The 259,698-nt window shown below is 42.7% G+C and overlaps 2 protein-coding genes across 13 annotated transcripts; one reads left to right on the top strand and one right to left on the bottom strand.

The window, feature by feature from the left end:
- Window positions 1-17,354: 17,354 nt before the first annotated feature.
- Window positions 17,355-105,081, top strand: ANO10 (anoctamin 10). Of its 10 annotated transcripts, none has more exons than XM_084858237.1 (14): window positions 17,358-17,427; window positions 23,553-23,702; window positions 25,223-25,417; window positions 26,051-26,185; window positions 28,312-28,431; window positions 30,362-30,931; window positions 34,170-34,225; window positions 37,729-37,803; window positions 38,605-38,787; window positions 39,727-39,918; window positions 41,103-41,231; window positions 77,778-77,894; window positions 104,073-104,295; window positions 104,477-105,081. In XM_084858237.1, the coding sequence occupies exons 2-13, from the start codon at window positions 23,564-23,566 to the stop codon at window positions 104,115-104,117; spliced, it is 1,956 nt and encodes a 651-aa protein (XP_084714363.1). In that variant the 5' UTR covers window positions 17,358-17,427; window positions 23,553-23,563; the 3' UTR covers window positions 104,118-104,295; window positions 104,477-105,081. The 10 variants fall into 10 exon arrangements, with proteins under 10 accessions (XP_084714358.1, XP_084714360.1, XP_084714366.1 ...); XM_084858235.1 differs by having other exon boundaries at window positions 104,073-104,354; XM_084858236.1 differs by having other exon boundaries at window positions 17,398-18,040; window positions 104,073-104,354.
- Window positions 105,061-163,800, bottom strand: SNRK (SNF related kinase). 3 transcript variants are annotated; one of them, XM_084858231.1, is made up of 8 exons: window positions 160,413-160,792; window positions 159,634-159,793; window positions 154,208-154,353; window positions 144,272-144,959; window positions 123,945-124,086; window positions 122,382-122,594; window positions 120,071-120,205; window positions 105,061-115,095 (listed from the first exon to the last, which is right to left on the bottom strand). In XM_084858231.1, the coding sequence occupies exons 4-8, from the start codon at window positions 144,858-144,860 to the stop codon at window positions 113,877-113,879; spliced, it is 2,298 nt and encodes a 765-aa protein (XP_084714357.1). In that variant the 5' UTR covers window positions 144,861-144,959; window positions 154,208-154,353; window positions 159,634-159,793; window positions 160,413-160,792; the 3' UTR covers window positions 105,061-113,876. The 3 variants fall into 3 exon arrangements, with proteins under 3 accessions (XP_084714357.1, XP_084714356.1, XP_084714355.1); XM_084858230.1 differs by having other exon boundaries at window positions 159,634-163,800; XM_084858229.1 differs by lacking the exon at window positions 159,634-159,793.
- Window positions 163,801-259,698: the final 95,898 nt, after the last annotated feature.

The raw sequence follows: 259,698 nt of genomic DNA, 5'->3' as shown, positions 1-259,698 counted from the left end.
GTGCTGATCCCCCTTCCCATTCTTTCTCAACATGGTTGCCTGCTTGCTCACACTGTCTTTGACAGCACCTGCCTTCTTCTTGGATTTGTTGCAGCAGAAGGACAAGGAACTTGCTACAACTGCCACTGCCAATTCCATTTGTCTCTGCTGTTTGGAGTCCAAAAAGAAACCAAATGTTGCAAGAGAGAGGGTGAGCAAGTGGATGCCTGGGTGGTGGTAGCACTGAGACAAGATGGAAAGAATGCTCTCTGCAGGTGACTGAAGCAGCTATTACAATTCTTAGCTGCTACAGTCATCCGGAGGCTTCCTCCCATGTAGAGCCTCATCTACAGAACTGGAGTATAGATTTAAACCACATTAAAATTGTATCTCTTATATTTAAACTGATTCATCTTGACAGTGATGTAATTGTTTCCTGAACAGCAAAGCTATTTTCCTAAATATTTCCAGGTTGTTTGAGTCATTTAGAATCAGCACTGCAAAAGAATGCTTATAATTAGCCAACCTTTACATGTGCCTCTGACATCATTCTTGTTTTGATTTTTTTAACAAGAAAAAAAATCATTAAAAATATTGCTGTGCTTTTTTCCTCACTGTGGATTCAGAAGCTCTGGGCTAGACCCACATAAGCTTTAGCCTGTTTTGGTTTTATGTTAATCTGATCATATTCTTTAGGAAGATAGATGGTTATGTTAGAAACTTCCAGATGTTAAATAAAAGAGGGTGTACAAACTCCGCATCATTTTAATTCCTATTTGTATTAATCAGTTATCTTTACCGACATATTAGGAATGTGTTAAGAATCACCCCAGGATGATGTTAGGATGCATCGATCTTTGTGTCTATTGTGATAAACAACTCCTCTACCAAAATACACCTAGCAATTAATTATATGGATTCAAATTAAATTCTGATGAAGCTTAATTAAATTTCCATACCAAATGACAAATGTGATATGTTTCAGAGTTGTACATGTTGCAAATTCTAATGTGAAATTAGTGTTAAATGGATGTATTTTGATTGGCACAAATATTCATTTGTGAGCCCATAGTTTAGCATTTGTAATTTGCTATATGTTAATAATTCATTGTTGGTGTGTTTTGTGATTAACTGATAATGCAGTAATGTGGGGGGGAATCTGATTTTCTCATAGTCTTATGGTCCAATCCTAAGGATTTGGCAGAAGGCCCACTATGCCACCACCATGAAAGATACGTTGGTAGAACACCCTGTGTAGGCTGGCAGAACAGGCAGTCAGCAGAACAGTGAAATGGGGAAGAGATGTGGGCAGCACACTGAAGGAGCTCACTTATGCCTCATCCTATGCCCCTTCAATTCACAGTTATCTTAATATCGATAGCACAGCTGTACACCATCCCAGACCTGGTGCAGGAACATTGCCAATGGGAGGGGGAGAAACATTGAAAAGACACCCCATTGTTGATGGCCACCACTCCTACAGAGCACAGGATATGATGTAACTCAGCACCCAATCATAGCAGACCACTACCAGTAGATAAACCCCACACATAGAGACCATAACTCATTTGATAGGGTGTGTGGCAGGAGGTTATGTTTCTCTGGGTCATGTTATACACACTTAAGAGCTCACAAATGGGAACTTTGTTCAGGGCGTAAGTATGGAGAAAGGGCACTTGACTCACAAAGACAGCATTTTGAAAAAAAGAAAATACAGAAGAAGAATAAAACAATTAAAACATCTAATGATAAAAAGAGACAGCAGAACAGATACCATAAAGCAGCCACTAAAACCAACTGAATGTCAATGCCTGGCTGAATACAAGGGTGTCAGCCTTACACCTAAAACTTTTATCAGGCTATGCACCAGGCAAGCAGCAGAGAAGGGCTTTGGATATAGATCTTAATACTTGGGCAGGTTCATGTGAAAGGACACAGCCCTTCAGGTCTTGGCTAATGGTTCTAGCTTGGAATTTCTACTTTTAAGACTTTATTACTGTCTTTAGAATTTGTCTTTGAGGCATGTGTGAGTGTGTATTTTGTATGATGATTTTATTGACAGCTGTTTCATGGGTTTTGCCAAGAAGTGGAATTTTTTTTTAATTAAAAAAATTATATCCAGCTGTAGGTATGATCCACAAGAGTCACTGTGCTTCTTTGCAAATGGAGGGGTAGAATTGTGTGGCATTTTGTGTGCCATTTTGGCTCATAGGAGCCATGAAAGCATAGCATGAATGGACACTAGCCATTTCTTAAAAGTTAGATATATGGTTTACCCAGGAAGCTGCAGAGCCTTTAGCAGTTAGAGTGTTAGACTAGGACTGGGGAGATATCAGGTTCTAGTGCCCACTCTGCCATGAAGCTTGCTGAGTGACTTTGAGAATCAGTGACTGGCCCAGCCTTACCTACTACTTCATAGGATTATTGTTAAGATAAAATGGAGGATCGTGTATGTTGCTTTGTGCTCCTTGGAGGACAGGTGGGATATAAATGTAGCAAATAAATAAATGGGAACATGCTGCACCTTGCTGCAGTGATGCACTACTTGTGTTGCTGAATTTTAAGTCTATCTATAGGTTGGGATGAGTGGGGTAAAGATGTTAGACTTGACCCAGCCCAATAGAACCAATATAAGATGTTTAAACGCAAATCAAATCCAAGCTCACATATTTTTCAGGATTGTAGCTTAATAAAACTGAGGAAATGAATGATGCACATTTTTCTCTGTACACAATTGTAAAACACTGCTCTTTTTCCTCACCTCAGCTAAAACTCTGGTTTATGCTGAGGTCATGCCTTGCCTTAGCCATTGCAACCTTCCCTCTGTTGTTCCCTTGCCACATCCTAATCCTTTTACTACTAACTTTGCTGCCAAAGTAATTCACCTTCCTTAACATTCAGATTATATAATACCCCTTAAATACTACATTGGTTTTCCATCCCCTTCCACCTCCAGTACAAATTCCTTGTGATTCAGTCATCTGGGGCTTTGCCTCACCCTGTGTTTCTCCCCTTGTTTCTTAATATATAAATCACTGCCTATGGCTGTCATGCCTCCATCTCTGTTGTCTTCAGCTGCCAAATATCTCTCCTGTTCTCTTAAAACAACTCCACCCTTTCCCCCTTGCTCCCTGAACATTTATGTGATGCCACTTCTCTCTCATCCTTCTTCAAAACCCATTGTGACAAAAGCATACTGCTTGCCATGTGGGGTCTATATTAATGTTTATATGTGCTTGCTGTGTTAAACAGAACCCAGCAGGTAAGTTAGGGTTAGTGAGTGAGTTTGGTAGTGAGTGAGTGAAAGGTGGGAAGGGTGTGTGTGTGTGTGTAGACCGAGTATATAAAAGGCAGGAACAGACAGTTGGTTGTAGGGATGGACGAAAGTCCCTTACCTGTTCTCGAAGCTTGCTTCGTGGTGGGGGGGAGGTGCTTCGGCTCTCCCCCCGAAGTTCAGGTGAGGGGGGGGAGGCGCCCCGCCTCTCCTGGCTGAAATTCAGGCCAGGGGGGAGGTGCCCCATCCCTCACCAGCGAAATTCAGGCCGGGTAGGAGCGCCCCGTCTACCCGGCCGCGAAAAAAAAAGTAAAAAAAACAACACACACACCCGTGATAGGCTACGTAATGATTTATGTAGCCTATCACGGCTAGATTCCCAAAGTCAGCCGTGATAGGCTATGTAAATCGTCACGTAGCCTATCACGGGTGACTTTGAAAAAAAAAGCGCGTACACAAATGGCGGCTCCCATGGGGACTGCCATTTGCGTTCCTTATTTTGACACGTCTAGTCTACGTAAAGATTTACGTAGACTATGGCGAAAATAAGGGCAACGCAAATAGCGTTCTCTTATTTTCGCCGTAGTCTACGTAAATGTTTACGTAGACTAGACGTGCCAAAATAAGGAACGCAAATGGCAGCGCCCATGAGCCGCCACCATTTGCGTACGCGCTTTTTTTTTTTTCAAAGTCACCCGTGATAGGCTACATGACGATTTACGTAGCCTATCACGGCTGACTTTGGAAATCTAGCCGTGATAGGCTACGTAAATCGTTATGTAGCCTATCACGGGTGTGTGTTGTTTTTTTTACTTTACTTTTTTTTTTGCAATGGCGGCGGCGGCAGCCAGTCGGGAGACCGACCACTGCCCCTGCCCCTGATAAAACGCCGCCGAACCGCCGCTGGGACCCACCGCCGAGAGGGACATTCGGCCACGGTAAGTCCCATCCCGGAGGGCCGGCGGAGAATTTCCCCAGCAATTTCGGGAGGCCGAATGCATTGGCATTCGGCCTCCCGAAGATTCGTGGAGAAATTCTCCGCCATCCCTAGTTGGTTGATTAGCTGGAGATAGGGTTTGGAGATAGGGCCTTGGGGTTTGAAGGAATAGGAGTTAGAAGAGGTAGAGAAGGCAGGATAAGACCAAAAACTGAGTGATTAATTATAAGATATAACATCTCTTGTATTAAATAAACTTTAATTTGTTTGTTTTTGAATTATAAAATCCCATGTCTTTTTCCTCTTTCTGCGCTAGCAGTAGTGTTCATATTTCCTGCGTACTTCTCCTGGTTGGGTAAAGCGAACTAATTAAGCGTGCCTTTTTTTATCTGGTGAATTTAGGGGCTGAAGCTTGCGGGACAATAGGGATAGCTGTCCCAAAGAAGAGGCAGATGGACCTGAGGGAGGGTTATGTCACACCCACCTTTCCCATGACGCCTTTTACCTAATCCCAAATAAAGCAAAACCTAATGAAATTGCATTTTTTTCATCTTCCATCCATGCTCCAATTTGTTACCTTAGTCTGCCCTTTCCCTCCCTCCCTCCCTCCCTCCCTCTGACACATTCCATTGCTGTCAGAATTTGACCTGCAACCTTTTTAAAGCACAGATCTCTTTTTTGCGTACGTTACTTTGTAAATATAAAGAGCCACGTATGCTGATGGCACTGTAGAAGGGGTTAATTGTTGTAATACCCGTGTGTGGTGAGGGTGGGGGAAACCAGTGAATTTGAGTAATGAATTTGCAAATCACCATTTATTTCCTTTGCAACACAGATAAAGTACATTGATTGCAGGGTGTTGCTTGTAGTAGCCATTAATTTGATACATAATGTTTGCGAAGTAGCATTCTATCAAGAGTTATCACCTGCTGCGAGACAAGTTAGAGTTAGCTGGAATTGATGTGTGAGTATTGTCTTTGTTGAGTCACTGCATCAAAAGCTACAAGAGGACAGAAAGGTGGATTGACCTACTGATTGCCATTTCTAGTGGGATTAAGACAAGTGTGTCTTTTAGCATCCTTCTATTAAATGTTTGTGTAACACTGTAGGTTAGTTGTGTGGGAGTCATTTTATCATGCTAGGGTGGGGGATGTGACTATTATACTAGTGTACACAGATAACGTGTTTCTGGTATTACACTCTCTTATTGTACTGAGAAACATCTTCTAAAGATAGCTAGAAGATGACTGTTAATAACAACCTACTGATAACAACACTAATATCCTTGGTGACATCTTTGTTTACCATCTCATTGATAATCTCATTTTAACTATGCTGAACATAAATGCAATCTTTAGCAATCTGTTCTTCTTCTTACATGGAACTATTGCCTAGTTAATTCCTTCTGAAATACACAGTTATGCAACATTCCCAAGCATCTGCAGTCAGGGGTAGGGGTGGGAAGAAGAAAGTGAGCTTTACAACTAGTTAGCCAAGGTTCAGCTAAATTAAGCTTTGAGAATTTCCATTATCAAAGGGCACCACCAAGCAGGAAGTTCTTCTTTGCATGCTCTATTGAAATAAACGTGAACTATGTATGGTGCTCCCTGGCCTGCCTTCTTCACTCCCCCGTCCCTTTTAACAGCCCACAATAATTCTAGACACCCAGTTCTATCCAGTGATTTGTAATACAAGCATCTCCTAGTGGGACAAGCACAAATAGTACTTTATCCTGTTTATATGGGCTTGCCTGCATTTTTAAAAGTCATAGATTAAACTGTCAACAGTTTGATATTTTAATAGGTTAAGATGGTGACATTTCTTTCTCTAAGTGGTATCCTCAATCTTAAATACATTTACTTGGAAGTTTAATCTCACAGATTTCTATTGGAATCTATTTGTGTGTAGAAGAGGGATGATGAATTTAGCCTGTGGGCCAAATGCAGACACCTGGCCTCTCTATTCCCATTTACTTCAACTGACACTGATAGTAATATTTCAATCTGAAACACATATTTTGGAAGTAAATTCCAAGTTCCAAGTCAGTTGCTTCTAAGTATATGTGTTTAGGATTGGATTGCAGTGTTTACTATAATCTATATCACTTCAAGACTGCTTTTTGTGGTGGGAAGTGATGCATAAATTTTAATCATCATCATCTTATCCTATATTGATAGCGCTTTTAATTGGGAGGCATGGCAGACCAAGCTTCCAGCTGGGCACTGTAATACCACATAAAGATTTTTTCCAAGCCATAAGTGTAATTTCAAGGAAATTAGCATGTTGAATTGGTAGTGTCTGTTTACTTAATGTTAATAGAAATTACTTCCTAGGAAGTCTGTTTTGGATTAGGCAAATAGATAGGTAGATATGGGTCAACATGGCAACTGAGTGTGGACCACTAATTCAGAAAGTCAGGGGTGATCCAGATCCAGCTGCATCTGCTTCTACCCATTTATCAGAAAGCCATAAGGAATTAACAACCCCACCAAAATTGGAGCCACCAGCCTCCATTGCCATTTATATGAGTCACATGTATTTCTGGGTATCTTTATCCTGTTTATATGGGCTTGCCTGCATAAATCCCAGAGGGGTATCTGTGTTCTTTTGGAGTAAACACATACAAAAGCCATGTGGCACATTAAAGGTGAACATATTTAGGGCACAATCCTATGGATGTTTAGACAGAAAAAAAGTCCTACAACTCCCAGCATGGGTGGCTGGGGAGTGCTGGGAGTTGTAGGCCTTTATTCTGTCTAAACATCCATTAGGTCAGGGACATGCCAAAAGTCGTGGCAACTAAGATGGAGAAGGAATACAAAGCTGATGGGGTGGCTGGACCCTTCTCTGCACCTCTAATACCGAACCTCAGGGTCTCACCATGAGGAGTACTGTCCAGGAAGTCTCCTGGAGTGTTTAGACTTATCCATCACTTATTGTACCCGAAAGGGCCCTCGGTCAATGATGCCATACCTCCAGAGCTCTGCTTGGTATAGTTCGCTTCATTTGACCAGGTGGTAAACATAGTAAAAATCCTGCAGTAGGGGTGCATTGATGACAAAATGCAACATACACTTGGCCTTCAGGCAGCTACCAGTACACTCACAGGACTTCAATCTGCTGGTTTGATGGACATTAGTATGTGGATAACATCATGCCAATAGGCTGCCTGTGCAGTGTTCAAAGCATTCAGTTAGGGCTGTGTGCTGCTTTGGCCTGAAGCCCGAACTCCGAGCCAAAGCAGGCTGCTTTGGGCTGCTTTTGAGGTGGGCTGGAGGGGGCATGAAGTGGCACAGGTCACTCTGGAGGGCACCAAAGCACTTTGGAGTGATCCGGAAGCCCAGCTGCACCGCTGCTGCCCAGCCCCCAGCTCCTTACTTGGGCCTTCAGGATACGTGCCAGCAGCCATCTTCTTGTTCCAAGGAGTTGCCACTTTTAAAATGGCAACTCCCTGTATTTCTGGAAATAGATCATGCGCAAATGGCAGCTTCCAAGCATCTACAGGATCTATTTCTGTAGTGCAGGATCTATTTCTGGAAATACAGGGAGTCACCAGAACAAGGGGGTTGCCCGCGTGTGTCCTGGGGGCCCAAGTAAGGAGCCAGGGACTCACGTGGTGGGGGCATCTGGGGGGTGGTTCGACCATCCAAAACCAGCTTCAGCTTCAGAGGCTGCAGCGGGTTGGGGGGACCCTGAATCGGCCTGAAGTGGATTGGGCCTGCCTTGGAAGCCCCGAAGCAGCCTCTGAGGTGGATTGCGGGGTCCCTGCACAGTCCTACATTCAGGACCTTCCTGGAATGGGCAGTTAAAGTTAGGGTAGGTCACCCTCAGGTCACTCGTTATTTCAATGGCTCCCTATTTGCTGGGTCTGCAAACATGGATGAGTGCCAGGTTTTCCTAGAAGACTTTCAGAACCTGGCTCAAGAGTTAGGGGTTCCACTGGCACAAGATAAAACTGAAGGACCAGCCACAAAACTGGTCAACTCAGGCATGCAACCGTATTCAGGAATTAGCACTTCTCACCTGCCACCAGACAAGCTAGCTGCTCTAGGGTGCAAGACTGAGCTACTGCTTCAGGGCCAAAAATGCACTCTGAGGAAAATGCAGGTCCTCTTGGGCCACCTCAATTTTGGTTGTAGAGTAATTTCACCTTACAGAGCCTTCTGTGCTCACCTGGCAAGGTCAACAGCCAGAATCCTGTGTCCACACCATCAACTTAGAACAGGCATGAAGGAGGACTTGAGGTTATGACTAAACTTCTTATCTGAACACAATGGCAGATCTCTTTGGCAGGATCGTTTCCTAGCTGGAGCGCAGCTACAAATTCAGTCAGATGCCTCAGGGAGCTTGGTATTTGGGGTCTTCTTTGGGCGATGGTGTGCAAAAAGATGGCCTTCTCACCGGCATGATTCAGGCATCACATCTGGAGAGAGAAATTCTGTGACAAGCGGGTACACTTCTGGTATGACAAGCTGTAGTCAGAGTCATTAGCAGCCACACATCACGCTCGGACAGAGTCATGCAGTTAGCTAGGATTGGCTAAAATTTGTATTGGCTTGCTTGTCAGCCAATGTGCTGCTTTCAGCACAACATATCCTGGACGTAGCTAATAAGATTGCAGATGCCCCATCTCAATTCCAAAAGGAGATATTCCAGTCCTTGGCACCACAGGTGAGAATCAGTCCGGGCCCATTCCCAGAGAAGCTGTGATCAGTAATTCAGGGACATGGGCATCTGCTGGAATTTTTCTGGGGCAAAGCTGCACAGTCGTTTCTGGTTGTAATTCGCATGCACAGCACACACTGCTACAACACACCTGTGCACTGTCCTTGTGTGTGCTCTTTGTTGCTTAGGTTGTTGCATCACATTCTGTGACATTTAGAAGCCTACACAGAGAAGTAGAAGGTCCTAGGAACTGAGCAGCATGAAGCAGAAGTGTTATATTCAGGAAGCATCATGAACTCCAACAAAAGTTTATTTGGAGTGAGGGATTAAAAAAACACACACCTAGGAACAAGAGAAAAAAAAAATCCAAATGCACAAACAGTACCGCTGTCTTAAGAATATCATATCGTACATGTTATGGCAACACTGCCCATATCATAACATCGACAACTTCACATGACTCATCCTAGAAAAATTTCCATCATCTTGGGAACATTGGTGAACACTCCCTAGAACAGTCTTCCTCAATCTTGTGCTCTCCAGTTGTTTTAGACTGCAAGCCCAGCATTCTGGACCATTGGCAATTCCTGGTGTTGGTTGGAACTGAAGTCCAAAACATCTGAGGGGTACCAGGTTGGGGAAGGCAGCTCTGGAGCATAGCAGTGGAATCTGTGGGGAGTGTCTTTAGCAGTGGGGGGCGAAATGAGTATGCTTGATCAGATTTTAGGGTTGTAGAGGACCCTGGACTACTCACTTTACTTTTCACATTGTTATCAGCCACATTTACATCAGCTAACAATACAACTTTTGCATGGCGTGAATTTTGAACTACAGCAATGTTCTTTTGGAATTGCATATTTTCCTTGAATGAACTTGAGAACACTCCGGGAGAGAGCGGAGGACAGGAAGGCCTGGCATGCTATGGTCCATGGGGTCACAAAGAGTCGGACACGACTTAACGACTGAACAACAACAATTTTTCTTGAACTGTACATTTTGTGTACAGTTGCACATTTTTAAAAAGCCCTGATAGCATCAGAGAACAGGTCAACCATTTCTGGTAGATCTGGTGACTGAACAGCAATGAGGCCTGGGCTCCAAGCCTATCAAGATAGATCTAGGTAGACCTAGCCTCTGAGAAATTTGTATACCAGGTCTACTGCTCTGCTGTTTCTGGACTTAGTGTCCAGACAATGTCTCTCCACCCACAGCTGAAATCCTTAGTTCTTCCTATGACTCCCATCACCCCTGTAATGGCCCTTTGGGCCAAAGCCCATTGCAGGACATGGTTAATACTGGGCTGTGTGGGAGTGACCTACTCAGCTTGCCGCCCTCTGCTAGGCTCTGCCCTACAGCCAATGCACAATAGATTCACAACCTCACAAGTGGTTTCTTTATTTCTACAATACATGACAAAACACTGTGGAGCTGCATGGCACACTGTCTCCGCTCCAAGGCCAACACTAAGAGTGAGATAAGGAGAGGTTCTACTTGGGCGTCCTGAAAAAGCTAAAAATGGCAGGTATGCCATTATGTATCATAACAACCAGTTGCTGCTGCTACAATCAATTTCAGAGCCCCATCTGCATTTCCCTAAAACACCAACAACACTGGACTACGCTGCAGAGATGTCACACATTACTCTAACACACACAACCTCCGCAAAATAAGAATAACAATGCTGGGCTACTTTGCAGGACTTGTGTATCCAACACTTTATCAGCTACAGCCCTGCCTCCTGCATTAGGGGTATAATAATGATTAAATTTATGTGCACACATTGTCAAGGTAATTTTTAAATTGTTATAAACTCAGAAAAAATATTAACAAGACCTGAGTCAGAAAGTTCATATCTTTGCTGCTATCTTTTTTTTTTTTTGGTAGACACACTACTGTCCAAACCAGCTACAGGAAACTCCTGGATTTCTAAATTGTTTTTATGAGGCTGCAATTACTTCCTAACAGGGAAGACCCCCAAAAGGCTTAACACACCCAGAAGGATTAATGCACCCAGATAGTGGGTGTGTTAACTATTGCTGTGACTCCATTCATTTGCTCGGAACACTAAAAGGTGAGGGGCAGCTAGGGCTCCTTCACACAGGGCTTTTATCCTGCCATGGAGATTGCTTACTCACAGAAGTTTGTGGGCTCTGTGCACGACACGGTCCTCCTCCAGGGCACCTCCTGCTCTTTGTGAGCTCTATTGCATTGTTTTCCATGATGACGAAAGCCCAGCATTTTCCCTTCTCACACCATGAAGTCGAGGTAAATGAGGGTATACTGATTAAAGTTGCTTTATTGCAAATTAGACAACAGTGCCACCTAGTGGCTTTATACAGGCCTTATCGAGAAGTTTAGTTTTATTTTAAAAAGCCACATGGAAAGGACCTAATCTACTCCCACAAAGATTCTGGAAGCAGAAACCCCGGTAATTTGCAGGATTTTTAGCCTTGTGTTCAGCCCCTAGTGTTCAGCCCCTCTCACAAAATGAATAGGCGGAATAATGGTTGCACGTTTTGCCTCACATCTTGGCTTCTACAAGGGCTAGAGACTTGCTTTTTTTGAAAATGAAAGCTGAGAATATGGAGTCTATGGTTCATCCCCAGGGGGTCAATTGCCCCTCCTGGCCCCTCCCTGTGGATGCCCATGAGCATGGATGAAATTTGGAATGGCTATCTTCATGTGACAGCCATCTCATCCTTTCCTTTATTTAATCTTTCAGCACTTTCCCAGCCTTCATGGGTGAAAGCATAGGGCTTTATGGTGCTTTCACATACGAACATTAACAGCCATGCGTGTTTACGGGGGATGGGTGGTTAAGCCACAAAAAACCAGTGTACATAAGGAATGCATCTTTATGATTCTGGGACTGGCAGGGATTGTCCTTTCAACCCCACCCCCCACTCCAACTTCCCAGATGGGCAGCGTTCCATGTTCCCCCCACCACCACTTCACCTCACCTGTGGGTTGGAAAACAACTCATTGCTTCACTCTAAATTAAAGTGAACTCAGCCAGGGGCCCAGGCCTGGTGGAACAGGATGGGAAGTCGCTGTACCATTCAAATAAAATGTGCTGCTGGTGTAATGTTCTGTCCACTCTATAAAGGTATGTGCTTTTCTGTAGATATTTAACTGCTATTCTCTAGACAGCAAGGGAGGCAACCATTTTTAATGGTGACAACCACTTTGAATTTCCCCAAAGCCAAAAAGCACTTCAGAACAGAGTTTTCTGGGGAAAACAAAGTGGCGGCTTCTCAAAAGAATTTCACCTTATCCCTGAACTGTAGATGAAAGAAAAAAGCCAATTTTGAAGGGTGGGGGGACAGCTAAGAAATAGCCCTTGTCTATTCAGTACAGACCTAGTAAGCACACAGCTAGACTCCCACACTAGCCTTGTCTGCAAAGCACCAACAGAAATACAGTGATGGCAGGCATGACAAGATGATGCCACAGACCCCATTCCACAGCTTCACCCACCCACCATGCATGTGGGCTTGCCAGGAAAGGCCTAGAGCACTTTCCCCAGCATAGGCTTCCATAATCCAGTGGTTAGAGAACTTTCATATGGACCCAGTTACGAGACTGGGAGGGTGTAGGGATTGGGCTCAGCACCTCTGCAGAGGCACCCCCAAAAGACATGGGTGATTTGGAGCCAGAGAGGGGGAAGGAGGAAAGCACCAAGGTGGCAGAACACTAACAGGCCCAGAGGGGAGGTTGTCCAGGTGCAAGCTGATCAGTTGGAAAGTAGCCAGCCAGGGCCCACTTCACCCATGACAGTGCCAGAGCTGGAGGAAGAGGAGGAGGAGTTAGAAATAAAAAATCCCAGGGTGAGATGTCAGGCTAGGCGAGACAAGCAAAGTCAACCTGTGAGGCGTTCCAAAAGGCTGGCTGCGCAGGGAAGGTCCCTCTAGAAAGACCCACCCTAAGTGAGGGGCTTAAGTAGCCACTCAGGTTGTTGAAGAGACAGCCAGTGCCAGTTTTCATTGCAACTATCTAACATAGTGCATTAACCAAAGGGAGTTGCTTGTAGCCTAAGAGGGCCTGTATTATGTAAGGCTGTCTAAAGACTTAGTACTTCCCGGCTGTTCATGGATTCCCATTGTAACCTCAGGCACTCCTGATCTAACTGTAGTTTGCATAATAAAAGTAATTGTTTTGCACCTCAACTTTTCTGATGCTGGGTTCATGACAGAGGGGGTATAACTTTTCCTCCTGATGGTCCCCTTCTTTATGTGATTCCCCAGGAAAATAATCTCTGATAGGCTGCCACCAGTCAGGATGAACTTCCAGACACACCCTAGTCTGTACAGCTGCTTGGGGAGTTTCTGAGCCCTATTGCCAAGGACCCCTCACTTCAGCTCAGACTTAGAGTAGAAGAAAAAGAAAAGTGCTTTGGACTTCCTTTACAAAGCCCAGAAACAGAACTTTTCAAAACCCTTCTAAAAGTCTTAAAACACAAGTGTTAGCTTTGTAACCACATGATCTTCCACGTCGGGAAGAGTTCAGTGACAAATCCCTTTTAAAACAACACAGCCAAATGTCCAAATATAAAAAGGAGCTTAAGAAGGAAAAGGAGAATAAGGGTGGGGGAGGGACAGGGAAGGCAACAACCACACACACACACAGAATTCCAAATAACAAAAAGTCAGTCTAACTTATCTAGTCATATTACCTACTTGAGTAGTCTTGGGTTCTAGAGCATAGGCCGAGTTTATTGCAGAGAGTATGTTGTGTGTGTGTGTGTGTGTGTGTGTGTGTGCACGCATGAGAGAGAAAGAACAACTGGTTTCCAGTTAGATGGTATATAGGAAAGCTCTAGAAGGACTGAGGGGATCTTTTTTATGGATCTAATATCTGCTCAGTAAAAGCCAGACTCTTTGCAGAGACTAATGGTTGGTCTGTCCAATACGGCGATAGCCTCTATTTCTAACGTCAGTGATCTAGCCAGCAAATCAGAAAATTCCCCAGTGGGTGGACCCACCTTCTTAACAACTGTAACTTATCTCTCAAAGTCCAAAGTGGTTGGAACTGGTCAGCCTATTCAAGAAAAGGGATTAAGGTTTTGTTCGCATTTTGGAGGACAAAGAAGTGAGATAAGGCCAGGGGCCCATCTACATGAGCCATTTACTCCGGGTCTGCTGCAGTCCAAAGACCTTCAGGACATATGATACAGTCACCACTTCACAGCCTAACTGTGATTTTCACAGGGAAAATACGGATTTCCACAAAGGCATTTTACTGCAATTTTTTAGCTTGCTGAGGGTTTACCACGGTTGCTGAGCTGTCTGTCCCTTCCTCGAACTCACTTCGCAGTTTGCAGTGGGTGTGGGGTAGGCGTGCTTAGTGATTGCACCACTCTGTGACACCTTTTCACTCCTCCCCGTTCCTCCCTGTTCCTTTGCAACTGCGCAGAAACAGAGAGGTATCCATTTTGGAATGACGGGTAGGCACATACCTCTCATGTGGGTACGCCCCTTCACATGTGTGAACCATCGCGAGAGTTACCATGCCAAATAGTTGGCATGGTAATGAAAGAGCAGACTACCACATCTTACCAAAGAGGAGTGAACGGACACAAAAGAACCCCTAAAATACAAAACATCCACTAAAACCCAAAGTGTCGCACCCCCACTCTCACGTGCTTGTGCAGCTGCGCATTTAAACATAATGGTAAAAAAAAGAGCAGTGTGACTGCCATAGTTTATTTCGCTTTAACGGCCATGTGTCAGGGCACAGCAGATTTTTTCCGTTGGAAAGTCCCCAGTAAATCACGCATGTACCGCAGCAAAAGCTAATTCGCAGCTGCAATGCTGCGCAGTTACGATGGAGCGAAGGTTGAAAGTGGTGCTGTGTAGATGGCCCCATTCAGGTTGCCCAGCAGGGGGCCAACTGTGGCTCTATATCAGAAGTAGGGGTTTGTCACAAAAACCGTAAGAGACAGGCTTGCGAAGGATTCAAATTATGCTGTGTTCCAACACCATTAAAGTTCTGAAAGCTGCAAGCAAGCCATTTGTATTGCTATCTCTGTGTTAGGAACAAGTATTTTGGAAGGGAGTGGGAGAAGGTTATATGAACAAGGAAGAAATTATTTATTTCATTAAATTTATGTCCTGTTTTTCAAAAATGGTTGCACCTCCTGCCTCACTCCTCCAAAAGCCCTTTCACCTCCAAAACTCCAATCTGATTAAGGGCGCAATCCTATGGCTGCTAATCAGCAGTTAGACAGCCATACGATAGGTCGGTTTCCTGAGAACTGACCTCCATCCCCTCCCGCACTGCTTCGCAGGCAGCGCGGAATGACCCCGTGTTCTGCGCTCAGAAGAGGAGCATGGAGTGTGGAGCAGGGAAAACGGGGCGTTCTTGGGGGTGTGCCGGGGCGGGGCGGGTGGAAGTGCCGTTTTGATGCTTCCTATGCATTGGCTGGTGTCCACCCCACCCCCTGCTCTGCCTTCCTGTGGCTAGACAGCTGAAATCGGCTGTCTAGCCACGAATGCAGGAGAGCTGAAGCATGGAAGGGGTAACCCCCTCCGCGCTTCTTCTGCCCTGCATTGGATAGGCAGTCACCTCCGAGTTCGGAGGGGGCCGCCTATCCCAATACGATTGCGCCCTAAGTTGCTTTGGGATTTAACCCATGGCCAAAGACATTTTGTTGTTTGAGGCAGAAAGTTCAAATCCCCCCTTATCGTAATATATAATAAATAGTTGACCATTTGCTGTCCTTAAAGGTATAGGCATAGGAACCATAGGAAGCTGCCTTATACCAGGTCAGACTCTTTGTCCATCTAACCCTGAATTGTCTGCTCTGATTGGCAATAGCTCTCCAGAATCTCAAGCAGAGGTATTAACCTTCACTTGCTACCTGATCCTTTTAGCTGGAGATGCCAGGGATTGAACCTGGGACTTTACCGCTCACCTATGGTTCCTCCCGCTATGATCTTTTGTACACAAGGGTGTTAACTGCTGGATCTATTTTTGGTTTCAATGCAGAATTGAGATCCAAGCTCTACACAAAGCTTTTCCTTTTGTGCTTTTCTGCTACAAAACCTCTAGGTGGGGCTGTGCTATAGAGGAATAGCACAAATACACCAATAAAAACAGCACTTTCAGAAATAACACCCCAATGTGCTCTGAAAACAGAAGCAAAACTGGAGGATCACAGTTCTCTAGCATTCTCATCTAAAGAACCTGTAAACAATCATGAGTAAGGAATCACAAGTGCACAATAAATGCCTCGTGTAGTAAAGCTTTTTCACTGCCAGTCTGAGACTTGACGGTATTAGCAGCAAAAAGGCAATGATCTTATGCCACTTAAAGTCATGGTTTTGGAACATTTCATTTGTTACTTACATTTCACCCTTGCTCCAGTGAGCACCAGGCAATATTTTATCTCATTTTTGTTTTATTCAAACTTTCAACAAATATAGAAACAATTAAACCAGACATTGTTCTTCTTTGCAGCTACATAAACCAAGTATACCACAAAGCAACAGTAATTCAGTCAACAGAATATACACACATACTCGCATTTTGTTATATGAAAGTTATCCACACCCAACATTACAACACTTACCATAATTTAACATATGATTACGGTGGGTTCCTTTATTTTATGATGGGAGTGGGTTTATCTCTGACTACAACTGGCATGTAGTTTGGAGAAAAAATTCTCTTAGCATTCTTTATATTTGAACTTTTATTTATTTGTGGATTTTCTGTTTTTGGGATCGATTTCAGTGTTGAGTAACTTATTGCTTACACTTTAGCACTGGAGTGTCACATATCAATTTTTTTTTTTTGCTCCTAAATATAAAATATCTCCCAGAAAGTGCTGTAATACATTTATCTGTAACACGTTAATACAAGACAAGAATATATATATATATATATATATAGCAGTGAATTTGCTATCATTCACTGAATACTATAATGCCCAAATTTTTAAAAGGAATTTCATACAGTCTTCAGTTAGGTCGGGAAATGGTTCAAGCTTCTTTTACCAACGAGGAAGTGAAATATCCTCAGTGATTTAAGGCACAATCCTATACATACTTAGACAGAAAAGAAGTTCTACAGTTCCCAGCATGCCCCAGCATGGCTTGCCTGCAGGGATGCTGGGAGCTGTAGTAGCTAGGACCTTTTTTCATGCGTCGGACTGAGCTCTAACGCATGCTGTGTTGGATTTTGCTCCCATTCCCAATACTTCAAAAGCAAATTGTATAATACACCAAACTGTACGAGCCTCTGAAGGGCTCAAGCCGTAGCGTGTTTCTGCGCCCGTCACTTCACCGCTGCCGTTAACGTGCGTGTGTGACCCTGGTAGCGCCAAACAGCCAGACTGGCACTTGAACGGGGCGGAATGAAAGGAGAAGGAACCCCGCCGCTGAGGTAATCCGTTGAAGGTCCCGTTCCTCACGGTTGGAAGGCGGGGCGAGTGAAGTCCCCGCCCCTCCTGTCACGCGCAGTCCCCGCCTCGTAGGCCGAGCGGCTCTGCCCGTTGGCGGCTGTCACCGTCTGTCTAAGTCCTCCTTGTCCCTCCCTCCCTCCCTCGGACGTGGAGAAGAGAGGCAAGAGGGTGAGTGGATGTATGAGGGCGGCGGGGGCCGGGCTCGAAGGAGGGAGGGAAGGAAGCCAGCCAGCCCCTCTCCTCCCCTCTGTTCCTTGAGGAGGAGTCTGGTATTCCGCCCCCCTTCTTTCCCCAAGCCGGGGTCCTTGGAGAGGAAGAAGGGGAGGGACAGCCTCGGGAAGGAGAATAGTGGAGTCGGCGGGGGCGGCAGCTGATCAAATCCCCGCTCGCTTTCAGGTGGCTGCTTATTCTACGCAGCTCATCTCTTGCCCCCCCCCCCCCCGGCCTTCCAGTTTCCTCCCCCACCGTCGGTACTTACTTGCTTGGCCGCGGGGCTGGGCGGCTCGCACACTCCTTCTCCCCCGGCTCCGCCCGCCTCTTCTTCGTGCTTTCGCTGTCGAGGATCGCAGTCTGGGTGGGGCGCGCCTGCCCGCGAGAGGACGTTCTTCGTTCCCGTGTAAGGGAAGAAGACACGCCGTGGGTCGCCGCCTGCTTTTCGGGGCTCGTGGTGGTGGTGGTGACCCGTTTCCCTCTCCAGAGCTTTGGTTCTTCAAAAGAGTTTAAGGGAGGGTGGGACGGTAAGGAGTTCCACAGAGCAAGCCCTGTCTGTGCCTCCTCAGAGGTAATTATTTATTTATTTATTACATTTATATCCCACCTTTTTTTTTTCCTCTTGCAAGGAACCCAAGGTGGCTTACATTCTCCTCCTCTCCATTTTATCCTCACAACAACAACCCTGTGAGGTAGGTTGGGCTGAGAGTCAGTGACTGGCCCAAAGTCACCCAGTGAGCTTCCATGGCCAAGTGGGGACTAGAACCCGGATCTCCTGGCTCCCAGTCCAACACTCTAGCCACTACACCACACTGGCTCTCGCCATTGAGTTCAATGAAGCTTCCTCTCAGGAAATTGGGTATTGTAGCCTTACGAACATTGGATAGGGATTAAGAATTTCTGATGAGAGTTGACTCTTCCTCCAGAGTAGAAACATGGATGTGAGCAAAAAGGGCTTAAAGAGCAGCCTGAGTCTTGATCAACTGACAGATGCCTGACTGGCACAATACATTATAATATCAAAGGTACTTTCTTCCTGGGCCTCTTCATTGCATCTAGGTATACATCTAAAAATGCAAAGTGTGGATGCAATTTAAAAGATGTGTTTCAAACGTGCATGTCATACAGGTGCACTTTTCAGGGAACTAGGATTGTCTGTGTGGCTCCTTGTTGAGTCTATGGTTTGTGGGAACCAGCTTTGCAGCTAGAGTGTGAAATGGCTCTCAGAGCTGCACTGAAGTTTTTCCTGCACAGAAAATGCTGCCAAGTATGAAAAGATATGAAACATGCATGTGACAATTGTAGGCACATGATTTTTTCTGGACAGGTGGTGTACACACGGGGAAGTTGTGAGCAATTGTAGGTTCTCATTTCATGTACCAATGCATCTATGTGTGACAGTAAGATGTAATAGGTTTATTTTTCTCTCTCCCCCCACCCCTCAATATAGAAATGTTTTCTATGTAGGGAAAGTAATCTTTCCCTACATAGAAAAGTCTGCAGTGCTTTTACCTTGGAGATGAAAACTTTGGCCTGCCTTGACTCAGCACAGCATTAAATAATTATAAAAACTTCATATTTTTGAGCCCTTGGTGATGTATTGCATCATCAGAAAGGATTTTTTTTTATAGTTGGGGCTCTAATTTTTCTAGGTATAAAATACATAGAATAGATATAGTGATCTTTTAAAAATAAAAGTGGTGCTGGGGCTCAAATCCCCCTGGAAGCCCTGTTCCCCAATTGTAGATTTGTGGTGGGTAATTGGTAAGGAAAGGGAATTCTGTACATGATCAGAGACACTCTGGTTTATTTACAGGGTCCAGTTCTAAGGCCTGATAATCCTAACTTAGATTAAGCCTTGCTTTGAGCCTTTCGTAAGTATACCCCTCAGTACAAAATTTTAGAAGCAGTGTTTTAATGGTTTATTATTGTCTTGTAATACACTTTACCTCAAACCTATTAATAATAAATTTTAAAAATTGGGTCTTACTCTTTCCTGAAAGAGATCTGAAGAAAGAAACTTTATGCTGGAAAAATTCAATGGAACAATTTCACTATGAAAAAAAGCATGCAAAGAGTGATGATATCAGTAATCATGAAATTAGACTCAGTAGAATACATTCAGAGAAATAACTGACATTTATTGTCATTAGTTGCCATAGTGTAGTGGTGGAGTGGAGCAGATACTATGGATAAAGAAAATCTTAGGTTCAATCCATAACATCTCCAGTTAGAAGATATTGGATACCAGGACTGAGAGAGGGTCACCGGTTGAAGCCTTGTAGAGCCACTGCCAGCCAGTGTAGACAATAGTGCGGTTTGCGCAAAAGGAAGTCACCACCGTGTGCCAATTGTGGGCCAGCTCATTTGCCTGATTATCTTCGCTGGGTGGGGGTTGTGATGTATGAAGCTCGTGAAGGTGGGTGGCTGGGGTAGTTAACAACCACCCAGCAACCCTCCAACAGAGCATGGGTACTGGGTGGTTTGTTAAACACCCCAACCACCCCCCTTCACTGGGTTCATGTGTCACGATAACCCATGCCCTGTGAGGGTAATTAGGGAAATGAGCCGACACGTGACCAGCATGCACGGGGGTGGTTAACAAGCCCTTGTGGCTTGTGCAAACCTGGTGAATGTGTTATATCCAATGTTAGTCTGTTTAGAGTAGACCCGCTAAAATGAATGGAACTTAAGTTAGACTAATGTTGGATACAGTCCAGTACGGGACTATATGGACCACTAGCCTGACTTGGTAGAATGTAGCTTCATATGTTCATTAGTATTTCTTTGACATGAGCATTTGTAGAAATTCAACAAAGACCAGTGGTAAGATTGCAGTCACTACATCACTTTGAATTGTGGATCGAACCCATGGGTGGTAAACTGCAGTGTCACTTCTTGTCTATAATGTATCCGAACATTCACATGAATGGTCACCACGCTACAGCAGATAAATAGTTCTGGTGGTGCTACCAGTTTGGTTGCTTTATCTAAATCTACCTGTAGTGTTAGAGCTTCATTCAAAGCTGTTTTGTCATGCAAAGGAATGCTCTTGGAAATCGCTTGTGAGAAAAATGTTAATGAGGTCATCTGAGGGGGTTTTTGTTTCCGAACTTGAAGGAGTTAGACTTGTATCAGCTTGTAAATCTAACAAAGGCATTTTGGCGATCAAAGAATGGATTGATAATTGTTTGGCATGGCTTTTCATCCTAGATCACACGGTATCAGTTGTGATGGGAAGTATTAGTAGATAATTTGAAAAGTGGTCCTCATTCTTACAGTCATATGATTTCTTTGCTAGTGTATTCATGACATTGGTGATAACTCTGGAAAGTGTGATTGATCTCTTTTGGTAGCTGGGATAGTATCCTACGGCCCTTTTCTCTATAGAGCAAATAATAATAAGGGTGCAGTCCTATTGGATTGCCACCTATTAGACAGAAGCCTCTGATCTTGGAGGCTTCCGAGTATCCTGTGCCCTGCCGAGCTGTGGCCAAGCAGGGCGGGAGGAAGGATGAAGGTGGTTTTCGCTTCTCTGCCCTCCTTTTAATTTTTTTCGTCTGGACAGGCCTCTGAACCCATCTAGAGTAGTTGCACTGCCAAAGGTGGGGGCTGAGTTGGAGAGGCCACAGGTTAGAGTGGATCCTGGTCTCTCCCCTCTCTGCCCACCAGAACACCCCCTTTTTGGACTCTACAGGGTCATCTGAGGTTGCTTTTCTGAACTTGGAAAACAGGCACCGTCATTCTTTCTGCAGTGGCTGCAAGAGGTGGGGGGATTGGATCGGATCTTTAGAGTCCCCTATCCGAAGTTGTAGGAGTGTCTATAGCTTTGGGAGGGGGAATCCGAGGAATCTTATGTCCCTGGGATGCACTCCCAGGGACCATTGGACTGCTCCCTAAAAGTACTGGAAGCAAAACCTTTTCCCAGTACTCATCTTAACCAAGAGCTTTTCTACAAGAGGCTGTTAACTGGCTGATAACCGGCTGTTAATCCGTTGTATCTACTTTTGGCTTTATCGCAGAATTGAGATCCGAGCACTACATGAGGAGTGTTTCCTGTGGTATAGTGGAATAGCACAAATATACAAGAGGAAATCATGCTTTCTTTTGCTTACACGATTAAATGATACATTTTCCCTGCTCTAAAAAGAAACCTGCTGGAAGTGCTAGCTAGACACAGAAGCAAAACTAGAGGGTCACAACATCATCTAAGGAACCTGTAAACAACTGTGAGTAGGGAATGATGAGCACATGATAAATGCCTCATGTAGAAAAGCCCTAAGATACCCATTTATTTCGATGGGACCCATTTATTTCAGTGGGACACATCCTAAATGTGTTTAGGATTGCAGCTGTACAGTTCAGTCCTATGCATATTTATTGAGAAGGAAGTCTCAGTGAATCCAATAGGCCTTACTTCCATGTAAGTGAGCATAAAATTGCCACTTTAGTCATGGAGGGTGCAATCCTTTCGGGATAGCCGGCTGCCTCCAAACTTAGAGGCGACTCCCTATCCAATGCAGGGCAGGAGAAGCACGGGGGGGGGGTCATCCCCTCTGTGCTTCAGCCGCCCTGAATTTATGGCTAGACAGCCGATTTTGACTGCCTAGCCGTGGGACCTCGGAGTGTGGGAAGCGGCAGCCGGCCAACACATAGGATGTGTTGTACCTGCATTTCCGACTTACATGCCCCAACGCTCCCCCAGGAATACCCTGTTTGTGCCGCTCCGCACTCCTCTTCTGAGCACGGGGTCGTTCTGCTCTTCCCATAAGGCAGTGTGGAAGGGGGTGGAGGTTGGTTCTCAGGGAACCGACCTATCTCATGGCCGTCTAGCCGCTTACTAGCGGCCATAGGATTGCACCCTAAATAGCTATTATATCTAGTTTGAGGATGTTATTAAAACTATTATGTAGTACTATAAAACTGGAAATGCAATGTTAGCTTCGTAAATAATTCACTGCAGTCGTATACATGTCTACTCGGAAGTAAGCACCATTGAGTTCAATGAACTTCCTTCCAGGTAAGTGTATAGCCTGGCAACCGTAGTCTGGATTAATTTTTACAGTATTTGTTTTGATGCCTGCATCTCTTCCAAATTAGTGTTCTTTTACACCGTTGGTATTGCTGCATCATGAGAAAAGCTGGCAAGAGTCATCCTTTCTTGGTCTTGGGGGAAAAATGGTAGAGATAAGCTTCTTTCATGTCAGAGAACATTGTTATGGAATTCCTTGTACATACATTTACAGTCTGATTTAAATAGAGATTGCACTGAATGTTGTTAATACTATTTGTATTGCATCTGTGTGGATGGCATAAGCTGCTCTTTACAAATGTTAACTAATTGGCAGCATATTAATTCAATTTAGACAGTACGTATCTTCATTATACTTATTAACTGAGGCAGGGAGGACAAGTTATCCACTTCTGGCCTAGCCATAAATTTTGACAGTGGAAAGTACCAACCATTGCAACAGCACAGTTAACTTGGCCAATGTCTGAACTGAGAAACTAAATATATTTGCTATGCACAAATATGTTGCTGTCTTTTGGGGATGATGATACTTACCTGGAACTAAGCCCATGTTGAACACAGTTGGACCTGCTAAAATGCTGCATTGCTTGTGCTTGTACTAGGGGGTATGTCCCATTGAACTTAGTGAAATTTACCTTAGACTAGATGTGCTTAAAACTGCCCTGTGAAGTTTGGGAAACTATAGTTTTTTATTTCAATAAATGAGAAATAGAGAGAAAAACATGAAATTAACTAGATAACAAACTGGATAACATTTCCGTTTAACATTTGATTTGATCAAACAGCAAGCCATATTCAATAAAAGGCTTACTATAGTTTTTTAAAGAATGCATTTTTTAAACAACTGAACTTTGTTAACAGTGTCTCTGTAATTTGTAGCCTGACTGAAAATATGTGGAAGTACTGGAAAACATATTTTTCAGGTTGAAGGTGAAATAATGCTGAAAGAGCTAACCAGTGATTGTTTTGCAGCATACAGTATATCCTTGAACATTTCTCGCTTTCACAGTCCACAATTTTACTCTTTTTTTCCTCCCATTTGGTTAACCAGTTGGCTAAAAGATGAAGATAAGCTGGTCTGCATATGACACATTTGAGGCAAATTTCAAACCTTTAGTAGTAGTTGAGCTTGCAAAAGACACCAAAGATGAAACCAAGGAATGGCTGACACAAAAGATTGTAGAGAAGAAGAAAAATGGAGGTGAGTACTCTGAGTTTTACCAAAGCCTCCGTTTATAAAGGCTGTCATTTGCATTTAAGTGTTAATCTATAAAATAAAACCTTGCTAGGCAGTAAATTAGAATAACATTCCTTTTTGCAACAAAGGGAGAATTTTGTTTAAAAACAAATACAAATTGAAAAACTTCTTGGGATCAGTTGACCTGAACAACCGTCTTCTACCATAAGAAGCTACCCAGGTTTTAAGATCTTTGGGAGAGGCCCTTCTTTCAGTACCGCCGCCTTCAGAGGTATGTTTGGTGGCGATGCGAGAGAGGGCCTTCTCTGTGGCTGCTTCAGGCCATGGAACTCCCTGCTGGGGGAGGCTAAGTTGGCTCCCTCTCTGCTGGCCTTCTGCCATAGGGCAAATACATTTTCATTCAAGCAGGCCTTTGGCATGTAAGTGGGTTTGTTGGGTTTGGTGCTGTTTTTATTCCGTTGTTTTAAATGGTGTTTTTAATGTATTTGTTTTATTGATTGTAAGCCACACTGAGTGCCATTTTCTTGATAGAAAGGCAGGGTGCAAATAAAATAAATAAAGCAGCACTGAAAATGAAGTGTCTAATCAATTACAAGTGTATGCACGAGGCAGGAGAGGAAGAAAAACAATATTGAATGGACCTAATGAGAAAAACGAATCTGAGTTTTGCAGTTGTCTGCAACCACATGTTTTCTTTTCTTTAGGAAACTGATATCTGAAGACTAATACTGCTTATTGGGTTGTCTGAAGACTAGTACTGTTTATTTGAGTTGTATATTCATAAATATGCAAGTATCACAAAAACACCATAAATCTCCTGTACCTTTCTCCAGAAGGACAGTAACCATGAAAAGGTCTGCTCTAGAAACTTCCTAATACACGAGGAAGTGTGAAACTTCTGCTGGTTTTGTTTTATCATATAATATAAAAGAAAAGGAGCTAATTACATGAAAATATGTATTGGAACCCATCTTAGAAGTGTGTCTTTTGGAAGAGGAAAAGTGAAGGCAGGAAGGGATGCCTTACCCTTTTCCCATTTGTGAAGTGCCCCCTTCACTCACTGTTTCTCTCCTTTCAACTGCACCCTTCCAAAGTGACTTTTCTTAAAACACACACACAGTCCAGCATTGGGGTTCTAATGTGCATGTTTGCTCCTAATATGTATTAGTTCATTAGCTCTTGCTCACAAGCAGAGGTTTGTGTTCCACTTGCCTTTGTAAAAAAAAAAAAAAAAATAGTGTCCAACTCTGGTCACAACCTAGCCAAACATATGTTTCTATAAACCCTAATGATTTGGATGGGAGAAGCAGGTGCATAACTCTCTCCCATGGAAATGAATAGTTCTTAAACTTTTATAAACATAATTTGATAAGTCGAACTTTATGGATCTGCGGCCATTCCTGTAGCCCCTTATAATTTAAAGTTTAAATGCTGTGCATCTTAACCTAAACAATTATGGATCCGATTCATTATGTACTTGTTTTAAAATTATGCTCAGTTTAATTTCTTGCCTTATTTTGAAGGAGCCCAGCTTTTGGTTAAACCTTTGTTGGAGCATGGTAAAGAAATAGAAGGAAACAAGAACATATATCTTGTTGGAGCATCTCATTTGAGGCTGCTTCTAGGAGCTGAATCGGTGGGGTTGGTGAAAGAATGTAATGATAGTACAATGAGAGCCTTTACGTATACCACTAGAAAAACCTTCAAAGATTTTGCAGGTAAATCAATCTGTTTTTAGGATTTTTTGTGAAATAATTATATACTTTCTGCTATTTAGGTGGTAAGAGCCATTTTAAGTGGATAGAACAGCTTTCTTATATAACATTTTCTGAACACTTTTTACTTCTGTTAATTTGTGCAGTTCTGAGCTTTGGAATGTGATTCTGCTCTAATGTTATATTCGTCTGTATTATCTGGAAGTTGTTAGGTTTAAACTGTCTGTGATGATTATAAAAACTTCAGTATTAAATGTGGAATATTAAAGCAGTTTTTTTTTTAAAAAAGGAGATACCTGTGCTTTTTAATGTTGAGTGCCTTTTTCTTGGTAGAAAGGTGGGGTACAAATCAACTCAATCAATAAATGTGGATATTCACAAATAGCCATTTTAGGAGGTGGAGGCTCCTTGGGCTGCACTCTTATACTTACCTGAGAATAAATTCAATTGAACCCAGTGGCGCTTCCTTCTGAGTAGACATTGATAGGATTGCACCGTTAGTGTCTTGGTTAGGTTCTTCCGTAAGGAACTTCTTTCAGTGATGACCTACTGTGCTTCCAAAATCAAACTGCTTTCGCTTGGAATTTTTCAAAATAAGAAGGCAATATTCAACCATACCATTTCTTTCTGGTTTAGAGGACAATCATGATTTCCTTACAATGGCAGAGTGCCAGTACATCATCAAACATGAACTTGAAAACCTGAGAGCCAAAGATGAAAAAATGATCCCTGGCTATCCACAGGCAAAGCTTTATCCTGGAAAGTCAATTAGTAAGTAACTTCTGCAGTTTTTAATTGCACAGGTTCTGATATTTGAAAAAAGAAGTATGTCAAAGCATAGTGTTTTTTGTTCTGTTTTTAGGTTCAGGAAAATATTTAGATGTTGCAAGTTGGCAAGTTCTGTTTGCCACACTTTTTGCATGGGTGAATTTTATATAGTCAATTATTATTTCTCAGTGGAATCACCTACAGGAAGTGCAAACATGCCCATGCCCACCAGCAGCTTTTTAAATCTGATCAGACCAACCTAGTCCAGTTTTCCACAGTAGCCAACCAGATAGATGTCTATGGGAAGTCCCCAAGCAGAACATGAGGGCAAGAGTACCTCCCACATGTTCTTCAGCAACTGATATTCTGAGGGACATTACCTTTGATACTGGAGGTAATATAGAGCCATCATGACAGCAGCCATTGATAGATTTATCCTCCATGAATTTATCTAATCTCCCTTCAAAGCTGTCCATGTTAGAGGCCATCACATTTAGTGATAGTAAATTCCATAGTCCTGAATCTCCCACCATTCACCTTCATTGGATGACCAGGGATTCTTATTCATGGCCTCTGTGCTTCACACATATGGACTCAGTGAGTATGCAGAGCCTCAATTAGGAACCCTCTGTAGCTGAGGAATTAGTGGGTCCCTGTTCCCCAATTCTGAACTTACACAGGTGCATGCATGCACACGCTTACACTAACAATAAAAGAAAATGACATTTTTTACATCAGCAGTGTGGGGGAATATTATTACATATCTTAGTGGAACATTATCTTCCATGTTTCCTGAAAGCGAAAGTAGTCATCAAATGGTATGGTTTTGTTAAGTAAGTTTCAATGAGTGTTACCATCAGTGCATTCATCCTACCCTCTGGCTGCATTCAGATGATCGTGGGGGCAAAAGAAGCCATCGTGGCTTCTTTCCCCACATGTGCTGTGTGCATGACCACAATTTGCATAATTACCCGCGATGCAGCGCGGGTTGCTGTGTCTTCCGAACCTGGTGTGGTGCATGGTGGGGGTGGCTTCTTACTGAACCCGCAACCTCTACTACAAGCCATGGGTTGTGGCGTTGGTAAGAAGACACCCCAGCCGCTCACTGTGCCAGGTTTAGGCAACACGGAAATCTGAACTGCATTGCGGGTAATTTTGCATGTCATGGTTGGGCACGGTGGAAGAAGCCACAAGGGCTTCCTTTGCCCCCACAATCGTCTAAACCTGTGTTGATCTGATTTTGGGTTGTTTATCCATGACAATTTGAAAAATGAATGTTTAGCCTCATAATTTGAAATGGAAAGAGTCAGATACATGACAGCATTGAAATCATTTTCTCACATGTACCTGGCAATGTCAGCACCTATTTTTTCTCCTCAATGAAGCGGTAAAACTGTGAGACTTTACTTTTCAATAAATTGACCAAGTAAAATAGGATACAGTTGCTTACTGATACTTCTTCTGGTTTTTGAACAGAACTGCATTATGTGAGGAATTTAAAATGGTATAAACAATTCTCATAGGACTTCTGATGTTTGTTGAGTTCAGTTGTGAACCGTTCAACTTTCATCAGGATACGGTACGGTAGGACTTAACATGTTACATTTTGGATTTGGTGGGCCCTTCAGACAGTGGGCCCTGGACTGCAGCCCAGATAGCCCATGCCTTATTCTGGCCTTGGGGTGTCACAGCAATAGAAGACCTATTCTGTCATATTACTTGGCACACAAAGGAGTGCATACATGTAAAAATATTATGTCCCAATGTTCATTATCCGTGCAGTGTTTCAAGAGCCAGATCTGTGAACATGATTTGACAGGAACTTCATGGATCTGCCTTGAAAAAATCATGTGATACAACAGGTCTGTGTGTATGTTCTTGGAAGACCATTTCAAGAAGTGATTCATGAATGCCAAATTGGCATTCATGACATGGAAAGGAGTCTACAGGAATTCCCTTTAACCTATGTAGGCTCATATGTGGGAATATGAGATCAAGATCAGTGTCTAATCAATATCGGTTTTTAAATTTATTGAAATAATCATTTGGTCTAATGTGTATATATTTACTGTGTTAACAAAAACTCTTCAAAACTAACACATCTGTCTGTCTTTCTGTCTTTCTTTCAGTGCGAAGGCTATTAACCAATGGTATTCTAATTCAGATTTTTCCACTTCATGACACAGACGAATTAAAGAAACTTAGACACACCTGGTATGGACAATTGAAATTTAGCTACCAGCCTTTAGGTAAGTTAGTATTTCTGTCACTGGAAAAGAACAAGGAAGTTCATTCTTGACTCATTGTAGTCTGGATTGTGTAACTGTATTGGGGGCTTCTGGCTGATGAACCATAGTTATTTAGATCAAAATTTGATGTGAGATGTGGCATACTACGGTCCATAGCTGGAAAGTAAGGTGGCTTTCCCAACAAATAGATTGAGAGGGCCCCAGTGGCAGCACAAGATGTCCTGCTGCCTAAGACAGAAGGATGCGTGCTACTCCTTCCCTCACTGCCTGTGCCCCCCTTATTGCCACCCCACGCACCTCCCCCTCCTCCAGAATGAGAGATTGTATGGGTCGGAGCTCACCCAGGCCTGTATGCCACACTTTCAGTGGTCCTTCCTTAAAGCAAGGCATTGTGAAGTGGCCCTGCAGAGACTGCCTGTATGGTTTAAGAAAATAAAGATGATGGTTATTAGTCTAAGCTGCAATGGCTTTTTGTTTTAAGAAAATGGATGAGGATTAGTCTCATCCTGAATATGAGCTAATACAGCATGGGCATTTCACATTTGCAAAGTAAGTGACTAAGGGAGCAATCTTATGGGGATAGGTGGCCACCTCTGAACTCAGAGGCGACTGCCTATCCAATGCAGGGCAGGAGAAGCACAGAGGGGATCGTCCCCTCCACGCTTCAGCTGCCCTGCATTTGTGGCTAGATAGCTGATTTTGGCTGTCTAGCCACAGGAAGGCAGAACAGGGGAGGCGGCTACCGGACGACGCATAGGATGTGTCATACCAGCATTCTGCCTTCCCTGCCCTGGAACACCCCTGGAACTCCCTGTTTTCACCACTCCACACTCCTCTTCCAAGCGCGGGGCCGTTCCGAGCTGCCTGCGAGACAGCTGTCAGGGTGGACACTGAGCCCATAGAATCCCAGAGTAGTTCTGATTCTGAGGAAGAGCAGTCGCTCCTGGGGGAGGAGCACGCTCCTCTTTCCCAGGGCCCACAGCTGACGGAGATTCCTCCCACCAGCATTCCTAGATTAGATAGCAGTCCAGGGAGTGACCGAGCGCGGGAAGTAGACTTGGTGGATGCGCGACGCCGACGCAGAGAGCGGCGCCAAATGGAGGGCGCGGAAAGGAGGCGTAGTGCCCGGTTGGCGTGCAAACAACGGCTGCGCCCAGAGGATCCAAGGGAAAAGGGGAGGGACTCTCCCTAGTCCTTAAGTTCAGGGGTCTGCCAGTAATTCCCTTTCAAACGGGGACCAACTGTTCCAACTTAGGGCATAGGTACTGCGCTGCTCAGATCTAGTTGCAAACGGTAGAGTTGTTAAGTTGTAAAAGAAGAAGAAAGCTTTGAAAGGAATCCCTTTGTCTGTGTCTGGACTTGGCTACTGGATTAGACTGAGAGAGGCCTCCAAGGAGCCCTTGACAACAGCGCGGGATGCGGGGAAGGTCGGTTCCCGGAAACTCACATATCCTATGGCCATCTAGCTGCTGACTAGCAGCCATAGGATTGCTCCCTTAGTTTATAAAAATATTGCGCATTCAATACCTGCTTGAAATAGTCTCTGTCTGGCAACTGCTGTTCGCAACAATCCATTAGTGTGCAGTGACTTACCACATGGTTCAGCTGAGGCAAAACATTCCTTTCAGGAGTATGTAATAGTGTGGAGAAAACTGCATAGAGAGGCTCGTTCCATGAGGTAAGCCACATGACTTTGTGAGGTGGCCCTGATTTGCACTTCTTGTTGCAAAGCAGTATTTTCAGTTCTGGTGTTCTGGTCTTGGGGGTCAGCGAGGGGGAATAGTAAGAATTATAAAGTATTTATACAGAGTATAAAGCACTTGATACTACAGAATTCAATTTTAATATTTTTAAATCACCCAATAACTAACATATGTCTGGCAGATTTTCTGAATATGATGCTTACATTTGATCTCTTTTCATTCCACAGATGAAATTCGCTGCTATTTTGGTGAAACCCTTGCTTTCTATTTTGCATTTTTGGAGTATATCACATTTGCTTTGATTCCAATGGCTATCATTGGGATTCCTTATTATATATTTGATTGGGAAGATTATGACAAGTATGTGCTGTTCGCAGGATTCAATCTGCTCTGGTCTACTGTTATCCTTGAACTCTGGAAGCGGTGTTGCGCTGTTATGGCCTACAGGTGGGGGACGCTGTTGATGAAGCGACAATTTGAGGAACCGAGACCAGGGTTTCATGGGGTTTTAGGTATCAATCCTGTGACTGGGAGAGAGGAGCCAGTATACTCTAGCTTCAAAAGACAGTTGCGAATTTATTTAGTTTCGTTACCATTTGTGTGCCTTTGCCTCTACCTCTCGCTTTACGTCATGATGATTTACTTTGACTTGGAATACCAGGCACATTCATATCATGAAGAGAACCAATCCGAATTGAGCAGCTTGATATTATATGTGCCGAGCATAATTTATGCTGTTGTGATTGAAGTTCTAAACCGCATCTATAGATATGCCGCGGAGTTCTTAACATCATGGGGTAAGATTTCTCTCTCTCCTAAGTTCCTCTCTCTTTTTTTCTTTTTTCTTTTTTACTGTTTCTTTACTGTTATGCTGAATCATGTCTCAGGATGTGATCATTTCAACCATCATGTGATAGCTTGGCTGTCTAAAATCAGCTGCCAAGAACAGAGCCTCTTTATTATGTGAGCTATAATACACATCAATGTGAAGGAAGCTTACTGCTTGATATATGTTCCTTCAGCTGATCTTTGAGAGCTGATCCAAAAATTCTTACACTAAAAACAGTGTAGTGCAGTTTTATTGTTTGTGCCAACTAAGGTATCTATACAATTTTTGGTTGTTTGGAGATTGTCCAGTCCTGTCAGTCATCCCACACCATTACCCTGAGTTTCAGTAATAACCAATACAGGTTTCTAAATATCAGGAAATGATGGAAATCAGTTCCATCCAACTTGATTAACTAATTTGTAAAGTAATATTTTAAACTATTTGATCTAAAACCTGAAAGGAGGCCAAAAATAAATAAATAAAAACCAAAGTTATATTTTTCTAAGAAGTCTCCTTTAAAGAGACATCCAGATTTTAATACAACCAGGAAAATAAAAGTTTACAATTCCTGAGAAGAAAAAATAACCTGAATGGTTTCTGGTTGGGCAGCTACATCACACTGTCATGCAAATAAGTGTGTGTGTACAAGTTAGTGAGGATTGAACCCTTCTTTTCATATGTTTATTGCTTAAGGTTTGCAGTTGGTTTGAACAGCTTCATAGAATCATAGAACAGTAGGCTTGGAAGGGGCCTACAAGACCATCGAATCCAACCCCCTGCTCAATGCAGGAATCCAAGTCAAGTCAGTTACACATTACTTGTGTAATGAAGATTTAGCACTTCCAAGGGCAAGCCCCCAAACGAGCAGAAATGCTCATTTCTGGAACGGGGCAGGTTGGCAGAGCTCCCTTATGTGGATTTTGGGTTGGGTTGCCCGCAGAAGCGCTAAATCTCCATTGCACAAGCGGTGTGCCGCTCGTGCAGTGGAATCGGCGGGGCTGTCGCTTCCAGGCGGACACTATTGGATTCTGCCCTAGGTAAACTTAATTTCTGAAACCATTGCGTTTTACTGAAATGGGGGAATGTTCTCTGTTCTAAGTTTTCAAATGGACCAACAAGAATATGGAGAAAATCTTTTAAAGTATGTCCTTCTAAAAATAGTTTGTAACTTCTTTAATTAAATTGTAAATTACTTTATGCTTAGAAAAAAAAATGCTGTGCCTTCAATATTCTTAGAAAAGTACCTAGATTAAGGCTTTGTGATATATCGATTGAAAACCTGATGATCAATCAGCTAATTTTTTTTTTAATAATTGACAGCCTTGGTAATGAACAGATGATAATTTGAACGTAAGGTGTTTCATGTTTTGCTTAAAGGTTTTGTATGAAAGGGTGTAAATTTTAGCATAATTTGAATAGCTAAGCTTAATGAAAACTGAATCTTTTTTGGGCCAGGACAGGAAACACATTAATAGAGCAAAGTCTACATTAATAAATAATACAGAAGACTGTTCAAGCTAGTCTATGCACATTATAATTATTTTCACTGTATTTTAATGTGTGTTGACGGCAGCAAGAAAAAAAATTATCGACAACACTGGTATTGACATGACAAGTATTAAAGCATGTTGAATATCTAGTGATAGTTTACTGATGTCAAAATAGTAGTTCTAATATCTTCCTATCTGATTCATTTCATTGCTGGACGTGGATTTCTTGCAGACTAGTGTCAAGATGCTTTGTGAATATTAAATAGGATATGATGAAGACAGAGAAATTAAATGTATACTTTTGATTTAGGTTTGCTTCAACAAAGCAGGTATTGAAGTGAAGGAATAGTTTGGGATTAAGGGCAACAATATGGTTGCTCCCAAAATACAATTTTTTTCTTTGTCCATTCTTTACTATTTTATTTAAAGCAATTTTAGATGAGAAGGTTCCCAGAATGTCTTGCATAAGATCAGTAAAAAAAAAAGACAGTCTCTAAGACAGTCTCTACCCCACAGACTTACAAACTAAAAGACATGAGTCAAAAGGAAAAAGTGATGATGACGGAAGAAGAAAAAATAAGCAAACTCAAACACCATTTCTTAAAGTTACATTGTGTTGTTGCTTACTGTTCTTTTAAACCGCCCAATAACAGAAATTCTCTGGGTGGTGTACAATACATTAAAAACATAAAATACAAAAATTAAAGGAATATACAGTACAGAATAAAGTCAAGGTAAAACGAGTAGCAAAAATAAAAGTATTCCAGCACATAAAACCAAATTAAATCCAGCAGCAGAATAAAGTATTAAAAAAAAAGTTCTTAATGCCTGGAAGAACAAAAAGGTCTTCATCTGGCACCGGAAAGGCCATAACGTAGGTGCCAGGTGAGCCTCTCTAAGGAGAGCATTCCACAAATGGGGTGGCATCGCTGAATAGGGCCCCTCTCTCCTGCCTTGCCTCATTTGGTGGGGGCATCTGGAGGAGGGCCTCAGATGATGATCTTATTGTCTGAATAGGTAAATATGGGAAGAGACCTTTCGTCAGGTAACCTGGCTCCAAGCCATTTACATAGTAGCTCTTCCAATGTCCAGTTCTTACTTTTGATAGACTAAGGGCACAGTGCTATGCATTCTTAGACAGAAAAAAATCCTAAAACTCCCAGCATGCCCCACCCAACTTGGCTGGCTGGAGAATGCTGGAAATTGTAGAACATTTTTCTGTCTAAACATACATAGGATTGCACTTAATTGAGTACGGAAGGAATTGAGCAGGGAAAAATAACTTTGGCTACAAAAAACACTGAAGAAAGATTGACTAGAAAGTGTGTAAATGTCTTGGATTTCAGTGAGCCTTATAAAAAAAATAAGTACTACAATTTAACATTCATTTAATGCTATTGGTATGTTATAGATTCAAGACTGTGGCCTCAGTTTAAGCAAGCAAATTATTTACATAAATATGGCTTTTGTTTTAATATAGATATTGCATATTTCCATGCTTTCCACAGATTATGGCCGACATACATTATATCTTACATTTGTAGGAAGTCATATCTTGTACAATATAAATGGTGTTGAGCAGGGGGTTAGACTCGATGGCCTTGTAGGCCCCTTGTAGGCCCCTTCCAACCCTACTACTATTCTATGATTCTATCTGTCTACTGTGTCTTGTGCTCAGGTATTTTTCATTAACTGGGACTTTTTGTTGAATTTCAGAAAACCATAGACTGGAGTCTTCATATCAGAATCACTTAGTCCTGAAAGTCTTGGTGGTAGGTATAGCTGAAACCATTTGAATTATGTTAGGTAATAGCTCTGCAAAAGGCCCATTGAAATGAGAGGACTTTCCTAAGAGAGTTGGTTGGTTTGGATCCAAAGGACTTGGTGTGCACATGGTGGAGTTGCCAACTTTCCCCTGGGTTGCAGCCCTTTCTACCCACTAAAAAAAGTTACTCTTGAGAGTTGGAGGATGCTCCAGAATGGCATGTGATGCAGCATGGGAAACTGCAGCCAGGATTGGTGGTTGCCCATGCATGTTGTCAGGAGTGCCCTAGCGGCCTCTTTCAGAAGACCCCAATAGCCAACTCAAGACACAGACGAAAAGATTCTTTTCAAGGCTTTAATCCTTTTACAACTTAATGACTCTTTCAGATGCTATTCACCAGCGACTAAGCAAGGAAAAGCAGAATAGGCAGTTGATCCCCGTTTGAAGGAGAGTCATGTGAAGACCCTGAACTTATGGGCTAGGGAGAGATCCTCCCTCTTTCCCTTGGGTCCATGGGAGGCAGCCATTGCTTGCGCATCAAATGAGTGCTACGCCTCCTTTCCACACCCTCCATCGCTTGTCGCCCCCTGCTTCTGCGTCGAGCATCTAGCAAGCCTCGTTCCCGCACTTTCTCACTGCTAGGATAACTATCTATCTCAGGAATGCCAGCAGGAGGAATCTCTGCCAGCTGCTGTGCCTGTGAGGGATGAGCTGGCTCCTCTCCCACTGATTGCTGATCCTCCTCAGAATCAGAACTGCTCTGGGGTTCTATCGGCTCAGTTTCCACCCTGACACATGTGCAAAACATTACGCCTTGGAACACATCGTTCTTGCCTGAACAGTAAATGAGTCAGAGGATTGTGTTTGATATCTGACACCCTCGCACTTTCATTCTGTGCATGTTTACTCAAAAGTAACTTCAACGTGTGTGCATTGCATTTCAGCTGGAAAGTCAGATTGTCACTGTGGATTAATTTAAGGATGTACGAAACACCTACTTGGCTCCGCGCCGGGGAATCCGTGGTGGGGGGAGGCGCGCCGTCCCTCCCCCTCGCCGCCGCCATTTGCATCCCTGTATTGAGCCGTGATAGGCTACGTAAATAGGCTGATAGGCTGCCGTCATTTGCGTACGCTGGGTCCCCCTCCCCCCCGCCATGATAGGCTACGTAAATACTTACGTAGCCTATCATGGCCTCCACAGGGACGCAAATGGCGTCCCTGCGTTAGCCGTGATAGGCTATGTAAGTATTTACTTAGCCTATCATGGCTATGAAGAGGAGGAAGCGAATGGCAGCCGCAGTGAAAGCAAAAGAAAGTGTAATTTCCTCCAGTGTATTTGCACTATTCTGCTATACCACAGTGCCTTGAGATGTTATATTGTGGAAAATCCAGAAAGAAAACGCACCTCGTGTAGTGTTGGATCTCAATTCTGCGAAGAAAATGGGAATAGATACAGCAGATTAACAGCCTCATGTAGGAAAGCTGTCTAACATAGGTTAGGATTTCCATTGGGTTATCTTTAAGGTGACCCTTTGGCATGTATAAGGTCTGAAACCTTCAATTTCTTGGTTATGCTTTGTGAAATATTTACAGTTTAAATAATAATATGGATTGTAGCTGTTTAACCATGTTAGGCATGATTGGCAACATAAGGCCTGAGAATCAGGAGTGTTTCCAGATGAGTCTGGGTGTCTTTACATGAGGCATTTATAGTGCACTCATGGAAGTTTGCTGGTCATTTACATGATGCTGTCAACCTTCAGGGCACATCCAGCTGAATTTGATCTTTATCTCACTTTAAAAAAACCTGAAATAACCCACCATTTAAATGTAAATCTGATTTAATGGCTGTGTGTAAATGTGCAATTCTGCTATAACCATAGCCTGGGAAGAAGAAGCCATTGAGAAGAACAGGAAAATCACAGTTGTTCTCCCCGCTCCCATCCTCCAGCTAGGGCTGTACGAAACCCTGCTTACCTGGCTCTGCCAGGTTCCACTGGGGGGGGAGGCGCTCCGTCCCTCCCCCCGGAATCCTGGCCGGCTGGCTCCGCTCCACGGGGATTCCACAGAGCCGCCGGTTGGCTCCGCCAGCAGCCGGACATCCGGCCGCTGACTAGCAGGGACGCAAATGGCAGCGGCCGTAGCCGCTGCCGTTTGCGTCCCTAAATTCAGCCATGGTAGGCTATGTAAAGACTTACGTAGCCTATCACGTCTGGGTTAAAAAACAAAAACAAAACCCGCGTACGCAAATGGCAGCTACGGCCGCCACCATTTGCGTTCCTTATTTTTGGCCGTCTTAGTCTACGTCAATATTTGCGTAGACTAAGACGAAGACAAGAAAGGGGAACACAAATAGCGTAGCGGATGCTATTTGCATTCCCCTTTATTTTCACCGTCTTACTCTACGTAAATATTTACATAGACTAAGACGGCGAAAATAAGGGGGAACACAAGTGTACGCATTTGCGTACGCGTTTTTTTTTTTTAACCCAGACGTGATAGGCTACCTAAGTCTTTACGTAGCCTATCATGAATGGGGGGGGGGGGACAGACTGCAAATGGCGGCGGCAGCCAGTTGGAAGACCAGCTGCCACCGAAGCCGCCGCTGGAGCCGCCACTGGAGCCGCTGCTGTCCAGAACATCCGCCCCAGGTAAGTCTCGTCCTGGGGGAGGATCCGTGGGGGGGTGGCAGGCCGTTCCGCCATGGAGTTCGGGGGGCCGAATACACTGGCATTCAGCCTCGCCGAGATCCGTGGCGGAATTCTCTGACATCCCTACCTCCAGCTAGTCTGCCTGTTCACCTTGGCTGGGAGGAGAGTTTCCTTGGCCAGGCTAGAAGAGGCTCAATGAGTGTGGAGCTGGCTGGGGGAGTAAGAAGTAGACAGTGACTCCCCATGTAAATGGCTGACAGCAACGAAGCCCGCCCCCCCCCCCCCCGGTGCACTGCTTTGCACGAGAGCAAGTGAGAGATACTTGAATCCCTCAGGAGACCTACTGATTCGCCCCTTGCTCTCTGCCCCGAAGCTGCAGAGAATTTGTCTGTGTAAAGAGCTGATTTTTTATCGTGCTTAGAATGCAGAAACAGAAGCCCTGGTAAACTGCAAATGAACAGGCTTGTGTGTGATGAACCCCTGTTGTTTTGTAATTGGACTGCCTTATTCACAGCATTTTACAGGGGGTCCAGATGCTGATGTCTTCAATTTGTAGCCCTTCCGTGCTTTCCTACTGCTTCTTCCACCTTTTTCTTACCAGAAAAAAATCTGTTAAGGAAGAAAAATGGAATAGCTGCTCAGTGCCTTCTAACTGTTTGCACCAGGAGCCAGACTGGAGGCACCCATGATCCAGCTCATCAGAGCTTTTCTCTGCATAAAGCTTTTTCTCCTGAATGACCAGTGTAGATGAATCACCACATGGTGGCAGCACAGGTTGGGGGAAGAGGCCTCTGTGGGTTAATTATGGCAGTTGAACCTTACCTTACCCATCCCAATTAAATTATTTTTTCTCTTACAGTTCAACTTTTTAAACTGCTTTGCCTCTTTATTCTACATTGCATTTGTCATGTTTGATATGAAACTTTTGAGACAGGTGAGTATTGTGATAAGAAATTTGTTAAAAGATGCTAAGATAGCTTTTTAAACTGTACTAACTACAGAATACATGATTTTCTGCATAATTATAAACTTAGCTAAAAATATTTCTATTTTAGTGCCTTCAGCATTTTTAATTATTTCACATCAAACAGATTCAGACAGTATTTGCAGATCAGATAACATATTCCAGAATTGACCTAGTGCTGAACTGTTTGGACAATAAGTGGTTAAGACTGTTTTAACTGAAAACTATATTCCTTCCACTTGAAATAATTGTTTCATGTTTGATATTGTACTGTGCTTGTTTGCTTTACCTACAGCACATTGCAGTGACTTATCTGTTCCTTTCAGTGTTGTAATATGACAACTGTATCCTTCACACAAGTTTGAATTACTCTAGGACTTGGTTGTTTGAAAGGATGGTTAAGTGGGATTTTGCTGACATTTCTGGACCTGCCCTTTAGTTAGTAAAGAACTTTCCATGGGAATCGTACATTTCAATTTTGCATTCATTCCTGCTTTTAAATAAGGACCATTTACATTTACATTTGCAGCTTTATTATTGCCACCATAGTATATTAAAATGTGTATAGCCAGTACTAGGATTATGCACTCAAACATAATGTAAACTTTAAAAAAGCTCAAATTGCAAGCTTCAGTTTTTGATTTGGCATCACAAACGAGGAGGCATCAGCAGGGTAAGTGGTGCAGTGGGTTATTGAAAGCAGATACAATATTTTTAAAAACTTATTCACTTGTTAAATGTTTTGTTTTGTTTTGCTTAATTTTCCTACAGAGTTTGGCAACTTTGCTGATAACTTCACAAATCCTTAATCAGTGTGTAGAGGCTGTACTGCCATATTGGCTTCAAAAGAGACGGAATAAGAGGGTAAAGAAAAAAGTGAAAGCATTGGAAACAGATGCTGATCTATCTTTACTTGAGCAAGTTAATCTGGAAAAAGGAATGGATACATATTTGGTAAGCTGACTATTTTCTCACTTGTGTCTGGGCTTTAAATGTATCAGACCTGAAAAGTGAAAACTAATCAGATTTTAAATAATTGTGAACTATAGAAGCTATTTGAATTCTGAATGGAATTTTTAAGATATGCCTCCCAATACTTAAGAGCATAAGAATTGCCATGCTGGTTCAAGTCAGAGTTCATCTAGTTCAGCCCACTGGTTGAGCTCACACCTCCAGTCTCTGCCCGGCAGGCAAATATTAGTGTATGCAACACTCATTGCAAAGTACCAAGCTCTAGTCGCATTGCACCATCTGAACCTCTATTTGCATATCTTTTATAGGTTGTTAAAGTTTTTTATTTAGGCTTAAAAAAAGGTTTTGTTTAGTAGATATGCCACCCTCCTATGTGCCAAGCATAGTTTTACTTCAGTAGAGGATGTATTATTAAGAATATCACCTCCATTCTAACTCATGTTGAGCATGGAGCAGTGGTGTACACATTGGTTGGGTTCAGACAATAACAGGGGGAAAAGAAGCCATGCTGGCTTCTTTTCCCTCCCCGCTACTGCCATTTCCCTAATTACCTGTGGAGCTGGGTAGCTTGTTGTCTGAACCTAGTGAGGTGCGCAGCGAAGGTGGCTTCTAAACCACCCCACAACCCATGGTTTCTTTTTCCCCTATGATCGTCTGAACCCAGGCACTTTCTCATGCATTATGTGAGTACCCCCATTCCATGTGAGATGAATGCATATGAAGGATTAATTTAACTTCCGTGAAGAGAAATGGGAACAGGCAGTTAGTGCTTCCGCTCTCCTCACTTTAATCTTACATTCTCAACTTTCCACTTATACTCTCCACTTTTGATTTTTCTAGTCACGTTAGGAAAATATTGCCAGGATCTGTAAAACTTTGTCTAATCTGGTATTTATAGGGAAAATGTTCTTTTTTTCCCAGGGTACTTTTGATGATTATTTGGAGTTGTTCTTACAGTTTGGCTATGTGAGCCTTTTTTCATGTGTCTACCCTTTGGCAGCTGTTTTTGCAGTGCTAAACAACATCACAGAGATGTATTCTGATGCCTTAAAAATGTGCAGGATCTTTAAACGCCCATTTTCAGAGCCCACCGCAAATATAGGTGTATGGCAGGTAATATGTTCAAGTTCTTAATGTTTACACACCATGGTTGTTGTTTTTCCTGTATATAGATATAGATGTAGAATAAAAAAATATAAATGATGCTATGAGTTTACTGTAAACTGAGAAATTTGGTCTTTGGGAAACACTGCCTCTGGAAGAAACCCACAGTGCAGCCACTTGGTCCTTTATGCTTGCCTTCATGAGACACTGCAGGATAGATATTTTTGCCTTAACCATAGCAGTTTCAGGCAAATGGTTCTCGAAATATTTTTGCAGGGTCATTGGACCATATGGTGGGCTCCTCTGCCTTGGATGTACTGCTTTTTGACATTTCTGTGCTCAAGCCATCCTGTCTAGGAGGGGAGAAAAGGAAATTCTAACTTGGTGAAATTCTGTTCTCCTTTGAGGCAGGAGGGGGGCATTCTCCCCACCCCATTTAGTAACACATTGCACGATCCATCTCTAGCTCCAGTAGTTGAAATTTGTAGGGAATCGGAGACTACTCCTGTTTTGAGCAAGCTGATCATTATTATAGTCACCTATTCTCTCACTTGTTTTTTAATCTCTTAACTTGGAACCTGGGACAGGCCCTACCTCTAATAAATATTTGTTAGAGCTGATTCTAAAGGCCGATTGAGCTCAGAGTCTCCAATGTGGTGTACACAAACACGTCTACTGGTGCCCACCAGGCTCCCTGTTTCTCCTGATTTTTGCTTTCTTTGGATTGTTTTTAAATTAAAAAAGTATTTGAACTGTGGGGCTGGCATACTGCAAAGCAGAATGCTGGCTTCTGAAGCCATCTTTATCATCAGTAATACCTCTGGGCCCCATGTGGGGAAAACATGTTATCTGACATTTGGGACTCAGGCCCCGCCTCTGCCTTGCAATCTGTTTCTTGCCCATGTTACTCTGAGTTTCACCAGTTTATCTGCTGGGAAGTTGGTATTTTGTAAATGGACAGGCCCTCCCATGACAGCCATTTTGTGAGAGTGCCCACAAAACTCAAAATTCCAAAAGTGCCCACTGACCTGAAAAGGTTGGGGATCCTTTGTACATTGTACTATTAATGGCAGATGTCCTGCTGATGACTGTCTCAAATGTAGGCTATTGGCACTTCTGAATATTAAAATACAGGAAAATAGTTGGATTTTTGCTAAAGAAAGTAAACTTTTTCCTTTTCTTTTTTGTTTCAGTTGGCTTTTCAGACTATGACTGTTATATCAGTAGTTACCAATTGTGTCCTGATTGGCATGTCACCCCAAGTAAATGCACTTTTCCCAGATTCAAAAACTGATCTTATCCTGATTGTGGTGTTGGCAGAGGTGAGTGGAGGATTTAAACATTTGCTCATGATACAGAGATAACTGCTCATCAGTTGTATACAATTCCATTTTTGATAGATCGTCACTGGCCTATGAACGAGGGAATCTTTGGTGATTTTCAAACTTGTTTTGTACCCTTTGATACATTTCTGCTATAGAATTCCATATTGCACATGGCACCTCTCCCCCAGGTTGTAACTATGTGCTTCGGTGGCAGACCCCTCCATTAGAACAGGGGTAGGCAGAAAGTATATCTTCAGGTGTTTTGGATTTCAACCCCAGCATTCCTGACCATTAGCCATACTAGCAGGGTTTCTGGGAGTTGAAATACAGAACATCTGGAGATTTACCTTCTGCCCACCTTTTCATTAGAATGTTGTTTATGCAGAACAGTTGTAGTGGCAGGGTGAGGTGATGTTCAAGTACAGGAGTGGTGGGAGGATGTGTTGCTGAACCCTTCACCTGTCTGCCACTTTTCTTCACACAACTTTTTCCCCTGCTCCTTTTCTATTGGCCAGCTTTCTCCCAGTTTTGGAGCCCAGTTTAGAGAAAACTAGGTCGGAGGCAAGGGAGAAGAGTTGCGGAAGGGTTGGAAGCAGTAGGTCATGCCATCCTAACATGTGGTTAGATTCACAGTTTATGTGAGTGCTGGCCAGATTTGTGAGAAGATTTGATTATTCCCTGGCTCTCTTCTCTCCTACTGAACTGGGGAGGTTGCGGGGGAGGGGGTGAATGAAGTAAAATTGGAGGCTTTAGTAGCTAGGAAAAATTTTAAAATTTCCAGAAGTATTGACTAGCAGCTTGAGGGCAACTGATGAACAGGCTGAAAGACATCTGGAACCCTCAATCTCCTGGGTATGCTAGCAGAGGAGACAATGTCCTCTGCTAACATGAACAATATTTTCGTGAAGACTGTACAAAAACACAGACAGTTAATAAGACCCTGACTTACTTGCCTGTTTCTCTGAAATCTTTAGTGTGAAAATAAAATTACAGCTTGAAAAGTCTAGCTTTATTGTGTGTGAACTAATGAGTAAAGCTGCCCATTGGGTATTTGTATCTGTCACCAAAACTCAACAAAGGCAAGCAGAAATGTAAATTAAGCACATAGATAGAAAAGTACGGCTTATGAACATTCAACAGTGACTTGGTTCGGTGATACATACGTACAAAAAAGAATTAACTGGCATAATTAATTCAGAATGCCAAGGGAGGTTAATCAAAATCGGTAGTGGCTTTCTACATATTTTCTACTAACAAATTTATTTAAAGCTGTATAGCTCATTTTCAGACAATATCAAACACAAATGCTCTCTTGAATGCACTTTTATTTATTAAAATACTTTTTGTAGTGTGAACCAAAATACTCTTTTGTGCCTTCATGCTGGAGAGGTAACTCATTCAGTTGATTTTTTATTAAATGCATAGCTTTGCCTGCATAAACACCTTCTTTGGCCATGATAATTCCTTGGTAATCAAACTAGAAATCTTTCTAAATAATATCTGAATACTGTAAATATTCATCAGCTCAGTTCGCATACAACACCATAGTTTGGCATTACATGAGCAAGCCTTGGGTTTGCTGCTCCATTCTCTCCTTGTGTGCTCTGATTCTCTCCTTGCTTCCTAGTTTTGGGCAAACCATAGTTTACCAGGTTCAGATATACCTGAAAACTCCAGTTTGCTGCAAACCAGGAAGTCAAGTAGGGGGAATATGTATTGGGAGGATGGAGTGTATGAGCCCAAGGTTTTGTTTGTCATTATGTATTAACCAGCCCACTGATTGCAATAACATCTGTTCTATCAAGTTAAGAGACTGCAGCAACAGAATAAGTATCTATTTTTAAGACGGCAAGAAACTAGAAATAAAACTCATTTTAGGTTTAAAACAACTAAGATGTAGTTCCTGGAATTGGTTTGAAAGAGAAGATCTGGAAATTAAAATGGGCTCAAAAAGTATAGATGAATTGTATTTATAGACATGTCATAGTTGGTTTGTTCTGGTTTTCTTTCTTTTTTATATCATATAAAATAATAATGGACTTTATATCATAGAAATAATTAAAATTAGTAAACAAATTTGTTTTCCCCTATTTATCTTAAATTCAGGGAGCTCAGGGAGTGTGGCAAAAGGATCATCTAGTACTCTGGTGTTATTTACCCCTAAAGAACCCATGAATTGCTTTTAAGGGAATACATCCTAAATACCACTACAATGATCTCAAAGTAATAGTGCACTTTGCTTTTACAGCTGATAAAAAGACAATATAAGGAGACAGCTGGAACCCAGTAACCAAAAGAACTGCCCGTCAAAAGCTTAAGCTCATTCATTCAGAGGCTTGTACATTGTTATCTAGTGGGGAATTAACACAGTTAATGGAATATATTTGTTAACTATCATCTCTTCAAACATTTTACAATCTTTATGTTTTCCTTCTTGTCATCCTCATGAGGTCATGATTATTGTCATTTTAAAATGTAGAACAAAAACAGAGAGGTCACATATCATTGCATATAGCCAAGGGCCCACTTGCCTTTTCTGATGTAGCAGTTCCCATTTGAAAGAGGAAGCTACAACTTTTGTTTAAAAAGTGGTTGAGGAGGCACAGTACTTCTGTGGCTGTCCCAAATGCTGTCTGCCTTTCTGTCAGCAGAGAAACTGCATAGACACCAAAACCTGACAGGGAAAACAACATGCTAGAATTCCGTGGTAGTCAAGTCTTCTGTCAGATTCATACACTCGCCCTGGCCTAGTTCCCTGGAGGCATTTTTAAAAAACAACTTGATAAAGAACAATGTGTGGAATGTCTAATCACAACGTGCTGTGAAATATTTAAGGTCTTTGTGAGTCTTTGGCTCCAGTCCTAAATATACAAGCTGCTTGTTTAGATTTCATTGACTTAATAGGGATTGTCTCTGGTGCGAGTACCTTGACAATCTCAATGTATACAGCCATTGCCGGGTTAGCTGAATGTAAGTATTCCATTTATCATGACCTAAGTTAAAGGCCAATTACTGCACTACTGAAACAGTTGGTTCCTCTCCACTAAGGTTCCATGTTATCAGTCACGCATCAGTTGGCAGCCATAGTATGAGGGAAGGCAGGCTGTGTTTGCATCTACTACTGGTACTTCTTCAATGTAGTAGGAAGTGGGAGGGGCAGTGAAATGGGGGAAATTGTATGGTAACGGAGGAGCCTGAACTAACTGTGTAGTTAGTGCATTTGTCCTAGTGTTCATGCTGATTTGCTCTTTGCCGCCCCTCTGGCTCAAAGTTACAGTAATGTGGATGATATCCTGGAAGTCTGGTGAAGGCTGCATAGTGGTCTTGGGAAGCATCACTGTAGATATATGTCTTTCACAGCATTTGTGCATCTAATTCAGACCAGTGTTTGGCCCCATACCTATAACATGTCCTTCTGCATTATAGGTAGCCCTGGGCATGATGCAAAAATTGTTGGATGCTGGTATGGGGCGTGTTGACATGAGACTTTTGTTTACCCCTCCCCCTCCAATCCTGTGTAAAATTAACGCTTTTTGTCATGATCCCATTTCATTGCAATGTGGGACAGTGGCATCAATAGTGTGCCTTGTGCATACACTGTAATCCTTTGTTGGAAACAAAAATAAGCTAATTTTTTAAGCCTCTGTTTCCAAATATAATTAAAAGCAGCAACTGATTGAAAATATAGATTAATGACTTGAAACAATTGGATTTCAAGATAGACCCTTACTTAACTAAATAGGGACTGTCTTTAAATTCAGTTGTTTCAGAACAATTTAGACATCATGTCTACCCACTTTTGAAAAGCAACTGCCAGTGATAAACTGCCTTTTTCAAATTCTATTTTGTTAAATGAGATTCTGTACTGAATTCACTCCCTTCCGTGTGATTATACTGGGATTAATTTTACAAAACACATGAAATGGAATGTATGAAATACAGGATTATGGACTGTCACAAGAAATTATGTAAAATAACTGTCAAAATAAATTATTTATGGACTCCTTTTTTGCACAGATTCCATTCTGTTCTTGAAGTGAGTGTCAGTCTGGAGTGTCACTTCTCTGACTGGAAGAAATTAGTGGGGTAGTAATTCTCAGAGGCTTTTTTCATTAACACTGGCACTGTGGAAGGGACACAGCAGGCAGCTGCTTTCTCTTTTTAATATAGTTAGCACTTCTTTGAAGTCACAGGAGACTTCTAATGCATGCATATAATCATCTGAATCTGTATGGTGGATAACACAAAGCAGGCACAGTAAGAAGCTGCTGAAAACCCATACCCTATAATATGCTTGATCAAGGTTAATACTACTTAAAGGAACTGTCATAAGATAAAAGTAAGCTGTCTGGGGGTGGTTGATAAATGAAAACTAAAAGAAATATTTTGTTTGCTACCATTATTACATGGATTGCTTTATGTGCATTTTAAAAAGTTCTCTAAACTCTGCTATCTGAAAATTGCTTGCTACCTCATGCAGCCAGTAGCATCACTAATTGATGATAGTTTCAGGATTTCATATTAGACGATTTGGTGCTTCTGCATACAAGAGAAGCATGGAATCTGAGATTATGTCCCCCCCCCCCCCCGGAACATTTTTAGATGGACGATAAATGGTAATTCAAATTGAGCAGATCTCAGTATAAATATATGGGTAGCTTTTCTTGACTGCTCCTTGCAAAGAAATAGGGCGAAGGCTATGGCAAAAAACTCCGCTTCTGCAATTGTCTGCTTTTATTATACTACAGGTGGTTCTTGTGTGCTCTCATCATTAAAAAGTTTTGCCAAGTCTGTTATCCAGTTGCTGTTTGGAGTTGCAATCTCGATTAAAGATGTTGGGCCATATGTGGAGCCTGTGCAGGCAGCCTTCCTCCAGTTTATTCTTGGTCTTCCTTGATGAGTTGGAGCTTCAGCTTTCTATCTGGAGGTTGGTTTCCAGTCCATAGGATCTAGTGGCTGGGTCAGTGCTTTGAACCTTTGGATTTGGTTATACTGTTCTGAAACTGTGGGGTTATTCAGTTATGAAATGTATGTTTCTCCATGCGTGAAACTACTTTGAAAAGCTAAGAGTCAAATGAGATCAATAACAAAAAATATGCTTAGAAGTTTAGAGAATATGTCGTGAGAACCTACGGAAGCAATAGGTTTAATTGGAGAAGAAAAGACAGAGGGACTTTGATAATATATAAAAGGTTGCCTCAGTTTGGATACAGCTCAGGACTCCCCCCCACCCCGGTCTGCTGTGATAAGATAAGAAATAAGTGGCCTAAACTGTAACCAAAAGGATTGAGGCTGGATGTTAGGAAGAACTTCCTACACAAGCATTGGAGCACTAGAACAGGTTGCCCAAGGCTTAGGATGGAATCTGAATCAGTGGTGAACTTTAAGAACACATTAAATGAACAATATTTTACATCAGTTTAGGTGGATTCGGTCCTTGAGGCAGGAGGATTGACCAGAAAATCCTTGAGGTCCTTTCCCAAAACCTTTTCCCCAAACTCTTATAACTGTATTAAAAAATCCTATATTTGTCATTGAACAGAATTACTAATCAGTTTTATCATTTTTAGGCAATAAGCTTATTAAAAGTTGCTTTTAGAAAATTCAGGTCTAAAGTGATTAATCTTTACTTCTCAATTGCCATTAGGAAATACTTTTATGGAGTAGGTGCCTAATGATTGTCTAGTACATTAAATAAGGGAACTCTACCACTAGAGGGCACATGAGTATATAGGCTGTTATTCTGTCTTGCCATGTTTCTGGTGAATTCATTTCAATGTTCAGAAATAAAAAAAGAAAAACAATGTGTCAGATAAAAATGATGGAAAACATATCACAAGCATCACTAGTGTAATTCTATGTATGTTTATTCAGTGCGCTGAATGGGCTTTATACCCCAAGTAAGTAATCCCCAGCCATACGTATATAATTATTAGATGTAGTAAATACTAATCTTAGCCAAAATTTCTTAGAAATAAACTATTACTACCCAAGCTTAGAACAAACTTCTATAAGTGCATTCAAAGGTTTCACGATAAATTTCTTTTTCTTTTTATCTCTTTATATAATCTTTATATAGTTATATGCTGGACTGCACCTCATAGTAATTAAAAAAAACTTCTGGAAAACTAAAATCAAAGGGGGAAGTTGTTACATAGTTAGACAGGATTTCTGAATGTATGTGTATATCAGCTATGCAGTAATATGGGTACATCTTTGGTCAGTGCTGTTGTACTTTCTGACAAACACAAGTGGCTATATCTCATTCATTCTCTTTTCTCATGACTGCCTCTCCTTTCTGTCCTCCATTTCTGTGCTCATTTATCTTTTCCTGGCTTCTACATTTTACATCTCCTGATTTACTACTCTGCCTGGCCTTTTTATGCCCCCATTTTCCACAATTACAGAGCATTTTTTAGCCACTCCTTGCCCACCTATTCACATAGCTAGGTCTTCCACTAGCGTCTGCCTGGGTCTGTTGTTATCCCACAGCCCATCTCTCCCTTTATGCTCCCCAGTCCTTCAACCCTCCCCTGATCTGCTCCTGCCCCAGAGCTACATCAAAACATGTGCTACATTTTTCACCCAAGCCATTATCTCAGAGGTGGGTACCTGAGTTAGGCTTTGGAGGGATAGATGGATGATCCCCCACCGAGACATCTCTGGGTTGAGTGTCATGCCCCCGGACATCATTCTTGTGGCTGATGCGCCGGGGAACAGAACCCCCCGATGCATTGGCCGAGAACCAGGTTTGCTGTGCATAGGGCTTTCCACCTTGGCAAAGGTCCATGAGCAGCAAAGCACCCCTACTGGCATTGCTTGCTATGTGCCTTCTCCCATTTGATGAAGATGTGGGGCAGGTGCTCCTCCTCAAGCCCTCAGTAGCCTCCAGAATAGAAGGTGGAACTTGTGGAGGTGGGGAGGAGGGGCCCATGGAGGGTGCCCAACCCTCTGCAGGCCAAATTGGTAACCTCCGCATGCCAGATTAGGGCCACAGGCTAGAGGCTGCCCACGTTTTATCTGTACATGCCTGGCTTATTCCTTCTGCTCCTCACTGGCTTCAGCTTCTGCATGAAAGACCTTCTTATGGTGGCTTAGAACTTTAGCTCTAAAACAGGTTTGGGAGATGTCTTCTGAAAAAGGAAGGCATAAGCTATTTAGGACATAATGCTTTAACATGGCATCTTGGTTGTACTCGTCTTTTGTTCCAATTATCTGTATTGGAGGATCTTACTTTTGCAATAATGAAGCTTGCTTGCAAATAAAGTTATTGGTTGGTGGGGGTGACATGTTGATTGTAACAGTCCTGCAGTTTCAACGGTGGTATGTTTCTCCCTTCTACACCAGTGTAGATGCTACACTTAGCTTCTTATTCTGCTACAGCTGATTTTTCATCTTCTCCTTTTTGCCTAAGTATCTTGCAAGTTCTGCAGACAAGAAGCCTTTTATGAAATGTGCTTGACAGATGCAGGATTCTAATGCCAAGATCTGCTCTCCACTTCTTATTCTCTCCTTTGACTTCATGTCTAGCCTTTTGGCTGCCTGCTGCAGTATATCCTTCTGGGTTCAATACAGAATGGGTTTGTTCAAGTTTGTCAGTCTTGCTGGCATTGACTTGGCACTTGTAAGTGCAGGAAATGTTCTCCTCCTGCATGTTTTAGTATAGACAAAAGCCAGGCATTTCTGTTGTTTGACAGACTGAACAAACTGTCCTGACTATGGAACCACCTGCACCAGCTTCCTTGTGCTAAGGTTCTTTAGGACAGAATTCCCTAAAAGGTGGCTGAACGTCTAGCACTTGATAGAATTGAATATGTACAAACTCTCCTGGAGTATTTCCAGCACTAAGAACAGCATAAAAAGCAGGCTGTAAGATCAGTGCAAATATTCCATATGTAGTATATTTGTGTGTGTGTGTGTGTGTGTGCAGGAGAGATAGAGAGAGAGTAGAATCCCCAATGTTGGGGCCTCTGAGTTAGTATTTATATCTGAAGTATAATATAAACTTCATATATACTTGTGAACCACCCTTCACAAGCTTCAGCTGTGGCCGGTATAGAAATATAATGAGTGAATGAAAGAATGAATGTGTACTGCACACATTTTTAAAGTAACACATTCCCTGTAATGACTTTTTACAGTTTGGAAGAATTTTCTTACACATAATCGTCCATTCTAATATTATTGCTGCTTGCAAGCGAGAAGATGTTACATCCATTTCACACTGGACATATTTTGAATGCATGGTTTTTGTAATTTTAATAGAACCTTGGTGCCACTGCCTTTTTCATCTGTGCTCATTCAGGCCATAAGTCGACTTGAAGCCTCCTGGATCAGTGTTGATCTATTTTTATCTAATGATTGGTTTTCTCGCTTCAGGGATTCACACATTGTAAACTAAGACACTGATTGCCTTGTCCTTGCCTGATGTGTTTTGTGTCTGGTGGATTGCTACATTGCAAACGAATAGTGTCTTGCTCTAGAATACAGGCAACAGATACACATCAGATGAGATGCAGCTCTTTCATATGTGTTATTTAACAAAGCTTACTTTTAGGCAGTTTTGTTACATTCAGGGCCTGCTCCAGGTCTGACGGGAGCCTGGACAAAGTGCTCCTGTTGCCCCCCCCCCCCCCGTCAATAGGCTTTGGCAGCATTCCAGGCAGCACTAGGCAGCTGGGTTTAGCCACCCTTTAAATGTAAATAATTATTCAGAGCCATGCTAGGTCAAGGGCATTGTGGGAAATTAAAATGGTGTCTAGATCCATCTGCCTGGCACCGCTCAGAGCGCCAGACCAGATTAAAAAAAAACCTTAAGGGGGCCCCAGGGTAGGGATTGGCAGTGGGCCCTGCCAGGGTACTGAGGCCATGGCAGTTGCCCAAGGATGCCAGGTGCTGATTCTGACTGTGGTTACATTTTTGGTAATACTTTATAACAATACAGAAGTGTGTATGTGTGCGCGCGTGCATATCTGAATGTATAAGGGAGATGCCCTGTTCTCTTCAAAGCTAGTGAGTGCTGCATATTGAACAAAATGTCACATGCACACTGGAGCATTGTGGAGCGTTGGATCATGTCCTGTGTGTTAGTATGTGTAATGTCATTTTTAGAAATCTCTTGTATGTTTTGCTTTTTTTGAGAAAAAGTGCATGCATTTTTATAGGAGCTTTGTACCAGTAGCCAGTTTTTATGTAAGAATGGAGGAGTAATTGATCCAATGCTAAATTGCAGAGGAAAAATAGATAGCTATCTGGTTAACATCAGTAATCTTATTGCACATGGTAAATTGAATTTTTTTTTTTTTTTTGCTACTTCCTAAGATGCATGAATGAGCCTTGCAGGACATAATATATCTTTCTGAAACTTGGCTGATTTGGCTGTCAGGTCTGAGGCTTGGGCTCATGTGCTTCTCTCCACTCCCTTTTTTCTTCGTGTACTACAATTTCCTCCCTGACCTCCTGGTTTGGAGAAACCATAGCTTGCCATTACATTCTAATCAGAAAACAATTGTTTCCAGATCAGGACAACTCAACAGAGCTCCCTTTTGTAAGCTCTGCTGACCTGCCCCATTCAAGAAATAAGCATTTCTGCTAGTATGTCGCTTTAACAACTGCTTGCTCCTTGTTGCACAAGTAGTGGGTCCCACTGGCACATGGGCAGCATAGGATACTGCCCCATGGCTTGAAGTGAGTTTTCAATTATGGATTGGAAAGTAAGCACAAACCATAGCTTGCCAATCTGAATGTAATGGCAAACTATAGTTTATCCAAACCAGGAAATCAGGGAGAAGATTGGAGGAGAAGGGGGAGTATGTGAGTCCAAGGCTCATATCCAACAGCCAAACCATGGCTATTATATCAGAATGAGCCCTAATTCTCTGACTGGATTTGTATGATCAGCAGGTGTTTGCAAGCTACAGTGGCTTGTTAAATACACTGCAAGTGCCAGTCACATGCCATGGGCTGTTGTAGGGTTCTGGGTGGCTTGTTACCCACAGCAACAAGCAACCCTGGTTGGTTTCGCATGAAACAGCAAGCTGCATTGCCAAGGGTAATCATGTAAATCTCTTCAGCATGGGACCGGCATGTGCAGCATAGCTAACAAGCCACTGTGGCTTGTTAACTGCCTGCCAATTGCATGAACCAGGCCAATGTGTATCACAATAAACACCTAAAGGCTTTATATCTTAGCTATGATTCTTGTCATGTGCTTTGCAATGCAGACTCATCTGGATGACTGTAATGACTATATGCCTATAAAAGATGAAAGAGCACAGACCCAACATTACAATTCCTAAACTTAATCTATAGATGGGAGTCTATTATTTCAGGATTTGCACAGAAAAAAATATTAAAATTCCTACATGATTTGAATTAGGCCTTGTTCATGGATCACTGCCTTGTTGTGGCGAAGGGGCTTGCGTAACTCAGTGAAGCCATAAGCTATGCCGTGCAGGGCCACCCAAGACGGACAGGTCATGGTGGAGAGTTCTGACAAAATGTGGTCCACTGGAAAAGGAAATGGCAACCCACTCCAGTATTCTTGCCAAGAAAACCCCATGGAACATATCACAAGGCTAAAAGATATGACGCCAGAAGATGAGGCCCTCAGGTCAGAAGGTGTCTAATATACTACTGGGGAAGAGCAGAGGGTATTTCCAAGTAGCGCCAGAAAGAGTGAAGTGGCTGGGCCAAAGCCGAAAGGACACACAGCTGTGGATGTGTCTGGTGGTGAAAAGAAAATCCGATGCTGTACAGAACAATATTGTTTAGGAACCTGGAATGTAAGATCAATGAATCAAGGTAAGCTGGAGGTGGTCAAACATGAGATGGCAAGATTGAACATCGACATCTTGGGAATCAGCTAAATAAAATGGACAGGCATGGGCGAATTTAATTCAGGTGACCATCATATCTACTACTGTGGGCAAGAATCCCTTAGAAGAAATGGAGTAGCACTCATAGTCAACAAAAGGGCAGAAAAAGCAGTACTGGGGTACAATCTCTAAAACGATAGAATGATCTCAGTACGAATCTAAGGCAAACCATTCAACATCACAGTAATTCAAGTCTATGCCCCAACCACTGAGCCCAAAGAAGCTGAGGTTGATCGGTTCTGTGAAGACCTACAACACCTTCTAGAACTAACACCAAAAAAAGATGTCCTCTTCATCATTGGGGATTGGAATGCTAAAGTAGGAAGTCAAGAAATGACCGGGATAACAGGCAGGCATGGCCTTGGTGTACAAAATGAAGCAGGACAAAGGCTAATAGAGTTTTGCCAAGAGAACACGCTGATCATAGCAAACACTCTTTTCCAACAGCACAAGAGGCGACTCTACACATGGACATCACCAGATGGTCAATATCGAAATCAGATTGATTATGTCCTTTGCAGCCAAAGAAGGAGAAGCTCTATACAGTCAGTGAAAACAAGATGTGGAACTGACTGTGGCTCAGATCATGAACTTCTTGTTGCAAAATTTCGGCTTCAATTGAAGAATGTAGGGAGAACCACTAAACCATTCAGGTATGACCTAAATCATATCCCTTATGAATATACAGTGGAGGTGAGGAATAGATTTAAGGGATTAGACCTGATAGACAGAGTGCCTGAGGAACTATGGATGGAGGTCCGTAACATTGTTCAGGAGGCAGCAACTCAATCCATCCCAAGGAAAAAGAAATGCAAGAAAGCCAAGTGGCTGTCTGATGAGGCTTTACAAGTAGCTGAGGAAAGAAGGGAAGCGAAAAGCAAGGGAGAACGGGGAAGATATATCCAACTGAATGCAGAGTTCCAGAGAATAGCAAGGACAGACAAGAAGGCCTTCTTAAATGAACAATGCAAAGAAATCGAGGAAAACAATAGAATGGGAAAGACTAGAGATCTCTTCAAGAAAATCGGAGATCTCAAGGGAACGTTTTGTGCAAAGATGGGCATGATAAAGGACAAAGAAGGCAGGGACCTAACAGAAGCAGATGAGATTAAGAAGAGGTGGAAAGAATACACAGAAGAACTATACAGGAAAGATCTTAATGTCCCTGATAGCCATGATAATGTGCTCACTGAACTTGAGCCAGACATCCTAGAGAGTGAAGTCAAGTGGGCCTTAGGAAGCATTACTAACAACAAAGCTAGCGGAGATGACAGTATTCCAGCTGAGCTATTTAAGATCCGAAAAGATGATGCTGTTAAAGTGCTGCACTCAATATGCCAACAAATTTGGAACACTCAACAGTGGCCACAAGACTGGAAAAGGTCAGTTTACATTCCAATTCCAAAGAAGGGCAACACCAAAGAGTGTTCAAACCACTGCACAATTGCGCTCATTTCACATGCCAGCAAGGTTATGCCCAAAATCCTACAAGCTAGGCTTCATCAGTATGCGAACCAAGAACTACCGGAAGTACAAGCTGGGTTTCGAAGAGGCAGAGGAACTAGAGATCAAATCGCCAACATTTGCTTGATCATGGAGAAAGCAAGAGAATTCCAGAAAAACGTCTATTTCTGCTTCATTGACTATGCTAAAGCCTTTGATTGTGTGGATTACAACAAACTGTGGCAAATTCTTAAAGTGATGGGAGTACCAGACCACCTTACCTGTCTCCTGAGAAACCTGTATGAGGGTCAAGAAGCAACAATAAGAACCAGACATGGAACAACCAATTGGTTCAAAATTGGGAAAGGAGTACGACAAGGCTGCATATTGTCGCCCTGCTTATTTAACTTATATGCAGAGTACATCATGAGAAATGCCGGGTTGGATGAATCACAGGTCAGAATTAAGATTGCCGGGAGAATGATCAACAACCTCAGATATGCAGATGATACCACCCTAATAGCAGAAAGCGAAGAGGATCTAAAGAGCCTCTTGTTGAGGGTGAAAGAGGAGAGTGCAAAAGCTGGTTTGAAACTCAACATTAAAAAAACGAAGATCATGACATCTGGCCCCATCACTTCCTGGCATATAGAAGGGGAAGAAATGGAAGCAGTGACAGATTTTACTTTCTTGGGCTCCAAGATCACCGCAGACGGTGACTGTAGCCATGAAATTAAAAGACACTTGCTCCTTGGGACGAAAGCTATGGCAAACCTAGACAGCATAGTAAGAAGCAGAGACATCACCTTGCCGACAAAGGTCTGTCTAATCAAAGCTATGGTTTTCCCAGTAGTAATGTATGACTGTGAGAGCTGGACTATAAGGAAGGCTGAGCGCCGAAGAATTGATGCTTTCGAACTGTGGTGCTGGAGAAGACTCTTACGAGCCCCCTGGACTGCAAGGAGGTCAAATCAGTCAGTCCTAAAGGAAATCAACCCTGAGTGCTCATTGGAAGGACAGATACTGAAGCTGAAGCTCAAATATTTTGGCCACCTAATGTGAAGAGAAAACTCCCTGGAAAAGATCCTGATGCTGGGAAAGACTGAAGTCAAAAGGAGAAGGGGACAGCAGAGGATGAGATGGCTAGATAGCATCACCGATGCAATGAATATGGACTTGAGCACGCTCCGGGAGAGAGTGCAGGACAGGAAGGCCATGGGGTCACGAAGAGTCGGACACGACTGAACAACAACAACAACAAAACTTATGTCACTTTAAAAGCTAGCATAATCTAGGTTTGCTTTTTGAGTAATCTGTAGAAATAGGTTTATCTGAGATAGCATTACTGTTCAGGAGTAGCAGAATTTTATAAACTATTGTTCTTGCCCCTTTACTTATGTAATACAGAATTTCTGAAAACAATTGGAAATTTTCTTCAAACCAATATATTCTGAGCAATTTCTTAAAAATCCATACATAGAAATAGAGTTATGAGCAATACAATCTTTAAAAATATTTTTTTGTATGATGTGCTGCAGCTATAAGTTTTTAACTGTGTAGTATGGATGTACTGATGTTGGAATGGGTGTATTATATAACACAGTTATAAGATTTGTAAGGTAGATGTGGACATTATCAAATTGATAGACCAAATTAATGAAAACTGAAAGCAATGCAGTCACAAATGAATGTCAGTAGGCATTTGGAGATAATTGTGAAAATAGATTTTGTAGTAAGAAAGACAATTTTACTATTCATATATTAATAACAGTCTTGATTGAGAGAGAAACTGGTAGCAGTTGTAAGGTTACACAAATTCAATACAGCAAACATTCTGTGACTCCTGATTTTTATTTATTTATTTATTTATTTATACACATACGTATATGAGAAAGATAAATAGACTAACAAAGGAGTAATTTCAAAAACATTTAGCTCTAAATATGTTTTGAAATTACTTTATTAGTCTATCTATATTTCCTGTATAATGTTCTGCTTCTACCTTACAGCAAATGCTTTGCAAACTTCCTGGTAAGTACTGTATTTCAATTTATATTGAGATGGATACATGACCTTGTAGATTCTGACACTTTTTTTTTCTTAAGACAGGTTTACTTTAGAATAAACAGTTTGAAATCTGAAGGTACATATTTAGGAAATCTGTGTCTCACACAGCCTTTTTGTAAATGAAGTTCTAAAATGTAGAATTTTCTAATTCTTTATAAACATGCATTTGCACAATTAGTGTTGTTCAGTGTTTTTAGATACCACAAGACACTGAGCACTGCAGCTCCTATTGTTTCTAATAAGAATTTTAAGTGTTTGAGCTCCTAAAGATGAGACAGGTAAATGATGAAACAATTCCTGTGGTCTGTGCTTGCAGGATGAGAGAACACACATTGGACAATTGAATAATTGTGTGAAGTAAGAGGAATACTGACAAGAATGAATTTGCCATGGTGCTACAATTTTTAAAATTTAGCTTTCATTTTCAAAATAATTCAATGTTTTTATTACTTATAGAAAACGTAGTTTAGAAAATTATGAAAAGTAGATATTTAAAGGGCCAAAGGAAGAAGAGAATATCTTAGCCTTTAGCACAAAAAAACCCCCAAAGATGTTCCCAGATAGGACTGAATACAAGTCTTTTATATGACAACTATCTTTCAGTCTTTGGTATTTTGTTTCTGAATACATTTTCCTTTCTGTCTTCATGTTTCCTTTTTGAAATATCTGAATCTTCAGTAACCAGCTTCTGCTGAATACCAAATGCACTTCCCATTTAGATGCAGTCTTATAGTTCTGCCTTTTTCCTCCATTAATGACAGGATGTGATGACAGGATGTTTCATGATAGTGGATAGAATGCAGCATATATTTAAAGTAGTCAAGTGCATGCCTTAAGTTAAAAACATAAAGTAAAACAGATCTTTAATGGGTTTAAAAATGAGTTCTGTACTTTTGGTAATGAAATCTCTTTTTTTTAATTAATTTTCCAAAGACAAACCTACCAAACAAAAATACATCAAATTTAAATCTAGTTATTGACAGAGGTCAGTACTTTTAACATTTTCCCCCTTTACTTTACAGACAAAAATATAGGTGGAATCTATTGGCTACTTGGAGGTTTTCTTAGTAGCAGATTCTCAAAACAAAATTTTCAAACATTATATATTACTTGAATTGAAGGACTCAGCATACTGAAGTTAATGGCCAGAACATCATTCCCTAGCCAAGCAAAATCTGGCTTGAAGGTCATTATTAGCTAATTCATTGACAGTGGCTTGCCACCTCCTGTCTCCTCCTCATTGGGTAGGGCTAAAGGACCAAGGCTGGCTTTATCCTTGTAATAAAGGAAGCCATGGGAGCAGAATATATAGAACATATGGCTGATTACCTTGACCCTTTTCATGGGTCCAGGGAATTGATAAGGAGTATATGGGGTGACTGCTAGGCAGCTACACAAATATTCTATGCAGTTTTTTCCCCTTTCACCTGCTGGCATTAAACTAAGTAGTATAGTTCCTGGATGGCAAAGGAGGCAACAGAGGTGACAGAAATTTCCCTGTCTGCAACACAAGTTCTCTCAAGTGGATGAGCTTTGTAGGAGAGTACAGCACGTGGTCCTGGATATGGATTCTCTAGCCAATATTTTTTTGTGTAAAGCTTTCTATAAAAGAACTATAACTATTCTTGGATTACAGATAGTAGTCTAAATTTTGACAAGTAAACAGAGTATAAAATAATGGTTATCTGATGCACTTTCACCAGTATCTTCTACTCCTGTGGCCATTTTTATCTAAACTATTGAGTAAAAAAAAAAAAAGTACAAGCGCAATTGGTCAGAAAATATGCTCTGGATGTTCAGCTCTAAGTAGAGTACTTTTATCCAGAGTTCCAGTCAGCCCGCCTTCTCCTTCTCTGGGATACTATAAAAAGGAACTGAAGTAGGAACTGAGGGAGCAGAGGAAGCAGGGAAGACAACTGGCTCGCTATGATGAAAAGAAATATAGAGAAGAAAACACTTTATTACTGTTGTGGAACGCAGGGCCCCTAACCAGACAAAAAATAGGAGTTATGTTATACTGTGATTGGTGTATTTGTTTATTAAGGCTGAAGTGGGAAGTGATGCTCTAAAATACCATTAAGGGTTTATATGTAATACTGGTCTTGGTATTTTAATTTATTTTTACTCTCATCTGTAATATACCAACTCTGAAGAAGGATACTTCCTCATTTTTAGGAAGAGGCGGGAAGTCCACTGTTATGTTGCTTATTTCCACACACTTGATATGCCACCTTTAGAAGAGATGTATTTCTTCAATCCATCTGTTACTAATAATTTACATTCTCTTTGGTTTTATGGCATCCCCAGTCTCTCTGTGTATTGAAATTTTACAATTCTAGATTAACTGTACAGAGTGTTTGACAGTATTGGAGGGGTACACACTTGATCCTTATTGTTCATTAGATTTTTTTTTTATTACACATTGTCCCTGCATATCAGAGTTGGAAGGGCCCTCAAAAGTCACCTAGGTCAGCTTGTGTACTGATGCAGGATATCCACTGTCATAGCTTCCCTGGTAGATGGCCATCCAGCTTGTATTTAAAAACCTCTAATGAAGGAGAGTCCACCACCTTCCAAGGTATCTGTCCCAGTGTTGAACAGCTCATACCAAGAACCCAGAATTTCTTAGATTATTACAACAGACTGAAACCTGGGCTGTGTTTCCACCAGCGATTTACTCCAACCTGGCTGCACGGTGAGGTCTCTGTGTTTCCATGATGTCCTGGCCATTCAGCACCAGCCCTGCATTTTAACGCAGAAAAAACGCTTCTTCTGACACTGATTATAGTCCGACTTTTCCAGCTTACTTTGGCTCTATTACTGACCTGTTACCACAATTTCACTGGGTTCGGTATCATAGTCCTGCCCATGGGGCATGTAGCCTGGCCTTTGTGGGTGTGTCACTCTAACCTCAGTGACCCAACCCTTTCCCTCCCTGTTTTCTGGAAGTTTCATCTCCGTTTTGGAACAGGATGCCGAGGGACCAACTTTTAAAACATCACTGAAAATAAGCAGTAGAACAGAGCCCATGACCCCAGTCAAGGGGTGTTTTTTCCAACTGTGCAGAATGAGGCTTGCCCTCTCAATGACCACAGAAATAACCGAGAAGCTTCTCAACTGACATGGCACATATCAAAGCCCAATTCCTTAAATGCGATTAAGCATGATCTCGAGGCTTCGGTCCTTTGCCTTAGGACGTAACTCCTTCACAGCTTCCTTATAGGGATCCTGTGCATTAAAATGGTGGCTGGTTTCGGTCTCTTTCCCACAATAAACTAATCAATGTCTTCTCAGAAGCAACTCCCATTGCAGTCGATGAGGCTTGCTGAGATTCCCCCTCAATTGAAATGACACACTTTAGAGCCCAATTCCTTAAGTGTGATCAAGCGAACAAGCGGGATCTCGAGGCTTCTATGGATTGCCTTAGGAAGAAAGTACTTCGCAGCTTCATTATAGCTATCCTGCAGGTTACAATGGGGGCTGGTCACCGTTTTTGTGTTTGCTACTCTCTTTCTCACAACAAACCCATTACTGTCTCATCAGAAGTAACTCCCATTGTGGACAATGAGGTCCTCTGGGTTAAAATGAGGGCTGGTTTCACTGTATGTGTTCTCCTCCTGCTTTCCCAGCACAAGCATATGTGTGTCTATTTGGAAGTAATTCCCATTGTGCTCAATGAGGCTTGCTCCTGAAAAGCAGTTGCATTTGGAGGTTCAGGGGAAAGGAGAAGGGGGGAGAGGGGAAGCCTCTCTTCACAGCAAAGCTTATTCCTTTTAAAAATCTGGTACTCCTCCATTAGCTTTTCCTTCCATTGTCCTGGAAACACAGTGGAGGAGGTGGTCATACTGATGAGGCAATCAGACCCAACCCAGACTCCACCCAGCCATCAAGAAAATAATTTGATTAGAGCTCAGTGGAAACAGCACAGAGCCCCAGGCTACAGCAGTGATAAGCCGGGTGTTTAAGGGTTGTGGAAACAGGAAAAGGATAAGATGCGATTGGGGAAACATTGCTAGGGATGGCAGAGAATTCTGCCACGGACTCCAGTGAGGCCAAATTCCAGGGAATTCGGCCTCCGGAGTCCATGGAGGAACGTTCCCACTCATCTCCGCTTCCTGCTGGATCGTCATGGAGCTGAATCTGGTGGCTCCATTCCGCAAGGGAATTCGGCCTCCTGAGTCCATGGAGGAACGTTCTCACTCATCTCCGCCTCCTGCCAGATTGTCACGGAGCTGAATCTGGCGGCTCCATTCCGCAAGGGAATTCGGCCTCCAGAGTCCATGGAGGAACGTTCCCACTCATCTCCGCCTCCTGCCAGATCATCACGGAGCTGAATCCGGCGGCTCCATTCTGCAAGTGTTACGGCTGCCATTGCCGTCCGTATCACTGCAGATGAGGAACAGGAAGTCCGCCACGCCATTTGCGTCCCTGTTTCTTCTTGTGATAGGCTATGTGTCTGTATTTACGTAGCTATTTACGTAGCCTATCACGTGAAAAAACAGGGATATTTTTTCATGCGATGGGCTACGTAAATAGCTACGTAAACAGACACAAGAAGAAACAGGGATGCAAATGGTGTAGCGGACGCCATTTGCGTCTGGATCTCTTCCTGTTTCTCATCCGCAGCGATACAGCACGGCAATGGCGGCCGTATTGCTTGCGGAACGGAGCCAGCCAGCAGCTCCGTGGACTCACTGCAGAGTGGAGCCGGCCAGCAAGGACTCCGGGGGGGAGGAACGGATAGCCCCCCCCCCCCCCGCAGACCTTCCTGCGGAGCCCAGGTAAGGGGATTCATACATCCCTAAACATCGCAACAAAGTTGCAAACTAAGTGAAGCCAATAGTGTGGAAACACGCCCCAGACCATACTAGTTTTAGCTTTTTTAAAAAATAGGATTGTAATCTCAACTAAAATAGTCTTGGCTGTTAGTTGCTCACTAAGCAATGTTTCCAAGTAAAATCTCAGTTTAAGAAACCTGAACATTTTGCCATTTGAAAGCTACTTGGTCACCACATCCTCAGGATAGTTACCTAGGATCAGACAAGTCAAGTTAAATGAAATGTCATTTAAAAAACAACAAGAGCCAGACTTGTAGATTTGTTGCTGTGTACTTACCATGGGTACACCTGGCAGTCTATAAAACTGAACCTTGAATGAACAGAAAGGAAAAGTTGATGAATCACATTCATTGCTTAAATAACACAAACACAATAAATATTTTTATGTTCTTAACAACCTTTTGCTGTGACTTTCCCCCCTGTTAATTGCAAATAGTAAGTATCTGAAAGGGAAATAGTTTCACTGAATATTCTTTATATGTACACCGTGCAAAGAAAATTATTTACTGTATGTGGTAAAATCCTTGAGTTAAAGATTTAGGCTTTCTTCACATGGAACTTTTATCCTGCGATTGAGATTGCTCCTTCACAGAGTAATCTGTGGCTCTTTACATGACGCCGTGATCATCCAAGGCATCTCCTGCACTAAATGGCCTTTGTTCCATTTTGAAATAGATCCCAGATCATGAGCTATCAAATTACCCCGTTGTGTTCCACTTCAGTTTCCTCGTCAAAAGAGGAAAAGTGGCAAGAAGAGGAGTGAGATCAATGAAAGATAATGGAAGACTCAGATACAGGGAGAAGGAGGGGGAAGGAGGGGGGGAAGGAAGCGGGTGAAAGAGTGAGTCATTGTGATCCTGCATTTAAAATGGAAGCAGAAAGCCCCATTTTAAGTGCAGGATCTTAAGCTGGTGTAGAGATGCCCTTAGCCTTCATATTTAAAAGGCCCATGAAAGAGGGACTCACAAGCAATGGATACAAGCAATTTAAATGCTCTCTCTTGCTGTTTTGGCTTCTGTCTTTCTCATATCAACAGAGGAAGCCAGAGGCTGTAAAGCATTAGACAACCTGAGGTCTATTTATGCAGTGATTTATTGTGTTTTGTATTTAAAAATATATTTTTGTTGACTTCAGGAGAGATTGTCCTAGCTTCTCTACTCATATGTAGAAATAGCCAGTTGGAAGAATAAAAGATAGTCCCCAGGGCTACATGAAGCCAGAAACAATTTTACAGCAAATCACTGTGTGTAAACACGGTTCCAAGTGGATTCATTTTACAGAATTTACTATATACTGGCCACTATATATATTTTAGCTTAAGATAAACCTCGTGGAGCAAAAGATTCTTTACCTTAGCATTTGTTTCTGTGCTTAAGATGTATTAAGAGTTACCTGTGAGTCCTTTCGTTGTTGTATATGCGAAACACAACATATAAAATTGCCTGCCTAAGAATGTGTGTGCTTGGCAGTTAATATATAAAATACATTTGTTAGGTGAAATGCATAGTGTCATCTGTGTGAGCATTGATTGTTTTGTACCTGTTTATTTCTCAGCAGTAGCATCGTTCTCACTCAGCTATCATTTTGTGGCAACAAAACAGCAGCAGTAGTAATGCTTGAGATTTTACCTTTATAGATACTGGAGCAGTAAAACACCAAGTCTTTCTAGACTTCTTAAGAATATAATTTTTCTTGATAGAAGAAAGTGACTTTGAATTTATTTAAATAATTTATAAGATTAAATACATGGATTGTTCTGATCATTTTCTCTTTCTCCAGGTTTTATAGTGACTTTGACAAAGCCCTCTTTAGTTATCCATGGTAGATAGTATACCATCCCATTTCAGAACTGATTATATCTAATGCAGCCCATTCTCCCCATCTCATATTACTGATTAGGCTTAACCTGGTGAGTTTTCTTCAGACTTTGAATATAGAGTGTGGGCTGAAAACAAAGCACCTCATTTTTACAAGCAAGTTTTTTCTGTCACAAATCTTATTTGTGTTTATGTCATTCCCAATGGAGAAAAATCGGGATGTGGGGAAGGAAACATATTTTGAAGGAATTATGGATTCAGATGCCTGACACAGTAAGAAATAATTATTTGAACCTTAAATGTTATTGTCCGTCGTGGTGGTGGTTCCTACTTTTCTTAGTAACAAAAACTCATAAATATGTGTAATATGATACTAAGCACCATGTGGATTCACACCGACAGACATTAGAGTTTGGTAAATGTATGTATTTTGACCTTGTGTATATTTGGTTCCGTTTGGAAACCGGATAGTGTAGCAAACTTGTCCTGTTCCAGCTACTTAAGAATCCACAGTTCCGTCTTTAAGAGTAACCTGCTGTATTTGAGTCTACAGTATAAAATGTTGTGGCACACAATTTTAAGATGGAATTGGTTCTTCATAGCACATCAGAAGTTGTGTGTTCTTGGACGTATGGAAAATAATACGTTTTCCAGGAATTTATGAATCAAATTTAGGTGATTGGGGAAGGAATGTTCTTCAGATGGATGGAGAACAATTGTGTTGTCAAAAGCTGGCTCAGTGATTTTAGTTTGACATCAGCAGTTGCCAGAATTATGATTGTACGGTAGTATTATGCATACTGAAATAATTTATGAGATGGTGCCTGCTTTCAATAAGGTGAGGAAAATAAAATATTTACAGTATTTGAAAGACTCACTACACAGTATTGTATGCAAGCTGAACTGAATCAGTTAAAACAGTATTTAGTAACACAACAATCTCTTTAATTTCTAACACATTTATTTTGGATCTTTTAACTGTTGCCTCAAGTTACAAACAGAATCTTAAAGCAAAAAACAAAGGCCAACCTGGTGTCCAGTTATATGCATTGAAGTCTGATAATTGGGCACAATATTGCAGCCTAAAGATATCCAGAATACTTCAGACCTTAGGCAATACTCAGCAATACTTAACTTTAATACTCCAGCCCTTTGTAGCAACGCCAACCCCTGCCCTATTTTCTGTGCTCCCAGCTATTTTCCTATTCCTCCTAGCATTTTGATACTATCTCCAAACTTTAACTTATATTCTCTAAAAGACTTGCTTTCACATTCCTGATACCTCCTCTGATGCAGTAACCTGTTCCAGGCCCCTGAGTTCTGATGTGTACCCTAGTTGGAATGGCTTTTGCATTCATTTCAGTGGAGGAAGCAGCCCCAGCACAAGCGAATGAAAACTGCAACATGCAGAAGAGATCATAATGCAAAATGACAGTGGCATCTAGTGTCCATTGGGGCTGGTGCGGTGTAGGGTGGGACAGCTAATGGTAGACAAGAGGATAGATCCAGGGATCAAAACAGGCAGAGCCCTGGGCTACAATAGCGGAGCCAATGATAGGCTCTAGCAGAGGCCCGTGTATCATAAAGGCAAACTGAGGCACGATCAGTGATGGGGCTGAGCAACACAATACACACAAAAGCCTTTGAGTTGCAGCCACATCTTTCTGCTGCAGCAGAAACCCATTTCACAAAAAGGCAAACTGAGGCAAGTAACTTCAAGATCATGAGTGCAAGGCGGGGGTGGTCTGAGCAATGAAACACACAAAGGCAGACTGAGGCCAAGTTAGAAATAAATCAAAACCTTTTAAAATCACTTTTAAAAAAAAAAATGATAAAAATAACAAGGAGTAAAGGGTTTCCAGGACACCTCCCACACCACACAGTCACTCCTACAATCACCCCTGCACCCCCAGGTCACCAAGCTAACCATTTTTTAATGGAGAAATAGTGAGGGATTCACACACATACACAAAAGTCATAGAGCAAACCAATGTACCTGTTAGCTGATTCTTCTCTCCAGTCCCTGGAATCTGGACTCCATGCGCTGCTACCTAGCTATTGGCTGCCATGCTGGCAGGCTTCTTTCTCAACTCAAGACCCACAACCAAGAGCACACTGACACAGTCCCTGTGCACAAGCACTGTTACATTCATTCTCTGTCTCTGTCTCTCTCTGTGCTGATTGCTCAGTAAACGTAAGGAGGCCGTATCTATCATTGCTTGGTGAACTCTCCCACATTCTGGCCTCAAGGAGTCAGAGCCAGAGGACCATTACAGTGCACTGCACAGGTGCCAGAAAAGATTAAAACACATTGGCTATGGCCATCCCTATAAACACTCTAGTACCATGCAGATAGGCTGAATACCTGTGTCCTGATTGGCTTGGGGAATCAGGGGAAAACTGGAGTAATCTGGCAGAGTTTCTGGGAAAAACGCTCTGCCTGCCTTAGACTGAGTATGCCTGCCTACGGTTCGTTGTTTCTCCCCTGACTTCTGAGCTTGCGCACAGAGGACAGTCACGAGGCAAGGGGAGGAGAGAGAGAGAGAAAATTACTTGCAAATTACTTGGGGGAGGGGGCTGGGGACAAGGAGAGAGAATATGTGGGCTGTGGCTGGGGTTCTGGCAGGTGAGAGGGCAGCAGCCCCACCCTTAAGAAGAATCCACCTCTGCAAAATACCTAAGTATGAATGAATCTACTATTCATCTTCACAATTGTAGTATGCTTCCTATTTTTGTGTGTGTTAATTGTCAGATGTTCAAGGAAACAAATATTTATTTTGACCATATTAGAGATTACTTTTGTGTTGTATATACTTGAACAAAGGCATCACTTTAAGGATTGTAATGCTCCTAAAAGAGTGTCATACTTGAAAAAATGATTTTAATATTTTCTATCTTAATGCCATTTTCTCTACTGCATCGTTGCACATGAACCAGATGTTCTTGTTTTGCATTTCTTAGAGGAAATGTTTTGTAATGCCTTTCCATCATGGTGAATATATCTTACAGCAAATTCAGCATTGGGTTTTAATAAAGCAGGTTAAGTAAAAAGAATACAGAAGACACCCCCTCCCATATTTGACAATATAAATGTGAAAAGTAGCTTTCATTAACGTTTTATCTACTTTATGACTGCTTTGTTTTAGGACATTAATGCTAGATTTAAAATGTGATTAAAGATAGGACATTAACAACACATTCTGTTTGTCTGCTCAAAGGTAAGTTCCATTGAGTTCCGCGGGGCTTACTCCCATGTAAGTTAGTTTAGAATTCCCATCTACTTGAGAGTAAGCCCCACTGAATTCAATGGGGGCTTTCTTCTGAGCAGATAGATATAAGTTTGCATTGTAAAAATATCTTTAGTCATCTTTTTAAACTGGCTGCAAAATCTGTGCCTATTCTTATAAACAAAGAATTTTTATTTTCTTACTAGTTGATCCATGGGAATTGTTGCTGCCTTCTTAATCTCAGCAGGGTGTCTATGGAAATGACTTTGGAGGTCTTGAGCGAAGAACATGAATGGAATTATTTACCATTTCTGATGAGATCTGAAAAATCTCGGGGGGCCATCATGTCCTCAGTATTCAAGCAGTCATTTTCATGAACTTGTTATACCTTAGAAGAAGACTTGTCCATTTGCAAGCTGTTAGAGCTACTGTACAGCCCCCACAGGTGTAATAATTTGTAAAAATCTCTGAACAATATAAATGTTATACTGATATTTCAAGACATGTTGTTTTGAGTTCAATAATTAACATGCTAGTTCACATCAGGTTAACACTCCCAATACTAAAATGCAACCTCTTAAGGAGGGACAGATTTGATTTCAGCAGCAGTGCTGTGGGAAGGGGTGACTAATATTTTTGTGGGCAGTTATTTTCCAGTCAAAATCACTCTCACCCAAGCTGCTTTCCCATCCATGGAAGGGCAACATATGGGGACTCCATATTTCTCCATCCCTGATGGAAAAGCAGCTTGCTGCCTCCGAACTCAGATGCGACCCCCTATCCAATGCAGGGCAGGCGAAGCACAGAGGGGATCTTCTCCTCCACACTCCGGCCGCCCTGCATTAGTGGCTAGATGGCTGATTTTGGCTGTCTAGCTGGGGCGGGTTGGAGTGGAGGAGGCTGGATAGTGCATAGGAATGCAGTGCATAACGATGCTTCTGCTGTCCCCACTCCTCCCCGCCCCCTTTCCCCCCACTCCCCCCACTCCACGCTGCTCTTCCGAGCATGGAGCTGGGGACGAACTGTGCCTCTTACGAGATGGTGGGGCGTGGAGATGGTTTTCTGGGAACCAGCCTCAGAGCGCAGGCTCCGAGGTCGGTTCCCGAACACCAAAAAGTCCTATGGCTGTCTAGCCACTGTCTAGCAGCCATAGGATTGCACCCTTAACAAATTCCTAAGGAGCTTTCAGCTGCTGTGAAGAGTAACCATGATTTAACAAAGTATGACTCTTATTTCAGACATCCCCATTGTTCCCTTTCAGATTTAGAATAAGAACATATTTATTTTGAAAAAAATGTGAACCTCTAAGCTTACTGGAACTCCCTTAAGCTACTGAACAGTCCTATAACATAAAAAGATGTAAGGTTGGGAGAGGCTGTTTTATTACATTTATTTGCCACTAATCAGTCATATTTAGTCTATATATAATTTATGGAATCATTTTTTCCTTTTTTGTTTCATTCAGGATTAAATTCCTTACCCTAAAAGCAAACCCTAAATTATATAAACACAGTCGTTAGCTGAGAAATCAGATACATTTTAAATAATGATGGTTTTAGGTACTAACATATATGGACATATGTATAACATATATGGACATAGAATCATAGAACAATAGGGTTGGAAGGGGCCTATAAGACCATTGAGTCCAATCCCCTGCTCAGTGGAGGAATCCAAGTCAAAGCATCCCTGACAAGTGGCTGTCCAGCTTTATCTTGAATGCCTCCAGGGTGAGATTACCAACTCTTTTCCTGTTTTCAAAAGTGGCTCTACCTGGACATGATCCTTACTTGCCACATGCAAGGACTAAAGCAACTACAGGTATATCAGCTTCTTAACTTGCTCAATTGGCCGTTATCTAAAGTAGTAACAGGAAATGATCTGCAAGCACTTAGCATGTTCAGGTAAGTGTTTGCTGCAGTTACCAAGTGATATGGTAGATTCAGTCTAAATACTAGTATTTATCAAAGGAAAGACTGCCGTTTGATCCAATAATTTGAAAGACTATTCTTTACTCCAGTTGCAACCTCTTTCACTCTTTAAGCCTACATCTAAAATTGGCATGCCAGTCAATTCACTGTCTGTTATTTCAAAAACTTTACTAGCCTTCTTGACTACACAGGGGTCAGTGGGAAGGGCTCAGTGTGGAAGAGGTTCAACACTCAAAAGGTCCCAGGTTCAGTTCCTATTATCTCCAGTTAAAAGACTCTCTCAGCCTTCCTGAGACCTGGAGAGCCATAGAACCATTACCTAACATTAGTACAGGTTGTAACAATTCATTACAATTTTTAAAAAGTTAATTTAATTGTTTCATGATAACAGGTAACTAATTTGTTTTTACAGTTAGCACAAGTATCAAACCTGTTGATAAAACTATTTTTTGTTCTAATGAAGTTAAATATGGACACACACACACACACATATCCATATATAACTTCATTAGAACAAAAAATAGTTTTATCTACAGGTTTGAGATATGTATATGCGTGTGTGTGTATATATATACACACACACACACACACACACAGTATATATAAATAAAATTAACTTGGTTTAGGGATGGATATAAGGGGTGGGGTTTTCTCTGTGTATCTTAAAGCAAATACAGTTTCTGTTGAGAAAATCTGGTATTCCGAATGTACTATTGAACTTCTCATATTGCAAACATTGGTTCTGAGTTTATACAAGTAGAGCTGTGAGAGTATGGAACAAAATATATACTCATAAAGGTAAGATATAACATAGGTTTGATCTTGCACTGATCACATGAGCCTTCTTTCCATACGCATTTCAGCTGTTCCAGCTGTGATTGGAACTTTGTATCTTCACACAAGGCTAAAATCCCGCATCCTTACCAGGGCTTCTGCTTCTGGATTATTTGCGGGATTAAGATTGGCTCCTTTACATGGGCAGGCACTGGCTTTGAACTGGGGAATTCCTTTCTCGGCAAGTTCTATACGTTTCATTTTACAGTCACTAGATAGCATTGTGGTTATAGATGGTTATAGCGGAACTGTGCAATTACAAACAGTCAATATATTGGATTAACATTCCTTATCAGGTTATCTCTGATCTTTTAAAAATTGGGGTAAAGGTCAGAAAGCATGGGAGATGCCCTGGAGGTTGACAATGTCATGTAAAGGACCCACAAATGTCCGTGAGTGACCAGTGAGAAGGGTGCAATAAAAGCCTCGTGTAGAAATGCTTTCAGTCTCTTCGGTCTTTATAGCAACTGGGATGGAGGGTGATTCAGACTGGGACAAGAACACTAGGGGAGAGAGCCTCCCCCCATTTTCCTGATGTAAATCTCTACCCTTCTATTTGCCCAATACTGTTCAGGAATACTTATGGATACTAATCCAGCTCTTGCTTAGGAGAGAACTAGAACAGGATTCCTCATCCACCCAGCCAGGGAAGGATACAGGGGAGGGATGAGGTGCTGTGGCCAGACTCTCCTATATGACCTCTGCCTCTCTGCAGCTTCCATGGATAGTATTGCAGCTACCAAATCTGCTTTACTAAACTGCTTCTGCTGGAGGAAAATGCATCTGCCTGTGCCTGGTGCAGGATTTTCTTCTCAGAAACATTGTGCCTTACCAGGGTCTTGGAAATGCACACCTGCCTCACAGTTTGAGAACCACAGCCTTATAAGGGCCCATTTTTTGTAAGATAGAAGAAAAATCTCTTAAAGAAAGAGGAAGTCAAAAGAATAAATTAAACCATTTCAAGCAAAGACTTCTAGCATGCTGGTTGGTAGGGCTGTGGGGAAGAAGAAAGATTATAACTGAACACGAACATGATGTCTTCTTGGAGGATTACATTTACTAGCAACCCAAAAGCATGGCTGTGGTATTAAAAATGTGATGGTACTGAAAAACTGTACCATGTTTGCATAGTTCCCCCAATTCAGGAGTAGTACAGTGTAACACAAGGCTATAAGTACCAGCTGGTATATAATGTGTTGTGCACAGATTTCTTCATGGCCATGTAAAAGGCATAATGCATGTGGCTTTAAACACATACTGCAGACTTTCATGCACTTGGTATAGCTAATCTTCATGCACAAATCATAGTTAACCTGAGAGTATTTCATGGAAAGCAGCGTATTATGGCCTTCAGTTACCGAATCTTTCAGGAAGCTGGGTGGATTAAGTAGTTTAAAAATAGATAAAAGCTAACTCGAGCTGTTAGAAAACCCTTCTCCTTTTCTATGGACAGAATTGTTTAATCTCAGGTGATGTCCTAATCCCATGTGAGATATTTCCAGTTACAAGCATTTTAATTCTCCAGTTAGCTTTGCCCTGACTAATCAATAGATAAAGCACAAGAAGCTAAATTAGAAGGAAAACAGTTGAAATTTGAAATCTGAACACTATTAGCCAAGTGTCCAGGAATGTTCAGAGTTGTTTATCAAAAAGGGCAGAATATGACCAAATGGAAAATAAACAGGCATAGGAGGTTATTTTTTCCAATAGATAGTCCCGAACCAAAGATAGTTTAGCCTGGAAAACATAATACTTGGACTTTATCCTGGTTGGACACCATTGAAGGATACCTTTACATACAAGATGGCAGGAGTATTGCTCTACTCTAAAAGCATATTCTGTGCCTTTGACTCAGAGCTTGAAATTAGCCCTTACCCAAATCTTTTTCAGTCTTCCAAAATTCATTGTTTCCATATTTTTTGTTCATCAAGGTTGCTGGAAGATTCACTAGGATGTTACTTAGACTAAACTCTGCTTTCATATTCATTTCAAAGGGAGCAGATGTTCTCCCAGCTTTTCCTGCAGCGCCTGTTACTGCAGGAAACAGTCTGGCACACATTCATTGAGTAGTGCACAGATTTACCTTCATTTCACAGAAGGCAATACAAAGAATCCTAGCTTGTTTGTGTTTTGTTAATTAAGGTGTAAAGAAGGGGTAAGCAAACTGTTGCACTCCAGATGTTGTTGGTCTGCAACACCCCTCAGCCATAGTCAGCATAGCCAATGGTGATGGATGATGGGAACTGCAGTCCAACAAGATCTGTAGGGGAACAAGTTGCCCACCTTTGGTAAAAAGGATTCAGATCTATATCTCAAAGTTGACTTTGAACCTGTATTGCCAGGGTGGAGGACCTGTGGCCCTTCAGATGTTGTTTGACTACAACTCCTACCTCCCTGATTGGCTATGCTGGTTGGGGCTGATAGGAGTTGGAGTCCAACAACATCTGGAGGGCCAGAAGTGTTCCCCTCCTGCTGTGTTGGGAAAGCATAAAAGAGGAAGGTGTTGATTCTCCTTAGTCAGGTAACAATCTATGCCTTGAAGGGGACTACCATTTTATGGGCTTTCAGATCAAGATCATCATGTGAGAAATTTTGTAAAACAACCACCTGCCATACCTTTACCAATCACTATAGAATCAATACTGATGTGTTGGCTAGGATGAATTTTAGACTCAGGATGTGTTGGCTAGGATGAATTTTAGAATTATTCTGCCTTGCTTGTTTAGTCCCACCTAGTACGGGGTACATATATCCCATATCAGGGTTGCTGATCCAAGAATGTGGATCATTCCCATATCAGAGTTGCTGATCCAAGAATGTTTACTTACCTGTAAATGCTTTATTTATTTCATTTCATTTCTATACCGCCCATAGCCAAGCTCTCTGGGTGGTTCACAAAAATTAAAACCGCAAAATACAGCATAAAACCATATAAAATATGAAAGCTTAAAACTACAATATAAAAGTACAACCAGAATGAAACCTAGCAGCAATGCAGAGATTTAAAATACAGATTTTAAACAGCAGAGCTAAAAGACTAGAGTGCTAAAATGCTGGGAAAATAAAAAGGTGTTTACCTAGTGCTGAAAGGAGTACAACGTAGGTGCAATTTATTTTAAAAGTATGTTTGAATGAGCTCTTTTTTATTTAAAATAAATCTTGCAAATACAATTCCTCCAACCTTAAAAGATTATTTCATATGTTTTGGCAATGTCCTATAGTATAATCAATGCTTCAGTCATATTAAGACTATTTCAGTAATTACATAACTATTCAGTTTTCCCCCAAAGTCTTCTTAGTAGGCATAACTTATTAGCAGTCTCTCTTACCCCCAACCCAGCCCCCAACAAGTAGATCTTAAATAAACATAATCACTGCCACTGGATTGTTTTTTCCTCAGTGACTGGCAAGAAGTGGTTATGCAAAGTTTGGGATATTTTGATTTTATCGAAATTGAGGAATTCTATTAAAGCAAGGAATGGTTTGTTAAAGAATTTCTTTGGTACAAAGTTAGTCCCCATTTATATTGTTTTGGAATTTTAGATATTACATACACAAATAATCTATTTTACATTTTCTAGACTTCAAATATTTTCCCAGTAAGGTAGACTGGACATATATAGGACCAGTGAATAATATTGGCAATTAGTTAAGAGGTATTTCATAAAGCATGCTATTAATCATAGTGTCAAATTGAATTGCATGTTCATTTTTCTATCTTTTAATGTAGAATTTATTTCAGAGCATGATCAAAGCATTTCTCTTCATTAGATACTACATTAGCTAATTTGACTTTTGGCAACCTGTATACAAGTTCCTATTAAACACCTTCCATAAATTGAGATAAGATATTTAAGGATTGTAGGATGAATATTTAATGCATTATATTACTGCCTTCTAGGCTGTTGTGTTGCAAATTATATTGTTAAGTAATACTATTATGTATACTTACTGTCCTTTGTTTATATGTATATTATAGTAACTGTGTGTTGACAGAAATGTGAGGGCAAACTTATTCTTAAAGTCTAGTTATCAAGTGTTAATGAATGAGCTGTTGTGCAATTTATTCTGTCGAATTACTTGTATGTTTTCATGGCATATTTTCATTTCTAATGTTTACCAGATTACCAAATTAATGTACCTGATTTCTGAGATTTCATCAGGCATCTTTCCAGTCATAAGGACTAGGAACTTAACTCTTTTTAAAACATAGATTTGCAGGGTTCTGAGTTGTTTACAATACATTTCTATGCTTTTGCTACAATTGTGCGTAATCACAGGATACTTGCAGCCCCCGGATAGATCTGCAGCTTAGTCCACTATATGAATTGTAAACTAAATTACCATTATACAAGTCATAGCCTCGAATCGAAAGAATCCAAAAATTTGAGGAGTTCTGTTTGAACAGTGAGGCTGTTCCTGCTGCAGCCTCTCTCACACACACACCAGGCCACTCCTGAAGGTTCGGTACACTCTGGCATAGTGTGGGGACTGCAGCCAGGGTTGAGATTAGCAGATACCAGCCTCGGTACACACAAAGTACCAAATGGGTGCGCTGTATCCACACCATAATTGCTGGCTTAACTAAGAGGTAAATAACATGTCGAAACTAGTGATGGGCAAACCTACTCCACTGAAAATAATAATTAGCTCATCATCATGCAAATCCAGCATAACATTTGGATGAAAGTTCTCGATTAATTTGAGATCTTGAAAGATCTGCACATTCTTGTGCATAGGTATAGTGTATCTTGGGAATGTAGCATGCAATAATAATACCACATTTCCCCCCAAACCTGTGCATCATGCCATTATGCAGCACTATGTACCCCCTGGTTGGCTGCTTTCTCGGGTGCTGTGTTTCCTATAGTTGAGTGACATGGAGCCACTGGTGGGTGTGGAGGCAGTGACTGCAGCACAGTGGGCAAAAGTAGAAATGTACAGCATGCTGAGGATGAATCCAATCAAGGGGGATGAGACTCCTCCTTCCTGTTGGCATCCCCAAATCCAGTTTGTGGGCAGAGTTTGGATGTTTAGTCATGTCGATGCAGGACATACAAATGAACTCGTAATCAGTCTTGGTTTGAATTGCAACAATATTAAAGTTTGTTAGATCACAGTCCAGGCTTGTTACGCATTTGGGAATTACAACCTTAATTGATTCAACCTACAAACCAACCAGTTCTTTATTTCATTGACATCCCTACTGACAACAGTTTTAGTAAATCCTGTAAACAGCCATATCACAGTTGTGAGGGGGGTTGAGAAGTACCTGCTCCTCTTACTACACTGGTATCCTAGGTGTGATTGATAGTTTGAATTAGAATAGGAATTAATCCATATGTGAACTACTTTTGCAATTAAATAAAACTAACGGTAGTTGGGAGTCTGTTGCAGATGACAAGACATTTTCTATGGCTGAGGGAGGGAGCAATCCTATGGCCACTAGACAGTGGCTAGGTGGCCATAGGATATCTGATTTTCTGGGAACCGACCTCGGAGCCCATGCTCTGAGGTCAGTTCTGGGAGAACTGACCTCCCCCCACTTCCATGCTGCCTCTGAGGCAGCGCAGAACAACCCTGTTCTCCATGCTCCCAAGAGGAGTGCGGACCGGCCAAAAAGGGGCGTTCCAGGGCGGGGAGGGCAGAAATGCCTGTACGACACATCCAATGTGTCATACAGCAGCCTCTTCCCCCGCTCAGCCCTCCCGTGGCTAGATAGCTGCAATCGGCTGTCTAGCCAAAAATGCAGGGCAGGAGAAGCGTGGAGGGAACGATCCCCTCCATGCTTCTCCTGACCTGCTTTGGATAGGCGGTCGCCTATCTGAATAGGATTGCGCCCTTAGTCTCTTACTAGGCAACACTATAGTGTCTTAAGTTTAATAGCATATATCAGCAGTGTCTCTCATGCTAAACCCTTGCAGAACAGCATTATTTTAAATTGCAAGGCTTAAAGAGATTCTGTTTTTCAAGTACATGTTCTACAGGATGATTACAGGGTGTATGTCTTGGTATGAGGAAAACAGGATAGAACTGGTGTCAACAGTAAAATATCTCCTATTTTGCCATCTGCCAAGTGGATAAAGAGCAAAATGTCAATGTCTCTCTCACCCTTGATAATTACGGCACTATCAGACTCTTTGTGGACTTCTGCCAAGTGCTCAGAGAGCCAGTGGAGCTGGCCTGTTCTGCAAAAAAATTAAATTAAAAAATACTTCAATGAGCTACATGAGCAACTGTGTTTTTGCATCGGTGCGTCCCTCAACTTTGGTTTTCCTAAAAAATTAGCAATGAATTCTTGGAATTTTGAACACTTATTTTGATTTCTACAGTGGTATAATTGCAGGGATGTTGTGCTCCAGCTAGCCACCATTGAACTTGGATATATTCAAAATAAGATCAGTCTGATTATCATACAAATTAGAACTGAATGCTTTGCAGGGGTGTGGAAATCTCATTAAACTGCATTATAAAACATTGGTGGTTGGGAGAATGAGTACCAACAATCACAGCCATAAAATCAAAATCAATACTTACCAATACTTAACTTCCAGTATGTGAAGTTAATAGGGCACTCAGGGCTTCTTCACATGGAGCTTTTATCCTCCTACTGAGATTGGTTACTGACGAAAGACATCATTAACCTCCAGGGCATCTCCTGCACTAAATTACCTTTATTCCATTTTTTTAAAAGTTCTGAGATAATCAGCTATCAAATTACAGTGCTTGAGTTCCACTTTAGTTTCCTCTGTGAAAAAGGAAAGCCACAATAAGAGGAGCTAGACCACAGCACCATCTAGCGGCTATATAATGAAATGGAAGACTCAGAAAAGGGAGAAAAGGAGAGGGAAGGGGGGGGGGAGCGCATGTAACAGGAGTCTGCCATGATCCTGCATTTAAAATGGAAGCAGAAAGCCCTGTTTTAAATGTGAAAATTTAGGCTGGTGTAGAGATGCTGTCACTGGCAGTTTTGTATTCACTAACAGGAAATTAAGGGCCAGACTAAATGTTCTGTTAAACGCATCACTCTGAAGCACGTCTGAGTTTTTTTTCTAATTAATAGCAAATGTTAGGGAGTGCTGTAGAGAAACAGTGATTTGGCCAAAATTCATGAACTTGACCCAGTAGTTCAAAGACAAATGGTTTTGTGAAATGGCCCTTTCACCAACTTTGCTTCTGTGACCATTTGTTGATTCTTCAGCATGTTTACTTGGAATAAATCCCATTCGATTTAATGGGGCTTACTTCTGATTTATACATGCATAGGGTTACACTGTTAATCTCTGATTTTTCACCAAATAGCATGGGATGTCTTAAATCTCTGGGTCTGCTTTTGAATAAAGCATTGGGGGGGGGGTCCCCCCAAGACATTCTTATAAAAAGAAAAAAATTCAAACCTAAAAAACATTTCCCCAAATAGCTCAGATTTAATAGGGTTGCACAGCACATTGTACCTTTATATTTTTAACAGACCTGCTGCAATCACTGCTCTTCTTTGGGAGGATATTTAACACTGCACCTCTTGAATAAAGTGAACTGCTGAGGAATGATCTGCCCACTCTGGAAATTTGAGGTTTTCTGTAGATTGTCAGCTGTTGTCCACTATAATGGTCACACTCAGTGAGTAGCAAATAAGGGAAAAACAAAATTGCGGACACCCTTAATTCTCTTCCTCCCAAAAGAATTTTGCCTCACCCCCCAAATATAGCTGAGACAAAACCAGCCAATTTCAACGTGCATGAAATGATTAAGAAACTGCCCTCATCCCTTTGGTTCAGACCTAGTACTGTGGGTGGGGAGGGGAGGTTTAACCCTTCTCTCCCTAGCAGTGATCCTGACAGAAATGTGCCCCCCCGCCCCCACATCTCAGACATACACACACACACACACACACACACTATTTGCCCTGGCTTCTACTGTCATGGCAGTATTGTGATCTGGCAACTCAAGGGGACAATGAAGGCCAAAAAGCCATGTGAGGAGGCTGAATTTCACTTAGTGATTTGAATGAAGCAGCCTGTTCTTTGGCTGCAGGCTTGTAGTTTCTATTAAATGGCAAATGGCAATGCAGTTGTATATAATGGTTTTTGTATACATATAACATTTCATTTCATTTATTATATTTCTATACCATCCCAGAGCCAAAGCTCTCTGGGCGGTTCACAAAAATTAAAAGCCATTAAAATACATTACAGAAATTACAAAAAACCATTTGCATAAAAACATGTAGACAGATAACACACACACAGATTATATAGATATAGATAAATAATTTTTAAACAATTAGCCAAAGACCGTTGAAGATGTAATTAAAACTCATTAGATGCTGCCAAGTACCTGAGAGAAGAGGGCAGGTTTTACCTGGTGCCAAAAAGATGACAGTGTTGGTGCCAGGCAAGCCTCATCAGGGAGATCATTCCATACCATGACTGAGAAGGCCCTTTCTCTTGTTGCTGCCCTCTGAGCCTCCCTTGGAAGAGGCACCTGGAGGAGGGCCTTGGATGCTGAGCATAGCGTATGGGTCAGTTCATGCCTGTTTATAACTTGATAACCTTTTAAAGTACACTGGCAGGATATTTCTTTGTCTTGTTCACTGCTTATATCTATAATCTCATAATCCACTTAAGGGACAATAAATTTTGCTATTGCAGAACAGACTGTTTTTGCTTTAATGCCCACAGCCTAAAATGGAACTTCATGGGTTCATAGGGGGAACCTAAGGGATCAAGTGATACTCAAAGATTTATGGGGAGGGGCTGTGGTTTAGTGGTAGAGCACATGCTTTGTATGCAGAAGGTCCCAGGTTCAATCCTTGGCATCTCCAGGTAGAGCTGGAAAAAGTCCTGCCTGAAACTCTGGACACCTGCTGCTGGTCAATGTCAACAATACTGGCTAGATGAACCAATAGCCTGACTCAGTGACCTGGTTCACACAATCAAACATCCTAAGTTTATTAACTATGGTTTGTTTGTGAGTGTGTGGGAGCGAGCAAGCATGTTGGTTCCCGCCCACTTCCACTTTCAGGTAATAGGTATGTTTCATGTCATGGGAACCTGGAAACTCTGGGTTGTTAGGGGTTAAAGAACACAGAGTTAACCCAGGGCTTGTTGTTGTTACTAGGTTATTAATTGAAAGCAGAAGTAGTGGGTAGGTGGGAGGCAGTGCACTTGCTTGCTCCTGTGCGTCTCACCAATTCCTGGGTTAAACAGCCCAGGAATTGGCTGTGACATGTGACCCGGGTCAGTATAAGGCAGATTCCTAAGTTCCTATTTTATGTTTGCTAATATGTCTGGAAATTGACATCACAGAATATAGTTTGCCCTGTCAATTTATACAGGAATCCTCAATTGTAGATCCCCCCCCCCCCGCCACCACTATCTAGAATAGTTCAGAAGCATGGCTCTTCATTCATGTTGGCTAAGAAAGCTGATTTTATACTCAGTGTTATCAACCATGCAGGGCACTAAGCATTCCTCACTGAATGGTATTGTATTTATCTTTTTTTCCAGCATTTAGCACTAGCTTTGAAGTTTCTTATGTCCTATGTAATTGCTGATAAACCACGAGATATTCAGATAAAATTGGCAAGGCTGGAATTTGAATCTCTGGAGGCCCTCAAACAGCAGGTAAGAGCTACTGGCATTGAAATGTTGCAGGTGAGACAAAGATGGGAACTCTCACTGCTTCCTATTTTTTACGAAATGCATTTTGTTACATGTCCTTTAAGCAATCAGTCTTTTAAAGTAGTTTGTAATGTATTATTACTACACCGTTTTGGTTTTTTTATTATATAAGTGATGTGCTAATCTGCTATACATGGATATATACCAATATATATCATGTAACCTTCAAATGACATTGATATGGATTACCAAGAGTCTTTGGTTATTAAACTTTTGTCTCTTCTCTTGGCATTTAACACATACACAGGATGTCCAAAGTAAGGACATCCTTACTAGTGCCATCCTTATTCTACTGCCAAGATACATTAAATGAATTCTGCATTTGATATTGCATTAGTTGGCTTTAGTCTTTCTTTTAAAACTTGCACAGGTGGCACTTCAGCTTTTTCAGCTACTTCTGTCAAATCTCTTTCGTTGTGGTACCATCTGTCCAGTCTCTCCCTGCTTTTAACTTCACCGCTGAGCCAACACAATCTTTTGTTAATTTGGTTAAAACAACCTAATAACCAAAGGTATAAAATAAGATAGAGAGTACAGCCATTATAATCCCACCCAGTAGAATATTCACCTACACCTCTCACATCCAACCCTGTCAGCACCATCATAACCTTGGTCACCAGAAACCCAACCAGAAAAGCTGTAGAGGGCTTCCAGAAGGCAGGTAGGGAGGCAGAATATTGTAATTGTAGGACAAATGCTGAGATTGCTTCTTATAGGTGTTTCCCCCTTGTTGCTGCTGATCTACTTACAGTTTTAAAAAAATAGCTTTTTGTGTCAGTCATCCCTTGTAGTTTCTCTTCTCCCTTTCCTGGGAATGAAGAATTTAATAGTCTCATAGTTAAGGCATATCTGCCTAAATGTTCCTCAGGACCAGTTAAGGCATATCTACCTAAATGTTATGTGCAGGACCAATTAGCTTCTATCTCCTACTCAGATCTTCCTATTCCAAGCAGACTTTAAATATTGTTTTTTCCAGGCTGGTATATTCAGCCTTTGAACAATTGTCCAATTATTGGCAGCTTCTACTGAAAGAGCCATCCAAATTGAGGGCATTATATGTACATGCAAATACTGAGATCTGACGTACGATAAAGAAACATGGAAATTTGAGACCATTCCACAGGGAAGCAGCCTCATCAATTTCAGATGAGAGTCAGATACATGCTAATTCCAGAGGCCTTTAAAAAAAAGGCAGATCTCTGGAACGTTTTGCATATGTTTTACTAGATGTTATGCCTTAAATCTGAGAGCTATGTTAGAAGTTCCATTTGAGACATCTGTGCTCCAGTTCTTACGGTGTGTGTTCCTATCCAGGTCAGTGCTGTCTTCCACAATAAGTGCATGACAAACTAAAGATTGAATTGAATGTGTTGCAGCTGAATTTTACTTTTCCCAGATGCATTTATTGAGAAGAAACCATGGCTAGACAGCGGCTTTGCATACTATTACAAAGAGCCAAATAATAAACCTACTGGAGTTATGACTTTTCATGGCATTTATATTTTTTTTAGACAGAAAAAGTAGGTCACCCACTGAAACATTAGCACAAGTTCTGTAGTCACTTTCAGGTTAGAGCATAAAACACATACTAACTGCAATCTACTGACTCTTTCAATCCATAACTATTTGTCTGCATTTAAGAATATTTTCCTCAAATCTATGAATTGTATTACCATTATACATTTGTTCGTTCTAAGAATTTGGGTTTAGCTTGAAATGTCTTTAGTGAGTTGAATATTAATGAGAACTAATGACAGATCTAGTAGCCATACATAACAGCAGACTCGTCTAACCTGGCAGTGGTTCCTCCTCCCTCTCACCCCCACTTCAGTACACTCTTGGTCTGTGATGAAGTTCTTAGTGTAATAATTACAAATAACCCAAGATAACCATTGTTATCCTTTTCACCTCGGTGGCTATCCCTTGATTGATTTCGTACTGACTCTCTGATCATTTGAGCTTTTCAATTAATGTAGTGAAATAAACAGATTTTGTGCTGTTAGTTGTTGTTCCATTTATCTGCATATGCACAAATTAGAGGTTAAATCCAAAACTGCGCTAGCAGAAGTCCACTAGTGCAACGGTACTTGCCTCCTCAATCCTTGCCCCTGTAGTCCTCCATGTAGCTAGCTGCTCTGAAGGGTTTCCCAGCTGCTTTCAGACAGAAGGCTCCTAGCATTACAAATCAAAAGGCATCGTGCAAGTAATCTGTCTTTCCTCCCATAATGTTCTCACAAGATTATCACAGATCAATTGCCATACTTCTCTACATTATTTTTGCCAGAATTTATGCTCTCATCTGTCCATTTATATGGAAACTGGGAATGTATATATTTCTAGGTGTGCAGTGGCAAAATTAGCAGCATTTTAAGAAGTTCTTTCATATTACATTTGGATTTAATTTGGCAGCACTGATTTTAAAAGACTTAAAAATAAACTTGTAAAAGATGATGTAGAAACTTCTTTATCACGTTTACTCTCTTGGAACAATATGCACATTTTGTATATCTATATCTATCTATGTGTGTTTCTTATTATCAAGGGGTTGACAGGGCTGTTGTTTATATACCAGTATCCCCTGGAGCACACTGTAAAATATGAAAAGGGTTTTGTGTCTCTAAATACATGAAAACAGTATTCTCCCCTTAAATATTTATGGTGTTCATCAGTGTATAAGCACAGACATGTGTGGCATTCAGCTAAACTGTTTATCAATGCTAGGTGTGTTTATCAATGCTAGAAAATCTTTGTTTTTTTGTTTCAACCTGTTGATTGGGTGAAAAGGGTCTGCTTTTGGGTGACTTGCTTCAAATAGAATATATGCAGTATTGAGGAAGTGTTTGAGGAAGGAAAATATACTACAGCCTACTACTAAGATATAGGCCGCAATCTAATTCTGAATTAAAGGAACTTAAACCTATTGAAATCAATAGACTTAAACAAGCCTGACTCCGTTTTCATTTGTGCCATGGTATTTAAGGAATTGGGGCGGCGGTGGCTTAGTGGTTAAGACGCTGAACTTCAGACTGGAAGGTCGACAGGTCAGCAGTTCGAGACCCGAGTGCCGCGTGACGGAGTGAGCTCCCGTCTTCAGTCCCAGCTCCTGCCAACCTAGCAGTTCGAAAGCAAGAAATTGCAAATAGATAAATAGGTACCGCCTCGGCGGGAAAGGTAACAGCGTTCCGTGCACCTCGGTGTTCAGTCATGCCGGCCACATGACCACGGAAGCATCTTCGGACAGTGCTGGCTCTTCGGCTTAGAAACGGAGATGAGCACCGCACCCTAGAGTCGGACACGACTGGTTGGGGTCACCTTTACCTTTACCTTATTTAAGGAATATAAAGTACTACTGATACTGGAAATCTGTTCCTGCTAAAGTATTTTTCCCTGTTAAAGTTTAATAATACATAGATGACATGTACAGTAACAATACTTTCACTTCTGTGATATGGTACTCATCATAGTTGTGATTGTGAAGGAGGATTACCTTATGCCACCCCATAAAACTGAAATAAATTAAACAGGAGATCATGACAGTTACATCCTGAGCCTTTCCACACAAGGCATTTATTGTGTGCTCATGAAACCTCACTCATGGTAATTTGCAGGTGCTTTACATAACGTCATTGTCCTGCAGGGCCTCTCTTGTTGTTTGCAACCATTTTAGTGTGTGTGTGTGTGTGGGGGGGTCTTAACTGAAAAAAGTCTGATATATCCGTGAATGGTGGCATGAAACCCTAGTGTATTTGCACAATTCCGCTATACCACAGCACCATCTAGTGGTTGAGTATTGGAATATATAGAAAGGCAAAGAAAGAAAACCCCTGGAAATAATGTGTAAATGAGCCAATCTTAATCCCAGAATCTGGAAGCAGAAGCTTCGGTAAAGTGGTGGGTCAAAAGCCTCATGCGGAAAAGCCCTAAGAGAACATCTTCTGCATATGAACAGCTTACATTGTAACCTGTTTTTCCCACTCTTCTGTTTATAAGGAATAATTAAGAGGAGGTAGAAAGGAAGATGCTCATAAGTATTTTATTTATTTATTTATTTATTTATTTATTTAATTTCTATACCACCCAATAGCCGAAGCTCTCTACCAAAGTAAAGCAGAGGAATAGATTTAGTGAGGACAGTTGTGTTCTTGTTGCCTTCTTTTGAGTTGCTACTAACGTTGCAGAACTGAATTTGTTATCCATGATACTTTTATTTATACTGTATTTATATTGAACTGAACTACTGGTGCCAATGTTATCAGTCACCAGTATAGCGCACCAAGTATTTTATAATCTTTCATAATAACTCTCTGACCTGGGCTATTAATATCTATGCTTGACAGATGAATAGCTGTAGCTGAGGAATGATAATGCCCAAGGTCGACCAGAGGGTTTCCAGTCTATTAATTAAGACACACTGGCTCTTCTGTATGACTTACATTGAATGAAACTGGTGTATATTGAAGTAAGAGATTGTTGCTGCTAAGGGAACATTGCCTTATGTTTAATTATTGAAATAGACTGCTGTGATTCAGTATCTAACCACATGAAGTGAGTGACATTGGGACCCTGCTGTACTTTCATCAGTGAATGATGAAATGTCAGAGAGAACTCGGTAGTGTCAAATATCAGTGGCAATAGTGCTCTCCCACCTGCCATATGAGAGGATCAGAACCAGTGAGATGATGGCTCTGCCAAAGCCTATTCAAGTCTGGCTAGGCTATAATCACCCAGATCATGTGACAGAATCAGGCCAGTGAAAGAGCAACTTTACTTAGACTATTCAGGACTGGGCAGGCTGCCTCTCCACTGCATTAGGAACTTGTTTATTAAGCATTGACTGCAGCATCGCACAGTTATTTGTATGAGTGAAACAGCCATCACAGACCAGAGCATTCATATTGCCTCACATCGCCTCAGATAAAATACTTTCCAGTTGGAGGCAGTTTACATATTTAGCTGTGAGACACAAAGACCCATGGTGGCCGGGTTCGGATACAACAGCACTTGGGGGCTAAATGTGCAAAATGCTGGCCGGCATGCCCTGGCACGTGCTGCAGCTCACCATGGCTTAAACAACCCCTGGTGGGCTATTTTGATTGTGCGAACTTGGGTCTGAGTGATGAGATATGCCTGTGTTAATCAACTCTGTGTCTGAGGGAGAAGGGGTTCTGCATAGGCTGAATTAAAGTGTTAGTTCACATTTTTCATTGCTAAGCCGAGAGCTGGCCTCTGAAACTAAATCTAAAAGTAGAGGTGAAGCTTATTTGTCAAGAGCATGATTAGCATGTACAAAGCCCTAGATTCAATCTCTCATGTAGTTGCCTCAAAATCCCAGGTGGTAGAAAAATCTGAGAACCCTGGTAAACTACTGCCAGTAATGAGTTAAGTAGTCCATTGCCTTACACTCTCAGCTGACTTAAACAACAACTGTGTTATACTCAGTTAAGTCTTTCCTAAATGAAGAAATGTTCAATAAAAACTTGAAAGATGAAAACTTAACTTTGCTAGCCTACATAATGTTTTTCTTTTTCTGAACTTTGTGTTACCTGTGAGTAATAGCAGGAAATGTGAGATAACACCAAGCGCATGTGGCGTGATGATAAATTTAGGCCTGTAATGAGGGATAATTGAGAATTAACATCATATGCGCAAAACTTTTAATCAAATACCTGTGAATGTTACATAACTAGTTTAGTGTTGACCAAATTGAAAAAAACCCCACAAACCCTTTCTAGAAAGTTGAGTTTTTCTCCTCAGATTATTTTTATTTCTTTACTTTAAATGATTTTTAGGCCACCTTTAAGGGTGGAAGGCTTGCAAGGCAGCATACAAGATAGAAACAATACAATCCTATGCAAAGTACAATAGATAAGCAATAAATAAATGTTCAGTCAAATACTATAAAAAACCTGCTAATGCCAGTTGGTGCAGAGGAACACTTTAATAAGTAAATTTAAATCTATAAAACATTTGCAATTTCACTGGGCATGTGCAAAGTGTTTTTCTCTTCAATTTGGAATTTATTTGTGAGTAAACATACTTAGAGACAAGCTTTGTGTTTGTAATGTGACTGACAGAGCTTTCCCTAAAGGGAGAGAGGCATTAAATTCCATTGAATCAGTAGCACTGAGACCTAGGAGTTTTGAGATAAAAATGAAGCCAAATGAAGGCACCCTTAGAAGTAGTCAACTGCGGTGCTATCATACACATGTGTGCACACAGGTTCAGAAATTGTGATGATGGTCACTAGCTTAGATGACTGCGTGTGGGTTTAAAGTACAATTAATGCAGCAACTCCTGTTCCCCCTGCCCCAACCTCTGTTTTGGCCAACTGCCTAAGACATGAATGGACATAACGTCCTGCCCCCTCTTCCCCCTTTGTTTGGCCTCTTCCATCACATTGAGGCCAAAGAGATCACTGGGAGCACCCTGATGCAACTCATCACCCTTGCTAAGATACCTTGATATTGATAGGAATCAGGCAGAATATGACTGTAATTATTTATATACTGCTCTATAACAAAAATGTCTTGAGTGCAGCTTACAATATAAAACCAAACAAGTTTGGAATTAATAGTTATAAAATACATTATGATGCACAGAAAACTCAAGAAGCAGAGAATTAAAAAAAAAACTGGAATAAAACCAATTTAACAGGCTGAAATAAATTGAAAATGCTAGGGGAAATAGAAAAGGGGAAATAGAAAAGCATTCCATAACTAATAGCCGCTTCACCTGGCAGGGGGTATCTGAAGAAGGGGCTCTGAAGAAGATATTGGGGTATGAGTAGGTATTTGTGGGGAGAGGCAATACTTCAGGTATGCTGGTCTCAAGTTGTGAAGGGACTTGGAGGTCAGAACCAGAATTCGGCCCAGAAGCTGAATGGAAGACAGTGGCGATAAAGCCTTGGCTCAATGTGTTCATATTGCCCAGTCCCAGTTATCATTCTCACAGCCATATTCTGGACTAACTGAAGTTTCCACACCATTTTCAAAGGCAGTCCTACAGACAGTGCATTGTCCAAACAGGAGGTTACCAAGGCATGGATGACTGAAGCTAAAGCTATTCCTGCCCAAATAGGGTCATAGCTGCCATATCAGCCTAAGCTGATAGAAAGCACTGCAAGCCTCTAATAACAAAGATGGATCAATAATCATGCCAGATTATGAACCTGGTCCTTTAAGGGGAATGCAGTTATCTCCAGAACAGCTTGAACACTACTAACCCAGGCAGATGAACTACATCCCAACAGTATCTTCTTTATCTTGTCCAGATTGAGCTTCATTTTGCTTAGATTTTCTTTTCTAACTGGGTGGAGCTCTGATCATACCTGTGGGACAGCAGTACTGATGCTTAGATTCTCAGGCTTTCTCTCCTATTGTATACTGAATGGGAAGGAGATAGGGGAAAGTGCCAGATTTTAAATGCCTCTGTGAATTTTCATGGATAATCATTAGGGACGAGCAAGTAGCCTTGTATCACCCCCAAAATGCCTTATTCCCTTCAGACATTAAAGTTGAATGTTTGGAAACCCTTGAGCATTTGACTTAACGGTGCAATGCCAACTGTCCCTGAAGGGCCATAGCTCAGTGGTAGAGCACATGCTTTGCATGGAGAAGGTCCCAGGTTCAATCCCCAGCATGTCCAATTAGGGCTGGAAAAACTCCTGCTGGAAACCCTGAAGAGCTGCTCCCAGTCAGTGTTGATAATACTGGGCTCGATGAACCTATGGTCTGACTCAGTATAAGGCAGCTTCCTATGTTCCTGAATGCTATCCCTTCTCCCTTCCATAAGGACAAAAAAGAGACCCACCTTGGAGAAGGTAAACACAGGAGCAGGCAGCAGAGGGTTCTAAAGAAGACAGAAAAGGTGTGGTGGCCCCCTCTTTCCTGACAGGAAATGGTGCTGCTTGAGCAACTTTTCCCACAGGAGGTGATGGGGACTACAACCTTGCCAGGTTTTCCCCATTTGTTGTCCCATAAAAATGCTGTTTTAATGTTTTAATATAATTTTAATTGTATTGTTGTTTAATTTATATTTTAACTTTTGTATATTTTCATATGTTTTAATTGTATATGTTTTAATTTTTGTAAGCCGCCTGGTGTCCCAGTACTGGGAAAAAGGCGGGGTATAAATATAATAATAATAATGATAATAATAATAATAATAATAAAAATAATCTCCTTTTCCCAAGGTGAGTCTTTTTTGTCATGGGGCAGGGAAGGAGTAGAAGGGAATGTAGAGCAGGGTTTCAAGATGAATGGAAGTTCATGGGGCCTGCTTGAAATGAGCTGTGCCTGCCTCAGTTCTGCTTGAATAGTCAAGCACCCTAGCTCCAGACACTCACCCCATCCTTAGTAACCATGTGTCACTTCTAAATGCACACAGTCCAGTGAGGGGCTAACTAGACATAACTTGCTTATTAGTGTCCTGGTATTTGTTCTTAATTTAAAAAAAAGAACCGGGGGGGGAGGTATTTGGAGCAGAGAAGTAGCGGTCTCTCTCTCTATGTTGACATGGCTATTCTCTTGTGCAGTCACACCTTGCTATAGTCTTCAGCAAAATTCATCTGCAAGGCTACCACAATCCACTAATGGATACCCACCTACCCCAGGTCACATAATGCGCTTAAAACTTGTTCAGAATTTCATCTGATAAGCTCATAATGTTACAGGTGGTACTGTCATAAACATTTTCTGATTGAGTGTGGTGGCTGCATCAGTCTGATCTTTAATAAATGTTCTCACTTTAACCTGTTGATCATGTTATGGAGCATTTTACTGTATTTAAACTTCAGCCAGTTTTATACCCAGAAAGAATCATGATGATCACCTGTTCTGACTTCCTCTATGACCCAGTAGTTCATCAAAGCCATAATACCAGAATATGCTAGAGGCTGTAGTCATGTGTCTGTTCAGTTGAGACACTTCATGACTTCAGTCCTTATATAATGTAATAATATATGCACTGTTGTGGTCACGCCATTGCATCCTACGCAGTTGAATTATGGTAGCATGGTGCTATTCTTTTGTCTCTGCAGTTGTAAATTTTACTTGCCGTACAGGCATCTTTTTATTCACAACAAGCTAATATGACTATAAACAGCCACTTCTCCCTCAGGTAACCAAACCTAAAGTGTTTGTCTACTTGTGTATGTGTAATATTTTCAAGCAAACCCAAAATATTCTGGACATCTCTGAAGTTAAAGATAAATATTTCTGATACCGTGTTCTAATATTGAAGCTTTTTAGTCTGCTGCTTTCAAAATAGATGTCACTTTTTTCTTTTCACTCATATATTTTGGTTGGTTGTTAATTATAAAGGCTTGATAATGTCCATGAAATTAGTGTCTATCTGTGGGACATCATCACAAAGCAATAAGGGACATGGCTGGAGAGAGATGATAGTTGAAGGGGCAGGATGTATCCATGATCGCTTGTGTGTGTGTTTTCTATCTCGCTATTATCTCTCTTTACAAGTCTTGCAAGGTTTGGTAACATTCAAAAATCTGCAAAGCCTCTTTGACTATAGTGAGATAAAAGAAATCAGTATGTACACCATGGTTAACAATGGCTCTCTCCTTCCTCCTTCAGCTCTCTAGGCAGGAATGTTGCTGCCACTTCCCATGGAGAATGCAGGACAAATCTGGTTCCTACTGAGAAGGCAGGCACTTCTGCCAGTTCCTCAGTGCTGGTTGTCCTGTTTGACTCTAGAGTTAGTAAGAAGTTTGCAGAAGTGCCTAAAGTAGATTTCCTCAACCTGGTGCCCTCCAGATGTTTTGGACTACAACTCACATCATCCTTGACCACTAGCCATGTTGGCTGGGGCTAATGGAGTTTGTAATCCAAAGCATCTGGAGGACACTAGATTGGGGAAGTTGGCCTAAGTCTTTGGCATCCTAGCTGAGGAGCTTACCTCCCTGAGACACACATCTGCCAGTCTTCTTTCATAAGAAGGATCTACTGAGCTCCATGCTAAGAGTCTGGGTCTGTGTCTCTAACCAGATAATCTAATGACAAGGGTTAAGGCTTCAGAGCAGACTTCAGTAGGGCCACTTTTCCCTCCTTTTGGGTACTATCTAGCAGAACCAACTGCAGTCCTGTGCAGGATTATCTAAAGGAAATGTCACTCCAGATATATATGGTTTTCCTTCTTATCGGATAAAGCTGTGACCTGTGTTAACACCAGTGGAAAAATCTACAAACTCAAAACTTGTCTCTGTCTGTAACTTAGTTACTACTGCCTTCTTCCTGGTTCCATATATCCAAGGGAGGCTAGATTCAATTTTAAACAAGTAAGAAGATATTTCAAAAAAGAAAAGAAAAAAAGAAAAAGGAACACTTGTGAGTAGTCTGCAAAGTATTATGTGAAAGTGTTATGATTCTGTGTAGTACAGGAGCTTAGCACTAGGTTAAATTAAAATATTTCACTTTAGCTAAAGCCGAATACTGCAGAGTGAAGTTGTTTGCATATATAAGTTTTCAAATCACCAGGCATACTCCCTCTTACACAGAGGGTGCTTCCAGATGGAAGGCTTCTACTGCTAGCAATCAGAAAGCACCGTGCAGCAACTCCATCTTTAATTCCTTAATGGATTTTCTGCAGTGGAAAAACTGGAAGAAGCAGAGAAGAACACAGGAAGGCTGCAAGTGGCAGACATTGGCCTTTGGACCCCCAGTAAATTCCATGAGGCAGGATGATGGCAAGAGAATAGCCTCATCTGGAAACACCCAGAGTGTATGGAACACTTTCCAGAATGTATGTGAAGGAGTCCTCTGTGAAGCATAAAGCCTAAATGTTGTTACACATGACAAAATGGCCTTCTTGTTCACCCCCCGCCCCATGTGGCCCCCAAATAATCCCTAGTAGGAATTTTTCAAATGACCACATAGGACCAAAGACAGTGAAAATAATGTCATACAATCTAAATGATGCAGTTGTAGAGCAAAATGTGTGTCTCATAGGATTGTAGCTTGGAGCGCACAAGAAAGCTGACTAATGGTCAAAAATCCTGGAGATCCTTTAGCTGTCATGATATATGAACATTATATAACAACATTATATAACATGTATAGAGCAGGTTATATAAGTGCTGTCCTGTAACACAGTCAATCAGTCCTATTTTAGAAACTGATTATAATTGGAGCATTAAAGAGTATTTCACAAAATTTCTGAGAAAATAAGTACACTAAATTCCAGTGACAGGAGTTTTGAGCAGGTCATCTTCCATTAATCTGTTCAAATGCAGAAGGATTGATTGTAATATAAAAGCAGATTGAGTGCTTTATTTTCACTGAAATTGAGAGCAAAAGCTAGGAGGCTTGCTTTATAAATCCCAATATTACTGAGAGAGAGAGAGAAAGAGAGAGAGAGAGAGAGATTAAATTAGGAAACTCAAAAAATATATTACAGGAGTTAGATCCAGATGTAGGTGTGTGCAACTAGGCAGATATAAGCAGACTTTCCCACCTGTTCCTCCCCATGGCAACCCCTCCAGCTTCCTAAAAATGTTACACAGTGGGTCAGGGTACCTTGTTGAATGGTTTGACCTGTGGTATCAGGAGAGGGGGATCCCAGAAAATTGAGCAAAGCCACCTTCTGTGAGCAGTGCCCTTCCATCCACGGAAGGCAGATCCTGGATCCAACCCCAGGCGTGTAATTTGATCTGCTTATCTTGAGGTTTTAAACACCATTGCCACAGTCCAGTGGGGGTGATGCATGCACAGAATGTGATCTGGAGACTGATTTGCCCATAGAAATCTGCATTTTCATGACAGTAAATGCTCCATCATGGTGTAATACTTCTTAAAAGTGATAAATAATCTTCAGGATTATGTCCAGGACAACTCTTAACTGTCCATTGGCACTGCTCATAACCTTTGGAGAGAGGGGTACTGAATCCAATCCTCCTGCCCCCTAATTGATGAGTAGCAGATATCCATTTTCAGATCTCATTCACAGCAATTGCTGTGTGCAAAGATAAGTGAATATTAAGACCAGAGTTTTGAAAACCATAATTTATATGCCATTGTAATGTGCTACTGCTGTAAATATAGGAATAATTGAAGTAATAAAAGAATCAGTCTAAAAAGTACCCCTTCCTACCAGGCAATTCATTTAAAATTATTTAATTAGGTTACAAACATATAAAGAATTCAGGTTATTCTGAACTGTGCTCTGCTTTCATGAACAATGTTCTTTATTTGGACACAGGCCTTGGCCTCCCAACTAGATTAAACTGCATTTAATTTGCCCTCTTTATACCCCACATTTCAACTATAACATTCAAAATGCTTGGTTCTCAAGGACTTTATTGGAGTGGGAAGAGAATGTACTGCTTTTTGGAGGAAAGCCTAAGGCAAACAAAAACAAATGGAGAAACCTTCTCTAAATGAAAATGGGGGAGGGGGTGCTGGTTGAATGAAAGCTGTGGTGGTTGAATTTAGGGCACTCTTCTAGCTTGTGCTTTGCATTTGTTTTTAATGATCTTGGGCTGTTACCAAGTTCATGTTGTACTTCAGATTGTCATGTTGAAAGCAAAGCTCTTCTTCCTGCAAGAACTTACTTTTCTTTCAAATTGATCTTAGTTTTCTAATTCATAAAAATAGTATTTAGAGGTATGTGTCCTCTAACTCCACCACTATGCATATGTTATTTGTGTAAATTTGTTCAGTGGCTCTCAGTTTTCGGAAGAAGAGACTGTATATAAATAGTCTAGTAACTGTCAAGAGTGGAGAGGGCATGAACTGAGGAGACCAGAGAGCTCAGTTCCAAGTATTGCATCTATGCAGAGGCTTCTTTGTTGTTGTTCAGTCGTTCAGTCGTGTCCGACTCTTCGTGAACCCATGGACCATAGCACGCCAGGCCTTCCTGTCCTGCAGAGGCTTCTAGTAGTCTGTATAGTTACAAAACCTAGTTAGCATTGACTGTGTGTTATCAGGCCTGACCTTGCTGAGGTCAACAGAGATTTCTGTGCAGCCGGTAGTGCTTGTACAGAGTAGGGATGTGTGAGAAATCCACTCTGTCAGAACGGATCTCTCCAGTCTACATCATGTGGACACATTTTGCGTTCAGAAACTCATACATTTTGCGACATGTGATGCATTTGGCAGAGCAGAAAAGCACGGCTGATGAAATGCACATGTTTGAAAAGCGAACAAAGAAAACTATGTACATCTCAAAAATGCACACAAACGTGCCTTAGTCAATGAGTGGATGTGTATAAAACGTGCATACACAAATGCACATTAAAAATACACAAAATATTAGATTGGATTTATTTCCATTTCTAAAAAATCCATATGGAATGGGCTTGGAGGTAGGAAATGGAGGAAACAGACCTGGCAGGATCTATGACTAGTACAGTGGTAACCAAACTCTCCCTGCCATTTTGTCTCTGCCCTAATACCACCACACACACACACACACACACCAAAGTTTTATTGCTTTGTTGTGGGGAAGGTGCAATGAGATGTGTTGCAGAAATGTCTCTTAAGAATTGAGCCCGTTTCCAGGTGGGAATGGGGCAATCCTACTTAACTCTGTTGTGATAAACAGAAAGCATCTGCATGAATGCTCTCTAGAGCAGCATAATACAATTTAACAATACTTACTGCTGTCAAATTCAGTACATATAAAAAGATCACTATTTCCCCTCTAATTTATTTTATGTCTATTAAGGTTGGAGTACTTATAATTGTAACGGGTGTGAAGTATTCAGCTTTGCTTTGTATGTGGTTTTTCAAGTGGTCCATGTTCTTTTAACATGACTCCCCAGGTTAGTGTTGAACAAGCTCTGTTGCCAAGGCAACAATCTGCTGTCATCTTGAGAAGTTGGAGGGTGTTTAAATGGCAAGATTGCCTTCTGAGAACACGTTACTATATTTAACGTTTTATGGTCATTCAAAAAATAATCTTTGCTACCAAAGGCTTAGAGCTCAGGCAGTATGCTGCTGTGATGTGAACCTTCAATCAAACAAATCAAACCTGAAATCACTTGTAAGAGAAAACAGACCAGAAATTATTCAGAAGAAAACTGTAAATGAATGAGGGATCTGAATGTTGGTATGCAATGTGCTACATTTCTAATGGACCATATTAATTAATGTATTTAAAATTATTGTTGTAGTTATTGAATCTTTATCATGTGGTAGTACCTTCAAACAATTCAATAACCCCTTTTATTATATGAACCAATGACAATCCAAGTATTGTATAATGGTTAAGTAAAGCTTTTGCTATCTGTTTCTTTGTGTGTGTGTCTTAAGTGCAGGCCTTTTAAAGTAATTCACATTTAATTTGGTCTCAGGAACTGCCATTAGCCAGCCTACACACACTGCATGAATTGGGGATTCTGAAAAGTATTATTAGCTTACACTTTCATCATGTGTATGTGTGTGTGCATGTGTGTATCTCATAATGTTATGGTTTGGCCAGAAACTTCCCTGGTGGTTTCTTGCTTCTGGACTGGACTACCCAGACTAATATTGCAAGTGCCCAATCTGTCATTTGGATTAGCAGGGATCAGGACAGGCATTATGTGACATATTTCAGGTTTAGTTGGGCTATGAAAACGATTATTTTTGCTTTTCGTTTATATTTAGTCTCCATCTGCATGGTTTTGCTACCAATGTTGCTTTGTAACATAACTGCTTGCTGCTTGTTATTTATTTCTTATCTGTTCATCACTTTCCAAGGTTTGTCCTCAGAGGCTGCATATTTGCATTTTTATTTGCTTTCCCTAGAAACCTGTACATGGCCATGAATATTTCCAGGGTGAAGTTAAATTTGGATCCAAGGCTGCCACAAAGAATGCTGTAGCTCTAGGTAACACATTCAAATGCCTCACCTTCATGGATCACTTGGGGTTCCTTGTCTCTTCCAGTCAGCAAGGATAGATACTGAGCAAAGCTTCTAAATACACAAATATGGTAGCCATACCATACCTTATTAAGCCCACTTTTAAAAGCACACTGCATCATATACACCTACATGCCTTTAAAAAAAAAAAACTTGTACAAAAATAGGGGGAAATCAGAACTCCCCCCCCCCCTTTAAGCCTGATATGGGAAAAAATGGAGGGAAAACTTTCAGATCTCTTATGAATTAATTTCTCCTTCAGAATGGCTCTGATATAATTGAAAAATCCTTTAGCTTTTTAAAATAAACACTTCATTATATGAGAGGTTACACTGTTGGGTCATTAGAATTGCTGTATACTCAGCGGGTGCAGGAAGCAATAACTTCACTGCCACACGAGACTATGTTAGTAATTCCTTTTGGAGCAATTTAAAAAAAAAGTAATTCTAAAATATATGTTTCCCTGTCAAAGAGCTAAACACTCAGAATGCCATTGGGACATGTGTCATACTTAATAAAACAGCTTCTTTCACCCACTGAATCTCTCTCTTCAGCTTTTGATTTGTGATGCTATCCTCTGCAGTGTGACATGCTCTAACGTCATGGTGCATTACAGCCCTTGATTTTATCATGATGGAATAAATACTATTATTGTTGTACAACATGGCTAAATATCAAGATGTACTGCTCAATTTTAATACTGTGATCTATTAATTACTTTATGGATAAATTTGTTTATTGGGCATTTCATCTATAAACATGATTTTTCCTGCTTCTCCGTGCTAATGCTGGTATCATTCAAAGCCCAAATAATGCAACCTTCCATTGTGTTTCCCAGTGTTGATGACTTTTATCAACGTTGATTTTCTCATCAACTAGCAAAAACCTCTGCTTAGATGCCAACTTGTTTAGACACCTGGAGCATAGATCCTTGCAGCTCTGTCTCTAACACTGCATTCCATTAGTCATTATTGCGCAAATAAAAAATGACGTATTTATATTTTACTTCATAAATATATCAAATAGTACTGTTTTGTGTGTAGTACCTCAGGTTATATATAATACACTTCATATACACCTTAATACAAGGGCTGCAGCTCAGTTGGTGGAGCCCATACTTTTCAGGCAGAAGGTCCCGGGTTCAATCTATGGCATCTCCAGGTAGAGCTGAAAAAACCTTGCAGGCATGGCTTAAGTGCACTTAATTCTGTATTGGATTGTGGACAGCAAAAAATTCCCTCTTGCTTCAAAATATCCAGAATTTTTACATCTTTTCTCAGAACTTATTACTCATAAGCTCTATGCATTCATAAGATGCACTGTTTATTGAAAAAGAAATACTTATGTTCTGGAACACATAGCTATTGATAAAAGTGCTTTGGCCTGATTATGCCTTTGAAATATGCTCACATTGCGAACCATTAGCTAGTCATAACATCGCAATAGCATAAAGATTTTTTCTGTGCATTTTAATACTATTGCACAGACATATACCCATTCATGGCTTTTTATAGATAATTCTTAGGGATTTCAAGCCTATTTATGTTAGCTTTTATCAATACGTTTTAAAATAAAGCCCACAGAGCTGTGCCGTTTATGAAATGCCCATTAAATAGATGGCATGACACATCATGTGTGCTTAATCTGTTTCATATAAATTTGCTGTGAAAGTGCTGGGTCAATATGGATAATGTGCAGTCTGTTCTAAGCAGCCAGTTGTACAATAAGTATAATATGTGGGAGACAGTTATGGATCTCAGGAGTCCTTTCATCAGTGCATGTATTGAATTAATCTCCTCATAAATGCTCATTCGGAGTGCCAGAAGATAGTTCTGGTTGGTTGCCATGGCAGATATTATTCTTCATGCTCCTCTGGGAGTTACATGTTTATGAACTGTGAATGTTTTCAAGTTTATCACAGAAATAGACTGGTTAGTGTGCATTTTCTGTACGTACAGTTTCTTTTTCCAGTCCTATTCTCATTTTCTTTTCTTTTCCATTATGTTCTCATCAAAATGTTTTGAGAGATCTTTACCAATCTTCATTTTGTTTAAATCTGAACCAATCTATTTTTCATCATGAGGCCAACCTCCCCAAAGAACAAAACAACTGCATCCAAGGCTTTGTTACAGCAATATCTGACCAAAATTTCTTGACATACCTGCAAAAGAACTGATGGAATTTCCTAATAAGGAGATATGTATGAGCAGAAAAATTATCTTCAAAGATTTTTCAGACTTGGATATCTGTAGTTTCACATATTTAAAGACAAGAAAATATTGGGGTTTTGCAAGCTTCAGGGATATTCCAGTTGGCATGAACTGATGATGTTGAATTAATCTTAATCATTTAAGGGCATGTAACCAAATGTAATATTACAATGACACATATATTGCTATCCTGTTTTACAAATTGTTTTTGTTCATCCACAAAGGCTACATACACTGGATCTCTGTGGGCACCAGAGTTGCCTTCTTTGCTTTTCCTGGCAGCAGGCACTCCCAGTACATGGCTTCCCAAAGTAGTTTTTGGTGGGGCGGGTGTGTGTTGAGCTTGGGTGATTGAGTGCTGCAAGTTACTGCAAGGAAAAAGCCAAAAGCCACCCTACTGCCACCCCATTGTGTACATGGATTCCTTGAATGCATGCTATAGCCCCCACCACCCACCCGGACTGTAACCAAATGTTTAAAGCATATATCAAAGTTGTAGCTAAAATTTAAAAGAATTTAAAAAGAAAACAGATATGTTTCAGAATTAAGTTGCCTCAAGATAATTTTTAACCAAACATTATTTTTTCACTTCAACAACAGCAGCAACAAAATCCCTAGTCACATGGGGTAAGATACAACAATTAAACCCTTTGTCAAGAAATCTGTTTGTCTTCTGTGCTTTAGCAGCCTATACAGTTCCATTTCGTAGGCTGAGTCTGCACGTATTCATCCGGCCACCTGGGTTTGTTATCTCTGGCTTCAAGGCCAGAGAACCCTCACTAATTGGACTGAATCCATTCAGCTGAGTGTTGATGAGAACGTTCTTCCCTCCAGCAAATCTGAGCAGATTGTTTCCAGCTAGCACATGGTTTGGCTAGTAGAGATCACCTCAGATGTGCTAAAGGCTTTTGAGTATAAAACCAGTGGTGGGGGTGGGGGAAGATGCCTGCGACTTCTCTTGAGACCTTGGAGAGGCAGCTGGTGTGGTTCTCTCTGTGCCAGCTGCGAGGGGGAGAGGGTGGGGAGTGGGGAGTGGGGAGCTTGGACTCGGAGGTCAGAGTGCTGTCTCTGACCTCAGATCTGGGAATCTGAACTGTCCTATGGCCCCCCAGATGCTCTCTAGGGGCCATAGGATTGCTCTCCCCGTCAGTTTTGTTGTTTTGCCCTGTAAGTATGGTTTCCAAACATTGCTCTGATTCTTTTGTATGTTATTCCTTTTTCACTTTACCTTTCTGTAAATAAACTTACCTATTTGAATGTGATTTGTTCCATCTGGCCTTGATACCAAGTCCAGACCGTTCCCCCTGGTTATTGCTCGTGTTTATGGTTTCAGGCCTGGGGCTTTGAAATAGAGGGTGCTGGCTTGGGCCCTTGTGTCATAAGCCTCAGGGGTGTCCTGTAAGGTCTGGGAGTGCCCTGGCTCAGGCTGAGTTGGACATAAGGGTGGTGGCAGTCTATGTAGACCTTTTGTCCCTGCCTACATTGGCAGGAGTTAGGATACCCCTCCCTCCTTCACACTGTCTTAAACAACAGAACTAGGAGACTGGAGCAAACAAGGAGAACTGCAAACATTAAATGACAGTTTAATATGAAACTAAGAGCCCAGATTTCCATGTTTTTAACTGAGGTTTCCAAAATACACTTCATCTTTTTAAATCTGTTTTGCTAGGATTCTGCTTGTATTCTGCAGGGCAGCAGCAGGAGTGCAGCCCATGGCACAGTGTGGGAGGTGAAAATGGCCCCCGGACCTCCTCACCCATGCCCTAGACTAAGGGGGCCACAGAATTAATCATGCTTTGGTCTTATCCAGGCTATGGCAAAGTAGTGTGATATTCAGCATTCCTTGTGAGGAGAACTCAGATTCCTTCCACATCTGATGAGAATGAGCTTGGCCCAAGAAAAAAAAAGCAAGAAAACCTTTGAGAAGTCCAAGAGTGAATTCCATGGAGTTTTCCATATGTCTGACATAGTTGTGCATTATGTTATTTATGTATATCCTATCATTGCACCAAACGGTGCCCAAGGCTAACAGCAATAATAGAAATACAATAAAATATAACAAAATACAATACTATAATAATAAGTTAATCAATGTGACTGACAAAATTTATTGTCAAGCTCTGCAAGGAGGGATTTTTTTTATGGATTGGGTTACAGCTGTTGCGTTTGACTGATTTTTGCAGCTGTTTTATTGTACTGTGGCCCAAATGCCCAGTCTAGATTCCCCCCTGCACCTACTGTTTGCATGCGGGGGGTGGGGGGGAGAAGCTTCCATTGGCCTGAACTGGAGCTTTCCCCAATGCAAATAGAACAGGGGAATTGATCCAGATCAGGACTGCACCAGCAGGCAAAGAATTAAAGCTGCCTACCCCCCTGTCCCCCAATGCCATGATATGGATCTAGGGCCCACAGCTGTTACTACTTTCTTAAAACCATTCACACAATTGCTAATTGCATGAATGGTGTCTTGTCTAGTTTGAACCTGTATAAGAGGCTTGGAGCTCAGAAATGAGAGGCTAAAAAAGAAACATTTAAATAAGGAGAGGCTTGTTCCAACCATAGTTAGGCACTTGCAAGTCCCATTGACTTCTGTGGAGGAGATTTAAACATGTACTGCCTTTCCATTGAAATCAGTGTACTTGGAAGTGTGTAATTTTGGCTACATCATGCCATAAGTATAAATTTGGAATTATTTTTGGCTGAAATATCCTCACTGTAGCCTCTGAGAAACTGCTCCACAATGAGCCACAATATCCAGAATTTTAACAGAAGGATTCTTCCGTAAAGGGAAGTAAACTGAACCTCCTTCCCTTTCTATACCATATTTATATTGCAATAAAGCCTGCAGACGTTAACCAAGTCAAGACCTTGTCATATTGTGTGCTGTGTCAATACACAGGTAATAACCCCCAAAGTCTGAAGAATAAACTAAGCTGTTGGTTTTAAAAAGATTTTATGATCACAGACAAATCGTCCTTGAGGCACTACATGAAAAAGCACAGCAGACAGCCCTTTAGAGCTTGGAACATATTAAGTAACTTGTTTTTCTTTCCCACCATAAATCAGTTATTCAGTAACAGCCAGAAGGAGAAAAAAGTACCCTCGCACCTTACAGCCTATTACAGCTAGTGTTCCGGAATTAATTTTCTCCAGTTGTCTTATTCGCAGATTTGAGACCCCACCCTTAAGTGAAATTTAATTACATTCATGCATATACTGAGGCCTGTGACTTCTATCAGCTCTTCGGTGGCATGCTATTGTGTGAGGCACATTGCTTGGTAAAAGCCATCTGCCTTCCACCACCTTTTTGTGTGTGGGATAGCCTGTCAATTTTGATGTGTCATGTTCACAGTAATCAGCCTTTCCTTGTACAATGTATTAACTCACCAACCCACTTTTCACAAATACTGCATAGTCAGTCCATGTGTGGGGAGGAAGCATTCAGTATGAAACTTACCACTATTGAAAACAGCACGGAGGACAAAAAACGTAAGGGGTATTTACACGAGGCTTTTACTGCAGGTCTGCTCCACCCCCAAGTCTATCATGTCAGATGATGCACATAGCTAGCATTGCGTTTTTTCTTGCCCTAAATTGTTTTGTTTTTCATACTTATTTTGTGGTGTGTTTTTTTCCATCGCAGCGGCTTTAGTGCAATTTGGCAGTCTGTGTGACTTCGGCTGGGCATGGGTTGGTGGAAGCGGCGCTGATTGGCAGAAGGGAAAGTCACATGGGGCGAGGGCGTGGGGGGAGCAGAGGGCTAAATGTCTACCCGGAAGTAACTCATTACCCTCAATTGCACTTTGCCTACAGGAGCAGAGGGGTTGGGAGAATTCCTTTGCCAGCCCTTTTTTGTAAAATTGCTCAGTCGCTGCCTCTCCCTTTATTCATCCACTGAGTGCTGGGTAATCATGCTTAATTGGAAATATGAATGGGCAAACTGGGCCGTACTTTGCCCGGGCTTAGGGGCACTGCCACAGCAGTATCTGTTGTTATTATCAATAGTAGTAGTGCTGCAGCTGCTCCCTCTCTCTGCTAGCCCCCAGCAGGACAACTGCTGCTGCTGCTGCTTCCCCTGCCCCAAACTCTTGTTTCTGCAGGAAAGCCTCTCCCCACCACCCCAAGCAGGAAATCACACACACCACAGGGGAAATTGGCTAGTATTTCTGGATGAAGAAGGTCAATGCACTCTGGCAGTTGTGAATGAAAGAACAGGGGATGCTAGTATTTCTGAATTAAGAAGGTTAATGCAGTCTGTTAAAGGGGCGGAACACGGCCATTGTGGGGTTGTGAATGAAGGAACCAGGGGGTGTGATTGCGAATGACTTAATCAGAGGCTAGTATTTATGAATGAAAATGGCTAACTAATGTGGTCTGGTGAAAGGGAGAAAAAAAGTGGGAAAGGAAGTCTGCTTCCAAAAGCACCCTCGGCATATTTACTCAGAAGTAAGATTCGTTCCCCCCCCCCCAAGTAAGAAATCTCCAAGAGTCTCTGGGAAGCCACCTCCCCTTCTGTGCATGTTTACTCAGAAGTAAGCTTCGCTCCCCAGTATGAAGTAAATCTAGCCCTCTGCACTCTCAAACAGGGGATTTATAAAGTTCAGCTGGATCCCCCGTCTTTCACAACTTCTCTGAGCAGGGGAGCATTGACAGGGGTGGGGAACAACTCATGTGCAGAGTAGCACCTACGGGGTTGATATTTTTCATGATGAAATCAGCTTTGGCCTGTGAGCATTACATGAAGCAAGAAAAGCTGGGTTTTAGGTAACACATATTAGGCTTTTCTTGCATCGTGTGCCACTGACAGACCAAAGCTGATTTCAGGAAAAAGCAGAGAAAAGCTGAAAATGCTTCTATATGCATTTCCGTGAAGATTGGCTCCTGGTGTGCTAAAGAACAACAGAAAGATTGTTAGCACTCCTGATTTTGGGGGAGGTGGGTAAGAACACATGCTTTGCATGTGGAAGACCTCTGGATACCCCACCCCACCCCGATCTGATATGAACCAGGTTTTTCTCTGTCTTTTTCTTTAGTACAAATTTTGTTGTGTACTATTACTACTGTGTGATTTCTTATCCATTTATCTTATTTTTTTGTGAGCATTTTTTTATTGCTTTTTAAAAAATTGTTGACACATCCATAGTAGTATTCCTTATGCTTCTTATTACCATAGTGATGCTTGCAGTTTTACTTGGATCGTTGTGACTGAAAGGGGAAAAAAGCTTTTTAGTGTTTTAGGAAAATAGGTTATTAGTAGTCATAGTTAAGAGCAGTGTTGATTCACAGTTGCCTTTTCAAATGTTATATTTCTAATGCATTTGAATCCTTTGCAGAGAAGCTATTTTGGCATTACATTTCTTTGTATCTTTTGGCAGAGGTCAATTATAAGCTCAGAGGTCAATTATATTATTTGCTAGACTGCTTATTTTGTGTTTCTCTCTGTGTGCATATTATGAAACTATGACAAATTTTCAGAGGGTTTTTAAAACTATAAGAGAATTACAGTTTGGCATTAAATATGGCACACTTCATGAAACCACCAAATTTGGATCTGGGCAAATCTGTACTTTAGATACAGGTGGCACAAGGCGGAGGAGGATATGCCCCAATTTTCCTTTCCACATTATCCAGGTTTGTATGGCATCCAAGAGTTTTCTAATGCCAAGCCACATGGCCTAATCACATACTGTTAGTATTAGAGTGTCATCATTAATCATAATAGTACATTACTTGCCATAACCTAGAGCAGAAACCATTGATCCTGATCAGCTGTAGTGTAAATAAGAACATAGACCAATACGTAACCCATCGTTTTTGCTCCGGATTTTTTTTTTTCATTACTTCCTTCCACAACTACTTATACATGTCAATGCTTGAATTGCAATATAGGTGACCTGTAGTCCCACAGGAGTACATTTTCCCCCTCTCCACTTTTGCCAAAACTGGGCCTTGGCAGTGTGTTGAATTTACAAATACATTAATCATTGTCAGCCTTCAATTGTGCAATGGTAGACTGAGAACCATTCAGCCTTGATCACTGCTAGGAATAATAGAAAAGACCAGGCGCTGAATGTTAATTTTAAAATACGCAGATGTTCTCCTACTGCTGTAGACTTACATCCAGCACCAAGGAAATGGCCACTATAAATTGTTTAATTCTTGCATTTATATACCACCTTTCTGCCAAGACACACAAGAAGGTCGTTTACTAATATTCAGACAAACAAATGTTACAAATGGGGAAATGCATGATTTTTACAAAGCCCCAATCTCAGGGAAGAAACAGGTTGCATATCTGTAACTGATCTTTATTGTCATCCATTGGCACTTAACTTTAAGATGAATCTGTTTTCATTATTCTGTCCCAGCCTAATGAAAAACCATACATGTAAACAACAGTAAGCTATCATAGGAAACCGCCTTATATTGAACCAAGCCATTGGTAAATCTGGCTCAGTATTGTGGGTACGTTTGGAAGATGTGTGTTATGGGTGCTCTCACAAAATGGCTGCCATAGGAGTGGCACTTGCTAGTGCACAAAATGGCTGCCATGGTGGACATGGTTGGTCACAAAACACTCATTTTCCAGAAGGCAAGCTGGTGAGACTATAGGAAAAGTAACGTTGCAAAGAACCTTAGTACAAGGCAGAGGTGGGGTCTGAGCTCCAAAACACAAAACCACTCTTGAACCCGCAGTTTTCTTCTCCAACACCCATTGAATGCAAGGCAAAACACACGTGGCTCAGAGACAAGTAACTTGACCAAGAAACTGAGTACATGGCAGAGGTGGGATCTGAACACCAAATGCGAAGTCACATATTTGCCCTCACAAAGGACAACAAAATACCCACGTTACGGAAGGCAAACTGGTAATGCTCAGATACATGCCCACCAAGGCAAAACACACACAGCACAGACAAAACGTCCTCCTTTCCACCCCATCTACCACCCCAGCCCTACCTCGGACACTCTCTATACCACCACTATTGCCAGTGTACCCTTTTCTCTTTTCTGGGTGGCTGGATACATTTCAAAATGCAGGGTGGTGCTGCTGCTGCTGAAGTTTTGTTTTCTAAAACATTTATATTCCTTTATTATTTACCATTCTTGTAAAAATGGTTCTTGGAGGTGTTATTTTGTTTTGCGGGATGCCAGCCTCCCAGTTAATATATAATAATTTTAAAAATCTGAAAAAGTTAAATAAAAATCAGGAGGGGCAGTGAGCTTGGCAGGCGCCAAAAGAGGTGTCTGTGGGCACATTGGTGCTCATCATGTTGGAGACCCCAAGCATACACCGATTGGTCCGGGCTCCTCAGGGTTGCAAACAGGAGTCTTTCACAGCCCTATATGGGGATGCCAGGGATTAAACCTTATGCATGCAAAACATGTGCTTACCACTGAACTACATCTCTTCCCCAAGAGGTTAACATAGAAGCAAAGGGCTATTAGAGCAAGAGGGGGCTTGGGTTCATAATCACAACCTTCCATTTTATACTTGCTAAAAAATCTCTGTCATCAGACATACAGGATCATAATATTTCATGCTCGGATTCCAAGGTTTGTGCTGTACATAGGCAACACAGCAGATTAGAACAATCTCTTTATTTTTTTACATTTACCATAAATCACAGCACAATAAGGCTGAGAACTTGAGAAAATTGCTCTAGGATAAGTGAATTAGTCCATGTTTGATTGGTCATGAATTCAATATTACTACTGTATTTTGCCTTCTTCTGGTGGTTTTACAATTAATTAATTTAGTTGTAGTTTTTAAGGCATTTAACTAAATGGGGCAGCAAAACTGCCTAAAGGAGAATTTGAATGCCACTGTTCAACCCTTGAGGATTTGTTTCCTTTCACAGTTGCTAGGATCACAGACAAAATAGTGCAGAAACTAAATTTAATTTGCTGATAGGTGAATTGGAAGTATAACTTCATAGCATGATCTTTTTGAACGTGTACATTTTAAAGGTACACAACCTTATGAAGCGGGTTCTGTAGGCATGGAGATCCCCTTCATCGTGAAGAGCTTCCCTTATCATTCCAACAAAGATTGTTCGAGCACATAATGCCTTTCCCAGCAATGAGAATAGAGCAGCCAATTTTTGCAAAAGCTCTACAAATGAATTATATTTTGGTGTTGATTTTGATTTATAAATCCCTAAATGGCTTGGGGCTCTCAGTAGCCATTCCATTCTCTACTTCTCATCCATTTCAGCATGAGCGCTTTATTTACCATCCCAGTTATTCTTTCTCTTGGAAAGCAGCATGAGCTTTTACCAAAAGAGTGACAAGACTTTTGTGTTTAAGTTGAGTGGGAGGGGGTTTTAAGCTGTTACAGATACACTTGTAGTGCAGGCAAGTGTTGCTGGAATTTCATGAACAATTGAGAGTGCCATCCCATACTCAGCAACCTGAGAGTAAGTCCTAGTGAACTCAGTGGGACTAACTTCTAAGTTGGCCCTGTGCCCTACTTTACAGAGGACAGTCCTCTGTCTAAAGTGCTGCCAGGCCCAGGTCCAGGTCCAGTTTAAAGACAAACCCTAAGAAGGGAGAACAAGGAGGGGTCTTGAATTTCCCCATCAACACTTAGCACCTGGAGAGCAGACACACAGCACACCTGGTCACAGCCCTCCACAGTATGGTGTGCATTTATATTTAAATTATAATTAATTTAATTATAATTAAATTATTAAATTATAATGATTTCTAAATTTCCATCTATATAAATTAGCGTATGCACATTTTATGCAAAGCGGTGTCTTCTTTTGACCTCTTTTTTTGCAATTCATAAGTGACCACCCTACTTACTTCTGAGTAGACATGTATAGAATCGTACTGTAAGTTAACATACAAATGGACAGAACTGGAGCAACGAACCTGTCTTGTAAAGTTCTCACAAGCTCTATGCTCATTTTTTCTTTCATCAACTCAAAGAATGATTGAATTGAGATAATATTGACTAGATTAAAAACTGGATTTGTTTTTTCATTCTACCTTCAGATGCAGTGTTTGCTTAACTTGCATCATTTTTATGCTTTATTTCCTTTTTTAGCAAATGAAGTTGGCAGCAGAGTCCCTGAAAGAAGAACCATGCTAGGATGATAAACTGAGCAGCTACAGAAGAATAGTCTACAAGTATTAACAAGAAATGCCTGCTATTTTCACTTGATTCTTGTACTCCATGATAGAGCATGATCTTATTCACCATTAAAAGCCTCATTGAAAGAAACTTCTTTTCTTTCTGAAAACCATACAGCATATAGACCTTGAATGAAGCCTATGCCAGATCTGGTTACAATCTATAGCCATGAATTTGATATGAAAGTATCATAGGGCACAATCCTATGCAGGTTTAGACAGGAAAAAAGTCCTACAACTCCCAGCATTCCCCAGCCAGCCATGCTGGCTGGGGAATGCTGGGAGTTGTAGGACTTTTTTCTGTCTAAACCTGCATAGGATTGCGCCCTTAAGGATGCAAATATTAATTATAATAACCATAATCTTGAGCAGCAGCTTTTTAAAGATTCTGGAAGCAGCAGTACTTAATTAACAGCTTTATATTCCCCATGGCAGTTAAACAGTTATATCTTCATACTCGAATATTTAATCATATTATTTTTTTGTAGACAGCTTATTAGATCGTTACCTGTATTTAAGAAGAAATGAATCTAAATCTTGTTTACTGTAAAATGTGATACATAAATTTGCCCCATAGGACCAATGCAGTGGAAGGTTGGTTTGTTTTACAGAAATGTGTACTGTAAAATGTATGAGACTGTATATTGCACTATTTTAACTTTAAATCTGTGTGCCCCTGTCAAATTATTAATGTTAAGGACCTGGAAAAGAAAGCATTTGGCATGAAGGAAAGCTCACTGATCTTGATCTAGTCCCATCGAGATGTAAGACTTAAAATGTTCTTGTGTATTGTTTCTACTCAGCAGTAACTTCCACTTTGCTGGGTCATTAAACATAGGCTGTATCAAATAGTAGTTTCATCTAACTAGCAAGAGAGCCATTAAAATATTTCGTCATTCTGAATCTGTCTCCCTGTGTGTATCAAAATTCTTGTTTGTGGCATATGTTTATGTGTTCCATACTTTGTTTCTGGTGAACTTTCAAACAAAGGTCTTGCAGTTGTTAGTGCTGTGATATAGCCTGTAATTGAGGCAGTACTTCCTTCTCCGTAAAACCTTTTGGAGTTAGAGAAGAAACCTTAGTAAAGTCACTATTAAAATAGGTGTATATATTGCGGGAATGTCCAGTATATTCCAGGCCCCTTTTCCACATGTTCAGCTTTCATTAAAAGGAAAAGCATGCAAGCAGTATTTCTACCCATTAGTTACAAAGAAGTAGATATGCACGTGTGCAAACACACATACTTAATGGGCCTTTTCATCTCAACATTTTTGGGTATGGGCCTGCCAGGTACAGAGGGTGACGAAGTCTGAATTTTAAGATCACCTGCCAGTGGCTAATGTGAATCAATGCCACCCATACGTCACCTTTTTGTGAGATGAAACCAGAACCATCTTTTAGGGTGCAATCCTAGCGGGTTAGTCAGCCACCTCTGAACTCAAGAGACAGCCAACTATCCAATGCCAGGCAGGTGAAGTACAGAGGGGATCCTCTCCTCTGTACTCTGGCCACCCTGCATTTGTGGCTAGACAGACAATTTTGTCTGTCTAGCTGGGGACGTCAGAGCGGGAGGGGGAGGCTGGAAGGCGCATAGGAAGCATCCTAACTATGCTTCTGCGGTTATGAGTGAAGAGACAGAAGAACCATGTTATCTACAAGGCGGTGGGGGAGGGGAGCACAGTTTCTGAGAAACCGATAAAACCTAAGGCTATCTGGACACTGTCTAGTGGCCATAGGATTACTCTCTTATGCACATATCTTATCCTGAAATGTAATCCAAAATTAGAGTTTGGCGCAGGGGTGAGGAATCTCCAGCTTGCAGAGGTTCTCCATCTGGCCCACAAGCTTTTTCTGTAGGCCTTGCCTCTTCTCTGCTCTTATCTCCTATCATTAATTAGAGATAACCATTCAAAGGCATTTAAACTTTAAAGACTTCACTGGGTAAAGTTTAAATAACTTTAAATTTTAGAAGTGAACTGTTCTTTGCATACCTGAAAAGTATAGGACTTACTCCTGAGTAGACATGCCTAGAACTGAATTGTGGCTTGTATGGAGATATGTCTGAATTGGTACATCTGGCACCACCCACTTTGTTTTGACACCACAGCCTTTGCCCTTGGCCCTGTGCACTGCTGGAATATGACCCCCGAGACTCTCCCCAAATTGGAATTCAGCCCCCAATGCCAAAAAAAGGTTCACTATCCCTGGTTTGGAGGATTAAAATGCAATTATGAAGTATAGAAAAATCGATGTTGTTACACCAGAGAAATGCTGAAAATACAGTAAAAATTAGTGCTGAGCTGAAACACTCTGCAAAATGCACATCCTTCAGTGATTTTGGTAGGAGTTATGAACAAGGGTGAAACATGCTTGCAATGTTCGTCTTAGCAGTCATATAAACCAGGTTAAAGTTCCCTGCCTTCTAAATTGGTTCTGGGACTTCACCACATAGCTGAAGTTTGATGGCACACTCACACTATGATCCCTGAGTAGTTTGAATCATCTCAGGAACAACAGGCTGCAGTTACACTGGGGTATGAGAAGAATTGTTCTACATACACACAAGGGGACCTGTGATTTCATCCCTACATGCACCCCACTGCGAACCAGCTCTTTAGGCATGGCCAATTCAAGATATCCTACCACACCTCTGATACTTCAGCTGGTCCATAGATATGTGGCATTTTGCATTGCTAGCCAAAATGGGCCTCGTAAAACAAACTGGAGAGGGGGTATTAACTCAAAATTATTTCTGCTGCAGAGTTCTGTGCAGATATTGTCCACTATGTCAAAATGGGGAGAGAAGAAGTGGCTTTTTCTGGCATCCAGGAAGGAAGCAGAATTGCACTTCTCACTGAACAGCAGGCTGGTGCAGCTTAAGAGCTTCCAGGAGCCAGGCTGTTGTTGTCAAGGGGCATGTTTCCTTGGTAAAAACTGGGCAGTAATAGACTGACCAATACTACATTTATATAAGCAAGACTGGAAAGAAGAAACCCCCTTTTAATGTATACCACATTTGTGCTTCCCCATCTGAAAACTATCGTAAACAGTCAGTGCTGCACATATGGAAGGAACTGGATACCAGGGACAAAATGAGCAAAGTTAATACTTAGGAACATCACGAATCCATATATGCCCACTTTAAAACGTAAGCAGAATACATTATAACAATATTATGCAACCTAAAGTGTCCCATGTTACCAGAAATTCACATACTTGAGCATAGGGAATATGGAATGTGCAGGATGATTAATGTAATTAATCACCTCATAAATTTAGTCTGTGTCCATGAGTTTTCTTACCACATAGCATATTCGGTCATGTATTGTTAGGAGTATGTTTTTTTGTTTTTTGTTTACATTGGATCAGGTATGAATGCTGTAGTTGGGCAGCTGAAGGCATATGACTTGTATGAGACTGTAACACAATTCAATTAAATAAGTGTATTTTTGTGTTAAAATGAGCCTATGGCAAATATCTGTACTGGCACTAAAAGTCATGCTGCATGAGATAAAGCCCAGCATATTTGCTTTGATTCTTAAGTTTCTCATTGAATATCTAGCCACAAATGGGAAAAAACTGGCATTTTTACATAGAGTCTGAATACATGCACCATCCTATGGGGATAGGCGAACTCGGAGGCGACCACCTATCCAATGCAGGGCAGGAGAAGCACGCAGGGGATCATTCCCTCCGTGCTTCTCCTGCCCTGTATTTGTGGCTAGACAGCTGATTGCGGCTGTCTAGCCACAGGAAGGTGGAGCAGGGGAGCAGGCTGCCTACCCCGCCACGGAACACCCACCCCGGAACGCCCCGTTTTGGCTGCTCCGCACTCCTCTTCCAAGCATGGCGCACGAGGGTGTTCCGCGCTGCCTCGCAGGCAGAGTGGAAGGTGGAGAAGGTCAGTTCTCCAGGAACTGACCTCAGAGTGTGGGCTCCGAGGTCAGTTCCCAGAAAACCACATATCCTATGGCCTTCTGGCCACTGACTAGCGGCTATAGGATTGCTCCCTTAGTTATTTAAATCTGTCTTTCAAATAACATTTTCGTTTGTCTTCTAGGAGCCAAACTATATGTGACATTAAACAAATCTTTGTATGTAAACAGGCAAATTGGCACCAATGGGAGATTTACTTCCAATACAAATAGTAGATTCAGAGAAGCAATTTTCATTTGCACCCCAGTGGGGAAGGAAAGGGTTAAACTCACCCCTGCAGCAATTCAGAGAACTCACTCCCTCAGCAGCTATTTGCGTTTTGTTTTAAAAAATGTAGATTTAAAATTATCTTTAGGCAGCCTTTATGGGTAAAACCCTCTCTACTTTAACCACAAAGATGCGTTAACATCATGTCTAGTCTGGCCCTCAGACAGCTTTCTAATTTCCGAAACTTTCAGGCTACTTCATTGCTACTCTTGTCTTTAAATACAGAACACATGTAAAGCAATCAGGATCATAAGATTGGGCATTATATTACATTCTCAGTGGAGCACTGGGTGTTTTTCCCTCTATGGAAAGAAAAGCTTGGCGTGATCTCCCCCCCCCCCCACTACCAACTAAACCCACTTCCAGCTGTGGGCTTTATCTTCAACAGGAGCAGCAGGAGGTTGAAGAGAAAGCCCCTCATTTGGGAACCTATTGATTCACCTTCCCTTCTCCACCCTTTCATGATGTGACTTGGCTCTTTAGCCTGAGTGTATAAAACCCAATCTTTCACAAATATGCTCTCAGTTTTACATTGGCAAAAATAAAGTGATTTTTAGTATGTTCTACAAGTGACTGGATCCAGTTATTCCATTAGGATTTTAAAAATAATTTAACATTTTAGCGATTTTAGCCAAGACAGGCAGGATAGTGAGGATAGAATAAAGTATAAAAACTAGTTCACATTATAAGCTTAAAGTTCCCGGTTAATTATAGCAGTATATAAACACACACACAGAGTGCTTTGGCATGTAATTGCACGCACCCCCTCCCTCACACACACATCCCAACAGTTTTAAGGCAATGCTTGCAGAATACAAGGGATATACACATCAGCATATACTTATTCTATGGACATGAGATGCTACTCATAATAAAGGGCATTCTTCTTGTGGGTTCTCATTTTGCCACAATCTTTATTTGTACATACCGGAATTTTCAAGGCAACAAAAGATTTGCACATTACTCCAGTATGCTACACCTGGTATGAATGATTATATAATATCAGTCAGTACCAGTGCACCATCAAGTTACCTAGATGTAGCTCACTCTCCAAACAGCTACACTCACCAAGAGGCACTGTTCTGTAAAAAGTATTAAAAAAGGAGTGTCTCTCCAGCTGGAGGAAGAGCTGTGTTACATATTTTATTCTAAGTCACTTCAGAGGAGTGGGAGTGCGGGAGAAATAAAAAACTGAATATGTAGTGAATGCAATTCCCATTGATATACCCAGATAACTGCTTTGGATTGAAGCCAAAATGTGGATTACAGGCACAACCATGAGGAAGACTGCACTGCTGGCCAAGGCAACTAACACTGCACTTCGGAGTGGTGTGACCTTGCTAATTAAAAAAGTGTTTGCTAACTCTGGAGTACAAGGTTGTTGCAACAAAGCTGTGACCAAAGAAACTCCAATTTACCATTTTACATAGACCTTATATTTTCAAATATATTGTATGTGATATTACTGATGTGCACATTACATGAGAATACATAACTTTTTTTTTGCAACAGAGGTCTCAGGATGCCAAATGAGTTCCTCCTCTGACCATGTGACAAAACACACACATTGCACGTACCATGCCAGAATGCTACATGACCTGAGAGAATGTGATAAATAGGACTTTAAATTTTATGTAGACAGCTTTATATATAAAGATCAAGATTTACAAGTCATGTTTCAAATTTCAGCTGTTTATTTCTGTGATAATATTCATAGTTAAATTTTCCATCTGCTTTAGCAATGTTACTTGACCAATAATTACTTCGTATGCTTTTATTTCATCTTTGTGGCCTCTGCACAGTCCCACAACAAACACAAAGCCCTATCATTTGGGGCATTTGGTGTGAAGTAATGGCAAACTGAACACTGTTGCATCATACTCCTCTCGAAGGCAGAAGACACAGAGAGAATGGTCAACTGACTGAGCAGTTTTAACCCCGCAATTTTTGCATTTTTATAGTAAAGCTTTTGAGCCATCTTGAGCAAATAAAAAAAATACAGTTCACACAAACACACGCTTTCATTTCCTTTTCCAGTTGTACTATCGTAATTTTTCTTCTCAATTTCAAAACAAGATAATCATCGTTCAAAGAACAAGGCATTCCTAAATACACCTATCTTTGTGGTGGCTCAGAAAAAAACTGAGGAGGGAGGTGTGCTTCTCCTGGCATAAGTGGCAGATGAGTCTGCTGAAGGAAAAGGAATACTGCTTAATGCTCTTTAGAGAACTCTAGAAGTTGCCACAATTTGCCCTGCACATATGCAATTCCCAGTGTGTGACCGCACAGAGAGCCACTAAGTGAACATCAGTTACAGGTAAATGCAACCCTGTTTTACTTATCACAACAGAGTGCCACAGTATGTCAGCTTCTCATGTCCTCAGTGCTGAAAGAGTAGCCATACTAAAGAGTATATAAAGTTGACATGGAAGTCATTTATGCACCAATCAAGAGGTCATTTTTATTAACTGGATTTTTTTTTTCATTTGTCACACACCATGAATGTTTATACAATGAAGAAAGCCAAACATCGCTGGAAGCAACTGACAAAGATCAACTGATATTTCTGTACCCTCCCAAACACGTGTAGCTTTTCTCCATTCTGTTCTGCTTAATTTCACTGCTACTTGTAAAATTCTGTGTCAAGATTGTCACATCTTAAATACAGGTAAGTTGCTAGAGGTACATTATATACACATACAGAAAAATACAAGACTAGTTGCTTTCCACAATATTTAATTTATATGGTACGGTAACTATATGCAACTTGTAAAGACAGGTTTAAGGGGTACAAGGAACTGTTACTTGCTCTATAATAGTTTGGTCCAATATATTTTAATGTAGTGGTTATTCTCTCCCTCCTTGAACATGACAACGTAATACAACGTACAACACATGCACAATCATTCACCTGTGAACGAATGGATAAAAAGACAACACTCAAGCTAACATCTGTACACCCAGAGGTTCACTCAACCATACACAACTAAATAAGGCTATTTTACAGCCATACAGCATAAATGGTCAACACTGCTGTTCTAAAGTGAGCACCATATATACACATTTGTATATAAAAACAGGAAACAAAAAACACCTGGGGTTAGTCAAAAGGTGCCATTCCAAGGCTGTACATAATGTGTGGAAAGAATATTTACAATACTTGAAAATAAAAAGCTGCAACAAAGTTTATTGCCAATGCCCTCTATAAACTTTCTCCTGTTGTTTTTTTTTTAATAGATGCTCTGTTGACTCATCTGTGTACTGTCCATATTTCTGGCCCTTTGTAAGATCCCTGCTCAAGAAAATTTCAAGCAAATCTGTTCTATGGCTTCGCCCACACATCTGTTTTTGTAGCTTTTGTGTGTGCGTGCATACGTATGTATCACTGGCATAGCATGATAGGGTGTTTTTAAACTAAATTGCAACAATAGTTTAAAAAACTAAAGCAACATGTTTCATTTATGTCTTGCTACACTTGGAAAGTGAAAAGGTATAGGCCCCAACTAGGTTAGATATTGAAATATGCTGCACGATTTAGAAATGCAGCCTAACTGTGAACATGTTTACTTGGAAGTAAGCCATGCTGAATTCAATGGAACTTGCTTCCTAGTAAGTATGCTTTAGATTATATTTTTAGCAAGATTTACACACTAAAAAAAGCCAGTGTGAACAAATAATAATCAAACAGTTCTTTGGTGCTCTACAGTCTACAATGTAAATGAAATGCATTCTACTTGACCATTTTGCTAGCATTAAGATACTAAACTATGTAAACTCTCTCAGTCAGTGCCTGTCTGGGTTTTTGCTACATAATACCATCAATTCTTACCAGCATTGCTTTGAAGACCCAGTGCACAGAGCATGAAAAAATAACATTCTTGCCTTTCCCAAAACTGGGAATATGCAATATATTTTATTTTAGATAGAAGTTCACAAAAGTTATTTCATCTGGTCAAAAGTATCCTTTTGTACAGAAAAAAGTGCCAACACATTCGTCTGCTGGCATTTCAGTAGCAAGGGGTTAAAAAAGGAAAGCTAATAGCAGTGAAGAATGTAAAAGCAAATTGATCCATGCCAACTTGTGTTATCTGACTTGATTTGGAGAGAGAGTTATTGAAGGGAATTCAACAAGACAATTTTATGCCCCAAACTAAATTTGGTATTAGAATTTTTCTTGGATTTGGTATTGATGCAATGATGCATTTTGAGATCTATGTGCTTAGGTCACATAACGTTAATGCACTCCAGTTTAGGATCTCTGTTAATCTGAACAGAACCCTATTCTATTCAAATTCCAGCAACTGTTTCTACTCTCCATAACTTTACTAGAAATATCTGGTTAAGTTAACTGGAAGCAGTTGTGTATTTTGAAGCACTTTAGATATAACCAATGCTACACTGAAGTGATAGCCACCCATCTTAATTGTCCAATCATTTGTATACACAGAGGAGATGAAAATGAGATGCCAGATTACGTCCTTAAAGTAATCAGCACTCTGTGAAGCTCCCATTAATATTGAAAACAGGCTGTGAATACTAAAGGGCAGGGTGGGGGGACAGACTTTGAAGATACAAACTTCAAGCCTTTTAATATGTTTATGACCAGTTATTTACAGGAACTGATCTATTGGAATACATCTCTCAACAGTCACACAAATTGGTCCATTTAAGTGTCTTGCACTATACCTAACAACTGCCATGATACACACTGATAATGAACATCTCTTCCCTTGAGTTGGGGAAAAAGACTCGAAGCAGATGACTTTATAATTTTCCTTTGTTATATAGTTTTAAAAAGATTGTCTGCATGTAACAATATTTCTATGGGGAAAAGCTGCCATAAGGATTGGGTTTTGTTTTTTTAAATCTTGTCTGTACCAAAACAAGATCTTCAGTTCAACCACCACCTCATGCATATTATTAGTTTAAGACAAAGATGTGGGATTAAAAATCATAGTTCAAGATTCCTTAATTTTCAGTGCATTTATGCTTTGTACAAGCCTTGGAAATCTGAAAGCTCACAGAAGAGTTTTCAGTATCAAAACATTATTGCTTTGGTTCTGTTGCAAACACATGAAATTATGCCACATCTCACATAGCATAGGTAACACAGAAGATCAGAACAAGATTGGACATTTCACAAAAAACAAAGCTCTCTCTCTCTCTCTCTCTCTCTAATTTAAGTGCAGAACATGAAACTACTAAGTGCTTCATTTACACTGGATTTGGACACAAGCCTTACTGTAATCCAGATTTTCTATAGTAAAATTATAAATGTAAAAAAGTTACATAAATCCTGGCTTGTTGGGAACAAAACAAAATTGGCTAGCAGCATGCACAAAATCATGCATTGTCATATCAAGCAAAACTAAATTAAAATGTAATAAATTACTGCTCAAAGCTGGTTTTAAAATATTAAGCAATGACAATCAAGGGATTCAGTGAAATAAAGTATTCACAGCTCTGAACAGGAAGATTGGTGATGTCAAGTAGAATGGGTTGAGTCCGGTTATTGTCAAACAACGTGACAGCAAGTAGTTTGACCGGTGGTACACAGCAGTCCCTCCTTCGGGTTTCGCTGAATATTCACAGATATTGTTTTTTCACACAGAGGTAGTTGTAGCACGTTATTTTTCAAGTTCTTGCTCTTTATTCGTTCTAATTCATTTGCAGTGTCTGACATTTGGTCAGAAAAGAATTTTATGCCACTCAAAGATGAAGTTGTATTTACACTCCCAGTAGAACTTATGCACATTTTCCATGTTGATTTCTCCTGCACCTTAACACTAGAAAATGAGATGGTGTTTTGTGGATCAATAATGTACTTAGTGCTACTGTGAATCTGTGAACCTAAGCAGAGGCTCATCAATTTGAGGCTTTCAACCAAGTTGCCTGCACTTCTTGATGACAACTGCATTGAATTACCGGACCCAGCACACCTGCGAGTAGAACCTGAATTGTTATTCGTGCTTCCACTAGAGCTACCAGAAGGGCTTCCACCCCCTTTATTGTTATCACTAGGGCTTGTTTTGTCTAGCCCTCCATTTCCGTTGCTTGGTTTTCCTTGTCCACTGCCATCTCCCTGATTGCCAGGAGGACCTTCGCTACTATCCCGTCTATGCCAGGAGTAAGTAAACCCACTGTCTTTATCTAGACGTCGCCTACTTTCAGAATCATCATCACTTGTTTCTGAGCTACTGCAACTAGATCCCCGACCCTGACTTTTCCTTCTGTGATAACGTTTGTGCACAGTGCTGGGTGAAGCAATATTCATTTTTAGCCTGCTAAGTTTGGGGGGTAAGTTCTCATCCATATCAAACTCATCATCAGACTCCCCTTCCTCAAAGATCTGATTGAGGACTGGAGCACTCTTACGGGAAGTAAGACGATTTGTAACTGAAGGCTTGCGGCGCAAAACAACTTGAGCTGAAAGGGAAACAGTCTTTTTATCTTCTTCATCCTCCTCCTCATCTTCTTCCACCCTAAACAAGCACTTCCGACCACTAGTTGTAGGTTTTAAGCTCACTGGAGGAACAACAGAAAGTGCTGGTCCCGCTAACTCAGGAATATCCTCCTTTTTTGCTGAATCATTAAGTGCCTTACTCCTGTGACCATTAAGAACATTTTCAGCACTGCGAGCTGGAGACTGAGGAACAGCTCCATGGGACAGAGGAGAAGCTGTAAGGTCATCTTCTAAGTCTTGAGGAACATCAATTTTTGTCGGCCATGATTGCCTAGAGCAAGTGAAAAAAGTAAACAGAAAAATACAATTTTAGTGACTCTAAAGTGCAAAGAAATCTTCAAAGTTAACATCACAGGGGGTATTTGTTATTTAAAATATGTAATAGCAAAATTTGGCATGTCATTTTAGAATTGACCAAGGAGGCCAAGAACTAAATTTCTACTGATCTGCCTGGTTCCAAAGAACGGAACAATTTGTTCTGTCAGATTGGATAACCAAAGTAGCTTTGGCCTTAGGTTTCTCAAAGCTTCTTGGTCCAACACTCTGAAGACTTTCAAAAGCAATTTCTGATATGGTGTGGGAATCTGCTGTGTAAAGAAAAAAAGGTAGAAAATTCCATTCAGCATGCCCACACACAAACTCTCTGGATCCCAATCTTTGAGTCTGTAGCTATCCTAAGAAGGGTGGGATAGGCATTTTATAATAAATACAATTTAAAATCTTTCTTTCTCAACAGCATTAATTCCTTAACATTTTTAAAGCATTAAAGTGATTATTATTATATTGATGTAATCTCCAGGGGGTATAGAACTGAAGGCCTGAGGGCAAATCCAGCCCTCCAGCTTTCCACAGAAAACTGTGGCTCCTTCCCCTGGCCCATCCCCTTCCTCCCCAACCACTAACCTTTTGGTGGTTTTCCAGATTTTATGCCGTTTTTCTCCGTTCCAAAAGGAGAGGCATTTCAGCTTAAAGCTTAGGGAGCAATCCTATGGCATATGTTGTTGTTCTGGGAACCGACCTCGGAACCTGTGCTCCAAGGTCGGTTCCCAGAGAACCGACCTCCCCCCACTTCTGCGCTGCCACGGAGGCAGCACGGAACAGCCCCATCCTCCGTGCTCACAAGATGAGTGCAGAACAGCCGGAAAGGGCCATGGCTGGGGGCATTCCAGGGTAGGGAGAGCATAACTGCCTGTACGACACATCTGTCAGGGTGGAAACTGAGCCCATAGAGCCCCAGAGCAGTTCTGATTCTGAGGAAGAACAGCAATCTGTGGGAGAAGAGCTCGCTCATCTCTCACAAGCACAGCTGCTGGCAGAGATTCCTCCTGCCAGCATTCCTGGGATAGATAGTGACCCTGGCAGTGAGACAGCACTGGAGGGGGTCTTGCGGGATGCTTGGCACAGACGCAGGGAGCGACGACAGGTGGAGGGCGCCGAGAGGAGGCGCTCTGCTCATTTGGCACTAAAACAATGGTCGCGTCCCGAGGACCCAAGGGAAAGAGGGAGGATCTCTCCATAGCCCATAAGTTCAGAGTCTTCCCGCGGTTCTCCTTCAAATGGGGACCAACTGCCTTACCTGGAGCTTAGGCTACTCTGCTATCTATCCCCAGTGCAGTTCCTTGCTTGGTTGCTAGTGATTAGTATCTGTAAGAGTCATAAAGGAATAAAGGAATAAAGCCTTGGAAAGAATCCTCGTTGTCTGTGTCCTGAGTTGGCTATTGGAGGGGACTGCAAGAGGCAGCTAGGGCGCTCCTGACAACATCCTATGTGTCATACAGCAGCCTCCTTCCCTACTCCATGCTCCCACGGCTACACAGCTGCAATTGGCTGTGTAGCTGAAAAAGCAGGGCAAGAGAAACGTGGAGAGAATGATCCCCTCCGTGCTTCTCCTGCCCTGCTTTGGATAGGCAGTAGCCTCCAAGTCTGGAGGCAGCCTATCTAGGTAAGATTGCTCCCTTAGTTACTGTCAGTAAGAAATTTAAGCGAAAATATGCTGGTATTTTTGGCCCCACCTCTTTTGCCTTCAGACCCACTCACCACTGGAATATGGCTCCCGAGTGGTTCTCCAAAATGGAATTTAACCTGAAAGAGGTTCAACACCCCTTATGTAACCCAACTCCTCCCCAAGCTTTAAAAAAAAAAAGCATTTTAAGAAATCATTATATGGGAAGCGGCATAGAATACAATACCACCTTCCCCTTTTTTAAGCCCAAGTCCCAAGGTTAATGCAGAAATGGTTTCGTCATTGTAGACTAAGTAAATTTAAAGGTGGGGGTAGACACTCTTTGCTGCTTTGGAAATGCCACAGAAATAATAACGGAAGAGAAAAAGCAAGGCTAATAAATATTATGGTACCTCCAACCTGAACTTTTAAAATATCATCTAGAGTAGGTTCTAAAACCATCACCATTAACTCCTGTCACTTTCAAAGAAACTGCTTGAGCCTTTCCATGTGTACGTGGGGCAGATAATTCAGCTGTAGGCCTTCACTCCCTAGCCTGGGGGCAGGCAGATCAAATAGAGAGCTAGAAATCAGGCCAACAAGACCCAACGGTATGCTCTGGAATCCCAAAGTAAGAGAAGTAAGGAACCTGTCAAAAAAGCAGAGGAGGGGAAGGGAGTGTGGGGACAATAATTGGTCCTCAGGGATATCATTTAATATAAATGAATAGCAGATATCCCACACTATCGTCGGCACATTTCTCATCAACATGGGACAAGATCAGATTGGAGTGGGTTGAGGGAACCCAGGAATCAGATAATCCTGGTAAACCATATATGTTTGTGGAATAGTACATTTCCAGTCCAATTTTCACTCTCTGGTTGTAGTAATCAGAAGTTCATTTTATTACACATAATTTTTAGCTTGGTGGCAATTTCCCTGCCTTTCCTCAGCATTCCTTTTTGACATCTAATGGGCCAACTGCAATTCTGCCTGATTTCCTGCTTCTGATGTTTTTTAAAATTAAAAATAGTTTAGTTTATTTCCTTTTGTTACTTAGTGTCAATTTCAAATTGGTTTTTCTGAAAGTGTGTCTATGCAGCCCATTTCTATGCATGTATACTGAGTGTTAAGTCATACTCAACACAACATGACTTGCTTCCAAGTACACATAAGATTGCAGCCTTTGTCCTGCGGTCACACTAGATGCAACTTATGATTGGGACTGGCAATATCTCTTTCTTTTCAAAAAGCAGCCATGCCATGCCCTCCAAACCAGACTGGGACTGCGGGGGGAGGGGGTTAACACTTCCCCCACACAGTTTTCCCTCTGAAATCTCTCTCCAAAGCAATTTGCTCTGATTTTTAAAGAACACAATTTTTTGTAAACAATGTCCTCCCCACACAGCCCCTACTTTTTGAAAAGTAAGGTTGTCCTCATTTGGGTAAGATGTCCATTTCTCAAAATTACCTCTCTTGCTTTATACAGCCTCCTTGATGGAGCTTTTTAACCACAATGGCATCTTCCTAGACTTGTTTGTGCTTCTTCTATTCTGCAGTATATATCTTATTTTAGCCTCTATTATAGTGGCTTTAAATCAACTCCAGTCTTCTTTAAGCGACCCTCCTAATTATACCTTTCAGCTTCTTTAACTATTCTATTTCTGAAATTAAATACAACTGTGTGGACTTCCTAAGGCAATTTATTTTATTTTTCCTAATTGCCCCCTGCTTTTTTCACCCAAAGTCGTCAAGGTAAGCTTACAATAATTAACTTAACGTTTTTACTATCTCTTTGACTGCCTCACCTTTTTGCATCTCAAGATCATCATCAAATTTTTGATTAGAGAGACCAGTAGTTTGATTCTGTATAAGGCAGCTACATGCTATTATTACAGGCATCCTAGCTCACCAATCTTAGCTTTAAGGTTTCTAGCATTAATATAAGAACATCTGTGTATTTTGCCCCTTTAGATAGTTGTCTGTGTAATTTCTCTCATGCTGTAGTTCATACAAGTTAAGGCCACCAAAGGGAAATACTTTATCGCAGGGTTCACGTAACTGATCTGCATTCTCTATGAGAAGGAATGTGCATTGTTGAAGATATAAGTTTAATAAAGCCACCAACAGGTTTCTTTAATCAAGAATACATAACCTACTCTGAACTAGCCAATCAAGTTAGATTAGGTACCAAGGATTATAAAAAGACTCAAATCCTGCCAATTAGTCTAGAATTAAAGAGAAGTGGGCTTATACCAGACTATTTTGCACTGCAGAATAATCTTCGCAGCTGGTAATAGGTGATGTTCCCTCCCACAAGATATCAACATGCAAAACTGCTTTGAACAGAAGTGCAGCAGGGAAGAGGCATCATGAAGACGGAAGAATGAAATTGTACATTCCTCACAATGAATCTATGGAAGGGGCAAGAATTGACTTCAAGCTCTATCTAGCACTCTTATTCTTGGTGATGGGAAATTTATTTATTTATTTATTTATTTATTTATTTATTTATTTATTTCTATACTGCCCAATAGCCGAAGGAAATTCTGCCTCTTCTCTACCCTTGGAATAAAGAGCTGACTCTGCAATGGTAGAAAGTTGATTCATTATGTGCTATGTTTGTACCCTGTACAGTGGAAAGTGTGAGCTCAGGTATTTCCTGTCATCCCATGCTATGGATTTGATGGCAGAAAGTTTGAGAATGGCAACATCATCATAGTAGGAAAAATTAAAAGGAGCAATTTCCCATGAAGCTGTAATTCTACAGCTGTGTTACAGGTGAATAAGGTTCTAACTTCCAAACTGCAGAAAAGTTTAGCAGTCTTTACTCACTGTTCACTGTTCAGCAGCTATTAACAACATTTGGAAATGATGCACACTACATTTGTTTTACAACTTCTTTAAAAATTTATGTTTAAAGCAGGGCTGCACAATGTTATCAGACCTGAGGGGCTCATGTGATGCTGGCTTGGGGTCAGGGGCTACACATACACACATGATCCAGCTACCAGCAAGGAAAGAATGATCTCTATCAGAACAGCCTGGGGAAGGGGTGGAAAGAAGGCTAGCAGTTGGTGGCAGTAGCCACAACTACAACAATACAATGGGTGGCGGAATTTGGGGGGGCGGGCACGGAGCCCTGGGAGGCCATAGATAAGGCCTTGGGAGGCTACATGTGGCCCCTGGGCCACAAGTTGTGCACCCCTGGTTTAACATTATCCAAAAAAAAGTTGCAGGTCCCTTAAATTCTTTAAAGAAAAACTATTAAATTCAGTGCAATTTGAGTATATTTAAGTCTTACCTAAACTGTGCTTTGATATTGCTTGGGCTTGCTGATCTGGTTTGTATTTCTTTCTCCTGTTTCTCTCTTAAAATACGCTCTGCTAGTAAGAAGTAGGTAGCAGTGATGTGATTGTATTTGTTAGTTTCCAGAGCCCTAAGGGAAATAAAATTAAAATGGAACACATCATACATCAATGGTTTTCTGAAACTGGACATGTAGCCAACACAACTTACAATGCTCTTCAAAGCAAATACAGGAGTGCCTGAAAGTAGAAATTAGTGCTTTTGACATCTTGACAAATGGCTTTTAGCTTACAAAGAACTGGGCAACCTAATGTGGCAAATTCAATAATCACAGTAGGATATATTAAGGAAAGCATTCAAAAGCTGAGTAGATTTTCCTGGATCACAGTCACTTATTGAATGTGAGTCTGTGTTTCAGTAACCTTTCGCAACTGTCAGATAACACTATACTTCACTTTTGCTTCAACATCGATCTACAAAAGAGTCCTCTCTTCCATCAGGATGAACCTCTGGTGCATAGTGTACATATCCATTTGTGACTAGAATTACTGGGAGATGGATTGTTTCCACTATCTCCCTAGGGTGGTCTCACTGCAGGAAGAGGTGACCCCATGGGGAGAGTCCCTGTCATTGATGAATTAATTAATCAAGAACTTGCCTTGGGAGTAGAGTCTCATTCACCATGAATAGCCCCTTCTCACACTCTTTCCCTACTTCCCCTCAAGCTTGTGGCAGCATTGCTGCTAGCCCATCACTGCCCAACACCACACAAATACACAAACAGGCTACATGTTTGTTTTAAATATGCAAATGTTGAACACTTCTGTGTTCTCTTGTCACTTTTAACCAAAGAGAATGAAACTGAAGGCCAATCTAGAAAAAATAATGGGTAAAATTCTGCAAGGTTCAGATTACTTTTAGAAGCAAAACAGACCTTCTCTGTGTCAGACAGCCTCTGTCCATTTCTTCACAGAAAAGTAGCAGCCAGTCAAACAGCAGGTCACTGACCAAAGAAGTTGATCTTTGATAGCAGAAGGCACTCTTAATTTCTGTTTCTAGAAATCAGATTTGGCATTTCAAGCAAGTCTGCTCCTTTTGCTCAATGGGCTTAAGAGGAAGTTTAGCCTTAGTATTGGAAGCTTCTCATCAGCTAGCATGGACACCAAGCCAAACTACTTGAAGTGTGTCTGCTCAGTCGTTAGGTATAACAGCAGACTTCCTAGCCAATAAAAACTTCTGTTTAAACTGACTGACAGAAAAATGTACACTCATTAACTCAATATCTTTTTACACAGAATGTGAGCAAACTGGATCCAGCAGTCCCACCTTCAGTATTTAGCAGTTGAACATACCTAAAAATCAGCATAGACTATAACCAGACACAGTTTAAAAAGAGCAAATGTACATATAAGGAGACAGATGGTCATACAGTGTAAATACCTACCCTCTAGATAGCAACCAACCCTCCCACATTAATTATCCCCCATTATCCAGATTAAATTGTATAAAACACAGGAGTGAACAAGGTGGGTCACGCAACCCAGGCTGCCCTCTCTGGCATGCAGGCACTTCAGCAGCAACGTCCCCCCCCCCCCATTTTCCTCCCTCTCAATCACACACTGTAAGAAAGTAACTGTTGATAAAGACATTGCCTAGAGAGCCTAGAAGCAGGAAGAAAACACACAGACCCTTTAGAGAGAAGTAACATGAATGACTGTATGAGTATTTTAGTCGTTCTTTAACATGGCATGTTTGAACACATTTTGCCCAGATTTGGTCATCTATTTCCAACAAGTTATCAATGTTTGGTTATTTGTGTTTATGAATTTATTGTTTTATTTGTTGTGAGCCACTTGCTGAAAAAAGTAGAAAAGTGGAATAAAATACTTAAAAATATCACAGACATGCAGATATTCCTTTGAATTTCAGATGTTGGGGACATAAAACAGGGGAGGTCTGTTTCCTTTATGCTCTGCTTGTAAGCTGGCTGGTGACTGTTGGAAACAGAATGATGAACTAGAGTCTGGACACTAGACAGTAGAGCAGAGGTAGGCAACTGGTAGCCTTCCAGATGTTTTGGCCTACAATTCCCATCACCTCTTGCCATTGGCTATGCTGGCTAGGGCTGATGGGAGTTGTAGGCCAAAACATCTGGAAGGGCACAAGTTGCCCAACCCTGCACGGGAGAGACATCAGCCTCACTACTAGGGGTCTTCTTACATACTATACAGAAAGCAACTTTCTTGTAACAAAGATTGGAATAGTTGCAATACGGAAATAAATAAAACTATAAAATGGTAGCTTACTCTACTATGGTGTCTCGATCTGCAATGTCTCCCAGAACCATTCGCTGTATTATGCTGTTGTGCTCTTCCTCTGAAAGATTTTTGTATGAAACCAGAGGAATATTGTATTTTGTTGCAGGCGATGGATCAACTCCTTGTAGCCACGGATGGTTTTCAATTTCTTCCAAAGATGCCCTTCGTTTGGGGTCTCTTTGCAACATTCGTGTAATTAAACTAGGAACAAAGATACAGCTCTATAAGCATATTAACATAATTACGTTAGGGTATGTTCCCCAAAGCTACTTTCCCCATATGTTCTAGCTGACTCCTCAACCAACGGGTGACCTGGATTTGGGCTAGATTCCTGGAATTATGTCCTTGAGGTACAACATTTCTCCACAGTGTCCCACATGATGTCTGGACAGACATCCAAGAGACACCATCCCCCAAGCTTAAAGGTAACCAACATGCAAATCAGGTCATCTGAGAGTATGGATGTCAGCTTTTTTGTTTAAATGCCAAGCTGGTGTGCCCCACCAACATAAGAATATTTTCATTTGTTCCTCAATGCTCTGATGCTCTTTGCACATATATACTACAAACAGCAGTACAGAAACACAGTTAAGGGCAAGGCATATAGCAACGGACAACAGAAGGGAAAATCTGCAACAGAGAGGCTCTGATGCACATATACCTTACAAAGTATAGTTATCCTTTTATTACTTTCCACTCATATTAGTTTTTCAGACCATTCTATGAAAGAATACTGGAAATGCAGTGTGCAGTGACCCTGAATGTGTCAATCATAAAAGCACTTAGAATTATAATGAATGCAAAACTGCAATTAAGAAGCCAGTTAAATCTTTCATCTCAAACACGCCACGATTTTTATTTAGTAGAATTGGGTTCTTAAACTATATAAACTTAAACTCCTGCCTTCTGTTCTAGTAACAAAAATTAAATATTACTCCACAATGACCCATGTAAATTTTAAAAATAGCTCAATAAAATAATTAACATTTGCTGTGTTTTTAGTTTCAAGCCACCAAAGAATTCTTGGGTTTCATTGCATCCATCAAGTCCATATTTTCCACTTGGCCCTCAACTTTGAATACACTGCCCCCTCCAGTTGAGGATCTACACATGGACAGTTATTTAATGAATGGGATAAAGACTGATGTTTGAAGAGTTGATAAGAAAACACTTTCAGGAATGAGGATAGAATGTATTTTACATTTTATTATTTCATTTATATCCCACCTTTTCTCCAAGGAGTTCAAGGTGTTATATGCATGGTTCTCCCTCCCATTTTATCCTCACAACACTGTGCGGTAGGTTAGGTTGAAAGATTGTGACCCAGTTTGCATGTAATGGTAGCAAATCATGGGTTAATTAACTCATGATTTGCTGGATTGCGTGCCATACGCGAGCTGCTACTGTTTTGCATAATCAGTGAATTACATCACTGAATGGAGATTTGAATTGGGATTTCCCAGTCCTACCCACAACACCACACTGGCTCTTTACTGAACTGTTAGCATTATGATTTTAATTACAAGACATTCTGTACAATATTTTACTTACTCTTTACATTCTTTAGACACACGAGATGGCACTGTGTATTTACAGTCCATTATCATGGTCAAGGTTTCACTGTCATTTGCTTCTTGGAATGGTGGTTGTCCACATACCAACATGTAAAGGATAACTCCCAGGCTCCATATATCTGGAAGAAAAAATATTGAACTTTAACAGTAAATGTGAACCAATGTTTTAACTATTCAGAACTAGGGCCTACTGACATAGCTGTCTTAATTATACAGAAAGGGATTTAAGATTCCTTCCTATCCAAGAACAGAATTCAGCAGAATCAACCTCTAGTTAAAAGGATCCCAGGTAGCAGGATATCTGCCTCGGGCCTTGGAAAGCCATTGCCATCCTGAACAGAGAAGACTGTGCTAGAATAACCGATGGTCTGATTCAGTATTAGGCAGCTTGTAAGTACACTAAAATAAAAACTAAGTTCAACGATCAAACCCAAACCTACTGCCCCAAGGACTAGAATGTGACCACCTTGGATAGATGCACTTTTGGTATGTATATTAATGAAATAAAGCCTCTATACTTATGAACAAATTGTTCCCCTTTATGTATTTTATTGTATTCTGCAACACACTAACCTCAGTTTTTTTCAGGGTTTTTTGGTTGTTATCAGGAATAATGGAGCTATACTAAGTTGCTGAAACATTTGATGCAATAAAATAATATTTAACAGCTTGAAAATGTTCACAATTCCACACTAAGTTAAAGGAGCAAAATTTGTAGAGGAAAAGAGAAAAGAATGAGAGGAAATGCCCACAACTTTGTTTAAATCCCTGTTTCTAGCCATCAAGCCAAAAATTAGGCATTTTCCTCCCTCAGAAACCTTCACCAGTCCCCTAAAGAGTTCTAATGGTTATTTTAAGAATTCCCACCATCATCTGTGTTTGGTTCTTTTTAGATTTTTGTACTTGTTGCTGCCATATGTAAATGATCTGATGGCATATTTTCCTGACAAATCTGGACTGTATCAAGTGAAAAATCACTGCTTGTGAAGTGTTTCCCTAAAAACTGGATTTAGAATTGTGTGAAATATATTTAGGAAGAAGATCTGAATGAGAGCTGGAGGGGAACTGGAAAAAGTAATGATTTTAAAAATAAATGTTGTAGTTTAAAATAGGATTTAGTTCTTAAGGACTAACAGGTTGTATAATCTGCAACTGTGACACAAATAAAAGTGAGGGGTCTTGTTTGTTATTTCAAGTGCTGTTGGTGAGCACCTGTGTACCTTCAAATGCTACTGAAATACAATGGCTGGGAAAGAGCTGTTTTGAGCAGGATTCTCAGAACCATGACAACCAGGCAGTGTACATGCAACTTCCTTACATAACATCAAGTCACTACCATGGAAACCAAGCTACATCACTAACTGGCCCTGCCATGCTTGTCTAAAATCTAGTAAGCAGAGAGCACCAAGGCTCAGCTTGTAATTTAGATGTGCAGGGTAGAAAAAAGGGACAGTCAATATTCTTCTCAAAATGGAACTCCAAACAAAAAAACGTTAAGCCATAAATTCCATAGTGAAGGCCTAGGTCATTTATACATTTCTCTTTGCTGGACCAAATTTTATATTCTACCGAGGCTGCTGTTCAACTAGAACGTCTACTATATTTTGAAATCGCTATAGTGTCACAGCAGATGTGTGCTTTCAATTTCCAAGGCTTTAAAACTAAAGATATGAAGGTGGCCAAAACTAAATAAATCACATTATCCCCATCAAAAGCCATGGAGAGAAGCTTACTAGTACTCTTGCAAACCAATTCTATTCAAGGCTTTTTGGCTTGGTATCTTTTGGGCCAATTCCAAAAGATATTTTTTCCCAGCACAGAGAATATACATGGAAAACATTCTAATCTAATGGAGTGAGAAATCCTCAGGGATTTTGCTGGAAAGAACTGCAAACAACACATTCATAATGGCCTTGTTCATGCATCTTTCCTGTAAATCCACATGAATTTTGTCATAATACCACACAATATGAAGGATAATGGTATATCTACACAAGCTATATACACTAGCAGCCACCTTGGAACCACCAGTGCAGCTGAAAACTCATTCTAATAGTCCAGCATTAGGAGTCCACATCTAATGTTTCCCCATCCTCCATAAGAAAGTGATGTACAAACTGCAGTGAGATGAACTGGGGAGTGGGGGAGCAGAGGATGGAGTTCTTCCTATCTAAATTTGTAAGACAGCTGTGCAGGCTGAGAAGCACCAGGCTGAAAATGGGAAAAGCTGTGAACATGGATGCTAGTATTTTGTATGGCAACTGTAGGCAGACTCCAAGTTTTGTGGAACCTAATGTGGTATTTTTTATTAGGACCAGAGTCAGGTACAAAGTGGTGGCTCAGTCAGGTGGCACGGCCAGTTACTTATTGCACCCCATAAGCCTTACACTGTGATGACCTCCATATGACAACTTCAAATCTACATCTGAGTTACAACAGATCAGGAATTCTAAAAGCCTAATTTAGGGGCAGAGGGAGCAATTTTTGTTGTTGCTGCTATTAAAGCCCTGGGAGTCAGAAACTCTTGCCCATCTACTGTACATCACTCAGCAATCTAACAGACGATCAGATCTACTGTTCCATGGGATAGACTAGCAACCCACCACAAGATGGTGGTGCAGATATTTTAAGGATGCAAGAGATGATGCAAAGCCTAGCATAGCAAAAACATCACAGGGCTCAGGCAAGTCTCTCACCCGCCACCCCTTACCACTAGCACCGGGTATGCAAAAGGATTTTATTCATTTCAACCATGAACTTAACCTTCCACTGTGTTAGTAAGTCTGAGACTGAATACTATGAAGTTATTTCATCAGGACAATTTGAGCTTCTTTGTATGATCCCTTGAGGCCAAGGTAGCAACCTTGTTAATAGAGAAGGTGTGTCATCATTATGTCCAACTGCACTTGTTATTTAATGAATCCAAAATGCTGTTTTCACATAATGTCAACATTAAAACAGTAGAGACAGGCTCTATGTACTTCCTCTTTTCTGACCCTTCCCTTTCTGGTTTGGAAATTGATGGCCACAGCAGAGGATTTCCTGTCTGAGCTGTTGCTGCGCAGTGCATGGTCTAAAGAATTAAGTTTAGTGTTACGCCACTAATGACAATGCAGGTACAATCAAGGAAATGAGTAGCACTAACACATACATAGACAGAAAGACGAGAAATCCAAGATGACATCATCAAATTGTGATGTTGACAGGAAATAAAGCACAGCAGTCGTATGAATTTGTAGAGGAACAAAGTCTCCTGCTCCCAAGGTTCATTAAAGTGCAATTCAGTATAACAATATGAGTTTTAGGCTGTACATGGAAGCAAATATTTTTAAATTTATGACATTCATTTCTCTTTGCTGCCAAATTAACACAAGTAGATTTATGGTTGGGCCAACAAGATTTGTACTATATGGTTTGGACAATCACTACAGATAAGAAGTTTCACAGCACTCTCAAAACTGGGTGAATAGGGCTGGAACAACTCTCCTGTGAGAAAAGTGGTTCACAACCCTTGGGGCTTTTTAGTAAAAAAAACCAAAAAAAACCCCAAAGGTGAATAAGTACAGACATGATAGAGGTTTATAAAATTATGCATTGTGTGGAGAAATGGATAGGGAGGAGTTTCTCTCTCTTATGAAACTGAATAGTGGGAGATTCAAGATAGATAAAAGGAAGGACTCCTTCACACAGCAAACAGTTCATCTACGGAATTCACTAACACAAGAAGTAGTGATGATTTAAAGGGATAAAGATTTAAAATGATAGAGATTTTAAAAATATCACAGAGGATAAAGCTACTGATGGTGTGTTATGTCTATATTCCACCTCCAGGATCACAGAGAGCATGCCTCAGAATACCAGTCAGTGCAAAACAGCAAGTGGCAACTATTGCCTATGGGGAAGCCCCCAAGTGGGATCTAAGGGCGTCTGGTTGGCCACACTTTCGGAAACAGGATGCTAGAGTAGGCCTTTTGTCTAATCCAGCAGGGATCTTCTTATGGTTCCCTCCTTCCATTGGATCCAACCCAACACAAATTAAGTAAACTAGCATAAAATTAGTTTATTTTCAAAGAGCAAGGGCATACTAATTCAAAAGAAAATGTAAAACAAGAAGTTAAACTACAACCATAAAAATTCTGAATAGGAGAGGTGACAAAATGTGGCAATTAAAATAGAAATCTAAATTTAATTATACTGGTATTGTTGGTTAGGTGCCTACAACAAGATGAAAGTCAGATATCTGAATCATGAAGTCATTATATAATTGGCATAACATATTAACATATTTTAAATAAGCAATTGTATCAGGGAAAGATAGCTAACTTTTTGACTGGGTTCGCATGACATGCTAACCCACGATGGGTTGTTTTCTGGAACAACCCATGATGGGTTGGCATGTCATCTGTGAACTGTTTTTCCCACCCATAGTGGCTTGTTTCCCCCAGACAACCCACCCTGAGAACTCATAGTCTGCAGTAGGGGTTGTTTTACCTATGGTGGGTTAGTGTGCCATCTGTCTCACCAGTGTGGGTTATGGAGGTCACCTACAGAGCTACTCAGCAAGAGCAGCTGAAAATGCTGCTGCCATTTTGCTCCTCTCCAGCAATCTCTGAGCAAACTTGTTTTCCTGCCACATTCAGCTGTGTCTCCAACTCCAAATCATCTCCCCGCCTTCTCTCGCTGCCCCCCCCACAGCATGGTTCCCAAATGGTTTCACAAGTGGTTAAATCCTCACTTCTCTATGAAAAAGCAAAGTTCTGCAATTATCCAGCATGTGGTGGCTCCCCATAAGGGGATCTTGTATATTAAATGTTGTCCAGTCTCTGCGAAGTTTCAAGGAGTTGGAGCTCGCCCCTCCCCTTGGTAAAATGTTCCCACGGGTAGATTCAAGGCAGTATTAAGCAAGCCCAGTATTAAGCAAGCCAAATAAGCTGCTTTGTATAACAATAAAAAGTTTCTTTTTATTGTGTGTTGTGGGTTTGCTGCTGGTGAGCGGGGAGCCAGCACGGCTTGAAAATTGGGGTGGTGGGTACAGAATAAGGAGTGGGGAAGAGGGGCAGGAATGGAAAGAGAAGCAAATGCTTTGTTTCACCCATGGTTAGATCCTCGCTCTTCCATGAAAAAGCAAAGCTGAACATTTATCCAGTAGTGCATGTGGTGGCTCCACATAAGGGGAATCTGTATATTAAATATCGTCTCCATCCTGGAAGGTTTCAAGGAGTTGGAGGCCCCCACCCCTTTTGTTGCACTTGGGCAGAGATAGAAGACCCGGTAAAGGCTTGGAAAGGCAGCATGAGGGATGGCGGGATATGGTTTGCACCACAAAGGAAGTAGGGACACCTAGCCAGCTAGCCAAACTACCGGGGGGCGGGGGGGATAAACCATGCTACATAGCTTGTTGCCTGATCATCTCTGATGGGAGCACAGTAGGCTGTTTGGAAAACAACCAACTCTGCATAGGTTATCACCCACCATGGGTTAGCATGACATGTGAACAGGCCCTTTGATTTGAACAATTTTTTCCAGATTCATGCTAGCATAATATTAAGGAACATCACTGCTATGTCATAGGCTCTGTTTAGATGCAATGCATGTGTAACTCCGAGAAGTTACTTGCTTCCTGGTTTGCTGGTATTGCATTCAAACCAGCAAGCTATTGTTTGTACTCTCTCTGCAACCCAGGATCGTAAACCAGGTTTGACTAGGGAATATGTGAGTCAAGGCTCCATTTATAGCACCAATCCATGATTTGTCATTACTTCTTAACTGAGCTACAGTGAAGTTTTGTTTTTGCATATCAGACATTTACAATGTTCATTCTAATGTTTCTCAGAAAAGTTTATGTTCACTGTAGGCCTCCAAATAGTGAGGATATTGCTATATTTATCATTGCTAAAATACTGGCCTGGTTCAGACACAGCACTAATCATGTTTTAGCAGTACAGGGATGAACCTGCACAAGACTTGGACTAGCATACTTCTCCCACCTTCCAAGGAGAAGATCTAAAGCTTCTGCTCCAGGACCAACCACAGCTCCCTGTGATGTCTGAATTTGGGAAACAATGGTTTGCTCAAACTATTGTTAGGTAACAAACCAGGATAGAAAACCATGAATCTATTATTCAAATATAATTTAGATTCTGCCACAGTTCCATGTATTCAGACATTACAGACATCTGTGGTTAGTTCTAAAGCAAAACTGGAAGCTTTCAACCTCCTCACGCTAAGCAGGAGTGGGAACATGCAAGCCTGAGCAGGCTCATCCCATAATTCTAAGCAGTGGTTTTCATACTGTATCTGAACTGGGCCACCATAAGGTTTTTGGGTGCTATAAGAACCCCAAAGCCTCCTCTGAACTCTTCTATTTTGGCTGGTCATTAAAAGATATACTTTTTAATGTTACAAACTAGTGCCTGAGTTTTCTTGCTTTCTTCTTCCCTAATCATCCCTTTTTCCTTTTGACTCATGTTCTTTAGATTGTAAGCCTGCAGGCAGAGACTGTCTTGTTTTTATTCATTTTACATACGCTACTCTGGGAGTTTTTTCAGCTGAAGAGCAGGGTGAAAATGCTTGAAAGAAATACATTTTCCTAAAGGTCATGTCTGTCTCAAAGTAATCCACCCATTTTCCCTTTCTCCATGCAGAGAGAGGCACAGAACCTCTTAGCCAGTGGTTGGAGGAGCAGTTCCTTCTATTTGCCTGATAATTTTATTTTTCCACCAATTTACCCAGAACAGATGCTAAGCTAAGCCACTTCTAATTTCCTTGACCCCCATCCACGATCCCCTTTTAAGAATTAGCGTTACATTGGCCACCTTCCAGTTGTCTGGCACAGTGGCTGAACTTAGGACACATTTGCTGATCTTCTAACAAAGATATGTAATTTCACATTTGAGTCCTTTAAGAACTCTCAGATGGATACCATCTGTTTGTTATCAATTGTCAATAAAATCTCAGAACTTAATCTCATCACCACTATGCTTGAGTTAAGAATTAATTCAGCTTCTCTGCAAATTACTTACCCTTCTTTAGTACTCCTTTAATATCCTTGTCATCTATGGTCTAATGGCCTCCCTAACCAGTTTCCTGCTTCTGATGTATTTAAATATTTTTTAAAATAGTTGGTCTTAACGTTATTAGCAATATGCTCCTCAAAATCCTTTTTTCAGTTCCTTATTGTTCAATTGTGTTATTTTGGTTTCATTTAGGCACAACTTCCATTTTCTGAAGCAAGTCTTCCCCCACTCCCTCTTTAATAGCTTCATTGACACCGCTTGTTAACCATATTGATGACCTATTGGACTTAATGGTATCTTTCCTGACAGATGGTATATATTCTAGCTGAATTTCTATTATTGTGCTTTTGAGCAACCTCAAGTGTTCTGGAGATATTTGACCCTCTTGACTTTTCCTTCAACTTACTGATTTTTTAGAAGCTTCCTCTTTTGAAGTCAAATGTGACTGTGCTGGACTTCCTTGGCAATTTTCAATATACATATAAACTAAATTTGATAGCGCTGTGTTCACTTGGTTACTGCTTCCAATTGGTTCAATAATCCATTAATTGCTGGGTCACCTCCCCTCTCATCTATATGAAGCCACTGAGTGAGGGCATCAGGTGTTTTGGAGTGAGGTGTCATCAGTATACAGATGATACTCAGCTCTATTTCTCCATGACATCCAAGTCAGGTGAAGGTGTGGGTGTGCTGAACCACTGCATAGTAATGGGCTAGATGAGGGCCAATAAACTGAAGCTGAATCCTGACAAGATGGAAGCACTGTAGGTAGATGGTTCTTGCTGTTTCTCCTGCTTTGGATAGTGCTGCATTCCTCCTAAAGGAACAGGTGTGCAGTTTGGGAATATTCTTAAATCCAACTTTATCACTAGAGGCCCAAGTGGCCTCAAGGGCATGGGGTGCCTTTTGCTCACTTTGCCTGGTTTGCCAACTGCAGACATTTCTGGACAGTGATTCATACTCTGGTAACCTCCCGGGTGGATTAGTGTAATGCCTTATACATGGGGCTACCCTTGAAGACAACTAGGATTACTCAATTGGTGTGTAGTACAGACACCAAACCCCTTCATGGATCACTGCCTTGTTGTGGCGAAGGGGCTTGCGTAACTCAGTGAAGCCATAAGCTATGCCGTGCAGGGCCACCCAAGACGGACAGATCATGGCAGAGAGTTCTGACAAAATGTGGTCCACTGGAAAAGGAAATGGCAACCCACTCCAGTATTCTTGCCAAGAAAACCCCATGGAACGTATCATAAGGCTAAAAGATATGACACCGGAAGATGAGCCCCTCAGGTCCGAAGGTGTCCAATATACTACTGGGGAAGAGCAGAGGGTATTTCTAAGTAGTGCCAGAAAGAGTGAAGCGGCTGGGCCAAAGCCGAAAGGACACTCAGCTGTGGATGTGTCTGGTGGTGAAAAGAAAATCCAATGCTGTAAAGAACAATATTGCTTAGGAACCTGGATTGTAAGATCAATGAATCAAGGTAAGCTGGAGGTGTTCAAACATGAGATGGCAAGATTGAACATCGACATCTTGGGAATCAGCGAACTAAAATGGACAAGCATGGGCAAATTTAATTCAGGTGACCATCATATCTACTACTGTGGGCAAGAATCCCTTAGAAGAAATGGAGTAGCACTCATAGTCAACAAAAGGGTGGGAAAAGCAATACTGGGGTACAATCTTAAAAACGATAGAATGATCTCAGTACGAATCCAAGGCAAACCATTCAACATCACAGTAATTCAAGTCTATGCCCCAACCACTGATGCCGAAGAAGCTGAGGTTGATCGGTTCTATGAAGACCTACAACACCTTGTAGAACTAACACCAAAAAAAGATGTCCTCTTCATCATAGGGGATTGGAATGCTAAAGTAGGAAGTCAAGAAATCCCCAGGATAACAGGCAAGCATGGCCTTGGTGTACAAAATGAAGCAGGACAAAGGCTAATAGAGTTTTGCCAAGAGAACACGCTGATCATAGCAAACACACTTTTCCAACAGCACAAGAGACGACACTACACATGGACATCACCAGATGGTCAATATCGAAATCAGACTGATTATGTCCTTTGCAGCCAAAGAAGGAGAAGCTCTATACAGTCAGTAAAACCAAGACCTGGAGCTGTCTGTGGCTCAGATCATGAGCTTCTTCTTGCAAAATTTCGGCTTAAATTGAAGAACGTAGGGAAAACCACTAAACCATTCAGGTATGACCTAAATCATATCCCTTATGAATATACAGTGGAGGTGAGGAATAGATTTCAGGGATTAGACCTGATAGACAGAGTGCCTGAGGAACTATGGACGGAGGCCCGTAACATTGTTCAGGAGGCAGCAACTCAATCCATCCCAAAGAAAAAGAAATGCAAGAAAGCAAAGTGGCTGTCTACGGAGGCTTTACAAGTAGCTGAGGAAAGAAGGGAAGCGAAAAGCAAGGGAGAAAGGGGAAGATATATCCAACTGAATGCAGAGTTCCAGAGAATAGCAAGGAGAGACAAGAAGGCCTTCTTAAATGAACAATGCAAAGAAATCGAGGAAAACAACAGAATGGGAAAGACTAGAGATCTCTTCAAGAAAATCGGAGATCTCAAGGGAACGTGTTGTGCAAAGACGGGCATGATAAAGGACAAAGAAGGCAGGGACCTAACAGAAGCAGATGAGATTAAGAAGAGGTGGCAAGAATACACAGAAGAACTACAGAGGAAAGATCTGAATGTCCCTGATAGCCATGAGAGTGCGGTCACTGAACTGGAGCTGTATATCCTAGAGAGTGAAGTCAAGTGGGCCTTAGGAAGCATTACTAACAACAAAGCTAGCAGAGATGACAGTATTCCAGCTGAGCTATTTAAAATCCTAAAAGACGATGCAGTTAAAGTGCTGCACTCAATATGCCAACAAATTTGGAACACTCAACAGTGGCCACAAGACTGGAAAGGTCAGTTTACATTCCAGTTCGAAAGAAGGGCAACGCCAAAGAGTGTTCGAACTACCACACAATTGCACTCATTTCACATGCCAGCAAGGTGATGCTCAAAATCCTACAAGCTAGGCTTCAGCAGTATGCGAACCGAGAACTACTGGAAGTACAAGCTGGGTTTAGAAGAGACAGAGGAACTAGAGATCAAATCGCCAACTTTCGCTGGATCATGGAGAAAGCAAGAGAATTCCAGAAAAACATCTATTTCTGCTTCACTGACTACGCTAAAGCCTTTGATTGTGTGGATCACAACAAACTGTGGCAAATTCTTAAAGAGATGGGAGTACCAGACCACCTTACCTGTCTCCTGAGACACCTGTACGAGGGTCAAGAAGCAACAGTAAGAACCAGACATGGAACAACCGATTGGTTCAAAATTGGGAAAGGAGTACGACAAGGCTGCATATTGTTGCCCTGCTCATTTAACTTATATGCAGAGTACATCATGAGAAATGCCAGATTGGATGAATCACAGGTCGGAATTAAGATTGCTGGGAGAATTATCAACCACCTCAGATACGCAGACGATACCACCCTAATGGCAGAAAGCGAAGAGGATCTAAAGAGCCTCTTGCCGAGGGTGAAAGAGGAGAGTGCAAAAGCTGGTTTGAAACTCAACATTAAAAAAACGAAGATCATGGCATCTGGCCCAATCACTTCCTGGCATATGGAAGGGGAAGAAATGGTGGAAGCAGGGACAGATTTATTTTCTTGGGCTCCAAGATCACCGCAGACGGTGACTGTAGCCATGAAATTAAAAGACGCTTGCTCCTTGGGACGAAAGCTACGGCAAACCTAGGCAGCATAGTAAGAAGCAGAGACATCACCTTGCCGACAGAGGTCCGTCAAATCAAAGCTATGGTTTTCCCAGTAGTAACGTATGGCTGTGAGAGCTGGACTATAAGGAAGGCTGAGGGCCGAAGAATTGATGCTTTTGAACTGTGGTGCTGGAGAAGACTCTTACAAGTCCCCTGGACTGCAAGGAGGACAAATCAGTCCATCCTAAAGGAAATCAACCCAGAGTGCTCCTTGGAAGGACAGATACTGAAGCTGAAGCTCAAATATTTTGGCCACCTAATTAATGCGAAGAGAAAACTCACTGGAAAAGACCCTGATGCTGGGAAAGACTGAAGGCAAAAGGAGAAGGGGACGGCAGAGGATGAGATGGCTAGACAGCATTACCGATGCAATGAATATGGACTTGAGCACGTTCCGGGAGAGAGAGCAGGACAGGAAGGCCTGGCATGCTATGGTCCATGGGGTCACGAAGAGTCGGACACGACTGAACGACTGAACAACAACAGCCACCAAAATTTTAACTGGTAAAAACAGGTTTGGGCATATTACACCAATTCCAAAACAACATCACTGGCTGCCTATTTGCTTTAAGGTCCAATTCAAGGTGTTTGTACTTACTTTAAAGCTCTTCAGCTTGTGACTGAAATACTTAAAGAAGCACCTTTTCTATTATCAACCTGTCCATGTTTTAAGATCTTCTAGTGAGCCCTTTCCCCAGTTGCTGCCTTTATTGTAAGTATGTTATGTTATGGGCTTTCTGGTACCCTGGCTATGAAATACCCTCCCTAAAGAAGCTTGCCTGACAACAACATTGCTGTCTTTTTCAGCGCCAAGCAAAAACTTTCTTATTTATCCAGCCATTTTAATTTGTTGTGCACTTTTTAATTGTTAAGTATCTACTGTTTTATTGTTTTTGTGATATATCTGCCCTGTACACTGCCCTGAAATACTGATAGGATGAAGGGCAATATATAGATGTTTTAAATAACGCAATAAAACTGGACTCCTTCAGTGATAATTCTTACCTGTATTCTACTGGAGCTACAGCATGAGACAAGATCAAAAGTACAAGCATCATTTCCACATGGAGGCTTAGATGATTAGCCATCGAATCAACTAAAGTACATCCTAAATTACATCTCTGCACTGCTGGACTGGTGAGAGAAGAGAACTGAGGGGAGAGGATTGTTCCACTGTTTACAGCTGGCTGGTTGCTTGCTGCCTGTAAGCCCCCCCCGCCCTATCTCCCAGTATCCTGCCTTGTGTTGGCCTGCGCGGATTGCAAAGTGAGTGGGAACACCTGCCGAAGTTTTCTCCAGCCAACCGGAGCAGAGTGCTATCTTTGAACCTTGAGACCTCCAGGCATCGCGGAGACTTAAAAACTGCCCTGCTACGAGGTCACAGGCTGCCACTGGTGGGCCACCCCTGTAGGGGCGCCCCCAAAGGGGGCGATGCCCCTTTGGTTTGCCCCTTCGGTTTACTGCGAGGGCAAGGGCACGTTCCATCTTCTCTTCCTTTTTGACCTGCTTACATCCTGGTCATCTATTGACTGCCTGTATTGTATGAGTGAGGTGTCCCTGAGTGAAAGCAGGGATCCTCTGCCAACAGCAGTTTCTCATATGTTATTGTTGCCCACCCTGGGCATCAATAACATATGAACTGTATTCTTCCGTTATGTGTGTGTATGTGTGTGTGTGTGGGGGGAGATTCTCTCTCAACCCAGCTGTTTCCCTGGCATGTTTATTCCTCATTTTGTCCATTCCCTGAGCATGTGCAGAGTGTGCTTTTTATTCAAACAAAAAGAAGCTTGCTCATCTTTCCCTTCATGCTGCATTTGTACAAGTGTGACTGCTTCAGAAAGAACTTTCCATTATACAGTCTCTTTTTCATGAGTTTCATAACAGAAGTGTGCTGTAGTGGTTAGATCATGTGCTGGATGTGGAAATACAAAGCTGAGCTGGGGGCAAGTGGGGTGCTGACATGTGTAGGAGTAAGTCGCATTGAACTTGATAAGACTTACTTCTAAGTAGACATGCACAGAGTTGGTTCTCCTCTCCATTTTAGCCTCACAACATCAACAACAACGCTGGATGTGGAAATATAAAGCTCAGCAGGGGGAATAATACCTCATGCAGGGCTCCAGGACCGGCATGGTCATTTTAAAAGGGTTTTTCTTTCTTTAAAACAGTGTTACTTTAAACAAAGAGCGCATCGCTCAGGCACACCTAGGACAGCCTTGTTTTGGGAAGCCCCTAGGAGGAGGAAGTGTTTTGGCTGAAAGTAAACGGAGACGGAGGATTTCAACTTAAAAAGAACACCCACAAACAAGGCAGTGAGCACAATTCATTTTTTTAAAAAAACTTATGTATTTATTATCGGAACATACTACACTGCGTTTTTATTTATGAAATTCCGCGACTCTTTGCAGACAACGAAAAAAAAGCTGCATGACTGCTGTCTCCTCAGGACCTCGTGGTGCCGTTGCTCAGCGGATTCTGTGGCACGGACTGAAGGGAATTCGATCCCATTTCAGTCCGTGGCGGAATTCTCTGACATCCCTAGTTGGGAGTGATTGTTGGATGAATGGAGTGTATGTGTTGAATGGTTGACTGTATATTTGAATGGTGGGTGGCTGTTGAGTGTGTGGGTATTTTTACGGCGTTAAGGATGTGTCTAGGTGACTCTGACACAGGGGCCCATGGAGGGGGCACCACTATTCCAGTGACTTGGGGCAGAAGGAGATATGGCAGGAGGGGGTTGGGACATCAAAGTAGAATGGGCTACAAATGTTTATATACTGTTCCCCTTCTACCCCCCTCCTCTAGCTCTCATGTCACTGGTAGCTCTTCCACTGTGCCCTCCTGTCTTGCGGTGCTGCTATTTAATGCCAGATCGGTCTGCATTAAGACCGCACTCATTCATGATTTAATTGTGAATAAGAGGACTGACCTGGCATGTATTACTAAGACTTGGGTGGGTGAGCTGGGTGGAGTCAACTTGACTAAGCTCTGCCCACCTGGGTACTCAGTGCAGCACCAACATAGGTTGGAGGGCCAGGGATGGGGGAGTTGCCGTGGTTCATAGAACCTCCATCTCTATCATCAGGAAACCACTCGACCTTGGAGCGGGCCTTGAGGGGTTGCACCTAGTGTTGGGCCACAGAGACAGATTGGGGATGCTGCTGGTATATCACCCATCCTGCTGCCCAGCATCCTCCCTGACTGAGCTGGTGCAGGCAGCCGCAAGTGTGGTGCTGGAGGAACCCAGGACGGTGGTTCTGGGTGACTTCAACTTCCATGCTGAGGCTGTCCCTGGAGTTCCAGCTCAGGACTTCATGGCCTCCATGACAACCTCGGAGCTGTCTCAGTAGGTCATCGGCCCAACACATGAAGCAGGGCATACCCTTGGTTTTTGCTCCAACTTGTGAGATGTGTAGTCTGAACATTGGGGGGCTCCAAGTAACCCCATTGTCATGGTCAGACCACTTCCTGGTGAGATTTGAACTTATGGCATTACTCTCCTCCCGTGGGGTTGGGGGACCTATTTGGATGGTCCGCCCCAGGAGACTGATGGAATCCAATGGATTTCTGAATGCTCTTGGAGATTTTCCAGTGGAGAGAGCTGGTGATCCAGCCAAGGCCCTAGCCTCACTGTGGAACAGCAAGATATAGAGGGCCATCGACTTGATTGCGCCTGAGTGCCCCCTCCGGCACTGTGGAGCCGTTCTGCTCCCTGGTATACTAGGGAACTGTGGTCAATGAAACAGGCTGGATGTCAGCTAGAGAGCAAATGGCACAAGACTCCAAGTGAAGATGGCCAAACACGCTCTAGAGTGCATAACCGTGCCTACTGCATGGCAGTGCGGGCAGCAAAGGTTTATTTTTCTGCCTCCATTGCATCCTCAAGTAGCCGTCCAGCAGAGCTCTTCCAGGTGGTCCAGTGGTTGTTAACATCTTCCCCAGTAAATGGGAACCTGACCCCATGAAGGACCCGCTGTGACCTTTTTGCATCGCACTTTGAGGACAAAATTGCTCGTCTCCGCAGCAAACTTGATGCTGTTGTTAGTGCAGTACCAGTCGAGGTGGCTGATGCCACCATTTGCCCGATTTTGTGGGATCAGTTCCAGTTGTTACAGCCTGATGATGTGGACAAGATGCTTGCAATAATGCGATCGACCACGTGCCCTCTTGATCCCTGTCCCTCCTGGTTAATTAAAGCTAGCCAAGGGAGTATGACTGGATGGGTTCAGGGAGTGATAAATGCTTCCCTATGGGAAGGGGTGGTCCCAACTGTCCTTAAGGAGGCAGTAGTGCAGCTACTCCTGAAGAAGCCCACTCTGGACCCAATGGTATCAATGGGGTGCCGTAGGGTACCATCTTGTCCCCAATGTTGTTTAACGTCTATATGAAGCCACTGGGAGTGGTCATTAGGGGATTTGGAGCTAAATGCCATCAGTATGCTGACACACAGCTCTATCTCCCTGTGACATCTGAATCAGGAGAGGCTGTGCAAGTCCTGAATCATAGAATAGTAGGGTTGGAAGGGACCTACAAGGCCATTGAGTCCAACCCCCTGCTCAATGCAGGAATCCAAGTCAGAGCATCCCCGACAGATGGCTGTCCAGCCTCATCTTGAATGCCTCCAGTGTGGGAGAGCCCACCACCTCCATAGGTAATTGGTTCCATTGTCGTATTGCTCTAAGTCAGGACGTTTTTCCTGATGTTCAGCCGGAATCTGGCTTCCTGTAACTTGAGCCCATTATTCCGTGTCCTGCATTCTGGGATGATCGAGAAGAGATGCTGGCCTTCCTCTCTGTGACAACCTTTCAAGTACTTGAAGAGTGCTATCCTATCTCCCCTCAGTCTTCTCTTCTCAAGGCTAAACATGCCCAGTTCTTTCAGTCTCTCTTCATAGGGCTTTGTTTCCAGTCCCCTGATCATCTTTATTGTCCTCCTCTGAACCCTCTCCAGCTTGTCTACATCCTTCTTAAAGTGTGGTGCCCAGAACTGGACACAGTACTCCAGATGAGGCATAACAAGTGCTGAGTAGAGAGGGACTAGTACTTCCAGAGATTTGGAAGCTAAGCTTCTATTAATGCAGCCCAAAAGAGCATTTGCCTTTTTTGCAGCCACATCACATTGTTGGCTCATATTCAGCTTGTGATTAACAACAATTCCAAGATCCTTCTCGCTCATAATGCTGTTGAGGCATGTATCCCCCATCTTGTAACTGTGCATATGGTTTCTTTTTCCTAGGTGCAGAACCTGGCATTTATCCCTGCTAAATTTCATTATGTTGTTTTCTGCCCAGCACTCCAGTCTATCAAGATCACTTTGAATTTTGTTAGTCTTTCAAGGTATTTATTAGCTATCCCACCCAATTTGGTGTCATCTCCAGATTTGATCAGCATTCCCTGCACCTCCTCCTCCAAGTCTTTAAAAAAAATTTTGAAGAGCACTGGGCCCAGGACTAAGCCCTGCGGTACCTCACTCGTTACCTCTCCCCAGTTTGAGAAGGTCCCATTGATAAGCACTCTTTGAGTCCGATTCTGTAGCCAACTGTGGATCCACCAGATCATTGTTTCATCTAGCCCACTTTGAGCTAGTTTGCTCATCAGGATATCATGGGGCACTTTGTCAAAAGTTTTGCTGAAATCAAGGTATTTTATGTCCACAGCATTCCCACAGTCCACAAGGGAGGTGACCTGATCAAAAAATGAGATCAGATTTGTCTGGCAGGACTTGTTCTTGACAAATCCATGCTGGCTTTGAGTAATCACTGCATTGTTTTCAAGGTGCTTAAAGACTGATTGCTTTATCATCTGCTCCAGAATTTTCCAAGGGATTTATGTCAGACTGACTGGGCTGTAGTTCCCAGGGTCCTCCTTTTTTACCCTTTTTGAAGATAGGAACAACATTAGTCCTCCTTCAGTCATCTGGCACTTCACCCGTCCTCCATGATTTCTCAAAGGGAACAGACAGCGGTTCTGAGAGTTCTTCTGCCAGTTCCTTTATTTCTCTAGGATGCAGTTCATCTGGCCCTGGAGATTTGCACTCATTCAAAGTAATTAGGTGTTCCTTGACCATATGCCTATCAATCTCAAGCTGCAATCCTGCTCCTTCAACCTGCACTTCGCCTTTGCCAGGGGGGTCCTATCCCCTCTTTCGGGAGAAGACTGAGCTGAAGTAGGAATTGAGCACCTCTGCCTTTTCTTTGTCATCTGTTATCATTTTGCCATCTTTATTTAATAGCTGAACCACCATTTATTTCCTCTGCCTTTTACTCTGCATGTAGCTGAAGAAAGCCTTTTTGTTGCTTTTAGCATCCCTCGCTAACCTCAGCTCATTCTCAGCTTTAGCCTTCCTGACACCATCCCTGCAATTCTGTGCTACCTGCCTGTACTCCTCCTTTGTATCTTGGCCTTCCTTCCACTTCCTATATGTGTACTTTTTTGTTTTCAGGTAATCTGTTAGCTTTTTGTGAAGCCACATTGGTGTCTTCTGTTGTCTTCCACCTTTTTTTCTTGTTGGAATTGTTTGTAATTGTGCCTTGAGAATTTCCTTTTTTAAAAACTCCCACCCATCTTGGACTCCTTTTCTCGTTAGCGTCACTTGCCATGGGACCTTACTTATCATTGTTCTGAGTTTATTAAAATCAGCTTTCCTAAAATCCAGGGTACGGGTTTGGCTACACTCGGCTTTTGCTTCCCTTAGAACCAGGAACTCAAGTACAACATGGTCGCTTTCCCCCAGAGTTCCTGTAACTGCTACTTTACCCACTAAGTCATCTCTGTTGGTTAGGATCAAGTCAAGGATAGCCAGTCTTCTAGTTCCTGCCTCTACTTTCTATAGGAGGAAGTTATCCACCACACAAGTCAGGAATTTCCTGAAGGGGCCATGTTTTGCAGAATTTGTCTCCCAACAAATACAGGGGAAGTTGAAGTCCCCCATTACTACTACATCATGCTTCCTTGAAACACTGGCTTATATTATATTATAATATAATATATTATAAGATTATATTAGCAAAATTGAAGATTAAAGACTACAATGTTTCTCTTTACATCTGCTCTCTGCCTCACAAGAGACCTGCAAGTTCCAAACTGTGCTGGACACAGATCAAATTGCTATAATTTTATTTATGTTTTTAATCCACCTAATAACTGATATTCTCTGGGTGGATTAGAAACAGTTAAAAGATCAAAATGCCATACACACAGTTAAAATATAAAATACAGTACAAATAAAATATTTAAAGGAATACAATGCAATACAAACAGCACAGGAATATATAAAACAGCCACAAAAATCTAGAACCAGGTCTCTAAAATGCCTGAGAGAAAAGAAAGGTCTTTGCCTGGCACCAAAAGGACAACAATGTAGGCTCCAGGTGAACATCCTTGGGGAGTTCATTTCCTAAGCGGGGCACCACAACTGAGAAGGCCCTCTCTTGTAGCCAACCAACTGGCTTCCTTCAGTGGAGACACCTGGAGAAGGACCTCTGAAGATGACCTAAGTTGAGCAGGTTCATACAGGAGGAGATGTTCCTTTAGATACTCTGGTCGCAAACAGTTTAGGGATAAAGGTCAACACCAACACTTTGAATAGGGCTCGGAAACAGACTAGAAGCCAGGGCAGCTGATAAAGCATTCACATCACATGATCATATACAGCCAGTTTCAATTAGTTACCTAGAGCTCTGTTTTGAACTAAGTGAAGTTTCCGAACCATCTTCAAACGTAACCCTACATATAACGTATTGCAGTAACCCAACAGGGAGGCTACCAGAGTGTGGGTAACTGCTGCTAGGATTTGTCCACATTTCTAAACTATGGGGAAACAGCCATTGTTGTTTCTTTGTCCCAGCAGTCTCTGCATCTCAAAATCATTTTGCTCCTAGCAGACACTAATCTTAAATAAATCTGCCTAACTCTTCCTACAGTCCATCTTAAAGACTCTTATGAACTGCCTTTAGGGTCCAACATCATGCTCATCTTCTTCACTCCATCCCCTACCCGGATCTACTTATTATCACCCTGAAAAAAGGTTGTTCTGGAAAACTCAAAGGTTGTTCTCTATTTTGTGGCATTTTAACTTGTCCTATTACCTTACTGTGATTTTTAGTTTTATTTTTGTAATAGATCAAAATGGCTACCTACACTCTTCATATGTTTTTACTCATTGATGGTACAGGGAAGTAAATATATTTCAATTCAGAAGCATCCCACAGTCATCTGACCAAGAGTTCTAATAAATATGTCCCAACTTTGCAACCTGTACAAAGAAAGGTGTACAGGTGTCAGGTGGCTGACACCACCAATTCCACAAAGATAAACCAGAAATAGCCATTATATTTCACTTTTCTCAAATACAGAGATCTTCCACATGTACATAGAGATCACATTGGTATTTTTTTTAAAAGCAATGGAAGCACTTAACTTACTGCTGGTAAATGTCTGCCATATTTTGCCAGAAATAACATCCAAAATGAAAAACCTAAAATGTGTCAATCCTTATTCTGTCAAGGTGCAAATTAACAGGACTCAATTGATATTCCTCTTTCCTACCAAGCTTGAAAGAAAGCCACATTTGGGGTTGTATTCATAAATTAAATATTCACACATCCAGCATTTATCTTAATAATCCCTGAGAGGAAATATCAATATGCTACTTATCTAGATTTTTTTTTCCATGCTTATGTATAGAAACATGCAATTAGCTTGGAAACAGTACAAACTAGTTTTTCACATATCCCCCGATACAGGTCTAGCAAGAAGTACATGCCTGTTGCTTTGTCATTTTCAAATGGACAGCCATTTTCTTCCATGATGAACTGTGCTGAATATACCAAATGAACGTAGTAATAAAATATTAAAGTAACGTTGTGGAAAAGACTGGCACTCAAACAATGCCAATAAGATTAAAGCATTTCACACAGATGTAATGAACCTATTCTAACCTTCATGCAACTAAGTATTCCATTAGTCAGATGCTCTTTCTCTATCAATATAGTGTAGTTAATTGCTTCTTCCCACAGCAATTGAAACAAACTGCTCTCTTTTCTCCAAGAATCAAATCTATAGGATAGTAGTAGAGCTCTCATGCTTGTTCATAAACTCACAGTCTACATTACTTATTTCTCTAGATGACTTATTCCATCCTTACAACCAGGTAACAGGAGGAACAAAACCAAAAAATCAGGAGAGAATCCAGTAGCAAGAAAAAAATGATGCTTCTAAGACAGACAGGAAATGCAGGGACATGGCAAAGTGCTCACAAAAGCAGATGTGGCTGTATGTGCGTAGGGGCCTGCAAGTTGTGCACACCTGCTCTGATCATATCAACATGGAAATAGATGGCACTAGACTAATGCAATGAAGGCATACACATAGACCCTTATGGAATTTATTGTTCTAATACTCAATGGTATTTAATTCCAAAAACAGATCATTTTGAAAACAAAAGCATTTTGGCAATATTAAAGTGACTGACTGTGTACCACTGACTTACCTACTGCGGGTGCATCATACTCATCCCCAAGTAGAATTTCAGGAGCAGAATATGCAAGAGATCCACAACTTGTTGTAAGTTTCTTTCCAGGCTGAAATTTGTTGCTGAAGCCAAAATCAGTCAATTTCACAAGTCCTTGTTTTTCAAAGAAGACAACATTCTCTGGTTTCAAGTCTCTGTGAACTACATGCAGTTTATGGCAGTAGGATATAGCATGTACAATCTGAGCAAAATACTTCTTTGCCAGATCTTCATTAAGACCTTCTTCATGTTTCATGATGTAATCAAACATATCTCCTCCATCACCGAGTTCTAAGATTAGGTAAAGTTTGGTCTGGGTGTCAATAACTTCATACAGGCGAACAATATTGGGATGCTGCACTAGTTTCATGCATCTAACTTCTTGGAAAAGATGTCCTGTGGCTAGAGTATCTAGCTTGGTCTTGTCAATTACTTTCACTGCTACCTTTTCACCTGTAAACACATGTCTGGCAAGTTTGACCACAGCAAAATGTCCTCGGCCTAAGGTTTTATCCAAATCATACAATCCAGCAATTTTTCCATCATATCCTCGTTTGAACCCTGCCATACTGCTCCAAGTAGTAATGCTGAAACTTTTGAAACTGGTATCTTCTCATATAAAGACATGTGAAGTAGATGCACAACCCATTCTCACTGCCAAACGCATCTAAAAGTCAGAAAGAAAATTATTATACAATATTAACTTATTTATTTACTTCATTTCTATACCACGTAATAGCCAAAGCTCTCTGGGTGGTTCACAACAATTAAAAACACAAAATACAGCATAAAATACTTTATAAAAATTTAAAAGTTTAAAACTACAGCATAAAATAAAAGTAAAAACCAGAATAAAATCTAGCAGCAGTGCAGATATTTAAAATACAATAGCAGATTTAAAACAACAGAACTAAAATATTCAAATGCCTGGGAAAATAAAAAGGTCTTCACCTGGTGCCAGAAAGAACACAATGTAGGCATCAGGTGAGCCTCTTTGGGAAGGTCATTCCATAACGGGGGTGCAACAGCAGAAAAGGGCCTCTTCTTGGTAACCACCCGCATCGCTTTCTTTGGCAGGGGCTCCCAGAAAAAGAACACTGAAGGTGATCATAAGTAAACATTTACTTATGATCAGAAGAATACTTCTGCTCATCTAAAAGCTGATCTTTGGGTAAAAACAGCCAAGCTTAAAAGAACTTTACTGAAAGAGAACTGGAGTAACTGATTCAGATCTTGTGCATATCTATCACATGCACTGGATATGCGCAAGACTTTTGTACAACACTCCAGAGTAGCCAAATTAGCTAGATTACATACAGAAGAACAAATTAAGGGATATAGGAAAGAATAGGAAAAGTCTAATTCCAACTAAATTTAACAGAGGTTTGCTGCTTCCTGTGCCTAAAATAAAATAAAAATAAAATAGGAAGTTTGATGAAGCTGCTAGAAGTAGGATAAGGTGGTGTGTGTGTGTAGTCTTACTTGCTGAAATAACAATGTATTTAGGTAACAATGCCCGTAATATATTTAAGGCAAACAGATTCAAGAACATTACTCTGTCCACAAATTTAATATTGCCAATCAGGATAACAGTAACATTAAGAGAAAGATCTGTATGCCTGACAATGTTTGACCATTCAAAAAGACCATTTTCTAAAACCCACTATTATGCAGCTATGTTCCAATATAATAACTTTCTTCCAAGATAAAGATTATGGAACAAGGCTGCATTCTACATCCCATTAATATTAATGGCAAAATTTCCATGATTAGGATTAGATTTGAACAACTTTCGCCCAGTCTCGACTCTGCCATTTTTGGGCAAGATCACCGAGCAAGTGGTGGTGATGCAGTTGAAGGCACACTTGGAAGAAGTCTATTATCTAGACCCATTTCAGTCGGGCTTCAGGCCTGGGCATGGGACAGGAACAGCCTTGGTCGCTTTGGTGGATGATATGAGGAGAGCTTTGGATATGGGTGAATGCTCCTTCCTTGTTCTCCTCGACCTCTCGGCGGCTTTTGATACCATTGACCACAGTATCCTCCTGGACTGCCTGGAGGGGTTGGGCACTGGAGACACCGTATTGCGGTGGTTTCGGTCCTTCCTCTCCAGCAGGTACCAGAGGGTAGCACTGGGAGAGGAGATGTCGGATCCATGGCTGCTCACGTGTGGGGTGCCACAGGGTTCCATCCTCTCCCCGATGCTATTTAACATCTATGTGAAGCCGCTGGGAGCTATCATCAGGAGGTTTGGGGTGTGGTGTCATCAATATGCAGATGACACACAGCTCTACCTCTCGTTCAAATCTTCACTAGGGTTGGCTGTAGAATCCCTGTCTAAATGACGGGAGATGGTGAGTGGCTGGATGGGGAGGAATAAGCTGAAACTGAACCCTGACAAGACCGAGGTACTTTTGGTGGGAGACAAGAGGAGGCTGGGTGATGTTGACCTGGTGTTGAATGGGGTACGGCTACCCTTGAAAGACCAGGTCCGCAGCCTGGGGGTCATTTTGGACTCCCAGCTGCCCATGGAGGCCCAGGTGTCAGCTGTGAGCCAGACAGCGCTGTATCAACTCCATCTGATATGGCGGCTGCTCCCCTTCCTTCCCGACCATCTGCTCCCATCGGTAGTACATGCCCTGGTCTCCTTTCATCTAGACTACTGTAATGCGCTCTACGTGGGGTTACCCTTGAAGATGGTTCGGAAGCTGTAACTGGTGCAGAACATGGCACTCTCCTGATTAAAGGCAGCCGCTGGCATGATCACATCACTCTGGTGCTGAAGGAGTTGCACTGGCTACCAGTTGTTTTCTGGGCCAAATTCAAGGTGTTGGTTTTGACCTTTAAAACCCTATATGGTTCCGGCCCAGCCTATCTCAAGGAGCGCCTCCAGCAACACTAGACAGGCCGCTCAACAAGATCAGCCTTGGATGGCCTTCTCTCTGTCCCATCAGCCAGGACCGCTAGGCTGGTGAGGACGAGGGAGAGGGCCTTCTCAGTGGTGGCCCCCACTCTGTGGAACTCCCTCCCTAGGGAACTCTGCCATGCCCCCTCTTTAATGAGCTTCCACCATGCACTGAAAACGTGGTTATTCAGGCAGGCATTTGGGGTGGGTTAGGGTATTTTTAAATAACGTTTAATGCGCAATTTTACTGTTTTAAATTGTACTGCTGTACTTCACCCAGAGCGGCTGGGTGACTGGCCAGATGGGCAATTAAGAAATTTAATTAATTAACAAACAAATAAAGAATGTCATCACACATTTGCTAAACTGGCATACTTAACATGGATTTATAATTTTAAACCTGGTTGTGCTGAGAAAGAAGTAAAAGCAATTATATAAATATCTAGAAAACAGACATTTAGCCTGATGGTGTAATACCGAATGTTAGGCCTCTTCTATATTATTTAATGTAGTTACTACCACCTCAATATTCAATGAACATCTACATCAGGGGTAAGCAACCTGGGCCCCTCTAGATGTTTTGGACTACAACTACCATTCTATTTGACCACTGGTCTTACTGGCTAGGGATGAAGGGAGCTGTAGTCCAAAACAACTGGAGGGCACGAAGTTGCCTAATGCAGCTCTACATCCTTGACCCGTATGGTTATTAATCATGCAACAGATGCATATCTCACACAAATGGTATGATACACAACCATACAATTTAGCTTGTTGTCTTGGGTGGAAGACTGGGAGTGGTGTGGGACCACCTATAAGAGGTACAGGTACCATGTAGTTTTTAGGTAAGGTCATGTCTCAAATCGACATTGCGGACTGGAGGAAGAAAATGATCTGAAGGTGGAATTCCATCTGGCCAGCATCATCTGACTGGAAACAATATTGTTCATCTGTGCATTAAGATGGATACAAGTTGGGATATTTTCCAAAAGATTTAAGAATAATATTACAGAAGAGTCAGTCAAAGAAGAAAATGCATAGTATTCTTGTGCTCCAATTCAAGATTGCTTTATATACCCAACAGCACAATTTTATCTCCTCTTTAACTACACAAAAATAACAAAACACTGTTCATAAAACATTGTTCACACTTGAACACTAAGCCATGGTTTAGCATTACAACAATAAGCCACAGTAAGCCTTAAGTTCACACACTCCCCACTCTGCTCTCTTCCTCTGCTGTAGCTATGAGGAAATTGGAAACTATTGTGTTTTGGATTAACCACCATTTAGGGTGCAATCCTATGCATAGGGATGTCAGAGAATTCCGCCACGGATCTCGGTGAGGCCGAATGCCAGTTCATTCGGCCCCCCGAAATCTGTGGCGGAATGGCCTGCCACCCCCCACCCCCCCACGGATCCCCCCCCGGGACGAGACTTACCTGGGGCGGATCTTCCGGGCAGCGGCGGCTCCGGCGGTGGCTCCAGCGAAGGCGGCCGGTTTTCCGACCAGCTGCCACCACTGCCATTTCCAGGCTTGTGGGGGGGGGGGGAGACGTGATAGGCTACGTAAAGATTTACGTAGCGTATCATGGTTGGGGGTGGGTTGTAAAAACAAAAAAACACGCGTACGCCATTTGCGTTCCTTCTTTTTGGCCGTCTTAATCTACGTAAATATTTACGTAGACTATAACGGCGTAGCGGGCACTATTTGTGTCCCTTTTTCATTCACCGTTTTAACCTACGTAAATCTTTACGTAGGCTAAAACAGGGAATCAAAAGAGGACGCAAATGGCGCCTGCTATGCTATTTGCATTCCCCTTGATTTTCGCCGTCATAGCCTACGTAAATATTTATGTAGATTAAGACGGTAAAAAGAAGGAACGCAAATGGCAGCGGCCGTAGCTGCCGCCATTTGCGTACGTGTTGTTTTTTTGTTTTGTTTTTTTACCCAGAGCCCTCCGCAGCCAGAAATCCGGATGCGGACGGCTCTGGCCGGGCCGGGCCGGCTGCTCCGTGGAGCTGCCGCGGAGCACAGCCAGCCGTTCGAGGATTCTGGGGTGGGAGGAACGGAGCGCCTCCCCCCCCGGCCAGGATTCCGGGGGGAGGGACGGAACGCCTCCCCCCCCCACCATCAACATAATCTGCGAACGGTAAGTCACTTTCGTACATCCCTACCTATGCATATTTTGACAGAAAAAAGCCCTACAATTCCCAGCATTTTTACCACCATAGATGTCAAGAAGTTAAGTCTTTCACAGATGTGACAAAACTGGAAGGAACTCAGTCTAATTTTTAAACACAGAAGGATTTATAAACTAAACCAAAACTTATTTAATTGCACAACTATTACCTTGAACCTGCATGCCCGACTACATCTCACCCAACCACATCTCCAGTATACAGGTAGTTGGGAAGCTCTTACAATACTGTTAAAGAAGATGGTATTGCAACACCACAAAATGACTTTCCAAAATGCAGCACATGTAAGTCTCACTCACATCTAGAATACATAATCATTATCACAAGTAGTATTGGCTGGTTCAGTTTGTCAAGACTGTAAGACTATCTCCTTCAAAAACACATTTTCACTATATGTAACCAACATTTCTGAACATTTGGCAGCAACAAATGGTGTTGCATTACCAAATCATTTCTAGTGTTGCTATCACAGTGTACCACCTAGTGTACCACCACTTCCAGAATGCCATGGGAGTGCCAGCCTCTCTCTCATTCTGAGATTGTTATTCATTGATAACATTCCTTGTTCTAACATCATCAACCCTCTGAGGAATTAAACACCCTTAACCTAATTATCTCCTTCATGGATCACTGCCTTGTTGTGGCGAAGGGGCTTGCGTAACTCAGTGAAGCCATAAGCTATGCCATGCAGGGCCACCCAAGACGGACAGGTCATGGCAGAGAGTTCTGACAAAATGTGGTCCACTGGAAAAGGAAATGGCAACCCACTCCAGTATTCTTGCCAAGAAAACCCCATGGAACGTATCACAAGGCTAAAAGATATGACACCGGAAGATGAGCTCCTCAGGTCGGAAGGTGTCCAATATACGACTGGGGAAGAGCAGAGGGAATTTCCAAGTAGTGCCAGAAAGAGTGAAGTGGCTGGGCCAAAGCCGAAAGGACACTCAGCTGTGGATGTGTCTGGTGGTGAAAAGAAAGTCCGATGCTGTAAAGAACAATATTGTTTAGGAACCTGGAATGTAAGATCAATGAATCAAGGTAAGCTGGAGGTGGTCAATCATGAGATGGCAAGATTGAACATCGACATCTTGGGAATCAGCAAACTAAAATGGACAGGCATGGGTGAATTTAATTCAGGTGACCATTATGTCTACTACTGTGGGCAAGAATCCCTTAGAAGAAATGGAGTAGCACTCATAGTCAATAAAAGGGTGGGAAAAGCAGTACTGGGGTACAATCTCAAAAACGATAGACTGATCTCAGTATGAATCCAAGGCAAACCGTTCCACATCACAGTAATTCAAGTCTATGCCCCAACCACTGAGGCCGAAGAAGTTGAGGTTGATCGGTTCTATGAAGACCTACAACACCTTCTAGAACTAACACCAAAAAAAGATGTCCTTTTCATAATAGGGGATTGGAATGCTAAAGTAGGAAGTCAAGAAATCCCCAGGATAACAGGCAAGCATGGCCTTGGTGTACAAAATGAAGCAGGACAAAGGCTAATAGAGTTTTGCCAAGAGAACACGCTGATCATAGCAAACACTCTTTTCCAACAGCACAAGAGACGACACTACACATGGACATCACCAGATGGTCAATATCGAAATCAGATTGATTATGTCCTTTGCAGCCAAAGAAGGAGAAGCTCTATACAGTCAGTAAAACCAAGACCTGGAGCTGACTGTGGCTCAGATCATGAGCTTCTTCTTGCAAAATTTCGGCTTCAATTGAAGAACGTAGGGAAAACCACTAAACCATTCAGGTATGACCTAAATCATATCCCTTATGAATATACAGTGGAGGTGAGGAACAGATTTAAGGGATTAGACCTGATAGACACAGTGCCTGAGGAACTATGGACGGAGGTCCGTAACACTATTCAGGAGGCAGCAACTAAATCCATCCCAAAGAAAAAGAAATGCAAGAAAGCAAAGTGGCTGTCTGATGAGGCTTTACAAGTAGTTGAGGAAAGAAGGGAAGCGAAAAGCAAGGGAGAAAGGGGAAGATATGCCCAACTGAATGCAGAGTCACAGACAATAGCAAGGAGAGACAAGAAGGCCTTCTTAAATGAACAATGCAAAGAAATCGAGGAAAACAACAGAATGGGAAAGACTAGAGATCTCTTCAAGAAAATCGGAGATCTCAAGGGAACGTTTTGTGCAAAGATGGGCATGATAAAGGACAAAGAAGGCAGGGACCTAACAGAAGCAGATGAGATTAAGAAAAGGTGGCAAGAATACAAAGAAGAACTATACAGAAAAGATCTGAATGTCCCTGATAGCCATGATAGTGCGGTCACTGAACTTGAGCTGGACATCCTCCAGAGCGAAGTCAAGCGGGCCTTAGGAAGCATTACTAACAACAAAGCTAGCAGAGATGACAGTATTCCAGCTGAGCTATTTAAAATCCTAAAAGAGGATGCAGTTAAAGTGCTGCACTCATTATGCCAACAAATTTGGATCACTCAACAGTGGCCACAAGACTGGAAAAGGTCAGTTTACATTCCAATTCCAAAGAAGGGCAACGCCAAAGAGTGTTCGAACTACCATACAATTGCGCTCATTTCACATGCCAGCAAGGTGATGCTCAAAATCCTACAAGCTAGGCTTCAGCAGCATGTGAACCAAGAACTACCGGAAGTACAAGCGAGGTTTCGAAGAGGCAGAGGAACTAGAGATCAAATCGCCAACATTCGCTGGATCATGGAGAAAGCAAGAGAATTCCAGAAAAACGTCTATTTCTGCTTCATTGACTACGCTAAAGCCTTTGATTGTGTGGATCACAACAAACTGTGGCAAATTCTTAAAAAGATGGGAGTACCAGACCACCTTACCTGTCTCCTGAGACACCTGTACGAGGGCCAAGAAGCAACAGTAAGAACCAGACATGGAACAACTGATTGGTTCAAAATTGGGAAAGGAGTACGACAAGGCTGCATATTGTTGCCCTGCTCATTTAACTTATATGCAGAGTACATCATGAGAAACACCGGGTTGGATGAATCACAGGTCGGAATTAAGATTGCCAGGAGAATTATCAACAACCTCAGATACGCAGACGATACCACCCTAATGGCAGAAAGCGAAGAGGATCTAAAGAGCCTCTTGCTGAGGGTGAAAGTGTAGAGTGCAAAAGCTGGTTTGAAACTCAACATTAAAAAAAACAAAAATCATGGCATCTGGCCCCACCACTTCCTGGCATATGGAAGGGAAAGAAATGGAAGCAGTGACAGATTTTATTTTCTTGGGCTCCAAGATCACCGCAGATGGTGACTGTAGCCATGAAATTAAAAGACGCTTGCTCCTTGGGAGAAAAGCTATGGCAAACCTAGACAGCATAGTAAGAAGCAGAGACATCACCTTGCCGACAAAGGTCTGTATAATCAAAGCTATGGTTTTCCCAGTAGTAATGTATGGCTGTGAGAGCTGGACTATAAGGAAGGCTGAGCGCCGAAGAATTGATGCTTTCGAACTGTGGTTCTGGAGAAGACTCTTACGAGTCCCCTGGACTGCAAGGAGGTCAAATCAGTCAATCCTAAAGGAAATCAACCCTGAGTGCTCATTGGAAGGACAGATACTGAAGCTGAAGCTCAAATATTTTGGCCACCCAATGCAAAGAGAAAACTCCCTGGAAAAGACTTTGATGCTGGGAAAGACTGAAGGCAAATGGAGAAGGGGATGGCAGAGGATGAGATGGCTAGATAGCATCACCGATGCAATGAATATAAACTTGAGCACACTCCGGGAGAGAGCGGAGGACAGGAAGGCCTGGCGTGCTATGGTCTGTGGGGTCATGAAGAGTTGGACACGACTTAACAACTGAACAACAACAACCTAATTATATAAACAGTCCTACTAACATGGGAATAAACATTGGGTAAAAAGTTTTGCAAAGGAAGGAAGTGATGTTTCAATATCAGAGGGCAAAATGCATACACTATTCACTATATTTAAACTACTCATGCATGTCTTTCTTTGCTGCTTGTCTCATTAAGATACAAATAACTGGCAATCAGGAAAGCATCAAGCCCTCACCTACATGTATTTTAAAGACAAGCAGAAAAACACACAAAACCCAAACTGGACCAGCATGTACAGCAGACTTCAATCATGATACATGGTCTACCTTTTGACACAACACTAAGCCATGGTTTAGCATTACAAGAATAAGCCATAGTAAGCCTTAAGGTCACACAGTCCCCACTCTGCTCTCTTCCTCTGCTGTAGCTATGAGGAAATTGGAAACTATTGTGTTTTGGATTAACCACCACTTAGGGTGCAAACCTATGCATATTTAGACAGAAAAATGTCCTACAAGTCCCAGCACACCCCAGCCAACTCTGCTGGCTGGGGCATGCTGGGAGCTATAGAACCCTTTTCTGTCTAAGCATACATAGGATTGCACCCTTAGTGTGTCATCCAAACCCTAAGCTGTGGTTAATCTTAACAATGATTAGTTGAAACAAGTTGGCTTGTCTCAAACAAATTAGTTAAATTAAATTAGGGTTTGTTTAAGTTCAAATGCCATTACAAACTGTAATTAATCTAAAATGGATGTGAACGTTTTTGAACTCCTCCACATGCCACCCTGTAAGAAGAAGTAGGAGTGTGGGAGCCCAAGGTTTGCTGCAGCTCATATTCACACATTAAACCATGCTTTATTATTCTGTCCAAACAAGGCCTTGGTTTGTCTATTTTGTAAAATTTAAGTAGTAGCACCAATGGCTACAGAAAAGTTTCACAAGCACTGCAGTGAGATAACAAAAAACCATTCACAATGAACAGATTCAATTTGGCTCTACTAACCTTGACAGTACCCTCTCCAGAGGTATCATCTTATCTATGCTTTGATCATGAAGTTTCAATTTTTCTTCATGTTTTTTGAAGATTCATCTACTGATATTTCCATATCCAGTTCCGAGGACAGTTTTGCATTCTTCTTCCCTTATTTCCTAAGGAAAAGATGTTAAAGTTCACTTTTATATGGCTAACATACTATCATGGCTTTCAGACCCTCCAACATTTCTGCACATGAATCTCAGAGAAATTAGTTGTATGAATATATGCATGGCCTGCCAGCCCAAGCTTTGCTTCAACCATACTTTGAAAGTCAGGCAATTCATATTCTTTCTTCAGAGGGGAACATAAACGCAAAAGCATTTTAGTACCTTTGTACTGTAATAAACATAGACTCAGAACAGGATAACTGAATTCTGGATACATCTCAGGGATATAATGAGTTGTCTTTAAGGTTGCATTCTTCTTTTCATCCCAACAGCAACCCTCTCGTGTTTTGACAAAAGGATGCCAAAGGGTAAACCATTTGCTTTTGTTTGTTTTAGTGGTATCACAAATACCACTACCACATGTCCCTAAAACAGGAGGAAAAGTAGCCCAATTTAATCTAAGTCAAGAAAGGGTAACTTGTGGCCCTCCAGACTGTAACTCCCACCATCCCTCACAACTGACTATGCTGGCTAGGGGTGAGAGGAGTTGCAATCCAACAACATCTGGAGGGCCACAAGTTGCCCACCCCTGGTCTAAGCAGTTAATTACCACATGTGCTAACAGGTTTGGGAACTGGGTACCTTAAAACCTGCCTTCTCCTGGACTTCTTTCCCCACCCCACCTGACACATGCTCTGATTAACATTCAAGGTCCTGCTCAGCATTCCCCTGCCAACTGAAGTATGTCAAGTACAAGGGGTAGAGCCATTTCACTAGTTGCATCAACATTACGGAATGCCTTCCCTAGTTAAACCTGCTTGGCCCCATTTTTAAGTTATTATTTCTACCTTTTTAAAACGTGGCTTTTTAGGAAAGTCTTATTACAGGCCAAGAACTGCTGGGCTCCTTTTTATCTGCTCTGAGTAGGACCGATCCCCCTCTTACCACTGAATTTTACTACTGCTGATGTTGTACTGATCAGACTGCTGCTTGTTGCATGATTGTTTTTGCCATCATGCTACTGTTATTTGTATTTTGTTATTTTATTGTAAGCTACAGTGGTTTGAATCCAGTTGTGCCCTTCCCTTTGCCGAAAAGCTTTTTATCCAGCAGGGTCTTTCAGTAACAGAAAAATGAGAGGAGGTGATTTTTGCTGATTCCTCCTCCCCTGCTACAGCTGCCCCGAGTGTTAGGGGACCCTCCAAAACAGTATGGAAGTTGGTGCAGGGGCCACATGTGGAATCTGCAAAAATCATCCCCTCCCCCCTTCCATTAGCATGTTTAGGATTGGTGTGTAAGTTAGCTTAGTTTACTGTATTTACATAACACAGGAGTTTTGCACTGAGGCAACAATTGTTGATCTGGCTCATTATATACTTTATGAAAAATTATTAAAAAGTTACTCTTTGCATGAACACAAGTAATTATTAGCAGATTTTTAAAACACTCTTAAGAATTAATCTGGAAAATAAATCAATGCAAAATACCAAAGAACACCACCTTATCTTTATCCCTCATTTGCTTATAAATTCACTTTACCCTTGAATAATACAGTTTGATGTTTCTCTCTCACACATAACCCTTTTCATCTTTAGTGATGAGCTATAATTCAGGATTTTCTCTTTGGATATTACCCAAGGTGCTTTGCCACTTATATTTTGATAACAGTTACCTAAAATTCATTGTGAATTTACTTTGTATCTTCCCCATTGGTGCCAGTTACCTTATTATTTATTTAATTACCTGGATTCCTAATTACCTTTTATGGAACATGTTTAATTGCCTGGGGCTTGCAGCTCCAAGACAAGAAGCTTTTGCTTCGTTGTGGAGAGAAAATAGTCATTTTCTTCAGTAGTCATTTTGAGCACACTAAGTACTGTGCCATCAACCTTTTGCAACAGATCTGTGACAGCAGACTAGTAAAAGTTTGTGATGTAAACTTTTGTGGACTTATTTACAAATCCATACTACAGAAAAAAATTTTCGCAGTCCTTCTATGGTGACATTTGTCCTTATTAATCACATTATTCAAACTACTTCAACAACTACTCCATTATTTTTCTCTTTTATTTCTGACCTCTCTTGAACTATAATAAAGTTTGAATGCATCTCTCACCATAGCAAATTGACTGATCAGCTGAAAGCAACAAAACACATGATGGATAACTTCTTCATGATATGTGGCAAGTTTGGCATGCCTACCATGCACAGCACATTCTCTCCATTTCTCCAGATTTCAGTAAGAAGTACTTGGATTCCTCGAGGGGATGGGACTTGATCTCTGCTCTCTGGAGGAATCCCTGATGTTATCTCTGATCTGAGATCACAGATAACGGTGGGGATGGAGACCGCCATGTCCTTTCACACAGCGTGTACTGCCCCCATAGGTATGTCACATCCCACACAAAGCTGGGAATGTGGCTGGTTCTGGGAGGAGCAATTGCTTCTTCCAGTGCTGGCTGAGTCCCTTTCTTTGTGTTGAGAGGCATAGAGAAATGCAAAATGGGTGGGGTGATGACATCAGTGGGCATGGCCACACCCAGTGATGTCATCTGGCCTGTGGAGGGCAATTTGGCCTCCCATCCAAAAATAGTTAAGAACCCCTGCCTTAGAGACCCCACTCCATTTTAAACCAAAAATTCAGTGACTGGATTACCTATTACAGTAACACTTTGTTGTGGCATTTTCTAGATGTATGAACTGTAGTATCAAACAAAACAAAAAAGAACATAAAAATTATTACCATCTTCTACTGTCCTGCTCCTGACTCATAAAAATTTACTTCAGAACACATTCACTCATACTGAAAGTCTAATGCTGTAAAGTGAATTACTTATTTGCATGGCTTCTACATTCATGTTTTAGAAAAGATATATTGCACTGGCAGGCTATTTTCACTTGTGAAACTGAAGTCTGTGAATTGTATCAATACACCAATAGAATTAAATATTCAAAACAGTGAGTTAAGAGTATTATTCTCTTTCGTAATTGGGGGAATGAATGAGAGAGAAAAGGAAGACACCCCAGTGAAGTGCTGGGTTTATGATGTAGGGAAAACAAAGCAGTGCATTATGGCAGTGCAAACAGAGGACAAGCAGTGGCACAGAGGTTTGGAAAAAGCCCCTCTTGCCACACTTGGAAGCTTACCACAGGCAACTGCTTAATTAGAAGGCTGCTCTAAATGTTTTACGCAATTTGATTGTTAATAAAAAATACACAAAAGGATTATGTGTGAAAGAAACATTACTAAACACCCTTAAGTGCTGTACACAAAGGTAGTGTGTGTGTGCGCACGCGAGAGAGAGAGAGAGAGAAAGAAACATTATGGACCCTAAGTCCTTAACCTTGTTTACGTATTCATTTATTGTGCACTTGCATCTTACTCAACATCATTGCACAGAAAGGACAGAAGACAAATGTTCTGCATCTCCTCTCTAGTAACTAAAGTACCTAGCTCTAAATGATATTGCAGAACAGTCAGAAACAATACAATGGGAAACAATACTGTGAAAGGAATTTGGCAAAGAGGAGCAAGAGAATACCTCTCCCTTGTGTTTGTGTAAAAGAGGTCAGATGGATATGAAAGTGACATCAGATATAAGAAAGAGCATGGAACAGAACAGTGATGCAAAGAGACCACATGAAGAAAATGTTGCTGGAGTATTGGCTGAAGATTAGAAGTGCAGACTGCTGAATTAAATTAACTCGATGCAGAAGAACTAGTGGAGTTATCAGAGAACAAGGTGACAGTGCACCTTGTCAGAAAGGGATCTTTAAACATTCTAGGCAGTCTAAATGAAAGAGACATACTACTGCAACCTTTATTTATCCATTTAAAATATGAGTGATATGTATATTCCATGCAGTAAATTAATTAGGAAGTACTTTATATCACTAAGGATGCAGTCCTATGAATGTTTAGACAGAAAAAATTCCTACAACTCCCAGATGCCCCAGCCAGCTATGCTCACTGTGGGATGTTGGGAGTTGTAGGACTTTTTTCTGTCTAAACATGCATAGGACTGCACCGGTAGTCACTTCCACATTTCAGTGAAGGTTTCTGTTTATCAAGTTAATTCTGGTCCTCAATGTTCTGTTTTTTAAAAATCCAGAGCATTAGAACTATACTGGCATATATAGTTCTGGGCAATAAAAATAAGTCCTTCATCCATCTAGATCTCATTTCAAAGGTTATCTGCTCTAATTCTTCCAGTTCAGAATATATATCAATCATGCAGTGTCCAGAAAAACAAGCACTGTACAAAACGCCCCTAACCCCCCATTCTGTAGTTATATTTCTCTTTAGATACTATATGATAACTGTTGACTATGTCACACAAATCCTAAGTTCCACAAACCCAAACTGTACTTTTTTGTGAGGAAGTGATCCATGTGCAAGACAACACATCATCCCTGTCCATGTTATTCCACGGGTCTTAAAGACCAGATTTCTGGCACCAATATTATGTTAAAACTGGGGTTATTGTCATAATACTAATAGTGTATTTATTATGGGATATTTTCCAAATGTTTTCTACAGACTGGAAAAAATGTACTCTGCTAAACTCTTTCCTTCTTTTCCCACTGTCCTACACCAGAACATAAAAATAACAACCTAAATGAGTAAGACTGGCTGCACTAGAGGGCAGGCTTTAAACAGATCTTGACTCACATCCTTTGAAAATAATTTACATCAATACCAGAAGACTGTAGCAAAGCCAGAGATAAGGATCTCACTACCATAGTGGAAAATAAAACATATGCATTTCCAGTTCCTAGTAAGCCTCAAAATACAAGCTACATGAAGTTCTCCTTCCAAGAGTATCTCAAGCAACAAAACATTAATATGTATACCATTCATAATACTTCATATACTGGTAAATGAACCTAATGAAACTAAATCATGCTAACTTTCTAGCATACTAGTCAATGCAGTAGTTTTCCTTTAAACCAATCAGTGCTATCATCATTGTCAGCAGTTTAATAAAAGCCATGTTGTTCTACCTATTTGCTTAAATAATGCCAATTGGGGGGGGGGGGCTGGGGATTTTAACAACAAAAATGCTTCATGGGTTTGCTGTCTGTGTCAAAAGCTGGCAAATAAAGCACAAATTAATACAGCTTAGAAAAATGGCTGTTTGTCAAAGAGATAATCAATGCAATAATGTGTTTTTGGCATGACAACCCTATGTACACCTCCATAGAAGGAGAGTTAGCAAGCTGTTCGCTTTGTGAAAAACACATTCTACACCAGCAGAAGGAAAGAAAAGCTCACTTTGGACAAACCTGTTGGCTCTGAATCTGGCTTCCAGAAATAAGATGCACTGTCATCCCCCAAACAGCTCTGCAGCTCGGATGTATGAACTTCTTAGCCAGCCACTACCTAAGCTTGACGAATATACAGCTGTGGACAGAGGATCAAGAAAGCTGCATCCTCTCCTCAAGACTACAGGGGGTTGGGAAAAGGGGGGAGAGAAAAGAGCGCTAGAGATGGAGAAGGGACAAGAAGCGGTGAACTCAGCTTCACCCTCCTCTCACACACAGCATCATACGCGTGCTCTTAAAAATACTAAACACACACTCTACCCGTTCTCTCTCTCTCTCTCGCGCGCGCGCACACACGGACTCCATTCGACCATTGTATGCCCCTAGGATCATTGCATTCACACGCACACCTACCATTCATTCATCCATATTCTCTCTCTCTCACACACACACACAACCTTTCCCTTCCCCCAATCTGTCGCAAACAGGCAACGCAAGAGGTGTGTGTGTGTGTGCGCGCGCGCGCGCGCGACTGATGCAGGCATACACACTCGAACGCACACACTCAGACTAGGCATGGATGCAGCTCCTTTCCAGCACCGCGGGGTTTGGCCTTCGCGGATGAGGGCGAGAGCCTCCGGAGCTCGCCTTCCCCGCCCCTCAAAAATATCTGCACCCGTTCTTACCGGCACCAGCCCCGCGAGGCCACCCGGAGGAAGCTTCGCGGCCCCGGCAGGCTGGCAGGCCAAACCGGGGCTCCGTCTCGCTGCCCAGCTCTCACTGCGCCCTCGGGAACTTACTCTTAGCGGCGGCAGCCTTTCCTTCAGCCGCGGCCCTCGGCTCTTCTCCCGCCGCTCCCCGCATGGACAGCGGCGGCGGCTTCTCCTCAGCGACCGTCCTCTACTACCACACTGGTTGCGAGCCGCAGAGTGGCCTCCTCAGCGCCTCGGAGTCAGCGGCGGAAGCGAGCCAGCCAACAACTAAAGCGGACCCGCTGACGGTTCGACGTTCTGCGGGCTCGCGCCGCGCGCCTTGAGGTTCTGTGGCTCTCGCGCCCAACGGACTGCGCTCGCGCTTCCTGCCTCCCCAGCGGGCTCCGAGACGTACTGACAACAACAGCGGCTCGCTTGCCGTCAAGAAAACGGCAGGAGGAGGGAAAGGAAGCGCAGGGCAGGGAGGGGAGGGGCGTCGAAAGAGAAAGGGGCCAGAAGCGCGCGTGCGCCGCAGGGAGGAGCCGTCAGACGCGGACCAATCGGGGCTCTGGAGTGGCCGCTGGCCCGCCTGCTGCGCCTCTGCTTCGGCGGCAGCCAAGCGCCGAGACTCTGAGGTGGGCTGGCCGTTGCCGAGCGCCTGTAAATCTCTCCCAAACGATGAGCAAAGCCCTGAAGCGTATATACGTGACACAGCCGAAAAATAGCGAAGACCTTTGATGAATAATAATGAGTGTGGTGTGGTGTAGTGGTTAGAGGGTTGGGCTAAGACTTCGGAGACGTGGTTCGAATCCCTCCTCTGCCATGAAGCTCAGAGGGGGATTTTGGGCCAGCCACTGCTTCTCACCCTACCTCACAGGGTTGTTGTGAGGGTAAAATGGAGAGGGTTATGTATATGGCCTTGGGGTTTGGGGAGGAAAGGTGGAGCTATAAAAGGGAACATCAGGGCCTGCTCAAGTTGGACTACCCCTCCTTTGGGAAATGAGAGAGGGGAACAGGGCCATCCCACCAGCTCTGCTGCAGTCTGTCTACCTAATTCTTTTTTCTCCCCTCCGCATTGCCTTTTCCTTGTGTGTCGTGTCTTTTTAGATTGTAGGCCTGCGGGCAGGGACTGTCTTCTTTGTCCATTGATTGTAAGCTACTCCGGGAGCCTTTTTTGGCTGAGGACTGAGATAAAAATACAATAAATAAATGCATTAATGTGCTTCATCTTCCCCGACCTGGTGCCGTAGAGATATGTTGGACTAGAACTCCAAACTTCTTGTACAACTGGGAGCTGTAGAACAACTCATCTGGAGGGCACCAGGTTGGGGAAGGCTACCCTATAACAACGGCTGGACTGCTGAAGGTACTTTCTCAAGATCATTTAAGTGGGTTTAGTTAAGTCTTCAGTGTTTGTGCCACCCCCAGTGGATAGAGGACAGTGGCAGGAGGAGAGTGGCTTTTGCAGTTGTGCAATGCAGTTTTCACTAGTGAGTGAATACGTTGTCAGGTGTGGCAGTTTGCTTTGGATTATTTAATACAGAGTGCAAGACTTTGATTTTTTTTAATGAAGCAAGGGTTTACTCGTCCAGTTTTTTAACCTGACAATTTATTACGCCTGACAAAATTGTTTTTCCCTTTGCTTTTTAGCCAAAATTATGTGCTTCCGGATGAACAGCGCTTAGCACTTCCAGACAGAAAACATTGTTCATCTATTCCAGCTTTCCCTCCTTAATGGATATTCTAGGTGCTTCTAGACAAGGCTTTTATTAAACAGTTGCACTTCCTGATTCATGGAATTTGAGGGGAGCTCCAGAGGACATCATCTTCAGTTTGTAGCCCTCCCATGTTTTCCCACTGTGTATGTCTTTTTTTCTTACCTGAAAAAACCATTCGAGGAGGAAAAGGTGGAAGAGCTGCACAATGCTTTTTGATTAGTAGTGCTAGGAGCCCTCTGTCAGGATGCACCCTCGGTATTAATAAAAACAACAGAAAAAGCGGGGGGGGGGACATGAAAGAGTTACGAATGGAAGGCAGCGGTGTCTGTCCTGCCACCATAAAATTTCGTGAATGAGGCCAGGTTATTGTGCAATCCACAGTGCACTACACTACAATCCACAAAAAATATGCAATATATTAGGGATACTTTGAGGTCGTTTGGCAGTCTCTTCTGGTCTCTGGCAGATGATACCATAAGGGGAGCACTCCCCCCCAATGTGTTGAAAGAATGTATGAGGGTGATTGCAAGGCCTGGGAGTCTAGCTAGCCCCACCCCAGTAGCTGCTGGGTGCAATGGCCATGCTCCCCAACACAAGTGACATCTATGCGTTCGGCCAACATGTGAAGAGGCTCTACACAAATACTGATGGACATTGTGGAGCTCTTCCACCGGAAGGGGAACCTTGATGGGGGAGCTCTACATGCATACAGTGCTCCGTGCATAGAGCCCCTTCACATGCTGGCTGAAGGCACAGATGGCAGGGGGCATGGCCCCTGCATGCATCACTGGTGAGGCTGGGGCTAGCCATGGGACCTCCCCTCTCACATGTTCTTTCAGTGGGTTGTGGCTGTCATCTCAACCCCTATACAGTCTCTTCACTCAAAGGGTGGGGACACAAGGAATTGAAGACAAATGGCTGATGGTAAAGATGCCAATCCAGTGAAACAGCCCTTCCATTAATCTGCAGCTGCTTCTGGTCCCTGCCAGTTAGTGACATAGGGCTGTTCCAGACTGGGGCTTTTAATGGTAGCCAGTCATGGTTGTTCTGCTGTAAGCTACATGTAGAATTGTGAGATTTTTAACATTTGAGTGGCTATAGTGCTTTGTGTGTGTTCATCCCTCTAAGTTCCATCCATAGTAGTGGGCGTAACTGTGCTAGTGGCAAATCAGCACACCATTTTAGTGGCATCATGATCATATTTTCTATCCATTTTCTAATATGCATCAAAATGCTTTTGGTTTAGGTGTGATTGCACAAGTATTTGAATACCTTTTAAAAATGTAGGCAAAAGTGTGTAAATCTTAAAAATCATTTAAAAAAATAGACTGTTGAAATGATTGGAAAGGTAATTGTGAAGATGTACTGAAGTCAAGGGATAAAACAATAGAGCTCAGCTGCATGAAACATCACCGCACACATCAGTGCTATACCTCTTCAGAAAGATGCTAAGGTGAGCTCCACCTGCAGAGATTGCGCTGCTGTTCAATTCTTTCTCCAAAAATAACAATTCAGATTTTTTGATCTCCCAAAGAAAACAGGAGAGCAATGTTTTGATGATGTAGATGTCCCATAAAATGTGAATGAACAAAGAGCGGCAATTTCACAGTAAACACCTACTGTGGAAGCACCTATACCAAGTTCCAGATTCTTCCCTCCAGTGGGAGGGCACAGAATGAACTGCAGATGGATTCAGAGGTTAGCTGATGGTAAAGATGTACTGACCACTGCATGCAATGCACTGTTTTTAGTGCTCAGTAATAAACTGAAAAGGAAATGTCTTGATTGTTGCTTTAGTTTCAAAGTCCTTTATTTAGCTTACATTAACAGTAACACAAGTATCCAATTTTCCTCTACCTATGGTGAAAGCATGCAGTGTGGTGTAGCACATAGGACACTGGATGTTGAGGATACCTTGACTCAAATCCAATGTATCCGTAAGGCTCACTGAGTGACCTTGGACCAGTCATTTAAGTCTGACCTACTTCACAGGCTTGTTTGCGAGGACCAAATGGGGGAGGAGAGAACTACATCCACTGTCTTGAGTTCCTTGAAGGAAGGGCAGGATTAAAATGTAATGAATATGTGTAAGAACCAGTGGTGTACAGGATAGTTCAGTTTTGCAAACTTTTCTTATGTAATGTGAAACTTCTTTAAGTGTTCAGAAATTGCTGGTGGGCCTAGGAATAAGGCTAGAAGACTGGCAACTTGTAGACATATAATGAGCTGGAAGGCCACATCTAATTTACTTCTGCTTCAGCTACTGCACAGCTCCCTCTTCCCTTCTGGGCCCAATTCAAGGTGCTAGTTAACTTATATAATAAAGTTCCACCCCTTTGTGAATCCACCTGTCTGCCTTTTCCTCCTGAACTGCTTTGCTAGTGCAGGCAGTAGAATTACTCACTGTAAGCTGAGAGGGAAGGAAGCATAACAGGCTATGTTGGGTGAATGTGCAACCTTTTCACCTTGGAGAGAGCTCCCAAATCTTTCTAGGATCTGCATCAAGAAATGACACAGCTTTCTACTGCTTCAAGGAGACATCAGTTCAGTGTTTTTATTACAGCAGTAGCAATGACACCAATCCCCACCGTCTTCCCAGACCTATTTGCATGCCTAACAACGAACACATCTCACACTGAATAAGGAAATAGGCAAAGACTAACAGATTTTAACAGACTTTTTTTTTTTTTTTAAGTATGAGCATACACAGATGAGCGACTATCAACACCTTTGCTGCATGAAAACACAACTGACAGTTCAGGAGATAGGGAAATAGGGACATGTTTTAGAATTTAGTGAACATTTCACTAAGATGGTCACAGATAGTGTTACAACAGAATAGGGCTGAAGGGAAAAGAGACAGCTGAGGTAAGGATTTCCAGAGGGGTAGCTGTGTAAGTCTGTTGCAACAAAAACAACGAATAGTCTTGTGGCACCTTATAGGAAAACAAATGTATTCTGGCAAAAGCCATAAGCTTATGTACGCCCAGTCCACTTAATCAGATGCATGCAGTATTATCCTCAGTTGCCAGGAATATATATATATATATACATGAAGGGGGGTGGGGGGAATTGTAAACAGTGAGGTCAGAGAGAATTGAAATGCAAGAAGTACAGATGTAATTGCCTTAACTGGTCATTCACAAAACAGTTGTTGGGTGGTTGCACAGATGTTCTTGCATTGATGAGCTGATTAACAGATGTGTGATTTTAAAAAGCCCTTGTATGCTATTCAAGCCTTTCTATTTGTTCAGTTCTTGTTTGGCTGTTGTTTGTTTATTTAGAAAGAATCATAGAATCCTAGGGCTGTACAAGAACATCGAATCCAACCCCCTGCTCAATGCAGGAAGCCTGAGTCCCAGGCGGTCTCCCATCCAAGTACTAACCAGGGCTGACCTTGCTTAGCTTCCAAGATCAGACAAGATCGGACACATCCAGCCCTTTGCTGGTGTGTATTTATTTATTACGTTTCTATACTGCCCAATAGCTGAAGTTTTCTGGGCAGTTCACAACAATTAAAATTGCAAAGTGTGTCATAAAATACAATATAAAATGTAAAAGCTTAAAACTACAATATAAAAGTACAAACCACAATAAAACCTAGCAGCAGTGCAGAGATTTAAAATACAATAACAGCTTTTAAACAACAAAGCTAAAATGCCTGGGAAAATAAAAATGTCTTCACCTGGAGCTGGAAAGAGCCTGGCCAGCCTCTCTGGGAAGCCCACAGCCGGGGTGCCATAGCAGAAAAGGCCCTCTTCTTGGTAGCCACACACCTCACTTCCTTTGGCAGGGGCTCCCAGAGAAGGACCACTGAAGATTATCTTAGGGTCCTGGCAGGTACATGTGGAAGGAGACGATTCTTCAGATAACCTGGCCCCAAGCCATTTAGGGCCATTTAGAATCGGGCCCAGAATCGGCCCCGGAAATGGACTGGCAGCCAGTGCAAATGAAAAAGTACTTGCATAATATGATCATGTTAACAGCCTCACTGCCCTATTTTGGACTAGCTGAAGTTTCTGGACCATTTTCGAAGGCAGCCCCAGTACAGTAATCCAGATGAGAAGTTATCAGAGGATGGATAACTGTAGCTAGGCTATCTCTGTCCACCAGATAAGGATGTAGTTGGACTATCAGCCTAAGCTGATAAAAGGTGCTTCATGCCACCAAGTCCACTACTGCCTCAAGTGACAGTTCTGGGGCCAAGAGCAACCCCAAATTATGAACCTGATTCTTTAGTGGGAGTGCAACCCCCTCCAGAACAGGTTGAATATCACTTAGCCAGGCAGACAAACCACCCACTAGTAGTACTTCCGTCTTGTCTGGATTGAGTCTCAGTTTATTGTTCAGCTGTTTCACATTGAAATCTATCCTTGAAGTTCCTTTGTTCAAAAATGGCCACCTTGAGGTAATTGACAAGAGCGTCCTGGGAGATTGAAGCGTTCCCCCACTGGTTTTTGACTCTTGGCTGAGGTAAGGTTATAGATGAGGCAGCAGCCAGAGGTTGGGTCCCATGAGCAGCTGAGAGAAGGAGGAAGAAGGGGCTAAGGCAGAATTGGGGAACTTTTTTAGCCCTGGGGCAACATTCCCTTAGGGGTAATCTGTAGCAGACTGCACAGGCAGGTTCGAAGCTGGCAGTGGGTATGGCCAGGGCATCCTCTGCTCCCCCCAGTCATAGACACACATACTTGCCCGCCCCGCACACACACTCACACATACCTGCCCTGCGCACACGCACACACACACACAATCTATTCACACACACTCATTGGGATGGGGGGAGGAGCCATAAAGATGGATAGGTGGTGTCAGCACCACAAATTCCCTTCCCAGCTGGCTTTACCCTCCCTCTTCCAAATTTCCCTCTTCCAGCCCTCAGCTGCAAGGAAAGGTGGTGTAAAGCCGGTTGACACCACCCACTCATCTTTATGGCCCATATCCGCCACTTAAAACAGTATGTTTGCTTTTGTAAAGGTTTATGGTGGAGTTCCTCTACTACAGTGGGAAACCCCATCCTCCTGAGTTGAGCAGAATCAGAACAGGACATGCCAGACACACACGCGAAGGATGTTTCTCTACACCCTTCAAAATGACCCCCTTAAACAGCTGCCAGACAAAGAGCTCAAAGCATGGCTGACACCTATATCAGCTCTCATTAATCCCCCAGAAATAGAGGTGGCAGTTCCTCTTCAGTTTCTCTCTGTAAAATTGTTGTTGTTATTATTTATTGTGTAAAGCAAATATCCAAACCCTTCTTATGTTAGTGCTTATTTTCAGGCATAAATGAACACACATGTTAATTAATGAAGTAGCTCCAGGACATTCTCTGCCATACATGGGTCTTTTCACACCCTTCGTTCCTTCTGTGGACTGAGAAGAAACTTTAATTAAATATAGTGTGTGGTAAAGTGTGACAAGATGAGGCATGAATCCCTCCAACCGAATCTCTGTAATTCATGTCTCAACAAACAGCATAATTCCATTGATTTAAACAGAAGCAATTTCTTGGATAAAAGATTTATCTTCAGTAGCAGGGCTGAATTTTTGAGTGTATCTGTATTTAGAGAATTACAGTACCATGTTTACTAGTGAAAGAGTTTCATGTAGAGTAGCTCTTACATTTAAGGGTTAATATCAAATAATCTTGGATAAAGAGTTTATTTGTGAAATTTAAAGAGAGGAGTGAGTGACATTGCAAGAAGTACAGAACAGGAAATGCGGTTGGGTGTTCTGGTTTTTGTTTTTAACGTGTTAATTAATATTCTCTTTTGAAATTTAAATATTGTCCTGAAGTGTCCTCCTTAGTTGCAAATAAGAATGGGAAAGGTTATGTGGGATGTTAGAGGAATGCAGTTATCCTTGCCAACGAGGCATTTGGTTTACAAAGTTACTAGCATATAGGCACATTTATTCAGTGTGAACTGGAAAGAAAATATATAATTCTCCGAGACTGACTACAGTACTTTCAACCTTGACAATTCTGGAAAAGTCTATGTCTAAGTTTGTGTAACTGAACTGACCACATACTGTTACCCTTGCTTCCATCTTCTTCCCTTTTCTCTCTTGCAATTAATATGCTGAATTTTAGATTGAAAGTGCTTTTTGGCTTTCTGTTCTTGCTTGCTTTGTAATATGCCAGTGATGAGGATATAAAAATGACATTCTCAATGAGGTGAGCTCCAAGAAAGGGAAGGACCAATGTTCCAAAATACGATGTGGTAATTTGAGAGATTGCTCTGGCCACCACCACAACATGGCTGCTATGGGAGGTGTGGCTAGTCACAAAGGACAAGTAACCTGAGTACAGGAGAGAGGTGGGGGTCTGAGCCCCCAACACACTAAACACCTCCTTTGCATCCACAGTTTTCAATGCCGACAGAAACCTGTTTCACAGAAGACACTCCTTTTTCCTTCTGACTCCCTGCCAGTCAACACATCCCCCCTTCCCTTTTTCTGCTTTACTCTAGATCACCACCCATAGTCACTCACTCTTTCTTTCTTTCTTTCTTTCTTTCTTTCTTTCTTTCTTTCTTTCTCTCTCTCTCTCACACACACACACACACCCATCCACCCTCCATCCATTCACACACACACACATGCAAGCACCCCATGTATCCATCAGTCATGTATACATACAGTCAGGGCCAGAAATATTGGAACAAGGATAACTGTTTTGGCAGTTGGCCTCTGTACACCACCACATTGAAGTTGAAAGGAAACATACCCAGATGGGAGCGAAGTCAGGTCTTTCAGCAGTAATTCAAGGGGTTTGACAAAAGTGGGGCACCAACCATTCAGGAAGTACAGCCAGCGGCATACACACACACACCATCGTTGGTGGCTCATAAGTAATGGAACAAACCAACATCATTTCAAACTTAAGGGTCACTTTTAATACCTGGATGAAAATCCTTTGCAGTCAATGACTGCCTGAAGTCTGGAACCCATGGACATGACCAAATGCTGAGTTTCCTCCCACGAGATGCTTTGCCAGGCCTTTACTGCAGCTGCCTTCAGCTGCTGCTTGTTTGTGGGTCTTTCTGCCTTCAGTCTTGTCTTCAGTAAGTGAAAAGCATGCTCTATTGGGTGGAGATCAGGTGACTGACTTGACCATTGAAGAACATCCCACTTCTTTGCCTTGAGAAACTCTTGGGTAGCTTTTGCTGTATGTTTTGGGTCATTATCCATCTGCAATATGAAGTGGTGTCCTATCAGTTTGACAGCATTCAGCTGAATCTGAGCAGAAAGTATAGCCCTATACACTTCAGAATTCATCCTGCTGCTTTTATCAGCAGTCAGGTCATCAATAAACACCAGTAACCCAGTTCCATTGGCAGCCACACATGCCCATGCCATAACACTGCCTCCACCATGTTTGACAGATGATGTGGTATGTTTTGAATCATGAGCTGTTCCTTTCCTTTTCCATACTTTTCCAATCATTCTGGTCCAAGTTAATCTTGGTTTCATCAGTCCAAAGAATCTTATTCCAGAACAGGGCAGACCTTTTTAGGTGTTTGCTTGGAAAGGCTAATCTGGCCTTTCGGTTCTTGAGCGTTACCAGTGGTTTGCGCCTTGTTGTGAAGCCTCTGTATTTACATTCATAAAGTCGTCTCTTGACTGTAGATGTTGACAATGACATGCCTATCTCCTCAAGGGCATTCTTGACCTGGCTAGATGTTGTGAAAGGGTTCCTCTTCACCATGAGCAGAATTCTGTGGTTATCTACTTTAGTTGTCTTCCATGGTCTTCCAGGCCTTTTGCTGTTGTTGAGCTTGCCAGTTAATTCCTTCTTTTTCAGGATGTTCCAAACTGTTGTATTGGCCACTCCCACTGTTTTTGCTATCTCTCTGATGGGTTTATTTTGTTTCCTCAGCCTAATGATGGCCTCCTTCACTCGCATGGACACCTCTTTGGACCTCATGTTGGGAGTTCCAGTGAACAGCTACCAAATGCAAATGTAACACTCAGAACCACCTCCAGGCCTTTTATCAGCTTGATTGGTCATGGGGCACCCAGGAAACAGGCCACACCTGGCCATGCAGCTGCTTGTCAGCCAGTCGTTCCATTACTTATGAGCCACCAACGATGGGGAGGGGGGTGTATGCCACTGGCTGTACTTTCTGAATGGTTAGTGCCCCACTTTTGTCAAACCCCTTGAATTACATCTGAAAGTCCTGACTTTGCTCCCATCTGGATGTGTTTCCTTTCAACTTCAATGTGGTGGTGTACAGAGGCCAACTGCCAAAACAGTTATCCTTGTTCCAATATTTCTGGCCCTGACTGTACATGTATGCATGGATACATCACATCCCTCCCTTCTTAGTGCAAGCACACGAAAAAGCATACACATTCTTTTTCAGAATCCCTCCAGATCTCCTCCTAAACCCTTTCTCCTCTTTTTTCTTTCTCACACACATGTAGTCCCTCACCATTCAGACATGCAGGCACGCAACCCTCCCTAACACTCCAGGATGCTCCGAGCTGGCTCCCCCAGCCCCGCTGGCTTGGTGCTGCTCTCCCGCTCTCCTTCCCATTGACTTCTTGCTGGCATCCCTGAGCCCCCGAGCTGGTTTTCTGCTGCTCTTTCTACCCACCCCCTCTAGCCCCTTCTGCTGTCTTTAAGCCCACCCTCCCCCCAGCTTACCAGACAGAAGTGAGAAGTGTCCCTTTTTCTTTCCCCCTTCTTTTCCTTGTTAACTGGGTGGGGTGTGGAGGAAAGCATCAGCCTGCAGCCACCCGCCGTCTTCATTTCCTAAGAATGTCTCTGAGCCCCACCGTATAGCCCAAGACATTAATGGGAAATGAAGATGACAGTGGCTGAAGGCCCTCACTTTGCTTTTAAGCCATCAAAGGTGTTGTTAAGAAAAGGAGTAGGGCATCCCAGTGGGAGCCAAGAAAGCTGTCTTGAGGCCACATTGCCTTAATCATAGGATTCATACTGAGATTCTACTCTATTTTAACACTAGTGCAGAACCTGGGTGGCCTATGCCCTGAATTATTTGTATGTGTCCAGTTATAATAAATGAATATTGAAAGTGCTAAATAAAAAGTACCATGGCCAGATATCAAAGAAAACAGGACTATGATACCTTAGTTGCATAGAATAGAGAATATTGGCAGATGTGGCTTGTCATGCACAGGTAAGAACCTCCAGGTCTGCCACTGGAGCATTCTAAGGCCTCCTGTGAGGCCTTGGCAAGGCACTTTGCCAATAAAATGGATCGGATTAGGAGTGTTACTCCACACGCTGTAGATACAGTTAGTGAGCAAGAGGCGGCCTGTGGCAAACTGGTTTTGTGGGATCGGTTCCAGCTTCTTCCTTCTGATGAAGTAGACAAGGTGCTTTCATCTGTAAGGCCGACCACCTGCTTACTTGATCCTTGTCCATCTTGGCTCATTATGGGCTGCAGAGAGAGACTGGGTGAGGGGATCAGGGCGGTGGTGAACGCCTCCATTGAGGAGGGAGTGATGCCATCAGCCCTTAAGGAGGCAGTGATAAGACCGCTCTTAAAGAAGCCCTCCTTGGATCCCCTAGTTCTGAACAACTTTCGCCCAGTCCCAAATCTGCCATTTTGGGGCAAGGTGATTGAGCGGGTGGTGGCGATGCAGTTGAAGGCACACTTGGAAGAAACTGATTATCTAGATCCATTTCAATCGGGCTTCAGGCTTGGGCATGGGACAGAAACAGCCTTGGTCACCTTGGTGGATGATATGAGGAGGGCTCTGGACAGGGGTGAATGCTCCTTCCTTGTCCTCCTCGACCTCTCAGTGGCTTTTGATACCGTTGACCACGGTATCCTCCTGGACCGCCTGGAGGGGTTGGGCATTGGAGACACCATATTGCGGTGGTTCCGGTCCTTCCTCTCCGGCAGGTACCAGAAGGTAGCACTGGGAGAGGAGGTTTCGGACCCGTGGCCACTCACTTGTGGGGTGCCACAGGGTTCTATCCTCTCCCCGATGCTATTTAACATCTATGTGAAGCCGCTGGGGGCTATCATCAGGAGGTTTGGGGTGCGGTGTCATCAGTATGCGGATGACACGCAGCTCTGCTTCTCGTTCAAATCTTCACCAAGGTTGGCCGTAGAATCCCTGTCCAAATGTCTGGAGACGGTGAGTGGCTGGATGGGGAGGAATAAGCTGAAGCTGAACCCTGACAAGACTGAGGTACTTTTGGTGGGAGACAAGAGGAGGCTGGGGGATGTTGACCTGGTGTTGAATGGGGTACAGCTACCCTTGAAAGACCAGGTCCGCAGCCTGGGGGTCATTTTGGACTCCCAGCTGCCCATGGAGGCTCAGGTGTCAGCTGTGAGCCGGACAGCTCTGTATCAACTCCATCTGATACGGCGGCTTAGCCCCTTCCTTCCCGACCATCTGCTCCCATCGGTAGTACATGCCCTGGTCTCCTCACGTTTAGACTACTGTAATGCGCTCTACGTGGGGTTACCCTTGAAGATGTTTCGGAAGCTGCAGCTGGTACAGAACGCGGTGGCTCGCCTGATTAAAGGCAGCCGCCGGCAAGATCATATCACTCCAGTACTGAAGGAGTTGCACTGGTTACCAGTTATTTTCCGGGCCAAATTCAAGGTGTTGGTTTTGACCTTTAAAACCCTATATGGTTCTGGCCCAGCCTATCTTAAGGAGCGCCTCCAGCAACACCAAACAGGCCACTTAACAAGATCAGCCTCGGATGGCCTTCTCTCTGTCCCATCAGCCAGGACAGCTAGACTGGTGGGGACAAGGGAGAGGGCCTTTTCTGTGGTGGCCCCCACTCTGTGGAATTCCCTCCCTAAGAAACTCCGTCATGCCCCCTCTTTAATGAGCTTCCACCGTGCATTAAAAACGTGGTTGTTCAGGCAGGCATTTGGGATGGGATAGGGTATTTTAGAAAATGTTTTTATTGTAGAATTTTATTGTTTTAAACTGTTTTATTATATGTTGTACATCGCCCAGAGTGGCTGGGTGACCAGCCAGATGGGCGATTAATAAAATAAATAAATAAATAAATAAATAAGTCTCCCTCTCCACAACTGGTAAGGCATTTGGAGGCTTGCCCTCGTTGGCAGCTGGTTACTCTAGCTAAACAACCCAGTACTAATTAGTCTCCCCTTCCCTCCAGTGGTGTAGCATTTGGAAGCCAGTGTGGTAGCTCCTATTCTAAGCCCGAATCACAAATTCTTGGCTCTGTGCCTCCCTGTTTTCTGTTGCTCTTCTGGGGATATGGGATAGCTCCTTCTTGTTTAATGTGGAAAGTGGAGAAAAATAAAAAGTGAGCTTATACTTCCTGCATGTGCTGTAGCATGTGAGTGCCCCAACAGCTATTTAAGGCGCAAGCTTGTACCTGTGATCTGCCAGCTGAGGGGCCATAGGATTTGGCAGAAGCCACACTACACTGGCAGAACCCAAGATACACCACCGCCATGACAGAAACACCAGTGGAATACCCCAGCTCTGCCAGCGGAACACTCCACTCACAGAGCTGTTCTGCTAGCGAAGATACAGCAGCAGAACAGCTAAAACATGGTAATCTTTTCAGTGCCAGGCAAAGACAGCTATATTTTCCCAGGCATCTGGGCAATAGTTACGGCCCAATTCTTGTGGGCTGCTTTTTGTGGTGTTCATTCTAGGCTGGGGTGGGGAGAGATTTTCTGTATTGTGGGTGAACACTTTTTCTATTGCATTGTTTTTAGATTATATTTGTATGGTGTTTATTTGTATTATTGTGCTGATTATGGTTTATATTGATTTTGGTTTTTTCTGTTATATTAATTATGGATTTCTGTATTCATGTGTGTAATTCACTTTGAGACTGCTTGTGGTGGTAGGAAGTGATACATATATTGTCATCATCATGATTATTTTTTTAAAAAGAGGTGAAGTTGTGGGACAGACATGGGTGGCAGAGGGGAGGAGAACACTGTGGCTGAGAGGTTAAAGAACTGCTCTGCGGAGCTTATAGTGCGGGTTAGAGTCCTAGGAGCTCCCTGTCTTTAGCCTAAGACATGGCTTGTTGTTGTTTTGTTTTGCCAGGCTTGTAAAAAGTAAGTGGGGCCATTTCATCCCTTGCCCGTAGTGGGGCTTGAACTCTTGTCTCTTTCTTCCCAACCCCCTGCCCTATCCAGTGAGCTACTGGAGGCAGCAGCTGCTCTTGGTGGTGTTTCCAGGGACACGGGTGTGTGTGTGAGGGGTATCTGCTGTTTTTGTGCCATTTTAAAATATATATATATATATATATATATATAGTGGTATGTTTTCCCCCTTCCAGGCTGTTGTACATAGGTAACTGGAGTACAGGCATGCTCTGTCAGTGTGGTAATTAGAATCTCATTTTCAGTGACAACTTTTTTTAAAAAAAACCTTGTTGATGGAATTCAGCCTTGCCTGGACTTTATTTTAAAGATTTTTAACCAACCTTTCAGGGTGCACTCCCCTCACAAGGTGTCTTACAATATTTCAAAAACATGCACATATAAATGCTCCCACCCCCACAGTCCCAAATGTGTAGGGGCAGTCTGCAGTTAAGCAGTCATATAAAAAAAGGCTCTCTGCACATGTTCAGGTGTGTTCTTTTCCTCATTAACATATAAGGCTGAACTTTGGCACTGAAAACCAGCTCTTACTTTGAGGTACAGGCGGACACACCCAGAGTTTAGCAAGTAAAATGTCAAGCACTGTGTTATATTTAGCCTCATTAAATCCACATTTATCTGAGCGGCCAAAAGGAAACTAATGTTTGTGCTTCAAACAACCACTCAAGGTCTGGAAAGCAGTGCTTGGTATACATCCTGTAGCAATCATAGAAACAATGAACTGGGAAAGCTGTTTTGTGTTTCTTTTAAGCCTCTGGCTTATTCGTGCTTTTGCACTTGGAACGAACAACAAAACCAAATTAAACATGTGGCAAAGGGCACAATCCATCCAAAGTTAAGCACTTTTAGATCCCAATAATCTCTTTGTTTAGGTCTCTCATAGAACTCAATCAAGCCCAAAGGTACTTACCTTTGGCTGGATCAACCCTACAAGTTTCATTCCATTCCTATTTTTCTTTCTGAAAACACAATCAGTGGTACCTACCTATCTTTTATTTGCCTGGGTCCCATTCCCAGTTGTGCCTCTTTGTATACAGGGAACTTTGTGGTATATGAGCCCATCCATTTAAATGGAGGGAGCACACAGATGTGCACAAAAGAATGTGCACATGGTTTTTGGTTCTTCCACTGGATGAATGAAGCAGCCTCTGCAGGCAGGGCAGCTCCATGCATGAGAGGAATTTGCTGGATGGAAATACATGTTTATTTACATCTAGAGAACCCAAAAGAAGAACTATACCCATGTATCCTAGTTATTGTGATCCTAAACAATAAAGCCTCTTATGGTAAAACCTGGAAATAACCCAGCTGCTGTCTTTGCATTCCTACAGGAATTAGTCCAGAGCTGAAGCCTGCACATCACTAAAATCTCAAAAGTGATGTTGACATTTGTGAGGTCAGGCAGAATCCTATAAGCTCCATCCCATGTTGATGCACAACCAAAAATCAAAGGAAAATAATTCTTTGGAGGGCTAAATGAACAAGATAAAGCCACTAAGCAACTCCTCATGCCTTTGATCCAGAGAAAGACCTTAGCTAATTTAAAGCTGGGTGGAAAAAAAATCTGCAAGTCTTATTTTCTCCCCTCTGTTACTTTGTTTTGAAGCTGGCGCTACAGACCAAGCAAGCAGGCCCTTTGTTCTTAGCCTTGATTTTGGATGGCTAGATGCTGTGGGTTTCAGAAATATTTTATAAAAATCTCTCCCCCCCCCCCCCCAGCTGTACAGCTTGTGACATTTCTTGCCAAGAGCCATGGATGCTCGTATAGGAAGAATCATTTCCAGGGACACACTTTGTTCTTTCTTCCATCAGAGCAACTCCACTCATTTAATCTCATTGGAAATCAGATTAGGAGAGTATTTGAGCTTTTCTTTTGGTTTGGTTTTGTTGTTAATCCATTCAGTTTTCAATAGAAGCACATCTTTTACAATGAGTAAAATCTCAGGGGTTCCTCTACAAGACCAAACAGAGAAACATGTCTTGATGGAACATCAAAGATTGCCTCGTCTTGTAGCAGCTCATGCAACATTTGTAAAACGACAGCAGATTGTCAACCCCCACCCCATGTTTTATGCCTCAATTACAATGTAACGATATTTAAGCACTTCAAAAGGAACTATCCACTGTCTCATCTGTTAGTGCTATATACACCACTTGAGAAATAATATTCCTTATTGCTTGCTCGGACTGTAAATGCTGAAGAAATGTCTCCACCCCATCACAAACGCAAATGCTTTCATTCTGAGTCACACCTTACAGTAGCTGGAATGAGACTCCAAAACTAAGGGGCAGTCAAGAGCTGCGGTATTTCGAGTGCCCTGTGTATTTTGTTTACACTCGGTTGGATTTCTGATTCATGTCTCTTTAAGGGAAATGGTTATGACGCAGGAAGCTGCTTGAGTTTAATCTGGTTCACAGTTAGGTGTGGCGAAGAAAAAGAAGGCTGGTATGGTGACAGTTTGCAGTCTTTTCTACTGGGCCAGTTGGAGGTTTGCTCTGAAATGTCTGGTGTGTTTTTTTTTTAATGTTGGGCTTCATCCCTGAAACATGCAAAGTGAGAAGAGATGTCACCTGAGCAATGTGTAGATTGACTTTTCCCAACCACTGGGGAAAACACAACCAGCCTCTCTACACGTGTGGGTCGGGGCTCATGGACCACTTCACATACTACATTTTTCCTTCAGGATGTCACTTGGAAATTACCTCTGGCCCTTTAATATAAAGAGAGGGGGGACCTTTTTTCTGTGGGGGATCACATTGCTCAGGGAAAATGTGGGCAGGTCCACCCTCTCTTCACCCTCCTTGCCCAGAGGACTCTGAGGGGAGGGACAAATCACTCTTGCCAGTGGCCACATGAAATTAAGCTGAGGGCCACAGGTTGCCCAACCTTGCTTTGTCAACAGGGTCTTCCTCCTCTTCATTTCTCAGTCCTTTCATCCATCCTTTCTCTACTTCCTGCAGTGAACAGGTGTACCACACAGTGGGGTAGGAATGATAATAAACAGAAAAGAGCAAGAGCTTTGGAGAACTGAGATAATTATTTATAATTATTTTATTTATTGAAGTATTTTTATGGCACTCCTCAACCAAAAAGCCTTCCAGAGCAGCTTACATATGATAGTCTCTGCCTGCAGGTTTCCCGTCTAAAAAGACATGACACGCAAGGAAAAAAGAATGGGGAGGGCAGAGGGGGGAAAATATTTCTATTAACTATTAATGTACAAGTGGGGGTTCACAATAAAATCTTACGTGTGGGTTTGTGTGTATGTGTGTGGCAGTGGAGAGCCTCAAAGCTCTTCTTTCTCAGGCAGGAGGCAGCCCAAGCAAATGAAGGGGCAGGCACCAGCTGGCAGGAGCATGAGTGAAGGGGTGGGCACCGGATGGGGTGGTGAGTGGCTGTTGTTGTTGTTTTCCTCTCACAGCCGGCCTTGTGGTCAGGCCAGCTCTGCTCCACCTGCACAGGAAGGGGAGGAGCTGTCAGACCAAGGGCACAGGCTCCCCCTACTTTGCAAAGAAGGGGATCATTCTCTCTTCCTTGCAAGGTGCCAGCAAAGGGGGCTTTCTCTTCCTCGCCTCCTTTGCAAGGGGGGGGGTATGTCATTATCTCATACTGTCTCTTTGAGGGCGAGGAGAAAAGGATCCGCTGGGCAGCCTCTGAAACGTTTTCCATTTTTTAAAAAAAATTACATAAATAGAAATGTGCTCAAATTGCAGGGAGCAATTTGTGTGATTTATGCAAATTTTGTTCACAATTTGCATAATTTATGCAAACTTCAGCCACAAATTGCATAAATCACACTGCTTGTGCCCTCTAATTTGCACACGTTTCTATTTCCATAAATTAAAAAACCCCAGAAAAATCCATGAGCTGGCCTGACTTGATGCAGATTGAGTCGGGCCAGCTCGCGGAGAAATTTGCCGAAGTCTGTGGGAGCAAGCTGATGAAAGCTTGGTGAGCTCTACCCCCTCCCAGCTGGATTCCTCCAACATCCCAAGAGGAAAGGAGTCAGTGGTGGCTCCAGGTTTTGGAGAGCCCTTGGCCAAGACACCCTCGATGGGTCCCCTCCCTCAGTGAGTCTACCTTCTCACTGTCATTGTCACCAGCTGTTACTGCACCTCCTCCTTTTTCTCTTCTGTGATACCACCTGCTTGACAGGAGGAGAGCCAGTGAACAAGTAGGCGCTGGCCTCTATTGCTTTTCCTTCTCACCACCAATGTTGTCTGAGCCAGAACAAGAGGCAAGTGAGCAAACAGGTCGCAATAATAATGAGCAACTCTAAGGGGCTTTTGTCAGAGGATCTCTCCCGGGGTGCGGGCTCTCGGCAGCTGCCCAGCTATGCCTGACCTTGACGCTGCTCCTGAAAGGTAAAGTCTTTGCACTCAAAAGAGAAAAGATTTCCGAAAGTGTGCAACTATCCTAGCATTTGTTTTACATTTCTTGCTGTGCATACTTACTGTTTTATAGCTCATTTGAATATTACTCTGTCATCAGCTTGTTTTTATCGTATGTCTTGAGGAAACAAGCATATACATGCAATAAAACTATTACAGCACTTGTTTGTGCACTTTATATAGTAGCGGATAGGGTAATCTGTTTTACTAATCTAGCTGTTAAATGTAGTTTCTACTTCTGCTTGAGTTGCAGACGCAGCTACCTCATTCATATAGGCACAATTCCCAGTATAGGCCTGTTCACACATGCACATTCATCACTGGAGTTATCATGATTTGGTGACTGGTAGCTGAATGTATGAACTGCTTCCATTCTAGATCTGGAGTACCATTAACCTCTGCTGGTGGCATTTAGTCTTTTATGCCTACCTCACAGTTGGAAGGCGTCATGTTTGACATTTTGCATTTGATTTTTGCTGTTTATTGCATGGCTGCGTGAATCTCCATGGCTGGGCTTCTTTAGGTCTGATGGGAATGAGCAACTGAATGTTTCTCCATGTGTTTTGGCTTTCCCCAAATGTGTTCAAGGACAACTTAGGAGAAGGGCAGACATGGAAATTCTGTTCTCCCATTCCCAGGGACAACTCAGGAAGGAAAAACAGCCCCAAGGGACATTCTTCTTAGCATTGCAAAGACAGTTCTGTGTGAATTCAGAATTTGCTTCTAATTCAGCCACCATGAAAGAAGCAGATGATAGACATGTATGCTGCATAAACCCTATGAGCATTGCACAAATCTGAGCTTAGCTGCGATAAGCTGTGGTACTGACAAACCCTTGATCCTAATGTAGTCTCCAACTCATCACTTTGTTTAAGTTGCTTGCCATCTTTTCTTCTATGCAACCAAAAGGATTCGCCTGCATTGCTTGCAGCTCAAGTGACTAGCTGTCAGCTGTCCAAGCTTTCAAATGCTTGGAAACACATCTCTTGTTTCCTAGGGAACTTCTCTGTCTTCAGGGTTTTCAAGGCACTCAGGGGACATTTCATCAGAATTACTTTGCATCCAAAAGCAATCAGCACATGAAAGTTGAATTTGCTTTCCCCTACCCCTCCCGGGAAAGTTTGTGATGCAGCAACACTAATTATGGATCGGACCAAATTGTTTTTCTTCCTTCCCTCTTCCCCTGCTATATTTAATTTCCTTCCTCTCTAATACAGTCATATCCTTTCCCATCCCTGATCCTCAAACTCAATCCTCAGTCTTTGTTAACTCCTGAGTGGCATAAGCCTTTTCAGGCATGCTCTACATGTGGGCCTCTCCTGCCCCCAAATGGGAAAGTGATGTGGAGTCATCTCTTCACACAATATTAGGACGGCCACTTACACATTGCCCCAAACAAAGCAATGCAGCACCAAAAACTAGAGAGAGAGAGGAAAAAATATGGTACATATTTGCATATGCTGACTTAGGCTGAATCTACACTTACTGACTTTTTTCACTTCCAATGAGGTTTCACCGCCCACCTTTCACACTACACAGTAGCCACCTCGAATTGGAACTGGAATTTCCCACTTCCGTGCTCCCGCTTTCAATACCCTAATATCCTGGTATTTCCCCTTAATGTGCTCTGATTTTCCACCTTTGCTACCATATCCAGTCGTAGTCCCCCCCTCCCCCGCCTGTCCATATGTGGTGGTGTTTGTATTTCCCTCCTGTCCAATCACAGCTCTCGACGGCCCCATGTCTAGGGGTATATGAAACCCTGCTTACCTGGCTCCGCTGGGTTCTGCTGGGGGGGGGGGGAGGCACTCCGCCCTTCCCCCCGGAATCCTCACTGGGGGGGGAAGCGCTCTGTGCCTCCCCCCGGAATCCTGGTCAGTCAGCTCCGCTCCGCGGCCAAGCTGCGGAGCTGCCAGCCAGCTCCGGCCACCCGCAGCCAGACATCCAGCCACTGGGCAGCCCTGCAGGGACGCAAATGGCAGCTGTCGTAGCCGCCATCATTTGTGTCCCTTTCTTTTGCCGTGATAGGCTACGTAAGTATTTACGTAGCCTATCACGGCAGGGAGAAAACCCGAGCATACGCAAATGGCGGCAGCTACGTTTGCTGATGTTTCAAAAATGTGCTTGCTGGTTGCGGTTAACAAAATTAAACATTTTCATATGTGTGTGTACATGTACATTTCAACAAGAATGATTTTCTAAATAAAACGTCTTTTATCATTAGCATGTATGGTATTGGTGCATAATTGTTGGGAGAACTATGGACAGATAATGAGGTGATGGATGCAAAATATCATTGCTATCCTTTTAAAAAGAACTTTGTATTAACTCAAGCCACTGTTGCTTCTGTATCATGTAATGAAACACATCAGCTTCTTTCCTGCTGGTTTTATTTCTTTTTTGTAATCCATATTTAATGTCCTGTTGTAACCATTTAGAACCTTATTATTGATTCTCAAACATGCGCCCTGTGGCCTATAATCTTTCTATAATAATTTGTCACTAGTTTTTAAAAGCCATCTAAGGCTTCATAAGATCTATATAACATCAATTGATTACAGTTTGCAGGCCCGTGATTCATTCACTTTCATTTTTATTTTGTGCCGAAAGAGAGCATCATTATTTTTCTTCATCGGCGTTAATGCAAGATGCATTTTTGGAGTCTACCTACAGCTTATTATTAAAAGAACAAAATGTATTGTTAGAAACTAACATAAATCAGAAAATGGAGACAAATTCCAGAAGGATAGTCATGCTGGCTGAGGATATGGGGAGGTATCCAATACATCTGGAGAGCACCAATTACACTGGGGGGGGGAATATATACCATAGCTACACTGGTGGAGTGGCCACTATATCCTATGTGTGCTCAACCTAGGAAGGAAAGACACCAAACTAGAAAATACAAAAATGGCAAAATAGTGGCAGACACACCCCCAGCGTCTCTGAAAACTCCACCAGCACCCACCAATCAGGGATGGTGCTGGTGACAGTGCCCACACTCATGACGATGGGGACATGCCCTCAGCACAGACACCACATTACCACACACACACACGCGTGCACACGTGCGCGCACACACACACCAGGTAAGGCAATGCCATACCACCCTCAACCCATCAGCCCCAGTGGCACAGCCAGCAGTGACCCTGAGAGCAGAGTCCCCAGGTATCCCTCCAGACAGAGGTTCAAGTGTCCAATGCTCTTGGAGCAAAACACACAAAGGGGAGGAAGGACGGATTCAGAGAGGCCACACAACACAGCACCACACAGCCTCTTGTGGAGAGGAAGGGGAGGCACAGGCAGAGTAATGAGCAATAGTCAGCTGCTAGAGCACATGGTCCCAGAGCATGGATGCGCAGTATGTCTTTGGGAAAGAGACAGGGGAATGGTGACATTTGAATGCTCAGCCTGTGTCCGTACCTCAACCTCCTCCCCCTGTTGCATGGGGGAGGGGGACTGCTGTGACTGGGAGTATGCATATTTCTTGGGGGTTGCAGGGGAATTCTGTGGGCATGGCGACAGCTCGTTCTGCTTCATGCATCCTGGCAGTGAGCCCGTAAGGCAAAAAGTGCTCCTGAGCGTTTGGCCAGCAGTGCCAATGGTTTGGTGGCATGCCTGGCCTTTGCCAACAGAAAGCTTACACAGATGCGAGAATGAGTGCTTCCCCTGTATGTAGCAGACACTACTCCCTGCTGTTATGAGAGGAGTTTCAGAGCGATACAGTTCAGATAACACCCAGTATTCACATACAGCAGGTGTGCAGAACCTCTTTCAACCCAAGGGCCAAATTCCATTTTGGAGAAGCTCCTGGGGGCCACATTCCAGTGGTAGGCAGGGCTGAAGGCAAAAGGGGGTATTTCATCCTTTTAGAATGGGAAAAAAGAACATGCAAAAGCTGGGAAACCACCAAATAATTGGTGGTTGGGGGAAAGGGGATGGAGCAAGTGGAAGGGGTATCACCATCTCGGGAACCCTGGAGGGCCAGATTGGGAGGGCCAGATCTGGCCCACGGGCCTGAGAATTTGCATCCCTGATGTATAGGAAAGAGAGAGTGGGGAGACATGGGGGTCGGTTGCAGCTGTTGTACATGTAGCATTTGTTCGCCTTTCCCTTGCTTACCTGTGTGGGGTGCTCCATCCTTTCCATTGCTTACCTGTGTGGGGTGCTCCATCCTTACCTGTGTGGGGTGCTCCATCCTGGCAAACAAAGTGGTTGGGGTGGAGTTGGGTGTTGGGTGTGCCTGAAGGCCCAAGGCAGAGTACCAGTATGAGTGTTAGGCAGAGAAGTATTGGCAATGTGCTCAAGTTCCCATGTGTGTCCTGAAGACCGGCTGTTTTGTGCACAGTGCCCTTTTCTCATAGTATCCCACTATCAAAGTTCCCCCTTGTGAGCTCTATGCATGAGCAACCTGAGGCCAGAGAGATATAGCCCCACACACCTCATCTGAATTACAGTCTCCCTGTGTGGGGTTTGTTTATTTAGGGTGCAAACCTATGCATGTTTAGAAAGAAAAGGCCCCGCAACTCCCAAAATTCCCCAGCCAGCCATGATGTTGTAGGACTTTTTTTTCTATCTAAACATGCATAAGGTTGTACCCTTAGAGTATTTTTATCCCACTCTTCAGCCAGAAAGGCTGCTGGAGCGGCTTACATATAATCAGTAAAATCAGTCCACAGGCTTACAATTTGAAAAGACTTGACACATCTGGAAAAAGGATTAGGGAGGGAAGAAAGGGTGTGTGTGTGCGCGTGCGCACACGCTCATGGCACGCAAGGGTGCGTGTGTGTTAAGTGTTTCAGCAGGGCTGGTGGAATGGCCCTGCTCTCCCTCTCATCTCCCTCAGCACATCCCGCTACAATGGCTGCTGGAGGTGACAGCTGAGGGAGGAGGAGCCTTGTGGCGGTGTGCCATGATTGGGTGCTGAGCTACACCATATATGCTCTGTCGTGGTGGGTGGGGCCCAGTGGAGGCTGGTGGCTCCAATTTCGGTGGGGCTGTGCATCTATTCTGGGTTTCAGACAGAACTCTAAATAAGTTCTGAATCCTATCCCCCAAATAGCTTCAGCACTTTGGATAGCTCCTTTAGAGTTCTGGCTGGTTGTGACTAAAACCCAGAATGGATTGACAGCCCCACCAAAATCAGAGCCACCAGCCTCCACTTCTGGGGCTGCCATTGACACAGGGGCAGCTTTAAAATTGTTTTTCTCCTTCTATTGAAGTGAATGGGAAAGATGTGTCTTGCTTCATTCTGGGGCTGGTGTAAAGTTGCCCATCAATGGGGGTGTGACTATGGTCTAGAGGAGTATAGGGTACAGTACACTCCTCTGCTGGGATGCCCACATTCCACCCACAGCTCTGTCTCATTTTAGCCATTCCAGCAGCCTATTTGTCAATATCTGCTCTGCTGGTGTATCTGAGGTTAAGGATGAACAACTCTGTCAATTTCATTTTCTCAATTTCATTAATTTTTTTTTTTAATCCCAAGTTCTTTTTCTCTTGAATATGAAGAACTCTGTGAATTTTGGTAAATTCTGATCAAAACTGAACTGAAACATTATTCTCACCTGTCTGCACTGGCCAAATCTAATAGGTATAACTATTCCCAGGATGGGGAGGACCATGTTCTGTACCTGCCGGCCATGTAGCTGTTAAAAATGAGGAGCCTGTCAGAAAAGCAGAAGTGGCAACCTATACTTGGTGTTTTCAAGAGCTAAGCACACAAAGTCATCTTCCTGGATGGACACTTCTGTATGTTTTGGTTTTTCCCACATTCACATTTTCTCATGTTCTGCCCATCCCATTTTGGGAAGATATTTGTGAATTTGGGTAAGTTCCTCTAAAAACAATGAACCAAATGAAATTCTCACCCATCCCTTTCTAAGGTGTTCCACTGGTGTAGCTGTCTTAGCCGTGGAACACTTCATGTTCCACCAGCTTAATGGAGCTTCCACTCATTCATATTGAAGTAGATATATGGTAATGCTTGGCCTGGACTTTTGGCAGAGCACTCTTTCTCTTTCCCTCTGTCTCATGAATGTGTACATGTGTGTACACAGACACACACAGAGACATACACACACTACCACACACACACAAGTTTGTTGACAACTTATCTCAGGTTTTTATCAGATACATTACACAAAATTAGCCCCTTTATAGGTTTTTATTGATCTGGCATGAATACAACATGTTCTGACTTACAAATGTAGGCTAACATTTTTGACTCCGCCAGCCTAAATTTATGCACTTATGCCAAGGGGATCATATGTTTCCATGCATATTTAGAATGCAGAGTTTTCAATGTTGACTGTCAAATGTAATTGCCATGTGCTGCCAATCTTTGTGAATTAAGTTTGAACATGATAGAGTGGATTCACATGATCCTATAATGATTGCAACAAATTCACAGTAAGCTTTAACAACTTTTAAGAACTGGTGCTCCAGTTTTCCTCTTCAGAACATCCCTTTTTCCTTTTGTGGTGTATCTTTTTAGGTTGTAGGTAAGCATGTGGGCCTCGTGTAGCACAGAGTGGTAGGCGGCAGTATTGCAACTGAAACTCTCCCCACGACCTGAGTTCGATCCCAGTGGAAGCCGGGTCCCAGGTAGCTGGCTCAGGTCGACTTAGCCTTCCATCCTTCCGAGGGCGGTAAAATGAGTACCTAGCTTGCTGGGGGAAAGGTAGTCACGACTGGGGAAGGCAATGGCAAACCACCCCGCTATAGTCTGCCATGAAAAGGCCAGAGTAAGTGGCGTCCCTCTAGGGGTCAGTAATGACCCGGTGCTTGCACAGGAGGAACCTTTCCTTTTCCTTTCCAAGCATGTGGGCAGGTAGTATCTTGTTTGTTATCAACCTTATGTAACACACTCTGGGTGTGTTCAGCTGAGCAGTGGGGTAAGAAGGCAATAAATAAACAAACAAGCAAATAAATAAATAAATAAATGCTGGTCTTTGGCATTTCAAAATGTTTATATTGTGTCAGCAAATATATAGATAAATGTCTTCACTACATGTGAACCATCTAAGGGGACAGAATCTTGGATATTAATCAGTCCTTAGGACATTGGTACGTAATGCAATTGAACATTTTTCAGACATTGTGGAGTGGGCGAGCATACATATAGGCTGTGTGGCTGAAGTCGAAGAATGCTGACAAAGTATAGACTGCAACTTCTGTTGCCATTAGACATTATTTAGTGTCTGTAAGGTGAATGGTCATCCAGTAGTGAAAGGGCATTTACTCAGATATCAATAGCTTCTAGGAAATCCTTTTTTAATCTGTCTAAGAGATGGCCATTCATCCCTGTTAGCATACACCCAGTCTATTTTGTTGCATACTTTTGTTCTTTCCAGATTAGAAATGACACTGAGCTATCCAACCTTACATGCAGAAACTGAGACTGGAATCTTCCCATGATATCTTCTATTGTAACCACTTCCAGAGGGGTAGCTGTTTTAGTGTGTTGCAGCAAAATCAACAACCTCAAAACCAGAGTCTTGTGACACCTTAAAGACTAACAAATCTATTTTGGCATAAGCTTTTGTGGACTATAGCCCACTTCATCAGATGTATGGAGTATTATCAAGAGTTTCAGGTATACATATGGTAGAGAGGGGGCGGGATTGTAAACAGTGAGATCAGAAGGAAATTAAATGCATGAAGTACTGACAGTGACAATCACATTATTAACAGTAGCCATTCCCAAAACAGTTGCTACTAATAACACAAATATCCTGGCCCTCGGTAAGCCAACTACCACATGTAGTGTGATTTAAAAACACACACACAAAAAAACACCTTTGTCTTGATTCAAGCCTATAGCTTAAATATCCATCAAAGACTATTGAGTTAGAATTCATCAACAGGTTCATATGTCACCAGGGGATTGAATCGGGAGATTTCTCCTTTCATGAAAAGGGCTTAGAATGACAATGGCCTCATCCCAGTAACCACCATCAGAACTAAGGTAGAGCTAATGATGTGACCACAGACATCTCATGAGTCCATATCTGGCAGCACCAAAATATACACCAGATTCTGGTGAGAGTTACCATCCATGTCTAATTAACATTTAATTGTTCATTACTGAACATCAAGTCTCCAAGTGAAGAGGGTTCTTCCATGTCCATCAGATTTGTGCTTAAATTGCCAACATGCCTTACCTCTACCAAGCAAAGAGGACTTTCTATTCCATATGCAGATAAAATATTTACTACTATTATGAAGACTTAGTTGCATCAGCCTATGGAACATTTCAAGACCCTGAGCATTGATGTATATGTCTGATTGACATGGAATCTTCCCACTAAACAACAAAACAGCATAGATAAGGAAAATGGGCTGTATGGCTTTCTCCAAGGAGTGGCCTTGATGAAGCAAGGAGAAGCTGTCTATAGCCAACTTATGAAAGACATCAATAAGGTACCACAAAGCTATTGATTGTGGAAGGTATCTTTAGGTATCTTCCCTTGACTTTCAGTAAGTGTTGAACATCTAAACGTGGGTTGTGCCTTTAACAAATCTGGCCCAAACTGTTTAAATGACAGGGTTGGCTGTCTCCAAGTAAAGGTCTGTTTCACTCTCCCAGAGTAGCAGAATAAATGCGGGGTTTATGGTACAGTTGTGTAAATAAGTGGGCACTTTAACACCCCTCAGGGAAAGATACACCTCCCAAGAAAAACAAGCATAATTGCCTAATTCTATGGCAGATGTTGTAGATCACAGTGTGAGGTCACTCCTCACCCTGTATTTGGCCAGGAGACAACTCAGTTTTGCTACCAATTTAATTCTGTTCTGTCTTGCCAAGTTAATTGCTACCATTATCCTCCCTGCAAGACAAGCGCTGGCAGCAGTGCCAATGAAACCATCTCACTCATCTGGGGGCTTTGCCATGGGAGATGCCAAATCCATCCTTGATCCTAATTATATAAGATATGGCCCAAACATTTTTACACTGGGTGCATAAATATAATGAAGAAACTGCTGTTTGATTTTGCCCACTAACCCTCCGTTAAGAGGAATTCACTAATTGCATGATAAATCGTGCTCTCCTATGATATTATGTTTCTCTCTTTATAAAAATGGGTTTCCCTGGAGGAGTCAACTAGCTGGATTCTTGGTGTCAAAATATTCTAGGGAAGAAGAAGGAGAAAGGGGAGGAGGGGAAAGTTAGAAAGTGGAGGAGAGAAGCAACTACCGTCATCCTTATTTGGGCTAAATCTTGAATGCTGGGCTCAGGAAAAATCCACAGCCTCCTTGGGGGTTGTTGCTGATACTCAACACTCAAACACAGTACTGAACAATAAAATATGCACTGTTCTTTCTTGCTTTCCAAACATGCTGAGTTTTGCTTACACACAATTTATATTTCATAATAATCAGGTTTCCACCAGATAGCCTTTTACTATTTCACTCACACAACAGCTTGGTTAAGCAAATTGTATTGTTACATGCTCCCTGCTTCCCAGAGCAGAGAGAAGTCAAGGGGTAGCGCGACAGGGTTTTGTTTCCATTGGATGAGAGGATCCTGCAGATTTAGGGTGTCTCTGACATTTATTTACAGATACACATGCAGAGGCTGTTGGAAGCCAATGGCTGCTTCTATAGCAGGCAGCAAATCTGCTAGCACTGCATAAGATTCAATGTGACCAACCACGAGCCCTCTCAATCCCTGCCCCTCCTGGCTAATAAAAGCTAGCCAAGGGTGGGTCCAGGGAGTGATAAATGTTTCCTTACAGGAAGGAGGCAGTAGTGCGACCACTCCTGGAGAAGCCCACTCTGGTCCCAATGGTATTAGACAACTACCGCCCAGTCGCAAATACCCCTTTCCTAGGGAAGGTACTTGAGAGGGTTATGGCGGACCAACTGCAGGCACTCTTGGAGATACTTATTATCTAGACCCATTCCAGTCTGGATTTGGATCTGGTTATGGGACTGAATCAGCCTTGGTCGCTCTGATGGCTGACCTTTATCAAGAGAGGGACAGGGGGAGTGCAACCCTGTTAATTCTGCTCCATCTCTCATAAGCTTTTGATACCCTTGACCATGGTATCCTCCTGGATTGACTCCATGGGATGGGTATTGGAGGCACCGTGCCACAGTGGGTCCAGTCCTACTTATGGAGCTGATTTCAGAAAGTAACATTGGTGACTTTTCCTTGATCCCTTGGCAATTGAGCTGTGGGGTCCTGCAGGGTACCATCTTGTCATCAATGTTGTTTAACATCTATATGAAGCCGCTGGGAGCGGTCATTAGGGGATTTGGAGCTAAATGCCATCAGTATGCTGATGACATGCAGCTCTATCACCCTATGACATCTGAATCAGGAGAGGCTGTGCAAGTCCTGAATCAGTGCCTAGACTCAGTAATGGGCTGGATGAGGGCCAATAAACTGAAGCTGAATCCTGGCAAGACGGAAGCCTTGTGGGTGAGTGGTTCCTGGGTCCAGGAGACAGGCTCATTGCCTGTTCTGGATGGGGTTGCACTTCTTCTGAAAGATCAGGTTCGTAGTCTGGGGGTACTTCTAGATCCATCATTGTCACTGGAGACCCAAATGGCTGCTGTGGCTCGGAGTGCCTTTTACCAGCTGTGGCTTGTTCGCCAGCTATGGCTTCTCCTGGACCTGGATAGCTTGGCCACAGTGGTATAAGCATTAGTAACCTCAAGACTGGGTTACTGCAATGTGCTCTATGTGGGGCTGCCCTTAAGACTGGTCCAGAAGCTGGAGCTAGTGCAGAATGCAGCAGGTCAGCTGTTGTCAGGAGCTGTCCCTTTTCAGCGTGCAACTCCTTTGCTGAGGGAACTGCACTGGCTGCCTATTTGCTACTGGGCCAGGTTTAAGGTATTCGTACTAATGTACAAAGCCCTAAACAACTTGGGACCAGGATACCTGAGAAAGTGCCTCTTTCTTTACCAACCTGCCTGGTCACTGAGGTCATCAGAGGGCATGTTCCTGGTGGTTCCACATAGACCCATGGCCTGGTTGGAGTCCACCAGGAAAAGAGCCTTTAATGTGGTGGCCTCTTCCTATGGAATTCCCTGCCTTTGGAGGTCACTGGAGGCAGGCGCCAATGTTGTGTTCCTTCTAGTGCCATCTGAAGACATTGTTATTTTGAGAGGCCTTCCTTGTGTGACCAGCCATGGTTTATTAAATTTGACCTTACTAGAATTTGTCTGTTTTAAAAAACTGTTTTAACCTGGTGTTTTATTATTTTGCCTTTGTTGTTCACCCCTTTGAAATCTTCTGATGTGGAGTGATATATAAATATTGTAAATAAATAAATAAATAGCGAGAGCCCCTGCAGTACACCGCAGGGTGCTTTACCATAGGCCAGGGGAGAGCAACTTCTGGGGTTTGGGGGGGATTGCCCCCACCAAACCCTGTGGGAGCTGTGCCCCTCTCCTTCTGGAAGTAGCTTCTCAGCAAAATCCAAGCAATTCTGCTGGGAAACAGTTTATGAGTGAAATGCACAAAGAGAGTGCCCCTTTTTTTCCCAGCAGAATCACTAGGATTTTGGCAGCAACTGCAGCAGGGATCAGGTGGGGGCTGCACAAAAGACCATAACAGGCCATAGGCAGCTCATAAGCTGTGAGTTGCTCACCCCTGCCATAAGAGAACCCACAGCTCTAAACTCTCTTAGTTCAAATGACAAGTTAATTCCAAACTTGTTCTCAGCCACTCCCGTTAGTTCTAAGGGATATCCCAAGGCTTTCCAAGCTTCAGTAGGTTTGTATTCTCTCTGTAGCCTATTCGAAATGTAGCCTATTCCAAAGGCTACAGAGAGATTCCCTAGCTATCAGGAAAACATCCCCAATCATTAAGGACATTTCAAGTTCTTTTCAAAATGTCCCTGGTCACTAATCAGTTGGTCATTCACAATGGTCAAGATGGCCAAAGTGACAAAAGCATCCTCCATCTCAGTAAGATACTTGCTTACTGTGGAAAGTTAGCCTAAATAGGTTCCTGAGGGAAAGACAGTTGGACAGGTTAATAAGAATTAAGAACAAGAACATAAAACACGATACCTGGTTAAATATTTACATACTACAAAAGTATTTCCCTTTACCTGGAGGCAGCAACTAGTATCCCCATTATCAATATATCTTTTCCCTCTAGACAAAACTTTCTATTTTTCAGACTGTCGCCCTGAATAAAATTTAAAAAGACACAGCGTTCCTTCCTTATAGACAGCTAGCCATGTCTAACCTAAGTCCCACTGATTTCAGTGGGTCTGCTCTAAGTATGATGACTAAGTCTGGATCTGACTTCTCCTAGTCTCAGGCAAAATGAAGATATACATCTCTCTTGACATTCCAGTCTTCTCTATCATCTAGAGCACCCCCTAGCCATTAGACTCTTGTCATTAACATCTGCTTTCTATACCAACAACTAAAACAGGCATGCATCTTCTTTCAATAATCTGTGCTGTGTCAGCATATTCAGCCACCAAACTAACTTTTTTCTCCCACCCAAATACATAAAATTATGGCAGCTAAAGCCCCTTGGAAAGCCACATTTCTAGTCATCCCAAATAACCCTAATCATTTGTTGCAGGGATGTTTTTGAAGATGGGCAAAGTCAAGATTCACACATGCAAAGGAGTAATGCACCCTGTATGGAGAAATGTATGTTTTGTGGTTGTCGAGTGCTTGAACTGTATATATGAATGTCTGGTGAAGCTGAATTCACACTGGAAGTGAAGAATCCTCTGTGACTGCTGTTATGAATGTTACATCTGTCCTCACTCACAGAAACTCGTGTCTCCCCGCAGCATTCCACAAATCTGTTTACAGGACTATACATTTAAATGGGTATGGCTTTGTAAACATTCCAAGCAGGAATTTTGACAGGAGTGGTATCCCAACTGGTATTATACCTGTTCATTGTATATATGAGTCTGAGATGTTTCACAGCTGACAAGAAAAAGCACCCAGGGGCCTCATGTAATCAAAACATTTTTATGATAGTTACTATTATAATATCCTGCTGGCTGGTGAAAATGTGAAAACTGATGTTATTAACTCCTATTATGAGTATTTATATGACCTAGCACTACAGTAATGATTGGCAGGGTTAATCATGTGCTTTCTAAGAAAGTACTTCTACACTCAGGGCACACACGGGCCTCAGTGGCAAGGCACAGAAGGAACAGCAAGTATGGACTCAACCAGTGGGGCTTAATTATTGGAAGGATCCAGGTTCCAAACCTTAGTTTTTAATCCTTTGGACAACTGCTAAAAGATCACAGAAAACCAACCAGTGTCTTGAGAGTGTAAGTGCTGATGCCATTAAACTTCGTTCTTGTTTAGCCAAGAATGTGTAATAAATACTCTAGAAGCCAAGAGAGTGTTTATTATCTTTTGTGCATAAATCCACAGTGTTGAGCTGTGAGTTTTTTCTTTTGTTTTAGTCTAGTCCTATTTTTCCTTTTCTTTCATTGTCCTGCTTTCTCTGTATTTGAACTGCTCCTTGGAACTTCTTTTGGGTGTCCTTCCTGAGAGGCAGCCTAGGTGTTGAGGAATGGTATTTGATACAGCCCTTATTGGACTGTACCACTCTAGAATACCCCATATAGAATTTTTCTAAACGTTGCACATATTCCATGAATGTAGCACAGTGAGAAGGATAGGGTATGAATGTGCTATATCAGCTATTATTTATTTTATTTACTAGTTACTAAAAATCCTTTTAAACCACCCTTCATCCTTTCAGATACCAGGACAGTATTCAATGGGCAAAACCAAAAACAGTCATCCCAAAATACAATAGAATAATAAGAACAATGAAATAAAACAGATTGCAAAGCATTTAAAACAATAAAGCAGAGCAACCAAACCAAGCTTCAGATGCCTGGGCAAATAAAAAAGGTTTCAACCTTGTGCAAAAAGGATTGTAATGTCGGCACCAGTCATACCTCCATGAGACGGACGGGTATTCCACAACCAGGGCATTATCACAGAGAAGGGTCTGTTCCCTTGTTGACACATGATGTACCTCCCTGGCAGAGGTTTAGAGACAAGGGCCACAACTGAAGATCTTGAAGCATAGGCAGGTTGATATAGGGCCCAGAACAAGGTACAAACCCTCAAACCTAACACCTGCATGGACTGATCTCCTGGAGAGACAACAGGATTCCTTGTAGTTGACAGCAACTCTCCCTCCCTGACCCTCCAGCCTAAGCTGATGCTGCATTGCAAACCCAGGCAGAGAAAGCTCAAACAGATCAACTCCAAGCTCATCCACCCAAGTCTCAGTGATGCATGCCAGGTCAGTCCCTCATCCATGATTAAATCATGGATGATAGTTGTCTTACTATAGACTGACCTGGCATTAACAAGCATCACCAATAAGTCAGAGGGCAAGTTGACAGAGCAACTCAAAGCCTTTTGGATAGTGGGAGAACCAGAAGAGGGGATAGCTCCTAGATGTCGCACTGCTCTTCCCCTCAACTGGCTAACCCATTCGTACTCTCTGACGTGTTATTTCAGTCTTTTTTGACCTGGTGCCATGGCTAATTGAGCATCACTGGTAAAATTCCTTCTCAGCCCTGTCAACCAGCAACCAACCATAATCCATAGTAACAATATCAATAGGGAGGGTGGGTCAGGGAAATCTGGGCCAACACTGAGCAAGGGCACCTGGATGCCTTGCCTATATCTCCTGGAAGGAGACCAGAAGGAAGACTTCCCCTCCCACGTCCGCTCCCAGGATCTGCACCCCTGGGATCCAACCAGTGTTGTCAATTGTCCCACTTGCCGGGGTGGGGGCTCCTGATCTGCCACACTGCCTCACAGCTGCCTGAACAGCCAGCAAGCAGCATGGCAGCAAATCAGCCATCTGGCCACCCCCTTCTTCTCCTGGTTCAACACCACGTGATGGCGCAAACAGGGGCCCCAGGTGAGCTGGGACTCGGGCTTGAGGCAGCTGTGAAAAAGGCACATTCCATGTTGGAGATCATTAGGAAAGGAATCGAAAATAAAACTGCCAATATCACAATGTTCTTATAAAAATCTAAGGTGTGACCACACTTAGAATACTGTGTACAGTTCTAGTCACTACACCTAAAAAAGGATATTGTAGAGTTGGAACAAGTGCATGAAAGGGCAACAAAAATGATCAAGGGGCTAGAGCAGCTCCCCTATGAGAAAAAGTTACAATGTTTGGGGCTTTGTAGCATAGAAAAAGGGTAACTTGGGGGTGGGGGATGAGAGAGATGTATAAAAGCATGCATGATGTGGAGAAAGTGGATAAGGAGACATTTCTCCCTCTCTCGTAATGCTAGTGAAAACAAAAAAGAACACATATAGGAAGTGGAAAGAAGGCCAAGTAACAAAGGAAGAGTACAGGCAGGTAGCACAGAATTGCAGGGACGGCATCAGGAAGGCTAAAGCTGAGAACGAGCTGAGGTTAGCAAGGGATGCTAAAAACAACAAAAAGGCTTTCTTCAGCTATGTGCATAGTAAAAGGCAGAGGAAAGAAATGGTGGTTCAGCTATTAAATAAGGATAGCAAAATGATAACAGATGACGAAGAAAAGGCAGAGGTGCTCAGTTCCTACTTTGGCTCAGTCTTCTCCCAAAAGAGGGGATAGGACCCCCCTGGCAAAGGTGAAGTACAGGCCGAAGGGGCAGGATTGCAGCCTGAGATCGATAAGCATATGGTCAAGGAACACCTAATTACTTTGAATGAGTTCAAATCTCCAGGGCCAGAAGAACTGCACCCTAGAGAAATAAAGGAACTGGCAGAAGAACTCTCAGAACCGCTTGTCTATTCTCTTTGAGAAATCATGGAGGACGGGTGAAGTGCCAGATGACTGAAGGAGGGCTAACGTTGTCCCTATCTTCAAAAAGGGTAAAAAGGAGGAACCTGGGAACTACAGACCAGTCAGTCTGACATCAAATCCCTGGGAAAATCCTGGAGCAGATGATAAAGCAATCACTCTGGAAGCACCTTGAAAACAATGCAGTGATTACTCGAAGCCAACAGGGATTTGTCAAGAACACGTCCTGCCAGACGAATCTGTTCTCATTTTTTGATCAAGTAACCTCCCTTGTGGACCGTGGGAATGCTGTAGACATCATATACCTCGACTTCAGCAAAGCTTTTGACAAAGTGCCCCATGATATCCTGATGAGCAAACTAGCTCAAAGTGGGCTAGATGAAACAACGATCCGGTGGATCCACAGTTGGCTACAGAATCGGACTCAAAGAGTGCTTATCAATGGGACCTTCTCAAACTGGGGAGAGGTAACGAGTGGGGTACCGCAGGGCTCAGTCCTGGGCCCAGAGCTCTTCAACATTTTTATTAATGACTTGGATGAGGAGGTGCAGGGAATGCTGATCATATTTGCAGATGACACAAAACTGGGCGGGATAGCTAATACTTTGGAAGACAGAAACAAATTTCAAAGTGATCTGGATAGACTGGAGCACTGGGCAGAAAACAACAGAATGACATTTAATAGGGATAAATGCCAAGTTCTGCACCTAGGAAAAAGAAACCAAATGCACAGCTACAAGATGGGGGATACGTGGCTCAACTACACGACAAGCGAGAAGGATCTTGGAATTGTTGTTAATCACAAGCTGAATATGAGCCAACAATGTGATGTGGCTGCAAAAAAGGCAAATGCCATTTTGGGCTGCATTAATAGAAGCATAGCTTCCAAATCGCGGGCAGTACTAGTTCCCCTCTACTCAGCGCTGGTTAGGCCTCCTCTGGAGTACTGTGCCCAGTTCTGGGCACCACACTTTCAGAAAGTGTGCAGACAAACTGGAGAGGGTTCAGAGGAGGGCATCAAAGATGATCAGGGGACTGGAAACAAAGCCCTATGAAGAGAGACTGAAAGAACCTGGCATGTTTAGCCTTGAGAAGAGAAGACTGAGGGGAGACAGGATAGCGCTCTTCAAGTACTTGAAAGGTTGTCACAGAGAGGAAGGCCAGGATCTCTTCCCAGAGTGCAGGACATGGAATAATGGGCTCAAATTACAGGAAGCCAGATTCCAGCTGAACATCAGGAAAAACCTCCTGACTGTTAGAGCAATAGGACAATGGAACCAATTCCCTAGGGAGGTAGTGGGCTCTCCCACGCTGGTGTCGTTCAAGACGAGGCTGGACAGCCATCTGTCAGGGATGCTCTGACTTAGATTCCTGCATTGAGCAGGGGGTTGGACTCGATGGTCTTGTAGGCCCCTTCCAACCCTACTATTCCCTGATTCTATGATTCTAGTGTGCCTGCACCCTGAGGTCATGAACAGAGGCCTCTCTCATTTGCCTGCCACTAAGGGCAATTAGGCTGGTGAGTACAAGGGAGAGGCCCTTCTCAGATGTGGCTCCGAATCTCTGGAATCAGCTTCCATCAGGGGTTCATCAGGCCCCTTCTTTGCTGGTCTTCAGGAAAGCTTTGAAGACCCACCTGTTTTCACTGGCCTTTCGTTAAGTCTAGACTGTTTGTTTTTACTGGTACATTTTGTTTTTATTGATTTTATTTGACAATCGCATTTTTATGGATTTATTGAAACATGTTTTTATGGATTTTTAAAAATCCGTGTTGTGTGGTTTTTACCTTGTACGCCGCCTTGAGGGGGTTCCATTCTTAAAGGAGGCCTATAAATAATTTTAGAGATGGATGGATGGATGGATGGATGGATGGATGCCAGGGGTCATCTAATGGAGTTAAATCATGGGATATTCAGGACATACAAAAGGAAGTACTTCTTCACGCAGCACATAGTTAGACGATTGAATTCACAAGATGTAATGATGATCACCAATATGGATGGATGTAAAAGGGAATTAGACAAATTCATGAAGGATAAGCTATCATGGGCTACTAGTCATGATGGCCATACCTTACCTCTATTGTTAGAGGCAGTATCCTCTGTATGCCAGTTGCTGAGGAATACCAGTGGGAGGGTATTATTGAGTCATGTCCTGTTCGTAGGCTTCCCACAGACATCTGGTTAGCCACTGTAGCATCAGAATGCTGGACTGGATAGGCCTTTGCTCTGATCCAACAGGACTCTTCTTACATTCTTAAAGATTCCGCAACTTTTGTGATATTTTGCTAAACATCTGTATGACTTCACAATTTCAGAATCCACAGACCCTGAGAATGCTGTCCACTTGTTTACCAAATTGCCAAATGGCCTCCATTTGCATAGTTATTACATTAATCATGCATAATTACATAATCATGCTCTTGAAAACTGGTTCTCAAATTGCAAACCTCTGCAAGAATATTGTCAAAGATTAAGATTTTATCATGGGTTGAATCTTGCACCCATTCTACTACACTCCCTCCTATACTCTTTCCTTTAATAATGCAAAGCTGTTGCAGCAGCAATTGCCCCAAATGCACATGTTAAAGGAATGTGCCAATACAATACGTTGTGTAATGAAAATAACAGAGCTGGTGAGGATGTGTCGTTTCTTGCACCCATGAATTGCAAGATTTGACGTGCCTGCAATGATGGCTCTGTGCTCACTGGAAGATGAAGTCAGCATTGGAAAATTCATGCAGGCATCAGACCTTTGATTTTTCCACTGAGCACAAACCCCCTGCAGCAGTTATTTGATTATATTAAGCAACCTTCCCCAACCTGATGCCTTCCAGATGTTTTGGCCTACAACTCCCATAATCTCTGACCATTGGCCATGCTGTCTGGGGCTGATGGGAGTTGTAGTCAAAACATCTGAAGGGCATCAAGGGGAAGGCTGCATTGTTGACCTTAACTGACCTGGTTCATTCTGCTTCCTTAGGGAAGAGCCATGGCTCAGTGGGAGAGTACATGTTTTGCATGGAGAAGGTCCCAGGTTTAATCCTCAGCATCTCTAGGTAGGGCAGGAAAAACCTCTGCCAGAAACCCTGAAGAGCTGCTGCCAGTCAGTGTTGACAATACTGGGCTAGATTGACCAATGGTCTAACTCAGTATAAGGCAGCTTCCTATGTTCCATATGTATATGTAAGATCCATGTATGTTTGCAATTCAACCATGTTAACCACAAGGAGAGTAATCCTGTTAATTTATTATAACTTAATCCAGTTAATTGGATCCATGGCATACCTTGCCCTGAAGAAAGTATTACACAACAGCAGCAGAGCAGGACAATAACTTGAGTAAGATGCATGCTGGCTTAATGTTCTGCTGACTCAGTCTATTTCTGTTAACTCAACAGAGCAGAAGTCTTCCATTCTTCTAGGTAATGGGTGGAAGCGCAGACAGGATAATTCCGGATGGGGGCATTTTGAAGATCTCGTTGACTAGCCTTTGGCTTCTTTCCAGTAGTTCCTGCCTTGCCAGATTGGCTCAGTGTAACGCTGACTATCTGGTTGCACAAAAGTGATCAAAGGACTATGGACACGATCCAGCCAAAGTGAAGCATTTGAAGAGGAAGGAGGAGGAGGAGGAGGAGGAGTTTTCATTGTTTTCTAAAATAGGATTTAAATATCTCCATTCTATGCATAATTCTTTGCTGTGCAGAAAAACGGTTTGCTCTTGGCCAGTAATGATGATAAACTTCATAACTTTTGTTAATACAGATTTCACAAGCTTGACTCCAACAAATAGTCATATTTCCAGAAGGGAATAAAAGCCAGGAAGACTGGAAATTGGAACAGAAACATTACTGATAGCAATAGATGGTGAACCTTACTTTACAATTATATATTTCATTTCAAAGTATCCCATATCCACCAGCATACCTGACAAACAAGACAAACTGCATGTTTTGTGTACTGCTGTTGTTTTGGTTATATGTTAAAATTGTTATGTATCTCAGAACAAAGATGAAATAGACACATTTATATAGAAGACTTATGCAATATGCAAATCCCTTTAAGTCTCATCAGTTTCAGTGGGCGAGATTTAGGATGCAAACCTATGCATGTTTAGACAGAAAAAGTTCCTACAACTCCCAACATTCCCAACATGGCTGGCTGGGGAACACTGGGAGTTGTAGGACTTTTTTTTCTGCCTAAACATGCATAGGATAGTGACCTTCAGCATGGGCTTAACTTCCCCTTATTGTGAATCACCCTGGAATCAATGTTTGATGAAGGTATATAAATAGTTTAAATTTAATAAAATCAAAGAGAGATGCAGACTCATCTTATGCATGTTTATGCAGAAGTCCTACAAGTAAGCGTGCTCGTAGGATGCTTGCTACAAGTAACCATGCCTAGGATTATAATACTGCAATCCTATGCACACTTGCCTGAGAGTACACCCATTGAACGCAATAGGGCTTACTTCTGAGTAGACACATATAGGATTGCACTGTAAATGTGCTTAACTTTAGCTGGAACGTGCCTTATATATATGCTAGAAGTTCCAGTATCCAGATGTCGGTTATCCTGAACTGTTAAGCTATTCAGTCGCCCAGTTCCGCCCATGAGAACATAGCTCTGTGTAAAAAAAGCATTTGTGTTTACGCAAGCTTCTGATAATCCAAATACTTTTGGATGCCATCCATGTCATTTGGATAAATAGAATTTTTTATACGCACATATAAATGCGCATTTTTCCATTATGGTGACTGATTGAAGGGAACTATTTAAAGGATTTCCATTCCTGTTCTGATTAAAAACATGCTGATGACCAGCTTATACATAATTACCTTCCCTTATCATGGGATTCAGCAACCTAGAATTAGCTCTTATTGGTATATTTGAAACAAACATGGATTTATTTAAATACATATTTATTCATGGGTGTCTGCAGAAAGGGGGAAGGAGGTGCAGTTGCCCCCACTCCTGGATGAACCACAATCTCCAGATTCCCAGCTTTCATAAAAAAAAAAAGAAGAAGGAGTATCCGGATATTGGAATGTTTCAACTGTGGATCCACCGGTCGCCTCCGACTTCCTCTGAAGTCGGAGGCGACCACCTATCTGATGCAGGGTGGCTGAAGCACAGAGGAGAGGATTCCCTCCATGCTCCGGCTGCCCTGCAGTTTGCCTTAGATGCCTGATTTCGGGTGCTAAGTGCGGCTTCGGGGAGGGGTCAGGAACAGGGCTGGAGACCACATAGGAAGCTGTCTAAAACAGCTTCTGCAGTCTCCTCTCCTCCCTGCCCCCAGGAACGCCCCCTTTCCCCCCTCTTTGTGCTCTGTGTTACAAGCACGGACAGGCATGGAGGGGCAGCTGCCATGGTTCTCTCCGCCCCTGCTATGAGGGGGCGGGGGCGGGGAGAACAGTTTCCCAGCTGCAAGCTCATAGCACTGTCTATGAGCGCAGAGCTGGGAAAGAGAAAAATTCAGACGCTGTCTAAGGGACATAGGATTGCTCTCTAAATATTACAAAACACCCAGAAGTTGCCAGTGACCTCCTTCCAAAGGAAACCAAACCCGGCTAAGTGCTGAAGGCCTGGAATCTTCTCACCACTCTGAGATGTGGGGTGCTCATAACACATGAAGAGTTTTCTACATGAGGCTGTTAATAAGCTGTATTTACTTTTGGTTTTGTCACAGAATTGAGATCTAAGCACTACATGAAGAGCATTTCCTTTCCTGCTTTTCCTGTTACATAACCTGTAGGTGGCACTGTGGTATAGTGGAATAGTGCAAATACACAAGTAGAAACAGCACTTTCTTTTGCTTCCACAATTAAATGCCACATTTTCCCTACTCTAAAAAACTTTGCTGAAAGTGTTGTTTAGACACAAAAGTGAAACTGGAGGGTCACAAGTTTGTCTAAAGAACCTGTAAACAACCATGAGTAGGGAATGATGAGTGCACGATAAATGCCTAATGGAGAAAAGCCCTACTAAGGAACGTTTTTTTCCAGCCACTTCAAGGAGGGAAGGGCAGGCAGAAAGGGGGCATGCCAAATCCTCCCACTTTTAGGGGCAGGAGAAAAACTGCTAAATTTAATTTTCAGGGGTGGGAGACTCACCTTGAATTGTGAGGCCTGAGAATCTCCTCCCACAACAATGTCCCTGGAAGGACATAACATCATAATGTTGCATCTTTCCAAGGGATGCACTGTTGAGAGGAAATGGTGATGGTTGGAGCTCCTGATAGGAATGCTGCTGGTGTTTGTAGCAGCACCACAACCAAAACATAATAATAATAATAATAGTAGTAGTAACAACAACAACAACAACAACAAACAAAAGGGGGAGCAACACTCTTGCTTTTCTAGGTAACCCCCACTCCCATTTTAACAATTTTCTCCTTCCATCTCCACCTTCCCTACCTCTGACATTAACTCACCAAGTGGCATTAGAAAAACCTGTCTCTCAGCCTCAGTCTCCCTTGCCCAATCTGCAGCAGACTGATTGACCTTATTGGGTTGTTTTAAAGACCGCAGCTAGATAATGCACGTGTAGTGCATGAATGCTGCTATGATGATGATGATGCACCTGCAACATTATTCTTAAATACTGTATGCAAGATTAAATTCTACACAGACGTGTTTGTGTACAGCCCAAAATCTCAGCCAAATGGAGGAGAGGCTATCCCCAGTAAGATGCGCCAATACAAAGTGAACACCCAGAAAATTACTTAGCAAAAATGTATGTGAACATTGTGCGTACAATAAATAATATAATCTTAAAAACTTTGAACAAAATATCTTAAAGGTAGGCATATATAAACCGCATGAAAATGTTTCCAAGAAGGATTAAAATGGATGGATGGATGGATGGATGGGGGGAAGGGGGAGAAGGGGGAAGGGAGTGTGCCTACTGACCATACCCTCAAATTCTACACATTGTTTAGAATTTGTGCACAGGGATGTGTACACACGTGTATGCGTACATGCGCATACACGCCAATGCTAGTGGTGTAGTGCAGCCAGGGCTTGCAGGGATGCAGCCCCAGCACCTTTTCATAAGCAGGGATGCTGATGTCATCTCCCACCCCCCTTAGAATTCCTTATATCCTCTGAGCTAAGCTGCAATCCTCACAGTAGTTGGGGTGAAATGGATTTTCCCAGCAACAATATATTTCATTCATTCATTCATTCATTTATTACATTTCTATACCACCCAATAGTGGAAACGATTGCTCCCTGTTGTAATGCAAAGTTTTTTTGGGTGGCTTGTCTTGAATGGACAATTAAGGCTCAATAGTTCCATCAAAGACCTGCTCCCGGTGGAGATGAAAAGCGCTAGAACTGGTTGGTTGATATGGATCAACACAGCTGCCTGCATTTTGGACCCTCCTTGTGGGTGTGGCTATCAGAAGTGTCGTGATGAGCACCTGCACTTCAAAACTGACCACTGCACCAGTGCCCAGGGGCTCCGAATGCCCCATCTCCGTACCTGTGAAGTGGGGGATATTAATCTCGCATTCAGGATCTGTGTATGTGCGTACTGCATAGGCCCCGCCCCAGTGTGGAAGTTACAATTAATGCATAGACCAATATACTGTAGATATATATAGTCAATGTAGAATTATCTATGTATTTTATTTATTCATTCATTCATTTTATTACATTTAGGCATTCTCTCTTTTTATGACAAAATCCAATTCAAGGAGCCATAAATTAAAAAGAAAACAAGAAATCACAGCAAAAAAAACCCCCTAACAATAAAATCAACAGCCATAAAACAGCACCATCAAACACTGTTTAAAAAATTGACAATGGTGGACTAAAAAAAAAAAAAGGATCAAAGATTCAACTAAAAAAGTGCCAGCCACAATAAAATAGGTTTAAGAGCTGGATTAAAAGTAAGCCAAATTTGGAGGGGGGGGGGGCCTGACAGAATTTCCTTGGGGCCACTGTTCTGTTGTTCGAAGTTCCACAGGTGAAAAGGACCTCTCTTATCCCCATCAGCCACACTTCTTTTGGCAAGGGGCAGAGAGGAAGGTTCTCAGACAGTGAGGGCACATTTTGAGTGGGTTTATATGAAGGCACTTACGAACTGCCAAAAAGAGGACATGCATCACCCAAAACAGGAGAAATGGGACAATAATTTGCATAAAATTTGCCTATGCTAATTGATGTCAATTTAGAAAGAATTATTGTAATTTAAATAGAAATACAGTACATCTCACCATACTGCAGAAGACTGTGACCAGATGACTTATGGGCCTGCTTGCTCAGTCTACTAACTGTTAATGGGCAACAGTTCTGATGGTTCTTTAACTTTAATCTGGAATTGGACAGGGCAGCCCTTTCAACAGAGGACACTTTCAAACAGAGTGCAGTCCTCTGGCAGCCCTTCAAACAGAGGACTGGCCTTTGTAAAAGAGGACACATGGCCACCCTATATGGGTGAATTTATTGTTAATCGGCCAGAGAACATTAGTTATTGGGTGGTATACAGGTGTTCTTAAATAAACAAACAAGTAAACAAATAAAAAAATCTAATGCAGACTTGCAGCTTTCCCATTGTGTGCTGTGACAAACTACAATAATCTGTTGATATGACCTTGGCATGCTATTAAATATGCCTTGCTGCTCCATAGCCCAGGAGATTCTGAAACATGAGTGGAATCTTTCAAGGTGTACATTAGTGTATTGAAATGCTTCTTTGCTCAGTAGAAACCATTTCTCTCTGATAAAGCTGTCCATTCCTATTTTGGATTTGTGTCAATGAATATGTCCTTTCTTTTTCCTGATTTTACTTTTTTGCCTTCTGCTGCCTAATCCTATTCTCTCCCCCCACCCCCCGCAACCCTTCGGAAATCTAAATGCTGGAAACAGAAAAGGTATGATATAGATATAGAGATATAGATACACACACACACATTCCCCCCCCCCACACACACACCTCTACTTATGCATTCTTGAATACTGACTTTTGATTTGTTCAATTTTTTTAAAAAAAAATGGGAGCAGTGTAGCAGCCTTGCTTAAAGCATGTCTAATTTACAGGGCAGCGGTGGGGGTTGGGGGAGGTGGAATATGGGCATGGGAGATCTGGAGAAATGAGGTTTTAATATAATTAAATATCCCAGGGCCTGACGCAACAGAGTGACAGATGTGTGGCTTGACTCCGAGATCTGCTGAGGCAGCAAGTCCAGAGGCCCAAATGAAAATCATCTGTCAAATTCATCAGCCACTAAGACACTTTTTCACTAGGTGCAGCAGAAAATAACTTGAAAATGGGATCAATCTTAATGCAACGGTAAGGGCTTGTTTAGCACAGGCGGCTGTCTCTAAAATAAGAATAAGAAGAATAAGAATAAGAATAAGAAGAAGAAGAAGAAGAAGAAGAAATCCAATGCTCTTCTGTGCTGGGATATCCCTTATTTATTCCATAGGCAACACTGAGGAGGTTACGCAAGGTACCATTATAACATCTTTGTCATTTTTAATGAAGAATCAGTGGCGAACGGATAAGAATCAATAGCGAACTGGTGTTGAATGGGGTACTGCTACCCTTGAAAGACCAGGTCCGCAGCTTGGGGGTCATTTTAGACTGTCCATGGAGGCTCAGGTGTCAGCTGTGAGCCGGACAGCACTGTATCAACTCCATCTGATACGGCGGCTGCGCCCCTACCTTCCCTACCATCTGCTCCCGTCGATAGTACATGCCCTGGTCTCCTCTCGTTTAGACTACTGTAATGTGCTCTATGTGGGGTTACCCTTGAAGATGCATTGAGCAGGGGGTTGGACTCGATGGCCTTGTAGGCCCCTTCCAACCCTACTATTCTATGATTCTATGATTCTATGGTTCAGAAGCTGCAGCTGGTACAGAACGCGGCGGCTCGCCTGATTAAAGGCAGCCACTAGAGAGATCACATCACTCCAGTGCTGAAGGAGTTGCACTGGTTACCAGTTGTTTTCCGGGCCAAATTCAAGGTGTTGGTTTTGACCTTTAAAACCCTATACGGTTCCGGCTCAGCCTGTCTTAAGGAGCGCCTCCAGCAACACCAGACAGGCCACTCAACAAGATCAGCCTCGGATGGCCTTCTCTCTGTCCCATCAGCCAGGACAGCTAGGCTGGTGAGGACGAGGGAGAGGGCCTTCTCTGTGGTGACCCCCACTCTGTGGAACTCCCTCCCTAGGGAACTCCACCATGCCCCCTCTTTAATGAGCTTCCGCCACACATTAAAAAGGTGGTTGTTCAGGCAGGCATTTGGGGTGGGTTAGGGTATTTTTAGAAATATGATGTTTTTAATGTAGTATTTTATTGTTTTAAATTGTTCTTTTGTTGTACATCACCCAGAGTGGTTGGGTGACCAGCCAGATGGGCGATTAATAAGTTTAATGAATGAATGAATGAATGAAATATTTTCACTGGTTGCTCCAAGCACTGTCTCAAAGCCTCAGGCCAAAACGCTACCCTGGTCTATGAGATAAATCTTGCCTTAGATAATGTCACCCCTATGGGCCTGAACTAAAGTCCCCTGAAAGTCATCCACTGACTCCAGTGGCTTTAGATCATGATCTAAATTAATTATCATTCATTGACCCGAGGCAGGCTATTGCAGATGAGAGGGGTAATCGACTGGGAACTTCTCCTACACATGGCCAGTTTAAATGAAAGGAACTTACCCAAGAGCAGTGGGACATCTGAATCCTAGCAGGCAGTACCGGAGAACCGGGTGCGAATTTCTAAGAAGAGTGTTTTGCCCCTCGAAAAGAGCAGCAAACGTGTTTGTACGCGAACCGTATTTTTAGGAGAGTGTTACATTTTTCTGATCTGCTCCTGATCTGGAGAGGTGGAGCTTTTCTATGTAAAAATGCAGAGACTGCTATCTAGATCAGGCTTCTACGACCTGGTGTCCCCCAGAAGTGTTGGGCTACAAGTTCCATCATCCCCTGGCCATCATAAAAAAGAGGATAAAAGAAGATGCTGATCTGCATAAAATTTACACATGCTAATTTATATATATATATTGATGGAAATTTAGAAATCATTGTTATAATTTAAATAGAAATATAGTCTTTCTCACTATCTTGTGGCAGAGTGTGACCAGGTGTCCCATGTGCCTTGCTCAGTCTGCTGTCTAGGGGCTATGGATGGGCAACTTCAAGGCCCATCTTCCTTTTGATAGTTCTTTATCTTTAAACCAGACTTGGACTGGATAGCCCTTGAAATAAGGGACATCTTCAATATAGAGGACGGTCCTCTGCTAGCTACCTTCAAACAGAGAGCTGTCTTCTATGAAAAAGGACACCCGGCCACCTTAGCTGGAAGTGACTCTCCTGTTTCATTCCATTCTCTTACGTGACACCAGGAAAGAGTCTGTAATCAGGAAAAGCTTTGAGGAGGAAATGCAAAACCTTCACCCCAGTTGCATTCAGGAAGGCTCAGAGGGTGACAAAATTAATTTGCCTTGGAAAGCCAGGTAGCTGGAGTTTGCTCTGATAATATGAGCTTGCTGGGGTGTAGTATTGGGGTAGTCTGGCCTCATTTAGGTCTGCAGTTTCACCTTTTAAAACACTTGCTATTCGTGACTGTACAAGAACTTGTACTGGGGTCCTGTACTCTACTGTACAGAATTTGTACCATAATGGGCTTCTTAAAAGACAATACTGGCTTTGAGCACAGAATGGAAAACTAGAAAGACAGCTAGTCTAATTCCAGCTTTGCCAGAGACTTGTTCCAAAGCCTTTGTAAGTTCCAGAGGTTCTCTATGAAGTTTCAGCCTCTCAAAGGAAAACCAGGTAATTGGTCCGACACACAACTACTGCTTTAAGCAGGTGTTGCCATATACATCACCTGGGTCACCTATGGGCTAAAATCACTCTGTGTCCTCCATCCATTTCTGTTTATGGAATTTCATTTATGGAATTTTGTGGCTGCAAAGGAGAGTAGACTTTGGCCTCGGCCTCCTGATAAAGAGCTTCGAAGGTAAAATAAAAGTGCTGCATAAATGCCATAATTAGCTGATTAAATCTCAGCAGCTGCTGCTGCTGCTACCGACACACCTTTGCAAAACCAGTATCAGGGTGCATTTCTATTCTGACTAGATGGGTCAGAATATTACCTGGAAGCAATACAGCTCCAGCATCACAAATGTGTATGAAAATAGTTAGATATGAAATAGTTCTCTCTCCCAACTCTTTATTTTTATTTACTTCATTTATTATTACATTTCTATCTCACCTTTTTTCCCTTTTGCAAGGACCCCAAGGCAGCTTACACGCTCCTCCACCTCTCCATTTTGTCCTCACTACAACCCTGTGAGGTAGGTTAAGCTGAGAGTCACTGACTGGACCAAAGTCATCCAGTGAGCTTCATGGCTGAGGGGGGACTAGAACCCGGATCTTCCCAATCCCAGTCCAATACTCTAGCTACTACACCCCACTGGCTCTGGGTGTGTCGGTCAGGCTTCCCCAACCTGGTGCCCTTCAGATATTGGACTACAATCCCCAGCATCCCAACCTGGCATGGTCATCAGTGCCGGCTCCAGGTTTTTGAGGGCTATCGGGCAAGAGCCCAATATTGGGCACTGAGCCCCCTCTCTCAGTGAGAGTCTACCTTCTCACTGCCTTTGTCACCAGCTGCTCCTGGTGTCAGGGATGCTCATCCTCTTTCTCATCGTTGCTACCACTTGCTTGCTTGACAGGCAGAGAGCCAGGGAGCAAGCAGGCAGTGGTAAACGAGAAGGTTGCAACGCTAGACAGGAGGAGCAACTCCAGGGGGCTCTTGTCAGTGGGCCCCTGCTGGGGTGTGGGCCGTTGGCAGGTGCCTGACCATGCCTAACTTAATGCCGGCTCTGATAGCCATCCTAATGGGGATGATGAGGGTTGTGGTGCAACACATCTGGAGGACACCAAGTAGTGGAAGGGTGGTGTAAGTCCTACACTTTAGGATGTCCATATGGAATAGAGGGCAGGAGGGCTCCTTTGCTATTAATGGCTGTGCAGAAGAGCGATGCAGTGAAGCTTTCCTCATCCCTGCATCACAAGTTATACCTGCCAAGTCTCCTTGCCCCCAGTGTTTCTCTATTAAATATACAGGAGTCCTAAGAACATAAGAATCCTCCTGGATCACACCAGTGGGTCCATCTAGTACAGTAACATGTTCTGACAGTAGCCAGCCAGGGATGCTTCCAGATAAGGCACTTATTGTGCAATCACCCTGTCTCATTCATACAATTTTACTGGGGTGGGAAGGGGGTCCAGGTGATGACATCTTCGATTTGCAATCCTCCTGTGTTTTCCCACTACTTCTTCCACCACAAAGACATCCATTAAAGAGGGAACGATGAAATAGCTCAGGGGTAGGCAACCTGTTGTTCTCCAGATGTTTTGGACTGCAGCTCCCATAATTCCTCGTCATTCCCCATCCTGGCTGAGGCTTATGGGTGTTTAGTTGAACAGTCTTTTCATTGGTAGCACTAGGAGCCATTTATCTGGAAGCCCCAGATGCTTCTGGGAACTCCACATGCAGGCCATGAAGGCAATAGCCCCCCTCCCACAGCTGTTCCTCAACTGACATTCAGCAGCATACTGCCTCTGAAGGTGAGGGCTCCGTATAGGCACCAAGACTAATGGCAGCAGTGGCCCTACCATTAGGCAAAGGGAGGTGGCTGCCTCAGCAATTGATTATGGGGGTCACGAAAGGGCAGCAGATGGTTAGCTATTTAAGTGTTTTTGTATTTTACTGCCAGGGAGGGTGAGAGGTGCTTGTGGGACTTTCTGCCTCAGATGCCAAAATAACTTGGCTAGCCATGGGCACTATGCACCATGACTTGGGGGGGGGGGGCATGACTTGGGCGGGGGGTGCCATTTGCTGCTCTGCCTGAGTTGCATCTGACTAGTAGCTCTTGATAGATGTATCCTCCATGGATTTGTGTAATCCCCCTTTAAAGCTGTCCCTGCAAAGGACTCTTTCCTCATCTTGTGGAGGTGAATTCCACAAGAATTCCTTCTGATTTCCACAAGAAACCTTCACAATCCCACAAAATGACCTTGATGGAAAGAAAAACCGGGCTGAAACCAAGAAAAGGAAATTTAACAGACAAATGCAAAGTTTTGCTTTTAGGCAATCATCATCATCTTCATCATCATCAAATGAGAAGATATATATCGGCAATAGCAGTACATGTGAAAAGACCAGGATCGTAGTCAGTCACAAGCTGAACATGAGTCAACAGTGTGATATGGCTTTAATAGAACCACTGTTTCCAAGTCACCAGAAGTAGTAATCAATCCATCAGACTTCATCCAAAGTACTGTGTCTGGTTCTGGGCACTGCACATTAAGAAGGATGTAGACAAAATTGAATGGTTCAGAGGAGATTAACAGGGGTGTGAAAAACAAGCTTTATGAGGAAAGGTCAAAGGAACTGGGTGTGTTTGGCCTGGAGAAAAGATTGGGGTGGGAGGATATGACAGCACCCTTCAAATATCTTAAGGGCTATCATATAAAAGAGGGCAAAGATTTCTCTGCTGTCCTAGAAAGCAAGACTAGATCTAATGGGCTGAATTTACATCAGGGTAGATTTGGGTTGAAACTTGAATGAGCACACTCCAGGAGAGAGCAGAGGACAGGAAGGCCTGGCAGGCTATGGTCCATGGGGTCACAAAGAGTCGGACACGACTTAACGACTGAACAACAACAAAGATTTGGGTTGAACATTAGGAGAAGCTTAACTATAAAAGCAATTCAACAATGGAACCAAAAGCAGGGGTGGGTGGTTTCTCCCTTATTGGATGTCTCCAAACAAAGGCTGCACAGTCATCTCTGGATTTCCTGCACTGAGCAGGGGGTTGGCCTAGATGGCCTACATGGACCCCTCCATGATTTTGTGAGTCTCTGCATTAGTTATGCCTTGTGGGAAGAAGTACTTCCTTTTGTCTGTCTTGAATCTCCTGCCAATCAGTTTCATTGGGTGGCCCGGATTAGTAGCATTAGGAGAGAGGGGGAAAAACCTCTCTCCATCCACAGTCATCCTTTGCTCTTGGTATGCTGTGTTGCAAAATCTGTTGCAAAGTAGAAGTGCTTAACTATGACAGAGCCATTTTAAGACATGGGGGAGTAGTCCACTGTCTAATTGAACAAAAACTGGTATTTATTTATTAATTTATTTGATATCTTAGTTGCCCTATAACAATTGTTCTCAGACTGATGTACAAAAATTAGTAACACAAATAAAATCCAAGATCCCCAAATCCCCAAACCTTTTAAAATTATTATTTTTTAAATAGCAGTACAACAGTAAAAGCAGTCAATTTAAAACATGCAGAGGCTAAACTCAAAACAAGAAACAAACAATGCAGAGATCTAAAAAAACGCCTGCAGAGTTAAAAAAAACCACCTAAATCACCTTAAAACACACCATGGGCTACATGAGACATTTATTATGCGCTCACCATTCCCTACACATCTAAAGAACCCATTGTTTATGGGTTCTTTAGATGACATCATGACTCTCCAGTTTTGCTTCTGTGTCTAATCAGCACTTTCAGTGAGTTAGAGCAGGGAAAATGTGGCATTTTATTGTAAAAGCAAAAGAAAGTGCAATTTCCTCTTGTGCATTTGCACTATTCAGCTATACCACAGTGCCACCTATGTGGCAGAAAAGGAAACACTCCTCATGTGAACACAAAGCTGGTAAGAATAAAAGGGTGTTTGCCTGCTGCCAAAACAACATTAAAGTGTGTGCCAGGTGGACCTCTCTGGGGAGGGCATTTTGTAACTATGGGGCTAATACTGACAAGGAAAGAAGGGAGGGAGGAGGGAGGGAGGGAGGAAGGACAGTGAAAAGAAAACTTCCTTTGTCACACTGCCTTCTAATCCCCTGGCCTGCCATTTCTATCGGGTCACCACCCCTCCGACTTTGGCAAACGTTCATTTCCCCAGTCTTTGTCTTTCTCTGTATTTTCTTGTTAGGCCTATTGGAACTAGTAACCTGGTTCACATGATCACTGCAGCCCACCGTGGCTTATTACCCATGGTGGGTTGTGGTGCCTGCAGGCACCAGGTTGCCCATTCAAGCCCTTGTTGCTGCAGCATCTCATGTTGTCTGAACCCTGCGAGGATGGCTTGTTGGGGTGGTTAACAAACCACCCCACAATCCTACAACAGGCCGTGAGTCCTGGGTGGTTTGTTATCCACCCCAACAAGCCATCCTCGCTGAGTTCGGCCCACACAAGAAGCTGTGCCCAGCAAGGGTAATTATGCAAATCAGCTGACATGCGATTGGCACGCACAGGGTGGTTAGCAAGACACCAAGGCTTGTTAACCACTCTGTGATTGTGCATATTGGCCAATTTGTTAGGGAGTGGGCATACTAGCCAAGCCATTTTTCTCTTCGGTAATGAATGTGCATGCATGTGTTTTTGACAGTGGGCAAAAATCTGGAAAATAAAATTTATGCTTTGAGATTTTAACAAGTATTTGAGCTATTTTCCTTATTTCAGAAGTAGCTATTCTCCTTTTTAGAAAGACCATACTGCATAAATCTGCTGGCGTGTGTCCTCCACCACTGGTTAAAGCCCCCCCCCCCCTTAGACCCACATTTCTCATTACATTGTGCGCACATGCAAGGTATGCGTCCGGGTCAATGAGGATGTGCGGCAACAGCTCGTGGGAATGGAGAACATGGAGGCTGTGAGGAGGGCCAGCAGGCACGATCCCCCTCCCCCTCTATGCATTGACTCACTGTACACAAATGCTCCAACATCTGAAAAAGTTCTTGAGTGTCAGACCACATGAGGCTTGATTTCAGAAGCGCCTGTATTTCTGGCCAACCAACTGGTTCTCAATTACTACTTTTATGAACAATCTAATGAGCCTATGACCTATTAGGTATGCTTGCCAAAGGCACAATCCTTTGCTTAAACAACAGGTGAGTCTTTGACCTGGGTAGAGTACATTGTATGCACAGTACATGCTCATGAAAATACACTGCTAGTTTGCAATTTAATCTTGAATATATCCCAGAGGGGATTTAAACATTGCTGAGAATCTTAGCCTTCCCTACTGAAATCTCCTCCCCCACTCTCCATGGAATCTGAAATGGTACCCCAAATTATATTAATTTGATACCAGGAACCAATGGGAAGAGGTTCTATTTTTTACAAGATTCTTAACCGCTTTTTTCCTTTTAATGCTGCAGGAGCATGGAGCCCATTTATTTTGATTTGCTTCTCCATTCATCGTGGATGAGAACGACTGCTGCCTAGTTGGGCTTGCCTATCTTGGCTTTATCTTGAATTCAGATTATTTTTGTTCTTTATTTTAAGAGGCTCACTGGGACAAAATTAGCAACCAACCTGCTGCTCAGTGATATATAATTTTCCCCTGACAATGTACATGGGAATTTTTTGTGTGAATCCCTTCTGGATCATGTAAACATGTAGGGTGGCCGCAGTCCCAAAAACATGCTTCAGTTTATTTTTAAGAGCTTTGAAGCACGGCAACATTTGGCGTCGATTCTCCTATTGCAGCTACACAGTAATGGGAGAAGTTCCGTATATGGATTTTCTCTCTTCCTGGGAACTCTTAAAGAGACAGGAGCGTTGTCCCAAATGGAATGTCCTGTATATTAAGCATGAACACATTCTCTGACTGTGTATCCCTATGTAGCCAAAACGGCACCATCTGCACAGAAGAGGAAGGTATAAGTAGACTCAGAGAAACTTGAAGGTTTGCAGGAGTACAAAAAAAAAATCAGAAATAGAAACCCTAGGTGAGAAGGGGAACATCTGAAACAGCTCAATAAAGACGAAGTATGTTGAGTAGTCATGGAAAGCTGGGGGTGGGGGCACAGAAAACCTGATGTGAGGGTGAATGGAATAGAGTATCCTGGAAAATGGCATATTTGGCTGGCTAGCTAGCTGACCGGAACTGTGAAAAGGAGCCCTCCTCACTGCAACATTTTGTTGCTGGTCTCACTTGTGATTACTCTAATTATAGTCATCAGAGTGCTATTCATGAATAAGACGATGTATATTATTACCATTCATTTCACACTTGAGCAAATATGTGTCCTTGTTTCATTTTTAAAAATTAAGAATGGAGAAAAAAGGAGGCAGCCCTGAGGTCTTTTCCACAAAGATCTTCATAACCCCATGCTGCTGAGTTCAGCAGAAAAGAAAGAAAACAAAAAACTGCCACCGTGCCAATACCTGTGGGCGGCATTCTTCTGCTTGCCTGCAGGATATAATCCTCTTTTAATTTAATTATTCAACTTTCAATTATTCAGGACAGCACTCTGGGCTGCCAGCTAAGCTCTGGATCCTTTCTCAGATTGTCACCAACTTCTGTAGCTCTGTTTCCCGAATCCTATCCACAAAGTGGGAACGGCCCATTGTGTTAAAGCCTTTTATACTGCACATTCATGCAGTCCTCTTGTGTGTTGCATCAGTTTGCACGGCTTACAGTGCATTTGAATCTGGCCATCTGTTTCTGTCATTCCCCCCACCCCATAGTGTAGCCTGAATGTTGTTATTTATTGTCCCCTGACAGTTCATGCATGCGACTTCCACTCCCCATGGTTTTTGCCAGCTCCTTCGCCCTCTTCCCCATTTATTAAAAACTTCTGGTGAGAACTTCAGGGATAGAATCACGTATTGCAATCAATATATCTGGATGCTATTATACACCATTGGAACAAGGATGGCAGATTGGGGGAAGAGGAATAAGAAGGACACTGCAGAGGATGCAACAGGATTGAATCACAGATGACAGATGTGGATGGTCTTGATAAGGCTAGGGCAGAACAGACGGGGGTGGGGGTAGCTACTTCTTCACACATCACATGGTTAAACTCTGGAATTCGCTACCACAAGATGTAGCAATGGCTACCAACTTGGACAGCTTTAAGGGGATTAGGCAAATCCATGGAGGATAAGGCTATCAATGGCTACTAGTCCTGATAACTTTATGCTACCTCCAGTATCAGAGGTAATACTGATACATCAGAGGTAGTACCCCACACCATGCCTCTTTATATCGATTGCCAGAGAACGTGTATGAGTTGATACTATTGCACTCATCCCCTGTCATGGGCTTCCCATGAGCAATTTGTTGGCCACTGTGGGAAGAGAATCCTGGACTAGATCGGTCTTTTGTCTGATCCAGCAGGGTTCTTCTTTTGTTCCTACTCTCCCATTCTTATTCCCAAGGGATTAAGAATCTCTTCTGATCTGAAGAGGCAGACAAGGTCACTGTTTCTATCTAATCTCTCTCAAGGCCCTGACTTTGCCACAGGCACCTAACTCAGAGGAGTGTCCTTGCTGCCCAATATCTGGTCTGGTGGCCTACCCAGATTAGTTGGCTCACTCCTGCACCCTCTACATGATGATGCTGGATGTTACATCACTCTCAGCAGCAGCATCACAGACAGCAATGCTTTTGCCACCTTTGCTGTGAGAGCCAGAACGGTCACTCTTCTCATCAGCATTGATTCCCATTTGGGAGCAGGATAAGGTAGAGGCCAAGCCACCCCATCACATCACCAGGTACAATTTACAGGATATTCATCTCTTGCTTCATCTTTTTATACCATATTGTTAAAGCAGGGCAATTGACCCCTTCTACAATTCTGAGCATGGGCAGTGCTGCAGTGGTAAGTTCTGGAGTGCAGGCACTCTTCATGATAGTCCCCATAGCCATTTCCCCAAGGAGAAGCCAAAAAGGTAGGCAGCTGGGTCAACCTGAATCAACCAACCAATTCTAGCCATTTTCATCTCCACCAGGAGGAGCTGGCCTCTGATAAAGCAAATGGGTCTTAGATTGCTCATTTAAAACCAGGCCACCTCACACACTCGGCATTACAACACAGGTAGCTCGCAACTACAGTATATATTGTTGCTGAGATAATTCATTCCTGCCCCCAACCCCAGCTACTGTAAGGACCGTTGCTGAGCTGAGAGGGAACAAAGAATTCTGAGTGGGGTGGCAGGTGACATCAGCACCCCTTCTAATCAGAAAGTGCCAGCGCTGCATCCCTGAGAGTTACACTCCCACACTCCCACTACACCACTGAGCATGGGGGAACTTCTAATTCTGTAACTTCAGTTAACTGTGGGCTGATGTGTGCATTAGAGATGCCTAAAACCATCCCATGGCAGATGACTACTGCAGTCTCAAGCCCTTACTTTCAGCTATTGGGTGGCATAGAAATGAAATGAATGAATAACTTTTGTATTTATTGCCATTAGATGAGTCACTGAGGGCTTTCCTTGTTGTACAGGAGCCTTTGAGGGCTTTCAAGTTTCTTATCGCTTGCTCTGGCAACTCTCTAAGGTCCTCCAACATCATTAGGAACTCTCTAGGGTCTTAATTCCCCACCCCCTACCCCATCAGTGACAACAGCAGGGCTTCCTTTGACTTCGGTCAGAGCAAGAGCCAGCTGGAGATGAGAAGGGCTGATGACGGCACCATCTGGAGCCTGTCAGTGTTGTTTCTTTCATCAGCCAAAGGGGCTCATTAGAGAGCAAGCTGCTTCACTGCCAGGGACTGGACAGGCTGTTTTTATATAGTGCATTCAGATCTTCTTCTTTCCCCCAGATAGACACTGGTGCAGGATGTTGGTTGCAGAGGACCTGTCCTCACAAAGCAACCTAACCTAGGACATGAGGTTTTGCCCTGTTTCCTTGAGCCTTTTTGGTGTGATCACCCTCTCCTGGAATGCAACAACTGGCAGTTCTTGAGGGAGCTGGCAATGGGTCACTGTTGCTTCATCATCCAAAGTGATCATCCAAATCGATGGTGCGGCCACATTTGAAATAATGTGTACAGTTCTGGTCATCACACCTAAGAAAGGGTACTGACTGTAGAGCTGGAAAGAGGGCAGCTAAAATGATCCAGAGGCTGGAGCATCCCCAGAAAAGGTTACAATGTCTGAGACTGTTCAGCTTAGAAAAACGGTGAGCTAGGGTAGACATGATAGAGGTATACAAAATTAGGCTTGGTGTGGAGAAAGCGGATAGGGAGACATTTTTCTCCCTCTTTCATAATGCTAGAGCCCAATGAGGTCATCCCATGAAGCTAAATGGTGGGAGATTCGGGACAAACAAAAGGAAGGACTTTGTCCCACAGTGCATAGTTAAAATATGGAATTTGCTACCACAAGATGTAGTGATGGCCACCAATTTGGATGATTTTACAAGGGGGTTAGACAAATTCATGGAGGAGATTATCGATGGCTACTATCCTGATGGTTATATGCTATCTCCAGCACCAGAGGCAGCATGCCTATGTACACCAGTTGCTGGGGAACACAATGAAGAATGATATTGCACTCATGTCCTGCTTGTGGGTTTTTTCCAGAGGCAGCTGGTTGGCCACTGTGTGAACAGAATGCTGGACGAGATGGACCCTTGGTCTGATCCAGCATGGCTCTTCTGATATTCTTATGTTCTTCTGAGCTGCCATTTGTCATACATGGATAACTAGGCAAAGGCACATCATGATCCTAAACCGATTGACTGGGGAGGAAGTCCCATCTAAGGGCTAAACTACACCCTACATTAATGTATCGCATGTAGCTGATCCTAACTGTTTTTTTGGGTTTTTTTTTACTTTAGTGTAAGTGTGCAGGCCCCTGATCTAGACTGGAACCTCTGCATATGGGGCAAGGCATTTCCCCCCCAACACTAATGTGTGTGTTTTTTTTTAAGTTAGGATCACCTACATGCTATGCATTTAACATAGTGTTTAGTTTAGCCCTCAGTGCAACTTGTTTCCAGGTGACTGTGCTTATGTTCACAACTCCAGTGTGCCAACACAAAAGTGTTATTTGTGTGGTGCAGCCAGAATTGGGCCTACCATTATGCAGAGTGAGGCAGCCATCACCTCCAGCTGGTTCTGAGTGTCATGAAAGGACAGCAAATGGCTAAATACAATATTATAGTAGTAGTAAATTTTTACTGCAACACCAGGGAGCGGTAGTTGTGGGACTTTTTTTGCCTCAGGTACCAAAATAACTTGGCTACCCTTGGGTACCTTGCCCCTTGAGTTGGGGTACTGTTTGCTGCTCTGCCTCAGGTAGCAAAATGTCTTGGGCTGACTCTGGGTGCAGCTGCCTCTGCAATGTGTTTTGGTTCTGTGTTATTGTATTAGTTGGGTTTGACTGCAATAGAGAACCACATGACTGATAGGCCACCCTTCTCCAAGGAAAAAGAGGCCTGCTGGTCAATATCGCCCTGATTCAAACTAGTCCTGGGCTGAAATAGTCATCCTAGAGTTTTTCTCCAATTCTAGGGGGTTGCTTTGGGGTGAAAATGCCCCCCAAAGATTGCATTAATCTTTGGGGGTGAACAGTGGAGGCTGGTGGCTCTGATTTCAGTGGGGCTGTGAAAGCATCTGGGTTTCATTCAGAACCAGCCAGAACGATCAAGGAGCTATTCAAGGTGCAGAATCCTATCCTCAAAATAGGTTCAGGATCTTGGATAGCTCTTTTAGAGTTCTGGCTGGTTGTGACAGAAACCCAGAATGGATTTACAGCCCCACCAAAATCGGAGCCACCAGCCTCCACTGGGGGCAAACAAATTTTGAGAATTTTTGTCTAACCTTTAAATACAACATGGCCAAGGTTCCCCCACCTCTTTTTTTTAAAAAGGTTTAAAAAAATATTTTAGCATTTTTGTGTTGTATTGTTTTAGTCCCTGTTTTTACATCTTATACCTGATATTGTATTTTATGCTGTGCTGGCATGTTTATTAGTTATTGAATTGTTACTATTACATTTATTATTGTTATTGTTATTATTTAAGTTATAAAGCACCTAGAGAAATTTATTTTATGAGGTGTTTAAAACATTTAATAGATATATATAAATATATTTATATTTACAAAAAAAGCTTTATTGCTGCTTCAAGAAACTGCTGGGCTGCTCTCAACATAGCATCTATCTCAGAGGTGTTCTGTCCCAAGAACAGGGCTGGGCTGATACAAACAGCAGAGCCACCAATTAAAGAGACAACAACAAGGCCTTCTTCTACTTCTTCTTCTTCTTTGGCTTAAGAAAAAAGAAAAAGAGAAAAGAAAGCACATCATATTTAAAAATAAGACCAAAACATTCTTAAAGCTCCCCCATGCCTGAAGTCATTGAATCTCCTCTCCACCACCACTTCTGCAGGGGAAGAATGATCCAGAATACAACATTAACAATAAAGACTAACCCAGTGTGTATAAGTGATAGTGATAATGGGCAAAAATTGTGGGGAGTGATTTATGCTTGCAGGGCGGCATATTTACAGAAGAAGGCCTTTCTGAATCTCACTTTGAAACTGTACTCCTGCCGGATGAAAAATGCTGCTATTAAAGAAAGCTATTTTCTTTCAGCTGCGGGTGACTTAATTAAACAATAAGATGTGATGGACATATATTCAGTCTATCTGCATCAGCACATCTAGGCAGAGATTAACGCACCCAAATGTATGCATTAGTGTCTCATTTCAGTAACTGACTGTGCAAACCTGTGTGTGTCTACTCAGAAGTAAGCCCCAATGAGTTCAGTGGGACTTACTCTGGGTAACTATGCATAAGATTGCAGCCTAAATATTACATGTTACTGCAGGGCGGTGTGTGAGAGAAAAACCTCTATGAGCCCAATTTAGCTTCCAGTTGAAGATCCTGAAACTACCATCACTCCACATGGCTCTAATTTTCCAAGACTGTACAGTTTAGTTTTAATGATGATGAATCTGAAATATTTTAAACATAGGAGGGTTTTGTTGTCTTTCGTTCCAAAAATAATTTTGGTCTGATGTTGAAAGAGAGAGAATCCAAAAATTCATGCAAAATGACATTCAGACTAAATAATGAAAAATGAATGATTTGGTGATAGCCTATTAGTGTTATATAGATAGCTATGTAGACCATTGTAGCCTTTCTCCATGTTGTTTGAATTATTCAGTATTAGATCTGGGGTATTTTTTAAAGCAATTTTTCATCCGACTCCAGATGCTAAGAACAGACTCCATCCTGTCATATTCAGAAACATAAATCCTCTAAAATCTGTGCACCATAAGGATGAATAATTTATATGGAACAGAGGAAAGTCTGTCTGGCTGTTTGAACAGTTGTTATGATTACCACTATATCGATCTTAATGAACGTTTATTAGGATGCCCATTGTTTTGCGAGGGAGAGGTGGCCTCCAGAAGCCAGATTTTTCCAACCAAGGAGCTTATCATTTATAGCAGCCTTTCTCAACTCGGCGCCCTCCAGACGGGCTGGACTACAACTCCCATCACATCAGCCATGATGACTAGGGATGACAGTGGTTGTAGTCCAGCCCGTCTGGGGGGCGACACGTTGAGGAAGGCAGATTTATAGGCACAGGGGCTACGAACCAACCCTTGTTTAATTGAAGCCATGTGTGTTGAGTTGTGCGTAAGTAACTGAAGCTACTTACCGGAATGAACCTTTGCAGGGTAAGGGCATTCTTGTTCCCTTGTAAAAGTCCTAGTAAACCATTACATGTCCTTATGGATCCACTGGTTGGCTTGGCTTGGTCTAATTTATTTTGATTCATTCTCTTTTAAGCAGCCTGTCTTCTCAGCAGCCCTGTTAACCTGAGGTTGAACTCTTCCTGTAAAGTGAGAGTAGGCAAGGAGCCCTCTAAAACCAGGCTGAATCTATGGACATGACAAACTCACACAAAAACAAGCCATTTTGTGGGCATTGTGCATGATTTGGTAGCATTTATAAGCAGCTCTTCTCCAACTTGGGGACCTCTAGATACGTTGGAATGCAATTCCCACCAACACCAGCCAGCATGGGCCAATGCATCTGGAGGGCACCAGGATGAGGAAAGCTGGCTTATACCAGCCAGCCAGGTGATATTGTACTAAAATATTAATTCCCTTTGATGTTTGTGTGTGTACTCACCATTTAAGTGGAACACGACTGGACCTCAGTAAAATCTGTCCTCTCTGTGCAAACCTTGATGCACAAAGGAAAATGAGCGAGGCAGGGCCAGCCCTACCCTGAGGCAGAGTGAGGCAGTCACCTCAGATAGCAGAGTCTGGGAGGCGGCAGCAAGGTATTAGGGGAAAGAGCTGTAGGCAACATGGCTGGCTCTCTACCCCCTAAGGTAGCCTGCTGCCTTCAGATGTGGGGAAGGAGGTTGACCCATTGCCAGAGTCGAAGAAGATTCAACAGCCAGCCCATGGCTTTCATACATGGAATAGGAGAGGGCACCATCTTGTCCTTTGCCTCAGGCAGCAAAATGCCTTGGGCCAACCCTGAGTGACAGCTTTAATTGTTGGGTTTTCCCAGTGAGGAATCCTTGGGAGGGAAAAGTCCAGCTGGGGCAGGTTCTGAGATCTTCTTTGCCTGCTTCTCTGTCCTGGAAGCTGGGAACATGGAAAGGTGTGGTATGTAGTATTCTTGTATGGGTCCCCTGGGCAATTACTTGTCTGATTTCACACCTCTCTGTTGACCATGCACCACAGCAGACTTCTGGAGTACAGTTGAATAGCTTTATTAAGGGTAAAAAATGTAACTGGCCTTGAGGCTCACAAACACAGGACTGACTGAGGGGAGGAGGAGAACACAGGATATAAGTCCCACCCACTGAGTTATCGGGGGAGGAGTGGCTACAGCCAATCTCCTTTTAACCCTTCACAGACCATACACCACATGGTGTACATAGTACAGAAATGTGTGTTCAGCAGCTTGCCATGTGGACTGGGAGATCCCACATAACTGCAAGCAGAAAAGATGGTAGGTGGGTTGTAGCGGGGAAACAACTTCAAACAAGGCAATCCATGTGGTGAGCACACAGACAGCCTACTCATGGTGGCAGCCACAACAATTTAAAATGGCATGTACACAGTGGCTGCATTGTGTCCATTGGTTTAGGCTCTCCTTTTTTTGTAAAGAAAGCGGATATTCAGATGAAATGATCTGACTGTAGGAGCCAATGCTGTAAAACAACAAAAAACACATGTCTCAGGGCCTCAGAGAACCCTTGAAATGGGTTTTTAAAGGGAGTTTGAAATGCTTAAAATGAGGAAAGGGAGTTGAAAAAATTGGGGAGTTAAAAAAAACCCTTAAAATGGGTTTTAAAACCCTTAAAATGGTGGAATCCTTAAAACCCTTAAAATGGGTTCAGAAACAGCTAGCGCAGCCAGGATGTTGGTGGGGATACACTTCAGGGTTCATAAAGCTCCTGTGCTTTGTGAGTTTGACTGGCTTCCAGTTCATTTCTGGGCACAATTCATGCTGGCTTCTGCTGGTGATTACCTACAAAGCCCCAAATGGTTTGGGGCCATTTGAAGGACTGTCTTCTCCCACATGAATCTGTCTACCTTTTACGATTATCATTGACAGCTTTGCTCTTTGCCTTTAATGGCACACTTGGGTGGGACCTGGGACAGGACCTTCTCCGTAGTGGCACCAAAGCTGAGGCACATCCCTCCTTGGGAAGCTTGGTTGGCTCCTTATCTTCTAGCCTTTAGGGGAATGGTCAGAACAGTCTTATTTTGACAGCCTTTGGGGTTGTTTTAACTTTACACCCTGCTTGTAAGCCACACTGGGGGCTCTTGTAGCCAAAAGGCAATATACAAATTTCTAAAATGAAGGAAAGAATGGGTAAGATAACCATACATTGTCTTCTGCATTACCTCTCAGTTGCATAGATTTTGCATTTTAAGCCACAACTTTACAAAGAAGTGCAGTGGCATAGTGGAGGAGGAATACAGCACAGAGCAGCTCTGGACTTTTTTCAGAGCAGGAGCAATGATCTCATCTGCTGGAGCACTGGGTCCTTGCTTTGGCAAGTGAATGAGATGTTAATGAGGCTTTCAAGTTGTACTATTGATTGTGACAGATTGGCATAGAGGAAGTTGGAGAATGAGGAAAGCAATCAAGCAGAGGCTGGTCACCACTTCCCTTTTCTTTGATGGAATTTCTACTTCATACTAGCAGCTTAAGTGGCAACACTTCTTTGCCAGACTGCTTGCATTTCTAACCAAAAGCTAAAGGTTGCATTTCTGCTGGCTGATGACCTTTTGTTAAAGCTCAGTGTGCTTTACAAGTTGAACCTATGCAGCCATAAGTACCACGGAGTTCAGTGGAGCTGACTCTCAGGAAACTATGCATAGGATTGCAGTCACCCTGTTCTTAATAAACTGGGCATTATGCTCAGTACTGCTGCCCTTTGGAGTGTGGGTAATGATTGCTCAACACAGCTTGCCTGCATTTTTGGTCTCTCATTGGGAGCATGGCTATGGGAACAGTCATGGTGAGCTTCTCCACTTCAAGATTTACTACTACACCACTGAGAAGATGTATCTGGATTTGGAGGTGTGTTATTTCTTTACAGTCATCTCCTGTGTATCATTCTGCCTTGTGGTTCAACTGTAGCTCATTACGATCTTTTAAAAATGCCCATTGGCCAATATCAAAATCTCTTCTTTCTTTAATGCAAAATAAAATCCATTATAAATGAAATAGAAATTACCAAAAGCTTGTTCCTCCAGTGGTGACACTGAAATGCAAGGTTGATATAAACAAGAAGCTAGTGAGATGCTTTTTGGGTCTATTCCCCAGCCTCTCTCCTCCCCCCGCCCCCAGTATGCAACATAAAAGAGTATCAGAAAGATGGCAGCTTGATTAATAAGGAAGGTCTGGTAAATGTCTAACAACACAGCCCTGTATATGGCTAATGACTATGACTTACCAATTACTCATCTCCAGAAATAATGCTGTTATGATAAAATAATAGTTAAAAATAGACCCACTGTATCCACAGGTGTTCACAGGTTCCCCTCCAATTCTCACATCCTGGAGACAAACAACAGTGATTGCTCTCTTGGCCTTACCCTGCAAATGGACTTCCCAGGCACACCTGGTTAGCCAATATTGGCAACAGAATGCTGAACTTGGTGGAATATTGGTCAGACCCAGCAATGCAATCCTTTCATCCATATATGCTTTATGCAACCTTTTGTCATTGTTGAACAGCACATAAGTAAAATCCTGCACTTTTTAAAAGTTGTTTCTTACTCAAGGAAAACCAGTAATTTAAACAGAAAAACAAAAACAAAACCCAAGCTTGGGAAAAGCTGGTATATGTGATATAAGAAGTATGTTTTTTTCTGTATCTTTAAAAGACAAATTAATGTTGTCTCTTAGGGCTTGTCTGCATGAGGAATTTATTGTGCACTCCTCATTCCCTACTCATGGTTGTTTACAGGTTCTTTAAACAACATTGTGACACTCCGGTTTTGCCTCTGTGTCTGAGCAGCACTGTCGGTGAGTTTTTTTAGAGCAGGGAAAATGTAGCATCTAATTATGAAAGTGAAAGAAAGCACAATATCCTCTTATGTATTTGCGCTATTCTGCTATACTGCAGTGCCACCTAGAGGTTATGTAGCGGAAAAGCAGGAAAGGAAATGCTTGTTGTGTAGCGCTTGGATCCAAATTCTGCAATGAAACTAAAAGTAGATACAGTGGATTAAAAGCCACATGTAGAAAAGCTCTTAGAGTGCAATCCTATGCATGTTTAGACAGAAAAAGTCATACAAGCTGCAGCATTCCCCAGAGACAATGTCAAGACAAATATTTAATTGTATTTTTAAGAAGGAAGGAAATAAATTGACTTTAAATCAAATCTGGAAACTATTGATACCGCTGTCTGTCTGTCTATCTATCTATCTATCTATCTATCTAATTGGCTTTAATGAAACTGGGTTTTCCGCATTTGTGGCTTATGTGGAAACAGTTTTTCTACCATAGCTCAGCACACCCTATTAATCACCATCTGATCCTACTAAGAGACACTGCTGCATGTCTAGTCAAGATGACTTAGTGTCACCACCAAAAATGAGAAGATTTAGCTTTGTGGCATATAAAAAACATATTCACATTTCAAATACAATTCTATGAGGGAAGCCACTGAAGCTTCCTTAGTTCTGCTAAGTTCATGTATGGCCTATTTTTTTTCATAAACTTGTTTGTGTTGTCTTATGAATCAAATACTTTCTTGGTAGAAATGCAGGCTTTCAAGGGAAATTTAGAGTAAGAGGTTGACGATAGAAAGACAGCCAAAAATGATATTTTCCTGATGGAACACCACAAACATTTTGCGTTTGTCTTCTCAAAAAATAATGATAAGCCAGCAAAATTTTCTGTTTTGTATTGTTTTGCTGTGGTCTGGTTTTTTTTTTAACGTGTGTGTCAGTTTTGCTTATCTCCCTGTCAGCTGAATGGAAAGAAATGACATTCAGCTGACAGTACGAGGTAAGAAGATTGTAAGGAACTGAAATGTGTGCCAGCAAACTGATGGAACATTGAGTGATGACATACAAAAATATAGACAGGATCTTCTGCATGTATTTCTAATCGAGAGTCTTCTGTTCACATCACAAATGGATTAACAGCAGCAAAGTTTAAGCGATAGGCAGAGGTGGGGAACTTGTTGCCCTCCAGATGTCATTGGACTCCAACTCCCATAATCCCCAGCCGGTGTGACCAATGGTTGGGATGATGGGAGTTGTCCAACAATGTCTGGAGAGCCACAGGTTCTCTACCTCTGCCATAGGGGACTGCTCTCCATGGTATAAATTTGAATTAAATATATATATATATATTTATGTTTTTAAATATGATTTCTATTCATATTTTATCTGGTAGCATTCCCTTCCCAGAGATTTGGGATTGAGGCAGTGGACTGTAGGACTGTACCTGTGAGTTTGCTTCATGCTGCTATACTTGCGATGGTGCTGAGAGGTTGCAACAGTCAGAATGCCTGACTGTCTCTCTCTCTCTCTTCCCTTATCTGAGATCATGTGGGGTGTGTGTGTCTGGGTTAAGCCCCAGTTAGGGGGAGGGAAGCAGCAAGCACTCTGTTAGCTGTATCAGGTTGCTGACATCAGGTTGACTTTCTTCTATCCAAATACCATTTTGGGGCCTGTAGTCAGGAGTAAAAGAGGGACATGGATGAAAGAATGCACGAGACATGAGAAGTGGATGCAGAGAGGTCACAACAACTGTTACTGGGTACAGGAGGATGTATTAATGGTGTCAACCCCTCTGGTGGGCTGGCCAGAGGCCAATCTACCCCCACAGCTCCTTAAGGGGCCTCCCTATGTGAGGGAGTGAGGGGCCCTCCCCCGCTCAACTGATGATTCTGCCTCATGAGTCATGACCTACTGCAGGCGTGGTCAATGTGTGGCATTGTCAGATACTTATATATTCTAGCCTACCTAGATTGTCAGTGAGATACCACTGAGAGCCAGTGTGGTGCAGCGGCTAGAGTGTTGGACCAGGAGTCGGAAGATCCGGGTTCTAGTCCCCACTCGGCCATGGAAGCTCATTGGGTGACTTTGGGCCAGTCACAGACTCTCAGCCCAACCTACCTCACAGGGTTGTTGTTGTGAGGCTAAAATGGAGAGGAGGAGGATTCTGTACGTCACCTTGGGTTCCTTAAGGAGGAAAAAGGGCAGGATATAAATGTAATACATACATACATACATAACATAGTTGTGACAAAGAGGTAAACAGCCCCACAGGGGTAACAAAGTGACATATACTTCACTTAGGATTGCTATGGGGAAACCAAACAAACCCAGGACCAGGTAAGCTGGTTATGAACAATCCTGGGTAAAATTCCTTCCCAAACCCATCAATGGGTGGCTGACTAACTCATACTTAAGGATGGATGAATCTGTCAATTTTGTTTTCTCCCAGTTTCTCATTTTTCCAATCTTAAATTCAGTTCATCCTGAACATTGAGAATTTTTCCAATCTTAACTTCAGTTTGTCCCAAACTTTAAGGATTAAAAAAAAACACCTGCACATAAATATTTGTTTGCATTTTTGTGCATTCCTAAAATGCATGCTCCTAATAAATTATTTTTTCTCCAAACATAAATATTTTTGTGAGCAATGTGCCTAAGATAATGCATTTTAATGCTGTTTTCACTAATGTACACATTTTTGTGTGCATGTCCCCCCAATAGATACATTTTTGTACACATTTTTTGACTGGTGAACTCCATTGCAAAATTTGGAGAAGTGCGAATTTTGAAGGATAACTGAGTTTTGTTTCAGTTCAGTGTGTTGGTTTGGAAGTGCAAAATTAGATAAGTTTGCATTAAAATGCAAACTGAACAAATTTATCCCCCGTCCCTAGTTCTACTTAAGAACATAAGAAATAGCCTGACCAGATCAGACAAAAAGTCCATCTAGTCCAACATCCTGTTTCCCACAGTGGTAAATCAGATGCCCTTGGGTAGCCCACAAGCAGAACTTGCAGGCAAGACCCGCTCCTGCTGTTGTTCCCCATCAACTGGTATTCAGAGGCATGCTGCCTCTGATCCTGGAGGTAGCACACAGCCATCATGACTGGCAGCCATTGGTGGACTTAGGGCGCAATCCTATTGGGATGGCTGTAAGCCTCCAAACTCAGAGCAGCAGAAGCAGTCTTCACCTCTGTGCTCCTCCCGCTTTGCATTTTGGCTAGACAGGTGTTTTTGCCCATCTAGCTGGGGCTGTGCAGGGCAGGAAGGAAGGAGGCTAGGAAGGCCTGGGGATGTGATGTAAGCCGGCCTCCCCGGTCCCTTCCCCACCCACTGGAACTCCCCCCTTTCCCTCCTCTCTGGGGTCACCGGTGCAGTTATCTCAACATAGGCTGGGAGGGGGAGGGAGCAGGGAGCTTGGATTCCTGGCTCTGAGTTTGGAGCTCTCCAACCTTGGATCCAGGAATCCAAACTATCCAATGGCCCCCAGACTGTATCTTTGGGCCATATGATTGTTCCCTTATCCTCCATACATTTGTGTAATCCTGTTTTTAAAGCCACCAGCATGCGCAGCAATCACCACATCTTGTGGCAGTGAGTCCCATATAGTAATTATGCAGTGTGTGAAGTACTTCTTTTTATGCTTGTGAGGTCAGGGATTTGTTTGAGGGGTGCCTAAGGATCTGGAACTCTTGCAGGGGTAAAAGCAGCAGAGAGGGGGAGTTTCAGAGGGGAAATGACCAGCAGGGAAATGGGTTAAAGCATTCCCTGCCCTCCTGCCCTTTCTTCAGTAGAAAACATTCCCTCCTGATGGCCCTTTCAAAAAGATAACAGGGCAGGCTAAGACTGAAGTGTCACATCCCAGCTTGCCACATCCCAGTAGAGAAAGTGCAATGTTATCTGCAGTGCGGTATAGCCATGACAGTGATAACTTGGGTAAGCCAATACTCCTAGGATACAGTCAGCTTGTGAGTATCCCCATTGTAAACTGGCTGTTGCACAAAGGTCTTAGCAGCAGCATACTGAATTGACGTAGTCAAACACACCTCATGAAAGGAAAGTCACACCCAACTATAACATTCAGTGCTTTGAAAAGGAAGTTCATAAGAATAGGAACATAGGAAGTTGCCTTGGGAAAAAAGAAACACTTCCGTTGTCGTGGTCAGATAATTTCCTGATCAGATTTAGACTTCCTGGCACTCTTTACCTCTGCAGAGGGGTTGGGCTTGTTAGGGTGCTCTGCCCTTGGAGACTGATGGATCCAAACGGTTTCCTGATGGCTCTGGAAGATTTTCCTGCTGACAAAGTTCTGACAAAGCCCTGGTTGACCTTTGCCTAATATAAACCATGGAGACAAATTGTGGCAATCAATGTAAGCACACCTCCACAAAACTATAGATTAAAGGGCAACAGATATGGTGCATTAAGTGTGTGAATGTATCCTTTTTTAAATGTTAAAACTAACAGCTGCTGCAGGTGGGGGGGCAGGGAGAACCAGGATGGGGAAGGCAGCAGGTTTGGAGAGGAAAGGTTAACTCTTTCCCCTTTGCTGTGGTCCTGGCAAACGTCCCTTCGCCCTGAAGCTGGTATTTTTCCCAGAAGGGAAGCTGTTGTTGGTACCAATGGCAGTTTATCTCTGGAGGCAAATAGCGGTGTGTGTGTGTGTGTGTGTGTGCGCGCTCTCCTGGGACTGGCTGAGGGGAAAAGGTTCATCCGTTTCCCTGTGCTCTTAATCATCCTCCCCCAGCAGTTATTGTGAAAGTCAAAACAATAACAGCGTAAAATGCATTTGCACATTTAATGCTTCATCCCACTTGGCCCTAAGAGGCATGAATTTCCCGCATGAAATTCATGCTAACGCCTGGCTTTTCGTTTGCACTGGGAGCTCCCCTTGGTGCCCAAGCCAGGGGATGAGGTCAGGCATCAAGGACAGAGAGCCACAGCAGCAGGAGGCTTCCTGGTGTGGTGCGAGATAGCCTCTCTGCCCCCGTGCAGCCAATCAGGAAGTAGCTAGGGGGAGGGATGGGATTTGACCTGGATGGACCAGTGGTAGACCTCCTTCCCTCCGGTCCACTCCTTAAAGGTTTTAAGGGGAGGCCCGTGACCGACCGACAAGGTCTCCTTGGCCTGCCCAACCCTACCCCCCTCTTTGTGTTAACTAAGCTGATTTCAGCTATTGTTGCACATTAGAATGTGGACCACATTGCCTACCCCTATTCTAGAGTCTCCAAATACCCACTTCCTTTGAGTTTGGCAGCCCATCCACAGAATGTTAGTCGCTAGTGGGCCCCACCACCAATTGAGAATCTCGGATCCAGAGAACTCATCAAACTGCCATTGTGATCAAAGAGTATACGTGCTTAGACCTACAGCCTTAAAGAATTGAGAAGAACATCCTTAGGATTTCTTTAAAAAAAAAACCCCGACGTATCTAGAAATATATTTTTAAAAGGAAGTGCCTACTTAAATTAGTAGCTTCTCTTTAACCATGTGGCATTTTTATGGTTGCTCACCTTCAGAAATTGGACAAGCTAAGGTAGGGTTTCAAGGCACCCACTAGAGAATGGTATAGTGAACTCATAATAATGAGATAATGGGAAATATTTCTGCTTCATAATGGCTGCTTTCAGGGGAGTTCATCTCACTTGAATAACCTATTAAGCAAAGCAACCTGCTAATAGAATACATTTTCTGTGTACCAAACCAAAACACACATTCCATAGAAATTCATTAAGTCCTTTCTGGGGGTTGACTGATAAATTAATGTCTTGATCGGCCAGCTGCTGCTTCTTCCACTGAGGACTCAAAAATAAGGTAACATACACCTTATCATAAAGTGATAAGAACATACACATCGACTTGCTGGATCAGATCAAAGAATCAACTAGTCCTATGTCATTTTTAACCATGGACAGACAGGTGCATCTGGAAACTCACAGGCATGGTGTGAAGGGGAGGACCAGATCCTTGTTTGTTTTTTAGCCTTGGAATTTGGGACTCAAGGGGCTGGTTCATAATAGCTGCCCCGTCGCATGAACACCTTACAAATATGTGGGGTTGCTACTGACACTGCAGGCAGGATGCGCTCACATGGGGCCACTGCTGATGAGGCCATGCAGCTGCTGCAAATTGTGGCCACCATGTCTACAGCCTCTATGTGGAGGCACCAGTTTGTACAAATGACACATATAGGCCTGTGTGCCTCCCTGCTGTGAACTCTGCTGTGGCCCTGCATGCTCTGAGTAGCTTGCTTGGGGGCAGCTGGCTACTATCCCCCAACCCTGAAGTACATGGCAGGGATGAGGAACCTCCAGGCTGCAGACTTGACATGTTCCCCTGCTTCCTTGTCCACATTGCATTTAGGCTTTTAAAAAGCTGCCCTTGGTGCTTATGGAAGCTTTTTTAGAAGCCTGATTGCAGCACTGGGGGGGGGGGGTGTTTCAGGGTGTGTGTGTGCGCGCGTGCACATGTGGCTGCTGGGAAGGGATGGGCCAACCCTCCCCTCCCCTTCCCAACACTGTGATGTCCCTTTGAAAATTTACCCATCCCCCACTGAAATCAGGCTTTTCAAAGAAAGCCTTTTAAAAAAGCCAAATTGCAGTGTGGGAAGGATATCATTGTGGAGAAGTGGCTTCTGGGGATGGAAGGCCTAACCCTTCCTTCTTCAACAGGGGGATTGTACTCCCAGACCCCCATCCAGATCTAAATCTCTCTCTTGCCCACAGGTGTGGTGCTGGAGGGAGGAAGCTATTGAATTTGTTACCATCTCTCTGCACATCTAGTGCTGCAGGCTGAGTGAAGGGCAGGTGAAATTAAATTATGATTTAATACCATCATTCTCCTGTCCTGCCTTGACCATGAGCAGGTGCCTAAGGATGATGTAGTCAGCCAGGGAGCAGGCCGGAGTTGCAGGACCTCAGACAGCTCTAAATTAGCTTCTTTTTCCCCCAACAAGGGCTAGGGAGCAACTGAAATCTAATATCCCACCCACCCCAGCAGGGTCGACCCTGCCGTTAGACAGAGTATGGAAGTTCATTTTCAGAGTCCTGAAAGGGCAGCAAATTGTTAGTCATTCACTTTGTTATTGCATTTTTCTGCCAGGGATGGGGAGAGGTGTTTGTGGAATTTTCTGCCTCGTGTGCCCTAAACTGAGAGTCCCTGCCAAATGAAGTGAAACAGCTGACTACCAGGGAGAAGGCCTTTTTGGTAGCAGCACCCCAGTTCTGAAACAGGCTTCCCAGAGAGGTTCATGCGGTGCTGTCTGTGTGGTCTTTTCAGTGCCAGGTGAACACCTTTCTGTTCACCCATGGCTCTTAACTAGCTCAGTCATTTTGGACCTCTTGGTTTTAAAATCGGTGTATTTAATGTGGGGGCACTGTGTGAGTCTTGTTTTGTTTTGTTGTATTGTATGTTGCTTTTTATTTTATGGTTTTATGTTTTATTTTGCATTTAAATTGTTTTATGCTTGTCTATTGTAAGCTGTCCAGAGAATGTTATGTTATAGGGGTGGCATACAGCCATTATAAATGAACAAACAAAACTATGCACTTTGACTTGGCGGGGGGAATAAAATGTCTGCCCCCCCATGCTCTGCCCCCTTCCCAAAGAGTGAAAAGTGATAAAGGTTGAATTTGCTCCAGCTTGAAGCCTAGCTCTTTGTCTCCTGTCAGTTCCCTCTGACTATGTTAACTTCACTGGCAAACAGGTGCTGGGGAGCATAAGTCACCTCATGTAGTGCGGGCTGGTAATTCTGAGAAGACTGGCCCAGGTGTTGCTGTCTCCAGAGGACTCAAGTTTGACAATCTCGTAGAGCTTTTCAACAAGAAACTGTTAATTTGCTGTTAATCCACTGATCTGCTTTTGGTTTTGTCACAGAATTGAGATCTGAGCACTACACGGGGAGCATTTCCTTTCCTGTTCTTCCACTACTTAACCTCTAGGTGGCACTGTGGTGTAGTGGAACAGAACAACTACACAAGAGGAAATTGTGCTTTCTTTCGCTTTCACAATTAACTGCCACATTTTCCTTGCTCTAAAAAAACTTGCTGAAAATGCTGGTTAGACACAGAAGTGAACCTGGAAGGTCACAGCATCGTTTAAAGAACCCATAAGCAACCATGAGTAGGGAATGACAAGTGGTAAATGCCTTGTATAGAAAAGCCCTTATTCTTGCTGTTGAGTCTAGGTCCAGAAACTGTGTGTCTTGTGCCTCTGGTCCTTCTGATCTAGCTGGCTACTCCTCCTCTGGGTCAGAGCCCAATCTGCTGCTCAAAGGGCCAATAAATTACAATAATGTGCATATCCATAGGTGCCAATATTACAAGCCAGATGAAAACTCTTGCAAAACAGGTAAGTCTTTTTTTTAATGTTTTCTGGGAGAGCTCGTACCATATCAAGCTGATTCCAAATCGAACAGAGGGGAAGTCACCCATCACTATTTATTCTAACTGAGAGACCCTTGTAACAGGTGGGGCTGCATTTGTTCTCGGGTGGCCAATTGCTGCTCATTGAAGGTTTCGGGACAGCCTGGACATGGCAGAAGTGATGGGAAACTTTTGAGAGTCACACATAATGTGGCTGAACAGAACAGCTGCAGGCTCTTTAGGGAATAAGAGAGAGATCTGAATGGTCCAAATAAGAAGGTGAAAAGTAGGCCCCTTTGAAGCCAGTCGCGCTTTGGCAACCGGCGTCAATGGAATTAATTCACTCATTCTGAAGTTAGGAGCTAGGCCTTGGAACAACTGTGCTGTCGAGTTCATTTCTTTGGTTGGAGAAACGCTTTCCTGAGAATGGAACTGTTGATTCTGTCCGTGTGCCAAGAAGGCAGTGGAGAATTTATTCAATCTTCACAGGGTCCAAACATTCCAAGATAAAAATATCTTGATCTGGGACTTTAGATTGAAATGACCTTTCTATTTTCCACTTTTTAAATTAAGATTTATTTTCCACTTTTTAAATTAAGGTAACATTTGGGGGCACTGATAGAATTAAATAACTTAGGAGGCTGTACTTTTATATCAGTTTTTTACACTTCTACAAAAAGAACAGTGTATTACACTCCCATATATTTTTGCTGTGATATATTATTGTCTACTAAAAGGAGTGTGTGTGTGTGTGTGTGTGTGTATATATATATATATATATATATATATATATATATATATATGCATGCCCTCAGTTGTGGAGTACAAGGAGTTTCAGCCAGTAAGGAACAGCCGGCATCAGTTTTTAAATTAGAATATAAAGTGGTATTGGTTTTTCTGGACTGTACAATGTCACCAGGCTGTGCTCTGCCATGGATAGAACCCCCACGTATAGATAACTAGCATGCTGGAAAGAAGGCTAGGCTAGGGATGCTGGAGAAATGTGAGATGGACTAAAAAGAGTTCAGATTTCGAAGAATCCGACCTGCGGAATCCACTGTGGAGTGATCTCCTCACTTCCAGAGTGACTTTCTGGTGGGGTTTTTTTTTCCCCTGAAATTTATGCATATTTTTTAGTAGGGAAAGATGCACGTTAATACTGAGGAAAAGTTGAATGGAATGGGGAACAATATGCTAAATGTTACGTACTAAGGTAAATTATGTAAATGGTTATGAAACCTCTTACGTAATTATTTGCAGATTTTTCTGCATGATGGGGGAGAGGGGGAATTCATATCCATCTGTGAGAAAATGACAGAACAAAAGGTGCCAGATAATCTGTGGAACACAGAGTGGATTTTACACAGTCCACATCCCTAGGCTAGGCTGAACCTTGATATGCTAGTTTTCTGTATGCAGGGTCGTTTATCTTTTGGGAGCACTCCTAACTGAAAGCTAGAGCCTAAAGTACAGAAAGTAAAAGGCATTGTTCTGTTGAGCAAGCAAAGGCAGAGAGCCAGGCTGCTAGTATTTATATCTGGTCTGATGAACCCAGGGGCTTGATACCACCTGCCAATTACAGTTAGATGTAAAACATTTCAGAGGTACACTTAAAGAGGAATGTGTGAATGGTGACCAAAAGCCTGTGTTGGCTTATTCATTTAAAGTGCAATCCTATGCATGTCTACTCAGAAGTAACCCCCATTGAGTTCAGTGGGACTTACTCCTAGGTAAGTATGTATAGGATTGCAGCCTTAATCTATCTGAGGGATTTATACTCTTTCCTTCCATAAAATTTCCAGGGTGCCCCATAAAGTTTTTAAACACAAGGAAATAAATTTAAATCATGCAAATGAAAATATGGTAAAAACACTAGGAGCAGCATAAAAGCAATGAAGCCATCCAAGACAAAACAGGTACAATTGAATATAAAGGCCTGAGAAAATAAAAAGTTCCTCACTGCCACTAAAATGACAACAGGGGAGGTGCCAAGGGAGACTCCCTGGGAAGAGCATCCCACAGTTGGTGAGCCACGACTGAGAAGGCCCTTTCCTTGGTCCCAAGCCATGAAGGGCTTTAAAGGACAAAACCAGCATTTTAAATTAGCACTGTGCCGAATTTTTGACCTATTTATTTTCAACCATTCATTGGGGGTGGGGCGAAAAGAAAATGCACCCAAAAATTTGGGAAGGGGTGAGAATTTTGGAGAGATTTCTCAGTGTGCAGTGCTGGAGTGTTTCCCTTACTGTATGGAGGTGACAGAGGTGTGTGTGTGCTCTTTCTTTTAGTATTCCCCCTTCTGTCCATACCGTTTCTCCGGCTGCTTGAGTTCCTTGGAAAGCCCCCTGGGGGATTTAGCCAAGACTTCCTTCATTGGGACTTTCCAAAGCTGCTGCCTGCTGAGTGCCTGAAAGCTGAGAGACGTTTTTGTTGTTCTTGTTCTTGTTGTTAAAATGACTTTTAATAACAATAAAGCAAAATTTAAAAATGCCCCCTTGGCTTTCAGGTATGCAGTAGGTAGCAGCATTGGAAAGCCCCATGGGAGGAAGTCCTGGTGAAGTCCTCCAGGGGGCTTTCCAAGAAGCTCAAGCAGCCAGAGATGCTGCGAGGACAAAAGGTGGGGGGCGGGGGGGATAGTCAAAGAAAAAGCACACAGGAGCCCCTCTGCCACCTCTTTCCAGTAAGGTAAGCACTCAAGCCCTGCATCCTGAGAAATTTTGGAGAAATTCTCAACATCCCAACAAAAGACACAGAAAACTGACTGCCTCTTCCGCAAATGGGCAGGTAGGGTTTCAGCACAGCAGTACTTTAAATTGAGCCAGGAAGTGGAGCCAGTACAGTTGACAAATCAACAGTGTGATATTATTATAATACCCTGTCCCAGCTAGGGTAGCCATGTGTCCTCTTTTACAGAGGATGGTCCTCTATTTTGAAGGTGTCCTCTATTTGAAGGTGTCCTCTATCTGTCCGGCCCAAGTCCAGTTTAAAAACAAAGAACTGTCAGAAGGCAGAGCTGGGCCTTCAAGTTGCCCATCAACAGCACCTGGACAGCAGTCTGAGCAAGGCACATGGGTCACCTCGTCACAGTCTTCCCCACTAGGGTGAGATGTACTCTATTTCTATTTCAATTATAATAATAATTTCTAATTTGCATCTATACATATAAATTAGCGTATGCACATTTTGTGCAAATCGGCGTCCTCTTTGTCCTCTTTTTTGGTGATGCATGTCCTCCTTTTATGATTCATAAGTGACCACAGCACCCTGTTCATTTGGTTGAAGTAAATCAGTAAACACATTTGACCCTATCACCAGACGAAGTAACAATTAGCACCATGTAAATGTGGATTACGCAAGGGGGTGCACAATGACGTTTCTTATTCCAGATCAGAAACTCTAAGGCATTAGAATCCAAGGGGACAATGTTCACCTTCACTGTAGCCACTTAAAAATGAAGCTAGATTTCAGTAATTAAAAAGAAATGATACTGTAGGAGAACGAGATGTTATCTGAGCTCAGATCTAAAAAAGAAAGAAATGAAAAATGATCTCCATCTCTTATTCAGAAGTACAGTCCACATTTAACACTTTGTACGAGGAATAATTGTGCCTGTTCAGTTGTTCATTTCTGTGTAGAAATGAATTCATAGAGGGGGAGAATCGGGATCATGCCCCCCGCCACTACCCCCCATGTGTTCTCAGGGTCATTTGCACAGGAGAGTATGTACGAACACCAGGACATGTGTAGGCTTCCTATGCTCAGTCCATACCCTTCCCTTTTCTAGAGAATGGATCATATGTCAGGAGTAGGGATGTTGGGGAAATTTGTTTTAATTCATCTTTGACCAGAATTTACCCAGTTCACACCTCCCGGAACCAAATGCGGACCTGGGACTGGAACTCTTTTTTGCCAGGCTCCATACTTGACTAATTGGAACAATTTACAGCTAGCAAGTCCCAACTGCTAAGAAACGCTTGAGGCGGTATGAACTGAAGAACTCTGCCAACAGATAGGATGGCTTCAACCCAAGAAGATACCAACCTGCTCTTGGACACCATGACAGTGTGGCTTAGTACCACAGTCAGAGAGGCATGTGCTGGTGGCAATAAGCAGCGGGACATGGATTAGGTCTGGTTTGCGCTTTAGATGCTGCATTCCTCATAGACATTTGTTCCAGGTTCGCGCTGATTGCAGAAAGCGGCAGAACGGATAAGAGGGAACTTGGCACGCTCTTGGTGCATTAAACAGAGGGGGCCAGTGTCCTCACAGGTTGTTGTTGTGTTTGTGAAGCTTATATCTAATCCTGTGCTGACTAAAGCTGGGACTGATTCAAGAATTCCTAGGCGTCTGATTTCATTTGTTGTTTGCAATGTTTAAACTGCTGATAGGCCTTGAGAGGGCACAAGACCTTTGACAATCTGCATAAGAAGCTTGGGCAGCACTTCTTATCAAGCACTTATCCTGCTCCGTACCTGTTAGATACCCTTCCTGCCACCTCTTTGATAAATTGCATTAATTCAAGTGCAATTCCATCTGGTTGCACAAAAACATGGGAGTTTGAGCCCACACAGTTGTCAGGAGGTCACCCCTGCTGCCTTCTGAAATCCTCAGGTAGCCAGAATCAACACGCAGACAATAGGGCTCTTTTCCAAGGCTTTATCCCCATTCAACCTAATGATGCTTACAGATGCTATGTTAATTGCTTGATCCTACGAGTGAGACTTAAGAGAGCTGCCTACTTGGGGGTTCTAACCTTAGGAATCAGTTGATCTCCATTTGGAGGGGAAAGTGGGAAACAGCTGTACTTATGAGCTAGGAGGAGAGAGTCCACTCCTTTCCCGTGGGGCATCAGGGCGCTGGTGTTGCTGTTGCGCCAAGCTGGCTGAGCGCCGCCTCTCAGTGCTTGAGGGTGCGCTGGCGCCTAGCATCCAGAAACTGCTGTTTCTCCGTCCTCTCCCTGCCAGGGTCACTATCACTCTCAGGAATGTGTACCGGGAGGGGCTCTCCCCCTGGCTGCTCCTCTGAAGCGCACGTGGGTTCCTCTCCCATGGTTTCTAACTCTTCCTCAGAATCAGAACTACTTTGGGGCTCTCTGGGCTCCGATCCAACCCTGACAACGGTTCAGCCAACCATGAGGACTGATGTGTCCCTTTTCCTGTTGGAATGGGACAGCCTTCCCCAACTAAGTCCCCTCCAGATGTTTTGGGCTTCAACTCCCATCATCCCCAGCCAGCATGGCCAATGGTCAGGAATGCTGGGAGTTGTAGTCCAAAACATCTGGAGCACATCCGGTTGGGATTGGGTGAATAGGATCACATATTTGGCCCACTAGGGGTATCCCCTTGGAACACAACTTGTCTGGAAACGAGGTTGGGTTCTGACCTGATATGGGCCGTCCTCCTGTAAAGGGCACTAGCGTTTTCAGATAAGCCATATTTCATTGGGTGCCTCAGATATTTAAAGCAGGGGTAGGCAACCTGATGCTCTCCAGATGCTTTGAACTACAATTCCTATTAACCCCACCCAGCATGGTCAATGGCCAAGAATCATGGGAGTTGTAGTCCCAACCATCTGGAAGCCACCAGGTCAGTTACTCCCATCTTGAAAGGATTGTCTTTATTCCAGGACATAATGGGTCAATCTTTATTTCAGGTCCTGCCATTTCCATTGAACTTGACAGGACTGAAACTGACTCACATTTTCAACAGGGAAATATAGGGATGGGAGGAATGCATGGCATTAAATAAAAGAAAAAGAAATGTAGAATACAGGACTCTGTCTATAGGCATGGGTCCCACATTCCCAGATTCCATCTCTCCACAGTGGCCTTCCATTCTTATCTGGGCTCAGGCTGGTGATGAAGAGTGGTGTAGTTGTAAACTTCAAAGCGCGGGCATTCATCATGACTGTCCCCATAGCCACGCCCCCGAGGAGAGTCCAAAAATTCAGGCAGCTGTGTCTATCCGTTTCAACAAATTAGCTCTAGCAGGTTTCATCTCCACCAGGAGCAGGTCTTTGGTAAAGCGAATGTGTCTGAATTGCCCATTCAAGACCAAGCCAGCCAGCCCAAAATACTTTGCATTACAACAGGGAACAATATTCTGCTTGGAAAATGTATTTTCCCTTAGCTGTTGTGAGGACGGCAGACAAGCTCAGACAAAACAGGGAAGTCTGACAGGGGTGGCAGTTTAGCAGGGGTCAGCGTCCCTGCTAATCAAAAAGTACCTGTAAGCTTTGGAATCACTACACCACTGGTGATAAGTCTCAGAAAAAGGATGCAAGAAGCAATCGGAAGGACCTTTCTTCTTGGGTTTAAAGACCTCTATCCTCAGATCTGCGACATTGTGCTCCTTGGAAGTGAGGTAACAGGGTGTGTGGATGCAGGTATGTCTGCACTCGACTTTTGGCAATGGGAAGAGGCGCAGATGAGCTTTATGAATAACAATGATCAGATTCCTGCAAGCCACACATGCTCTGTCTGGCAGGGTGGCCACTTCCGCATCACAAAAAAAGAGGAAACGTATCATTAACAAGGGCATGTATTTGCATACATTTGCATATGCTAATTAGTAGATGTTGGCGCACATTTATTTAGAAATAATTACTATAAGTTAAGTAAAAATATAATACACCTCCCCAAGTGGGGAAGACTGTGTGACCCGGTGAGCTGTGTGTCTGCTCAGTCTGCTATCTGCTGTGGATGGGGAATTTCAAGACCCCCGTCCTCTCTTCTTATAGTTCTTTATCTTTAAGATACAGATACCTTATCTTGGACGGGTAAGCCCTTCCAACAGAGGATGTCTTCAAATAAAAGACTGCCTCCTGAGAGGACTCTTCCTATAGAGCACCATCCTCTATAAAATAGGACAGATGGCTACCCTGTGTCTAGGCTGAGCCTGATCTGTACCCTCACCCATGATCTGTACCCTCACCCCTGATCTGTACCCTCACCCATTGGTACGGTGAGTGGGGATGGAGCTAGCAAGGCCAAGGTGGCCGACCCTATTCAAGTGACCCAAGATTCAGGGATGATGTGGTGTATTTTCTCTACACAGTACTTTCTGGGTGGCTTCTGAAGCACCCAAGAGGCACTGAAAGGGGAAACACATGCAGATACACCTTGGTGGAGCTTGAGCATACCCTAAAGCAGGGCAGTTGTGGCACCTGCTGAGGGCTCAGCGCCCAACAGGGGCCCACTGACAAGAGCCTGCTGTAGCTGCACCTCCTTTTCACCACTGCAAACAGTTTGTTCACCCGCCTCTCAGTCTAGCCCAGACAATGGTGGTGGTGAGATGGAGCAGCAGTAGGTGCCATTGCCTACTGGCTGTTGGCCTGTCAAGCAAGCAAATGGTAACAATGATGAGAAAGAGGATGACGAGCAACAGTAGCTGGTGACAATGGCGGTGAGAAGGGAGACTCGCTGAGAGAGGGTGTCTTGCCCAAAAGGCTCTCAGAAATCTGGCACTGCCTTGAAATATAAGGAATGGAAAGTGTGTGTCTGTGTGTTCCAGTTTTATAGTCGGAAGGCCTCAGTAGATGCTGAAGCCTGTAGGTCGCACTGCTAGGTTAATGTTATGATTATCATGTCCAGGCATAGAGGCTTCTCTGGTCTGATCTAATTTGAGGGGGCGGGGGTGGGGGAGAAGCCTGGCTCAACGTTTGAATGTACAGTGGACATCTGGCAAATTAATCCAGGTATTTCAAATTATTTTAGGAGTGGATTTGTAGGAGTATGGCCATCTCTAAAAACTTATATCCTGCCTCCCCCCCTCCCCTCTTTAATATTGTTTTTCAAGCAGATGGTGAAACCTAGTTAAAGATTTGAATTAGCAGCCACTGATTTTATTTGATCGTATACGTCAAATGAAAGATGACATGGGAAATGGCAGTTGAGAATGATTTTCCTGCATGTGTTTTCTTGCAGTACCACTGTAATCTGTCAAATTACTCTCTGTTCAGTCTCCAGCTCTATATTTATCATTGGCGAAGATTAAGTCCTTAGCTATTTGCAAGTTATGCCTTCTGGTCCTTAGCTACCACCTGCCAACAAGAAGTAGGATGTTTGTTTTAGAATTTAAAAAAAATATTTAGAGTGGAATGCGGAGAGATAGAAATGCTGAGAGACAATATTCTGCTTTCCTAGGTGGCTAATGAGAAAAGTAAGAGCATCCAGATTTCCCATGATGTTCTCTATGCCCTAAAGATGGTCTGCTAATCAGGATTTCACTACTGGACTTTTTCTACTTTGGAGACTGCTGTAATGAGAGGGAGAAATGAGCATAAACCAGCCTTCTCCAACCTCGTGTCCTCCAGATGTAGCAGACAACAACTCCCAGAATTCCTAATCATTGACCATGCTGGTTGGGGATGATGGGAGTCCAAAATATCTGGCGGGCACCATGTTGGGGAAGGCTAGCATAAACCAATCTGTCTGAACTCAGTCCCCTCCAGATGTTTTGGTCTCCAACTTCCATCATCCTTGGCCATTGGCCATGCTGGCTAGAGCTGATGGGAGTTGTCCAAAAGATCCAGAGGGCATCAGGTCAGGGAAGCTGGCCTAAACCACCAGCCATGAGACACACAGCCCATTTTCACAAGTGAAATATATCACTTGAACATTGTTAATGTGTGAAGATAGCCTTTCTGAAATCACACATGCATTCTAGGAAATGTTAAGTCTTAGGTTTTAATGACAGGTTCAGGAAATGCAACACCCCCCCCCACCCCCACCCCATAGTTTGAACTTCATGGCTAAAAGTGGCCTTAGGAAATTCATAGAATCATAGAATCATAGAATAGTAGGGTTGGAAGGGGCCTACAAGGCCATCGAGTCCAACCCCCTGCTCAATGCAGGAATCCAAGTCAGAGCATCCCTGACAAATGGCTGTCCAGCCTCGTCTTGAAGGCCTCCAGTGTGGGAGAGCCCACCACCTCCCCAGGTAATTGGTTCCATTGTCGTATTGCTCTTACAGTCAGGAAGTTTTTCCTGATGTTCAGCCGGAATCTGGCTTCCTGTAACTTGAGCCCATTATTCCGTGTCCTGCACTCTGGGATGATCAAGAAGAGATCCTGGCCTTCTTCTCTGTGACAACCTTTCAAATACTTGAAGAGTGCTATCCTATCTCCCCTCAGTCTTCTCTTCTCAAGGCTAAACATGCCCAGTTCTTTCAGTCTCTCTTCATAGGGCTTTGTTTCCAGTCCCCTGATCATCTTCATTGCCCTCCTGTGAACCCTCTCCAGTTTGTCTGCATCCTTCTTAAAGTGTGGTGCCCAGAACTGGACACAGTACTCCAGATGAGGCAAGAAAAATTCTTTAGGATATAGTTCCAGAATGCTGTTTTTTTGTTTTTTTTAAGGGGGGGATTAGTTAAGAAGGCTTTGCCTCTTCCAAGTTTAAAACTAAATATTTATTTTTTCCTTGGGGTTAGGATATCAATCCAGACAATTAAATAAATCAGTGGAATGCTCACTTTGGCTTAAAGAAAATTATTGTGTCCTTTCTTGGTACTAGCCTACAACGGGGATGGGCAGACTTCAAGCTTCATGGATCTACTTTGTTTTTTTACTAGAACCCCAAGATCCACTAACAAGAGCCAGATGTCTGGGGTGGAGGGCATGGGGGCTTCGGTACACTTAGGACCAGGCTGCCTCTGAGACACACTCAGCCCAAGAACTTGTTTCCATTACTAGAACTCAGCTTGTTGGTCTTTCATGCACCAAGTCATCCCTGGTTCCTACCCCACACCTCCAAGAGCTTTCGGCATTACAGCAACCTAACTTCGTGTGGTGGGGAGGAACCTTTTAGTTATTGCTATTGTTAAACCTTTGGGAGTCAGAAACTCTTGCTGATCAATTGCAAATCACCCCAAGATCTACCAGTAGAACCAGATCTACTGTCTGCTCACGCCTGGTCGACAATATCAATTTAAATCTGTTTCAAATCATTTAATTACCATGGTTTCCAAGCAAGAAATTGTTATCAAAGGGATTATGGAGCTCTGAGAAAAAATTCAAAGCAACAAAATACAGAGGTAATTTCAGAACTGGGGTCAGTAACATACAGAACAAATATTGCCCTCTGATGAAGTGATCAATCAAATGAGGTTTTTTTTCTTCCTCTCATTTTCTTTGGTTCTAGTGATTTTTCTCTCTTATTTGTAGCAGTAGTTAAAGAAAGATTATTTTTAAGTTGAGCATAATCCTTTAAATCATTCCCCAAAAGATTTGTCAAGCTGCTGGATATAATGTTAAGTAGCACTGCTTGTTTGTTACAGAGGGTTGTTGTTCTTTAATCATGCAATTACTTTATCGTTTGTCAGGAATAACTGTTCAGGAGCAAATAAATACATACAAGTTTAGCCTAACAGTTCTCATAATTATACCTCACCAGCAGTCAGTTAATTGATCCACTCTTTCAAATCCTCCTACTTACAATCAACTGTAACAAACAGTTTTAGTACCCATAATAATTCCTTATTTTCATTGAACGTTTTATTCAATAAAGTCAATAAAGTATATTGATTACTCGTGTCTTCCCATTGATGAGACAGAGACAGTGTATCTTTAGTTCAATTTTTCAAATCCAGTACAAGTTAATAAAATAGGCAGGGGAGGCTGGTGGCTCCAATTTCAGTGGGGCAGAAATTCCATTCCGGGTCTTAGCTACAACCAGCCAGAAGCCTAAAGGATCTATCCAAGGTGCTGATCCCCATCCCTAAAATGGGTCCAGCACCTTGGATAGCTCCTTTAGACTTCTGACTGGTTGTAACTAAAGCCAAGAATAGAATCTCAGCCCCACCGAAACTGGAGCCACCAACCTCCCCTGAAAATAGGTTTGTGGTGGCTGTTTTTGCAAAAAGATTGAAGTCAGAATCTCATTTTCAGTATACTATAGACTAGGGATGGGGGAGAAATTAGTTCACTTCACATTTAATAGGAACTTCACTAATTTCATACTTTTGAACCTACACGTGAACTGAAATGTCATTATCCTTCGAAATTCGTACTTCTCCAAAGTTTGTGATGAAGTTCTCCAATCAAAGATTGCACACAAAAATGCATATGCTGAGGGAAAGTGTGCATAAAAATGCATATATTGAAAATCACATTAAAATGCATTACATTAGGGGAAATTGCTTGCAAAATTGCTTTGGCATGTGCCGGCCAAATTTGCACACTATGATGCAAGTATTAAGAGAAATGCATACAAAAATGCATATTGATTTTTGAGTGAACTTTTTTTTAAAAAAGGTCTCATACAGATGTGGAAATGGGATGAATGGCATTTAAGACTGGAAAAATAAGAAACTAAATCGGACAGTTTCATCCACCCGTACAACAGACACACCGGCTGGCCATTCCATCACTGCCTCCTTCCCCTCCTGTTGGGAGGCAACACAACCTGGTCCATTTCTGTCTCAGGGGTTTGGCAACTACAGGAGTAGCAGGGGGAGGCAGCAGTAGTGATAGGACAGGTGCATGAGCTCCTCCCTTGTGTGATTCCTCCTCCCAGCTTTCACTGCACACAGCTGACTTGCTTGTCTGTCCCCTCGCTACTGGGGCTGCCCCCGCCTCTTCCTCCATGCTTCTGAATGTTCCAGAGCCGTAGGATCAAGGGGCGTATGCATTTGAAACACCCCTGCCCTTGCACAGCCTATGGGTGTGACCTTGACGGCTGCATAAAGCTCTAGACCACTTTAAGGGAATTAGGAAACCAATCTGTTCAGGAATGCTTTTGTACTGGATCTCACTGCAGCAGAAGGTCAAGGCCTTTGCCTTCCTCTTCCCCGTCCATTCAAATGAGACCAGACAACTTGATGCAGCAACAGTAGCTCAAGATTCTCTGTGTGTGTTTGTCTTTAGACACACAGCCCATGACTTGCATACCTATCCCCCCCCCACCCCCATGTTGAGCAAACGTCTCGACCAAGAGTTCCTTGAATGCCTCTGCGGCTTTGGATCCCATCCTCGGAACATTTGTTTTCTCCATGGGCTAATATTTTCCATTCAGTGCATCCAAGGGAAATAGGAACCACTGCACCCAGAAGACAGAGCTGCCGACTTGTTTAATGTCATGGTGCTTGAACCTGTTAGCAACTGGAATTTGCACTGGTAGCTGTGAAGTGGGGATAATAAGGCAACACCGAAAGGTTTTTCTGGGCCATTTCAAAACTACATTTTTGGCCTTTTTTGCACAGGTAATGCTTGGTGGTTAAGACGCTGAACTGCAGACTGGAAGGTCGGCAGGACAGCAGTTTGAGACCCAAGTGCCGTGTGATGGAGTGTGCTCCCGTCTTCAGTCCCAGCTCCTGCCAACCTAGCAGTTCGAAAGCAAGAAATTGCAAGTAGATAAATAGGTACCGCCTTGGCGGGAAAGGTAACAGCGTTCCGTGCACCTTGGTGTTCAGTGACCATGGAAGCATCTTCGGACAGCGCTAGCTCTTCGGCTTAGTCACGGGGATGAGCACCGCAGCCTAGAGTCGGACACGACTGGTTGGGGACACCTTACCTTACACCTTAATGTTGCATCCACTTCTTTGCCCCTTTCATAGTACAATCTTGGCTCCCTGGTCTCCAGACATTACAAACTGGTGTCCAGTGGATCATCAGCAATTTGCACCATCTGAGAGTCAGGCACATACAACACAATCCTAGGCATGTCTATTCAGATGTACATCCCACTGTGTTCAATAAGATTTACTCCCAGATAATTATGCATAGGGTCCTATGCAATCCTACCTTGGAGGAAGTCCCACTGAAAGGAGCATGCTTCTGAGTGCGCATGTATAGATGGCACCATTAATCATCAGACTTTTATAATGGCACTAGCAAAGTACCCATCATTATGATAGGCACAGTGGTGAGAAAGATCATAGCAAAAAAACTCAACATTTTCTCCTTCCACCCTCAGCTCCGCCGGTTTCAAACCATTATATTATTAGTTCTTATATTATTAGTCCTTGCAAGTGCACATATTTCTGCCCCTATCACTGGTTCTGCACAGTGGCAATAGATATACACAATTAAGTGGGCCTGTGTACTAGGTATGCAGGCCAAAGGGACAGGCACATTTTCTTAAACATATACGCGTGTGCGCGCGCCCACACACACACACACACACACACACACAGGCACCTTTTTTGCAAAGTTATAACCTTTGTTGTGAGCTCGAAAAGAAAATGTGACTGTTTGGGGCAGCATTGTGTGTCAAGTATGAACCCCACCTTGACCTCTACACCCACGGCCACTCAATGTTCAAGGGGAACCTCTGGCAAAATGCTGTCTGGTAGGAACCCCAACTAGGGTGGCTACTTATGACTCATCAAAAAAGAGGACACCAATTTCCATAAAGTTTGCATATGCTAATTTATATGTATAGATGCATGTTTAGAAATAATTATTATAATGTAAATAGAAAGTACAGTACATCTCACCACGGTATGGAAGACTGTGACCAGTTGCACTTTCTCAGTCCAGGTGCTGTTGATGGGCAACTTCAAGGCCCATCTTCCTTCTGATGGTTATTTATCTTTAAACAGGGCATGCACTGGATACCCCTTCAAACAGAGGATACCTTCCAAATAGAGGACAATCATCTGGCAGCCCTTCCAATAGATAATTGTTCTCTGTAAAACAGGACACACAGTCAGCCTGTGTACATGTTGGGTCCTTTTGTGACCACAGCAGACATACTCAGCACTCTGTACATGCTCGGTGGTATACTGTTACATTGTGCACTCCCAAGTCTGAGCTCAAGAAAGGCCAGGCTAAAATGAATACCTTGAGTTGAAAGTGCCTTTGATTCCTTCCCACCGTCGGCATCTACTTTTACAGTTCGAAGGCTGTCTGTGTACATATCCGTGTCGTCATGAGAACGAGAGGCAGTCAATGAAGCCAAAAGGCAGGAATCAGCTTTAAACTGATCAGAGGAGATGCTGCCTTGCACAACTTGCCAGAAGATATCAATGAGGTGAAGAGCGCAGCAGGATTCAATAAAGGATTGGGCACTTGCATGGGTATTAACCACAATCAGGGTTACGGCCGTATTAAGGATTCTCTTTTCTCTCCTTTTTTGTGTAGGACCATAAATCTCCATGTTTCAAAGTGTGCATCATTATCTAAGTAAGGGGAATTTAAAACTGCCACCGGAGGGTGGGGGGGACAACTCTTTGCTTCCAGAAGTATTTTTCAGAATATTTTAGCCTTTAGGAATATCGGAAGCTGCTTTATACTGAGTTAGACCATTGGTCCATCTAGCTGACTGGCAGTGGCTCCCTGAGGTATGTATGTATGTATGTATGTATGTATGTATTTGATTTATTAGCTGCACATCTGGCTGGCTACCCGGCCACTTTAGGCAGCATACAGTATTAATAACAAATTTACATAATCAACTGAACAAAACAACATAACAAAACAACACTGCTCTAAAAAACCCTAACCCACCCCAAATGCCCACCTGAACAGCCAAGTTTTTAAAGCCCGGTGGAAGCTCATCAAATCCTGGTTTCAGGCAGGATCCTCTTCTAGCTGTACCTGGAGATGCCAGGGATTGAACCTGGGACCTTCTATGTGCAAAGCAGGGTCTCTACCAATAGGCTATGGCCCTTCCCTGAACTTTCTTCTAATCTGGACAAAACCAAAATAGCCACAGCTGGCCTTGCCTCTGAAATATTTGATGCAAAACCACTTTGCAGGGCTGGATCATACTTGGGGAAGAATCCTGTTTGCATGGTGGAGAAGCTGACATACCCTTTTCCCACCACGTATTGGTAAGGCCATCTGTGATGGGTGTAGGTTTGATTTATACAGTGTCCCCAACCTTTTTGTTCATTCGTTGAGCTAGCCCTTCCTGCGCAGTTGTCATAATAAAGCCTAAACAGATGTTGGAACATTAAAAGGCAGAAAAGCTTTCAATGCCTGTGGTAGCTAGTTAACTCGATTCTTGAGAAACCATCATGGCCGTCCTTGCATTCATGGAACAGCCTTATATTTTGACATTGGGCACAGGGACATGTGTGCAGTACACTGGATACACTTGTAAAGCCCGTGCTATGCCTTTCCTGGCTGTCAAGAGCAGGAAAATAGAGGAGTAATTTGAAGACAGTGTCACAGGATGACACCCACTCCAAAATAATACTCCAGGCTACCAGATACTGTGCTTTCTCTTTTATTTATATTTGCCCTTGTAATAACTACCACCACCACCACAATGAACATTGAACATTGAACACTGAGCATATTGGGTTGGATTCAGATTGAGGCACATGCAACTGGACTAGCAGAAGTGGACTACCCCACCCCGTCCTCACCAAGGCCACCCCGCCAGCCCTCTCCCAAATGCTCCAAGAGGGTCAGGAGACCCTGCTGAATGCAGTAGGATGAGTTGTGTGGGGAACGGGTTATCCCCCCAGATTGGGCAGAGCTCTGCTCATGGGAGATGCCTCCACCCAATTTTGGGGGATCCCCCTTCCCCCTCAGATCCCTAACCCACACAGCCAACCCCATTCAGCAGCTCCCACAACCTTCTATGTAGGATTTTCAGAGGACTGGAGGGCTTGCCATGGAGAGGGGAGTGGGGAACTCTGCTTCTGCCAGTGCAGAATTTAGATACATACAGTGCAGTATGTATCTAAATCTAGATCCAACCCATTGAATATATGACCCTGATTTATTCTGAGTCAGTCCGTCTGGGCAAGTATTGTCTACTCCGATGGGCAACACCTCTCCAAGATCTCAGGCAAGGTTTATTTCTGGCCCAGGTGTCTCAGTTATGTTTCACTGGAGATGTCAGGGATTGAACCTGGGACTGGGGATCATAATGATCATTATCACTAATTGTCACCTCATAGGATAAGGGAGGCTAATGCAATGGATCATCGTCTGTCAAGACGGGAAGAATGATCAAACCAATGGTGATTTTTGAGCACTGGATGTGGTGGTCCACAGCCTAAGGCTGCAATCCTATATACACTTTCTTGGGGCTAGCCCCCATTGAACACAATGGGACTAACTTACGTATAAGTAAATATGCATGGGATTGTATTGCACATCCACCTAGAAGTCAACATTTGTCAACAGCTTCTCCTCAGAATATTACAGACCATATCCTAATATCACAGATCTTTTAAAAATACACACAGCCTTACATCATTTGCATCCTTCTGAAAGAGTAACTGGGAAGGAATTCTGCACACAGATCTCCCGGAGGATTTCTTTGCCCACTGTCTCTCTTGTGAAGGCAGTCTCCAGCTTGCAGGTGCTGTCTGCAAGCTGCTCAGAATAGCTCTACCGGGCAAGGTTCAGAATGTCCTGCATCTGCTGCTGGCCAGTGATAGATTGCACAGTGGAAAAAGAACAGTGTTATAACTGTTGCCAAAGAAAGTTCGGGGAGTGGGCAGTTCTTTTTCAGCCAATTAAGAAAACACACAGCCAGTACCACTGCCATATTTTCCTAATAAGCCATCAATAGGTTTTCTGCAGAGCGTGAATTCATATAGTCTACTCAGAAGTAAATCCCACTGAGTTCAATGGGACTTACTCCCAGGCTAGTGAGTCTAGGATTGCAGCTGGTGTGTGCGTGTGTGTCTGTGTAGATAGAGACAGAGACAGATGGGAGAGAGAATGAGTGTGACCCATGAACAAAGTCAAGATTCTTTAAAGTACAGTATTCCGGAACTATAGTTTTCTTATATCTTTTCCCATCAGACACACACCAGTTAATTTGTCTGTCTCAATGAAAAGATAACTGACTGCAACACTAAGGCCAAACCAAGACTTGGGGGAGAAAAGAATCCATTTCCACAACCTACCACTTGGCTGCAGAGGTGACAGGAGACATATGCTTGGCTATGAAATTGTAACTGCAAATGAATCCTGTTTGTTACGTATTGCGTGATTACCTAGCTTTTCGAAAAGTTAGGCCGGTACTGCATGTCATATGCAAGCACCAAAGCAGGAAGTACCACAGAGCTGCACCTCTTCTTTCAGCCATAAGGGGCAGTCTTATGGTGTGAGGTGCAGAACCCGTGGCCCTCTGGAGATTGTTGAAGTATAACTCCATGACCACTGACCATTGACCATGCTGGCTGGGGCTGATGGGAGTTGGAGTCTAACAACATCTGGAAGAACACAGCCTCCCCACTCCTCCTTTACTGCTTGTTTTATGGCCCCAAAGATGCAGAGGTTATTGAAGTAATGTTATTTGTGCCTTTCCTCTGCTTTTCTTTCGTCTTCCCTCACAGATGAATTCTGTTGGTGGTCTTCTCTGTCCATCTCTTTATACTGCACCTGGCATAGTTTAACAGTGTTCTCTAATATGTGGATAGGAAAGGTATTGCTTGCCATTTATTTCATTTATCTTAGAACTAAACATGCTGTATGAGCTCAAAAGCAGACTAGGGCTTGATATTTTCACCTGTGTAGTGCTGTTCCAGCAGAGGCAGCGAAGTGAAGTGATAAACCAAAGCCTTGAGGTAACTCTGCAGGCCTGAATAAATCTTTATAACTTGACAGCTTGTAATACTAATAAATACATTGAGAGTTTATTCCTCTCTTTGTCCAGGAGGAAAACGACTGCATGGGAGTCCTCCCAGGCTACTGGGTGCTTTATAAATGATTACCAAGTCAATCCTTGCCATGTGCCAAGGACACCATCTTAATAATTAAAAAGGCAATACACTGCAAATTTTAAAAAGGCAGTGTTTCTTTATGAAAATGATGATTCCATCCCTTTTGCTACGTACACAGACTATCTGTCCTTCTTTCACACTGTTTCTATGTGTCTCTCACTGAAGTAGAATGAGATATTCCTCACATTTCCTATGCTCCTAGGACTCTTTATCTTATTCCAAGATAATCTTCAGGGTGTCTGGAGGAGCCATCAAGGCTAGAACCAAGAACTCTTGGTTTTGTGTGTGGCTGTCCTGTGTGGTGAGCTACAAGAATGGTAGGGTTTTCAGGGTCTGGCCTGGCTCCACCCATTCAGGTTGGTCCTGGGCTGTTCCAGGAAGAAATTGGACCATCTGTCCCTAGCTACTTGCTAGAACTGGCTCCAGAGGGTGGCAAGGTTGGCCATTTGCCAAGGCCCCAAGACCAGGAGAGGACTCAATGCCCTTACAGCGCTACCATTTCAATTTTGCACAGAGCAAGAAGATGACATGCAACTTAAGAGAATTCTCCATTTTCATGTCCCGCCTCTTCCAGGTTAGGGAGGGCCACTGAGGGTGCCTCAAAGTTTTCAATCCAGCACTGTTGCTGACCGCTGGTGCAATAGATATGTGAGGTAGCTCCTCAGTTAGGCTTTTGGCTCTGGCTCTTCTGTGACTCCTGGCTTCAGGACCCCAAGCCCTGTGCTCCTGCCACTTGTAACTTCCTCTATCCTCTCAGGGGTGGTGGAAATGGACAGCTATGCAACAGCTTAGAAACAGAGGGCTATCTCTTCCCTTGGTGCAACAAAATAGCATGGCTCATAACATCATCGATCCACCGCGATGGGTTTTGTGCGTGATCCCATAGAGTCTGCACCTCTTGTCTGGAACGCAGGATCATGCTCCTGATCAACTAATATTAGATTACCATTTTGGAAAATGTAGATCATGGGTGGGCAACTTTGAGAGGTCCAGGTGTCATTTTTGCCTCCTGTTATCCCCCTGTGGGCCACACATACATTCTGGTGGGTGCCAAAAATGGGGGGAGGGGGAATCAAAAATTTAAAAACAAAACAAAATGGTGCTCTGTAGCTGTTGTGGAGTCCCAAAAGAGTCCAAATGAGCTTGCAGACATGCTCATTTTGACCCCTTGGGTACTCTACAGCAGCTCTGGATGCCATTTTGTTTGTATTTTTAAAAAACTGAGTACCCCTGAATGTTGTGGGGTAGCAGGGGCTGCACTGGAGGACTGTGGGGGCCTCATGTGGCTCACAGGCTGCTTATTGCTTACCCCTGTAGATGGCAAGTACCATATTACATGTTATGGATTATTATTATAATTCAGCACAAGTGTTCTTCTTACCAACCCAGTTTACCAACACCAGTAATAACTATCTCTGTACCGCTTTTTAAAGGAAAACATAATAGCGTACGACTGGATCCATGTTGCTGTCTTCTGTGTCTTTATTTGCATCAGTGACATCTGGTCTGTTCAGACAGTTGCTGTTGCACAATTGATCAGCTGACTTGATCATTCTTGCAGAAGGCATGCAGAGGTCATATTGGAGGAAGGATTAAGAAGGAAAATGCACTGTGGGTCTTTGTTATTGTGTTCACTGAACACTTAATCTACGAACAGTATCTCTGAAAGTGATGTTTCCCTCTGAACAAGCTCATTGTTTTGTCCTGCTCTTATTTGCACTATGATACAACAACTCTGCTATTTGTCTTAGCCAAGCACTCATAAGAGCAGGTTATTAAAATGAGTAAACCTGGAATGTGACAGCTCTTACGCTGGAATTCATTAGGTCAGGAAAGGACAGAGGAAGATGCTGGCAAGAGAGAATTAAAATATTTGCTCACTTTAAAAAAAAGATTGCTTTAATGTCACACACATTATTTATGAGAGAAGAACACCCAGGACATTCCCAGAGCCTAGATAATATCAGTGGAGAGGGGTTTTTTGGGGTTGTGGTTGTTGTTGTTGTCATCTTCTTTGTGAACGTACACTCAGTCCTTGCCAATGTACTGCAAGATAGTGCAGCAAATATCTTTGAGCCCAGGATGATGACCATGGATGGTGGTCATGCTGAGTAATAGAACAACAAAAGAGAACTAAAGGTGAAGGTGTAACGTTTTTAAGAGAAGTGGGACTGGTGAAAGAGCCTTTGCCATGTTCAGTACAAACCTTTCTTTTTCTGTCCCAAGGTGAATTCGGACAAACCCATCCTGCAAGTCTACACCATTATTCATCTTCAACCTGAGAAAAGGTGGTGGTGGACAGCACCAGTTGGCTGGTGCCTATAATGTCAGTAGCACACCTTTCCCCACCCTGCCCCCATCCTCTGTTTTTGTGAGTTTATTTCATAAGATGATGGCAGAAACATATCAGTATAACACTGACTGACAACTGAAGCAAGTGTTAGACTTCCTGGGGTTGGACCACTGATAAGGTACCTGCTGAGGTAGGGCAAATTTTATGCTTTTCTTCACATTTTGGGAAATGTAAAGAGACTCCATTCAAAGCAAAGAGAATTAATCTAGATCCTGAAGTGATGCAACCGCTCTATAAGGCAGGGGTGGATCCTGCTACCCCCCCCAATTATTTTTAAACCCCATTAAAAACAAAAACAAAATGGCATCTGGAGGGGTCATTTCGAAGCCCCTTTTTACCCCTTTAGACCTCAGGAGCTACTATCGTTAGTGTTTCATGGCTACTTTTGGTGCTCCATAACAACTCTGGACACCATTTTTTAATTTTATTTTTTTGGTGCTGTGGGCAGCAGAGGTGCAGCCTGAGGAGGGGAGGTCCTGGGGTAAAAATGGCTCCCAGACCTCCTGAAGGTGGCCACCCCCGCTGTAGGGGAAATGCTTCCACCACACTGCTCATTCCAGCACTACGTATGCTCCTACCACATTGTTTCAAGGCTGCTCTCTTGGATCAGGCAGTGAAGTTGCCAGATGCTTGCCTGAATGGAGATATTTTACTTTTTAAGATACTGTGTGAGAAGCTCTTGTGCTCAATCACCCTTCAGATCCTAAGGATCCATGTTATACACAAAACCCTCATTCCCTCATAAATCTTTACTGATAGAGATACTCTTAGAAATGACTGCTAGGAAAAATATACTGTCACCTGAGCCCCAAAATCTTGTTTGGCTCTACTCACAGGTTCTCAGAGATTGGAGCAGGAAGTCCAACTTGCTCATTGTTCAGGGAGGATGGGCTCGAGTTACAGGAAGGTAGATCTTAGCTGAACATTAGGAGAAACCTCTTGACATTAAGAACAGTTAGACAACAGAACCAATTACCGAGAAGGACGTAAGATCCTGAGGCCTTTTTTTGACTACGTCACGATCCCACTTCTAGTCACCACTTGTGGGGTTCCTCTTTTTCTTCACACACCCCTGGATGACTACAGAACTCCTTGCCGCTGGGTCTGCTTTTCTTAGTCACCAGGTCAGGTGCTTTGGTCAGTGTCTCTCCTCACCCTGCCACCTTTAGGCTGTCACTCACAACCCTCTGTTGCTGTATTGTGATGCTTCTCCACTCTCTCGATTGCTGCCACTAATAACCCTTTTAGAGCTGTTTTCTTCCTTTTTGGTAGCACAGACCAAGCAGCCAGCACATGGGGGTTATTCCACAAAACCCTTCTTATCTCTCAATCTAATCTCAGATTTATCTAGCTGTACCTAATCTAGTTTACTCCCAGACTTAACTCTCTCACAGAAGCAATGACTGATGCACAAGCTCTCATCCAATCACACTGCATTCCATTCTCACTCAGCCACTCCCCCTTTCTTCCATTTGCCAGACTGACATTCTTGCCCACACTCTGCCAAACCCCACCTCACAGTCACCTGTCAATCATTCCAGATACATACCAGTCACCATACATATATACAAGCCTTTACTATGTACATATTGTACATGTGGAATCGCCACACGGGGTGGTGGTTTCTCCCTTGCTGGAGGTCTTCAAGCGGAGGCTGGACTGCCATCTGTAGTGGATGGTCTAGCTCCGGATTGCCTGCACTGAGCACAGGGTTAGACTCACTGGCGTACATGGCCCCTTCCAACTCTGATTCTAAAAGTAGAGAAAGTTTTGTGTTGATGGACTGGGTAGTTCAGTGTAGAGTCATTGTTCCTGAGTACTAAATGCTGAGGACAGACAACAAGGGAGGAGTATTGCCTTCAAGTCCAGCTTGTGCTCTTCCCAGAAGCATCTTGCAGGCTACTGCCAGAAACAGAACTCTAGACTTGATGAAGCTTTGCTCCAGTAGTGTAGTGGCAAATTCAGAAGTGTGGGGTCTCTTCGTCACAGTCGCAGCCACGCCCCCTCACAGCCACGCCGCCTTCTAAGATTATACAACCTTGTAAGATATACAGCCTTCAACTGGGATCCAAAAACAGTGCAGCTGAGAGTAAGGCAGGGGTATTTCAATTGGATGTCTGAGAAAAAATGCAGGGGTGTTAAAATCTTTTTCACTCACTCACTCACTGAAACACAAACATTTTAGGTTTTCAAAATATGATACTTTATGGAAGCTTCACCCCCTCAACTCAGCCCTCATGGACAGATCCCTTCTCATTTAAACAGCCCCCTTGTACACTCCCTTAGCACCCCAACATTACCCATTAGCCTTCCCTATGGTTCCCTCCCCCTCAAAGAGAAATGTCCACGCACCCAGCTAGACTGAACTACACACACACGCGTGCACGCACACACACACACACAATGGTGTAGTGGTAAATTTGGAAATGCAGGAGCTCATTGTGACAATCTCCAAGGGCAGTCCCAAAATTTCAGGCAGCTGCATTGATCCATATCAACAAACCAGTTCTAGGAGTTTTCATCTCCACCAGGAGCATGTCTTTGGTAAAGCGAATAGGTCTTAATTGCCTATTCCCTACCAAGTCATTCCAAATACTTTGCATTCCAACATGGAATAATATATTGTTGCTTGGAAAAATCATTCCCCCCACAGCTACGGTGAGGATCGCAGCTAAGCTCAGAGGAAACAAGGAATTCTGAGGGGGTGGCGGATGACATCAGAGCTCCTGCTAATGAAAAAGTGCTGGGGCTGCATCCCTGTGAGCCTTGCCTCCACTACACCACTGCTTTGCTCTGATCTGGCAAGGTAGATCTTGGATACTGAGAGAAGGCAATGTCAGGAAAGATGACCTATATCCACAAAGCTGCATCTATCTATCTATCTATCTATCTATCTATCTATCTATCTATCAATCAATCATCTCCCACCTTTCTAAAACCAAGGAGGTCAACAAAGGAACTCCACATCAAAACAAATCACAATATCAAAGATAATCAAATCACTTCAGAACCCAAGATGTTAGCCCTAACGTCCTTGCCGAATCAAACAGCACAACAAAACAATAGAACAAATCAGATCAGTTCACCAAAGCCCCAAAGGCTCTCTTAAAAACCTACATCTTTACCTTCTAGCAAAAGCAGCACAATGAAGCAACCAGCTGGGCATTCTGCAATTCAGGTGCCACAACTGAAAAGGCCCTGCCTGTTGTACCTATCTATCAAACTTCAGACAGTGGAGGGACATAAAGCAGACCTTCTGATGTTGATCTAAGTATCCAGGGAATTACATATGGGAAGAGATGGCCCATAAATTATCCTGGTCCTGGACTATGCAGCACTCTAAAGATAAGAAGCAACATTTTGAATAGAGCCTGGAAATTAATAGACCATGCAGTTGGCATAACATAGAACTAATACGTTGTATTTGGCAGTGCAGTGTAAGGCTCAGATATTTTGTAAGTGGGAAAGATAAATTCTACAGTCCCGGTAATCCTTGGCTGTGGGAGAGCTTTATAAGGCATAGGATTGGGAGCAAGAGCGATCCACACATTCAAGCTGATTGCTAAAGGAAACTGCTACAAGACACATCATGACCTGCATTAATTGAGGGATACAAAATGCCTTTCATCGTTGCACACAGTGTCCACTGAGAACTGTTGGAAGTGAGTGCATTGATCATACAGTGCGGCCATGAACAGCTGGCCATGAACATTCCAAGTCAATTTGAACCCCAGGTTGTGAAGCATCAGTGAGGTTTAGGACACACCATAGTTCTTGAATATCTGATTTCTTTGATGTGGCCATTGCCTTGTGATAGGAGGGGAAACAAAATAGGAACACTGTTCCTCTGAAGGGTGCACTTTATACAGCAAAGGACCTTTAACACATATTTCAAAGCCAGGCTGGGAGGAATATAAATACTGGCATATGATATTCTACTAGTTAGAAAATAAAACACAACACTTACAATTCCTGTCAAAGGTGCCAACATTATGTTGGGAGATCAGTCTAAGACTTTACTTTGAAGCTGTCAGGTTTTTTCCCTCCTGCCTGAAATTTTGGCAGGACTGTCTTCCATCCCCACCCATTAAGTGCCAGAAGAAGCAGAGTAGTGTCAGAATTTAGAGATGCATCTCACAATATTTTTTAGATTTTTTTTAACTTGCTACAGTGAAGTAGGGTGGCTACTTATGAACTGCCAAAAAAAGAGGGCAAAAGAGGACACATATTTGCATAAAATTTGCATATGCTAATTTATATTTATAGATATAAATTTAGAAATAATTATTATAATTTAAATAGAAATACAGTACATCTCACCACAGTGTGGAAAATGGTGACCCGGGTGCCTGCCTTCAGTCTGCTGTCCAGGTGCTAACTCCTGCTTGATGGGTGATAGTTCTTATAGTTCTTTATCTTTATACTGGACTTGGGCAGGACAGCCAGGCAGCAGGGAATCAGCCAAAGCTGGGTCCAATGCCAATTTCAGTGATGCAGTTAGGTAATTTTAGACACCAGACTCCATTATATTATGGTAGGGCCATCTTATGGTAGGAGCAGATGCAAAAGGGGAGGGGGCTCCTGCACCTTTCATTGTTAGAGTACACAACTATTCAAGGTGCGGGAGCCCTGTCCTCTTTTGGATCTGCCCACCCTATCTTGTGCATCCACTTTAGATGGCAATGTGTACTTATTTAATATTCATTTAATACATGTATATCCCACCTTTATTCCATCACAGAACTCAAAGTGGCATACATGGGGGTTTCCTGGCTCCCATCCAGGCACTGGCCAGAACCAAACCTTTCCTTCAGCAAGGCAGTTGTATCATATCCCCTCACACCATGACCTGGGATGTACCACCTCACTTACTTCAAAAATGTGGCAAGCCAGCCCTTCTGCTCATTCTGTTGAGTGGGGCCATGGTCTTCCATCCCAAAGGCCTACCCAGATGGCACCACTGATCATGTTTCAAAATTTGGGTGTGGGGGAGGAGGCTCACATTCCCTTTGGGGTCCATAATTCCTCTCAGCAGCTATGTCAGGAAAATAAGAGAAGGTGGTTTGCTCATCACAACTGAAGGATGCCCCCAGCCCCGCCCACACACTTTCATCTGCTTGACAAGCCAGCTTGAATTTTCTCAGGATTTTCAGTACAATGAGAAATCAGAGAGAGGTTGCTTTTTTTAAAAAAACTGACAGTCAGGTGCCCATTGATTTTTTTCCATTGACTTCTGCTAGAGCTTAGATATTGAACAGCCATCAGTTTTTTTAAAAAAAGAATCCACTCCAAGCAAAACCTCATGCAAACTTTATTAATGATGACAAAGAAGATATGGAATATGCTAATATTCCAGTTTTGTACCTATGGAGAGACTGAGTGAGAATGAGACAGCATGTTAATCTTAATTAATTTTGCCTAGTTTTTCTCCTACAATATCTCATATCCAAAAATCACACATTGCCCATTCCCCCCATTCTCTTCCAATTTTGCTTTTATTCTTGGATTTGTCCCTTCAGATCTTTATGGTACATCAATTTTTCCATTGCCCTGATTATGTAATGCTGGATTGAGTAACCTCAAGAGGCCATCAGTTATGTTTCCAAAATGGCCAGGGGGAGTATCACTTTCAGAAGGATGCAAAGAGCTCTCTACCCCCACAGCGACCTCGCGGCCACTCCATGACATCTCACAGCTGGGGAATAAAGGATTCAGTTCTAATGTCTAATTCAGATTTCATATCAACAGCTGACCAAACAAGGTCAGTTTAAAAAAACAACAGCCTTTAAGCCTCCTTGTCTATTTATCTCAAGTTCTGGATGAGATAAATGCCTGCCTGTCTGCCTGCCTGCCTTTCTTTTTGGAGGGAGCATAGCACACTTCACCTGAGAATGGGTCATTTGACACTCATTCAGTGTTAAATCACTGCATTATGTAAATAGCTCTCCAGCACAATTCTAGGTCTAGGAGAGCCTGGGGCAAGCACAACTGAGATGAAGACTTTGCTTCTTTTCTTTATTTCCTCCAGTCCTTCCTCTGGAGTATTAAACATTTGGTACTGCCATTATAACGGCAGCCCTGTCTGCTGGACTACCTTGCCTCTAGGGATGGGGAGAAATTAGTTCCGTTCAAATTTCAATGCAAACTTACCTAATTTCGCCTTTTGGAACCACAATGTGAACTGAAACTCAATTATCCTTTGAAATTTGCACTTCTCTGAATTTTGCAATAGAGTTTTCAGATTGGGGAAAATAATGTTTAAAAATGTACATGTTAGGAGGAATGTGTACAAAAATTATTGTGAATTTTCATGCAAACTTTTTTTAAAATTCTCAAAGTTCAGGGTGAACCAGTCTTAAGACTAGAGAAATTTTCCAAGTTTGAGATCAATCAAACTTCAGATTAGAAAAATAAGAAATAAAGAGAAACTGAAATGGACAGATTCATCCCTCCCTATTTGCCTCTCCCTGTGAAATGGCTTAGGGATGCTATTGCTCCCACCACAATCCTGCTATCACACCATGTGTGTGGTAGGATTACTGTATTTGGGGAGGGGCCAAAGCTCACTGGCAGAGCACATGGAGGGCCAGCTCCATGTTGGAGGGGGCTTTGGCCCTCTCGTGGGCCTCCTCCTATGTCAGTGGGCCCTGCTGGGCTTATCTGCCAGTGGTGGGGCAACAGCGCTGCAATCAGTGGTGCAGTCAGGGAAGGACTTTGGTACAGTCTTCCAGGGCAGCAGAATGCACAGGAGGGCCCCCAAATGCAGCAGAGCTGGCTTGCCACATGGTGAAGTAAGTGACACAACTTCTAGGGAAGGTGTCAGATCATGACGTCCAGATTCTGAAAGTACCTAACAGTGCCGCTGGCTGTGACCAGCACTTGGCGGCTTGGAGTTGTCATTGTTGGAAGTTAAAATGACTACGAGTCACCCAGGGCAGTGTCAAGAGCAGGTATCAGTGCAGTCATGGGCTCCACCAAGGCACTGCAGACTGGACATCTGCTTTGCATGCAAACAGTCCTGACCTCTCTAATTAAAGGTAGCTAAGAGGTAACAAGGTGGCCTGAGATCTTGGAGAGAGGCTGCTAGTTGAAACAGACCAGAGGTGGGGAACCAGTGTCCTGTTCCAGATGTTCATGGAATCATAAAATAGTAGGTTTGGAAGGGGCCTACAAGACCATCGAGTCCAACCCCCTGCTCAATGCAGGAATCCAAGTCAAAGCATCCCTGACAGATGGCTGTCCAGCCTTGTCTTGAATGCCTCCAGTATGGGAGAGCCCACTACCACCCTAGGTAATTGGTTCCATTGTCCCATTGCTCTAACAGTCAGGAAGTTTTTCCTGATGTTCAGCCGGAAACTGGCTTCGTGTAACTTGAGCCCATTATTCCATGAGCACTCCGGGATGCTCGAGAAGGGATCCTGGCCTTCCTCTCTGTGACAACCTTTCAAGTACTTGAAGAGCGCTATCATATCTCCCCTCAGTCTTCTCAAGGCTAAACATGCCCAGTTCTTTCAGTCTCTCCTCATAGGGCTTTCTTTACAATCCTTTGTTTGTCTGCATCCTTCTTAAAGTGTGGTGCCCAGAACTGGACACGGTACTCCAGATGAGGCCTAACCAGTGCTGAGTAGAGGGGACCTAGTACTTCACGTGATTTGGAAGCTATACTTCTATTAATGCAGCCCAAAATCGCATTTGCCTTTTTTGCAGCCACATCACATTGTTGGCTCATATCAGCTTGTGATCTACAACAATTCCAAGATCCTTCTTGCTTGTAGTATTGTTGAGCCAAGTATCCCCCATCTTGTAACCGTGCATTTGGTTTCTTTTTCCTAGGTGCAGAACTTGGCATTCATCCCTATTAAATTTAATTCTGCTGTTTTCTGCCCAGCGCTCCAGTCTGTCCAGATCACTTTGAATTTTGTTTCTGTCTTCCAAGGTATTAGCTATCCCGCCCAATTTTGTGTCATCTGCAACTTTGATCAGCATTCCCTGCACCTCCTCACTGAATTCATTAATAAAAATGTTGAAGAGCACTGGGCCCAGGATGAGCCCTGTGGTACCCCGCTTGTTACCTCTCCCAGTTTGAGAAGATCCCATTGATAAGCACTCATTGAGTCCGATTCTGTAGCCAACTGTGGATCCACCAGATCATTGTCTCATCTAGCCCACCCCACTTTGAGCTAGTTTGCTCATCAGGATATCATGGGGCACTTTGTCGAAAGCTTTGCTGAAGTCGAGGTATATTATGTGCACAGCATTCCCACAGTCCACAAGGGAGGTTACCTGATCAAAAAATGAGATCAAATTCATCTGGCAGGATTTGTTCTTGACAAATCCATGTTGGCTTCGAGTAATCACTGCATCATTTTCAAGGTGCTTACATACTGATCACTTTATAATCTGCTCCAGAATTTCCCCAGGGATTGATGTCAGACTGACTGGTCTGTAGTTCCCAGGTTCTTCCTTTTTGCTCTTTTTGAAGACAAGGACAACATTAGCCCTCCTCCAGTCATCTGGCACTTCCCCTGTCCTCCATGATTTCTCAAAGAGAATAGATAGTGGTTCTGAGAGTTCTTCTGCCAGTTGCTTTATTACTCTAGGATGCAGTTCATCTGGTCCTGGAGATTTGAACTTATTCAAAGTAATTAGGTGTTCCTTGACCATATGCCTATCGATCTCAAGCCGCAATCCTGCCCCTTCAGCCTGTACTTCGCCTTTGCCAGGGGGGTCATAGACCCTCTTTTGGGAGAAGACTGAGCCAAAGTAGGAATTGAGCACTTCTGCCTTTTCC

Source organism: Heloderma suspectum, chromosome 5, assembly GCF_057233095.1.
Source record: "Heloderma suspectum isolate Gila_16-S chromosome 5, 16-S_ref, whole genome shotgun sequence".
In the NCBI taxonomy this organism is placed as follows: domain Eukaryota; kingdom Metazoa; phylum Chordata; class Lepidosauria; order Squamata; family Helodermatidae; genus Heloderma; species Heloderma suspectum.
The sequence above is the reverse complement of the archived record's forward strand: the minus strand, read 5'-3'. Positions and strand labels throughout refer to the sequence as shown.

What these genes read in the sequence shown, in the direction of transcription:
- ANO10 (XM_084858232.1), top strand. Translation starts at nt 23,564, where the DNA reads ATGAAGATAAGCTGGTCTGCATATGACACATTTGAGGCAAATTTCAAA. An exon ending in GGAGTTCTTAACATCATGGG is followed by an intron (nt 30,932 to 34,169) that starts GTAAGATTTCTC and finishes GTTGAATTTCAG; the next exon opens with AAAACCATAGACTGGAGTCT. An exon ending in CAAATATAGGTGTATGGCAG is followed by an intron (nt 39,919 to 41,102) that starts GTAATATGTTCA and finishes TTTTTGTTTCAG; the next exon opens with TTGGCTTTTCAGACTATGAC.
- SNRK (XM_084858230.1), bottom strand. Translation starts at nt 144,860, where the DNA reads ATGGCAGGGTTCAAACGAGGATATGATGGAAAAATTGCTGGATTGTAT. An exon ending in GTATGATGCACCCGCAGTAG is followed by an intron (nt 124,087 to 144,271) that starts GTAAGTCAGTGG and finishes TTTTTCTTCCAG; the next exon opens with ATATATGGAGCCTGGGAGTT. An exon ending in GATCGAGACACCATAGTAGA is followed by an intron (nt 120,206 to 122,381) that starts GTAAGCTACCAT and finishes TATTTCCCTTAG; the next exon opens with GGCTCTGGAAACTAACAAAT.